The sequence below is a fragment of the Solea solea genome, chromosome 21, assembly GCF_958295425.1.
Source record: "Solea solea chromosome 21, fSolSol10.1, whole genome shotgun sequence".
NCBI lineage: Eukaryota > Metazoa > Chordata > Actinopteri > Pleuronectiformes > Soleidae > Solea > Solea solea.
Window position 1 is genome coordinate 2,466,978 of NC_081154.1, and position 275,248 is coordinate 2,742,225.

A 275,248-nucleotide genomic window follows, 5' to 3' on the forward strand; every position below is an offset into this window, starting at 1 on the left:
GTGGTTGTGTATATAAGGCCGGTTTTAAGGAATCTTTTATCGTGTATGGAGCTGAATAATATTTATTTCAAAAATGACAAATGTTTGGCGCTTTTCCACCACCCAGAGTTAAAAAGACTTAAAAATCTCCAACATTTAATCTGTGGCACATGAGCACCCTTGGTCATCCCTTATATGGACATCCTGGGGGGGTGTGTTTATAGGTCACATCTTCAGGCTTTAAAAAAAAAAAGGTGTGTTTTTTTTGTCTTCTTATGTGTTGTTGAGTCAGAGTTATGATTAATTTTATATCACATTTTTAGTCGTGATATAAGTAACGATAACTGTGCAGCAGTCGCAAAATGAGACCGTCCTTCTTTCCTTTTTGTTCATAAAAACGAAGACGAGTGAACTTTGAACTGTGACGTATTTTCCAAATTTCACAAATTCAATCCGATTTATGTCGTTGCGTTACAAGATTCAAAGAGTTTATTGTCACGCGTGAAAATCTTCACACAAGTCAAAAGAAATAGATGAATCGTTAAAGTATTAAAAGAGCAGTAAAGCTAGAAATGCAATGGAAAGGGAAGTAGACATCTGTTATATACGATGAATTATAAGTATCTGATATGATAGAAACAATAAACACTGTTGAAATATCATGTGCAGATGAACAGACGAGCATAAGCTGTGCATGTGGTGCAAACTGTGCAAACCCAAGTAGAAAACCAAAACCATGTAGAGCCGTGCCGTGCCGTGCCGTGCCGTGCCGTGCCGTGCCGTGTCAGGCATGCTGGAACCGGGTAGTGGAAAATCGCCCTTTGTATTGGATTTTCGTGTTTGTTTCGTGTTTGTTTTTTATATCCATTTTAACATAACTGTGTCCTCTCCTCGTAGGCGTCCTCTGGACTATTACACCATGGAGCTGAGTGAGCATGCGGAGGGACTGTCCGATCTATAATCCAGGCTTAGAATCACTGTGTCTGCACATGGAAGTGCTCTTGTGTATGGGAGGACTTTGGCAGAGCGAGAGAGAGAGAGAGAGAGAGATGTGGGTAATAATCCGAGGTTATTTTGACCTGTGTGTCAGTGATTTTTCTGTGTGTTCCACCTCAAGTGTCCTTCTCTGCGTCTCTGAGAGATCACTGATGAAAACAACTCATAGTTGTTTGTTTACAGTGCGGTTGCATCCTGTGTGATACATGACATATGTCATGGCAGACTCTGAGTCCAATTTTAAAAATGTAAGATAGAAAAAAAAATCACATGAAGTGTGCCTGTGTGAACTTTGCTGTTTACTACTTTTAAAGGGAAAAATGAAGATATACTGTAAGGGATGATTTTCTTTCCTTCTTTTTATTTTTATTTTAAATACTTGAGTCTTAAATGGTCATTTTTGTTGACTTGTTTCTGTCACTGTGGACAAAAGCCTGTAAATGTAAATATGTAAACAACCATGCGCTTCATTTATGCAGTATACGCCCCCCCCCCCCCACATGTTTAATTCCCTTCATCCCATTCTCAGCTGGTACTACAGTGCTATAACAAGAAAAAAAATAATAGAGATAATATTTGTGAAACACGTTTATTTTTTAAGTCTAAGTCGACGTCCTACTTTTGTGTGTGCCGTACTCGATTGTCTTTTTTTAAATGTGAATGTTTTATCTAACTTGTGACGAGTGTCTGCAACCACTTACATACGTAAAGTTTACATTGTCTTCATTGGAATGTTGAAGTCATTTCTTGAATATAAAGATTATTTGTTGGAATGAAGAGACGGCTTTGGAGGAGGGAGGGGGAAAAAAATCCTATCTATTTCATGGACCTTGTGTTTACAGTGGTTCATTTATGTGAAGGATTCATTTGATGTCGCTTTTCTAAAACCAAGAGTCAAGATTTAAAATATAATTCCAATACAATAAACGTATATGTGCTTGGATTTGGCTTCTTTTTGTCGCTGTACGTATTTGCAGAGACTTTTTTTCTTGTCAAGCAAATTCAATCAAACTAAACCTCACGCAGCAGCAGCAGCAGCAGCAGCAGCAACAACAGCAGCCGCCGCCGCAGCAGCAGCAGCAGCAACAGCAGCCGCCGCAGCAGCAGCAGCAGCAGCAGCAGCCGCAGCCCTGCTGCCTGGTTTATTTTAGACTGGAATGACGTGACTGAACGTCAGTCTTATCTGTTAGCGAGCCGTCAATACATTGAACTCAACAAGCATCTCTTTAACAAACCTTTTTTTCACAGCAGATCTTTATCGACATGAAAATCACATGCAGGTTTTTACAGATAACGTTAATTAGGGTTCCGTTGCAGATTTAAAAGAGAGTCAGGGGTCACGCTGTTCAAATGTAAGGGTGGGGGTCACACTAAATATTTGACACTTTAACCCAGGTGTGGGCCAGATCAGTAAAACAGTAGCATAATAACCTATAAACCACATTTTTCCCTTTGTTTTACATTCTATGAAGTGTCTTTTTTACAAAACATATAAACAACCTGAAAAATACACAACAAAAAAAGTACCTACTCAATGTCACGTCACTGCACGGCTGAATGAAACTGCTGTGACACAAATATTAAATATTGAGATTTTAGACATTTCTCTGGTAATTGTTGGAGATTAGGATTGTTAAGTCTTTTTAACTGATCTACAGTTTGGCATCGTTCGGCTTGATTTCTTGTGTCGGACGTCTCTTCCTGTGACGGCACGCTGACCAATCAGTGGCCGGCAGTCTGGCGACGTCACGCATAAAAACCTTGGCCCCTCTGACGGGCTGGCACTGGCCCGCGGGCCTTATGTTTGATGTCCCTGCTTCTACCAGTAGAAGCTTCTTTTTTTTCTTTATTTTACAGAAAATGTGTTGTTGTAAAACTGCACAGAGAGAGAGAGAGAGAGAGAGAGAGAGACGTGATTACAGAGCACATACATTACATATGTTTTGCTATGAGCCACACATTTTGTCACAGGACATCATTTCCATAGAAATCACAATTTAAGAAGGTGTATTTTCAGTGTTTGCATCCCCGCTGTCTGCGTATCAGGTTTGAAATAAAATCCGCCCAGCACAGCGCAGACAGTTGAATATAGAGGAACTAAGAAGTGCTGCTTGTAGTTTTCTTACCATTATCACTCAAAGGGTTTATTTATCTCCTTCCTGCCGCCGTCGAACTTACTGATGCATTTGCTTAATACCAGTTATCATGTGTCTCATTTTGGCTTTCAACAATAACGGCGCCGTGGATTGACGCGTGATTAAATTCTTAAACCTCTGCCATGGTTACGACACATGCTTTTGCATATAGCATCTTTATTATATCTCTCTTTTGACCTGCTAACCACAACACAGGAAAGCAGAGTAGATAGACAGGAAGGAGCCTCAGTGGCAGCTGCTGCTGCTGCTGCTGCTGCTGTGTGTGTGTGTGTGTTCACTTCAGTAGTCGTTGTCTCCCGTGTTCACACTTACTTGACATTGTCCTGTACTCGTGAGAAATATGGAGATAGAAAATGCAAGGAAATTGGAGGAAATCTGTATTGGTTGTCTTTTGAAATGTCTACAGGTTGAACAAACATGGTGAGTTCAAGTTTTGCACAGTTTCTATCCTTTTTAAAACATCTTAAACTGACTCTGTAGCAATAAACCTAAATGGTGCAAGCTTTTGCCACAACTGGAACATCTTTTCTTTTATAATGTCTTCCCTGATGCGCGTTGTTACTAAGAACAATCATGAGATTTAACATAATTTGCGTTAAACGAGGCTACAATCACTGGGAACTCACCCAACACTTCACTGCGACAAGTGTCAACGGAAACTAGGACGCCGCCTCGATGCATGTATGAGGTCTGGGGTTTTTGAACGAGCTTCCTTTAGTGAGAAATGACATGATGAGCAGCAGACCACACAGGAAGGCGTCTGCTTATTTTTCCATTTGTCATAATCTGCAGTTTTGTCACTAAAAGCCCTAACCCTAGCAACACTTAAATGTGTTATAAGATTGTGTCTCACACAACACGGCAAAGGTTGGGGCTGCTTCTTCAGAAGCTGCAAAAGTGGTCTGACAGAAGGTCATTATTTTAACGAGTCATTTGAAAAAAGCAGGGAGCATCTTTAATAGGTCCTTTGAGATTTCTTTTCAGAGCGGTGCAAATGCGAGCTGACGAGTGTTTCAGCGGCAACAGTGGAGTTATCTTTAGACACAAAATAACAGACTAGAACTTTGAGGAAAGTTGCCGGACACGAGGTGAACTCGCTCTACTGTGTCAAAAAGCGGGTATGGAATCAAATAAGCACAATACGGACTGTATTTTAGTGGCATTTATGTACATTTGAATATGCTTTTCAACTGTAAATAGTTCAATAACAGTAGTGATCTGTACAGTCTACGTTCTATTGAAATAAATTAAAATTAAAATTAAATTACTGGACCTTTTAATTATAATTCACTCTTGGTCTTATTTTCTCTGGTTTCTTGCTGTGTGAAATCTTCTGCCTTTAACCTACTGCACAATTAAATCGGACTTGACTAATAATAAGACGAGACGTTTAATTAAATATATCCATGAAGCTAGACCATCTGAAATGTCAAGCAAATGTAAAAAGAAGGTGCATGAGCAGAAAGCTTTGTAGCCATCTGTTCAACAAATTTATCTCATTGAACTTAAAAAAAAAAAAAAAGCATCTTAACTGAAAAAAACGTTCTGCTCCGTCACACAGTGACGCAGTGATGCATTTGCTGCTATATTAAAATGATTTCTTCACCCCCCTCGCCCCCCCCAGTTTGTGGCTACCTCACAGTATGTCATAAGCCATGACTATTTCTACGCCGTGTAGAGATGGAGAGACAGGAATATTACGATTCTATCATGGACCGAAACAAGCGCATCACGTGGCAGGACGACTGCTATGTGGATCTTCAGTCTACGACCAGCTCACTCCCGTCACAAGCAGAAACAGAAGGTACTTGGTTTATTTTTCTGGTAACAAAAAGTTTTTTACATCATTCCCAACATTACAAAGCTTCTGGGTGAGAAGGTTCTGGTCTAATCTTGGTTTGATGGTGTCCTGGCTGATAGATCTTGGCTGGATCCAAAGGCATCAGGACCAGCTTCAACGCTTCACTACGACCTCCTTGCTGGAGCAGATGTTAATCCACCTGAGAAAGGTGGATGTGCTGAGTTCAGCCGAGGAGGCCAAGATCAAGGAGGCGGGCCGACTGCGGGACCAGGTCAACATTCTCACAACTGTTGTCATGAGCAAGGACACTCGTGGCTCTGACACCCTTCAGGCTTTTATAGAGAGCTCCGATTCTCTGGTGGCTCAGCTCATCCTCAACCACGGTAAGGAGTGTTCTTTCAAAACAGTGTTTCCCAATCATGGTCCTCGGAGACCCCTGTCTTTTATGTTTTAGATGTTGCCCTGCTCTAACACACCTGATTTGAATCAGGTGTTTTGTAGCAGAGCAACATCCCAAACATCCAAGGCAGTGGTCCCCAAGGACCAGGATCAGAAAACACGATGTTTTCGAGGATGAAGCAATGTGATCTACAGAGTAGTGGTTTGATTCCTCAATTCTTATTTTCACCAAGACCCTGATTCCCACTTGGCTCTTCAAGAGTGTTGTGAAAATGTAGTTTTCTTATGTCACACCTTGGACTTTTCTCTTACTCCAGATTGCATGGTGAAGGAGCACAAAGAAATGCTTTTACAGCGATATGAGCAGTGCAGAGACAGAGATTCGGTCAGCTGCTCCAAACTCGACGTCTCCTCAAGAGCCTTACTTCTGGTCGATGGACTTTCTGACCTTCAGCAAAAGGAACATGACCTGATGCAGGTGGGGGCAACTCGAGGAAGGAAAAGAAATCACCTCAGACAACTGGGGCTGGCCAAACTACTGGAGCCACTGACCAGGGTCAGTTTGCCTCCAAGGGTCTCCCTCACCGTTGGAGTCGCTGGTATCGGAAAGACTATCTGCGTCCGACACTTCATCGGCCAGTGGAGCCAGGGAGCCATATGTACAGACGTGAGCTTCGTCTTACCCTTTACCTTCAGTGAGCTGAACTCACTGGAGAAGGTTTCAGCTGAAAAATTGGTGAAAATGGCTTTTCCTCACTTAATAGATCCCAGTCTGATCTTGAGCAGCTCTTGCCGGACCCTTTTCATTCTTGATGGTTTGGACGAATTCCAACGCACCTTGAATTTCTCCGACGCAGTGCCCTGCAACGATCCGAAGAAAGAAGTTTCCATCGATGACTTACTTACAAACATAATCCGGGGGAATCTGCTCCCTGATGTGGCAGTGTGGGTAACTTCCAGGCCAGGAGTGGCCTCGCTCATCCCTGGAGGACTCGTGGACAGGGTGACTGAGATCCCAGGATTCAGCCCAAGGGATATTCAGGACTTTCTAAACCACCATTTCCCCGAGATGGATTTTGCCAGGAAAATATTGGCATACTTGGAAGCCCATAAGAACTTGATGGTGTTGTGCTACATACCATGCATCTGCTGGATTGTAGCTGATACTCTCATGTACATCATGCAGAGTGGAACACAGGAAAGCCTTCCAAGGACCTACACTGAGCTCTACGCACATTTCTGTTCCATGAAGGCAGAAGTAGGCGAACCAAGAGGGCGGGAGCCTGTGAAAATGGAGCAACTTCACGGGAGCAATAGGAAACTGCTGGGGAATCTCGGACGACTGGCATTTTATGGACTCCTCAAACACAGGTACACCTTCAGTGAGCAGGATCTCAGGGCCTATGGGATAGATCTTCTGCTAACTCAAAGCAGTCTTGGTGCGGGGGTTCTTGTTCGAGAGGAGTCGGCTGTATGCACGACATACAAATTCATTCATCTGAGTTTGCAGGAGTTCCTCGCAGCCACATTCTACCATATCTCGTCCAAGCGGGCAATCTTTGACTTGTTCTCAGAAAGCAGTATGTCGTGGCCAAAGATTGGTTTCCAGAACCATTTCAGAAGTGCCGTGCAGCACGCACAGCAAGCGGAAGATGGACATTTGGATGTGTTTGTGCGCTTCCTCACGGGCCTTTTGTGCCCAGCGACACTGAGAAGTCTTGCTGGCCTTTTGTCCCTTGGAAAAGATGACGGCAATCAGAAGGCCTGGGCAGCAGGGTTTCTGCAAGGCCTGTTGGTCAGTGGGGGTGCAGTGGTGTCCCTGCGTACAATCAACCTGGCGTACTGCTTACAGGAGCTGCAGCACACGGAGTTGTTGCGGAGTGTGGAGGAGGATCTGCGGCTTGGCAGCCTTGGAGGGAAGTTGTCGCGGGCTCAGTGCGTCGTGCTGGGATACCTGTTGCATGTGTCTCCAGAGTGCAGTGAACACACCAACTTAACAGGCTCTCTGAATTACACCACAGTGAAATGTTTGCTTCCACAGTTGCTGTACTGCAGCCATCTCAGGTGAGCGCCCCGCGGCATTGCACCTAATAAATGAAACTTCAGGGTGAAAATTAAAGGGTGAATTTGGGATTTTCTCCTATTTTCTACAGGTTAGAGAATAACCATTTCAAAGATGATGTCATGGAATTGCTGGGAAGCCTCCTGAGTGCCAAAGATTGCCATATTCACAAGTTAAGGTAGGAGATGGCACAGATATGTCTACTCCTTTACTTACTGCCTAAAAAGTTGCCTGACTGTTTTGCAGTTTGTACAACGTCATTTAGACCTCATTTATTCACCACTCAGTTTGGCAGATAACGCTGTCAGCAACAAAGGAGCCAAAGCGCTGAGTCGAGCTCTCCTGGTGAACCGAACACTAACATCGCTCAAGTGAGATCTATATTATACTTTTATTATTATGTATATAATGTTATGTAATAACATCTTATTTCTGTTGTTATGACCAAGTAAGATCTCGGTCATAACAATGGGAATGTAAGGGAGGAGTCAAACATGTGTACTACTGTACATACTGTTCTGTAATATGAAGTGTTACCTTGCAAACTATTTTATTTTGAGAGGTGAGGTGAGAACGCTGAACTCAGCACTTTTGTGTCTAACAGTTTTTTTTAATGTCCATAATTTTATAATCAGTGTACATTTATATCAGATTTTGGTGATTATTTTTGCATAAATTGTAACAGCAAGATTCTGACAATATTTGGGAGTGGAATAGTTTATTTGTGCTCGCTTCATATGATATATGCGTATATTGTGCTTTGGATTGTGTACACATTTTTATATCATCTATAATCATCTGTTTATAATTCAGTCTCCAAAACAACAACATCGGCTCTAAAGGTGCAAAGTTCTTGGCAGAAGCTCTGAAAATGAATCAAGTGCTGGTATCGATCAAGTGAGTGCAATCTGCTGCACATTTGTACACACTTGCACACACTTGCACACACTTGCACACACTTGTTGTGCTTCAACTGCCCAGTTTCCTGAACTCTTCCTCAGCTTTCAGAACAACTCCATTGAAGAGGAGGGCGCCCAGGCGCTCGCAGAAGTGCTGCAGTGCAACCGCAAACTGGTCTCTCTGAAGTGAGTTTACTCCAAGCTTTTGTATATTACATGTGGAACTTAATATTCAGTACATTATTCTTTCATTCATGTTCTCTTTCAGTCTGAGGAAGAACACAGTCGGCGCAGGAGGAGCCAAAAGAATCGCAAATGCGCTGAAGATGAACCAAACGCTCACAAACCTCATGTGATTCCATTTTACTAATATTTATCATCCAGTATAACAGCGCAGTTACATGCGTGTGTGGTAGCATGTTGCCGCTTTAACCCTATAGACTGCACTGGGGTGACATTATTATATGATTCATTAGCTTTTCTTTTATTCTTTTACAGTCTTTGTAGCAACCACCTCGGGGACAAAGGAACGATGGCTCTGGCGGAGGCTTTGACGTTTAACCACACGCTTCTCTCGCTTCAGTGAGTGAAGTGCATCGTCACCCCCCCACCACTTTCCTTTAAAAATACATTTTTAAACAAAGGTTCACATTGTGTTGAGCAGAATCATTACAGGTGTTTTTTAATCTTTTTTTTGCAGACTTCAGAGTAACTCAATCAGCAACAGAGGGATGACTGCCTTAACCAGTGCACTCAGACTCAACCACGGTCTTGTCTCCTTGAAGTGCGTATCAAAGCCTGTGAGCCTGGTATTTTTGACAGCGGTAACTTAAGATGAAAGGATTGATGCAGCTCACTGTTGTATTTCTAGTCAATATAGAGAGACACAAGATACGAGGTGACGTTTGACAGTGGAAGTGATCAATGAGCTTCTTTCCTGTCGTTAATTTACAGTTAGGTAGACAAAAAGAAATGATTAGAATTTGAATAAGTCAATGTCGCTAATATTTTGTATCCACTTACAAAACAACAAGAATACTGATAGTGACACTTCACCATGAGATGATTTTCTGTCAGGATGATTGAACAAAATCTTCTCTTCACACTTAGCACTTATGTTTATTTATTCATTCATTTGTTTTCAATCTGGAAAGTCTAAGGGAGAACTCAATCGGAGTGGAAGGAGCAAAGAGTATGGCACATGCTCTCCATGAGAACAACTCTCTACAAGACCTCGAGTGAGTCCTTCATTATTCACAGATGAATAAACTCATCAGTGTATACATATACTGTATGTATACATACATGAATGTGTGTTTGTGTGCATCTCAGTCTTACAGCCAACCTGCTGCACGATGAAGGCGTTCAAGCTATAGCTGGTGCAATCAAGTTTAATCAAGGCCTCACCTCTTTGCAGTAAGTGAGGCTTGTAATTCAGAAGCATGCACTTGGAAGAAAAAAGGTTTCCATGTTTCCTGCGAGTCACAGCACAGTAGTAGCTACAAATCTCTGAATGTAGGTCAAGTTTTAATCGAGTCGTTTGCGTCTCTATAGCTGTTTAGCGTTTGTTTCCCTACTTGCTCATCCTGTTTCACGTCTTCCGACCGCGTTCCCACCGCTTGTATCCAGTTAAAGCCAAGACAGTAGACGTCAGTATGTCGTCAGAGATCAAGGAAACATTTAGTGACTTCACTGATTCTCTGATTATGTTTTGGTTTGGCGTTTGTGGTCCGTTGGTTTTCACCCAATAATGCAGCTCGTACCATTTCCATATCCAGGTTCCCAAAAAAACACAATGAGCTGCCACTATGGGTCAGAAATGCAGAACATTACCAAAAAGCCTCACTACCCCTCTCAAAAACGTCTCAACCAGAGGAGAAGCAAAAACGAGGGTCTGCACTAAAAATGCGTTAAAACATACAGTAGATGGCTAAAAGCAGAGAGGAAGCTGAGGACAAACAGTGCCAGAGTGGATTATTCCTCAACATAATCGTTATTTTCCACTGCTGTGACTCACTTTCAGTTGAAATGTTTGCCTATTGCTGATGTAGACGCTGGAAATGTAACCAAATAGGTTTGCTTCTTATTAAAATAATGTGCAAGTGCAGTCCACGCTCTGTTCTTCTTTAATTTAACACAAAGATCTGCTCAAAATGTACCTCAACACTCTGATTTGTATCCCTTTCTCTTTTTAGTCTCCAGTGGAATTTCATCAAGTCCAGTGCTACGAAGGCTCTGGCTCAGGCTCTGCTCTCTAACACAACACTGCAGCTCTTGGAGTAAGGCCACAGCTCACTCACACAGACACTTCAGATTCAGCGTTATCCCTCACCCCTTTCACACCATCTCTTTGCTCAGCAATTACATTGATTTCCACCCTAAATGTCAATGCAGTCTTCTCTAAGTGAACTGCGCCCTGAGATTACTGTCTCTGGTTTGGTGGTTATGTGTCACGTGAAATGATCTATAATGGGTTTGTGATGTCATGTATAATTGGCACCACGTCTGTTTGTCTGTTTGCAGTCTACAGGAAAACGCCGTAGGGAACGAAGGTGTCATTTTTCTTGCGGAAGCCCTGAAGACCAACACATCTCTTCGTGCCTTATGGTTGGATTTGGTCCTGTGCACATGCCTGAGACATAAGCTACACTCACATAAAACATGTGCTTATTGTTTTCACTCTTGCTCACTTTTGTCTTGTAGTATCCAGGGAGTCTCAGCGGGAACAAGTGGTGTCATCGCCATGGCGGACGCTCTCACGACCAATCAAACCCTGCAGACTTTAGAGTGAGTACGAGCATTTCATATACGAGTGCCTTCAGAGACAGGTAACCACAAAGCAGTCATCAGAATCATGGAATAGTCAAATTATAATCTGATAACCATCTTATTTCCACCCTGCTGAGAACGACTGCTTTTCTTTGCAGTTACAATTGATTATAAACAGGCATACATGTTAATGTTATTAGAGTGCCTGCTCCAGCAAGGCCCACCACTGAGAACGTGAGTACTCATTGGTTTGCATTGTGGAGCAAGCATCTATTGTTATTCTTCTTCTTCTTCTTCTGATTCCTCTTCGCGTAACTGGCACGTAACTCGTCCACATACACATGAATGTGAAACGATCGAAAAAATGGTCAGAACCAAGCCCACTTTGGAGCCTCACAGTGTGGTCACACTTTAACGCAGAGACGTGGTTGAAAATGCCAACACTTCACAAGACTTGGGACTTTTCTCACCTAAGGGAAAGTTTTGATACATATTACAGTTTTTAAACAATCGCAGTTTACGTTTTGTACTATTTTCGATTTTATAATGAGTGTGCGTGGGGTGCGTGGGCGTCAACCTACAGTGGCACAGTACAGAGATGCAGAAAAATAATCACAAAACTCTCCAAACAAACTCTTCTCCTGCTCACAATTTCCAACCTACACAGACATTTTTTTACATAAAAAATGTAGCTATGGTTGTTGTCTAACTCTAGGTGTTGTTTTCATTTTCATATGACTTTTTTAAATCACCTAAAAGTGCAGAGACTTTTGGTCAACCTCCCATTGACTCCCATGTTAAAACTCTTCTTTGGGGGTTTTCAAAAGTGAAGATGAGGGTGATTTTAAAACTGTCATTTCTTTGTCAATTCACCCCAATTTTTCACAAATTTAGATGTGGGAGCTCCTGAAAGCCTCCTGATGCTCACAAACCAAAAAATGTGTCTCAGCCGTTGTTGAAATATGACAACTTTAAGGCGCAGGTGTTTGAGCAGGTGTGACATGTTAGGACAGGTGCAGGTCATCAAGGAGGACAGGAAGTGAAGAGACCTGAAACGAGACGAGGTGTGGGTTTCAAAATAAAACAGGAAGTGCAAATCTATATGTGTAAAAGAGGAAATAAAAAGGTAATAATTCGACTAAACTGGAGTTTGAAACCCCTGTGGTCCTGATTCTGGATTGGGGGACGTTTAGAAGGTCTTTGGATGATTTATTTCAAATAAATTGTAACATGAATTGGGAGCCAGTGAAGAGGAACTAAAACAGTGTGTAATATTCTTCATAGAGAATCGCTGCTGCATACATCTGTGTCTGTAATATATATATAGGGGAGACTGGGGTAAGTTGAGCCAAAGGGTAAGTTGAGCCACCCCTTGTTGCTAGGAAACGGTAAAAAACATTGATCATGTGACCAAATATTTAGGAGAAAGGCATCATTTAATGGAGTCTGTGAAGGTAAGAACCACATGGGTAAAGTGGTTAGACATTTATTTCCAAAAAAACATTTTTCACTCTTGAAAGTGAATTAAGTCTTTCATACGTTTCATTAGAATTGTGTTTAGACCAAAACAGATCATTTTAAATGTGTTTTATACATCAATTGTGGATCTATGTGCTACAACACGAGGTCATAAACCTAGCATAAAAGTGCACCATTTTAGCTGTGGGGACTAATGAAGTCGAAATGGTAGCTCTGGGGTAAGTTGAGCCACTGGTATTTTAGCTGTAGCCTATATGTCTTAAATATTAAATCAAGATTCTACATTTGTATGAGTGGAGATCAATGCCTCGTGAGCGCAACACAAGCAGGGGAGCCACCACTGATGTTCTTGAAAGAGCCACCAGTGAAGTGAGAGAAGGGAAGTCTATTGGAGCAGCAGCAGAGGATGCCAAAATAGACAGAATGACACTGAAGAGAAACATTAACAAAAAAGAAAATGTACCTTTGACAAAGACAGGCTATGATGGAGTAGCAGAGGCTAAAAGGATTCTCTCATGGAGTCTGAACCTGACAAACATTATGTATAATAAACAAAAATACACATGAATGTGAAGAAGTGGCTGGGGGGGGGGGATAGGCATACGGCTCAACTTACCCCGCTCCTATGCTCAACTTACCCCATACACGGGGTAAGTTGTGCCACGAGACCATGCTTTATTATGGAAACAGTTATGTTTACACTCATTCTGTTTGTTTGAACGGATGCACAACATCCTGAAATATATGCAGATATATTAGTTAGTGACAAAACTATGATTGCCTTGATGTAGTGATCCTAACTATGAAAAATGGCTCATCTTACCCCAGTCTCCCCTAATTGCTATGATGGGTGTGAGCATGTTATTGTTGTTGCACTGTAAACAACGTGTTATCTTCCATTGTGTGTGTGTGTGTGTGTGTGTGTGTGTGTGTGTCAGTCTACGTGGGAACACTGCAGGAATGGAGGGAGCAAAGGCTCTGGCTAATGCGATGAAAAGCAACCGGAGTCTCAAGTCTCTGAAGTGAGTGCTTTTCAATTAGCAATTGTAACAACAATTAAATGCCAGTGACCCATACTTTCTTCAAATTAAGGGTTAAAATAATGACTAACGATGTATAATAAGTGTATGCTGTATGGTGTTTGTTATAATATAGGCTGGATATCTGGCCATGGGGGCTTTGAAGCACACAAACAGCTGAATCTGAGTTGTGTATGAGTATAAATGCACAGTGAAGAGAATAAAAAGTCTGTGTGTGTGTGTGTGTGTGTGTGTCGTTAGTCTCCAGGAGAACTCTCTGGGCATGGACGGAGCCATATTCATCGCAACCGCGTTGAAGGCCAACCACCAGATGACATACATCAAGTGAGTTGCTCGGTGTACGCGTACGTTTCTTTTCTGTTGTGTGCAAGATTTTCAAGGACGACGTCACCTGCTTGTGAAGTTTGCAGGGAAATGGCATCGGAGAATCTGGGGCAAAGGTGATATCGGACGCCATCAGAGCCAACGCGCCGGGCTGCGTGGTCGACATCTGACCGAGGACGAGGACATGTCTGGAAATGTCATGTAAATGATGGTCTTGTCATGTATATTTCTTTTTCTTGTTATTAAATTATGTCCTCAAGAAGCAGTTAGATATTCAATCTGTACATTATACCCAAGTACATCTATATATAATAAATATACATATGAAATTGATAAAAGTGACTTTTTCCTTAAGAAATCCATTAAAAATGATTCATGGAATTCATGAGAAGATTTACGAGGTGATGAATGTTTTATGAGAGCAAAACATTGTGGTTATATTTTTTCCATATTTGAAAGGAGTCGTTGGCAGTGCAGAGATCTAACTTTCTAATGACTAATTACTTTCTAATTACTCTGCCACGCTGACGCCTTTGTGTCCCGTCAGACGTTTGAGGAAATCAGCCGCCGAGCTTATAAACGAGTGACAAAGAAAAGGAAACGTTTTCTGTCGTCGCAGTCCTGATTGAGTTTATTGTACGCGGCAAAACCCGGGTGGAGATGCACGTAGATACGTTTGTGGAATTGATCCTGGCGTCAATCGATATCCTCCTAACAAGCTTGTGAATATACAGCTTTGTCACTAACTGCATAGACACGTGTGTCTATGCATGGAAATGTCGTTTATTTTGACTCCAGCGGTACAATCTTCTGTTATTCTGTCATCCAACACCTCGTCTTAACCTCTGACCCAAAACCTCCCATTCGGGGCTTTAGTTGTGGATTGGACAAGCTGTTAGATGTCTTTAGTCTGAGATTGTCTCCAAAGCCTGAGACACACACACATACACACTTACCGTCCTTGGATGGCCTCTGGTGTCAGGGGTGTGGGGGGGATTCTTCACTTCCTTTAGTGGCGACATACACATGTACATCATGCATGCACATTAATCATTCATCCATCATCACCATGAGTTATTCCTCACGTTAGTCTTTTAGAGTCGGACACATTCAAACTGAAATGTTTTATAAATCAGATGCACACGGTTTGTGGTTTGCACTGGTGCTATAGACCCCGGGTCCGCGACCCAGTTGGAACACAAGGGTCTTTCAATACGTGGAGTTTGCATATTCTGCCCGTGTGTGCGTGGGTTTTCTCCGGATTTGGGGATTAGGTGAATTGGACACTCAGGTGTGAGTGTGAGAGTGAATGCTTGTTTGTCTCTATGTGTGTGGCCCTGTGATGGACTGGCGACCGGTCCAGGGTGTGGACAGGTCGCCCCCCCCCGTAAATCCTCATGTGGAGGATAAAGTGGTAGACGATGAATGGATGGAATAATAATCCAGGATGCAGATGCCAGAATCAACAGAATCAAAAGGTCTATGCAAAACAAGTCCAAAAGAAGCAACGTGGCTCTTCAAAATAAATAAATGAAAGCCCAAAACAGGCGACCATATCTACAATGTGTAAGAGAGTCAACTTGTTCACACAGTTGTTCACAGTCAACTTTATTTTTGCATTTCATAATCAACCATCAACATTGCAATTTAACTGAAACTCAAAACAGTACAGTAACAGTACAGTAGCCAGTTGAGCCTTCCAGCCTTTGGCTTCATTGGTTTGGAAAGTCACATTATTCTGCACCTGTACTGAAAGATCATGTGCAGCAGACCTCATGCACAGTCATTGTGTCATTGTGTCATTGTCATTCACACTTCAAGAATCTGCAGCAGCCTGCCTTTGACTCGTCTCCCACTTGAGGTCAGATCCATCTTTTAAGCCACTGTCATTCTCCCACTCCTTATTATATTTTATCCCGTATTTCGCCCACGTATTCCCAGGCATTTTACTTGTCTGTCACCTGTGTGCTTGTGTGTGTGTGTGTGTTTGTGTGTGTTTGAGATGAGGCGGGAACGCCGGGGAACCGTGAGAGCATCAGGAGGAGCGGTTCATAAATGGAGCAAGGCAAGCCCGAAAAAGCAACTACACTTTAGTAACAAGCCCAAATAAGCAACTACACTCTAAAAACAAGCCCAAAAAAGCAACTACACTTTAGTAACAAGCCCAAATAAGCAACTACACTCTAAAAACAAGCCTAAATAAGCAACTACACTTTAGTAACAAGCCCAAAAAAGCAACTACACTTTAGTAACAAGCCCAAAAAAGCAACTACACTTTAGAAACAAGCCTAAATAAGCAACTACACTCTAAAAACAAGCCTAAATAAGCAACTACACTTTAGAAACAAGCCTAAATAAGCAAGTACACTCTAAAAACAAGCCTAAATAAGCAACTACACTCTAAAAACAAGCCCAAATAAGCAACTACACTTTAGAAACAAGCCCAAATAAGCAACTACACTCTAAAAACAAGCCTAAATAAGCAACTACACTTTAGAAACAAGCCCAAATAAGCAACTACACTCTAAAAACAAGCCTAAATAAGCAACTACACTCTAGAAACAGGCCCAAATAAGCAACTACACTCTAAAAACAAGCCCAAATAAGCAACTGCACTTTAGAAACAAGCAACTACACTCTAAAAACAAGCCTAAATAAGCAACTACACACTAGAAACAAGCCCAAATAAGCAACTACACTTTAGAAACAAGCCCAAATAAGCAACTACACTCTAAAAACAAGCCTAAATAAGCAACTACACTCTAGAAACAAGCCCAAATAAGCAACTACACTCTAAAAACAAGCCTAAATAAGCAACTACACTCTAGAAACAAGCCCAAATAAGCAACTACACACTTAAGAAACAATCTGTGAAAATTCCAACCGTTTCTGAAAGTTGAGAAGTTGAGAATCAGCATCTTTTTTCGCGAGGAGAGAGTTAGAAAAACGCCTGTGCATTCTGACAAAGACTCAAACAAACGTGATTGTAAATATTCTTTATACTGTTCAAATTTCAAATTTAACTGCAGTGTTTTTCTAAATTAACCTTTTTTTTTTCTTCATTTCAAATTGTTAAAACAGTATAACAGTACAATAACTGCCAGATATCAGAAGTTATTCTGGGAAAAATAGGCAAAAGCACTTCGTTACAGGACATTCTTTGGCTCCTTTATGGTTAAAATAAGCCAAAAAAAAAAGGGGCGTTTAAGGGTTAACACATCTACACATGACTCCAAATGATTCAAATGTATTTCAAAAAAACGATATGCAGTCAACTTAAATGCATTTTATCTTTATTAATTCAGTGCAGAACTACGGGACATCACGCTCAAATAAGTCATTTAGCAGAGGTGATAAAGCCAGGATTTTCTTGTTAATGAAAGAAATATGGCAGTGATTGGATATGTGGACCAATAAAAGCTTTCATATGAAAGGCAATAATGAATAATGGCTTCACCTTATCTCTCCGTAATAAACTGTGTCGACACAGAGAGGCCGCTTGCTTGTGCACTTCTTCAGACTTTATTTAGAATTTGAATGACTCGTGATTAGGAGTGTAACATGACACTTTTTGCAGCATGTAAGATAATGCAGTTTTCATATTCAGTCAGTAACAATTCAACCGAGCTGTCACGGGAAAAGTGAGAATGGCGATATAATTGCTGCACTCAGCATCAGAAAACCTGGAATTGAAAATGATGAATGTGTCAATGATTAATATAACAAAAAGTGCACTATTTTTATAATATTTCTGATTATGATTCATCATTTGTGCTGCTTTCATTTCGATCTTTAATATTGATTTAAATGTGTTATCCCAGCATATTGACAAATAAGAAACCAGGGTTAAGTCTAACCAAGCATTTTGTCATGAACTAATTGCGAGGCTTTATTTTTAAACTCCAAAATCTCATTATTTTTCAGATGAGATCACAACTCTCACGTCCAATTTCTTCCTGGCAATTCATCAATGACTGCGTCCGCATAAAAGACGAAGCAATCAAATATAAAACGATATTAAAAAAACATATGTCTGATATTTAAGAATAATCCTGAGAGGTGCAATTAAAAAGACAGACGTTCACAATTAAATAGACAAACAAATCGACCAACAAGCTGTGAAGTGTGTGAGACATGGACATCTTTATTCGGGATTTGTTTTGCTCCAGGGTAAGATCACCATCAAAGATCACCAAAAGCATGTATCCTGGTGTTTGTGCTCATTCATAAGTCCCCTCGTGCCTCACATCCACGGGCATCGTTTGACCCAAGTGGCAGCTGACGATCGCAATGCCTCTCATTACAACGTGAACTCCCGTTGTGAACCCTCTAGAGCGGCGCCATGGTGACATTTCACAAAGTGGAAGTTCAGACGAGTCACCAGCTAGTAGGCAGCTATTGGACGATATCAGCCGTCACGTAACATACTCTCAGCCATCTGTCTTCTACCACTTATCCAAGATTGGGTCGTGTGGGGGGGGGCTCAGCTTGAGCAGAGAAGCACAGACTTCCGTCTCCCCACGGCCACTTCGCCCAGCTCTTCCGGTAAGAATCCCGAGGCGTTTCCAGGCCAGCTGAGAGACATGCGAGTCCTGGCTCTTCCCTGGTAGGACGTGCCCAGAACATCCCACCAGGGAGGTGTCCAGGACGCATCTGGCTCACATACACCATCCATCCATCCATCTTTTTCCTCCACATGAGGGTTGCGCGGGGGGGGGGGGGGGGGGGCTGTCCAGGATACAGTTCGCCAGTCCATCACAGGGACATACATAGAGACAAACAACCGTCCACTCTCACACTCGCTAACACTCACAGTCAATTTAAAGTGTCCAATTTGCCTGAAGGCCCTGGTATACTTCCGCGCCAAGATTTGGAACCGCACGCTAAGAGTGTGTTGATTGCGTGTGGCTAGCACATGTGCAAACTCAATTTCTGCCCCACCACTAGGTGGCGTCTCACTCATCAGAAGTCACTCATTCTTTGCATCTTAGTTGATTAGAAAGAAAGCTCTAGTTTGCATATTTACATAACATGTGGTTTAAACACATTACCTTTGCTTTGCAGGTTTGCATATTTTCTTCTTTTTTTCAGTTCCTTCATGGATCAGAAAATCCCGTCTGCACCATTCAAATTCCTATGAATTATAGATAACCACAGAAGTAACCCCCCTCCTGCTGATGTGCCGCTGTCTTATTTTTATTGAAGAAGAAAAGAAATAATACTTTTGCTTCTGCGATTATTATGGATTAGGCTTGAACTTTACAGAGGCGTTTTGGTAATGTAGTGAAATGAGAGCACAGGGATGTGAGTTCTTTGGACATTTGGATATTAACGGATGATTGTTGATGTGTTCTCTGAAAGCAGAAAGGAAAAATGCAAAGAAAAAGTCATGCATGTGTGTGAAGTAGCTGAGGAGGCTTAGGTTTAAAGATGGCACAGCTTGACAAACACTAAATAACATTAGACCACCGTTCTCTTCAAGATTTTATTTGAACAAGAACCTGTGGTTCTTTCTGGATGACACGGCTTGTCTTTTTTTTAGCTTTTCGTAACGCAGGAGAGGAACACTGCATTTGTCTGATTGTGGTCGTGCTCTCGTAATAGAGCTGTCGTGTGTCCAGACTTTAGACGTCGTTTCTCAGGTCCACTGGTCTCCGTGTCGATGTGCCCCTGCATGGGCGAGACGCTCCTCAAGATACTCCTGACAGCTGTGTGATTAGAAAAAGTGTCGTATGAATGAATGAATGGGTGAATGACAGCACTGAGTGACCGTTTACCATTCGTCACAGTAAAGGCAATCTATGTTTGCAGTGTTTAATTGATGCTCTGCATTTTGTACAAGTGACTCGCCATAGTGCATTTCAATGAATGTAGTTCATATATAGTTTATATAGTTAGTATATATATATATATATATATATATATATATATATATATATATACAGTATATGTATGTATGTATGTATGTATATATATATACATACATATACTGTATATACAGTATATATACAGTATATGTATGTATGTATGTATATATATATATATACATATACTGTATATATATATACAGTATATGTATGTATGTATATATATATATATATATATATATATGTATATATATATATATATATATATGTATTGTGGCATGCCATTCAGGAAATTAATTTAAGAATATACTGACTGAAATAAAAGTCTGAATATATATATATATATATATATATATATATATAAAGAAAGTTTGAATATATATAAAGAAAGTCTGAATTCTGAATATATATAAAGAAAGTCTGAATATATATAAAGAAAGTCTGAATTCTGAATATATATAAAGAAAGTCTGAATATATATAAAGAAAGTCTGAATATATATAAAGAAAGTATGAATATATATAAAGTCTGAATTCTGAATATATATAAAGAAAGTCTGAATATATATAAAGAAAGTCTGAATATATATATAAAGAAAGTCTGAATATATATAAAGAAAGTCTGAATATATATAAAGAAAGTCTGAATTCTGAATATATATAAAAAAGTCTGAATATATATAAAGAAAGTCTGAATATATATAAAGAAAATCTGAATATATATAAAGAAAGTCTGAATATATATATATTTTCAGTTGTGATGTTAAGTCACTATAATTGTGCAGAAGTCAAAAAATTAGACTGTTTTTCATTCACTTTTGTTCATAAAAACGAGTCAAGCGAACTTTGAACTGTGACATATTTCCAAATTTCACAATTGCGTGTTTGTATAGTTCATCAGGTTGTGCTGAAAAACACGGATATAAGACAATATGTTGCACATTATTATACTCTCTGAACGTTTAAACATAAAAGCAGTCAAAATGCTCTGTGTTCAAAGGCGGATTATTGTCCAAATATTGTTATTTTTGTTGAAATAGTTGTATAGCTTAGCATGAAGAGGGCAGGAAATACAACTGAGTCCTCAAAAAATGAGCATCAAGCCTTTCTCAGTACAGTCAAGGTGTGTGTCATATGTTATCTTATGTTGGATGTAACTGGCACGAAGGACAGACTGTGTGTGTGTGTGTGTGTGTGTGCGTGTGTGTGTGCAGACAGAGCATCAAACTGCCGAGTCTAAGTTCAGAAGCAGTCAGTGCGCGAGTCTCGCAGCGGACGCAGCGTCTCCTGCAGGAGCAGCAGCAGCAGCAGCTTCTCCTTCTCTAGGACCATATTTATCCGTAAGTGACGGCGCGTGTTATTCCTCACAAATTGCACAGTTTTGTGCGGCAGATGCCACAAACCACGCGGACACTGTGTAAGTAATTTACTATTGTGCATGCATATTCACGTTTTTCCATCAATAGACGTTGGAGATAAAAAAGAAAAAAAGAAAGAAAGTCATTATAGCGTATTTAGTTTGGTATCCATTTGATTTATATTTGTCCATAATTGATGTGATTCTGAAGTGATGGAAGAAGCTTATCATATATGCAGCTGCTGAACTGCATGCAAATCTACAGTAAAGGCATCAAACACAGTCATGATGTTTCATACTGCTGCTCAGCTGCTTATTGATGCTCCTATGTTGTCAGGTGGAGTCATGAGTCAGTCAGTCAAATATATATCTTTATGTATATATATATATATATATATATATATATATATATATATATATATGTGTGTATATATAATATGGTCTGTGACTGAATGCTCCCTGTTTATTGTAGTGAAGTCCGATTTTTTTCAACCAGCAGATGGTCACTGAACTGTCATGTCATATAATATAATAATGTGTAATGTATAATATAAATGTAAAATGTGATGTAATGTAATATAATATACATTCATCTGTGGATTATTCAGTAATTGTTTGGTCCATAAAAATGTCAGAAAAAAAAATGTCAGTCAGTGTTTTTCAAACCTGGGAATGATTCAGTTTGAATGATTTCTTTTGTTACCCACAGCAAAGAAACCAGAACATGTCCACATTTAAGAAGCTGATAAATTAGAAAACTTGTTTTAACAATGGAAAAAAAAACAACTCAAACCTTGAGTTTCAGCCAGAATTGAATGGAATAGAATCTGTTGCCTCGGGTTGTGAGTCAATGCTCACAACACCACGTCGAGATTCAAATAGACTTTGAAGAGCTGCTATTTCAGTTATAGCCCACGTTTACATTTAAATGATACTCGAAAATCAGAGTCCTGCCGTCGCCTGATTACAATTGAGAGTGGGTCAGTGTTTTTTGTGTGAGTCCATACATGCACACTGTTGTGTCAGTGGAAACAGGTTCAACCCAGTGTGGACTGGAGTTCAGGAAAACATGGAAACATGACAACATGCCACAGGTGTCAAATGCCACATACCAGGCAGGGGAGAAATATCAAATCAGAGGCTTTTTTCAGGTTTTAGCTGACAGTGCCAGAGCCTGAAGTGGGGACCCCCCATGGCCCTCTGAGATCGCTCTCCTAATAACGGTTTCTCCATTTCACCTGCAGGCCAAGGCACAACGACATGTATATAGGACACGTCCATGTGGGTGTTTCACACCTATTTGTCATCAACTGACATGGCGAGTGAGGACAAGAAGACAAGATGTAGCCGTTAACCCTTTAACTGACTTGACGTTTGCTTATTTTGACCAGAAAATGTCCTGTTTTTTGTATTTTTCCAGAATAACGTTTAATATCTGGCAACTATTTTAGTTTTAATGCATGTTTTATTTCAAATAAAACGCTGTAGTTAATTTTTATATTTAAATGAACATTTGTTTGACTTTTTGTCTCAATGTCCAAAAACAGGGCCCAAAAATGGAAACTTATGGCTTTTTTTTCCAATTCTTTCCTCTCTGGTGACAAAGGCACTGTGAAATTACCGTAATAACCGTAACGTTGTGCTTTGATGTGCAATTTCTCAGCTTTCAGAAACAGCTGCAAGTTTTCCACACAAACCGTCGTGTAATTACGGTAACGCAAAGAGCGCTTGCGCAAACGTGTCGTCTGCGATATGCGCTCAGTGTTAAAGGGTTAAAACTCTGTTCCCGCTGCAGATTTTGTTATATATAAATAACAGTACATATATATATCTATCTATATATATACATATTTAGATGTGTGACATCCATGCTGTGGGTGGGGCTTTTTGATGGGGGCCACCACTGCTACAAAAAAGAACAACAACCCACAAAAGCACACACACAAAGCACTTAACAAATTTATTAGACCACCACCCAAAGCCACAGCTGCCCTAAATTAAACAGCATTGGTAATTATCACAATCCTCTTTTATGTCTCAATCATGTGATGGTTAACGCAGCAGTTTGTAGATGTTCTTTCACCAAAATCAGGCTTTTAATGCTAAAATATAATTATTATTGTTATCCATGAATGTTTAAATTCAAAAAACATTGTAATTTATTGATTAGGTTGTCAAATTACGATTATTTACTTGCATTGGCGACTCAAATTTGGGTACAAAAAGGTTTGTGATTTGCCAAATAAATGACACGTTTTTGAAAGATTTATGACAGGTGGTAATAAATAAATACATTTGTTAAGCACTGAACGCTGTTTTAGTCTTCGAGATAGTCCTGATTTTTCTGGGGGAAAAGTCTATCATTTTATCTATCACACATGAGAGTGTCAGGTTACAGTTTCAGGTGCCGGAAACAAACCTGCAGGGGATTTTAAACACCTTTCCACACTATGTGTGTTTTTCCCCAGGTAGAGGAGAATAAAACAGTAACTTGACAAAAGCATCAGTAATGCAGGCCTTAAATATAAAACATGACGAGAAATGATGTGATGATGCATCTCATGCACACTCTAAGTATACTTTCTATTCACGTCATTTGCAAAGTGGATCTTCAAACCCAAGCAGGCGTATCTGATGCGTATTTGTGGTCATTAGTCAGGGTGTAAACAAGGAAAATTGCAAAATGTCTGACTCAGTTGAGGAAGCAACTGGCCACAGAACTATCACACTATCACACAATCTGTTTATAGTTGTCTTTCTCCGGGTTCTCCGGTTTCCTCCCACAGTCCAAAAACATGCAATGTGGGGATGAGGTGAATTGGACGCCGTAGGTGTGAGAGCGTGAATGGTCGGATGGTTGTTTGTCTCTATGTGTGTCCCTGAGCGATCTGTCCAGGGTGTGACCCCCGCCTATCGCACCTATATCGGGAGATTGAGCTTGTCACGGCAGACCCAGGTCGAGTGTATTCTCCCCGTGTGTGTGCGTGGGTTTTCATCCAGTATGTAGATTAGGTGAATTGGACACTCTAAATTGACCATTACAGTGAATGGTTGAATGAATTGTCTCTCTGTGTGGCCCTGAGATGGACTGGTGATCTGCTCTATGTCAGCTGAGATTGGCACAGCCCCCCCCCCCCCCCCCCCCGTGACCCTCCTGTGGAGGATAAAGTGGTAGATAATGGACAGATGGAGAAGTGGTCATAGATGAAGCTTGTGTACAGGTTTAACTGCTGCTTTTCTCAGAGCAGGCGTCCTTTTGCGTTCTTAAAGAAAACGTACATCGACCGCAATCTGAATAAAAGCTTCCAAAAACAACAAGTGACGAGAGAAATTTGGCCGTCATCCTCATCTCCTACAAACAGTTTCATGTTCTCCTTCCTTTGTCAAAAAAAATAATGAAGGACAAGTCTCCAATGATGGACAAGACAGGAGACATCATGGCAGTGATCTGCTTGTTACTTCTCAAATTGCCTAAGGTAAGTGATAAGTGACTGTGTAAACATGTGGAATCACTTTCTCTTCAATGTGCGCTAAAATGGCAATAATCTGGCCTTTACTTGACGTGACAGGGTGAGACGGCGAGTGGGAAAGTCTTAGAGGAGACCTACCGTCAGTGGGTCCGCTATAAAGAGGACTGCAGCAAGATGATTGAAAATGAGCCACTGCCTCAAGGTATGAAGACATGTCAGGGACAAAAAAAAAAAAAGAAATCATGCAATTTAAAATGACATTTTTCTTGTTTTTTGTTGTTTTGGAGCAGATTTAGCCGGCCTGTTCTGTAACAGGACATTTGACAAATACGCGTGCTGGCCCGATGCTCCCGCCGGCTCTGTGGTCAACATCTCATGTCCTTTCTACTTGCCCTGGTATGATAAAGGTAACACATTAACACTTCCACTGTGGCTTTGACAGCAGAGAACCAGGTCAGTCCACCTGTGGCCGCTCCACTGGCCTTTTTATCTGAAGTTCAGCCAAAACTTTACCACCGACACTCGATGACACACTTCTATGCGTCTGACAGAGATGGGAGTAATGGCCCCTCTTTTCCACTATGGTCCCACCTCACCTCGCCTCGCCTCGTCTCGCCTCGGCACGGCACGGTTTAGGTTGCATTTCCACTACAAAAAGAGTTGTCACTTCACAGCTGCATGAAACTGCGATGACTACATTTACACGCAACACACACACACACACACACACACAAACGAGTGACTAGTGACTTGTAAAGCGGTTGTTTTCAGTGTAACTGAATGTTCAGTTCTTCCTCCATGACCGGAGCGCAGACTCCGTCTGACACAGTCACTGGACTGAAATACAGCAGCAGGGTTTGCTGTCACTAAATACACCAGACTCCTCTGTTAAATATTGAGATTTTAGACATTTCCCTTGTAATTGTTGGAGATGAACCCACGTTTTTTAGGATTGTTAAGTCTTTTTAACTGATCTACAGTTCGGCATTGTTCGGCTTGATTCTTGTGTCGGACACCTTTTCCTGTGACGGCACTTTGACCAATCAGCGACATCACACATAGTATCGCCTCAGCTCGCTTGGTACTAAAGAAAACTTAACTGCAACTTAACCGTGCCGTGCGATGCCGCGCCGTGCTGGTGGAAACACACCATAAGTCACACATCTTAACCCAAGTCTCAAGTCGAGTCATATGAATATGGAGGATGAAGATGATTTCCCACATATTCCACATTTAAATATGCTTATAACATTTTTGATTCAATGATCTGGGAGTTTAACGGCTGAATTGGCCGTTGTTACTTATGCTCCATGTAAGTCTAATAACTGCAGTTCACTTTTGAAGAAGCCAATATCCCACTCACAGTTTTATCTTTCAGAGCATTTGTCATGATCTAAAGAATGAAACCAGCCAAAATGAAAGTTATCTTCGACCTTGACATTATTGCATTATTATAACATAATTCCAAAAATCATTTGAGATATTTGCCATTCCACATATAAAAGGCATATTTTATATTTAATTAAATTTCATAACTGACAAACCAGGCAGCTATTATAGACTATTCTAGCTGTCAATCACACAGTGATCTTTATTATAAAGTTTCTACAGTTACAAAATGTTCTATTACAGAAGCCCTGCATCATTATTTCCTTAAGAAAAGCTCTACCAACATCAATCGGGTTAGAAGTAGTAGCTAATGTAACTGCTATTTCTGACCAACAAAAGCTTCATATTTACCTTACTGACATAAAAGTCATCTAAACATCTCAACTTTTTCTTTATTAAAGAAAAGTGTGTCTGTTTACCTGTCCTCACCTCGCAGCGTGTGCTGTGATTGTCTGTGACCATAATGAGAGAGGTGGACAGTGAGCGTCTCACATAAATAGACTGTGAATTCCATCAGTTTCCCAGGGAGTCGTGCGCCGGCGCTGCGGCTCTGACGGCGTCTGGGAGCGAGAAGACAGCGGGCAGGTGTGGCGGGATATGACCCAGTGTGAGGAGGAAAAGGAGGTCACGTCGCAGGAGGTGATTATGGTGTAATTGCCCGCCCGAGGTATTAATGACGTGTTTTTGCTCCGTGCTCAGTAAGATGTCTCGCTGAGATTCTGATTTCTATCAACAGCTGTGGGTCAAACAGCTGATGGTGAGCTTCAGGATGTTGTACACCGTTGGCTACTCTCTGTCCCTCTTCACGCTCATAACGGCGCTGATCATTCTCCTGAGCTTCAGGTAAGCGCTCCATCCATTTTGAATCGTCTCTTGATTTCATGTTAATTGTCATTAAAAATGTACCAAACCTACACTGTAAGGACTAAAGTATTTGGACGCAGGTGTTTCAATCAGGCTTTGGACATTTGGACGATGCTATGCTTCTAATCCAACATGACCGTGCCCCTGTGTGAACAAAGCCAGGACTATAAAGACATGGTTTGACTTTGAGATTGGTGTGGAGGAACTTGACTGAACCTGACCTCAACCCCATTGACCTTTGGGATGAAAGTGAACCAAGAAGAGTGGAACAACTCCATATTAAAGTGCTGTTTATGTCAGGGGTCTCAAACTTGGGTGTCCAGTCTCGGCAAGAGGTCGCCGTTAACAGAAGGCCTCGCGTTCCTCTTTAAAATGGCCTATATAACATGATATTACACTGTGATACTGTAATAATATTATTCATGACAGACATTTAAAGTAAACACTTGTTTTCAAATTGAATTCACAATTAAAAAGAAATATTTGTGAGGCTAAATGAATCTATAAATAACAAAAAAAACTGCTTTTTTGCTTATACATATTACATATTTAGTACTTCTATGGTCTCTGCTGTGTTTACATGAAATACAAGGTCACGGGCCATGTTTTCATTTGAATCACTTACATCCGAACGCTTTTGTCTTTGTAGCGGAACTCATTCATGATGCTTGACTCGTTCACTCGACAGATGCAACAAGAGATGTTTTCAACTGAAAATGGGCGATGACACGCTTAGTTTAACAGCCAAAGACTGTATTATTTAGTGAAAGGCTGAGCTTCTCATGCTCTTTTTACCTTTTGTACAACAACACATTTGAAGAATAGCAACATGTTTGTCAGCTCTCCCATACTCTAGAAAACAGGAAACTGTTTTGAAATGAAGCATTTAAGCTTTATTTGGATTCTAATTCATTTCATATATGTGTATGTGATGGCCTCAACTCCCTTGGTCCTTGTCGGAATGATGGATTCCTGATTGCATTTTAATTGTACTGCACGTCTTCTCCAGTCTTATAACAGGATATTCAAAAATAAGAATTAGCTGTGTGATTCTTTCTGGGGCAGACACTACGATCAAGCCGTACAAACCACCAGAAAAATAATCCAGATTTAAAATGCACCTTGACAGGAAACTGCACTGCTTCAGGAACTTCATCCACGCTAACCTTTTCCTCTCCTTCATCCTGCGAGCCGTGTCCGTCATTGTGAAGGACACCATGCTGGAACGCCACTGGGGACGGGAAATCATCAAACAGACCGATGTCACTGAGATCCTCAGTCACCAGGTGAGTCTCCTTTTTTGGAAATTAACCTATTATCTGTTACCATTGGAAGGTCCAGTGTTGTTTGAGTAGGCTTGCACTTCAAACGTGAAACACACACACACACACACACCCTGCGATCAAAGTGATCTTTTATTTAAGATTATTTTAAAAATGTATGTTTTTTCCCAGTTGCCATTTTCCCATCCGTTACATTGGAAGAGTTTCATTATAGCATTTTTTTTGTCTTTCTCTCAGCTCAGTGAACACCAACAAGCTAAAAAAAGAAGGGGATAAAAATGATTGGATTTACTTTATTATTAGCAGAAGCAGCTTGTTATGCCCCTCAGTGACAGACTGCACGTGATATGCATTGATTTTGGAAAGATTACTTGTGGGTTATTTAAAACAAAAAAAAAAAAACATATCTTTCAGTTTTGGTTTAAGACGGAAAATGTGACAAAACAGTTAAGGACCCAAGAGCAGGCGGGCGAGGAGATGTGGCAGTTTTACCTGTTTATTAACAAGCGTGAGGGAGATAGTGGAGGTGGTGGAGGTGCCCAAAGCAGAGACAGCGGCGAGGAGAAGCAGCGTGCACACGGCAGAGAGCTCTGGACACAAGGAGAGCACAGGGATTAGAAAAAGGCAAAACAACAAGCAGATAATAGAATAAACTGTTCTCTCAGGAGAGCTGTGACTGTTACGATCAGGCGATGAGTGACTGCAGGACCAGGAAATGTAAAAAATGATGAGTGAATTAGGTGAGAGGTGAGCTGATTGCATGTTGGAGGAGAGGAAGGAGGATGAGAGAAGGAGGCAGGGCGGCGCGTGATTGGTTATGGAAAATCCAATTATTGTGATGCAAAAGCTTCTCTTCCCAGCCCTGGCTTATTCTAACATTCTAAACCTCATTTTAGTTTTGAGTACTGAATATATGAATATACCATATGAAGCATATTCAGCGTCAGCCAATAAACCCTACAATTAAATATTAAACATTTACAGTATTTTATTTCTTCTAGGCTGCGATTGGCTGTCGTATCGCTCAGGTGATGATGCAGTACTGTGTCCTCGCCAATCACTACTGGTTCTTCGGTGAGGCGCATTACCTGTACTCTGTGCTCATAGCCTCCGTGCTCATGGACAACAACAAATACTTGCCTTACATCTGTCTTGGCTGGGGTAAGTGTCTGAGTGTTAACGCTAATTACCTGGAATCATCTTCATTATCTGACAGCTGCTCTGCATGTGTGCACCTGTTAAATCAGGATCTGTGAGTGTCTGTAGGTTTTTTTTTTTACTGCGTGGATGCCATGGAAACATGTAATGTTTACTTTGTCGCAGGTATACCACTTCTATTTGTGGTGCCCTGGGTAGTGATGAAGCTATTGAAAGAAAACAAAGAGTAAGTATGTGTTTAGCATCTAAGTTGATTCTCATTATACAGAATGAGAAGTTGAGTACGTTCAATTTCCTTCCAGGTGCTGGGCTGTGAACGAGAACATGAGCTACTGGTGGATTATTCGTTTCCCTATTCTTTTTGCTTCACTGGTAAGGCTGTGTCATTTTAAATCAGGTTTCTGCTTCTTCTTCTTCCTAAAACAACAGATGATGAGTTGATGGTGTGGGAAAGATTCTGCCAGTATCAGTTCGGATCCTGCAGGTGTCCGACAGAGTTTAAGTCGAATTCTAGAAAACTCTGCCCCTGTTTTCCTGTGCAACACAGGACCATGAAATAATTAATTAAATAGTGAAATAATTATATATGTTTTTTACATAAAATGAATTGGTAGTTTAATGATTTAGTATTTAATTCCAATGTTTATTATTTAATGGTGTAGTTATTTATTTAATTTTTGCACTTTCAGTCCTCCACATTTTGGGTTTTATTTGGATTCTAATTCATTTCATATGTGATGGACTCAGAATGATGGATTCCTGATAGCATTTACATCGTACTGCATGTCTTCTCCAGCCTTATAACAGGATATATTCAAAAATAAGAGTTAGCTGTGGGATTTTTTCTGACACTAAAGCTGATTCATGCAAGTTGTCATATTATATATGTTTTTATAATCTGTATCTGTTTCTGATCCACAGATCAACTTCCTGATTTTCATGAAGGTCCTGAAGGTCATTCTTTCCAAATTGCGAGCCAGCAACCAGGCGGAATACCCGGATTACAAACTTCGGCAAGTTCTCTCATCCTAATTTACATTCCTTTTTCTTTATCTGGCTGTCACAGGACAGCAGTGATGAATTTTGGCAGCAGTTGTAGAGATGTGTTTGATTTGTCTCGTTAGGCTTGCCAAGGCAACGCTTACCCTTATTCCTCTGTTTGGGATTCATGAGGTCATATTCATCTTTGCTACAGATGAGCAGACGTCAGGCTTTCTGCGCTACGCTAAGGTTTTCATCACGCTCTTTCTCAACTCGTTTCAGGTAGGCTCAGTGGGGACCGCACGCTGGCTGCAGACATGTCTGACAAAAACACTTATTGATAGTCAGTGCATGCAACAGCAAATGTGCTCAAACTAAGCAAGACTATTCTCTAAATCCACAGGGCTTTCTGGTTGGTGTGCTCTACTGCTATATCAATAAAGAGGTTTGTTTGTTTGTTTGTTTGTTTGTTTGTTTGTTTTACATTAAATACAAAGTAGTGATTAGAATAACATTATTCTACATCAGTGGTCAGCAATTGGTGGCCCACCAGCACCAGTATCATGGCCCAGGAGATGATTTAACAAATCTGATTAAATTACATTAAATCGTTTGCTTATCTTTGCCAAACAATTGAAATTTCATATCGAGTTCGGAGCTTTCATTCTGTAAAAACATGAATTTATTCAAATCGATGAAAAATCCAAATAAAAACCCTGCTGTTGTCATGGAGACAGCCATGATGACAGCAGTGTAAAAATAACTGCTTATGCATATGTTAGACTAAGAAGAAGAATTTAAATGATGCACAATAAATATTAACATATCACACGCACTGATTAAAGACAACGTCCACATTACTGTTAGATGAAGGCACTTTTAAGGCACTTTGTCTGATGAAGATACGATGTTTCGGCCCAATATTCAATTGCTTACAAAAACAAGGCAATCACAGATGGCAGACTTCACCCCATTCATGCAACAAGCCTCTGGCGGCCTCTGTTGGTCATATTGGCAAGTGCACGTGTGGAAGCACAAACAAATGAACAGACAGACGCACAGAGCCACAAATAACAATATGAAAATCGGCCCTGGACCACGTTGACTTGCTGATCGCTGTTCTACATGATGTAAGAGAGTAATATTAGGCTAAAATTACACAATCTCTTTAGTGGAGCTGTATTTATTGTTGCTGAATGGATTTTCAGTTTAACTCACTGACATTTTTGGCTGCAGGTGCAGACGGAGCTGAGGAGAAAGTTACGCAGCTGGAGGATGGAGGCAGAGATCGTGTGCTGTGGACAGTGACTAGCCGTGCTCGACTCTCGCGTCGACACCTTATCAATCGCCACGGTGCCGGACTGTAACAGATCGTCCGCCGCAACGATGAGGCCGGTGCCCGACGGCTCGCCGTCTCCCGAGAGTTTGCTCATTTTCCGGCGTCAAGTTCAGCCGACGTCCCCACAGCTGGAGGCAGCTTTGCTGCGCTGTCCATCAGGGATGAACAGCAACAACCCCCTGCTGTGCGGGAATCAGAATGACACCGGACAGTCCTCTGTGGCAATGCAGGTGTCCTTTGTCATTCATCTTCAAGACCCTGTGGAGGTGCTCCCAAACGTTGTACATACAGACTATGACTGAACACGTCGCTGTACTTTCTATGATTACATGTTACGTTAATTGTGTACACGAAAAGCTGTAAATTGTGTGTGTATGTTTTGAAATTGTGAACACGTGGATGGCCGTAACCCATGATCGATATTTAAGTAAATAAATTAGACTTATATTTTATTAGTAACGCGTTAAATGTGCACTAAAGCAATGCAAACGTTTAAATAATTGAGTGCATTGTGTATAATAGATATAATGTAGATAAGGTGTAAATAGCAAGCTGTAAAGGGAATCATCCTCACAACTGTAGTTGAAGTTTCTGTTTTTTTAGGGCTGTGTGGTCACAGAAATGTACTCCATCAACGTCGTCATTAACCTTCACTGCCAAACAACAGATGGACGCTGTAATTTCAGAGGACAGTAGCATTCACATTAACTGTAAGACCTCGTTCAGACTGCCAGACTAAATGGGATGTTTTTGCATATAATATTGATTGTAATCAGACAGCAATTATCTCTTCTGATTCAATCCACATTTGGAGGTGTTTTTTAATGCAGTGAGTTCAAATCAGGCTCCTTAAAGATGTGTCTCAGTCTAAATGAGATTTCAAATAGTCTTTTTGTATCACCCTAGTACACGACACCTGCGGCCCAGCAGAAATTAATTATCTGAGCACTGGAAGTCCATTTACTGTAGAGGTCAACATGAAATTCAGGCCCCAGGGCTGGACTGCCTTTGGCCACAGTTCGGCCTTAGGACATGCCTGCCTTAACACCTTAAAACACAGAGCATTTGGGCTGCTTTATTCCATTACTATGTTTAAACATACGATATATACCGAGAGTATAAGAATGTGCAGTAGAGAGTGTCTTATAATGTCATTTTCATCGAATTAATCAAATATGTCACCGTTCAAATTTAATTTGGCTCAAAAAAGAAAATAAAAACTTTGACTTTTGCACAATTATTGCTATTTTATATCACTACTAAAAATGCAATATAAAATTAATCATAACTTTGACTCAACAACACATAAAAAGATGAAAACAAACACATTTTTAAAGCCTGAATGTGTGAGCTATAAACACACACGCACACATACCCAGGATGTCCATATAAGGAGTTGTGTATTATTACAACAATAATGTAAAAACTGGTGTCAGTCCATGTTTGAAAGACACAAACTCGGGTGAACAAACGTTGTTTACAAAAGCCTATTTAGATGTTTATTATCCCGGCATACGGATTCTGCTTCATAAACTTCATTTCCCACAATTCCAGGGGAATGAAACGCGCTGACGTCACGAGTGTCCGTGCTGTCGTTGGCAACGGCGGAGGCTGGAGCGGGAAGGATCCGAGTAACTCGCCTGAAGCGAAGAAATCAAAACAGTTTGAGCAGCAGGTGGAAGCGGAATGGACAGACACCGTAGCCTGTCCACAATGGTGTAAAGACAATTGTTCTGTCGACTGTTGACAAGTGAGCGACACTTCCGCTCGTAAAATAGTTGCTAGCTAACGTCTGTGAATTGATAATACACGCGAGAGTTTGAAGAAGAAGTAGGACTCTCAAAGGCATCAGCAGATATTCACTATCAATGGCCTCCAAAGGTAAAGTCAAGTGTTCAATTAAAGTCTAAAGACTGTGACGGGAACTTTACGTGGCTGTGAATACTGTTCATGGGTTAAACATGTAAACAACACGTTTGTTTTTCATCCCTTTTCCCTCTGCTGGTGTTATTGTACAGGTGCTTAAACATACTGTAGTAGGGTCACTTGACCTCAGTCACTGAAACCTGTTTCTGAACCTTTCTGCAGGTTGGCAGCATCCTTATGCCAACATATTCAAACACGTCCGAGTGGAAGAATGGAAAAAGTCTGCGAAAGAGGGAGAAGTGTCAGTGTGCATGGTAACTCTATTTCTACATCATAGACCCAAAAATCCCTTCCTAATCTCTATTTATTTATATAGCACTTTATAATATCTGCAATGTACTCAAGGTGCTTCACTTAACATAATTATTAATAATAATAATAATGATTTAGCTGGAATAAAATACACAATAAAACAAGAATCTATTGGGAAAGTGTCTTTGTATCTGGACCTGGGTACAGCCAGTAGCCTCTGACCTGATATGATGAGCGTAAATCACTGTCATTTTCACGCATTGTTAAAATATCTGCAGAATTAGGTGGAGTAAGCTTTGAAAGCAAAAAGTATAAATCTTAAAATCAACTCTGAAATGAACCGGCGGCCAATGAAGTTGATCTAAACAAGAGTGATGTGTCAGTGACTCTTTTTATTTGTATAATGACAAATAAAATGTCTCCCCTCCAAAACTGTGCCCCCTCCTGTGCACTACTGCCCCTACACAGAAGGTTTTAGGTGGCTATGATCGACTCTCTGTAGATCATACCTCCACCAACCTCCACACTCCTCTCACCCACCCTTGTGGGCTCGGGGCTTTCTCCATCACTGGAGAACGCTACGTAAAGACATGCTCCACCCACGTTCAATACATAGACTTTATGTACTTTGTTCTCTGTGTTGTTAATACATGGAGATAAATTGTCAATTTTTAAGCAGGGTTTGAGTTTACTTCCCAAATGACTCTGTTGGATGTAGTATCATGTGATCTCCACTCTCCATGGCACCTTCCAGGACAAGACGCTGAAATGTTCAGTGTTCAGAATCAGGGGTCCTGTTCCTGCCAACAGCTACATTTTGGTACCCAAAAACAGCAACCAGTCTCTGGGGCTGACGGGACGCTACTTCTACCTTCTCTTCAAGCCCACTCCTGGGAAATACTTTGTTGTTCACCTGGATGTTGCTGCTGAGGTATTTTATTGGATGATCCTCTTCATGTGTATGTATCGATGTATCAATGTTCTTTAAATAGTTTATTATTCAATCTGTTTTGTCTTGTGTTGCTAGTCATTTATCTGCTCTTACTTTTTGAAACGCATAATGAGACTAATCCACAGCCTCATTACCTTTCATTTTAATTCTTTGATATTTGAAAGTCTGTTATTGTTGTGTTGCTGTTTCAGTCTAATACAAATGTTGCAAGTATTTTCCACATTTCTGCAGTATACATTAAATTGTGTGTTAAAAAAAAAAAACATTATGTTGTTTATTAAAATAGTTGTCTTTTTAGAAATGTTGAAAAGAATCCCCGTCCCTACAATTTAGCTCAGTGAGAAAATAACAAACATTTATCTACTATAAATACCACTTCTTTGGCATTTGTGAAGATCTCAGACTTTTTCAATCCCTTTCTCTCTCTGGTGTAATGCAGGAGGGTCAGGTGGTGCGCGTTTCCTTTTCAAATATGTTCAGAGAGTTCAAGTGCACGTCAACCTGGCTTCAGTTTCCTTTCTTGTGTGGAGCCGCCAAGGATTCGGTCTACGACAGCACGTCCAAATCTGCTAGACATGGTAACGCACGCGCAGCCTTGCTTACAAAGACATGACTATTTTCATCTTCCATCGTCTCGCCGCAGTATTGACCGTGTTTATGTGCTCCAGGTTTTGTGGGTACAGCGCCCAACTCGGTGCGCTGGACATGTCTGATGCTCGATCTACAGAGCGTACTGTCCGTCTACCTCAGCCGCTGCTACCGCCACCTGAAGAGTATCAAGCTGTGTGCCAACATGTCGGTGAAAAACTTGTTTACCAGTGACCTGCTGCTGGATCCAGGTGAGACTCAGGCCACTCAGGTGAAAGGTGCTGTGTATGCTGCGCCTTTCACCTGAAACTGTTATGTTGATGTAAAACAAATTGCCTCTTGTGTGCAGTGTGTGACACATACTGCAATTATATACATACCCCATGTCTACTTTGTTATGTCCCAAGTGGGTTGAAATAATACAATTACTCGCTTAGGAAATGCAAAAAATTAATAAGATACAGTGTGGTACTCTTTGTGAACGCTTGACATTTACTTTCCTCATCTCCTTGTCATTTCTTTTCTTTAAATAGGGGTTTCCTTCGGTGAAGCCAAGCTGAGGGGGCTGGCCTCTTCTCTGGGAACAGGTCCCATGCCGAGAGACATGTCATTCCCTGTGCCTCAGGGAAGCTCGTGGCATGACCTCTATGATCATATCAAGTACGGCTACCTCACTAGATAACAGAAAGTTCATACCTGCCGTAGTATTGGAAAAAGTTTGGAATGTCATTTAGGAGAATGTATTAAACTAAATTTATATTGCTAGGGTTACCTCTCTATCAATTAAAACATAAAACAAAAGACCTAGTTTGATGATGTTGGGAATCAGAATGGGATTACGAGCTTTGGTTCACTTCCTGATGAAGTGACTGATCCTCTCTGTCTTTTTCCAAACTTTTTTAAGTTGTCATACACCACACAGCAATCGGCATATTTAAAAGTGTCACACTGACCAATCAGCTCCCTCTCTGTCTCCACTACCTGCTCTTATCTTCAGGGTGGATTTTCCATGTCTTACAGTAATACGTGATGTATTTATTCTCTCATTACTCTAACTTTAATACAAACTGTAAAACCAACAGAATGTTTTTACTGATTTAAGAAATTCACCTCACTTATTACAGTGAACTGCCATGGTGTCTCATATTTTGTCCGTCTCCAACAGGTTTCCCTCAGAAGGAACAAAATTACCCTTTGACTCCATTCAAAAAAGTATTCCAGGCAGTAAGTCATGAGATACAGGTACCCATGTCTATTATTTGCAGCATTGTTAGTGACTGACCTTCATATCCACAATTTCAAGCAGGTACTGTGGCCAGTCAAAGGAGTCCCAAGAGAGCAATGTCTCGCTGTGTCAACCTCAGCAGAGCAGTTCAGGACCGCGTGTCTCTCATCCAGCAGATCACCACGCCAAAATCAGTAAGACAACATTTAACTTCTTACATCCAGCCGCTGTGTATTTACTTTTACAGTACAGCACAGTGGAGTAGTGGCTGGAAATGTAGCTTTACAGCAAAAAAACCTGGGTTCGCGACCCCTTCTCACTGTTAGGTGTTTGCATGTTTTGCCATGTTCACGTGGGTTTTCTCCGGGTACTCCATTTTCAGTTGCGGTGGATGATATGAGCTCAAAATTATATATCAATATGCCGCATCGATTCCTTTTTATATGTACTCTATTGCCTTGTGTGAGCTTTTCTGTCTTTTATCCATTATTCTGTACTTTGGTCCACAAGTGCTTTACAAATAAAGTTGAATTGGATTGGATAATTTCAAAATAAAAGTGCTTGTTTTAATATGCGACAATATTCACAATAAAAAAACACATATATATGATGCAAAATTAATCTTTTTTTTCTTTTCTTTTTTTTCTTAATTAACCATAGGTGTGAATGTGAGAGTAAATGGTAGACAATGAATTAATTTCCTCCTGTCTCCTCAGCTGCTGAGGCCCGTGGTGACCAGCATACCCGAGTTACCTGTAATCTCCACTCACAACAGCGATGGCCTGCTTTGTCATAAGGATGACCAGCAGCAGCAGGTGTCGGCATGCCTCAGTCCACACCAGCTGACATCCAGGCCGCCTCATTTCACTGACGACAGTGGAGTTCATGTGTTTGTGCATACTGAGGACGCATGCAGCAAACAAGGCGACGATAGTGAAGAAGAGGTCATTCATTCATTCGTCGTGCAATTTAATGTGAAAGCACAGGGAAAATCTTATTATACAGATCTTTTGTACACCACACTCAGTTCAGTGTGTGTCACGATGTCTTTTGTATACTTGTGTTAAGGTTTTGAGAACGACCTTGGTAAATTCCCAGGCTTGTGGCAGTTCTGCTCCACGTCTTCTTCATTATTCATCATCTAAAGCCATCAAACACGAGGTGAGCGAGGCTGTGCTGAAAGCATTGTTTGTTTAGGTACTAAAATCTTTACATCTGCCTTTTTTTTGCTCTCCTCATTAGAAGCTGCTCCCAGACCCAATTCTCAGGCTTAATCGTATCATTGGCTTTGGAGGAGCCACTACTAAATGTGTAAAATGCTCCTTTTTATCAGTTTTGTCACACTGGCTTCACTTAAATGACATCTTTCAGGGTCATTAATAAATTACATTAAGTCACTATACTACTGTATTACACCGTAGGCTCTGTGGACCAAATCGGGGGATGCAGTGGTTTATCCGTGTCACGCAATTATTGTCTCCATGAAGATTCCCTCTAAACAGCAAAGATTCTTCATCGGTCACACCGATAAGGTAAATGAGCATAGTTTGTAGGAAGGCCAACTTGATTCCTGAGTTACTTTAAATACTCTACCTTATAAGCCATTTGTTTTTATTCCGTAGGTGTCTGCGTTAGCTTTTAATGGCAACACGTCACTGCTGGCCTCAGCACAAACTGGGAATCATAGTGTTGTTCGAGTGTGGAACTACCACAAAGGAAACTGTGTGGCCATACTCAGGAGTCACGCTCATTCACTGTCCTCTCTTAGGTAACTAACTGCATACACACCTGTAGTTATTTTACTGGATTCCGCGTCCTGCTTCCTCATTAATTTTCTCCTTTTTTTTTTGTTCCAGCTTCTCCTACAGTGGCAGTATTCTCTGTGGAGTTGGTAAAGACAGCCACAACAAAACAGTATGTTGCTTAAAGCTTTGCACTGGATCTGTAATGAGAGTTATTGACATTATATGTTTATTTAAGTGTATGTGACTCATGTTTGCCGTGCGCAGACGGTGGTGGTGTGGAACACGACGAACGTGACCAAAGGTGGAGAAGTGAGTGTCTTAGCCAAGGCACACACAGACGTGGACATTCACACCATGAAGGTCGCCTTCTTTGATGACACGAGGTACCGTTGTTTCTGTGGTTTCGTCCTAAATTTGTATCATATCGATTGATGCGTCTCTTGAGACGATAACCTCAATGTTAACTGAGCTGGTGCTTTAATAAAGTAAAATAAAATACTAGGCCAAAGTGAACAGAGCCTCTCAAACATGGCACAAATGTGAGCCTTCGTATAATAAACATGCTTCAAATGAGAGTGAAAAATGTCTTTTCAAAACACTGGACTGTAGATAACACTGACAAATGGAACTTCTAGTTCTTCTTGAGGTAAAATGGCGATTGCCAGTTTAAGCTGTTTCAGTTCATCAAGCGAGGAGAAATGTCACTGGGAGGGGGGAGGAAATTACTTTTAAAGTCATGTTTAAAAAAACACGATATGTCATTTTCCCAAATGTTTTCCCAATTTTTATTGTTTTGTTTTTTTCCCAAACACATATGACCTTCGCTCTTCTGACCCACTAAGAGTACATTATAATGATATAACAATAAAAAACTGTATGTCCATATTTATTCTGTCCTTCTTATAATATATCCTATTAATACACTGCATATATCTATATTACATTACATTACATTACATTTAGCAGACGCTTTTATCCAAAGCGCCTTACAAGGGATGGAGAACAACCTGCCACAGGGTACCAGTCTTAACCACTGAGCTACCCCACCCCTATATTATTTTTGCTACTATTTTAATGTTACTGCTACTGCCTTGCACATCTCTGTACATGTGTATTCATAAATTGCTCATATTACACGGCCATATTTATTATAATATAGCCAATGCACATATTTATATTTTTTTATTTGTATTACTCTAAAACCACCTTCTGTACCAACTTGAATACCGAATTGCGTTTTTCTACTTTTTTTGCACTCCTGGTTAGACGCAAACTGCATTTCGTTGTCTTTGTACTCTGCACAATGACAATAAAGTATAATCTAATCTAATCTAATCTAATCTAATCTAATCTGATCTAATCTAATAGTGATAGCCAATGATCCACACGGCACACACTCTAAATAACTGTTGTCATGAAAAGACAGTGCCTTCTCTGTGGGTACTTTCTCAGATAATTAGGATTTATTTCACCAATGATGACTCATTACTCCCTTAAGTATCACAATTATTAAGAGTTGCTTCATTTAGTATCTGAACCAACATAAATATGAGGAAGGAATAGATTCCTGAAGGTTAGATACACTTGTGACGGGGATTGTACCTCCCCCTGAAAGACCCAAGAATGACATTGTTTATGAAATGAGGACTTTAGTAATGTCACATTTGCAATCTATGATTCATGCATGGTACCTGTGGCTCTTTCCAGTGATGGCAATCCGGCATTTGGGTTTGTTTGCAACCTCCCCGAGGTCCCTCAGGGGCAGGTCGGGTGCATCTTTTGACATTCACAGAGAACTGTATGTGATCCCTCGCATGCCCTTTGTAGCCTGCACACGGTCGATCCTCCAGCATACATCTTCCAGAGAGAGTTCATGCAGCGCTAACTTGTGCACCTTTGTAGATAGGATGACAAACCAGCATTTCAGTATTTTATGTCTGAGTCGTAAGAAAGAACTGAGGTATTCTGTAATGAAAGAAATGCTACTTCTGCTGTGTGTGTCGCCACATTTTTGTCCACACTCACACTCACCATCAGCGTTGGATATTCTTAGTACAGAAAGGTGCAAAAAGCCTCGAGTGGGAGAGAGGAACAATGTCTCCAGCTGCAGAAGCAGAACAGAGAGGCCTTGCACTGACTTAACCCGAGTGTGTTGGTTTATAGGATGGTGTCGTGCGGTCGCGACAACATTCGTCTGTGGCGAGTGAGAAATGGAACGCTGCGGTCCTGTCCACTCGACCTGGGTGAATACCACTCGGTGGACTTCACTGACGTGTCCTTTGAAGAGGGAAACACCTCCAGCCAGAATCCTGAAGATCAAACACTGTGAGTGAGCAAGTCAGTCACACACTGAAAACTGTGTACACGTGAAAAGTAATTATTTAAAAAAATCTTTGACTGTCCCGTTTTACAGGTATGCCAGCAGTCGGAGTGGCCATGTTTTTGAGGTCGACTACAGCAGAGTTGTTATTAGAAATGTGAGACGTCTGTTCCCCGCTCAGCAGCAGCACTCGGAGCGCAGGGAGAAAATGACTTTTAACACAGGTGGGTTTGAAATCATGGAGAGATGATTGATACCAGAAGAGAGAGAGATGTGTGAAACGGATGGGAGGGTAAAGGGAATCAATCAAAAAAACAATTAATCAATCAATCAATATACAAATAAATCTGTGTGTGTGTGTGTCACAGGTCCGGGCATTGCCATCAACAGCATCAGTGTGTCCTCCTCGTTCTGTGCCACGGGCTCTGAAGACGGCTTCCTGCGTCTCTGGCCCCTTGATTTCTCAGCCGTCTTCCTGGAGGCTGGTAGGCCCAGCGGAGTGCATCGTAACATTTAGCTTGCAAAGAGTTTTTAAGCCCATGGTAACAATGAAGTCAACAATGAGCAACTCTTACACGAGTGTATCTTTATTTGGGAGTCAAATAAAGGCAAAGAAAGCTACATTTAAGAATTTAACTTATAGATTTGCAGGAGTTCCACTATAGTTGCCTTCTCTGTGTCTTACATATACTGTACAGGCTGCGTATTAGTGTTTGGGCAAAAGGACGGCTACAGGCTACAGGGTTAATACATACAAACAATGTAAACTGACACAGGCAGAGTGATTCTGTGACAGAGGCAAAAATAATTATTTCTGCAGTGCGCTGTGCTCTCTGACATCCTCACACCAAGCAAACGGGTCTATTCAGACACATGTTATTGTTTTCCAGAGCACGAGGGACCCGTGAGTCTGGTGTCAGTCTCGTCAGACTCTCTTCAGGTCCTGGCAACCACCTCGACTGGGAACCTGGGCTTCCTCGACGTGAGCAGCCGTGGCTACAACACTCTGATGAGGTCTCACACAGACACCGTGCTCGGCTTCAGTGTGGACGGCATCCGTCGGCATCTGACAACAGCCTCGTCTGACGGCACAGTGCGCATTTGGGACATGGACTCCTTACATCAGGTAAAGCAATTTCAAGTCCAGTGTTTCATGACTCGGGAGATTATTGTGATGTTTTGCATAATTTCAGGTTAAAAAGTGCACACAGTATTAATGACAGATTTTCAGGAACTACTTTACCATCAATGGTTCTGATGTTCTTTTTTCAAAGTGCTACCTCTAATTCAAGCTCATACGTGCTGAAGTCCTGTGTGATCTTTCTGTTGTTCTGATTGAGTTCATCCTGGTGAGTCAGACTCTCTCAGGTCATAAATTGACTGAGAAAAGGCTACAAATACGTGCACAGCCTTACGGAGCGACTCATTGGAAAAAAGAACTGCAGGGTTTTCTTTCCTTGTAGATTTATGTGTCTTTGAACCATTGATCTGTTAACAGATGAACCGCGTGTGTCTGTTGTTGTCTCCCGTGTTCAGCTGTACGATTTTGTCCCCGAGGACTGCCCCTGTTCGGTGGCCTTTCATCCCAGTGAGCAGGTTTTCTCTTGTGGCTCCAGCTCGGGCATCGTCAGGGTCTTTGACATCTCTAGTGCCAAACTGTTGGCTGAACATAAGTACGTCTTAACTCACTTTTTCAGCCCAACAAAATAGTGGGTTGGTTGTGATTATGTGGGCATGTTAATGAGTGTTTAATTTTATATACATATATGTAGCAGGTGCATTTTCTTCTGTATTGTTTAAAGGGCAGTTTCACCCAATTTTTCTCTCCACTTCAAACGAAGAATAAACTTAAAATCATTAGCTGTGTTTGTTTAATTCACATTCTATTACAGAGTTGGATTCAATTCGACCGTTTTATTTATTTATTTATTATTTTTTTTTCCAGATGTAGTAGTGTATGGTATACTACATAACACTAGTCAGTTTATATGACATATGAGACAGTAATTCAAATCATTATAAATGGTTAGTGTTCATTAACAATATTCACATATTTCTGTAGCCCAATTTATAATTGGTCCTTAGTACTTATGCAGAAATTTGCCTTAGCTATGATTGAGGTGAATTAGCTGCATATTTGCTCAGTTAAGTTTAGTATATTGTAATTATATACAGAGGAGGCCAGTATGATAACATTTTCAGTATCAATCAGGGCACCAAACAAAAAGTTGTCCTCCAGGAGAGTAATGAACCCTTTTGTATTCTTGTTGCTTCCATAATAGGCAGCACAGAGGTGAAGTGGTGGGCCTCGCCTTCTCTCCAGATGGGGAGTTTATGTACAGTGCAGACTCTCAAGGCTCCCTTGCACTTTACGACTCCTCCGAGGAAGACCACAATGTGATCAGAGTTTTATGTATGTATACGCACGAGCTACTGCACATCCACACATATGTACTGCATCAACGTTCCATAATAATAATAGAGCATTCACCTCATCCAATCATTCACCAGTCTCTGGACTCCCTCTGTACATGATTTGTTAGGTAATGTGTTGGCCCGAGGCACCGAGCACGCTCCAGACGCTCTAACTGTGAGCCGTGACAGCCGCTGTCTGGCATTTGTCGGTCCCTCTGAGCACATAGTCACCGTCGCTGATGCGCGGTCTCTGGAAGAGGTATCTATCTCGCACGTTGTCACCTTTCACCACTGTGCCATTTGTTGTATTGCTCAGGTAAATGAAATGAATGTGAATGAGATCTCGTGTAATGATTAGAGAGGGTCAGCGTCACCCTTTAATCCCGAGGCTTTCTCTTTACATTATGTGTCCCACTGACTAATCTCATATGTCCAGTTGCTCCGTGTAGATGTGAGTATTTTGGATGTGGAAAGCCCTCGTCTGGATTCTGCGATGAAGGTCTGCTTTTCTCTGGCTTCTAAAGAACACTTACTGGTCGCGACATCTGCCAATAAAATCCTGTGGGTTAACTCTAAGACAGGCCGCCTGCTCCGAGAGGTAACACCGCAGATGATGTGGTTTTAAAATGTTTGCATGCACAAATTATTTATCGAATGTTTACCCCAGGAAAACTTTGAAAATGTTCATGTCATATCGCATATTTTGGCACTACATCATTTAATCTGAAAGAGAAGAAAATCAGGGGGTGTAGACGAACGTTTCCGCCGTGTGTGAGAGTGTGTTTGTTCCTTGGTTGCAGATTTCAAAGGTTCACAAACACCAGTGCTCGTCCCTGGCTGTGAGTGAGGACAGTCGATTTTTGCTGACGGCAGGACACAACGCTGTCAAAGTCTGGGATTATAACATGCAGCTCGAGATTAACTCGCAGGTATTTGACACTTAAAAGATTTATAACTTCTTTCTTTTTTTATTACTGTTTAAAGTACAAGGTACGGCTACTTTACAGATGTACATATAGTAAAGTAAGGTTTATGTATCTTAGTACGTTGAGGCCCAGAGTGAAAATATTTGATGAAATTTGGCAGAAATTAAAGATACATTTTATATTGAAGTGTATAATCACCACTTGTATTAAGTGTTGAGTTTTATTACCCCCCGAATGAGCTTTTTAATGTTTCTATCAGACCTCTTTGTCTTTACAATAGCCCACAATGAATAGTAATAGTATAGTATAGTGTTTGTGATGTCACCAGTAACTGAGCCTCCCATTTCTCTGTATCAGATGTTCGTTGGTCACAGTCAGCCCATCTGCCAGGTCAACTTCACCCCTGACCAGCTGGGTGTCGTCTCAGTGGGAGATGCAATATTCATTTGGGACTTCCTGGCACATTCTGACCCTTTGCCTGACAGCCGGTAATAACTTTAATAATAAAAGTAATAATTTTTAATGCATGCATTAGACTTGTTTTATTGTTTTTTTATATTGCTTAGCTTTTTCATTCTCCACTCATAGTTCAACTCTCAAAGCAAGCCACGCCTCGACTCCTAAAACAGGTAAAGCTCATAGGTGCTAGAATCACATAGAATTATAGAAAAATAAATAAGAAAAACTGTTTCATGAGTTTGTGTTGTTGTGAATTGAACAGTTCACCAGCATGGTGGAGTCCAGTTGTCCAGTGGGATGCCTCGACAGACGGCACCCCTCCCTTCCTCACCTCCTCCAAAACTGGACATCGGCACAACTGACCGGGGCGGTAAGTTCTCCATTCCACCTTTACCCACCAATCTAAAATGTTATTGAATGTATGATTGGATGACAAATTTGAAAATCTGTATGCACACACATTTATGACCAGATTTTTTATTTATTTTTGGCTGAAATCTGATCAGTTAAAAGTTGTTGAAGCTGAAAAAATGAATGTATTTATGCTCTAGGTAGAAAACAGATCATCATGTAGACTGAAGGAGGACGGTCTTGCTTAAAAGTGACATCCAAGTAATACATCATCATGCCAAAATATTAGTATCTGCAAGTCTGCCATGTGGTGCATGATTTATATAAGAAAAAAAGGAGGATAAAGCAGTAGAAGATGGATGATGTATGGATAACATAATGTAGTTGAGTAGATTTAGGCACAACGTAGCCAGTTAGTGAAGGCATCACTCGTCGCTCTTCCGCAGCGTTCGGTTCCTCGTCTCTTTGTGAAGACACGCTGACCATCACAACTGCTCCCGTCCAAACCAGTGGAGCAGGTCCTTCATCTGACCCCAGACCTGCCTCCTTCCTCAAAGTTACAGATCTGCTCGACACGTCACCCCTGAAGACCAGCCACACTGACCACAGTAAGTGCTTCACTTTAGTGTCTCCTATCGACGGTGAACTAACTTTTAGTTGTTGTACTTCTTTGTTTTACTTTTTGCTACTTTGTTGTTTAAGGTGATTCAAAGGGGAAGAAGCCAATACGTCCAGATTGTTACAAGCACTTTATCCCACGTTTCAAGACCTGCACTTTTGATCAGGTAAGAAATACGCTGTATGGTGTCAGTCATGCTCCAGGTTTCTATTGAATTTAATCAACTGCTGTAAAGCAAATATTGGGAGTTAGTTCATTGAAACAAGCAGTAGGCGGTGCCGGTCTGTGTCGCCATCGAAGAATAACGAGGCGTTTGCTGCATAAAATGAATAAAGGATGCCAAATGTTGTTGTTGTATGGTTGCTGCTTCAGTTTATTATTGCACTAATATTTGGTTTGAACTAAGCGCAGGAGGGATGTTGTGGTTTCTTCATCATTGCCTGTTGCCATCCATTGTTTCTGCTATTGTTCTAGTACAACTACATGCAGAAGCAGGAGGGAGTTTCAGTCACATGATGCCCTGTTTGATTTCACTCCTTCACATTTACCTTTTTTTTTTTTTTTTTATCACAATGCCAACTGTTTCACCTCCCTCAAGTGTAAAACTGATTGTATTGTTTTATTCACTTTCCCACTATTTTTCTGTCATCCAGGCTGCGGTGGCTCCCCAACCAGGCAAAGAGGGTCTAAAGCTGAAGGCAGTGATTGGCTACAATGGCAATGGGCGTGGCAACATGGTGTGGAGCGCAGAACAAGGTCATTACACTCATTTACTCAATCTTCTACCACTTTATCCTCCACATGAGGGTCCCGGGGGGTAGCACTGGTGCCATTCTGTAAGTGTTAGGCATCAGGAGAGGTAGTTTTTAGTTTTCAGGCTGAGGAGCGAAACACGAGTGACCCTAAGAAACCTGCTGAGAAAAGGGTTCATTAAGTGGCAGAGGCTTAGTCCACCTTGCCACCAAGGGACCCGTTAAGGAGAGGCTCCTGCCACATCTCCAGTAGCTCCTTCAGTTTCTATGTATAGCACAGTATTTATTTCACCAGAGATGCACAAACGCAGCTGCATCTGTACACTCGTGTGTTCACATAATCATTTGATCTGCAATTATTTACTCAGTAAATCAGGTGGCCTATCAAACATCAGGAGTTTGCACAGTGGGGTATAATCACACACACTCTGAAAATTAACTACAGCTCAACTCTCGAGCTATTATACTAATTGTTATATAATTGTTTTGTTTTTGTGTATCGTCCTTTGCTTTTTCGCTGCAGGTTTATTTGCGTATTCGTGTGGTTGTGTCGTGGTGGTAGAGTACCTTCAGTCAGGAAGTCAGAGACACCTGCAAGGCCATAGCGAGGAGATCTCGTGTCTCGCCGTCTCAAATGATGCACAGGTACTTTCACATGGCTCGAGGAGTCACGCGTATGTACAGTCAACTCAGTACAGACTTCTGTAATGGCGCGTCTCTCCTGACCAGACAGTGGCATCAGCAGCTGGCAGCAGTAATGGCAGCCACAGCCTCATCTGCGTGTGGGACATCCAGAATGGAATTTGTCGTAAGAACATTTCCTACCACAAAGGCCTGGTGCAGTGTCTTGCTTTTTCCAGGGACGACCGCTTCTTTCTCTCTGTTGGTGAGTCAAATTATTCCTCTGCCTTTTTCTATGTCAAATAAAAATGATTCTGCTCCACCTAACATCTGTTTCTATATCTGGTTTCCTCCTTAGGATATTTCTCTGACCCAGTAGTGGCTCTGTGGAGCAGCAGCACCTTCCAGCTGCTCTCCAGCGTGAGTGTGTCTGGGCCGATCCATGACGTAGCCTTTAGTCCTTCAGCATTCAGCCAGCTGGCTTGTGTGGGCAGCCAAGGGGTTTACTTCTGCCTCATCAACACCCGTGGCCTGGATGTTGATCTTAAGGTAAAATAACCGTGGTTTAAAAATAAAAAAGAAGGTGTATGAAAATGTTTTCCTCGCTACGCCTTCACCTTTCAGGTGCAGAAGGTGAGAACACCAGTGGAGCTTGGTGATGTGGAGCTGACAGCTCTGTGCTACCACATGGACTCCCTTCTGTTCACCGCCACTAATCGAGGACATGTTTGCGTTTGGGATGTTAACACGCATCGTTGCCTCATGACTTGGAACGCTGATGAGGGAGAGATAGGTAAAAAAAAAATAGGCTGTACTTTTTTTTACTTACGAATCACACGGAGACAAGATATGACAGCATTGTTGGCATTTTGACGCTTCCATTTCATTTGGGGGGAGGAATTAAATGCTAATTGAATTGGATTGGTGGGGTTTCTCGGTGTAGGAGTGCTGCTGTGTCGAGGGAACCGTCTGTTGACAGGCAGCAACACCCGCTGGTTGCGACTGTGGGAGGTAGAAGCTGTACAGAGTATGCAGCCTCAGGTCAAAGTCTGCAGTGTGGAGGACAGGTATGTAGCTCATTCTCTCTCTAAGTCTTCTTGTGTCGTTACATTTCACTTTATATAAAGGTTTATACAGACCTTTAAGAACCACACCCTGTAGATAATACAGTGTATTGCATATGTGGAGGGTTGCATGTATTTTGATACCACTGATAGCATAAGAAGAGACAAACCTCGCCTGCTCATTTGAAACAAAATGCAGCACGGGGTTTATTGCCACGGACACAAAAACAAAAAACTGATATACCGACAAACAGAGGCAGTTTGAATGTGACATACATTTCTTTATAATTAAATGTTACAAACTACAGCTTTAATTAAGTGATCGTGTCACTGTTTTTGGTGACCTGTTTTGTGCCTGTCAGTGGAACGACTGTGGTGTTGGAGCAGGAGCTAATGCTGGACGGAGCAACCGTCAGTGCAGCGTTTGACAACACCATGGACATGGGCATTGTTGGAACCACAGCCGGAACCCTCTGGTACATCAACTGGTCAGACAGCAGCAGCATCCGGCTGGTCAGCGGGCACAAGGCCAAGGTACCGGTGTGACAGTCGCTCATGATGAAGAAGTGACATTTTCATATCTAAAAGGTCTAAGATCAGCTCTGCTGAGACACAACAACGCAATTATAGAGGGAGGAGAGTCTGGAGTGAATCAATTCACACACCACTGCGCTATTGAAATGGACTCAAGCAATTACAAAACGTTGGTTTTGTCAGTGATTGGTGTTAATAATGTGGTGCTGCAGCACTTCACAAGACATTTATTCATTACATTTCTCCCTTATCTAATATTTCGTTTCTAATTGTGTTCATTGGGCCAAGAGATAACGGCTTTTATTCAAAGGACGTCTTCTCATTAAAGAAGTATTCATTAGATAAAAAAAAAAGATAAAAGTAATAAGAAATATTTTTGAATTATCCTAATTAAAGCAGAAGACTGCAGCAAATGGTCGGGGAAAAAACAACAGATGTGCAACATTTAGGAAATTCTGTATTTTACACACATATATATGATGAGGTTGTCTTATAAACAGTCTCATTCATTTCATTTCTCCTGTTGCCACTGTCCAGGTGAACGATGTGGTATTCAGCTCTGACGAGAGCCATTTCGCCACCTGCAGCGATGACGGTAGCGTGAGGGTGTGGTCAATCCCCAGCAACGAACTGGTGGTGCAGTTTCAGGTGCTCAATCAGGTGAGGAAGGAGGGCGTGGGGGGGTGGGGTTGAGGCGTACACTTCATCACATCAGGGGCACGTTTCGTGGGAGGTGAGATGTTATTAAGCCACTGTGCACACCTGCTCTTCTCTATCGTTCAGGCCTGTGGCTGCGTGTGCTGGAGCCCCTCTTCCAGTCGGGACGGCGCGTGTGTGGCTGCAGGATACAGTGACGGGACCCTTAGGATTTTCCAGCTTGCCTCATCAGAGATGGAGATGAAGCTGCAACCCCATCACGTGGCTGTCACAGCCATCCAGTACTCGGCTAGCGGTGAGAGAGACAAGACCAAACCTGCGTCTGTTACATCTACAATTAGAATAGTGCATTTACACACCGGTAGTGAGCAAACACAAGCCAGGCACAGTGGGTGTCTTGCTTGGCCGTTGGCCCCGAGATTTTAACCAGCGACCTTCCAGTTACGAGCCCTCTTGTCCATGGGCTGCCCATGTTTTTCCAGTTATTATTTAGAGGCTTTGAGCGTCTTTCAAAAGAGCCATTGAGTGTTCTGATTTGAAAGGTGATAGTGGTTGTGGTCAAACACGGTGAAAAGGAATGAAAAGCACATCTTAGAGCTCCCATTCAAAAGGATTTGTTGTGCCAGTGACCAGACACACACACACACACACACACAACCACATCTTTTCATTTCTTTTGACTGTCAAGAAAGTTTTTCAACACAGGCCGCAGTCACATTTGCACATTTTCCTTTCACAACAGTCGTCTCAATGAAAACTATGTATGTCAGAGTGAGCTTTTGGATGTCGAATCAGAAAATTGCATCTGAAAACACCTTTTATGTCAGTGACATTCAGGGGATTGCTGCGTGTGATTGTGGATCGTATTTGAAAACATTAACTATAACCGCACAATAGCTGCTGTCGGAGAAGACAAGGTCAGAAATGCTACTATTCATGTTGCATTTACTTTACCCTGGGTTTTTTGAAGCTTTTTTTTCCTCTCACAAAATAACACCTTGAAAAATAAGAAGAGAAAGGTGCATTACACTTGTTTCTTCTGTATGAAACACAGCCCTGAAGTCTTCAAACTAAATATATATATATATATATATATATATATATATATATAATAATCTAAAAGTGACCTATGTAGCCAACAAAATACTGTGTATATAAAAGCCAAAACAAATTAAAACATCAACGAACAACGAACATTGACCCATGATCAGGTCCTTGTCACTTCATTGTTTCATCCAGTGTCTGTGTGTGTGTGTGTGTGTTTTGCCCCCCCCCCCGACAGGTCATGTGATCCTTTCAGGAGGGAAGAATGGTCTGGTCGCCGTCAGCAGCTCAGTAAATGGAGCGACGATCCGTGTCATCAGAGACCACAAAGGAGCACCGATTACAGCCATCCATGGTGTAAATGAAGAGGTCAGCTCAGAACGGGAGCTTAATCGCAGCTTGACATGACCTCGTAATAGAAACAGTGAGAGAGTGCTGTTTCCGTGGCAACGGCAAAACGCTTACCAAACACATTATTACTTTATTATCTGTAAATCTCTCTCTGGAGTGTTTTCAAGTATGGGGTGTTTTTTTTGATATTAATGCCAAAATCTCGGCCTGCTATTTGATCATTTTTATAATCATAATTGATGTGAGCGTTGGCACTGAAAAGGTTGCGTGCAGTCTATTCCCAATGTGGATATGTGGAGATAACTTGGATCACGTCCAAAGTAGAAAAATGACAAGTGTTACTTTTTGGTGCTCTTGGGAAACAGGGAAAACAACATGCTTACAGAACAAGAAAGTGATTCAGGCGTTCCAAAAAAGAAGCCATAAGAAGATGAATTAAACACTGATTGGACTGTAGGCATACAGTGCTTTTGTTTTTTACAATGATCGATTCAAATCCTCACATTTTAAATGAATAAATGCCTTATAGTGTTAATTATGTGCAGTGCAAATGCTGTTCATGAAAGATTTTCTCTCTGCCCTTCCTTCAAACCAAGAACTGCCTAACATTTCCTATCACCAGCTACAAGCGCAGAGGGCTGTGAACCTTCACCGCAGATCTCATGACATTTCTTTCATCACTACGTCTCCGGGTACATTTTTATCTTTGTCTCATCCGCAGTGTAAGAGTTTGGGATGGGAGGCAAACGAGATGTGGCTGACTGCTAGTGCTGACAGACGTGTCAGTGTGTGGGCTGCCGACTGGCTGAAGGAGGAGTGCGATCTGCTGGACTGGCTCACGTTCCCTGCACCGCCCTATTTTGGGGTATTTTAAGCAATAATACCATTCCTTTTGTTTCAGGTGTAAGGACTCCATTTTGTAAAACTGAGATTGACACTAACTCAAACCAAATTGTTAGTGTGGATTCCTGATTTTGGTACTTCTGTACTGTTGGCGTGTTTCCACCGGCTCGACTCGACTCAGCACGGCAAGCCGAACAATGCCAAACTGTAGATCAGTTAAAAAGTTAAAAATCGTGGGTTAATCTCCAACAATTACCAGGGGAAATGTCTAAAATCTCAATATTTAACAGAGGAGTCTGGTGCTCCCATAACCTGGGAGCTGCTGAGATGACCGATTAAACTAAGAAAACAACACACTTATTTCATAGCTGCATGATGAAACGAAAAAAAGAAAACACTTTGAGTGGATGATAGATGAACAAAGACCAGTACCAAAAGTCGAGTTGAAAGCACTCGCTGTATTCCAGAAAGATGACATATTCTCACCTTGATGCAACCGCGTCTACGTTGAAAATACATTTGTGTGCTGTGCACAAAAGACACCGTGTGAGATCAGCCCTTTCAGAACTCACTTTCCCTCAACCTATGTTCTAATTACTTACAGTTAAGTTTATTGTGTAAGTTTAAGTGTATTGTTTCAGCCTGCTTTAAAGATAATTACGCGCTCTGTAACCTGGTTATGTTGTAGGATGACGACCCACCTCCCAGCCTGGCTGCCTTCTGCCCAGCAGACCCCAGCCTGGTGGTCTACACTGGCTATGGGGTAGAGAAAGAGTTGCTCTTCTACAGTCTGACGAAAAAACAGGTAGCACAGCATCTCCTGCGTCGCTGCTTTGATCTGCCTGTCCATAACTATATATATATATATATATATATATATATATATATATATGTTTGTGTTTTCTTCTGCAGATAATAAAAAAGATTACCCTGCCGCAATGGGCCACATGCTTTGATCTCTCCCGTAAGACACAGCTCATAGCTGTGGGTTCCAAAGGTAAAGAACGCCAGCCAACAGCAGTAATAGTGTAAATCGTATTCATGTGTTTGATGAATTTCTCCCCTTGTGTCTGATCTGTCATCAGAGCGAGTGGTGAAGTTACTGCAGTCGAGGAGCGGCAGGTTTCAGGACTTTGTGCAGCACAGTGAGACGCTGCAGACGTGTCACTTCTCTCCCACTGGGACGCTTCTTTTCACAGTGGCTTTTAATGAGATCCTGCTGTGGGAGGTGCTGGGTCTCTGAGGGTTCTCACATCTGTTTGTGAACCTCAAACCTTGTGGGTTTGTTTTGTAATATATGGTTCCTTTTAATTTTTTTTATCAGTCAAAGTTTTTGTTTTTTTAGGGATATGACTGGTGTGTCTGTGTCTGATTTTAAAATACAGCCCCTTTTGTATTGATTGGGTTTGCATTTCCTGTCATTTCTGATTGTTTGAGTATTTATTTGAGTGTTTTTATGAACACAACAGCAGAAGAAAAAATAGAATAGTTTATGTTGCTGCTCTGAGATTTAAATAAAAAAGCAGCAAGAAAAATTACAATAAAATGAGATGACTAACCGTGCTTGGGTGGTTCATACACACATAAAAGAAGACTGCAGCAAGCAATATGTATATTTCCATCTTGGTGAAAAACACTGACATAAAGACTTGAATTCAGGCTTTCAAGTTTGAATGAGGGGTAACCCACTGGTTTATACTATTCAGAAACATACATCCACGGAGTGTTGGGTAATAACCTCTCTGTTCAGTTCAGGCAATTAGTCTTAGCCCTGTTGTCCATCATAGAAGGGTTAGATGAGGAATACTTATCGTGTTACATGTGTTCTATAGTTGTGTGCATATGAGAGCACAACAAAACAAGATTGCCACACAGCTGAATTAATATTTTCAAGCAAGCAAACACCAGCTGACATGCAGCGACATGGTCGAGAGCATTTATGCATTTCTTCTCTTCAAACATTGCAGCGTGACACGTGCCGTGCCTCGTAACGTCCAAATAAAGGCGGCTCAACCGCTAAACCCTTGTAATCTACTCCAAATATCATTCTCATCTTTCTCTCCATAAAGATGTATTCCTTCGTGCGTTAGGTAATTCAATTTTCTGAAATGTATTGTAATTACAGCCTTTCACACAGGCTGTAATTAAATGTGGGCAATAAAAAGAGCGAGCGTTTCCCTTGGGATCCATAATAGGAAGATATTAAAAGACTCAAATCAATAATAATAATCGCACTTCCCTGAGGCACATTTAAGCCAAGCGGCAGCCGCACATCCAAAGGTGCCCAGGGCGTTTGGTCTAGTCTGATCGAGTGCTTGTACTGTGTGAAAGGAAAAAAATATAAAGTGCTCAAAAACTCAAAATAAGATAATAATATATATAAAAGTATGGTAATAAAAAATTTGGAATTTGGAAAATAACTCCAAAATATGTGATCAGTAATGACACTCGAGCTGCCACTAACGATTATGTCAGAAAAGGTTAAAAAATGTTTATCAGTGTTCACCAAACATGGAAATGATGATCAGAAATCTTGTTTTAATCATGAAAAAAGCTTCAAACGGATTAATCGATTATCAAAATAGTTTATGATTCATTTACTAATCGATTATTTGAGTAATTGTTTCAGCCCTAATTGACCCAAATAGTGTAAAACCCTTTTAAGTTGTAGTTATCATCTTGATTTTATAAACTACGGAAAATAGTTTTAAACTCATCATATGATGGAATTGTCATTAAATCAACTTTAAATGTCATATTACATGATCCTGCTGGTATTATTATCATCTAAAGAGGTCAATTTGTTGTGTGAACATTGGTGTGAAGTGATGGTTGTCCACTAGGCGGCATGGTTTCCCCGTTCTCTTGTGTGCGATAGTGAACCGGAACGGTATGGTTTCACCTTGGGTGCATGTCAGTGTGTGTGTGTGTGTGTGTGGATAGCAGACAGCAGATACACATTTGACTTGTAGTTTGAATATTTGACATTCAGATGAAAGATAAATGTCACTGTAGCTTTGCAGCAGCGCGTCTGATTGTCCTTCACACGGAGAGGAAACATGAAGCAAGACGTCAGGATACTTTTACTGGGGGAACGTAAGTCACTGGCACTGCTAGCTAACCACAAGCTAAACGATTAGCAAACATTAGCTGTTGTCGCTAACTTTTCTAAGTTGGAGCTTTTCTAACTTAAGCAGCGTCTGGTAGCAAAGTGACAGTCACTGTCATAAAGAAACAATATATATCTACGCGTTTACGTTAATTTAGCCATTATACGTTCTTTTCTTCCTTTAAAGATAAAATATTTCCGCTAATGCTAGCGTAGCTGAGAGTAACTTTGCTTTAAAGTTGAGAATTGTCACTATTTAATGACGGATTGTTATATTTCGTTTTTGCACTTAAAGCCTCAAAACGTAGTAAACTTATTTGTTAAAGCTTATTGTACTATTTCTCTGTTAGTGCATTGACATGTTAGCTCACTCTTGACTAACATTGTTTAGTGGTGGGAATCGCCACAGACAACACGATACGATATTATCACGATATTTAATACACGATAAGATTTTTATCACGTTATAGCAAAATGTTATAGTGTTTGTGAAACCATATATTGCGATATACTCGCACAACTTCCTTACTGCTGACATGAATGATGACAGGCATCTTATATGTTGCTCTTCAAATGTAGTATGTGTTCTCTCAGTGTAACATGCTGACTTTTTAAAGCTTTTTGCACACTTCTGTATGCGGTTCATCTTTGGTGCAACTACAGAAAAAGTAGTATGCGGAGGCTCATCGTGGCCTACAATGATGCAATGAGGTTGCTGCTGCAGGGACCCAGATGGCAGAGTGCCATTCACCTGTTTTTGTCCCTGTTTTTGTGTTTCCTACATGTGAAGCTCTCCAAAGACACATGATGTACAACTATATGTATGTTCTCCGAGAACAGCACCGTAGAGGCTTTAACCAGCCCTAGGAAGAGCTGCCATCCAGGCTCACAAGACATTGGCACGATTGTATGAACGTTGTCTAAATTGATTGCTGTGGTTCGCCTGTAAGTCTGCAATAAAAATTGAATTGACGTGAGCATTTGGCACCATCTAGAGGACAGAAACGTTAATTTATTTGTTTTACAATCCATGAAAAGCTTAATCCTTTTTTGTAACATAAGTATAAAAAAATCGTGTGAGTTAAGACGTAGTTGGTCAAACAGTTAGTCGTTTTAAAATCGATTTTGCAATTGTAAAGGCTACATTTCATCATTCAGTCCTAATGCAGAGCGGCAATAAAATACAGTGTTTGTGATTTGGTGGGTAAAACATCAGGCAGTTATGCATTACTGCTTTCTTCTTCTTCTTCTTGTGTGTTTTACTTGCCTCCTCATGAACGTTATCCTTCAGCCTATGTGACTGATAAGTTCAAATTCCCTCATTTTCAACTTGATACTTCAGTCACTTTGTGGCAGTTTTTCTTATTCTCTTAATGTTTTCTTTCTTAATAGCAAAGGTGGGGAAGACATCGCTCATCATGTCTTTGGTTGGAGAAGAGTTTCCAGAAGAGGTAAGAGAGAAAAAGAGAGAGGCTTTCTATCACAACTGACAGACATTTTAATTTTAAGGAAGTCTGTATTTACTACACTTTGACAAACATGGCCACAAACAGAGATTAATTTGAGAGTATATCGACAGGTTCCACCCAGAGCTGAAGAAATCACCATCCCTGCTGACGTGACTCCAGAGCAGGTGCCTACACACATAGTGGACTATACAGGTAAAATAATCAATAATCATTAGCCAGTCATCTGACTCGTCTCTGTACTTGTTACACGTCTAAAAGAAAAAGAAGAAAAAGAACCATAGAAAATGCATAACATGAGTGTTTGTGTCTGACTTTGACAGAAAAAGAGCAAAGTGATGCCGTCCTTAGAGATGAGATCATCAAGGTCAGTAGAAAGTAAAATTGTCTGTAAGGTTGTCTGCGCTTCGACAATTAAAGTAATCAACCTTCAACCTTTGTTATAGGCTAATGTTGTGTGTGTCGTGTATGATGTCACCAACGAGGACACAATAGACAAGGTAGTAACCTGCTGCTCGATTAACATTCTCTCACACTGTAATCATTTAAATTAAAAAAAACAACAGCACTCATCTTAAACACTTCTTGTTTCCCCAGATCAAAACAAAATGGATACCTTTAGTAAACGGAGACGCAGAAAAAGGGAACAAGTATGTATAAGCTGCTGATGTGTGTGTGTGTGTGTGTGTGTGTGTGTCATTTAGCCTCTGCTTCTTTGTTGAACTTTGCTCTCTCTCTGCCTCTGGTCACATGTAATGTTGGCAGACTTGGAAGTCTAGGTGTTTAATCCTCTTGTAGATGTAATATTGTGTTGCTTGCTGCTCATTTCACTGCATTATAATGTCGATGTTGTACATGCAGCGAATCATGACAGTGTTATACCCAGAGGTAACTTCTGTCTTTTGTTGTATCAGAATTCCCATCATTCTCGTGGGGAACAAGTCTGATCTGCGCTCTGGGAGCTCAATGGAAACTATTCTTCCCATCATGAACCAGTTCTCGGAGATTGAAACGTGTGTTGAGGTGAGGCTGAGTCCTAGACTCTATAGGGCTCTATCTGGCTTTTATCCTGTGTAAATAATTGTATCTGAAATATTCTCTCTCTGCTCTTATTCTCTCTTAAGTGTTCCGCAAAGAACCTAAAAAACATTTCAGAGTTGTTCTACTACGCACAGAAAGCAGTTCTTCACCCCACTGCCCCTCTCTATGACCCTGAGGACAAGCAGGTCAGCCATTGTTGTTATAAATAACATATTCTCTCATATATGTCTGTTTATTGAAATGGATGAATTAATTTGATGTTCAGTAGAGAGATGTTTTGTAATGTTCTGTTCTCATCTGTCACTTAAGTGTCCCCTGTGTGTGCACAGTTGATCACAGGTCAAGGTAAATCCCATAACACCTTAACACCTTTGTCCTTCTGACGTCTTTCCCCAGCTCAAACCTCTGTGTGTGCGAGCCCTCAGCAGAATCTTCTACATTTCCGATCAGGACAACGACCGCATTCTCAGCGACGCCGAACTCAACAGATTTCAGGTGTCGAGTTCAATTCACTTCATATTATTTTGGTTTTGAGCCATAACATGACATTGTGTTTGTTAAAAAAAAAAAATAAAAAGATATCTTTGTATTTCATAGAAATCTTGTTTTGGGAATCCTCTGGCACCTCAAGCCTTAGAAGATGTGAAAACTGTCGTTTGGAAGAACACCAGCGACGGAGTGCAAGACAACGGCCTGACTCTAAATGGTTAAAAAAACAAATCAGTCAAAAATGAGATCATGTAACTGTAAACCATGTTTTTGTTGGGCCTCATTATTGTCTTTCTATTTCAGGTTTCTTGTTCCTTAATACATTATTTATCCAGAGGGGTCGGCATGAAACCACGTGGACCATCCTCAGAAAGTTTGGTTATGACGACAACCTTGAACTGACTGACGATTACCTTTATCCCGAGTAGGTCTACTCACTGTTCCAGCTGTTAAATGCTGCTCATCCATGTTATATTTGTTTTTACACACTTAGTGTTACTTACTAGTGTTGCTGTTTTCTTGTGTTTTTTTTAGACTTCGGGTTTCTGTCGGCTGCACCACAGAGCTCAGCAGTTCAGGCCACCAGTTCCTCCAACAGCTGTTTGACAAGTACGATGAGGTGAGTGGTGCCAGTGTGTTCGCTAAATGTTTTTGTACGACATTGGAGGACATTGCTTTAATTGAAGGTGTTCTTTTCCTCTCTCAGGACAAAGACTGTGCTCTGTCACCCACCGAGCTTAGGAACCTGTTCTGTGTGTGTCCCTACATGCCATGGGGGGCAGAGGTCTACATGAGTGTGCCAACCACAGATGAGGGCTTCATCTCGAACCACGGCTACCTCTGTCAGTGGACGTAAGTGTCTCTCTCTCTCTCTGTCGCATCGACTAAACCAAGGCTTTTTCTTTTTTCTTTTATTCCACTGCTCAAAGCTCACATGTTAAACCTTCACACGCAGGCTTTCTGCTTACCTTGACATCCACCGTTGTCTGGAGCACCTAGGATACCTAGGCTACCCTATCCTCACTGAGCGGGAGTCACAGACTTCAGCAGTCACAGGTGTGTGTGTGTTAATATTGTCCTTATTCAGACAAACCTCTGGGAATACCTGTCTGTGGAACACCACACAAACATATACTATACATCTTCATGTCAACTTAAGTCCCAGTCTCATAGTTAAGCACTATAGGAGGATTATCAGCATTAATCCACTTTACTGTGTCCTAATAGATTTACACACATGTCCTGTTTGTCCTTGAGGTGTGAGGGAATATTTAGTTTGTCTTCACTTTCATGCATGGTGTGAAATATGGTCCACACATGTTGAATATTTGTATTTATACTAAAAATTATAGGGATTAATGATTACATTAGTTATTAATACTAATCGTGTAAGGAAGTGTTTTCTCTCGTATTTAGAAGAGAGTAGTGTCTTTGTGGACATGCGAGGACCGGGGATGTTGATAGGTGCACCACAGGGACACATTAAATGAATGCCCTTTCATTCGTCTCCCCGTCCTCTCTCTCAAACAGGCGTTTAACAATACACTTTCTCAAGAACAGAATGTTCTCTGAGGCCAGAATGAAACACATTTAAACACTGAAGTTGTCAATCAATTTAGTCGTCGTCTTGTGTTTATTTTAGCCATGTTTGTCTCGTATCATCAACATCAATGTCAGTTGGGTTGTTGTTATGTGTATCTTTGCTTCGTTTTAGTATCTTAAAAGGTCTGACGTCCAGACATCCCATGTGTGAGATATACTGTATGTAATGTGATTAATTAAGGCCAGAAAATAAAAAACAAATGAAAAACAATGAAAAACAAACTCATCCGTTGCAGTGTAGATGAACTGAAACAACAGGTTGGTTCTTTCTCAGCTGGTGAAGGCGTCACATCGTCCCCCATGGCCTTTTTAATGACAATGTTGACCTTCCACCTCACAGCTATTACTACAGGAAAATGATGAGCCCACGGTGCAGCGCTGCATAGAACATATTACCTTTCCCTTAGCAAGTTGTAAACATTGGAAAATCAAAAACCTTTATTATTCACTGTGCCAGGTCTGTGATTTTCTCTTTGCTGTGGGGTTGATATCTTGTGTTTCCGTTTGTCGGGTACGTGCAGTGACACGGGAGAAAGAGGTGGACCTGGAAAAGAGCCAGACACAGCGTTCAGTGTTTCTCTGCAAGGTGATTGGACCGCGGGGGACGGGAAAATCCGCTTTCCTCCAGGCCTTTCTCGGCCGCAGCGTTGTGGTACGGTGCCGTCTGCTCGTATGGAGATGACATTGTCCAATTTTACATTATGAACACTGTGATGAGTCTGTGATGATATTTTTACAGGAGTCTGGAAAACCCAGCAGTGCCTTCTCCCCTTACGCCATAAACACTGTCCAAGTCAGCAACCAGGAGAAGTACCTGATCGTGAGTTGCTTCAATCTCCATCTCGTTGTTGGCGTTTAAACTCTGACCTCTTAGTGTACCTCACGCTGCTTTTTTTTTTTTTTTTTACCCCTCCCCTGCAGCTCTATGAGGTGGACGTGGAAGCAGAGTTCCTGAAGGCATCGGACGCCTCGTGTGATGTGGCTTGCCTCATGTACGACAACAGTGACCCACATTCCTTGGATTATTGTGCCAGTATATACAAGGTCAGTCACAACAAAGGGAACGGGAGGATTTTAAGGATAATGACGGTGTCGTTTACAGAAGTTTGGCCAACAGTTTCAGTCACGGCTTGAGCAGCAGTTCTTCCCGTAAATATTACTACACTTGTGTCTCCTGTTTCTTCTGTATTCAGAATATTTTTTATTTATTTTTTTTAGACCCAGTAACCATCACTTTCTCCTTGAAAAGATATTCCACTTTGATGAAGCTTTCAAAATTTGGTTTGGGAATAACAACACCCTGAGTGAAAATGATCTCTGACTCTATTTCAAAAGCATTTTATGAAATATTTGCAGGACTTGAAGGATGTGTGTCATTTTATTGATGAATCCTGGCGTTTCCTTGAGTGCTGGGGCATAATTAAAGTATATTATTTATGGTGTTTTTTTCGCATCAAATCAATAATGTCACAGTCAATCACAAAAATGCACACATTAAACACATCCTTGTACGTGTGGCATAACTTCTGCGTCCCATTTTCCTTCAAATTCAGCAACACTACATGGAAAGCAGAATCCCATGTGTGTTGGTTGCTTCCAAAGTGGACCTGCCTGAGGTCAAGCAGCTCCATGGAATGACCCCAGCAGAGTTCTGCTATAAACACCGACTGCCTCCACCGCTGCCCTTCACCGCGCTCCTCGACTCCAGCAGCAAGAACATCTACAGCAGACTGGCCTGGGCAGCGACGTACCCGTACGTAACGTGCTGAAGTGTGTAGGTGATGAGCTGCTGCTGAACCTCGGTGATAAGTTTTTTTCTCCCCTTCTGTCTCCACAGACATCTGAATGGTTCCGACATGAGCAACACATCCTTCTGGCTGAGAGTGACACTGGGCTCTGCTGTTGTTGCCGTTCTCGGCTTTGCAATCTACAGAGCTGTTGTACGACTTAAATGATCGACATCCAGCTAAGCTTTTTGTTATTCTGATTTATTTTTTATTATTATTCTCATTACTCTCTTTTTCCGATATGACTTATCGTTTTTGATCCATCAAGACCAAACCTCAGAGACCAGATCTAGAGTCTGTACTAGAGGAGGCCTCAGGACTCTCTCTCCATATTTCTGCCTGTTCTCCTTGTATTGTGATAACATTTCAGGTGCTCAAGTCAAAAAGAGACAATGAAGTCCCTCAGTGAGATAAAATCCAAAGGCAGTCAGAAGCTAGTGATGGTATTATTGTCCTCTCCACTATTATGGCCAGCTTTCTCTGCCTTATATTGTCTCGCCAGGCCAAATAGGAGTGAGCCTGCCTGTACACCAGGAAGTGCTAATGCTAAAGCACCTTTCTGTGCAGTATATCTGAACAGAGGAAACAGACTGTAGTCCAACCCACTTTCTTTCCCCTCAGTTATCTGTCTGCGATGATTTTTGACAGTGTTTCAGAAGCTTAAAGGGCTGTTTCACCCATTTTCTTTCCCACTTGGTCAAACTAAGAGTGACCACAATAGTAGTAATTACACTTTTACTTATCAAACTTAGTATAATTGACAGAAAGGCAGTGTAGGGCTTTTTATTTTCTTTGAAGACGTTTAATTTATTTTTTGTCAATCCCAACGTCCTCTGCTGTTGCGGGAATGAGACGTGTGTCTCAGATCCACCGTCTGATGATCAAAGAACGCATTTATCTCTGGAAATTATTAAGAAAAAAACAACTATATTTGTGGGTGAAGTAGCCCTTTAAAAGAAAAGAGGGGATAAAAAGCCAAATTGACCCGACTGAAACCAAAGGACATCACATGAAGCTTTTTTTTTATTTAACATCCAGCTGAAACTTCTGATAATGAAGTCTGTTTTGGCAAATGACTCCAGCAGCACTGAGGAAGTCCTAGCATGTTATAGGCAAACCACAGTCAAAAGATTTTAAATGAGCTTGAATCTCACTGGCAGCGTAAGGCTTCCATAGATCTGCTGTGGCATGGAGAGCTTTTCTCTTTGTGCATGAAGACGACTGTTGTTTTATTTGAATGCTGCGAGCAAGAGATATTTTTTATATACTGAGGCAAAGCAAATCGGAAAATTGTGAATGACAGAAAGAAAGAAAATGTGCTGCGATCTCTGCGTCCACTGCTTCTGTTTCACATTGAAATCGGATGAATTTTAACGTCAGACTGAACTGGATTTGTGATTTTTCTGTTGGTCACATATGTACCCGACACTGTGCTCCCACATAATCATCGTCATTGTATCTTTTTTCTAACATGAGTCATCGTTTAACGTCTTTGTCTGTTGATAAATTTAGCCGACGGCGCGCCAGCATCTCTGCGGGGACGCACTTCTGCAACTTTTTAAAACTATGACTTGTTTTCCCTCTGCAAGTGAACTGATTTAGATGCTTAATAAAAGACCAGACTGTGGACTCAGTTCCACCTTAAAAAACAAAAAAAAAAGAGTTTAACATTGTGAGTGCTGGTTGCGGAGACGTGTGTTTTCTGTGCTAATGTTGAAATTATTTACTTTCACACACTCTTTGTTGAATTGCAGCATCAAACAAGTACTATTAAAAAACCGTGCTGGTGATATTTTAATTCTGTAGACTGGAGTATAGTTGTTTTTCCCCATGTTTGATCACTGTTTGTTGCTGCAACACCGATCGCTGCCCTTTCAGACACGTCCTGACACATCTGGACACAAAGCAGCCTGATTTCTAAGCTTGTTTGACTTTGACTTTTCATCATTTTCACTGTAAAGTAGTGAACCGCAGTCAGCGGAGAAGATGGGTCGCACAGTTCCCGCAAGACACCACGAGATGGCAGTGTTGCACGTGGGATGGAGCAGCGGGATGGCAAATAAGTAAGTAAGAAATGGGTGTGTCAGTGAAGGCAACACATTCTCCTGTGGAGCCAATGTCATGGTTTCAGTCTGAGTATGAGATGCATCGCTACATTTGTTTATTTGTGAGTGTTATAATACAAAAGTAAGTTAGCTGTACTTTAATTTTCTCTACTTGTACACAAATGTATAAACTGAAGCATATCCATATGGAGTCGTTAAAATACATATATATGGTTTAATCCTCTTTTCCCCACCAAAGTGGACATTCAAGTGCTTAATATTACTTTTATTGTTACTTTACATGTGTTTAAAAAACGCTTTCCTCCTTCTGTATGACTTATGTTATCCATCAGTGGGCTTTGTCTGCTGCGTCCTGACGCATACAAACGAGTACGTGTCGGTTAATGTGCGTCTCTGTAATGCGCGTTAGTGGACACGGTGTCACTGACGGGATTAGCATTAGTCCTATTAATCTTTGATTAGCCATATTTAATAATCCCCCTGCGACCGCAGGTCCCCTCACTCCACCGTGTCTTTTACGCGCGCGTAATAAGTTTGGAACACATAAGACAAAAATGGCAAGTGTTTATTGAGCTGCAGTATAAACAGTCTTGAAAAGGGGAGACTGGACACAGTGGGATGTGATGATGATGATGATGATGATGAGTCGTTGGAACATAAGAACATTGACAGACTGGAGTTTGAATAACAACCACAGAGCCGTGCTGACGTCCACCTCCTACAGTCTAACATTGTAAAGACTCATTTCTGCTCACCGGTGTGACCCCATGCATCTACTCTCAACTATATACATGTGTGTTTGTTTTTCCTCCCTTAGGATTAATATGTAAATCAAAGGATCAGACAGAAATCATTCTTATTCTTGTTCTTAACGCCAAATAAAATGCTCACAATTGTTTCTAGAGCAACTTTAGTGCAATGGAGAGAAAACTGGTAAAAACAGCAAAAGTTTGGATGGGATCTTACAAAAATAATACATATACGAAAACATTTCCATCAGTATTTACATCTCTCGTTCTGTCTCTTATTGTCCTTTTTGTTTACTTCTTCTTCGCGGTTTTCGCTGCCTTTTTCGGTGACTTTCTCTTGGGCTTGGCCGCTTTCTTTGCGGGCTTCGCCTTGGGCTTGACTGCCTTGGTTTTCTTGACTGGAGACCGTTTGATTTTGACTGGCGTCGCCTTCTTCGCCACCTTCTTCACCTTCTTTATAGCCGCCTTCTTGGGCTTCTCCGGCGTCTTGGGCACCTTCTTGGGCTTGGCCACCTTCTTGGCAGGCTTGGCGGCGGGCTTCGCTGCTTTCTTTGGCTTGGCGGACGCAGCCGTCTTGGACTTTTTGGAGTCGTCTTGTTTGGAGAGCCTGAAGGATCCGGACGCGCCGGTGCCTTTGGTGTGGATCAGGGTCCCGCCCGCCGCCAGCCTCTTCAGCGCCGTTTTAATGTGCGAGTCGGCGTTGTCGCCCACGTCGTAGTTCGCCCGCACGTACTTCTGGATGGACTGACGGGACATACCAGTCCGGCTGGCGTCGTTGGTGATGGCTGCTTTAATCATCTCCGAGTATTTGGGATGAGACGCAGGTTTCTTGGTCTTCGGTGTCCGTTTGGCTTTGGCTGGAGTCGCCGATGATTCTGCCATAATGACTGAGTTCTTATTCAGTAAAGTTGACCAAAATATAAAAGAAAGTCCTGGAGATGTGAATTTCACCCGGATCCGCTGGAAGTCTGCGCCAGAGCCGTCACAAACTGCACCGCGTAAACACCGCCACGGTATCAAACTTCCCCTCAAAATGTGGCAAAGTCTCCCTTTTTCTGCTCTCGAGTCCAATAAAGGTAGTTTTGAACATCCACGCAAAGTTCCGCGTCAACCCGCTGGATCACTTTAGGTGTCTTATTCCACAGGCGCTTTCACGGAGCCTATGAAGCCTATCTGCGGACCTGATTGAGAACAGCAACTGCCAGCAGCTGATCTAGCGGACTCCATGGAACTGGCGCCGTCCTGTTTGTGTTTCTTCATCCTCCATCTCGTGACAAATATAAAACCCACGGCGCAGTACTGACCCACGAAACCCCATGGGCTCATAGCAGAGACATTGGGCTTCACGCTGACACGCGTGTTCCGCCTCGTGCACGCCGCCGAACAACTTTTATTCCAGGAAAACCCGCTGGAAGTAGCGCGTGCCGCCAACAATTTTGCACAATTCGCGCTAAATTGACCCAAACAGACGGAACCGAGCGCGAAAACACACCGTGCACATGCACACTGAATCTATGCTCGAGCGGACACACGCGGTTCGGACAGTGCACGCGTCCGTTTTTGCTTTTAATACCGCGATACATTTTCACAACTAACACAGTCCGGCCATTGACTTTGAGTGACGTGGTGGAGAATATTTACTGTTAAACCTCCTGTAAATGAAATGTCACTGCGTGTAAGTGACAGGTGACACTCGGGATGATAGCGTGGGTTCATATGTGCTGTTTTGCGGCGGGTGGGTTCGCTGTATTTGCTGTATTTTGCACAGATTTGCTTATTACTGTGACTATGGCAGCAGCCACTCGAGCTCCATTGTCAGGAAAGTTGCCAACACCTCTAAACATCAGGGATTCTGGTACCGGTGCATTTGACGGATCCGTGTGTTTGGGTCAGGGGTGTAAGTGGCTGCCGTGTGACCAGGTGCGGGTCCAGTTGCGGGAGGGGGCGCAGACAGCAGCCGAGACCAATGCTTGACTATAGGGCGCAGGGATGGTTTTCTTTTGTTCACTAAGAGGCGCATCACAACACAGTCAACAACACATCTGTCATGAGGGCTTTCCTCACCCATGTGAGGGTCTGTGGTGCGGACTCCCCCAGAGACACACACCAGCACAAACACCACAAACTGTAAACTTTATATTAATGCTAATCCATAATTCCTTATATTAATCAGGACTCATGTCCCTCCCAGAAACGCCATTTTGATTCCTATATTATGGATGTGAAAGTCGCACAGACACTGGAGTGTTTACCCGGGATTCTTTGGACTTGTTTTTTTGTTTTGTTTTTTTTACTTGTAAACAATAACAACAATGTTTTGGTCCAAGCTGCGCGCGCACACACACACAGTGTTGAGGTGCAGAAAACATCAGCACTGTTTACACGCAGGGTCCACTGTTGTTGTTGTTGTTGTTGTTGTTGTTGTAGAATAACATCAGACTAATGTTACTAAATATTGTCACCTGGTCACTGTACCTGACACATACATGAATTACATAAAGTGAAGTAAATCATATTCATTTTGGCTGATGGACAGCATCCGTCCCTCTGTGTCCACCTGACCTCATGGTGACAGAGTGAATGTGAATGAGTGAATGAATGTGTAATTTATTTTTCTCAGTGTTGGGCTTAAGAGGGGGGGAGAATATGAAAGGGTGAGTTAGAGGAGGAAGGGAGGGAGAGAGAGAGGATGTATTTATATTCTATTCTGTTCCATTATTTATAACACATTATAGAGGTGCATGGGACCGGGTTATGAATTAGTGAATCTGAGAAGTCATTTAGTGCAACACGGGAAGTTGTTATAGCTCAATAATAATAATAATTTATTTATGTTTTTCCGTTGTTTCGGTTACCGTTTTTGTTGTTTTTTGCGCGCTCGTGCACCATTTATGAGGAAGCGGGCGGTGAAAAAAACAAAAAAAAATCTGCCGCCCGACACTGACTTGTCTCTCTCTCTCTCTCTCTCTCGGTTAGACCACTCCCTTCACCCGCTCACAGAGGAGCGTCCTTCCTCCACGGAGCTGAACCTCCTCATCACTCCCTGAAACCATCAGTGCAGCGCACGCATGGGCCCTTTGCACGTGCGGCGAGCAGCCATTTTGGCACAAGTCAAGAATCATCACAGGTGTGTGAATAACACAGTTAATGATGGCTGAGTTCCATTTAGCTTCCACCTCCCACAGTTTACCTGGACTGAACAAAGCTGTGCTTAAACGTTTTAAAATGGCTGCTGTGCAACAATCTTATAGTTGCACCTTCAGTTTGTTTCTTTGGAGACTCAAAGACAGATTTAACACATTCCAAATACCTCCATAATGTTGAATGTGAACAGTTGACAGTGGGAAAAACCACAGGTGTAGCTAATCAAATTAATTAAGGCTGAGTTCCATCTTAGTTTCCCTGTGTTTTCAGGCCGCACGCTGGTTCATTAGCACAGCCGTGCCTCTACTTTCATGCAGCGAATGGAGCAATTATTACTTTAACGTGACCCCCTGCTGACACATCAACGTCAAAATGGCTGCGGCTGCTGCACACAAAAAAACACAGTTTCTACACCTCAGACAAAGAGAATCAGGAATATATTAATCAGCAATAATGAAATAAATAGTTGTAGACAGAGGTTTGTAGAATTTAGCAATATTTATTGTTGAAGTTGCAGCTGAGCGTCCCTCACAATCCATAAAAGGTTCATTCTGAGGTCATGGAACAACAACAATTCATACTATAAAATAGATTTTTACACACTGGACCTTTAATATTCTGTTATTACAAGTAGATTGTGTTAATCTTTGGTCTGAGGTGCAAACATATCGGTCTTTAAAGTACGTGTGCGAACACTGTGTCCACTTCATTTGTCAGAAGTGCGTGTTGTGTTACACGTGTATTTACAGAAGACAGCCACACCGTCGTCGTATCAGGAGAGAGTGTTCAGTGTCACACCCTCCTAAATTTATCGGATGCCACTTTGTAATTTTAGCTTCCTAAAACCCTCTCAAGTGATGTCATCCCACTTCTGGCCCAAAGCACACGATCACGTTTGTGTTATCGTTGTGTCTGATTTGCTTCGATTGTGTCACAAATTATAAACCAGTTGAGATTAGATTTCATTTACTCTGGTGTCAGAAAAAGACTCAAATAGATTAAATATTTATTTGCGTTTGTGTTTTTCCAAGCAGCATCACAGTAATTATTAATATTCCTTTCAAAAAAGAAAAGAAATTACCTGTTGCCCTAAAATTAGAGCAAAAATAACATTGTTTACCATTAACTCTAAATATGTTGTAAATTGTCTTCCTACACACAGTGTAATGTGTTATTACAGCACTTTGATGAACTATGGACACAGACAAGGCAAGACAACACTCATTGATCAACCAGCCAATCAATAAAAGATCATAGCAACCAGTGAATGCACCTTAAAAAAACATAATCACATCATTTGATTGCTAATTTATCTGTCGGTTATTACAAGTAGATACACACTCGAGGCTTTTAAACAAAAACAGAAAAACAAACAGTGATCCGTCACAATGATTTGTGATGTTTTCCTTTGTTGTTACACCAGCTGTTACACATGGAAAGGGAAAAAACTTACTGATTCATAAGATAATAACTTGGAAAAATGGTTATGTAAAAAGCATTATGTAATACAAGCAAATATGATTGTTGTAGTTGTCGATCAAGTCTTACAGCCTGTTATCACAATGAAAACAAACACACACCTATGAATCTCCCCTTAAGAAAACAAAGCAAAGTGGAAATAAACTCTTATTTTTCGTCCTACGACTTTATTTCCATGTAAGAAAAGTCTGTTTCACAGATACTGGTTTATGCTGTTATCTGTCAGACATGAGGTGACATAAGTCGAGACCTTGAGTGAATCTCAGACAAGGACTGGAGATAAATGTGTTAAAATGTTTATCAAGAAAAACGCTGTAATATCACGCTGCGGTAAGTTTACTTTGCTTACACTCAGACTTTAGCCTTCAGATATACATAGTATTTTAATGTCGACGTATAAAATGCCAGTTGTCTTGGCGATCACACTTTCACTAAACTAACTAACTGCCATGTTAAGTGACAACAGGGCTTTGACATAGAGGCTGTTTCAGAACACTTGTCAGCTATAGTGTGTGTGTGTGTGTTTACCCTTTAGAAAACGTACTCATTTGTTCCTCGTGGCAGAAAATGTCACCTTCCCAAAAACTGTTGTAAAATATTCTATATTAATATTTTTTTCCACTTTAAATGAGTCAGTCTTTTAAAGCTACTTCAGCCGGAAATATACATATCAAATATTAATTTACACAACTCGAAATTTGAGATGTATTCATTCAACACAGCCAAAGCGGCTTCACAATAAAAAAGCGGAATGGCAGGAAATGTTCCTATAGGAACTATTAAGGGTGAGGACTATTTTGACAAATGGGACAAAACAGGGAGAGGACACGTTGAGAATGTGGGGACATTTTAGCCACTTCTTTCTTACTTTCTGACACACTTTAAATAGACTAAAGAGCTAAAACATAGTGTGTAGGTTAAGAATTGTGTGTGTGAGTGTGCACATGTGCTCTCTTTTGGCAGTTGTGACAACACTTACGACGTCTAAACAGGTGTCAACAGCCAAGTGCTGCAGCACCGACTGCTGTGCGGTGCACTGATGCCAACAGACGCTCGTCAGTTTGTCCCACATCAAGACGCTCTTTGTGTACGTCTTCCTGCCCCCCATCACCCCGTCACCCCGTCACCCCACCCCCGCTCCGCCACTGTAGCGGGGCAGGTATTTCCATAATGTCAGCTGCCAGTTAAACCACCTTGGTCACAGTTGGAGCACTTGTGAGCTGTCATTCAAAGCAGCTTCAACAGATGACTCAACAGGAGCCTGTTGTCTTCTATAATGCAACAGGATGACTCAGCATTATTTAACTAAAAGGTGTTTTATGCGACTGATTTTAAATCTGTCGCTTTGTGTTTGTCCATAAAATACTGATTATACTGCATTTCTGAGACTTCACATAGGTACTGACTGCACCTATGACATCTGAGTTGACCTTAAAGTCTGCTACATTTAGCCCTAATCCTTTACTTTAACCCTTAACCCCTTAATACTCGCAGAGAGACTAAGGTAACGTACATGAAAATCACAAGCTGTCACTTACACTACGGCCTTCGCAATAATAGAGTAGTAGAGTTCTGCAGAATTAGGTAAATGGAGAAAAAAAAGAGAACCTTTGATTTGTGTGTATGACAGAAACAACATTTCACACAAAGGCTTTTTATTTATTTACAGCACTTTTTTTTAACAAAGCTACAAACTTACGCTCAAACGTTCTTCAAGAGAACAGTACTTGACCCCGAGTGCCCTCACTCATTAACTGGTGACCTCTGGTGTGAGCTGATTTCACCAATAGGGGGCAGTAGGAGCATGGTTGACACTAAATATACAGTGTTTGCATTTACATAGAAACCAATAAAAACAAGTGTAGACCTTATTTTAGATGAGACTTTATTGAGATTGTGATGCCCTCATGAGTCGCTCATAGTTTCCCATTAGAATAGGCTATAATCTGATTACAACGTGTACATTTAAACAAGGCGTTTGAATCTTATTGCTGCTTATTCTGACTATGACCGTATTCCGTTTATCAGGACATGTGCATGACGGTTCCTTAATTAGTCATTTTTCAGTGTTATCTGTGATTCAGGTTAAACTACACTTTATATTCTTAGTTATTTAATAACAGGAGTAGAATAACTGTGGGCAGCAAGTGATGCCGCGTTCTCACCGCCGCTCCAAATAAAGTGTAACACAGTGCTGAGGAGCTGTGATTATTTCAGGTTAATGCTGTCTGGCTGTCTTTGGATACTGGATGTGGTTTGTTTACATGGAGCGTTGCCAACGGCGACCGTCCTCAGTTGCCGGTTGCAGTTGCAGTTGCAGCGTTTGACAGCAGATGTCTCCCCTCACTTGAACCTGACAGAGCCCCATCATGAGAGGCAGATCGTCACACTGTGACACAAACATGTCTGCGACTGGTGTTTGAACGAAAGATAAGAAAACGTTGAGTTTGTGAATTCATATCATGGCAGACTTTATGTTGTAGTTTCCACTCTAAAGGACCCCCCCTCCCTCGCTCCAGCCTCCTTCCTCTAACTTCCTCCTTTCTCTTCACTTCTTCCGTTTTCTTCCCCCCTGAGATTCTCTAAATGGAGCAGTTTGCTAGAACTGTGTCATTCTGTGACCTGATTTGTTTTCCTGCCGTCTTTCATCATGCGGGTGATTCCCTTGTATTTTGTATTTCACAATTTTGTATTTCAGTGTGCGGAGTAGAGTGGAAGTATTTATTTATGAAGCAACAGAACAACAATTAGTTTTCAGTAGAAGAGGCCTTAGACTTTTGCACAGTATTGAACTCCTGGTGTCTCCATGTTGTTGGTGTGGTGTAAACCCCGCCTTCCGCCCTGTGTCAGCTGGGGTTGGCTCCCGCTGCATGAAATGATTAAATTCAACATTTAATTATATGTTGCTGTTGTTGTGAACTATATATCAAACACTTTTACTTTGAAAATACTTTTAAATATTTGTATTTGCAAGATCGTGATGGATTATCAAGATATCATTTTAATTTCTAATCACTAAAGCCTTCATTTTCCCCTGAATTGTTGTACTTTCTGCCACTTGTCCCGGCCCCTCCTGACCAGACTAGTTCACTGGCCCCCAGGGCATTTTGAGGTTGAGGCCCCTGCATGAGACGATGAGTCAGAGTGAGTCTACTGTAGATAAAAATATTCTCACCCTGACATCACTATAGATAAACACCTGTCTCAAATGGACGTGGAGGTTATTAATTAACCCTTAATGCTCACGTGGCAGATGCACCCTTGGTAAATTGCCTTGGGAATATAATAACACACAACTCCTTATATGGACATTGTGGGGTTGTTTTTTTATCACATGTTTTTTTTTTTTTTAGAGTAGTGATAATTGTGCGGAATTAGCCAAATATTCATAAAAACGAGCCAAGCGACCTTTGAACTGTGGCGTATTTCCTGTTTCTTATTTTTGATTACTTTTTATTAGTTTTTTTGTCTTCATATCGTTTGTTGTGCTGAAAAAGAGGATGTGAGACACTCAAAGAAAGAAAAAGAAAGAAAATGGCGTGAGTTGAGAAAAAGTTATTATAATAAAGTTATTATTATTTTATTTTATTTTTTTACATGTGGCCCTAACGCTCTTCCATACACATTCTTATAGTCTCTGTATATAAGTTTTAACATAAGCCACCGTAAATGGTCTGTGTTGTGAGGTTGTGCAGACTGTTATTCTGTCCTTTGTCTTGTCTTTGTCTTGCTGCTCTCAGGCCTTGTTATATATAAAAAAAGGGAGCAGGTTGTGTGTGTGTGTCTCGTGCCACGCGAGCGCAGTAGAACATACTGTAATATAAAGAGTTAAATCAGCTTCATGAGAGACTGTGTTTCACTGGAGGCTTATTTTACCCCGTGTGTCATCTGCACGATGTCACTGTGTGGCAGGTTTATGGAAAACCCTGCTTTTTTTGTGTAAAGCAGGGTAAAGTACAAGTACTTTGCTACTGTACTGAAGTAAAAACTTCACATATCTGTACTTTGTTATGTATACTTCCAGCAACTTTTACTTTTACTCCACTACATTTCCTCTAACTGTCTTTGTGACTCGTTACTACCAAATAAAATCAGAGGAAGGGTTTCTGTATTTACAGTGCATGCTCGTTGGCCGCGGTGGACGCTGTGTTTGTGACACATGCCGTCCTGAGGCTTCGACAGTTGGGGCAGTGTGTGTCCTATGCTGTATATTATTTCTGCTGGGTTTTCTTTTCCTGGGCAACAACTTGTTCCTCTTCTGTCGTCATTCACATCAAAACGATGCAGAAATGGTTGCTCCCGTTCTCTCGTCTCCCTCCACAAAAAGACTCTCCCTGAACTATTCCTTTAATAACAGAGCTGATGTTCTGTTGTGCGGTCGTTATTTGCCATAAAAGCTAAATTATTTTGTTCACTTCTTTTTTTTTTTCTTTCTAGTTCAAGTTACTTGTCTCTCATTGTTGATGGGAGTCTTCAGAGGTTACCAAGGCAACAGTTGAATCCAGTCTCATTTTGGCTGTTCTTTCAATTGGTCTCATTCATTTAAGAAAAAAGAAAAAGAAAAATCATCCTGTGGTGACCTTATAATTTTAATTTGTCTCATTCATGCTCACAGCGTCGGAATATTGGAAGCAAATTATCCCCCGACTTTGATTAGAAGTAGAACAAAAGGAGCGCGCTTGAGTCACCTCCTCGCTGTGAGAGAGAATCCTGTTGTTTGTGTGGACCTGAATGGACGTTATGAGAGAAGAGTGTGTCAGGTGGGTTTATAATGGAGGAGAGTCTGGGTGCTCTGCCACGTTCAAGGTTAGCTTAGGCCTATAATGCGTCACTGGAAATCCGACAGTTACTCCGACACAGGACCTCAAATTAAAAAAACAAAGTATGAGAAGAATATGATTTCATTATATGTCATTAACCTTGTTCTTTGTGTCCTCTCTCTCTGTGCTCACCTTGCAGGCTGCAGGATCCAGATCCAGTTGATTACAGTATGATTATTGTCATTATTATTATGCTATAATTAAAGTTAATATCGGTATAATTTTCTTTTTTAATCAACAATCTCTGCTGCTGCTTGTATAAATGACATTATAGTACTATAACTGATTCAGAACTGTCTCTTCCTCTCCTATGTCCCCATTTGTCCTTTCACCACAACCTGTCTAGGCAGAGTCTGGTTCCGTCACAGGTTTCTTCTTCAGTGTGAAAAGGTAGTTTTTTTCCTTACACTGATGCCGAGTGCTTGCTCATTGTGTGAACTGTTGGGGTTTTCTCTGCTCTCTATAAGGTTGTAAAGGTTTCTGCAGTGCCTTGAGATAACGGTGCCATCGTGATACTAAGTTAGAAATCCAGAGTTCCTCTGCTGGTGGTACTACAAGTCTCGCAGAAAACAGAGGACTAGAGAACCCACGAAAAACGCCGTTTCAACCATGATCTCTTAGCTGGACTCATCCCCACATCACAACCCTGACGGTGTCTCTCACTACAGGCGGCTCCAGGGCATTAAAGGCTTTTTCACTTCTTTTTTCTTTTTCTTTTTTTTTTATGAGTGAAGATTTACTGTCTGCTTTATATCCCCATTGTCCTAAGGAGGAGGGGTCACTGCGGCTCTGCGCAGAAAAGGAATCACCTCTTATAGGAGATCCGAGCGCTGCCCACAAGTATCTTTTACACCTTTGCGACGTCTGGATTCCGGCACTGTGTTAATGTTGTTGTGGCGTTGGGGAGGATTAGTGAGGCATCCAAACAGCCTTAATTCAATTTTATTTTTGTACTTGGGGGCGGGAGTTATTGTGCAGCAGGGCATAGAGTGTGCTAATGTGTCTCTGGTTATATTTAGGATGCAGAAGATATTATGTTTTTGTTTGACACCATTGGTGTGTGTGTGTGTGTATTATCAGTTTCTCTCTTGTTTACAGTGTGTGGGTTTAGACGCGTGTAACAGTCCAGACGTGTCTGATGGAGGTGGTGTTGTGTAGTGAGTGTGCTTGTCTGTCACAGTTGTAGTCGCAGAGAGTCGCAGTGAAGCCTCATCCTCTGCTCCCTCACTGAATGAAGACTTCCTCTTTCCTGTTGTGAGCGGCAGAGGAGCCGCAGCCTCTGGCCACGCCCACCCCGTCTCCCATTGGAGGAAGGAGGCCACCTCCCTCCCTCTTCCTCATTGGTATGCAGGAGGCAGTGTGTTGGTGTGTGCGCGTGTCTTCAGCGGCTTGTGAGGACTCTGCTTCGAGTCCAATGTTATGAGGACATGTTGACATTGTGAGGACATTTTAGCGGGTTCTCTGGGGTCTTTGTGTTGGGAGTTTAAAGATTTTTTTTCTTGTTTTTAATTAATTAAAATTAAAGTCACAGCAGAAAAAGACATATAGAACATGAAAAGATCAGATACAAACATGTGTACATCGGTCTTTATTTGCTTAAAAACCAGTAAAAAAGAACTTGAAAAGACAGAAGTTTAGGATTTTATAGGAGTGTGCTGACCTGACTGCTCCCCTGATATCTTTAGTAGGTGAGTGGGGATGAAATAGTAAAGGCTGTATAGGCAGGAGTCAGATAAATGTAGAAAAGGGGGAAAAAACTATGAGTTAAACATCCATCCATCCATCTACTACTGCAAACTTCCACTCTCATGGTTAATTTAGAGCAGTGGTCTCATGTGGCCCTCCAAACAATATCAAGTTGTAACAAGTCCTTTCTGTTGTTTTGTTTTTTTAATTAATAGATAAATTTTGCATCATAAATATTTAGTTTTTTTTATTGTGAATATTGTTCCATATTAAAACAAGGACCAAAGTGCTGTACAGAATAATGGATAAAAGACAGAAGAAGTAAAAGACAGAAAAGCTCACACGAGGCAATAGAGTACATTTAAAAAAAGGAATCAATGTGGCATATTGATATGTAATTTTGAGCTCATATTGTCCACTGCTGGGTGTTTTTTTTTACTTGACTGGCCCCTGACTGACCAGACGAGACAGTCAGGTCATTTGAGTTTGAGACCCCTGATTTAGAGTGTCCAATTGACCTAAATCCCCAAATCTGCGTGTTATTGGACTGTGGGGAGAAACCAGGGAACCCAACTTTAAGGGGCTATTTAAGGGGTTTATATTAAGGTGTAGGGTTAGGTATTAAGTTGAGATGGTTCAGGTTAGGGTAAGGAGAGAGGGAATGTGTCTGTGAGTGTCCTCACTGAGATAGTAGTAGTAAGTGTGTGTGTGTGTGTGTGTGTTCCTGTATGTGTGTGTGTTAGAAGAGGGAAGAGAGAGAGAGGGAGAGGCAGCAGTCAGTGTGGTGGGATAGAGGAGAGGGAGGAGGAGAGTGAATGAGAAGCTGCTGCTGCTGCTGCCGCCTCTCTGTCTTCTTGTCTGCATGCTGCTCGTCTGCTGCTGCTGCTGCTGCTGATGAACTGAAGCTGTAGCTGGGTTTACCGCTGTCACACCGCACTGACTCGGGGCGCAGCCACGGCTCCGGCCGCCACCCCGCTCTCCTGTTACCGGCACAACGGGAAAACAAGGGACGTACGTGCTCAGCAGGCTTTCTCCATCACCGAGGAGGGACGCGGCAGCTGCTGCTGCTGCTGCTGCTGCTGCAGAGGGGCCTGACTCTTCACTTTAGGCACCAGCTGCAACCTCAGCCACCTCATCCACTCCTTTCCCCCAACATCACCACCACCATCTCCTCTCCTGCTCCTCCCTATGCCCTTGTCCTCGGCGGCTCCTCTCACCTCCCTGGCCAGTATATGGATAGAAGCTCCCTGTTTCAGCTCATACAAGAGCAGGTAAGCAAGCGAGCGACACAGGAAGGAGCGGCAGAGGTTTCTATGGTTACGCGGCTCCTGGTCACCTCTATCCGGAGGATGGAGACGCGGAGGCTCAGGCTGCCTGCATGGGGCGTTGAGAGCTGGTGTGAGCGTTGCCTGCACGGGCAGAGCGAGAGGCACATGAGGGCATCATGGAGCCATGTGGGCCCCGAGAGTGTGAGGTCAGATCCACAGAGCCACAGCAGGAGGCTGGGCATCATGACAAGGTCTATAACCAGAGGGAGGATTGTGTGAGCACGTGCATAGAGATGGATGTATATGGGTAGACTTGATAGCTGCATTTAAATTCATTTAAAAAAAATGTGATAATGACCAAACATCAAAGCTGCTGCATTTCCCTGCAGCCCTGCTGCACATGCATGGATCTGTGTGTGTGTGTGTGTGTGAGAGAGAGTGATTTTTCTCGTTTACTTGCCCCAGACATGGTTTTTCCTTCAAAATAGAAGCTGTGATTTGGCCTAAAACTACCCCCCCCCCCCCCATCAGCACATCAGTCATATGAAGAACAAACACAGTGTTGGTGACCATGTTCTGATTCTGACCGGTTTTAAAAATATTGTTCCTTTTGGCATCTGCTTTCTTTAGAGTCATCCACCCCGAGCTGCTGTTTCTTTTCCTGCCCAGTCGCATCTATGTTTAGCTTCGGTCTACCGTCTCCATATTTAACAAACCAAAATGAACGTAGCCAGAAAGCTTGTGTGTATTTGGCTGGTGCTTAATCAAGACATATGTATGGGGGTTTCTAAATCTGCTCCATGTCTGGAATAACTCTACGCTTCCCAGTCCTGTTTTTTGAGCTGGTGCTTTAAGGGTTTCACGTTGACTGACAGATAGATTGGGGCGGTCGTTCGCTCCGAGAGGGAGTAATTGATTATCTGCTGCAGGGTTTAGGGGTCACGAGTGGCCCATCAGCAACACATTGATCAACAACCCCAGCAGCCTCAGGGAGACGTGTGTGTGTGTGTGTGTCTGTGACGGCGTGCACAGCATTTTTATGAATGTGTGTGTGGAGGAAGCCCATGTGGGTTGACGAGAAGATGGTCACACTGGTGAGTCATTTTCTCCAGAAGCATTTCTGTGATAGTGGAACCTTAGTAGTCTGTGAATATTCTTTCACAGACACGTTTTTAAAATGCAGCATCAAAACTGACAAGACTGACTCATCCGTGTCAATAGTCATTTTCCATGTGCATGAGCTGCAGATGAAGCCAGTGTTTCCAAACTGTAAACAATCGCTTGTTACATGGATTGTAAACGTTGACTCTGATCTGTGCCTGTGTTTTGCAATGCCACAGTCGAACACGCTGCCGCGGTCGTATTAAAGCTTGAGTCTAGACCAAATCATTCCCACTGGCTGATGCCAGGCCTTCTTGCACCTTGGGGACTCCATGCGGCGCGCTCTATGATGAAAGAGTATAGGGCTCTCCAATTAAAACGAGAATGCAGCAAAAATCAGCCAACAGTTTTTTTTTTTGGACTCTGAAGAGACCGTCTTTGTTTGTAAGAATCTTAATCCAGGAGAAAATATTTTGGAAAGTGTGTTTTTTTTTTCCACGCCTCTCAGCAAATCCACAGGAGCAGCTGGGGGTCAGGTGGAAGCGTTGCACAGTCACGGTCAGCGCGTTTACATGCATGTTAAAAGTCTGTTTTCTTAATATCATGAAATCACATTAGTCCGACTAAAATCTAGCCAGCCTTAATCGGACTAACATACCTTAGTCAGACTGTAGTCAGACTGGAGTTGGACTTGGCGTTCTGCGCATGCACCAACATTTCCTCTCTGGTCTTTGACCCGGATGTTTAAACTGTGGCGCCGATCTAATTTGTATCACGATTAACATGAACAGGACGTACGATACATACACAACACACCGTACGACCCATCTCACCGTCCATCTCGCCGCTCTACAGGAATCTGATTCAATATGCACTAGCTTATAGAGCGATGCAGCGTGGTGGAGCTAGATAAACATGACCAATAAATTGATTTTCTCCTCTGTGTCTATACTCTGACAAGGCAAGTTGTCCAGTTGCCAGTCTTAGTCAGACTACGGCCTAATGTGATTCATAGTCTGATTATTCCTGCATGCATACGCTTAGTCGGACTGGAGTCGGCATTCTGCACATGCACAAACATTTCCTCTTCGGTCTTCGACCTGAAAGTAGAAGGAGACGGTGTATACACTGTGGCGGAGTCTTTTTTTGCACGACTGATCTCATTTGTATCACGATTAACTCGTACAGTGGGTACGAAACATAAGAACCACAGTGATCCATCTCACCGCTCAACAGGAATCTGATTGAATACACACTAGCTTATAGAGAGACTACGGCCTAAGCTTGATTAAACTATTCATGTAAACTGCTCAGTGATGAACCTACAACTTAAATGCTTCTGCCTTGGGGCCTCCCTGCATCAGACTGGGGGGGGGGGGGGGCCTGCACCAAATTGATAAGTTTCAACGAGCATTGCAGGTCGTAAGCTAAGCAGCTAATGTAGCCCAGTCATGGTGGAGCACATGAAAGTGCTGCAGGGACAGACAGAGAGAGAGAGAGAGAAAAGAAAGCAACAGTGGCTACCGGAGTGAGTTTATTAGTCTTTGTCTGCAGGAGGTTGCAATGCTGAGCTTAGTCTATTTCTGGCCCATGCGGCTTCACACATATGCTCCTGAACACACACAGACGCAGACACAGAGACACACTTTCTCTGATGGTCTCTCTCATTGCAGTGCCATTGATAAGGAACCTGAATGGATGGCAACACTCGGCACCTAAAGTACACTTTCATTATTATCTCCCCCAGGTGTCATTCATTCCTTATCTTAGCTTATTTATAGCTTTCCCCATAAAGATATTGGAGTTGTTACTTGACACACTTATGTCAAGTAAAAGAAATACAGCTCAATATGCCCCTCCCCCCCACCACCACCACCTTTCATCCTTCTCTGATGCTGGTTTGCGTTAAAGCTGCAGTGCGTAATTTGTTTTTTGTGATTATTCTCTCTCTGTTTGTTGTTTGTGAACAGAAACAAGGTCACATTATTTGTATGCTGGTTTTCCGTCATCTGCTTTTCCATTAGCGATAGTACCCGGTACCTAGTACTTTTTTTTTTTGGTACCTAGTACTTTTTTTTTAGTACCTGCTCTGGCGAGGTTCCAATGTGTGTCGTCGCTTGAAGGGTCATGAGCAAGACGTCTGACACAGGAATCAAACCGCACAATGTTGCACTGTAGTGGCAGTTAAAGAGACTTACAAATTGGGGTTGTGGGGTCGTAGGGTTAGGGTTTTGGTTGGGGTTAGGGTTGGGGTTGAGGTTGTAGGGTTGAGGTTGGAGTTGGGGTTGTAGGGTTTGGGTTGTGGTTGGGGTTGAGGTTGTAGGGTTAGGGTTGTGGTTGGTGTTGTGGTTGAGGTGGGAGTTGGGGTTGTAGGGTTAGGGTTAGGGTTGGTGTTGAGGTTGGAGGGTTGGGGTTGAGGTTGGTGTCCACTCATATGTGCTGTGTTTTGTTGTCTATTTCCTTCTAAAAGGGAACTTAATTTAAAATAATCTACATCTTATGCTATGAAAGAAGACCCTAGAAGAGTCCCCTGTAAATGTTTGCTGGTGCTATGAATCAAGTGAGAAGTAGCCTCATTTTACCACAGACTTTCCATTCAAATGGCCTTTCTGTTTGCAACCAGTGCAGTCGCCCCCTGGTGGCTGAATATAATGCACATTTGCTCATGTTGAAAAGTTACCCACTTCAGTTTGTAAGTGCTGCAGCTGTTTGAACACCGGGAAACATCGTTAAGATGGTCGTTTTGCGTCAAGGAAAATTCCCTGGCTGTTGTTTTTTGTTTTGTTTTTACATCGTCTCCAATAAAAGAGATAGTGTGGTTTTCTTTTTATCTCAGGGCTGTCACATTTCAGAGACACAGTAGTAAACGTTTGACTGTAATAATGGTCACAGCAGTGCAGAATGTGCATTGTGATAATTAATGACAGAGTCAGTGGCCCAGTTGTTACTGAGCACCAGGGAGTCCTGAGGGCAGCACTCGCAATTCAAAGGGATTTTTTATATCTGATGATATGCAAATATGCAGCGTGCCTGTGTAAATGCCACCACCCTCTGCACACACAGAGGCCCTGACAGGCTGCTTCACAGAGACCAAAGTCTCATGAAGTGTTGGCTTTTTTGTTGTCATCCAGAGCATGATTAAGTACAGTAGTGTAAAAATCTGCGTCATTTTTTTGATCAAAAAAATAACAAGACTTCTCTTAATATCTTAATTGTTAGTGAATTATTTTGCAGACCATTTCGATTTATTTTAATGTAATAGACTATCTTGTAATTATTGCTAAAGTGCCTCCAAACCTCATTAAAGTGTAATTTAATGAAAGTAATTAAGTCGCTGGAGGGTGTATTGAGTTGGTTCATCTGTATTTTTTCCCCTCAGACTCTGATGTGTCACATGTCTCGTTGTTATTATTATTATATGTTGTTATGTTCATGTGTGTCTTTAGCCTGTTGGCTGTTTGACTTTGACCTTTCACACTATCACTCGACAGTATTATGCACATTTTGCACTTCAGACTACTTTCTTGTAGACGGTTATATTTGATTTATGGATGGTTGTTTATCTGTCCTCGTAAATCTTTTAAAAATGGCGTTTTTATGACACAATACTTACTTATTGTGACCTTTTTTTTAATCTTGCACCTGGCAAATTCTCCATGTTACAAAAAAACTAAAAGCCTTTACAAAAAATAAATAAAAAGGAGGCTCTATAAACTAATTAAAACAAAAAGTCAACACTAAAAGAACAAAAATGAATGAAAAATGCAAAACTATTATAACCCTGCGGCCAAGCAAAATTAAACTGTCAGTTACCATGAATAAAACTATGGATTTTGAACACATTTGGCGAATGTAGGTACACGACTAAAATATGCAACATTAGTCTTGTTGTTGTTTTTTTTAATTTGAATGCCAAATGTTACGTATTATCTTTAAATTAAAGGAACTCATACAGAGGACTGCATGTATTATTCACATGCTGTCTCAGCCCACACGCTGTAACTGACTGTTGTGGTTGAGGATCAGTTCTTGAGCCTCTTGTGGACCAGACTGATAAGTCGTCCGTGGGCTGCGGTCACTGTGATTCACTGCACTGAAGGTAATGGAGGTCCAGGAGGTTAACACTGAGATCGTTCTCCTGCAGTCAGCATTCCGCTCCTCTTTCACCTCCTCCTCTTGCTCCTCTTACTCCCGAGCCACGGATGGCAGGGGCCGAAAATGGCCTATCGTTATCCTTCAGATTATTATTATTATTATTATTATTATTATTATATCCGTGGCTTTGCGGCCATTTTTGAAGGCGTTGACTTGAATACACAGTTCACAGGAGCCGTGTGTTGCTCAAGGGCTCTATAGTGCACTTAAGCCCCCTAAGGTGAAAACAGAGGCAAAATTGAGTTCCACCAAATTTCCCAAGACTTAGTGGAAAGATGTTCTAGACCAAGACGAACAAAAAAGTCGACCGTAACCATGGCCTCAACTCAACAGGAAGTTGGCCATTTTGAATGTTTGGCTTCCATTTTGGCGATTTTGCGCCTGACCCACCTTTTTACGACACATCAAAGTCGAAAAAATGGAAGGTTTTGCGGATTTGACCCCTCCCACTTGCTTTTGAACCAGCCCTAGTTTGGTTCCTTTTACTCCTTACCTCAGTTGTCACTTTGCCTCCTTCACTTTTCCTCCCTCCCTCCCCATCTTCTTTTCTGTTCCCCCTTTTTTTGTTTTCCCTTTGCCTGTTAAATGGCGCTGTGTCAGGGGGGAGAAAACAGGTAGAAATGCAAGAAAAGGATGACACGCAGGCAACTGGTAACCATGGCAACACTCGCAGCTTGTCAATGTGTCGCCTCAGCCCCTGTTGGATTGCTTCAATAACTGCTTCCCTTTCTGCGTTGCTTCTTTTTGAGCTCCTTCTTCTCTTTCACCCCCTTCCGTCTCCGTCGCTCCCCTCCTCCTCTCTCGTTCACACACACACACACATCACATCAGTGAGCCCGAGGAAGAAGAAGAGAAAACAGGCTCTTCTTGCCAACACTCATTCATCTCACTGTGCCTCATCTCACTAATTGAGAACCCTAATTGTACAAGAACCAGGCCTCCACCTCGCTGTATCGTCGGCAGACGCTGGAGCGTCCCGTGTAACATTCCTCCTGAATAAGGTCAGGCGCCGATGACGGGATGCGAGTGTGTGCAGTGTGACACAGCCATATACAGAGCGGCTCTGCTGAGGCTCTGCTGAGGCTCTGCTGCGGCTCTGCTGCGGCTCTGCTGCGTAGTGATGCGCTGACATATGGAGGCTGACAGTTATCAGACGTCCCCAGTGTGGCTCTCTGTTGTCCCTGTCAGCCCGGGCTGAGCCAGGAGCACATTAGAATCTGATCTATCTCCCCTCTGTGGCAAGTGGATGTAGAGCGCTGGAGTGTGTCACAGCCTTGTTATGGGATAGAGAGGAGGAGGAGGAGGAGGAGGAGGACTCCGTGCTTCATCGCCAGGCTTGCCAGACACGCGGAATAACAGCATTTTTTTATTCTTTGTGCGTCTTCTCTGCTGTGACTGTCTCTGCTGCACAAGTTTCCTCTCCTTTCATGCCTTCTCCTCCTTCTCCTCCTTCTCCCACTGTTACTTTACATTTCACAGACACATTTTTTGTGGTTCCCTTTCTCTTCTCCATGTCTCCCTGGCTCCCTATAGGAAATACCCTGATAGTTTTTTGTGGTTTTTCTCACGTCTGCGAAAGAAGTTTTGCAGGCATTTTGGATCATTTTTCGGGGGAAAGTTTATCAAATGCTGGGACATACCACAGTTCTCCAAATCAAATGTAACTTTTTAGTGCAATTGAGAGTGGAAAAACTGCATGAGTCAGTCAGTCATCATCTACCGCTTTATCCTCAACCAGAGGGTCGCGGGGGGTGCTGTGCCAATCTCAGCTACATCGGGCGATAGGCGGGGTACACCCTGGACAGTTCGCCAAAAACTGCATGAGTATAACAGTTAAATGATATTATGGAGGAAAATAGATTCAAATACTTTAGATGTCCTCATCCAGTCCATTTTATAACCAGAGGGCACCCAGTGGCAGTGACTGTCCCAGGAATGTTATCTATTTACTAAAGTTACCATGGTACAGTACCATCAACTCAACAGGCCTTTTTGAATTTTGGCATCCATTTTGGCAATTAGCACCCAACGTAAATGAGCGAACTCGTCCCAGCGCGTTTGTCATACCGACATAAAAAAACGCGCCAGTTCGTACTAGACACATCAAAGGTGAAAAGTTGTCGAAACGTTTTGTGGATTCAAACTGACGTTGCCACGGCAACCCTCCGCATTTAGGTTTTGCGGATTCTAAAGTGAGTTCAGGGAACTGCTGCACTCCCAGACTTACGTGCGGGCCCTATCATGACTGCGTACAGTCCTAATTTTCAATCTTTTCCTACTTGTCCCCTCCGTAATCTGGTTCGCATTCAGGTATTTTATATAAATCGCTCCATACGAATGTCTTCGCTGGACAAACGTTAACTATCCTTTTTACGGGGGCATTAAAAGCCCCCTGTCATGCAAATTTCAAGGGCAATTAAAACATTTTTCAAGGGCACTTTGCCTCGAGCCTCTGCTAATGTCTGACCCTGCACCGTACACATCTTACACACCCGCCATAATCTGCACCACCTCCTCCAGGGAGGAGCAGAGCCGCGTTTTTACAAAACATCCACGGACTGTATACACTTAAAGGGATTATCTTAAAATAGATACAGTTCCTGTTCTTCTTTTCACAACTTCACATCACCCTCTCATTCTACGTGGACTCCAAGTTGTGATGGAGGGAGAGACCATCACTGAATTTTAGCCTTGATTAGCAGCAGTCGCTCCCTCCCTGCTCACTTTTATTTCATCCATCACCAGAGGTGGAGAGTAAAGAATTACATACAGTTACTTTAATTGAAGAGGTTTTTTGTGTACTTGTAAAGTTATTTTTAAAAGGTGTAATTTTAATTTTACTTAAGTATGTTTTTTTTTGGAAGTACTGTACTTCACTACGTTTTATATCACATTTAAATTTAAAAAATAAAAAATGCCTTTGGCAGTGAACGATGAGGACAGGTAAATGATGATGAGGACAGATGAACAATGAGGACAGGTGAACGATGAGGACAGGTAAATGATGATGAGGACGGGTGAACGATGAGGGCAGGTAAATGATGATAAGGACAGGTGAACAACAAGGATAGGTGAATGATGATGAGGACAGGTGAACGATGAGGACAGGTAAACGATGATGAGGACGGGTGAACGATGAGGGCAGGTAAATGATGATAAGGACAGGTGAACGATGAAGACAGGTGAACAACAAGGATAGGTGAATGATGATGAGGACAGGTAAATGATGATGAGGACAGATAAACAATGAAGACAGGTGAACGATGAGGACAGGTAAATGATGATGAGGACAGATGAACGATGAGGACAGGTAAATGATGATGAGGACGGGTGAACGATGAGGGCAGGTAAATGATGATAAGGACAGGTGAACGATGAAGACAGGTGAACAACAAGGATAGGTGAATGATGAGGACAGGAAAAACAATTCATGTGACATTTGTGTTCCCTTGTCCTTTTTGCACGACACAAGAAAGAACCTTGTTAAAAAAGTAACTAAGTAACTAAGTAAGTTTACTCTGAGTACATTTTTAACAAGTTACTTTTTTACTTTAACTTGAGTACATTTTTAGACCAGTACTTTTACTTTTGAGTTTTGAGTCATCAAAACTTGCCACTGACCCTCTTCTAAGCCAAAAAAATAACCATTAATACTGAGGGGACTAAAAATGGTAGATTAAAAACAATTTAAAAGGATGATTGTTTAATTAAATGACCTGTAGAAAGCGTGAAGGAAAGTAAAGCACACACAGCAAACATGTTCAGAAGGAGATCAGTGTTCAGAGTTCATCGCTGAGCCTCCTGCAGTGATGCAGTGTAGTTTAATGCTGTTCTCTTCATGCAGCCGGTGTAACTCTCAAAACTATATAATGTCCAGGCTAAAGCGGCCTAGGTGGGATTCCACTTATGGACTCGTAACATGGGCAACAATGACCCGGCGTGACTGACTTCACGCTGACGCAACATCTGAAACCAAGGCTGTCGGTTTGTGATCCACGAGCGTAACGAGTGTGTGTTAACGGTCAAGTGGGACGCGGCAAAAGGTTTTTTTTATTCCCCACGTGCTCTCTTAGTTTCTGCTGCTCCAGGTTCATTCTCGCATAACACAGTCGGCTGCACTGAGGACAGAAAAGTGAATTGGCTTAGTTAAGTTAAGTCATATGTATATGAAACAAAACCCACATTAAATAACCCGAGCATAGATACACACCCTATATTTTACAAGCTGTTTTTTTTTTCCTTCCATCTGGCACTATTTAAAACAACTGCACTAAGCTGTTTTTATGACACTCTCCAGCTCAAATCAATTTGCGAGGAGCAGCGCTGGTGTTTCTGCATCAGCAGTAATAACCCGCGGGGCTGTGGGTCCCGGTGGATGAGTGGTGATTATAAAAAAAACCACACGGCAAATGTGACCGAGGACAAACTGACAAACCAAAAAAGTCCAACTCAGTTAGAGCTGCAGGATGTAAACAAATGTCCCTCACATTCAAAAACAGTGTCACATTTGTCCACACGACTCTCTCTCTCTGTGTTTCTCAGTTTAGACCTTGGGGACAGCGCTGCACTGCACACAGGAAGTCATTTGTTTTATTTCAGGACAGCAAACACTGAAAACCCGAAGAACTACCCAGAAAAAAGTTGCACACGTTGTTCAGCAGCTTCTGTTTGATGCTCCTTATTTCTACTGGTCATGGTTTAATCCCACATTTAAATGGGTTCAGTTGTCTTTCACTTGCAGTTCCAATTACTCTGCGTGCAAGTTTTTCGTGAACATGAGACTTTTTAGGGTTAGTTTTTCTACATCTATGATGCACATTCATCTTCCGCCCCCTTGAGCATAGCCGCTAGCATTAGTGTTTGTTTGGAGCCGTCCTTACTTCTCAAAACTTGGGACAAACAGAAATTCATGTGATTCATTTCAACAGCAGGATCAACAATTCATGCACGAGTGAGTGAGTGAGTGAGTGATACAGAGGTGAAGCAGAACAACAACCACAGGTCAGAACAACCACTGGCAAAGGGAAAGGTGTTAATCAGCCAGCGTTAAACCTGCTGATTTCAGCGTGTTGCACGAGAGAGCTGGTTTATTTACACACTCGCATCTTTAATAGTGAAAGAAAAAGGTTTGGTTCTTACCGAATTAGATTTGTGTCTAATTTTCCTAACAAACATTTAATCATTCAAAAATATTGGATTTTATTGTTTGAAAATACACAGATTCTTTGCTCTCTCTGATTTGCCCCTGACAACTTCCAGTCTATTTCAAAACTCAGTAGCCAATCAGCAGGCAGCTTGCTAAGGCCCGCCCACAAACAAAAACAAACAAAGAACAAGTGCATTTTACAACAATAAAATACGATATTTTTGAATGATTAAATACTTTTTTTGCTTTTTTTCCCAAAAAAAGTTACAAATATAAAATACTGACACAAATCTAATTCCATAGGTTCTTACTTTGAGTCCAACTGTAGTTCACTTCATATCAGAAATACATAAGCATCATGCAGGTCTACGTCTTGCAAAGGAAACACAGAGCACTTCAGTTACATTCAATTACATTAAAAGCGTCCACAGCACATAAAAGAAATAAACGCATCATTAAAAAGGAAGATGGGTGTAATTTACACACGTGATTCATTACATGCACTGAGCTCTTCCTCAGGCTGGATGCTGAAGATTTCAGACACAAACATTTGATTGGATGTCACTGACATGGACGTTAGAAATACTACGTTTTGAGCTTCTCTCGTGTCACGACCGGGCCAACAACAATGTGGAGACTCACTCTCTCTTCCCAACTCCCAAGAAACCACCAGGGAAATCCCTCTACAGCTGAGATGATTAGAACTTCCTGTGCTGGACCAATCAGCTCCCAGGATCCACATAGACGTCATTCAATCAGACCTGCACACCTGCGAGCCATCACACACTCACATGCAGACACACACGACCCTGGGATCGTAACACTCATCAAATCTTTCAACGTCTGACATGCTCCGCTCACATTAGCACCATGTGACTTCTTTGGCGTTCAGGCAGTCGATGCTGGTGCTTGAGTCTCAATCGTCCACAGTGTGCAGAGCCCTGAGCCCAGAGGAGGGGCAGACTTCTCTCAGATCACTTGATGTACTATGTCTCTAGAGGTTATTATGGAGTTATTGATCAAACATATAAAACCCTGCCTACTGTACCTGCTATTAATACCAGTGTCAGTCTCAGCCCTGGAGCTCTGCTTTGTCTTAATGATCGTCCAGCGTCTATAAATCTCCCTCATGTCCCTCGTCCTCTGCAGTGTTGTCTATTATTATTATTATTATTATTATTTTTATTATTATTACTGATTGGTTTGTATTGGTTATTTTACAGCTGGACCCAGAGAACACCGGTTTCATTGCAGTGGAGAACTTCACCAGCTTGGTGGAGGACCATGAGCTGCAGCTGGACCCGTCCAAACTGGACATGCTGTTAGCCCTCGTCCAGAGCAATGAAGACGGACAGGTGTGCTACCAGGAGCTCATCGAGCTGGTGAGTGCAAACACACACACGCACACACACGCACACGTTTTGTTTGGATCTGAGAAAAGGGCAAAGAATTGATTCAGACGGAGCCAGTAATCTCTGCAGCGGCGAGAAAATTGACTGAACTATTCAGGTCATTGTCCTGCACCGCGAGGATCAATCTGTTCAGTTAATGTGTCGGTAAATCCAGACACTTAACCTCGCATTAAAAATAAAAATCAAAAATGGCCACACCAAACTGACACAGCGTCAGTATTAAAGGGAAAGTTTTGGAGCTGTTTTGTGGCAAATATCTGTTTTTTTGCCCTCTGGCAACTAACGTTTGCACTGAGTTTCTAGATTTGAATGTGAGGTCACACACGCCATCCTTCTTATTCAGTGTGTGTGTGTGAGAGAGAGTGAGAGAGAGAGAGAGGCCGACGCTCTCCGAGCACGTAGACCAACACCTGCTTTCAGCTCCGAGCACCACAGGGATGTAAGCACCTTGATTAATTCAGTGCAAACAATTCCTGCTGCATTTTCACTACCTTAAGCTCATTTTCCCTCTCTTGCTTCCTCTGGTTCTGATTATCTTGCTCTGTCTCTTTTATCTCCTCGCCTTGTGTGCTTCCAAATTGGTTTTTGCAGCAACCACTTGTTCGGCCTCTCCCTTACATCAGCCCGTCTTCTTGGAAGTGTACAACTCTCCTCAAGTGTTTTATCTAACATTAGTGCAGTGTCTCATCTTCATTTGTCCAGTTGATATCAGATCCTGGATCTCATTTCCTTCTCTGTCATTCCTCACTCCTTGTGAACCATATGTCGACCGCGTCACCGTCGACGACACCGGGAGAAACTTACTCTGTGAACTGCCCAGCAGCTCAATGCAAATGGTCTTGGATTAGAAACTGCGTTGGTCGTGGCGGTGAAATGAGAGCATGCAGCTTCACACAGGTATCGACCTCATCCACACTCTGCCTTCCACACTTGCATACGATTTGCATGAAAACACTTCCAAGCAATTATGAATTATTAATTCATTCCTCCACCCACTTCCTCTCACTATAGCCCCGCCCCTCGCTGATATACACACTGTTTGATCGCAGACAGACTCTCATTCATACACATGACTAATTCAGAGAGGGTATGTGAATCTTTCCTCATCACCTCGTCCACTTCAGTCTGGTTGTTTTCTCCTCTTCCGCCGCTCGCTGTGTGACATTTTCACCCGTTTCATTAAAGAGTTTCCTCACACCTGTGCCTCTCAGGCGGCGTGTGATGGATCAGAGTCGTATTTTTGAATTAAAAAGTTCAGCGCTGTCATTTTACTGCAGCCAAAGCCTAAACTCAAGCGTCTTTATTGATTTACGGAGCGGCCTCAACTGTAGATGAGACTTCCACGTGATTAAAAGGGACATGGCGAGGTGTGTGTGTGTGTGTGTGTGTGTGTGTGTGTGTGTGTGTGTGTGTGCGTGCGTCTACAAGCTGCTGAGGCATTTGAACAGTGGTTACTCATGAATTTCTAAGATATTTTAGGGTTTAATCGCACATGAAATTCACATTTACTTCACCACTCTAATCTTATTACATTGTCAGTGTTGATCCACAAAGCCTGTTGGTGACATTTTTGTCCTTTTCATTTATTTTGTTTATATACGTATATACAGTATTGCTGTAGTTTCAGTTATATTTTAACTTTGGTGTCCTCAGGAGAACCGAAAGACTACATCCCCTTTTTTTTTCTATTGTCAGAAGCAAACATTGCTTTTGCATGATTATACTTGTGTCATATTAAAATAAAATTGCACATTTTTTCCCTCTGATTTTTGCTTTTCTACCTCTGCTCCGTGCAGCTGTGAATCCACACTGCTGCTCCCGACCTCAGTGGGTGTAAATGTGTTTTAACTGCACTGCTGGGCAACAGCTTCTCTGGTTTCTAAGTGTGATAGTGTGCGCGTGTGTGTGTGTGTGTGTGTGTGTGTGTGTGTGTGTGTGTGTGTGCGTGCAAGACTGTCTCTGATTTTATTTATGTACAACCCGTCTTTCATACAAGGCGATCTCAGCCAGAGAATTCCGTCAGTTCAGCCAGAGGGGTGAATAAGTAACGCTCTGCTAAAATCTCTCTTGGGGAACACACACACACACACACACACACACACACACACACACACACACACACACACACAGTGTGGTTTCCATGACTTCAGAGGACATCACATTGACTTACATTAATTTCCTGGAGACAAAACTTTACCATAACCTTACCACGATTCAAACCTTAGCCCTCAGAAATGAGGTTCCGTCTCATTAGGACCAGGTTTTGGTCTCCATGAAGACTGACAAGGTCAGTGTTTATGCCAAGAAAACACATAGAGCACTCTCAAACTATTACACTACTGCGCTGTAGGTCTCTGGCAGACAACTCGTCAATAATTGCGCAGGAATCCTACAGAACGTCTATTTCAGAACACGTGGTGACACATTTGTGCACAGTTTCACACACACAGACACTCTGAGACTGAGAAACACCCAAGGTGTCAGAGTTCACACATGGATGAGCATCTGTTTGTGAACCGAGTCTCGAGCCGAGGCCTCCTGACGTCTAACATCGCCCACGCGTGTCACTGTGTATTTGATGTGAGGAGTTTCCTTTTGAAACAGCTGTGTAGTCATTGTTTTACTTAGCGGAGAGAGCCAAAATGGCTGCCGTGGTTAATTACATGTGTAGAGGGGTGTATTTAAGAGATTACGGCAGGACAATCTCTTTGTTCTGGTTGGAGGATTTTACAACTGTTGCTCCGTTGTAACCGCACGTGTTTCATCATCCGCTGCCTCAGGATGTGTCAGAAAATCTGCTCTAATCTGAAGTTTCAAAGTCATGTACGTGTTTCCATGGAGACGGACGCCATCGACATCACATCCAACATCGAGCTCCATTCAAGGTTTTCCTTTTTTCCAGCTCAGTGCAACACACTTTGTTCAAGTGTCCCGGATTGAAAGGTTGTTGTTTGTTCTTTGATTATTTGAAGAAAGGCTGCGAGAGCGCGGGTGAAGAAACTGGACGTTTCACTGGACGAGAGACAACCTGAATATCTGGGTCAGGGTAGAGACAGTGAGGCTGTGAGTGGTCATGTGTCTCAGAGAGAGAGGATGTTAGTCTTTAGGATGTTGGTGCATGGTGGTGGCGGTAAAGGGGTGTGTGTGTGTGTGTGTGTGTGTGTGTGTGTGTGTGCGTGTGTGTGTGTGTGTGTGCGTGTGCGTGTGAAAGATGATCACCACCGTAAATTCAGAGCAAAATCAGACGAGTTAATGGATTCTGTTTTTTGTGTGTGTCTGCAGTGCAGATGTCTGAACGGCCTTCAAAGCACTTTTAATTGTTATTGCTAATTAGTATTGAGCAGCGAGGTATCGACCGTGTGGTGTGGCTAATTAATCCATCAAGGACAATTGACTAAAGCTGAGAGCAGCATGTACAGTAGCTACCAGGAGGAGACTGTTTGACACACTGCATTCTCATACTGTACATTCCAAAGCCCTTTAACCTTTAGCTTAACCGGCTCAGTTAAATGTCTAACCTGGTTTAACTTTAAGTCTTAATTCCCAAAAAGAACCTTTAAAGTTGAGGAGCAGCCAGGTTAAAATGTGTCCTTACAAAGATACAAAGACACACACACACACACACACCAGCCACGCCTTAAGGGGGAATACTATCTTTATCTTTGTGCTTTCAGCCTCAGCATAAATGATTCCCTGTCAGGCAACTTCTGCCGTTTCTGCACAGGTCTTGGCTTTCACCCGCCTCCTCTGCCATGTCACATGATCACTCACTGCTCGTGTGTTACTGGTCGTTTCCCCGTCACTCTCTCCTGTCGTCTCTTCAAAAGACTGCTAATGCTTCCCTTTCAGAGGCTCTAGTTCTGTGTGTCACGAGAAGAAGAAGAAGAAGAAGGAGAAGAAGGAGAAGAAGAAGAAGAAGGAGGAGAAGAAGAAGAAGAAGAAGAAGGAGGCAAAAGCAGAATGACAGAGGTGCTAAGCCTCAGGCGTCTCAGGGGAAGACATTATTTCACGGGAGAGAATGTAGAATACGCAGCGCTGTCACTGAGCCAAAACGGAGATGTCTTTTTTTACGTTGAGAGGAAAGGCAACAGAGTTAGAATCACAGTTATATTTATATACTCGTCTTTTTTTTTTCCACTGTGATTTCAACAAAATGGAGATGTTTAAAATGAGAGCGCCGACTCGCTGTTCTTCACTGTTCACTGGTGGCCTCCAGAGTCTCATCTTCTCTCCCTGAGTTCCCCCTGACTTCTTTGCCTCCTCACGTCCATCTATACTCCCTCTCACTCTGCATTCACTCCCTGCCTCAAGTATGGTATAATTGCATTTCTCAGGCCTGATTTCCATACTAAACATGCGCTCCTCCATCTGCAGGAGAGCCGGCAGCAGCAACACGCCTCAGCATCAGTGTCATAATTAACCACAGTTTGGGTAATAGCTTCTACGTCCTGTTCTTGTCCTGAGTGAACAGGAAATATCTTTTCACTTCGTGGAGTTATCACTCGCTCATTTATTTGCAGGCCTTGTCCTCTTCGTTAGCTCATTAGCTTTTATAGATATTGACCCCACTGTTACTTTCACCGTGACCCCCTGCTGTGTCCACATGTAACCGGTCTACAAGCAAGAGGACCTGCTTAATGATTTATGAACGGGGAAGTTCACGGTGAGCGCTCTCTGCTGCAGGTTTCATCGTCTTAGCTTACTATTAAAGGAATACTTTGGAGGTACTTGTATTGTAGAATGTCTAAAATAGGAGTATTTTTGAAAAGTTAATATCGAGAAATATCTTCATTCTTTTCTTTGTCACGTGCCCGCCAATGATACAAAAAAATATTACCTCTATTCTAGTAATACAAGGCTAAATGCAAATAGTGAAGTGTTCCTTTAAGAGAAACCTCTGTACACACACACACACACACACACACACACTATTTGGCTGTTATTGTCACGTTATCGTGTTGACAGTAGCAGCTGCTGCCCATGCATGTGCACGCTTTACCCGCAAAGTCATTCTCAAGAAATGTCAGCTCACATCACAACATGCAGATAATTGCTTAGTAAGCCCCCCCCCCCCCCCCCCCCCCCCCCCAAAGAAGCTGTGTTGTTTTAGCTACACAGGAGACATCTGTGCCCCACACACACACACACACACACACACACATGCTTGTGGTCTGTGAGGAGTTGCAGGCGGATGATGCTAAAGAATCCCTTTGAGCTTTCCTGGTCAGTAAGTGTGTGTTTGTAGTGCAGACTCTGCCGGGGGGGGTAAAATAAATCTAATTCTGATAGTTCTCTGCCACGCCTGTCAAATAGTGGCATATAGGATGATTTTCATTCCTAAGCCTCTGCTAAAGAACCTATCAAGAAACGGTTGTGCCAGCCTGCAGGCTGCTGCAGGGATCCTGCTCACCAGGCAAAACCTGGAGTCTGTGATAATGCACACACACACACACACACACACACACACACACACACAGTCTGCCTTTTATGACTTACATTCATTTTCCTGGAGACTTCCTCTCATCTTAACCAGAACTACTACTGGTCTAACCTCATCCTCATCCGTAAAATGAAATAAAGGACTTCATGGGGTCCGCATGTGTGACTGTAAACAGATTAAGGTCCCTACAACATGGGGAGTAACACCTGGAAACACACACACACACACACACACACACACACACACACACACACTCCCTCTTCCTCTTAACTAGATTTTCTTCAGAATCACTTCACAGTCCATTTGTCATGATTGTCTTCACTAACACTTCTGAACAACCTGAAAGAAAAAAGTCCTGTAAGAGAGAGGATGAGCGTCATCGCAGATGGAGATGACTCTCATCCTTGCTCTTCCTCGTGAAATCTGCACTTTATGAATCCCTGATCTTGGACGATTAGTCACCCTGATGAGCTTTTCTCAGATGATGTGAAAGAAGCACTTTCACTGAGGGGTTTTCAGCCACTTTGTGTGAAGGAATTTTCCCTTTAATTGCCAAAATAAGGAAATTCAGCATCAGGCGATGATTGGATGTGTTCATCATGGTAAGTCTTGTGTTTGTCGGCCCGCTGACAGTAATGCTCACACACAAACTCCAGGGCATTAAAGTCGTTAAGTACCCCGAACAACAAACAGGGTAAATAAGTGCAAAGCCGTCTGCTGACTCTTTAAAGTCACAACACACTCGTCTGCCAGCTGAAATAATCGTCCATCATCTTTTCTCATACATGTGACAGTAGTGGGCTATCAGTCTTCTCATCTGTCTCTCAGTAAGTGGATTTCTTTCAAGCCCCTGGCTGTCTCCTGTAAAAAATGATGCTCATCATTTTTCAGAGTCTCTTTAAAATTTGATCAGTTGTCTGCAAGGTGTCGCCGTGACCCGGGAATTCATTCATGCTTGTTTCTGCCTCCTTCTCTTCTTCAGATGAGCAGCAAGCGCTCCAGCAGTTTCCGACGAGCCATCGCCAATGGCCGCCGCACGCTGCAGAGGGAGATCCTGCTGGACGAGACGGGACTCGGCCTGTACAAGCGCTTTGTGCGCTACGTGGCCTACGAGATCCTGCCCTGCGAGACGGACAGACGCTGGTACTTCCACCAGAACCGCCTCTGTCCCCCGCCCGTCTTCATCGCCATAGTCACCATCGTCCAGGTCAGAGGACGATTTCATCAGGCTTTCCTCAGCCACTCTTGCATCACTCAGTACGCTTACATGCACAGTCACAGGTCATAGTCAGACTAAGACAAGCAATCGGACAACTTGCCGAGTCTGAGCAGAAAATTGGTTTATCGGCCGTGTACGTCTGACTCCGCCTCCGTAGGTGGCGCTGTATTGCTCTATAAGCTAGTACATGTTAAATTAGTTTCCTGTTGACCTTTACGTCACAGAAAAACAAAGAAAGATGTCGTTGCCATCTATACGCCGTCTCCTTCTACTTCTGGGTCAAAGAACGGACAGAACACCAAGTCCGACTAAGCGTATACATGCAGGAGTAATCGGACTATGAATCGCATTATCCAGGTACGTTAGTCTGACTAAGACTAGCTCGATTTTAGTCGGACTAACGTGTTCACATGACATTAAGAAAACCAAATTATTGTCTTAGTCTGACTAAAATCAGACTTTTAACTTGCATGTGAACTCACTGACAGGTACACTCTTTTATCACACTCTTGTTTAATCATTGCAAAGCTTGTTGTCCCTCCCCTTTTTTAAAATGGGGGGCGGAGTCTCCCAGTGTGAACAGCACTTCCTTATACAGCTGCAACTCAGTATCAGATTTATTTGTACTTTATGTAAGGGCCTTGCAGAGGCGGCCATCTTGTGCCACAGTTCTTTAACACACTGGACTGGGGAAAGGGTGGGTTAAGTGGAGGACACCTGCAATCTGTAGACTCACCATTAGATGTCACTAATTCCAACACAATGGACCCAGGGATGAGCTTATATGATTTTCAGTATCAGTGTTTGTCTGATACTGGTCAAAATCACTGGATAGAATATTGGGAAAAGAAACATAAAAACATGTAACAGTGGCTGGTCATGGCCAGGTGGCACATGCATCAACACAACCGTGTAGTTAAAACCTTAGCAGTTTACAAGACGCTTCAGACTGATAAATATATCGGTAGATACTCAAAGTTGTAACGTTGGACGTGATATTACAGCTGAGACCCCTGTGCTACTAACCCACATCCCTGACTTGACTATCCTGGTGTCTCAGTGCTTCAGTTGCCTTCAGCCCCACTGCACAGATTTCCCCCCTTTGATCACACACTGTTACACTGAGCTTGGTATGAGCTGGTAACCCATTTGGGAATCGGGGGCTTAGTGGATGCATTTACTGCCGTTCCTCTAAGCTTAAACACTCAGTCAGCCCACATGCAGCGATGGTGGAACTTTGAAAACCAGGTCAATAAGCACTCCTGCCTCCACACTTGCATTAATTGACCTGTTATGTTCCTTTGAACAAAAGAAAACCACCAACAGTGAGGGCCCTCCAGTGCAAGACCACACTTGAATGTGAATTTGAGATCAGGCTGCAAAAAGAAACTCACAGTCTCTCAACAGAATTACCCCCTGAAATCATCCTAATTGTCAGGAAAGAAAGCCAGATGCTCTTACAACGGCTCCAAATGGCACTGAATGGTCTGCACTGACAATGAGGATGTGATAAAAATGGTTCATATTAATTTTAATTCACAAAGACAATGAGTCATTGGTGTATGTAGAGAAATTATTGGTATTGAATGAGCGGTAATTGTCTCCACAAGAGGAGGAATACAAAAAAGACTGCAGAGAGAGAGAGAGAGAGGGAGGATGTTCTAATGGATGTGTCCGCATGAACTGACAGTTTAGTGTCGTCTCTGTAACTCTGTTGCAGATTATTGTGTTCATGTGCTACGGCATCATGCTAAACAAGTGGGTGCTGCAGACCTATCAGCCCGACTTCATGAAGAGCCCTCTGGTCTACCATCCCGGCCACCGTGCACAAGTGTGGCGCTTCTTCAGCTACATGTTCATGCACGTCGGGTACGTTGACCGAAACCTCGGCTCAGCAAAAGTGATTGAAACAAAAGTCTCCTGTCGCCGTTTGAAGCTAATTCTTGTTTCTGTGTCTCTCTCCTCCTCCTCAGTTTGGAGCAGCTGGGGTTTAACGCGTTACTGCAGCTGATGATCGGCGTGCCTTTAGAGATGGTCCACGGCATCTTACGAATAAGTCTGCTTTACATGGCGGGAGTCCTGGCTGGTGAGTGACAGAATGAAAGAGTGAAAGAAAAACTGTGTGAGCCACAAGCTTTGTCAACATGGTGGAGACCAGGAAGGTCTCATGGTTTGGGATTTTACTGACACTATGTCAGGTTTTGACTGAGTCTTTGGAAGTTCACCTGCAACCAGACACCCATAGGATGGTACTAGCTGTCAATCAAACTGCTGTCCACTTATAATTGCTGTGTATTTGACTCTCAATGGGGACAATAACATTATGTTCTATTGAAAATGAACTAGTGATTGAGAGAATCACTTATAAATCAAGAGAGAAACTGGCTCATCTTCTCGGAGACTTCCATTCAAACTGTTTTTTTTGCAACCAGCAGAGTGAGTCGCCCCCTGGTGGCAAATGCTTCTTCCACCTATGAGTACAGTCTTTGACTATAACACAGGGTTAGTTGTACCAGTCAGAGAGAGGCGATTTCTTCTTTACTGTACTCTTTCATTTCCTTTTTTGCCGCTCACAGGTGAAATGACTTTGTCTCTGTTCAAACAATCTATACATTTATGATGCGTTGAAATCACATTTCTCCAGGTAAACATTTGCTGTACTTTTCATCATTAATGTGTTTTGGGTTGTGACACAAAGTAGTGCTTTTTTTTATATATATAAAAACCATGTGGTCAAAAACATATGAAAGTAGACTTTGTTGTCATTAAAATCTCCTATAACTCACGTTAACTCCATTATGAAAGGTTTAAATGCTGCTAGATGTTCACAAAATCTGAAATGGTGTTACAGGAAGACTCAGGTAGAGTATGAAGTGATGATGAGCTGGAGCTCAGTCATTTGATTGAACAATGAAAGAAATATGTAACTTTACTTACTTACTAGTTTCAGGTGTCTTGGTATCTTGTTATTTCCAGCTCGGCTCCTACAGTAAGGGTAAAATACACTGTGTACAAACAAGTGTTACACTCATGTCATTAAGCGCAAAAAATGTCCCATTCAAACGGCAATATCTGGGTGTCAATCTGGGCTTTTGCCTTGGAATTGATACATTGTACTACTCTCCACTAGATCGTGTTGGCATATGGAGGAGAAAAAACTGGCAAGTTGCTGCTAATCGTTGATATATCCCAGGCTGTAATAATTCAAAACAAAAATAATCTACTTTGCATGTAGTATATTAAAAATAATTCACATTTCCTGTTTTCTTTCACCAGAAAACATGGTGGCAACATGACAAAAACCTGCCATTTAAAGGGTTCAAATCTTTAGTATTTAATGTCGATGATTAGGTCAGATGAAGATGAAAAACAAACCAGCACAGTGAAAATACAATATAATATTGCATAATATTTTTTATAGCTTCCTTTTTTTGTCCTTAGTGTTGCGAGTGTGACTATTTATTATAGGGGTGAAGATTTGACAAGGCTCTTGTCAAAAACAGACCCAGTTGTACAACTTTGCTTGTTTGAATAGTTGTTGTGAATAGTTTTAATGAAAAGTTAAAGCTCACATTTATTGGATACAGGTTTGAAAAGTATGATTTAATGTGAGAACTGTTATTTCACTGGTCTTACTCTGGTCAAGGCTGAATCTTCCTCCGCTCACTTTCTAAAAGAAAGAAATGTTTGCCATGTTCACGAACACAAGCTCAGAATGGTGTGAGGCTGAGAGCTGGATTGTCCGGCGTGTCGACAGCCTTGGCTCTAATCATCTTTTCTGATTCATCCTGTTGCCGGTAGCCATTACTTCCTGTGTCGATGCTTTTTCCTTCTGCCTCATCACAAGTTTTTACTCTGTGACAGTGGAAAGCTGTTTACTCTGAAAACTCTTTTCATCTTCCTTTGCACTATGTGTGTCTTCTTCAGTGTTAAAGGGTACGAAGTTCTCTGCAAATAGCTTTTCTTTCTTTTTCTATATTATCTTTTTCCCCACCTGAGGAGCACTCATCTTCTGGAATGGTGGCCTTCTCTATCATTGCCATCTCCTCCACTTCTATCATGAAGGACTTTTGTGATAAATCATAGCCTTGTTTTCTTCATCAAAGGCCTTAATCCTCACATGTTCTCTTTTTTTCATGTTTTCATGTTTTCTTTTTCACTCTCTTGTCCTATTTTATTAACACCTGACCTCTCCATCACTTCCCCATTAAGTCAAAGGCTGTGTTTGCCTGTGAGATCTTTCTTGAAGGCCTCATCTCTGTGCTTTTCCATCTCCAGCTTGTTTTCACAAACCAGTGTCCTACATGTTTTTGCTCTCTTCCACCCGCTCCAGCTTGTCTTGTTTGAAAAAACAAAATCTGAGACACATTGAGTGAATCTGCTTTACTATGTGTGTTTATTTATGTCGCACATTTCAACAACAAGGTTTTACAATTAAAAAGAACAAGAAATACAGCAGCAGCATTAAATATATAAACGGCATAAAATAAAACACAATAAAACCATTTAGATAGAGAGGTGTAAGACATTAAAAGAAACTGAAAGTTGCAGATAAGGCTGAGGTGCACCAGCGACGATCATTGTATTTTTATTTAAACACAGTGACAGTTCTCATAATTTCGACTTTTTTTATCTCATAATTATGACTTTTTGTCTCATAATTTTCAACTTTTTGTCTCATAATTTCGACTTACTTTGAGGATATTTTATTATCAAGGCTAAGCTTTACCTCTTCTTCTGAAATGGGCTTCCATACTCGGCATTTTATTTATTTTGAAAGCATTTTTATTTAAAAAAAGAAATAAATAAGAAAATGAAAATAAGTGGTTGTAGTCACTTGCGTTGTCCAGAGGTTTTTGCTGCAGAGTTCAAATGTTTGTCGACAAGAAAACCTCATTAACATTCATCCTCCTCCAAGCCAGTGTGGAGATTGGGATTTTTTTAAATCTGCACTGATTTGCTGGATATGGTTCCTCTGTGCCGTTAATGCGCATTAGGAAATGTCGGTTGAGCCTTGCTTCGCTCTCATCTTCAAACATGTGTTTTGAGTTGTATTTATTTATATTTAGTGACCTGACCAAATCTAAATTATTTATCTTTTCCCCCCGTTTCTCTCTCAATAGTTACAGTGTAGTAAAACAGGGTTAAATCTGTGCCAACCTCCTCGGGCTGTGCTGTTAACACTCATGAATTATTTTATCTTTGATTTATTTTAGCCCCCGACGACCGACAAAGAGCCAGTTATAGAGGAGGAGAAGTGGGAGAGCAGTGAGGAGATGTGTTCACTGTGTGGAGTTTCTTCGCTCACAGTGATCGAACATTGAATTTGTCGAGGGAGCTGATTCTGTATCACGTGTGCATGAAATTGAAGTTAGAATCACCATCAGTGAGGCTGTACTGCCCTTGTACAGCCAGCTAAAGTGTTGAGATATTGACTGGAATAAATATTAATAAATTTCTTTCATTGAACCATCAAGGATCACTCAGTAAATGAGGTTATTATTCATCACTTATTCACTCCAACATGGATCCAATCATGCGTTATTATTCTTCGTGTAAGAATAGCAGCACACAGGAATACAAAGAAAGACCTGTCATATCTCTCAATGTAGGCCGAGCTTTAGAAATCAGTGCAGCCAATGCCTCTATTTTATTATTCATCACCTTTTTTTCCGCCTCGTTCTGATAAAATATAATTGATGCCCACAATTGCACAAAATAACCTAAATATGGATTTACTGGACGCCGCACTCTTTCTCTCAGTCTGCTTTCTTTGTCGGCACGGCGGTAGACTTACTGTATATATTTTGAATAAAAATAGTATTAAACACATGAAACGAGTGATAAAAGAAAAAAAAACATTGTAAGATGAACATTTTTTATGCCCTTTATGGAGGATTCTGAGAAAACTTCTGTAAAGCCAGAAGTTTAAACCCATAGATCACCATGGGTTGATTTATGGAATTGTATTGTAATGTCCACTGATATTTGAATATAACTTTGCTGCTGTTATATTCATTTTATCTACTGATTTATTAGCTTATGCCGTTTATATTAGTCTGCGTTTGACGCCACTGAAACGTCTCCCTCCACAGGGAGTTTAAAAAAAACCCAAAAAAGAAAGAAATGAAATGAAAACACTTGATTTATCTGTTGCTGCAGCAGCAGCTTCAGCAGCAGCAGCAGCAGCAGCAGTAGCAGCTTCAGCAGCAGCAGCAGCAGCAGCTTCAGCAGCAGCAGCAGCAGCAGCTACTTTTCATCAGGTTTTTGAGCGTGTCCAACAATCACAGGATGATGAACGACCTTCAGCGGCGCAATAATTTCACCTTCCGGTTCTCGTAGCTGGAGCTGGAATTGGAGCTGTGCTCCCTCAAATGTTGTTCTTTATTGGAAAGCGCTCCATTAGAAACCAGGTGCACTGGGACGTGTGTGTGTGTGTGTGTGTGTAACTTGAAGTGAACGAGTGAGAGGTCTGAGCCTTTGGCAAAGCGATAGGTTTTTTATAAGGTGTGAGGATGACATCATGAATGGAACAGAAGAAGAAGAATTTTCCACAGTTTTTAACAAAAATTGTTATTTTTTGTTTGTTTACAGGAGGGATCATGTCAGTTTTTTTGTAAGCAATAGAATATTTTGGGTCAACACTTCGTATCTGCTTTAAAATCCACGTTTGCTGTGTGTATGTTGTCTTTAATCAGCAGCTTCTTACCCAGACAAATGCGTGTGAGATACAAACTCATACTGTTGCTATTTCCTGTGCATCATTTAAAGTTGAAGAGCGACTGCTTCTTCTTCTTCTTTGAGCCTAACGTATGCAAGAAACATACAGACCTTTACGCCCTCACACCTCGCCGTCTCCATGACAACAGTGGTGTTTTAGATTGAGTTTCAATTCTAGCAACAGAATCTATTTGAATAAGTTCATGTGAAGATATTGTGAAGATAAGGAACTCATTTCAGGTCAGATTTAAAGTTAAATCATTTGCCGGGGCCATGATACTGATGCTGGCGGGCCAGGTTTGGCCCACGGGCCACCAATTGCTGACCACTGGTTTACACCCATGGTTCTCAAACTGTGATGCGTGTACCACCGATGGTACGTGAGCTTCCTCTGGTGGTACTCAGAGAAATACTGTTCTAGTGAAACAAATAGTCGATTGTGAGTAGTAAACTAGTCCCTTTAACTCTCGCTTCTTCTTAATCTAATCTAATCTAATCTTCAATACCAGTGTGTGTGAAGTGTATGTGAGGAAGAGAAACATCTGATCGTTTGTGGATGTTAGAAATTGAATTGCCCACCGCTTCGGATCTTCCTGTAAAGATTCTAGATTTTTCTTTCTTTCTTTCTTTCTTGTCTGTTCCGTTGCCCACGGCCGTCTCATGTTTCTATTCATGCCGCCTCTTTCTGGCTCTGCTTGTTTTAGCTCTCGTGTGCACGCTGCTTGTTATTTTTGTGCGGCAGCAGAACTTTGAGATTGTGGTGGAAATGTGCTGCAGGTTTAGTTTTTCTCTTTTCGACTGTGCTTCAAATACAGTGAAACTGTGCTCCTATCTCACGATGTTCACGTATCTCTGCGGTCTTTTATCATGAGTAGGGCTGAAACAATCGCTCAATTCATCGGACCTTGTACTGTATGTACGGTGGCCCACAATGGACAGACTAAACATCTTTTGAGTTCCATTGTAGTAGCAGTGTGAGCGTGTGCGTGTGCGTGTGCGTGTGCACATGCAGACAATCCCGTCATTATTCTCTAACAGCCGTGTCCTCACTCATTTTGTCTCCACTCAGCGATTGTGTAAAAAAGCTGCTGTTGTGTTTCTTGTTTCATAATGAGAAGACTATCTGAAGCTGGAGCTGAGTGGTTTTTCATCACTTCTGCCCACGTTAGAGGAGAAAGGATTTATTTTTTATCTTCTTTCTCTGTTTCGGTTCATTTTCTTTTGTTGTTGTTTTCCTTCTGGCCGACAAACGTCTTCAGCGTCTCGGTGCCATGTGCCCGAGGACATCAGCAGTTTGCCAGAACACCGTGTTTCCTCCCTCACAGTCGTGTTTGGGGCCCTCGGGGCGTTTTGTCTCCTTTCACACCTTCTTGTCTTTGAGAGCGTCCACATCTCTGCTGAGGTTTGAGCATCAACATCATTTCATGTGTTTTGTTTTTTCCACTCATTGGACAGAAGAAGCTGAACTCTGGCATAAAATAATCTTCTTTTAAGACCCAGATTTACAACAATCTACTATTGTTTTTTAACATCTGTTGGATTTAAAGTTTATTTATTCATTTATTTATTGTTCATCCAAACAAATATGTTCTTCTTCACCATGTTAGACACACATTTGTACTCAGTTATAAAACAGGTAGAGTTTTACTGCTATCTACTACTTAACCCTTTAACACCAAGAGGAGAGAGTTGGAAAAACATTGTGTAAAATACTACTTTTGGAGAAATGTGACTTTAAAATGGTTTGATACTGTTCACATTTCAAATTTAACATCTGAAATCTGATGTCTACAGTGTTTTTTCTCAATAAAACTGAATTGATTTTTTTTTTTTTTAATTGTTAATACGCTCCTTTAACATGCAGAAACATTAACATTTATTGGTGTGTTAAATTCCATATATAGAAGTTGATGTCACACACATCAAGTGTTGTTTATGTCTAAAAATCCAACTTCCAAGTATTTTCTGTTCAACTCTAATCTGCACATTAATCCACTTTACTCTTTCACCCACTGTTGTTCAGCTGTTTGTGTTATGGCCACATAAGTCAATTATTCCTCCACTTTTGCCCCTGGATGAGTGAAAGACTTAAACATCATCTACAGACGCACCAGCAGGGACTGAGAAAAAACCAGGGAAGAAAAACCATGAGTGGTTTTGTTCTCCGCTGAGCAGCGTTCACCTCCTGCACGCTGCTGCTGCTGCTGCTGCTGCTGCTGCTGCTGCTGCTGCTGCTGCTGCTACAGTGCCTGTGGAGAGTTTGGCGTGAGGATTTCCTTCTTCCCGTTGACAGATGATATTGTTCATTGCAATCATGGTTTTTTGTTTTTTTTCCTCCTTCTTCCATGAAGTGTGGGGGGGGAGAGAGAGAGAGACACGTGGCCTGTAATGAAAACGTGATAAATGGCGGCCGCGTGTCAGCGTGACCTCATTGTTACCGGCTCGTTCATGTTTTCATTACGGCACAGTCCAACGCCGACTTCCATGTGATGTTAATTAATGTCGCTCTGATATCTGACGGGACGGCAGTAGAGTTTCTGTTTAAGCGACGACACTCACTTTATTGTCACTGCTGATTTAGCCCCACGACTATTTTCCACCATTTCTCAAACAAAAAACCCAAAAATGCCAGTTTCTAAATGACTATAGGCCTTTAAAACTTATTTATTCCCCTCTTTCTGTTACACAACAGTGAGTCGTGTTTGTTTGTTTGTTTTGTAGTAGTAGTAGTAGTAGTAGTAGTAGTAGTAGCACACAGCATGTATTTATGCAGGATAAATATGATTATGTCTGCTGCCAGTGAACAGAAAAGCTTTGGTGCTTTGCCAACAGGAAGTTTGTCCATCATCCATTTTGCTCCACACGAGCTCCGTGTTGTTGTTTTATTTTTCTGAGATCCACGATGCACAAACACTAGAAATACAGCTGTGAAGTTAACCAAGGTTTCATTCAGTTAATCTGATTAAAGATTCAACTTGTTATACCAGACTTAACCCTTTAACACCCTGTCAGGGGTGTCACAGTCATTTTAGTCAGGGGGCCAAAGACAGTGCAATTTGATCTCAAATGGGCCGAACCAGTAAAATAATAATAATAATAATAATAATAGCATAATAACCTATAAACAACTTATGTTCAAATACTATTTTTTACAATTAAAGAGAAAAACAAAAGGTTTGATTTAAATCTGGTAATGAACACCAGATTGTTAAGTGTTAAATATAAAACATTTAAAATGACATTTGTTTGAGTCTGTCTCCAAAAACAGGACCAAAAACTGGAAACTTATGTAAAGGCTTTTGTTTCCAACTCTCTCTTCTCTGGTGACAAAGACGCCGCTCATTCTCCAGCTTCCTGAAACAGAGTGAGTGAAATTACCGTAATAATCAAACGTTGCCGTAATTACAGTAATGCAAAGTGTCGTCTGCTATATGTTTGGTGTTTTTTAATCTTGACACACTTTAAATGAAAGAAGTCAAGTCAAGGTTTACTTTGATTTTTGCCACAGAAAGTTCCACTTCCTCGCCTTTTTTTCAGAACAAAAGCAGATGGTTGTGATTGTTGTGATCATGTTTCTATTCTCTGTCTTTTTTCCCCCTTGAGTCACATAAACTGTCACACTTTGACAAAGCATCAGCGACATCAGCAGCCAAACTCTGTTAATGAGGCAGAGATGTAGATCAAAACTCCAGCGTGTGTCAGGATGCATCAGCCTCACTTAAAGCACGGGGGTTGAGTTGTTGATCTTCAACACGTTGCTTTGATAGACTCCAGGTGAACCTGGTAAGAGTTGTGTCACACATTTATCTTTTACTTTATGCTTTTACTTTGAAGGCCTGTTGGTGGAGTATATGTGGCCGTGATTGTGAGGTCACATTTCTGCCAACCTTACTGTACAATGAAAAAGCAAATGGTTGATCCACCTCTTCATCTTCTAACGCTTTATCCTCCACATGGGAGTCACTGGTGCCAATCCCAGCTGACATAGGGCGAAAGGCGTGATACACCCTGGACAGGTCACCAGTCCAATTAGCCTTATCCTCAAATCTGCATGTTTTTTGGATCCGTGAGTGGAAACCGGAGAACCGCGTCGCAAACCCCCGGATCTTCTTGCTGCAAAGGCAAGAGTGCGAACCACTACACCAACCGCGTGGCTGTTTAAAACGTTTTCAAAAATAACATGAATTAGATGAAGGCAACTCTTTGTTTAAAGGTCCAAACACTGCAGCTTCCCTCACCACCTCTCTGTTTCTTCTTTTCTTTTAACGCGTCGCCGCTCATCCCGCTCTGCATCCAGTGAGAAGCCGAAGTCGTGTGATGGTGTTTGTGCGGTCCAGGTTTATTTGTAGCAGTCGAATCCACTTTAGAAACGTTTCATGGTCTCCGTCGTCCTGCGACGTCTTTGAAAGGACTGAGAAAAGCGTTCTCTTGATGGATGTCGCTGCTCAAACTGAGATCTAATGATGAGTGGCCTGTTTGCTTGTATTTTTCCATGTTGTCTGTTCTCATGATGTAACTTTAAAGTGTACTGATGCTGCTGTCTTGGCCAGATCTCTCTTGAAAAAGAGATTTCAGCCTCAATGAGACTTTTGTTACCTGGTTAAATGGAGGATATACAGCTGCAGATGCTTGCAAACCTTTGTGTTTAAATGAATTGAATGGTCTGCTTCTCTGTTTCTGATGTGCTGCGCTGAGCTGAAGTGAGAGTGCCGAGGATGCAGGGTGACCTTGGTGCGTCGCAGAGCCTGCCAGTGTGATTATAATAATTCTCAACCCTTCTGTCTCACCCCGTACAATTAACTCTTCCTGAGTTATACGAAAGCCCCACTTCCTCTTAAAAAACCCTCTGCAGCAGTGATGAGGAATATTTTCTTCTTCCTCGAGTTTCCGCCTCCGTGAAGGCCTCGCATCACTGTTCTCATCTGTGTTTGTAAGGAGGCAACAGTGTCTCAGAGTGAGAGCGAGGTTGTTGTTTGGCTTTGTTTTCCATCTCGTGGTGAGTTTAATGGTTCTGCTCGCCTGTCGCTTTATAACCTTGAACGCAGGAAGTGATTTTTCTGCCTTTTTCGTCACATAGTTAGAAGAAGGGGGCGGCGGTGACGTCTGTAATCTTGGAGTTTTACACTTTAGATGAAGTCTATTGCAGTGGTTCAAGTAGCACCTGAGGAAACACTGAGCTCTCGAAGTAACGCCGTCATTAACGTTAAAATACAGTGCCGTCAGTTATTCCCAATAAGATCATTTGCTCCCTCTTCATCCTCCTCTTCCTCACATATACTTGTACACACTGGTCGAGTCAAATCATCAGGGTTCAAACACAAGGTGCGTAAATTCGTTCGGTGAAAATTGGAAATGGGAGGGGCCAATAACTGCTCCGCCCCCAAAAACGGGTTGGCCTGAGCATCAGGTTTAATGTACATGAACAAAACACAGAAAGACCTTTGCTCTAAAACCAACAGGAAAGCCGCCATCTTGGATTGAACGTTCACTAATTGGCGATTGTGGTGATTTCGCACCAATGGTATTTGAACAAACTTGATTTTTATTTATTATTTATTAGTGTGGTTTTTTTTGGTATAATAGACAGTCGAGCAGTATTTGTGATTTTCACTTTGAGAACCATGAGGTCTATTACATACACTCACGATGAGATTAGATGGGATTCATGCAGATCGCTGCTGCTGCTGCTGCTGCTGCTGCTGCTGCTGCTGCTGCTGCTGCTGCTGCTGCTGCTGCTGCTGCTGCTGCTGCTGCTGCTGCTGCTGCTGTGCTGCTGCTGCTGCTGCTGTGCCGATGCAATTTCCTCTCTCCACTGTGAGGATGTGAGTTATGGGGATTATTGATTTTTCTCAATGCCACACACACACACACACACACACACACACACATAACATAAGTATCATCATAATTCCTGCCCCCCATGTGGTACATATGGAAAGGACAGAAAACAGTTTGAATAAAGCAGAGGGAACCGAGGGCAAGATGTGTTTACGGTGCAAAATCGATGAATTATCCGTTCTCTCAGACGCTGGAATCGTGTTGTTGTTGTTTTTTCTTTGTTTTTTCACGTCTAGACCAGAGAGTTTCTGATTGATGTCACGTCGACACGTCTGGATGCGTGTTTTCCTTTTACTGAAGTCGTGTATATCTGCTCCTCGACACGGGAGTGAAAGTGTCATCTGTGTCGTCTTTGCTGTCGCGTGATGATGGTTTTCATTCCACCAGGGCACAACAGCGTAGTATCGATATTAGATTGGATGAGGACTGGTCAATACTTCATAGAATACTCTTTAGAAGGTGATATTTGTCTTATCTCTTTCTGTCTGAATGACGTAGGCCGGGTTCTGACAGCACTATTATAGTTCATCAAGACTGTAGAGTAGACCAAAGACCATGTGATGGATGGTTGAGGCACTCAGATGTTTCCATGTTTACTATAAACTCTATGCTCATGTCCAGGGATGGGAATCAGTATCAGTCAGTATCGGTCATTTGAAGCATTTTAGCTGAGTCATGTTTATTACAAAAATATTTCTTACACAGTTGTAGAATTATGTCTTTGAAATGACTCGGCACAAATGTGTTGCTAACAGCTAAAAACGAGTGTATCGGACTAGTATCGGTATCAGTAGCTATACTCGAGTTTGTGATATCGGTATCAGACACAAAAAACTGGTATAGAATAGAATAGAATACTTTATTCATCCCCGAGGGGAAATTGTATCGTCCCGTCCCTACTCGTGTCCCCAAATGGGTACAAAATAAACGTATTTCCAAAATGCATTTGCATTTTAATTCATTGAAATAAGCAGTAAATCACTGCAGTGTTTACTGTGATATTCTTGGATGGTTAAAAACTCCAGCGCCATGTAATGGATTTAAAGTGCGCAGCAGAGCCGGCTGTAAACACAACCATGAAACTGTCTCTGCAGTCAATAAATCCCACTGCTGCTCATACATATGTAGCTGATATAATAATAATAAGAGAAAAAGGTAGAGTGTCAGGGTAAATTCGTTTCAAAATAAACATTGTGACTTCAGTGTTTTCAGATAAAAGATTGAGCTCTGATTGCAAGATTGCAGCTCCTGTTGCGTCGTGTGCGTCGCCCGTTACTCATGTGCCCACGCACCCACTTTTCTAATCAGTGTCCATCTCCTCTCGGTCGAGCTCGGTAAATAAATCTGATCAGGCATTTCCCCGCTTTATTAGCAGGGAGAGAGACGGAGGCAGGAGTGCAGTGATGACACGAGTGCTGACTGTAGCACATACACGTGGACGCGAGATTTAATGCACACAAGACACATCATCTCAGGCAAGTGTGTACAGACATACAGAGAGAGAGACAGAGAGAGAGAGAGAGACCTGGACCTTCACAGGCGACAGTCTTACACCATCTACACTTCTACCTGTCTGTGTCACAGGTCAGTACAGTAAGAGCATTGTGGCGTGTTACCACGGTGATCGTTTGCACAAAGATAAACAGATTTTAAACAGAATTATCGCGGGACTCGCTTCATGCTTCAAGCTTTATGTCAACTTTCAGGTTATGGGTTGTGCAGCTTTTTTTGTCCACCAGCGTTTAGTTTAGTTTAGTTAGTTAGTTAGTTAGTTAGTTAGTTAGTTTAGTCAGGTCGACTTTATTTCTGGAGCGCATTTAAAAACAACCAAGGTTGACCAAAGAGTTAAAGGCACAGCATCATAAAAGGTTTAAAAGTCATGAATATAAGAGAAATCTATTCACACAAAAGCTTGATCTTTTTATGTAAAGCATGACCTAAGGTGTTCTGATATCGTCACATATGAAACCGTGTTACCTTTTGTTTTTTGTTTTTTTAGCTTAAACATCTTTTAAATCAGAGGTCTCAAACATGCGGCCTGCAGGCCACAAGTGGCTCCCCAATGAATTTCCTGCGGCCCACCACGTGTTATCGCGAAAACAATTTTTATGTTTATTTTTACAATAATTAAGGTTATATTGATCACATCAGTAAATGTGTTTAATTGCATGTTTGTTTATTTTTTGATTCTGCTTTATCTGATTAAAGATTAATTTTGCACCATAAATATGATTTTATTGTGGACTATATAGTTTCAAATAAAAAATGTTTTACTTTGAAATACTGTGAAATTTACAAATGATTGTATTAAAAAAAAAAGTTTTTATTAAATTAAATGAAATTTAATTACATTTAATGACAATTAATTAAAATTTAAAACAAATGAATTATAATTAAAAATACTGTAATCTTTTTTTTACTGTGACATTACCAACCCTTCCTGATTGTAGAGAAGTGCTGCCTGGAGTAACCGTGTAACGGTGTAGGAAGTTTCAGTTTGACAGAGAGACAACGACGTCTGACTCGTTCTCGTACACAAACCGTCGTCACCGCGGCCGCACTCTGAGCATTTGAGGATGTTGACGATGTCTTTGGGACAGCAGACAATAAATAATGTGCATGAGATGGAGGATGTCGGCTCAGCACCGACATAATCACACACCTCGCTGCTGAGTGCCACAATCCTAAATCTTAAATCCCTCCTGAGCAGACGGGTCCACATGACAGCTCTGATTAATATTCATACTGTATTCTGCAGCCTCTCACCAAAGTGAGGAGTTAGCACGAGGGGAGAGCTGTTTGTTTCCTCCCTGTGGAGCTCGTCTCTTCCTCTGAGCCCCGGGGTCTCAGTGTCTCCTCATCCTCACCCTCACACGCAGGTGTCACATCCCTGAAAAGTGTCAGTTTTAGCATGGCTTTAAGGTACGGTGTGTAGGATTTAGCAACGTCTATAGGTGAATGTTGCAGCTGAATATCTCTGCCTTTCAAATATGTAGAGTGAGGTGACAAACTGGCGGCCCACGGGCCACATGCAGACCCATAGTCGATTAAATGCGGCCCACCACTTAAAGGTAGGGTTGGAAATCCCGTAAAAACAGTTTGAGCTATAATTTTTAATGGGACTTTCCAGAGGCTGCGACGAACACCGCGCTGCATCGGTAACTTTTGGTACTTTTTTCGGTGACGCTGACTTTTTGGATGCGTGACAAATATCAGATACTCTCAAAAGATCACAAAGACATAAAGTGAACCTGCCAGTCCAGTAGAAACAGAGTCACCATGTCATCACTTTTCTGCCGTAACGTTGCTGCATGTGTCTCCGACGTTGTCTCAACATTAAACTACATATGTGTAAGCTTTAATCACATTTACTTTTATACTTTTGAGATTTATTTTGCTTGATTGATATGCTTTTATTGTGACGTATACATCATTCCATATCCCGACAAGCACTTTTACTTTGAAATTCTGTGTCTTATATAATATATTCACTCCACTCACTTATTATTTTTTGCCCCTTCTTCATTAATATGTCTTCCCACTAATGAAGGGAAGTAATAAATAAATAAAGCGTGAAAAGAGAAAGCTGCTCCAATTTAAATGTCTTTTACTTTGAAGAGATCAGAGAGCACATACTGTACACGACACCGTGTAATTGCAATTCTGTGGAACTATTAAAAAATCTCCTTTTTTTTTGGCTGAAGCACAAACCTCATAAATCCACATCCAAATGGCCTGTAGGTGTCAGAGCGAGGAGACGGATGAGTCTGATTATCATCCGTCTTTCAGGGATTATCATCATCATCATCATCATCATCGAGGCGTTCTTTAAAGGACCGTGTTTACTCGGTCGCCGTCCCGCGTACGCACGAGACACGACTGTCATAACACGCATTATGGATGTGACACGTGACTCCAGCTGTAATTAAAAAAGAGGCAGTTTAGTTTTATTGGGCCCTCTCCACTTCCTCCACTTCCTCCACTTCCCTTATCAGCTCATTTGCATAATTAGCAGTGGCTGACGCTGTCCTTGCCAAAAACTGTGATTGTTGTCACTGCTGCGGCTCACGCAGCATCAGGTGTTCCGGATTATACAAGCACGACTCTGTCATTGTTTAGTGTCTTCTTTTTAGAGCATTTAGGCGCTTTTTACCCCCTTTACTTGTTAAAATGTATAAGAATGTGCGATAAAGACTATCCTTTTTTTATCCTACAGGCAATGTGATGATTTTTAATTTTCACCAACTACTGTATATAAACCAGGGGTGTCAAACTCATTTTAGTCAGCGCAATTTGATCTGACGTGGGCTGGACCAGTAAAATAATAGCATAATAACCTAGAAACAAGACCTCTAAATGTTTCCCTTGGTTTGACATTTAATGAAGTATCTTTTTACAAAATATATGATGAACAACTGGAAATACGATGAAAAATAAGTGCAATTTCAACTGACAAGTATGGTATATCGAACCGGACCGGACCTTATGTTTGACAACCCTGATATAAACACACCTGAGCAAAAAGTACTAAAAAAAAAAAAATTCAAAATCAGATTGGCTGATTTTCACTTATCTATGTTGTGACTTCTGCACAATCATCACTACTCCTGTGTAGCCTGAATATGTGACCTATAAACACACATCCCCTGCATGTCCATATAAGGAGTTGTGTGTTATACCAAGAGTGCGCCGCACTGAGGCTGAACGACCTCGAACTGTTTTGAGATGAAACGTGTTTCATTGTTGACACATGAGCACAGAACAGACACGTCTGCATCACTGTGTCATGTGCTCTGAATGGATGGAGAAGAACACGTCAGCGTCCGCTGAATACACACAGTACACACACACACACACAGTACACACACACACACACACACACACACGCTTTTAGAAAAGTGCTCAGAGGAAGGTGACTTGTGCTGCTTTGTGATGAGTAATCAGACTTTATCTTTGTTTGTCCCGGCTCTGCTCGAAAATGCTGTCCGTCCTGAAACACACACACACACACACACGCACACACACGCACATGCACCTGTGCAGCATTCCTAGTGAGGAATCTCATGGACTTATAGCCCCAAACCGTCACTAAATGCCTAACCCTTAACTTAAACCCAACTATAACCCTAACCTTAACCCAGGGGTTTCCAAACCTACGGCCCGCAGGCCAATCACGGCCCTGGGTGAGATGTTGTACGGCCCGCAGCTTGGGATGTGTAATGTAGTATTTATGGACGTTTTTTCACTCCTGCATGCGCGGCTTAGATTTGTTTCCATTTCCATTTATGACATGATCAAATATGGCCCTCGTTAAAAAGAGTTTGGACAGCCCTGAACCCTTAACCCAACCACAAAATTAGATCTTAGTCCTAAATGAAGCACAGAAAGGGGGTTCTGGTTCTTCATGAGGAATACTTGTCCTGGTAAGGTCAATAGTTATGCCAGAAAAGGTCCAAACAAAGGTATCAATACAAGTATTTATGTATATACACACACACACACACACACACATCCTGCTTTGCATGCACTCGCTGTTCTCTGTTGAAAAGCCTAAAATCTCTGTCTCTCCCTCTCTCTCCCTCTCTCTCCCTCTCTCTCCCTGCAGGTTCGCTGACAGTGTCCATCACAGACATGCGTGCTCCAGTGGTGGGAGGCTCCGGGGGGGTCTACGCTCTGTGCTCAGCACATCTGGCCAACGTCGTCATGGTAACTGCCTTTATCCTCCTCGTCCTCGTCATCATCACCATATTCATTGTCACGAAAACTGTTTTCATTTAGAGATGAAATGTCCTCACTCTTCTTCATCTTCTCTTGTTTTGTTTGGAGGTTTTGATGAACTTTTTCCATCATCCTCCTCATCCTCATCATCATCATCATCAGTGTGATAAATACTTTCCATTGCACAGCAGTTTTTTAGGAACAATGTCACGTCTTATCTCGTCATCAGTGCAGCAAAGATGCGTCTGCTCAAGGTTGTCGACGAGCAGCAGAGCGTGAGGACGACTCCTCCCGTGGCTCATGTTTCCAAATGTCCTTTTCTCTTTCACTTCAGACTCTTTTATTAAATATTGTGGTTTTTTTATGGGGTCAAACCCACATTGAAACACACTGAACTCCCTCGATGATGCTGTGTGAGTGTGTGTTTGAGGCGAAACACCTTTCACATTCTCTGCAGCTCTCAAGGCGGCATTATACATCTGATTAAAAAAAACAAAAAACCAAACTTTCATTCTTATCGCTGACGTTTGCCAAAGAAGTCGAGTTCTGCAGTTTGAAGCTTTTTTCAAACTCGGTGCTTCGTACAGCTTCCCTTCCTCTGCGTGTTGTAGTGTCAGCATTTACATGGACACTATTAGTGCTCCGGTGTAATCTGGTGACACTTTACATCACAGCGGCAACACTTTGGCAATAATGTCTTAAATGAAGGCAGTTTAATGGCCATAAACACTGATATTTCAAAACACTCACACACACACGCTGGTTTACATGACTTGAGAGGACATTGCATTGACCTCCATTCATTTCCTGGAGACTTAACCATAATTACTACTGACGTCATCACCTTCAAATGCAGTCATTTATGTGACTTGCTTTTTACCCCCATAATGTGACGGTCCCCACAACATTAGAAACACCTGAACACACACACACACACACACTCATCAGATGTCAGCAAACGTGGTAACAACATCTGCATTTGACCGTCCTCTGGTCACAGCTTGTCCTTCTTCCTGTGAGTTAGGACGTAAATTGGCTCCCATCGGAGAGCGGGGACATCCCATCATACACCGCTCACAGTCAGGCCTCCTCCTCCTCCTCCTCCTCCTCCTCCTCCTCCTCCTCTTCCTCCTCTCTTTCGTGCCATTACTAATTTATCTGAAGAAATACTGTGTCAACACCAGGAGCACTTCCACTCCCCTGCTTGTTCCAAACACAAAGTGGTGGCAGGGTTTTTATTCCGACATCACTGCCGTCCACGTCTCTATCCGCTGTTAGTGAGTGTGGTGATTACACAAACAGTGACGTGTGCGGGGACTTAAGGAGGAACATGACTCCAGCAATTATTCATCCTGGCAAGTAAATGTGTTATTTTAAGTCGGGATGCCATTGTTCTTTCTAAAGAATTACAAGGGCTATTTATTGGCCCATTCTCCCATCTGTTAAATGATCTTAGCTCTAATTAATAGAGTGCCACTGGGCTGGAGTCAGAGGAGAGCAGGCAGGTGTATAATTGCCTCTCTGTCTGGTGTAAGTGCAGCCTCCTCTCTATTATGGATATGGATTATGATTCCCAGCTCACCGATAGCAGAAGTGCTTCTTTGCCAAGCTGTTAATATACTCATATGTGTAACGCTTGTGTCATGATTGTCTGTGCTAATGAGACACTTTGTGTTGCAGAACTGGGCCGGGATGCGCTGCCCCTACAAGCTGCTCCGCATGATTCTGGCACTGGTCTGCAGTGAGTTCTCCACATTATTATATTGTGTCCTCCTCCTCCTCCTCCCCACGCTGCTGCTGCTGCTCTTTAGGATGAATTTAAAGTGCCCTCGTTGGAAATAGACGCTCCATCACAGTCGGACAAGTGTCCGGCGTCTGAATGAGAGAACGTTTGAAAGTTGTTTTTTGTTCACGTCGGACGATGAAAGTCAGAGAAGGAGATTTGATTTATTTAAAGCACCTTAAAGCGAATGTTTACTTCTGTTGTTGGAGTGAAATCCTGGAATTCTCAACTGAAAAATGTATAAAGACAAAGAAATGATCAACTATGCATTGGAAATTTGACTGGATGTTTAACTTTGAGTTGTTTTGGTCTTGAAAATGAAGGATGTAGCGAACTGTAAGTGACCGACCATCTTAGATTCTTTGAGTTTAAGTTAAGGGGCCGAACCAAAGGCCCAGCGCCTTGGTATCTACTGAGGGAACATTTATCCTAAATTTTGACTGTTTTTATTGAACACCAGTTGTGCGTATAAGAACATGTGAGTAATTAAGTTAGCTGAAGGTTAACACACTATCTAAGTTAGTTATCTAAAGAGAGACTGGCCGTGTTGCTTTGTTTTCAGATCATCTGAGTATCTCAGCTTGTCCTCTTCCCTCAACACGAGGACTGATACACTGTGACTTTCATGAGTGAACAATATGTTCCATCCATCTGTGCCCGAGCCTGCCCGCCCCCAAACTGAGAGCACAGCAAGTCTGCATATAAAACCTCCTTTCTCTGTCTTAGAGGGGGATACTCTCTTTTCAAATGAAAACGGAATTAGCATTTGTTCGTCAACGATTCAGAAGTTAACACGTGACAGCATTCGTTCTACAATGCAGTCACATTCATGCATCCCATTCAACCATAGACTGTTCATACAAATGAACTTAGTCTTCCAGTTTGAAGAATGAAGCCTAGGAAGTATAAGACGAAATAGCCGTCAGACACCGGGGGTTTGAATGCAAGTCAATGAGCCACCTCGTTACAATATGTATGCAGCTTCTTTACATTCTCTTCATAACTACTGTCATGACTCCATGCTATAGACATGTCCTCACACTCAGTCTGTCTTCTGTCTCCCTTCACTCCTCCTCCTCCTCCTCCTCCTCCTCCTCCTCCTCAGTGAGTTCAGAAGTAGGCCGCGCGGTCTGGCTCCGCTTCTCGCCGCCGCTGCCGTCCTCGGGGCCTCAGCCCAGCTTCATGGCTCACCTGTCGGGGGCCGTGGTCGGCATCAGCATGGGGCTCCTGATCCTGCGCAGCTACGAGGAGAGTCTGCAGAAGCAGTGCTCCTGGTGGGTCATTGTCTTCTCCTTCATCACCTTCCTCCTCTTTGCCATCTTCTGGAACATCTTTGCGTACGAGCTCCTGGGAGTACAGATCCCTCCTCCTCCCTGACGATGCTCTCCCCCCTTCTCCCCAAAGCTCTCCTCCACACACACACACACACACACACACACACACCTGACTTCTACTCCAAACAAAGGTTCTCTTTTTCAACCGTGCCATTTCCTCTCAACTTAGACCCAAATGAGGCGATGTGACGTCATTCAAACTAAAAAAAAAACCAAGAATCCTTTTTTACAGATACTTTGCAAATCAAAGAAATACGTCTCTTTTATTAAAGAGGGATTACAAGTAGCAACAAGTACAGGTGACCGCTCCTCACATCACTTTGGAGGAGCAATATCTTTTTTATAATTCTATACAGAAATCACGTAGAAACCGCGTCGTCCACATTATACCGTTCACTCAGTGTCATTTCATTTGCATTCAGTCTCTCGTACATGGAACGAGCTCACGTGTGAACAGTCTGGGTTAACGACGTGAGACGAGAGGTTAGGACGCCTTAAACAACTAACACCATTTCTAAATTGTGTGTGTGTGTGTGTGTGTGTGTGTGTGTGAGAGAGAGTGCTGCATGGCCAGATTTAAGGATTTCTGGAAGAGCACACTTGTTTCCGATGGCAGCAATAAACAAAAAAAACACAGAAGCACCAATGAAATATTTGTGGGTATGAATTTTTGATTTCCTGCAGTAATTCACAGAGGTGATTTGTTTTGTTTTGTGTTGAGTTGTTTCTGGTGGTGAGGGTTTATTTCCAGAATTGCTGGCACAAAAAAACAAAACTAACAGAACTAGTTTTCTTCGATTAGAGCTGCAGGGTGTCGAGTTTTCCGGCTGAACGGTCAGATTTATTTGCTTTGATTGCAAACACGTTATTAAGTTCCTTCCCAGAGCAGGTGTGAGACGAATGAAGGAAAATAGCTTTAAATTAAGTTTTTTTTTTTTTGTTTTTTTTTTATATATATCCAGACAAAATACAATGTGGTTTCTGCCATCATCATCATCATCATCATGAAGTACCTTAAGGTTAGAGACTGTCATCTTGAATTACATTATTATACCTGCACTGTGGACACAGAGACATACTTCACATGGATACATTCTAATTTTAAGGAGCGACAGTAACGGAAAAAAAACGCCACAGACTTTCCTGGATTGTCGTCGCTGCAGTGAGTCGACGCTTTCTAACTTGCACCGTGTAAATTATGCCATGTCATTCTCTGTGGCTCAGCGAGACAAGGACACACACACACACACACACGCACGCACGCACACACACACACGCGCGCACACACACACATCTCCTCTTTGTCTTTGAGAGCAGCCGCTGCCTGATTCTGTGTCGGCCAATGTGGATGATGACACTACACACACACACACACACACACACACACACACACACACACACACACACACACACACACTTGACTCTGCCTGTTCTCACTCTGACAGACTGAACTGGGGAGTGTCATCACCTGACCTCTGTCCTATACGTGTGTCCCAGCGGGCATGGGGGGGGGGGGGGGGGCTTTCGCTGTCAGGCCCAGTCTATACCTCAGTTTCTCATTCTTAGGGACTGTATACTTTTGTAAAGGAATGTACCTATAAAGAAGAAGAAGAAGAAGAAGAAGAAGAGTGTAATTATTAATTTGTCCCCCATTTTTTTGTTGTTGATTTGATAGTGGATGTGTGTATATTATGTATGTTCATAACCAAGAGTATATTTATTTGTGTTCCTTCCTCTGTGAAGAAGAGGGAGAAAAAAAAAACAAAAGAAAAGTTTCAATGGTGCAAAAATCAATGCTATGATTGTCCTGTTAAAGACTCTGATCCTCACCCGGTTTGTTAGGTGACCACCAATGATTCTATAAATCTTTAGTGCTTTACAAAATAAGCCATAGAGAGAAGAGAGGGCAAAAAAGCAAAAGGGAAAACATGTTTATTGGCCTGAAACCTGCATATTGGTAGCTTTATGTACATTTCTTTTAATGTTTTTGTGTGTGTGACAAAAAATGATAAGTTATTAACAGGTGAGGTTAAAGAAAAACAAACTGCAACCCTGGACTGTTTGAGATATTTCTACCTAGCTTTTATTTTAGTTTTTTCCGAAATCTTACAGGCTCTCTCTGCTGTGCTGACGCGTCACTGTTCGACACCTCGTCCTTCTGCAAATAACAAATTATGGACAGCATTTCTTCTTCTTTTTAATGACATTTACTCCTGCTATTATTCCTCATGTTTCACTCTTTCGATCGATAATTCATTTGAATGTCCACTGGCTACCTGAGCGGAGGGGAATATGCATCTGCCAATGTTGATAGTTGGTCATAAATACAGTCCTCAACCTTCCACATTAAACTGCAACAGGAGACCGCGCGTTAAACGAGGGAATCCGTACAAAATAGGCCAAAACTAGTCATTTTCAGACACATTAAAACTGAAGGGATCGTATCCTCGGTGGAATAGAAGGGAGTGCAGTGCTTAGGAAAGCAAGGATACGTGGATGAATAATGCATACATACCCCTGTTAGCCTGTACTGTAAATAAAGAGGATGCCTGCGTGGAGGTTAATGTGCCACTTTACGTTAAGATTCACAGGAACCCAGAAGGGTTGTTAAAAGGGCTAGTAAACGGCTATGCTTTTGTACAACACATTAACTGTGAATAACCCCCCCCCCGCCCCCCCCCGCGCGCGCACGTGGAGGTACATGCAGAAAACGGTTGTGAATTGCTGTTGCTCCTGAACCTCAAAACAAATACCTTTGTTATTCATACAAGAAGATTCTGCTTTGGGGAAAAAGAGGGGGAGAGAAAATGAGAAGCCTCTGATACGTCTGGGGAAGGTTTCCAGGAGTATAGCTTATTACTTGTTCCTGTAAGCCAAAGTCTCCTGGTCCTGAGTCAGGGGCAGCCATTACTGATCAGAGAGATCAGTGTGTGACCGCGGCCTGACTCTCGTCTCCTGCCTGCGATAGCTTTGGTTTTGTGGGGAGGAAAAGGGAAGTCTACGTGCTCGGGTGTCATGATGATGCATGGCTGTTTGCGAGGATACACTCGACTCCACAAACCGGGGGATAACTTCCTTTTTAAATGATAAGTGGCTCTGACAGGTTGCATGATGCTTAATTACTACGCTGTGTTTGAGCGACGTGTTCATTTACAGAGTGCGGGAGGCCTGTGAGTGAGTGCTTCACAGGAGCAGCCCGTCAGTAACGTGCCATCCATCACACGCGGGCCGGCAGTCCACATCCTCCCCTTGGTTGCTTTCAATAGACACGTTTAAAGTTTCAAACTCATCCAAACATGATCCATTGTTGATGTGACTGAAATCTCAGTTTCCTGTCCCTGCATTTTGTAATAAGTGGGCTTCTTTTTTCTTTTTCGTTGCACTCATTATATCGTAGTTGACCGACATGTGCTTGTGTGCCATAATTCTCTACTGCCATAATAATTCTGTGATGCTTTTGTACCTCCCCTTTTCGCCAGTCCATTGTGCTGTTACGCCCAATGCCTTTTTATATATATATATATATATATACACGGTATATAAGCCCAAGTCTGATCACCGGGGCAGGAAGAAGCTGCTTTGCTGTTTGCTATAGGATTTATTCTACATACACTATCACACACAGAGGGGGAAAAAAAGCCGCAGTGCAGAACAACTGTGCGTCCAGTCGCTGCTCCCACCTGGACCAGGTTTGCCTTTTAGTGCTACATATAAGTGTCACTGCAGGGACTGAGCATTTTTCTGGGAAAGTGTGTTAACAACAAATCACTGGACGCTCGCTCACCAGTGCAGAAACTCACACTTTGCAGTGCCGGTTCAGAGGATTTCAAGGTCTTCTATAAATGTGTTTGGATTATAAACTGGGTATGCATCTGTCATTGTGTGTACAGTAGAAAAGGGTGTGAAATTAGCTCGGACACAAAAACCAAAACATGCATCTCGATCCAACTTTAAATGAAAGAACGTGTGATTTCCACACTTCCCATCTTCCACAGCTAGACGTTTCACAGGAGTGTGACACAGATTTTCACCTCCTTCACGCTTTAGTTTCCCCAGTTTCTAGCTTTGGTACAGATTTTTCTTTTTTTGTGGGTTAATACAAATACTGCCTGAGCCACTCCAGGTCACGCAAATATCCCGTGGTGTTTTGTTTCAACGACGGTCCTGATCCCCTCTCAAAGTCATATCTGTGCTGCTGTGGTAGTTTCTCATGAGCTGCCTACTTTGTGTTTGACAAAATGGTGCCAAGCCTACGAAGGTTCGACCTCTCTCTGACCCGACAAAGAGATCGGACCGACACGCCGTTTACAAAAAAAGCAGAACCTATTTTTCTCATGGTCATGAGGTAACTTAAGCAAAGCTAAAAAATTTACATATGGGTAATTTATATCAAAGTCCTCATTAATTACTTCACAATCTATTGTACTTTTTAAATGTTCTGAATGGAACCATTTTATATTGTATATATATGAATATATTTTGTTTTATTTTTTACTGTTCATTGTACTTTGCTTTCATTTAGAAACGATATAAATAAAGAACAATACTGTGGCAACATCCCATTGCTTTTAAGTGTGTTTTACCACTATATCATCATTATTATTACAGTATCTTTGGATTTTCCACTACTCAAATAATTACTTCATCAAAATAACACTTTATCCAGGTCTTTATTATTTTTAGAAAAATACAAAAATTGGCAAATATTCACATTGTAAATTTAAAGAAAAAATAGGATTTTTATCTTGTTTTGATTCTCTTTGTTGGTCTCTGGTCAGTGTCGGAGTCTGCGCCTCTTTCTTTCACATCAACATCCTTTACAAACGGGAGCTGCTGCTGAGCCGCTACGGTCATCGCCCACAAACACAGCTCCAGCCTGTGGGGTGTCCAGTCCTGCTGGGGATCCACTGAGGACGAGAGGGGGCCAGCAAAAATGATGTGGATTGTGGACACAAGTCAACAGATCGAGAGCCTTAAACGTGTCTTTTTCCTATTCATCTGTGTCTAAACACTACATTAAATCAACACTTTTACAAGCAGAAAGTGAATATACTTAAGAGCCTTGTCCTGTCTGAGTACAAAAGTTCAAAAAAACAGGAAAACGCATATTGATTGTAAGCACTATACCTCCCCTCACCTTTGTTGAGTTTTTTGGTCCGCTCAACCATCTTGTCCAGGAACAGGGCATAATGTTTGGCTGTGTATTGGATGGGCTTCAGTCCTGGGATGCTCTCCATGGCTTCATCGGACATGAACGCGGTCTGCGCTGGAGCTCCTGCCGCCAACACAGCTGCAACAAAAAAGTGAAAGTGAATTTAGCCTGGCTAAGCAGAGAGCAGATACAGGCGCTCGCTCAGACCACCAGTATAAGCACTTCTCTATCAACGTGCCTGAAAGCAGGTTTGACATAGTGATTTCAGAGACACAATAAAGATGCAGCGCTCACCTGAAGCGGTGGCTGGCCCGACTCCTTTTAGGGAGCTGAGCTCTGCAATCGCTGCTTGCACATCAGGCAGGAGGCTGAAGGCTTTTCTGGAACATTCCTCTACAGTTTCCTCACCGTTGGAAGCCACCAGCTGCTGCAGCCTGGGCCTGAACTTCCCTCTCTGCAGAAAAGCACATAGATCCCAGTCAAGGACACACAACGCGACACTGGTTTATGGTCTAGACTTTACTTACAGTGAGCTTCCACTCCATTAGTTTCACCAACTCTGACAGATTGACATGTTTGGCAGATCGGCCTGAAATGAGTGCGGGCAGCTCCTCGTGGTACCTGACCACAGACATACACACACATTAGAACCAGTAACCTGTGTTGTATTCTCATTGCAAGGCTGACAAAACTCAGTTTATATATCAGATTAGGGGAGGAAAGAAACACTCAGATTGTCTCTACTGTGCAAACGTTTAAGGCATCGTAGATGTTTGGATTCGTGTCATTACACAGAACCCTCTTGGAGACGATTAAACAGTTTTAAATGTAATTCTACAGCATGAGCCAAAGAGCCCTGCATTGGACGGTGTGGCCCCCACAGAGCATCATAGAGTCAGTCATAAAACACTAATATGATGTTATTTTCTGTTCTTGGTATTATTTTGTTAATGCCTAAATATTTCTGCACAGTACTTACAGTAAAAAAAAAAAAAAAAAGTGTAGTTATGATAAGTGGGGGAAATGGGATTACCACTTGTCAAGCTTCAGCAGCTTTCCAGGTTTTTTGGCTTTGGATTTAGCTTCCACTACTTCCCAGTACTTCTCATACACTCTCCTCCACGCAGCTGGTTCCTCACAGGCAAAGAGTGCACTCATGACTGAGGAGAGAAAAGCAGGGAGAGTTCACGCTGTCATCACTTCGAAAGACACGTGCATGAATTAGTGACGCCAGTATCACAAGAATGAACCACACAAACCTAGATTTGATCCAGTTTATACAAGTTTAAACCTCGTTAGAATGACACCTAAAACAAAACATACCTGTCGTCCTGTGTGCATTTATGAAAAACATGTCATATCTTGATATCGTGCAAAACCATGATACGGCACTGAGTTCCCGCGAGATTACAGAACAAGCTACTTCCGGTAGCGCAAACAGCGAGCAACAGTTTCACAAGGTTTGTGCCCTGGAATACTTTGATATACACGTTTCCTCCTAAATACGTTAACATAACAACGCTACATGCACGACAGTTCCTCACTTGTTTGGCACACACGTAAAAAAAAACACTTAGCTCCGCGTCGTGCACGTTTCGTCTGCGGAAAAAAAGTGCTCGGTAGCCAGGTTAGCTCGTTAGCATTAGCATCACGTTAGCCGTCATGTTTATGCTGCAGCCACACAGGAGTAAAGAGTTCGTCCACACATAACAGTGTTTTTATGGAGAAAGGCGAACTAAAACAAAGCACGAACCCGAGGTTTGTTTGGCTATAGTGTATAGTGTAATAGTGAGGAATTAAAGCACCTACCTCTCTTCAATGTGAGTAGAGTTTACGCACAAAGTTAGACACTTTCTCAAACTGTTGGGACTCCTATCACTTTCAATATGTCTTCACGTGTTTATTCACTGAGCAGCAACAATAATCAGCTATGAGGCTGGAGGTGAATAAAACAAACAAACCCTCAGAAGATTTCAGTGTGGACTTCTGTGTTTTACCAGTATGGCTGCACAACACGTGATCTATTATACAACCTTTGTCATTGTATGGTCAGATTTAAATGTCTACTTTATGGTGCAAATTAGGGCTGCAACTACCGATTCAGTAAATAATCGATTCATTCTTTGATTAATCATCTTTTGTGTTATGTTAAAAAATAATTGTTTTGGTGTCTCCCAAACCTTGACATTATGATTTTTTCCGAAATGTATTTTTCCCCACAAAAATGTGTGTGGTTACACTAATCTGTATAAAAGTTTGTCTGATCTCCATGGATATACTGCAAAATGTATAATTGTTGACATATTATTTAAAGTCTGTGTTGCTCACATCTTTCACTAGCAAATTAGCAAGTGGCTCTCATGGGAGCGTATGAGGAGGCCTCTGTGCTGCTGCAGATATTGAAGAGGCCAGCAGTTCTACTCCGAGTAAGTGTCTGACATGTTAACGTGTGTATGATACTCTTCATTAAATGGATTGTTACACTTTACCACCAAGGACTGCATGAGGTGCATGCTTCATATTGCTATATAGAGTGCCACCTGCTGGTGGGTTTTTTGAAGTGAGTGTGTGGCTTTTGAGTTTGTCATTTCAAGAAAGAAATCTTGTCACCACCAGCAACATGGAGAAAATGTCTCGGGTCACCACAGCTCTCAGCAGCAATACCATCAGTGGCCGAACAATGTTCTGCCACTTGGACGCTCCCGCCAACGCCATCAGCGTGTGCCGTGATGCTGCGCAGGTGGTGGTGGCGGGCCGCAACATCTTCAAGATCTACGCACTGGAGGAGGAGCAGTTTGTGGAGAAGCTGAATCTGCGCGTCGGCCGCAAACCCTCCCTCAACTTCAGCTGTGCAGATGTGATGTGGCACCAGATGGAAGAGAACCTGCTCGCCACAGCGGCTACCAACGGAGCGGTGGTCACGTGGAACCTGGGGAAACCTTCTCGTAACAAGCAGGAGCAGCTATTTACCGAGCACAAACGCACCGTCAACAAGGTGTGCTTCCACCCCACAGAGGCTTACATGTTGCTCAGTGGCTCTCAGGATGGCTTCATGAAGTGCTTTGACCTGCGCAAGAAAGAATCCGTCAGCACTTTCTCTGGTATGACATAAATCTAACTCTTCTTTACATTTACTATAAATTTAAATGATCGATCTATGCATTTTTCCTGATTTTTGTCTCTGCACCTTCTCCTCTAGGTCAGTCAGAAAGCGTTAGGGACGTCCAGTTTAGTATGAAGGACTATTTCACATTTGCTGCGTCCTTTGAGAACGGTAACGTCCAACTGTGGGACATCAGGCGTCCAGACCGATATGAGCGAATGTTTACCGCTCATACTGGTCCTGTGTTCTGCTGTGACTGGCATCCTGATGACAGGTTAGAGAAATGACACAATTACAAATATATCCTTGCTGTATGGTTGTTATGAGTTTTTTAATCACTCATTTAGGCTCATACAACCAACATTTTCTATTTTAGGGGCTGGCTGGCAACAGGGGGCAGAGACAAGATGGTGAAAGTTTGGGACATGACCACTAACAGGGCAAAAGAGATCTACTGTGTCCAGACGATCGCTTCAGTGGCTCGAGTCAAATGGCGGCCGGAGAGAAAGCATCATCTGGCCACCTGCTCCATGATGGTGGACCATAACATCTATGTGTGGGACATCCGTAGACCCTTCATTCCCTTCGCTACCTTTGAGGAACACAAAGATGTGACCACTGGTATTGTGTGGCGGCATCAGCATGACCCGCAATTTCTGCTCTCTGGCTCCAAGGACAGTACGCTGTACCAGCACATGTTCAAGGATGCCACTCGTCCTGTGGACAAGGCCAATCCCGAGGGTCTCTGCTTTGGACTGTTCGGTGACTTGGCTTTTGCGGCTAAGGAGAGCCTGATCAGCGGCGATGCCAACAGAAAGCCTTACCCCGGAGGAGACCGCCGCTACCCAATCTTTTTCTTCAAGAAGGCTGATCCAACAGAACAGTTTGCCCACGTGTCCAGCGCTCTTAGCGTCTTTGGGACAGACTTGGACAGTAACCGAATGGACTGGTTTGTCAAGACGGCACAACTCTACCTCCTCAGTGGGAAACCATTTGCTGAGCTGTGTGATCACAACGCCAAGGTGGCGCGGGAGCTCAAAAGACCTCAGGTCAGGCAAATCAATGCAATTTTGTGATTATGATACACTAATTACTTTTCTAAAAACAATTCATTTCTTATCGATAATTATCAGCTTTGTCAATATTCATTAGCATTTCACTCGTATTTCTTTTTATTTCCAATGTAAACAATGAGTTATTTGGCTGGTTAATTTGATCGTGATACTGAAAGTGTAGGGATATTCTTTTTTAAATCACAGGTTTCTACAACTTGGACCATGCTGCGAATCATGTTCTCTGACCCAGCAAACCTCATCGCGCCCGGTTTAAACCTTAGCCTCAGTAAACTGGGCACCTTGCCTTTGATGAACAGGTAGAGGATTCTTTTTTGTTTATGCCTTTTTAGAAAACGGTAGTACACATCATTTGCTGCCAAATTTTGATGTCCATGATGTTTTCAGCTTCAGTATGAAGGAAATGGGCACTGGGATTGGCACAGAGAGCAGACTGGAGCGCAGCAAAGGTGAGAGCAGGCAGGACAACATCCACCTGGAGCCTGGAAACATACACATCAACAACAATAATGAAGGTGAGAAATATGAACGGTCTTTATTTAGAAGTCATAACTTAACTTTGACTAGATCCCGGCGTGTTTGGGTTTACCGCTCCAATATTCATTACTTTGTACAAATATTAACCACGATATTGAATTTCAGAAAACGAGGAGACGGAGGGCAGTGAGGCTGAGTACATGTTTGGTGATGCAGAGTTAGATGACGACGACCTCTACTCTATGGAACATGAAAACCAAACAGGTCAGTCACAGTGTCATTTTTGAGGAAACAGAGGAGAACAAGTTAAGGAGAATCTGCAAAGGTTTTGTATCTTTTTCAACTCTTAGGAGCCACAAACTGTTTTTGGAAACTGGGTCCCAGTCTGAAAAGTCTGTGAGATTTCTTGAAATGATGCCATGTTTATGGACAACCTTAACATGGTTGAAAAAGAAAAAGATCATTTTGGGAAAGTTCTCTTTTTGTGTGTATGCTAATGTCAGTACCTGCAATTTATTAATGCCTCTGTGGTCAGCATTGTTTTGTCTAATAATATCTCTGTTCCCTTTTCCCCAACAGAAGAGCAGGAGTACACGCTGCCCCAGGAGGCCTTCCCACTGCGCCACGAGATCATGGACAACCCTTCAGCTCCTGAGCACCTTCAACAGGACAAGGCCGACTCCCCACATGTCAGTGGCAACGAGGCAGAGGTCACTTGTCTGACACCCATCGAGTCCTTTTCGCTCATCTCCATCTCCCAGCCGCTGTTCAGCCCGCACCTGCCTGCCAGCTTCTTCTGCCCCATAGTGCGGGAGATGCTGAGCTACTACGCCGAGCAGGGCGACGTACAGATGGCCGTGACTGTGCTCATCGTTTTGGGCGACAGGATCCGCAAAGAGATTGATGACCTCACCCAGGTCAGTTAGAAAATCAGTGTTGTAAAAAGCTTTGACTGTACACCAAAGAATTACACTACTGACTAAATGTAGGATGAAAATACGTGAAAGATAATCACAGAACTATTACAGGCTATAATGAATTATAATGTCTATGAATGAGGAATCAGTGAGCTGAAGATGTGTCTCCTTTTTTTCCAGGAGCACTGGTACATGTCCTACATAGACCTGCTGCAGCGCTTTGAGTTGTGGAACGTGTCCAACGAGGTCATCAAGCTGAGCACGTGCAGCGCCATCACCTGCCTGAACCAGACTTCGACAACACTACACATCAACTGCAGCAACTGCAAGCGGCCGATGAACAACAAGGGCTGGATCTGCGACAGGTGTGAATATTGCATTGTTGTGTGTTATTTTAGAGAGAAGCGTATACGTGTGTGATTATTATTCTCAAGTTCACAGTCATGTTCGTTTTGGACACGATACAAGATTGCACCAGTCAGGACTAGTTGGGGACAGTCGGCACAGAAATCTGTAAGCGTGTGACGGTAACAGACCTCACCCAACCTCGGTCATAGTCTATCAAACATGAGCCGACTCTGGACTCACCAAACTGCAAATAAATCTAAATCATATACTTTATTAATCCCCTTAGGGAAGTTACTTCTCTGTATTTAACCCATCATAGAATTAGGAGCAGTGGGCAGCCACACTGAGTAGTGCCCGGGGAGCAATGGGGGTTGGGTACCTTGCTCAGGGGTACCCCAGCCCTTTGACCTGGTGGGGAATTGAACCGGCGCACCCTCCAGTTACAAGCCAAGTTCCCTTTCCACTTGGCCACGGTCTGCCCAAATATATAAATAAATACGTGTTGCCGGCAGCCACTGAAAAAGAGTAGAGAGGACACAGGAAATAGTGTCATAAGACGAAGACAACAGTAGACAACAGTATATCAAAACAATGGTGGCAGTGTTTGTTTACCCTTTAAACCACAGGTGTCAAACTCAAGGCCTGCGGGCCAAATCCAGCCCACCATGCAATCGTATTTGGCCATATTCAGAAATACTATGCTGTGTCTTTCCAGCTTTTTTTTCCACTGGCTCACTGATAAGTCCAAGTTACCTCGCCAGTAAAAATAAATAAACAAATTAAATGTGGAACCAGAGGGGGGTTATTTGTATTTGGCGTCCTCTCTTTTAGCTTTATACATCTAGTACAAATTGAGTGCAGCAAATTATTGGCCAAGTAGCATGTGACTACAGGACTTTTTGTGCTGTACTACTGAAATACAGCAGAGGAAATCCGGCAAGACAGATGGAGATGGACCTCTCTGCTATTGAGTTTGACACCTCTGCTTTAAACTGTCGCTCTTGTAGACATGGTCGCTCTCACGAGAGACAGTCGTTAAACATGTCATCCCCAGTCTTTCGGTTGTCGGTAACGTCTGTGAAAGTTGTGTAGTGTGTCTCCAGCTTTGCTTAGCTGAAGGGAAAGACTTCAAAGAGGAAACTAACTGGAGTTTTTTTGTTTTTTTTGTAGGTGTCACCAGTGTGCCAGTGTGTGTGCAGTGTGCCACCATGTGGTGAAGGGCCTGTTTGTGTGGTGTCAGGGCTGCAGCCACGGCGGACATCTGGAGCACATCATGAACTGGCTAAAAAGCAGCGCTCACTGCCCTGCCGGCTGTGGTCACCTGTGTGAGTACACCTGAGGAGTGGGAATCGGTCTCACACTGGCCTGTACTATCACACACACACACACACAGAGTCCACAGATGTTCTCGACCCTGGTGTGTCACTGTGGAGTCTAAAGGAGGATCAGTCCTGCGTGTGCTACTTCTCGTCACATGCAAACACAATCACATATGATTTCACATTTCTACTTGAATTGGTTTCTGAACCGCTGCTTGGTTTTGTACATGAACAGATGTTACAGTTGATACACAAACACAATATAGCTCTTGAATTCACAGTTGCTGCATTTTTATGTTGTTTTTAAAACACTTAAATGAAACATTGAAGGCTGTACAGAAATGTTTGCTCACCTCAAGTGGATTACTGTGTGTACATAATGTCTAAAACCTATTTTAAAGAGGAAAATTGTAGATATTGTTGGATTAATTTATGACAAATTGCTCACTATTAGAGAAATACATTAAAGCAATAACCACTAAATTGATATTTTGCATTCTCCTGGACCTTTAATTCCTATTTCATCACCTGCATTCACCAGAAAACTCGACATTGTCGTATTTCTGTTTAACTGTGTTGTAGTAAATTATTTCTCACACAGTAAAACAAACTGATTTATGTTATAGTGTAGAGCAGTGATACGTGAGCTGGTCTGTGCACATTTGTATCTGGATCAGCTGCAAAAGCTAAACTGAGCCAAACATTTGTATCGTGCCAAGGTTGTTACTGAGCCAGTAACTGTCATCGTGTTGTTGATTTACCCGCCAAGGCCCCGGGACAAAACGAGGACTTTCAGATATGTTCCATATGAGGACTCCTCAACAATCAGAAGGGAGGGGGGGATGCCTAATCCCCAGGCTCAGTGTACTCAGTCCACACAGAAATCAAATACTAATCCACCGGTCGGTGTAGATTCGGTGTTTAAGCGCTTCACCTCTCATCCAAGAGGGGAGCTGAAGAAGCTTCTTGAATGAGAGGTGAAACGTCCTGATAAGTTCAAACACCTGGACAGGCAGGACCTGGTGTGTCTGAGAATTAAAGAAACAAACATGATTTTGTGGTTTTCCAAACTCCAAATTGAAGTCTTGGGACTACAATAATAATATAATTTTCCCTACGTCTAGTGAAATGAGCCACTCTACAATTTGCGTTTATGATAGATCATTCTTTTCTACGTCTGTCAGTTTGAAAGAAAAACGACACTGTCCACCCTCAATGTTTTAATTTTCATCCCAATACAAAGACAAATCCAGCATTTCAAAGGACTTCAATTTCATTGTGAAACAGATTTGATGTCTAAAAGATACACAGTCAATCAACTCACTGAAGGAAATCTGAAACAGGAAATGTTGTCAGTTCTTAAACTCATGTCCAAACTGAACAACTGTAGACCGAGTAGATCTTCACTGACAGTTTCCAAACAGAATATGAATGAGAAGATTTCATTACCACCTAATTTTAACTAAACAAACTACTTACCCACTTTTAAGAAATGTACTTCACCTGGTGGCATTTCATACAGCAGAGAGTACACAAATGTATTTTTTTATTTTCAAACAAATGCTTCACAGTTTAACAGCCTCTGATCCACTAGCAGGTCCTTCTCCTCTACTCTGCATTTTCACAATGCAACTACCAGAGTCCAGTATTCACCAGCACAAGCATGTGGGGGGGGTCAGGTTCCCTTCCTGCCTGCTTGTCATTTCCTTGTAGCAGCTGCCGTTCTCCATGGCCTTGTCCACATCTGGCCAGCTCTGGTCTTTCAGCCAAACCCAGAGGGAGGGGGCACAGCAGGTCAGCTGCTTCAAGTCTGGGGCTGGCTCCTTTTTCTCCCATTCCAGTGAGGATTGTTCAGGGTGGTCAGATCACCCTCCGTCATATATTGGCAGAAACCCCTTTCCAAAATTAAGAAAGAAAGTGGGTTTTTTTTAGCAGCTACAGATTTCATGGAGTATTTCCAGCCAGTAGAGACTTACCTTGACAGGTTAAGGCCGTTCCCAGCTATCTGACACTTTTTCCGGAGCACTCAGTCTCCTCAGACTTTGCAGCATAGTGTTGAGTGTCCCCGCTGTGATAATGAAACCCGCATTAGAACAAGAGAGCGCAAAGGTGCTTAACTCAGTTAACGTCACGGTATCTTACCCAGTTGATCTTCATAGGAATCCAGCTTCTTCATTAGCTCGACAACTTTGGAGGACGCCAGGCCACCCGCTGCTAGAACGAGACATAAAATCACTTCATGCTTGAAAATCCAATACAAATTGTGGGTTAAAATGAAATGAGCTGTTCAGCATGACCCAAAGTCTCACCTTTAACACCGGTATCATCTTTTGCTTTATCGTCCGCACCTGTATAAAGGCAGCCATTGCCATCAGTAGTGACGCCAGAGAGCAGCTCGGCACAACAGGTCCTCGCCTTTGCCAGTGTAGCGCTCATGTCCTGAGCCAGCCGATGGTTCTCCACGAGCTCAGTGTGAACCCTCTTCCATGCCATCTTGTCCTCCATCAGGCATCCCTCCATCACAGTCCGCAGCTCCTTCTCCTGAGAGACCTGGCTCTGCAGGTTCTCCATCTCCTCACAGCGCTGCAACAGGGAGAGTGAGTCTGTTATTTGTAAGAGTAAAAAAAAAAAAAAGGTTTCAGTTAATTCAATACATGTTACATTTAGGTTACAGGGATTACCTTGTGTAGCTGAATAGCCATTTCTTGCATCTCTGCTTCAAGCTGGTCAGCATAAGCCTGTTCCAGAGCATCACCGGGTGGTCGAGCGCTACTGTGCCACCTCGCAATGGCTGAGGTCATCTTACGCTTGGGTCCAAACAACCTGGACAACAAGGCTAGATTATGAAATAACACGGTTTATTATGGGATTAATGTGATAGAGGGCCTAAAGTCTCTTACGTGATTCCTATTTCTTTGAGATCATTTTCAGTCAGTGTGAGAAATATCCGTAGGTCAATGTCTTGCTCCTCAAGTAATGGAAGATACTTTGAGAAGCCAATTTGCTCCAAAAACTCTGCCAAATCCTGCAAGAATAAGACATTATAGTTCTGGTCAGGAACCACATACATCACATTCCCAGTCAATCAAAAAGTCTAAAACCACACATGCCTTTGGACCAGTGTAAGAAGGCGGAGGAACAACATGTGAGCGAATCCCACAGTTCCCCGGTCCACTGGAGTGAGCTGCGTCATTGTTCCCGTGGCGACTCTTGCCTTTCGAGTGATGACCCTTATTTACTCTGCGGGAGCTGCTCTTTTTGCACTGGTCAGAGTCCTGAGGGTCAAAGGCACATGTGTTTGTCACCTCATATAAACAAAAATAATAATCTATTGTTTGGATCTCTGTGGATCTCTCCTGTGTTCACCTCGTTACTTTCCACTGAGCCTTCCCAGTTAAGGCTGATCACGTGAGGCAGGCCCTCGCTGCTGCTACTGCTGCTCCTCATTGTGGGCATGTCATTGTCAAAGAATGGACTGTCATCTGGAACGGGAACAGAAACTATTTAGAACCAGTGCCCAAAGGATCTCCCGTTTTATTAAAAAACAAAAACAACACCAGCAGACAAGTCACCTCTGCTGCTGTTGCTCTGGCCATCCAGCTCATTGATGGGGGAAGTCACATCACGATAGCAGAGGCCTTCACTCTGTCCACCGATATCTCTGAACGTCATGTAGCCCGGTGGCACTGCAGCAGGCTCTGTGGGGCAAAATCCTACATTAACTTCTGTCCCACCCGTGGTTATTACCATCAATTCTGCAAGTGTCAATCCTCCTCTTGAAGGCACAGGCTGACTGTAGTTCCAACCACTACACTCTGAACATAGATACAGGCTGAATATATTATGTGACCCTACCACACGGTTTGCTGGTGCCTCCTACTCGGAACTTGGCGATGGCCTGAGGGCCATCGTGGATGCTAACGCCTTTAGCTCTGTTTCGACTTGGCCTGATCCTGGGTGGTGTGCTGTCCGAGTCCTCGGAGGAGCTCAGGTCTTCAAAGTGTCCTGCTAAAGTCAAAGAAAGAATTATAACTTAGTAAAAATGTAAAAGTCAACTTTAAAGAAAGGTCCCTACCTGGTTTGATCCTTGGAGAGCGCGAGTCAATGAGGCTGACGATTTTGGTAAAGCCGTACATCATTGCTAGGGCACGGGCTGTCTCTCCTTTAGTGTTGCGGTCATCAACTTTAACTTTCTGTCCATGATTTAAACAAACAGATGTCACGGTCATGCAGCTCTATCTCCATGCACAGCATGTTTTACAGTTTTACAGGTGTAACCTACTCACATGATCGAGCAGGTACTGAACTATGATTTCATGTCCAGAAGCTGCAGCCTCCATCAGGGGAGTGACACCAGAGCCTGGCTCCCTGTGAATCAATCAGAAGATCATGGAAAAACTTGATGTGTGGACAAAGTATTTGTAGAAGAATTGCCATGAATGAAGACACTCACTTAACATTGGCATCAGCATTGTTGTCCAGCAGGAACTTGACCATCTGCTGGTGGCCAGTGCCTGTGCAGTGGAACAAAGCAGTCCAGCCCCGTGAGTCCTTCAGCTCCAGCTCTGCACCTTGCTTTTAGGGTCAGAAAAAAAAAAGGATTTCCAGAGATTCCCCTCCATGTTCCTAGGATAATACAACATCAGGGTTTTGGGCTTCTACACAGCAAACATTCTGTGTTTAATACTTCTCACAAATAAATGATCCAGTCACACCATTTTGTACCTGAAGCAGGAAGTATGCGATACTCTCGTTGCCACAGCTCGCTGCCAGCATCAGTGGGGTCAGCCCTTTGGCAGTGGTGGCATTTACATTCACGCCAGCTTCCAGCAGCAGGTTTGCGATGTTGTCGTGGCCAATGTAGGACGCATACATCAGTGGGGTCCATCCGCCGATGTTCTTACCATCCAGATTCACCTCACGTCTGAAAGAATATATATATATACACAGTATCTATAGTAATGACGTGCACGGAACACTGCGTCATTCACTTGTGGCTTTCTTAGGTTTACTTAGCCCAGTTGGATAAGCTGAAATAAACATTCAATTTATTGAATACAAGAGGGGCTGAGCTGCTGTGGATCTGTGGATGTCTTTGTTGTTTTTTTTTGCCTCTGTTAACATCTTTAGGGACAACAGATGGAAACTTAAAGTATAAAAGGTGTGTGTGTTTGTGTATATATATATATATATACGTATATATGTATGTATATATATATATGTGTGTGTGTATGTATATGTGTATATATATATATATATATATATATATATATATATATATATATATATACACACACACACACACACACACACACATATACATACATATATACACAAGTTTCCAATAAATAAATAAATATAAAGCACAGTCTTATGGAAACCCACTGTTTGATGCACCCGGCCACCACGTCATACTGTCCGATGGAGCAGGCGGTGTGGAGGTCCAGGGGAACATCCAGCTCCTCGGGTCGGACCAGGGAATCGCCCAGCCACAGGGAGAGGCTGACGCCCAGCTGCTCTGATTCACTGGCCTCGTCGCTTAGCTCGGACATTTTCCACCTCCTCACTCGTCCCACCTTCACACCTGGAAAACAAAAAGGTGAACCCTGTGAGTGACCACTGCTGTAAAACACACTCATGATTCAGAACAACAACCAAACAAAAAACAACATGAGCCACGCTTTAAAATACAGTTTCATACATCAACAAAACATCAAATAACAAGATGAGTGTTACGTCGCTGTGTGTAGTTTGTAAATAACACACAAACAAGGCTGATTAATGTCAGTTAAGGGGCTTTTAAACTAGCGTGACTTCACACTGACCCCGAGCTAACTCTCTCCAAAACTCTGCTCTTTTAGCAAGTTTAACGTTAGCGTAGCAAAACCCAGTATTAAAACTTGTCTCCATTATCAGTCTGCACATTGTCTAAAAACAACATAAAGTCTCTAACTTGACAAACGACATTAGTTTAAAGGGTAAACGTGCACTTACTTACTAGTTTATTTTTCTCAGCGGATAAACTTTCTGTTTGGGGTGTCACACTGAAATGTGCTCGTGGGGAAACGCTACCACGCCCCACCTTTTCCTCTTTGAAAGATACCGCATAACATACTCAATAATAGCTTTTTATTTAACAATTAATTAATTGAAAAATGCTCTCGCACACTTGTGTATACATTTCACAAACATATATCTTTTCAAACATGTTTTTTCTTTGGTCTTTGTGGATATGTTTTTGTTTTTTTTAAGGGAAGGTTATATCATATTTACCATTAACACTTGTCTTAAACCATCAGTACTTCAATATGGTTTTATTGCTTGATTGTTTTTGTTTTGAAAAACAATTTAGATGTAAATGTATGAGTTTACATTATCAATAGATATTGTATAAAACTACCATGTTATTAGGGCTGCAACTGATTATTTTTTGTTAATTGAGTAATCAGGTACTTGTTTGGTCCATAAAATGTCAGACAATGTTGAAAAATGTCAATCAGTGTTTACCAAACCTGGAAATGATGATGTTCTCAAATGTTGTTTTGTCCACAAACCAAAATGATTCAGTTTTAATGATTTCTTTGTTATATGGATCAAAGAAACCAGAAAATATTCACATTTAAGAAGCTGGAAAAATCTAGTAATGATTTTTTTTTTTTATTTAGTAATGAATTAATAATCGATTCAACAAATATTCCTTGCAGCCCTACTTTTGTTATTAACTGCATCTTCAGAGGTTTGACAAGCGCTACAGGTTAATGAATGAAGATCAGGTCATCAATGGCAACCTTTAATGGACAAAAATGTAAACAAAACAAAAACATTTATTCAGCAATATCATCAAAGCAACAATCGTCCAGCTCAGATCAGATTCAGTCCAGACTAAAATAACTTGTTCAGTTAAGAGTCAGAAAAAATTAAAGCGGAACTCTTCCTTTGACGGTGTAAAGACGAGAGTCGATGTCCCCTCCTGAGTCTCTGGTGTCTTGTCTGCATCCTGGGCTTCAGCTTGCTGCAGGTTATTGTCCTTTGTGTTCTGCATTTTGACGTGAGCGATCCGGTGGACAACGGCCTTCTTTGGAGAATCTGATACAACTTTGACTTGAGCTGAAGCAATTTCTGTTGGGATCGGGTAAAGAAACCTATCACAGCACTGCAACAGCACGGGTTCAAACGTCAAACTTTTTTTTTTTTTTTACTGTTTTACATACTCACCACTCTGAATGAGTTTGAACTGCTTGTTTTTCTCTTCTTCTATTTTTTTCCTGTACTCTCCCGTCATGGCTCTCATCACCTGCCTCTTCTTAACCAGAGGAGCTTTGGAGCTACGTAGAGTCTTCAAGGCACGAGCGGCCTCCTCCTCTACAGGGGGAACACATTCAAGTGGGACACACCTCAGAGCAACTCCCATGTATGTACCTTTCTCACCCTATTAACACCTTAAGAAAATATCCTGCTATTTTTATATGAACAACAATAACACTTACTCTGTTTCGGCGTGCCCTTCTGAGATTTCATGCCCAGCTCCAGCTGCTCCATGCACCAATCAAGCTGCCGATTCAGCTGCTCTTCCGCACTCTGAAACACAAGTCACATTTAGACTTCAAAGTAAGTATTCAAATAAGGCTTCTTTTGAGGAGAACTTTAAATACTGACCAGCTCTGTGTGGTCATCTCCTTGACTCCCCTCTGCTGGCTTCTGTTGTGACTCTGTGTCATGTGAGACTTTGCTCTTTCCAGATTTCTTTTTCTTCTTCTTTGCTTTGGATTGATCCGACAGCTCAGGTGGAGAGTTAACGTCATCCTGCAGCGAGGAGGAAGTACTTTCTTCTTTCCCTTCGGTTGCACATGTGTCTGGGGTCTCTGTGGTCTCCATGTCTTCCACGGGTGAAGCAGCAGGGATGTGGAAGTTGAAGGCAAACGCTGAGCCCTCCCTGGTGAAGGATATCTGGCTCTGTGCTGGCTTGGTCCAGTCCAGCGGAGGTTTTGTCTCCTTAAGTCGTGGACAATTGTCAGAGAGGAAGTTGAATCTGAAGGTGTTGTCACTTCGGGTGCAGAGGGGTTGGTCAGCTCGGGCCTCAGGAGGAGCAGAGCTGTTTGGCTTTGGGTCAATATCTGTCAAATGGGCATACACCCAAAAACGTATGATTGCTACCATTAGTTTTTTATTTATTTATTCACACACATATGTATACATATATATATACACATGTATATATATATATATACATGTATACATATATATATATACAAATAGCCAAACTCAAACCATCAAAATCCACATTCTGACATAAAGCGAGACATAGGAGACGTGATGATTAATGTACCTATAAACAGCAGCTTCTGCTCGGCCATGCTGATCAATATTATGCTGAAACGCGTCTGTTTGACTCAACTATTTAACTCGACTCCTCCATGCTCAGTGGAACAGGTTTGTTTTTAGTAAAATACTTAATATAAAATACTATTTTCTTCGTCTCCGCAAACAACTCACCCCCGGTGTCGCTGAAGAACAGGTCCGTGCATGTGTGTGTGCCTAAAATGTTTCCTCGACGCATATCGTTCCGCTTGGTGGTGGTTCACACGAGCCAGTTCCTTAGTTCGCACAATTTAGCTTCTCTATCAATAATTAATGTTAAAGAAATAATTGTTTAAAAAATGTGTTCAGCTATGGTTAACCGGAAAATACAAAGATTTAGGGGACGAAAACGTGTTAAAACAACCTTAAAAACACAAGAGACAAATCGCGCGCGCACATCAGACAAAGATGACTGGCTTGACCAAACTTGACCAATAAATAGATGACTATTGATTATTGAGTCATTATTCACTTGTGGATGCAGATATTTATATTACACGTGCATCATCTTGTCTTTAGTTTTGCTCTCTGTTCTCTGTCTATAATCACTTCATGCATTAGTGAGAAAATATAAATTATTAAGATGCTCATTTGGACAACAGTGAATGAATGAATCAATGAAGCCAAAGGTCGATTTTGTTTCAAATGAACCAAAAACCAGTGATGACTATACAGCGGGAAAAGTAGTCTAAGGTTTATGAAAAACTGTATAAATTAAATGAATACAAGTTTATTTATACAGCACCTTCCTAAGTGCTTTACAATAAAAACAATGGATTTAAAGCCATAAAGCCTGTTTGAATAAGAGTATTTAGTTGCTTTTTACTCCCTCTGACCTGAAGACCTCAGGGTATATATATATATACTCTAAAAATGAACTGGTAACCAGTGAAGTGATGCTAAAACTTGGTGTGGTGTGACCTGAGAAGAAATCATTACAAGTCCATCTTTTGACACCAGACCTTTTTAATTAATTTGTTGTCATGTTCCTCAGCTGGAAGAAGCAGTTTGTCAGGAGTGATATCGTTGAAATCGTTCAAGACGAAAAGAAGCATTTTTCACTCATTTCTACACTGCTGCTTCAAATGCTGAAGCAAAAAGCCTAATCTATTCTCCACCAATCACATTCCAAGAGGGATTCAGCTGTGGGCGAATCACACAAACGTGGGGGCGGGACTTCCAGCGTCCGTCCCCTCAGAATATAAATACCTCCCCTTGAGCCGACAGCTCGTCAAAAACAGTCGGACGACAACGCGCATAGGACACACGATAATCCAACCACAAAAGGTAACGTGAAGCTGTTTTTCCCCTGTGGTAAAACATTTCTCTACTTTGTCTAATTAATAGTCGTGAACGGTGTGTGTCTACTTTGTGTCATAAATCGTCTCCGAAGGTTGAATTCCGGCTGGTTTTACGTCCGCCACTTCACAACAACGGAGCGCGCGCCATAGCCACTCGGCTAACAGTTAGCTCGTGCTTCGCTGTAATATTACAAACTATGACTAACACTGACATATTTTATTACTAAACTACTCGTCACCGGTGACTCGCACCTCTCGTTTAGTTGCCCTTAATTGGGATTTTGTGCCCGGTGTGTGTTCAAAGTGTGTGTCTATATAAGCTTGTGTTGTGTGGTGGCTAGCTGGCGCCATTTTGCAACAGTCCTTGCTGTTAGTATTATAGTTGCTTGTTAACGACAGCAAAGAAAACGTGTGTGAATCTCGCAGCTTAATGGTGGCAGGTCGTTACAGCTTTTTTGTAGAATTAGCCCACGTTCTTTTTTTTCTAGAGCGACGCCTTTTGTTCACAAACTTTGATCCTATGATGGAGAAGTTACTGTTATTTAGCTCAACTCCGTGTTTAGTTCGTATCAGTAACAATAGCGCATAAAATTACGCTGCATTTATATCCTTCACGGAAGGCGGGGACTGTCACTGGTAGGACAACTACTCGCACTAAATGGAGTTCCCCCGCCGAGGCGGTGACGCTGTCAAGTGAAAATGAACATGTTTAGGGGAACAAGGAAAATGTGTTTGTGTCTAAATATCGGATTTCGTTTCATTTTCAGACTTGCAGGTGAAAAATGGCTCGTACCAAGCAGACTGCTCGTAAATCCACCGGAGGAAAGGCGCCGAGGAAGCAGCTGGCCACAAAGGCTGCCAGGAAAAGCGCGCCCTCTACTGGTGGAGTGAAGAAACCTCATAGATACAGGTAAACACAAGTGATCAGGAGTATGAATACATATCCACCCATGTGTAGTACAGCTGTTTACCTTATCTGTGCATATGTTTGTGTACAGGCCTGGTACTGTTGCTCTGCGTGAGATCCGTCGTTACCAGAAGTCGACTGAACTGCTTATCAGGAAACTGCCCTTCCAGCGTCTTGTCAGGGAAATCGCTCAGGATTTCAAGACGGATCTGCGTTTCCAGAGTGCTGCCATTGGCGCTCTACAGGTGGGACCACACTTTCTATCAACTTGACAAATTTACTTGTGTTCAGGTGGCTTTAACACTCGGCTTTTGTTTTGTTGTGCAGGAAGCCAGTGAGGCATACTTGGTTGGACTCTTTGAGGATACCAACCTGTGCGCCATCCACGCCAAGAGGGTCACCATCATGCCCAAGGATATTCAGCTGGCCAGGCGAATTAGAGGAGAGCGTGCATAAATTACCTGATTTTATCTTTTTAGTGTGGGGGTGGGAGGGGTTGATTGGGGTTTGTTTTGTAAATCTTGGAACCGTTTCCAGCATGTGTACCTCCTTTTTGTCATTTGTAGTACCAGGCATGTTTTTTTTTGTACTTTATTTGTCATGTTGCTCTTGACTTTCCCCTCAATTGTCCTGTCGACTGTAGAATAGAGCTTCACATCTGTAAAATGTAAACATAATGCTCTGCCTTTCTCAGGTTTGCATATCTATTTTAGAATCTGTACCCTTAATCCTGTGTGTGCATGTCATAGGATTTCCCGTGCTGTAAATAAACTTTCCGCTACCTCAAATTCTTGACCCGAATATGAATTCTTTTGAAATTTAAATACATGTACACCTAACCTAGTTTGAGCGCTTATTTCCTTACACAATGCAGAGGGTTGTACCCTGTTAAATTTGAGTGACTGAGAGCCTAGCAGAGTTGTACATCTACAACATGCCAGTGTAACTGAGAAGGCAGACAATTGAATTAAGCTTTTTTAATAAAGACATTTTAATCCATATATTCTGCTCACAAAATTACACAAGTATTGAATGGTCAATGTTCATCCTGGCAGGAAGGGTGTCCATTATCCTGGCTGTTAACTAGAACCAATACACAATAAATAGCTGGAACATAACTCTAAAGCTCTAATGTCAATTTGATCTCTTGCTATCGACCTCCTTAATCTGTTGATCCGAGAGCAAGCCAGGTACATGCTCATACAGCCGCGTCTCCAGCTTTCCATCAATCACTGTCTCTTCTCTTAGTACACACCACAAAATTAAGCTTAAACTCAACAGGCTCACAGTGAGGACTTTGAACAAAGGTTGTCCATATTTGCTTCCCATGGATTGGTCGACCTTCCAGGTTTTGTAGCTGGCTTTGCTGGTGGAGAACTTTATGGGTTCATTTTTCTCCTCTTCGTCTGTGGGCTTCTTGGACGTGGCTGTTCTCCGAAAGCTTAGAGCCAAGAGCCGCATGCTGTTCAGTCTGCCAAAGAAAAACACAGATTTTAACAAAAATATATATACATACATATATATCATTCAAGTAAGAAAGGCCAGGGGTGCTACTCCAGGGTTTCTCAATCCTGGTCCTGCCCTGCATGTTACAGATGTTACAGAATCAGGTGTGTGGTAAATGATATCCTCTGAGTATCAGAGGATATCAGTTTAGGCATTCAAAACAATCTGGCAAAGAACATGCTCCGCAAACATGTTGTGTCACTCACTGCAGCCAGGTTTGCTTTTATGGTCAAGATAAACAGAATAAAGTGTCATGTGATCAAGGTCCTGAACTCCGTTCAGGTCAGTGTGTGTGTGTAAGCTTAAAGATAAATAATGTAATTTGGCAGGTAATAATAACACGTCTTACACGAAACATTGGAATAAATATGTACATATTAAAAAAAGATTAAAACACAAGACAAAACACAAGAGTGCTTCCTCGGTAAACACTGTCATTGAGTCCACTTCCTTAGCCCGTCACAGATTTACACTCACCTCACGCCGCAGTCGGGAATAAAACTCCCTCGGCTGAAAGACACTTGTTTCAGACCGGTGAAAACTCGTCCTCCTATCGCAAACATCTTGGGCAAATGATCATCTCACAGCACACAGTGGTTCCACTTCCACGCGTGAAACTGCAGGATTTGTCTTACAAAACGTTTCTTGGTTAGGTCATGTCGGTCGACGTTGTGCAACACTGGGGATTCGTCCGACGTCGCTGCGGAAACGCTGGTGTGTATCCGTTCCGCTTTAATCAATATGTAATATGTTATATGTATATATTTTTAAATTCTATATGATATTATCGTCCAAAACAAAACATATTTATTACAAAAAAGGTTAATTTTAACTATTTTAATTGTTAGATTAATGATTAAATTTATCAAAGGTTAATTTCGTATATTAATAATTGTGTTAGATTAATGATTAATTTACGTAATCAAAGGTCAGTATCGTATATTAATCATTAATCGTGCATCATAAAACATTTCCCATCAAGTTGTAATGAAAACTTCAAACTTTGTATTATTTCTGTCTGTTTTTTTTATTTACATAATTTATAGAAGGTTTTTTTTCATTAAACATTGTACTTTTATTTTTTTTTAAATACATATCGTTCCATCACCAAAAGAAACACTTTTATTTCGAAATAGTGTGTAAACTATCATCGTGGATACGATGATGGAATATCAATATATTGAAATATATAATAACCCAAGATAAAATATGTGTGAATATGAGAGCATGAAGAGATGTTCTGTTGTTTTATTATCGCTTGTACAAATATAAGTCATATAAATTCATCTTATTCCTGTAAGATTGAGCAGGGTATAAATAATTTGTTCAAGTTGATCTTGTAAATTTGTTTGAGCATTTTTTTCTATCGATAAAATGAATTAAATGCATAGAAAGTTTGAGTAGATGAAGTTTGGAGGGGAATGAGGAGAACATCATCGTAATAAAGTTGAAAGTAATCATTTAGCTCTCGAACGCATCGGTGACGTTTTCTCCCAGGGTTTTAAAACGCCTCATAACCACTGACCAATCAAAAACAAGCAGGCACAAAACCGTCCAATCACACTTCGCCTCGGTGAAATCATTTCCTGGTTGAGTTCCCATGCTTGTTTTGTGCCTTTTCGCTGTTTAGCAGCACGTTTTTTCACCACATTCCAAGTAAGTTGTATACACACTACACTTAACTAAAGAACATTGTTATGAAATTAATGTTTTGACAAGATAGTTATTTACATTGTGTCTAATATTCTAAGTAAGTTTTTCAGAAAAGTAGACATATTTGTTTAGTTTTGCTCTCAACACTATTCGCCTACTGTGCACTTTAAGTAACATGCGTTGTGCTTTTTTGTTAAGTTTAGTTTTGTAGTGAATCATCACAACATGGCCAAAGACAAGTCTGTGAAATCTGAATCGCATTCATCCAAACGGAAAAAGTTGGCTCCAGATACCACAATGGATGCTGAGGTCAAAAAGAAAATGAAAAAGAAGCAGGTAGAGGTAAGTGGCACAGTCCCATAATTAGATCACACACACACACACATTCACTTAGTGTCCTCGCAAAAATGACTGATTGTGTTTAATGTCGTCCAGGAGGCTCCTGAGCAGATTCCTGATGTCACAATCACAGAAGCAGATGCTACAAAACAGAAAAAGGACAAGAAACACAAAAAGAAACCAGTGACAGAGCAAACACACACTCAAAAAGCTAAGGTAAGAAAATCATTTATTGTAGTTTTCTGTAGTGCTGAACAACAACAAAAGGTTTATCAAAATCGCAATAAGGTACAATATTTCTTAAAGCCATTCCCTCTCATATCACTATCACAATTTCAATAATCGCAATTAGATATTTTTTCAGAATTGTTCAGCCTTAGTTTTTGGTCGTGTTTGGCTGCTGATTTGTGAACTTTTAAATAACAAAACATTAACTTTTGTGTTCATAAAAAAACAAACAAAGGTCTGATATTACATTAGAGATTTGAATTAAAATGTTCATTCCTAGATTGCTAGACAGATTGCTAGACAGTCTTACAGCGATACATCACGGATAGATATCGGTCTTAGTAAAGAAAACAAAACCTTAACATGAAAAATTAAAAGTGCAGGATTTCTCTATTTATTCACAACATAGAGAACAAAGTGCATAAAGTCTATGTATTGAACGTGGATGGAGCTTTCTCCACCATGATCCCGCTGTAAACTCGGCCACTTCCGCCCAAGTTTCCCCTTCATTCATTTTTGCATTGAGCCGCCATGAAGAGACATCAAGAAGCCACGGCCGGCGAGAGCATCATACTTTAGAGCATCAGGCTTATCGATTGAATTTTGACCCTCCCCTAGTCCACATGTTTTTTTAGAGTCTCTATCTTTGTTATGTATCACTCGATGTGTCTGTTATATGCTGCTGACCTTTATGTGAATGGAGTGTAACAGTTTGTTGGATATTGCATTTGTGGACTGGCACAGTCTGTCACATGCTGCATGGCTGCGGTTGTTTGCAGGCGGCGCACACATGGACCTGCTTGTGCCTGAACTTAGCAGCTTAACCCATTTGCTCCGCTGCTGCAGAAAAAGCTTAATTTTGTGCTGGAAAGTCTCTCCAAGGAAGCTGTAAATGAGCGGGTTCAGGCAGCTGTTTGAGAAGGCTGCCAGCCTGACGGTGTGACCTGTCAGTGGGTAGTCCCGCCACAGCGTCTCCCCGTTTGTGTCGCCTCTCAGGAGGTGGACACTTACAAACACGTTCTCCGGCAGCCAGCAGAGGAAGAAAACCAAAACAGCTGCCGAGATCATCCGCAGGGCTTTCTGCCGCCTGCGGGGCCTCCACTGTCGCCCCTCTCGCTCCCTCTGGCTGCGCAGGAGCACCCTTGCTATTCTCCAGTAGCAGACCAGCAGGACGCAGAAAGGCAGCAGGAAACCCATCGTCACCTCGAGCCACTGAATCTGTGTCACGTTGGCAAAGCAGAAGCTGCGTTCCCCGGCGTGCTGAGCTTGAGCTAAAGCAAAAGGCAGGAGCGCGAGCAAGGACGAGGACACCCAGATGAGGCTGCAGCTGAGGCGCGCATGCGGCCTGCTCCGTCCAATGTTTCTAGTCAGTGCGATAAAGCGGTCAAAGCTCATCCATGTCAAGAAGAAGACACTGCTGTACACATTGACCTGCTGGAACAGGCTCATGAAGGTGCAGAGTCCGGCTTTGTCATAGTAGCCACGCTTCAGGTTGAACACCTCGATCAGAGAATCGGCCACAAGGATGAGGTCGGCCACGGCAAGGTTCACAAAGTAGAGGTCTGGGGCTGCCAGGTGCCCGCTGTTGTCCAGGTTGACGACTAAGATGAGGACGTTCCCGATGAAGCCGACGGGAAAGAGGAATGTGGTGTAAAGGACGGAGAGGATGAAGCTGATCACATAATCTTGGTGATTCTCCGATTCTGTCTGAAGTAAACCGGAGACGACGGCCTGTGTGACGTTCAGCTGGACAGTGACGTTATTGTCAGCGATAACTCTGTTGCCTGCGTACATCGTCGTGTCCAAAATACACCTCCGCCCTGGAGCTGGTGTTGGTGGTAGTTGGCCGTTAAGTTTCCATATTCTTAAGTTTCCTGAGGGTTTTTTTGCCTCCAGGGTTTGTGGCGCCGTGCGTTTCCTCTTACACTTGAGTCGACTGTACAGAGAGGAAAGGAGATTTACGCACTTAATATGCATCAGTTTATGGTCATTTGGAAGCTTTATTTAATACTGAAATATCAAACAAAGACTACTTATGATCTTATTTCTGTTTTTATGTTCTGCACCAAAAAGCAAATTTATTGCATGTTAATACGTACTTGGCTGTAATTTTGAGATCAAGAAAAAAAATCTCTCTTGATTTATGTAGCATTGTCGTTGCAGATTATTTTAAGGATATGAAACTAATGCCAGTGTGCCCTCTCGGATCTCTTTACTGTTACTATTGGAATAACAATGTCAAAAAACTGGTTGTATTGATTGATTGAGCACTTCTTTTGCTGATCACATGGCTTTAATGTTAAATCTCAGACGAGTCAGCGTTTTGACACGTTCTTACTTTCGAAGATAAAATAATGGATCTAAAACTTACCCGATGCTTCCTTCCTTGCGCTGCACTCGGCCCTTCAAATCATGTGTGTCCTTTGGTGTTGATCATCATCCAGTCGCCTGAACTTCTCTGGTATCAGCATATTTACACAAAACAAGACAAACGTGAGACGGGGGGGAGGTTCTTGTGTTTTTCTTCATTTTTTCAAAGATTATTTCCCTGCTAACGCTGTTAATTATTGTCACGTTTAAGTGATTGTCACTGTGACTTTATTCACGTGAATCAGGTCTGAAATTGTACATGATGTCACCTTATGGAACCCAGTCTGTGTATTAATTTTCCTGCTGGTCCCTGGATTCAGGCCACACTGTGTTGGCACTGATGCGATACATGTCAGTTGTTCCTGGAACTGGTGTCCATCTGTTGATTGGAAACAGGCAGAAATGTTTTTTTTAAATATTGGACAACATTTTCCACTTTTCCAAGACTTTATATTTCCTATGCGGCGTTCTAACAGTGTTTTTCCAGGCGTTTTGTCTAAATGGGCTTCTGTGCAATTATAATTATGTGAAAAGAGTTGTGAGTCTTCCAAGAAAGGGTTTTACGTGCTTATTCGTAGTTGTTGATTTGACAGCTGTGTGGTTGGTGTGCTTCCTGGACTCGAAATTGAGTTTGTTTGGTTTGCTGTTTGGATCAGATGCTTTTAGACATTTATAAAACCCAGACACACCCCCTAAGGCATTTTCTTTAAAGGGAGGAAAAATAAAATGCCTTTAATGCCTTCATTGTCATGTGTAATCTCCAAACAAACTCATCAGCCTCGCTGCCAAAACTTTGTTTTTATATCAAATGATGTCCATGCTGTGTAAATAGAAGAATGTTTTAAATGATACACGACAAAATGACTGTGCTCTTTTGGAGCAAGAAGATCTGGGTTTTTTGGAACAAGGAAAACTCAGAAAACTTTATTGTCATTGTCCAACTGAAATTTAAAAGTGTCCACATTCAGTGCCGGTATGGAATTACGTATAAAGGAAAAAGTAAAAAATAAAATGTAGCAGAAATTTAAAGATAAAAAGAAAATGTAGAAGAAGTATAAATACAAATACAATACTATAACCTACTATGCCCTAAGAATGAAATGGATGAATGATTGAAAGAGAATATTGCACATTATTATATTGCACTTTAGTGGTACTGAATTATTGCACATGTTTATTTAGCAGTTTGCATGTTCTCCCCATGTGTGTGGGTTTGGGGATTAGGCAAATTGACCATAGGTGTGAGTGTGAGAGGTTGTTTTCCACTATGGTCTCACCTCGCCTCGCCACGGCACAGTTTAGGTCGCATCTCCACTACAAAAATAGTACCTACTCAACGTGGGCGGAGTCATCACTTTGTTTTACACACACACACACACACACACACACACACAGAGTGACTAGTGACTTGTAAAGCAATTGTTTAACTGTTTAATTGTGTAACTGAATCATTAGAAGCAGTTCATTATCAGTACTTCCTCCTGACACAGTCACTGGACTGAAATACAGCAGCAGGGTTTGTGATCAGCAGTGCTGTCGCTAAATACACCAGACTCCTCTGTTAAATATTGAGATTTGAGACATTTCCCTGGTAATAGTTGGAGATTAACCCATGTTTTTAGGATTGTTAAATCGTTTTAACTGATCTACAGTTTGGTATTGTTCGGCTTGATTCTTGTGTCGGACGTCTCTTCCTGTGACGGCAATCAGTGGCCAGCAGTGACGTGGTGACGTCACGCGTGTTACCTACTCAGTGCACTTGGAACCTCACCAGAGCAGGCACTAAAAAAAGTCCCGACTATGCTAGTGGGAACTTTCTGAGGCGAGTAGAGCCGGTGGAAACATGCCCAGGGTGGAGGATAAAGCAGTAGAAGGTGGATGGACAAAATGACTGCATACATTGTTTCACAGTTCTGAAGATGCATAGCAAAATATTTATTTCTGTGAAATACAAATATACAAAAAAAATCTATTTGGACAATAGCTTTAGGGTCTGATTTTCAGTCACTGGAGACACTCGATGGGAGAAAGCTCGTCTTATCTCTGGGCCCTTTGCACAGCAGCCAGTCTGACAGGTCACAGTAGAAATAAACAAACCGGCGGCCGAGTTCCATTTAGTTTCCTCAGCGTCACACATGTGATAAATAACACCTGTTTGCACGACAAATTCAGAGGGAAACAAACAGCAAAAGCAGGTTAAATCGTTGATTATGAAAATGTCTAATGCGTGCGGTCTTTAAGAGTTTGTCCTCTGATGCATTAGTCGAGTTCTGTCCTCACACGGCTGAGTTTCTGTCTATGACTCTATGTCCTGCAGCGTGTCTGTGATCTCGATGTGTGGAGCGATGATGTTCCTGTTGGGCTGCGTTCGCCCGGAGCTCCGACAGCAGTCCCTCAGCTGCCTGAACGCTCCGTGGAGACTCTCTCGACACGGCCGGTGCATGAGCAGCACGAGCAGCAGGCTGACACTGCTCCCCGAGAACATCACAAACTCGGCCACGCTCAGAAACGCTTGCTCATAATTGCTCAGCCCCTTCACCTTCTGCAGTTGCGCCGCTCTCACCAGCACCACGTTGTAGAACAGCAGACACGTAAACATGACCACGGTGACGGTCAGGAACACTGGCCCCTCCTCTGAGCCAGAGAGGAAACGTCCTTTAGATTTCCACTGTCGCACACAGCCGCAGATCAGGAGTCCTAAGTGGAGGATGTAGGGAATCAAAAAAGCCAGACACAACTTTGCAGCTGCATATGAAACGCAAGCTTGGGCTGGATCCATAAAACACCTCTGGGCTTCATGGAGGGGATCTCTGGGTCCACGGATCCCAGCCAGCACTAGAGCGATCAGGACAGAAGTCACGATCACGAGCGCTGCACAGACCCCGGGCCTCCGCAGCAGGGCGTGAGAGGGCGGGTCGAGGGTCAGCACATAAGCCATGAGCACTAATACAAACAGGCCACACATAGACGCTGTGTTGATGACGAAGGAGAGAGCGGCACAGTTCAGTGCTGAAGTCTGCAGGTAGTCGGGTCTGTGGGCCACAGCGTGGAGGGAGAGCAGCAGGAGCAGCAGCTGGAAGCCACAGAAGGCCCAGAGCAGGCAGTCGAGCCAGGCCAAGCGTCTGTGTGCTCTGTAGGTCTGGACGAAGCTGTAGAGCAGGAAGCAGCCCGCCAAGAATCCCAGACCTGCAAAGAAACTGTAGACATAGTTTGCTCTGGAGGTTATGTCGTTGGCCTTGATGATGTCATTATAAGGGGAGGCAGTGGTGGTGGTGGTGGTGGTGGAGGTGTCGATCGTGGTGACATTGATGACAGTAGAGCTGTTGGAAACTGGAGGAAGGGTCGATAATGAGTCTCCACCTTCAGACTGAAAAAAGAGCAGAAAGAAAACACCCTCTGATGAAGCATCTCTGTTCAGCAAAGGTCAGATCATTTGGTATCAAGTCTTTTTCACCTCAGTTCTGCTTTTTTCATTAAAGCTGAAACCGTTCATCTAAGTTTACTTGATTATTCAGCTGTTTTAAAATTAAATGAATTGATTTGAGTTTAAAAACAAGTGAATGATCAGTTGGAATTTCAGCTTATTATTGTCTGTGCTCCTCCTGTGAGTAAATTGTATATTTGTTTTATTTTAAGGTATTTGAGAAACATGGATCAACTTTTTTTTGGCATTTTATGAACCAAATAGAGAGATTAGTCTTTTAATGCACTTTCACTGGCGTTGACTGTTGCTCAGCATATTCATCATTAAATGAAGGAACATAAAGGAACACACTGTGACATATAAACATAGTCCACTTCCTTCCTAAATGAACTCAAACTTGAGCTCATCTCTCAATGTATACGTACAGAAACTGTAGCTTGGAGTATTTTACTACAGCTGCCCAGTAAGCCACTTTTTCGTTTATTGCTCAGTTTCACACAAAACAAAGGAACTGTCTCCACGTACCATTTTTCTGCCGTCGTCACCCACTCTCGCCTCCTGTTTTGAATCCTCCAGCCAGACGCTGCTAATTGACTCAAAAGCTGTGACGACGATGCTCGTTGCATGGACACGACCGCTCACTGTGCGCCTCTTTTATATTTCTGTGGGCTATAAACCCACCAGCATACTTTCAGAGTGACTGCGTGGCCACGTGACCGAAATCTTTTCCTTCCCTCCCTCTTCTTCTTTTTTTCTTCTTCACCATGCCGACTGAGTGTGTGCGTTAAATCAGAGAGAATACTGCGCCCCTTGTTTAACTTCCCCCAAGAGTAAAAATGCAGCAGCACTCCAGTAATATGCTGTGGTTACTGACACCAGGAAGGAAATTACTTCAGTCAAACTGCTTCTTTATGTCTCTGTCGTCTTGCTAAACATGAGTTATTCTCCGGACAACTGGGGGGAGGTGACTGCTCTTCATTTCATGAAGAGAGAACTGTGCTTTTCATTTTCTCTGCAAGTGTTTGTCTAACTCGTACTGAGAGAAGTTATTTTTAAACGTTGTTAAACTGTGCCTGCTGTGGCCAAACATGAGGCCTCTGAATGCGTCGTTGTAGGGATGATGCACACCAAGTTTCACTTACCACAGTGTGAATGTGTGTGATGCTGATCTCATACATATGCCGTGAATACAGGAAACTGTAGCTCGACAGGAAGTGATCCAAACATTCAAAAAAGAGTGCACTTAGCTTTCATTTCTCTACCCACTGCAGTGTCACACAGGTTTAAGTCAAACTTTGGCAGAAAGATAACTAACTTTGCTTTAAACCATTCATTATTATGATCCTGAAAAGTGACAGGAAGTGGCCGTTAATGTACCCAAAATGCAAAGTTATTGTTTTAACTTTTCCTTATCATTCGCTGATGATTAGAGGGAGAGATGTTTGACAATGTTTGGTCACAAACGCAGACATTAGAAGGAAGCTCTGTCCGTGCAGATAACTCCCAGGATGCTTTGTTTTGATATGGCGTGTGACAGATTTCAGATCCACCCTGTTGCGGCCCCCCCGAGGGGACACACGAGCTGGAGGGAGAGGAGGACTTGAGTCCCGAGGAGAAGCGGGTCCTCGAGAGGAAGATGAAGAAGATCCTGAAAAAGGAGGAGAAGAAGAAGAAGAAGAAGCTCGAAGCGGAGGGAGAGGCGTCACAGAAAACTGAAGCCTCCGGACCCACCGCACCTCAGCACGCTCTGGATTACCTCACATGGTAAGAACCACAGACCCTTGTGTTGGCCTCAGTATCAATCTGACAATCCTTAAACCCTAAATATCACATACAGCTGAGCATACTCACTGAGCACAGACTGTAATGTAAATAAAGAGTATTATGTTTTAGTAGTTTCCTGATGACATTAATAGTAGTAGTATTTCACAACTAGTTTACACAGGGACATAATAGCATGACGGTACGATGCAATTTAATACAGTCCTCAGTATAAATACTGCTTTAGTCACTTTGTTAAGGTTGTAGTTTATTCTAGTGAGTTTAATTGTCTCTTAAATGAAAGCCAGTTGTTGTCAGCTAAGCAAAAGGAATCTCAACTATGTGTAAGCGGTGTTCATAAAATCTCCTCCAGCTGAGATAACTCAGGTACATTTATTACAGAGAGCCAGTGTTACAGACTTTAATAGACCAGGGTTTGTTAAAAAATGCCCGCGTTGCATTGTGGGAAGACGTTCTTTCTTGTTTTTATTGAAACCTCATGTCGTCGACTAGTGCTTTGACTACAACACTGATACACACATCTTTGTTTTTCACCACAATAAACTTCTGAATTATACCAACGACCCACACTTGTTTCTGTGTTTTCTAGCTGGGCTGAGAACCGTACCGCGTGGAAGTTCCAGAAGACCAGGCAGACGTGGTTACTGCAGCACATGTTCGACTCTCAGAAGGTAAAATTAAACTCCATCAGTTCATACTTTTTAACTTAGGTTACATTTTACTCTCTTAAAAAAAATACTTACTTGATGGCTGAATTTAATCGAAATACTTTTCAGATTTCAGACGATAATTTCTCCGTGCTGCTTCAGTACCTGGAGGGTCTTCGTGGCACGGCGAAGGACACTTCAGTGCAGAAGGCCTTGGCTCTGGTTGAGGAGTCAGGACACACACCAGATGATGCAGTCGTCCAGCAGAGGGCGCACAGAGCCAGAGAAGTTATCCAGCTGCTGTCCTGACCATCAAGTACAACAGGAGGGCATCACATAATAAACAGAGAGACCAAACTCTGATCATCTGTGGACTAAACATTTAACCAGATCTCATCTTTTGACAAACTGTTGCTTCATGTAGTTTTTGTTTTTCTTTAAATGATCCCCATCGAATAGTAGTTTAGGGACAGTAGGGACAGAAGATGACTATTAGCCCAAAATGTTAAGAATTAAGTCAACGTTCATGGCGACGAGAGACATAAACATCCAGACCAAAGAAAAAGAAAAAGAGAAACCTTTGGAGAGGAAAAAAAGTCTTAGGAATGTTTGTACTCGAGTCATGTTTGAGCTTGTTGAGGCTCCAGCGTGAGTGAAAACACTGAGAATAACTGTTCTTACCCAGGCGAGGTATAAACACAAAGAGACAAATCCACATTTATGTTAAATATGTCAATTACAGATTTATATTTGCATGAAAATACAGCACGACTGACCTTTTTTAAATATGTTTCTGTCTCTGTATGAATCCGTACATATAAAGAAACTATCCTCCACTGCTTTTGCCTGTTGGTTTGCACATGGAAAAACAGTAGATGTAGCTGATGTACCCACTGTTGCTATGCTAATAGTGTGAGAGAGAGAGAGAGAGCACCAGCTAACTTCTCTAAAATTAGTTCAAAATCCAAGTTCATTTTTCCACACGGTCAGTTCTTCAATGCACATTTAGTGTTGTCACCAGTGACGGGAACAGTGTCCGGTCCGGTGTTGCCAGTCTCCGTTGCTTGGCTCGATTTCAGGTGACTTTCACTGCGGGTCAAGAAGTCCCGTGTCTCCTCGCAGGTGTTGATTCTCATCTTTCACAACCACTGCATCAACTTTTGCTTCATCTGTGATGCAAGTGGATGGAAGAATACACAACATTACAAAGTCATGTAACTTGTACAGTCTGTGAAGTGAAACTTAAAAAGGATTCAAAAATGGTTTAGTGGCGTTCACTTACTCTGTTTTGACTCAAAATACGGAGTATACGGAATATTGTGTTGAGTGAGGAGCGCACGCAGTCTCTCAACCTCTTCCCTCTGCTTTTGGAGGTCCTGTAAGTAAATAAATAGATATATTTATATTAAGTAGTAGTAGTGTACAGTGTTCATGCAGGCCAAATTCAAGCTTTTCCAGCACCTTACAGCTGTGATAATAATATACATATTTATACAGAACAAACAAGGTTCTCAGGCTCTCCACCTTATGTTATTTCTCCATATAATAAGTCAACTATCCCGTCAAGGATCAAGGATGTCAAGCACCCAAACAAACTTGATCAGTAGTTCATATTTTTTACTTAAATCTGTATATAAATATATACTGTATACTCTACCTCAGTGCATTTTTGTACGGAGACCTGCTTCACTGCATCGTCTACATCTTCTGGTAGTTTGACCTTCACTTTTTGGCTCTTCAGGAGACCGGCGTCTTCAAAAATGTCCCGCAAGAGATTGCTGTAACCCTGCAACGCACATGTGCGTGTTGTAGTCGTGTACTAGATGACTATGACACAAACGATAGATATTGGTATAAGAAATCTGCTCCTCACCTGTTCCGTAACAAGAGCTTCATAACGTGCCTGCTCCGCTTCATCCCATACCCCTTGCAGTTTCTCAGTCAGTGTTGGGTACACTTTAAACAGGAGCACATCACATATATACATATATATATTATTTTTTTTTGTAAATGACAATTATGACAGATTTATGCTTCTGATTTTGTGTTGTGACGTTGCTTTTCTGTCTTACCTAAAAGAGAATGCGGGTGGCAAACAAGTGGCGTCTCAAAGGTCAGCGAGTAAACACAAGTGCTGGGCTCTGACACTTGAACAAGCTTGCTGCTCACGCCGCAGACCAAAATCGCCTAAAAACATGTGACAATGAACAAGTTACACAACTTCCATGGTCTTATATTTAAGATGAAATGTATAAAATATGTATGTTTTTAAGTACACTAACCTTTGTTTCTCTTTTTCTGGTTCCACAAGTATCCCCGTCTCTCATCCACATCCCTGTGAAAGTGTTGTTTTCTATTTCCCACTCCTGCCAGATCCTGAAAGGTTAAACAAAACGGGGTTGCTCTCACACAGCAGAGACAAACCTTACTGTCTATTATACAGAGGTAATACTAAGGTAAAAGGTGGGGCGTCTCACCCCAGGATCCCACTGTAGGCATTCCACCTGAACGACTGCTCATGCTGGGTGATGTTGTGAAATGGACAGAATTCATATTTATACCTGGAAAGTGACCAAATCACAGGACAGTCCAGTTTGATGTTACAACTGAGCAGTCAGCGTCCAAAATAGACAGTAGAAGAACAGCTGTGAAAACGTTGCATGGTAAATAAAATAAATACTCACGTGGATTCTGTGAGACTGAAACACTTTCCAGCAAGCTGATGAAGATGCACTGGGCCTGGGGGGAAAACATTAATGTTGACACAGGAGAAGATTTTTTTGAAAGATGCACCAAATATACAGTTTCCTGCTGACTCTGTCAACAAAGCCTATTCAATAAAAACAATACTAGAAATAATGAAGATGTTTTGAGTGTTGTTAAACTTATGTTACAGTGATTCATTCAGGTTACCACAGACACACTCACTCACTTATTTTCTACCGTGTTATCCTCCACATGAACATTAACAAATGATATGTTGACTTTTGCCTTCTCCCCTTGTGTGTGTGTGTGTGGGTCTTCTCCGGGTTCTCCGGTTTCCTCCCACAGTGCAATAACATGCAGATTTGGGGATGAGGCAAATTGGACACTCTAAATTGACCATAGGTGTGAGTGTGAGAGTGGATGCTTGTTTGTCTCAATGTGGTCCTGTGATGGACTGGCGTCCTGTCCAGCGTGTACCCTGCCTTTCGCCCTATGTCAGCTGGGATTGGTACCAGTGCCCCCCCACGACCCTCATGTGGAGGATAAAGCAGTAGAAGATGGATGAATGGAATCATATGTATGCAAAGGAAAAAGTGACGTTGTTGTTTAAATGAAATGTAGGCTCCAAACTGTTTTACCAGACACTGAAGATGGGGTCACTTTGGGCTGTAGTCTGCTTCCCTGAGACAGAAAATGATTGTTCAACCTGCACACAGAGAAAGAGCTCAGTCAGGATGGAGCTGATATTAAGACACAGAAAACTGAAACACACACGTGAATGTGTTAAACAAACCCAAATGTGTTTGGCTCCTCGACTATTTTCATTTTCCCTGCAAAGCCATGGTTTACTGTGTGGAAACAGAACGGACTCCATGAACACTCAGCAGCTTTAGAGTAAGAAAACAAATATGTTCAGCGAAATACAAAAAAATACTTACTGAAAAGAGACAAACAGACGAGCCACAACTTCATTAAACTGGATTCTATTTTACATAAACACTGCATTGCTTATTTTTTTTCCGAATGACTCGAACGTGAGAGCGGCTGCACTTCCTCCCTTGTTGTATTCGTCAGGTGACACGTCACGTGGACAAAGTACGATGTGAACATGCGCAGTTAGCCTCTCGGGCTAAAACATGCTCTCCACGGTACGCCCGAGCCTAAGCAACGAAAACTGTACTTCTTTCTAGTGTATATGACACATTAGGACATAGACAACGCGTATTGCGATAATTATTATGAGTTTTTAAAGTTACATTTACCAAATGTTTGGAATGTTAACAACAAATGTTCACTTTTAGCGAATCCGTAGCTTGCTAGCTCAAGGAACGTAAACAGTTGCTGGTCGAGTTTAATGTAAACTGTAATCGGACTAAATCTGACTACACATCCACCTGCGGAAGCATGGGGCGAAAGAAACAAGGCAAGATGGTCCGAAGTGACAACAAGGGCAAAGACAAAAGACATAAACTGAAGGGGAAATCCTTAGAGGCCTTTACAGAAGAAGTGCACTCTACCTTTGAAGGTAATGATACATAGATCTTTCAATTTTCTTTTATATTGTTTGCATTAAAAGATATATATATATATTAATAATTAGAAAATTAAGTAAGTTAGTATTTACTTAACATCCTGAGTGTGTCGTACAAGTCAGTGTTCTGCTAAGATTCTAAGGTTTTTAATTAATGTTTGGAACAACGTTGTCTAAACAGTACTTAGTGTATGGTGTTAATGTTTTTCTGTTTTGCTTTGGGTTTGCTGCTAACAAACCCAAACAGCAAGAAGCCTTTTGAAGACTGGAAAAAAGTTCCAATTTGCTTCATTTATTCATCTTCTACTGCTTTATCCAAGGGTTGTGAGGGGGCGCTGGTACCAATCCCAGCTGTAGGGACATACTGTAGGTTCAAACCCTGGACAGGTCAGCAGTCCTTCACAGGGCCACATAAACAACCATCCACTGACACCTATGGTCAGTTTAGAGTGTCCAATTTGCCTAATCCTCAAATCTGCATGTGTTTGGACTGTGGGAGGAAACCAGAGAACCTGGAGAAAACCCACACCCACGGGGAGAACATGCAAACTCCATGCAGAAAGGCCCTTGTTCTCACCGGGTCCAACTTGGTTCATTGGGGAAAAAAAATAAAAACAATTAAAACATCTGCTCCCTTATCGAAAACCAGTACACCATTGGTAATTCATGTTTGAAAGATCTGTGTGGTTAAAAATGACCTGCTTATATAAACACCTTTAAACTCCAGTGTGACAGTCTTGTGTCTCCTGTCTTTTTTCCAGCAAGTCTTCACTTAGAGCAAGGAGCAGAGGGCCCTCAGGTGAAACTACCTTGTCCACTTGCCATGTGGGAGTTGGGACACTGTGATCCTAAACGTTGCACTGGCAGAAAGTTAGTGCGCAAAGGCTTTGTAAGCAACCTGCGCCTCAATCAGAGATTCAATGGACTCATACTGAGCCCAATGGGCACTAAGTATGTTACGCCAGCCGACAGGTGTGTTGAGTCTTCTGCATCATGAACTCTATTGTTTTTGATGAAATATGAATGGCACTGGCTTGTGGTCTAAAGCTAATGTCGGCCTTTCTGCACAGAAAGATTGTGGCTCAAAGTGGGGTAGCAGTGATCGACTGTTCCTGGGCCAAACTGGAGGAGACTCCCTTCAGTAAGATGGTCGGAGCTCATCCCAGGTTACTGCCGTACCTCGTAGCTGCAAACCCTGTCAACTATGGCAAGCCTTGCAAGTTATCTTGTGTTGAGGCTTTTGCTGCTACATTCTGCATTGTAGGTAAGGTTTTCACTTCACTTAATCACAACTAAATTGTCTCCCTGACTACCTTTGTGTCCAAATATAAGTTGTTACAGTGAAAGTCTGACACATTTTATCATCTGATTTTGCAGGTTTTGAAGAATTGGCCATGCTCTTGTTGAAGAAATTTAAGTGGGGGACAGTGTTCTTGGATCTCAATAAAGATCTACTGGAACGCTATGCCACATGCCAGTCAGAGGACGAGCTACTCTCTGTGGAGAAGGAGTACCTTACAGCCAAACCAGAGGAGGATGAGTTTGGTAAATCAGGATGAATATATTTAGAGCCCATGCAGTGGTTTTCAATCATCTGTATGTAGCAGTGCTGGCTGGTTATTGTTATGGTTTTCACCCAACATCTGTCCTTTTCAAGTCAAGACATTTCATTTACATTTAGCTCTTATAGACAGCGTAGTCATGACAAACACAATAAAACATAAATAAAAATATTTGCAAACTATTTAATTAAGTAAAATATATGTATATAAGGGTGATATATAAAGATGATTGTTTCCTGCATCAGAGGCCTGTGCACTGTTAATGTAAACTTAGTGTTTGCAGACGTAATGAAACCTTTGTCTTGTTCACAGATCCTTTTGATGTTGATTCAGGAGTCGAATGTCGCAATCTCAACAGACGTCCGTGGTAAGCATTTAGTGTTTCTCATTGAGGAATTGGAGTGTGTGATAACCATTGATATTTTGTGTTTGTTAACAAATCCTGTAGTAATACAAATGCTTGTAAGTGAATAATCAGTACTGATCCTGCCATTTTAGTGCTTGCAGTTGGTTTGTTAACATTTTAGTGTCTGCTGTGGCCCACTGTCTGATTTTAATAATAAAAACTAAGCTTGTTGCAGGCAAAATACCAAATATCCTTACATTATTTACATGTTTTGCATGTTTTACAGTGGTATTATTACTACGTATGTTCCCAAAACTCACCTGTCATTTCTGGGTTTAGTGTACCTGAAGATGATGAGTCTTGTGAAGATACGGACACCTCGGAGGATGACGAAGATGAGGAAGAAGAGGAGAAAACGGAAAACAACGATGACGAGTCAAGAACTGTCTCACATCCTCGTGAAGTTGAAGAGACTGAATCAGAGTAATAAAGAATATTTCAACTGTCAATTGTCTTATATTTGAAAAAGGGTCATTATTTGTACAAAAACTGAAGACTATTTTGAGCTAACAAGTTTTGTAATAAAAATATAAATATTATGAAATAAATAGTAGGTTTTTAATGAAAATGCATATGAAATTAATTGACATTTGTCACCCTTTATTCAATGTGAAGTCTAATAAAAGGATACAAGGTTTTCACAGTGAGAAACCATCATTAAAAGCATTAAGAGTCTGTGTCTGCTGCTTCCTCACTAAAATAATGCAACCAGAATACTGTTGGCACATGCAGTATGGCCTCCATGCTCTGATTTCTGGGCTGATGTGAACAGATACATGAGGAAATCTTTGGCTTTTCAGTCCCAACTGACTTTGTTTCAATTGATTGATGATTCCACTCAGTCCTCAATATAATGTTTTGCAGGTCTGACTGATGCCAGAAAGACAGGTTCATGGTTCTCCACAGAATCCAAGTTGATTAAATAGAGGATATTTATTTTATAGTGAGTTTCTAATTTGTATCTAAACTGTAAAAAAAAAATTAAAAAAGAAGAAGAGGATATTCTATTTAATGTGTGTTGGATTTGTGAATCTTTTTAGGCACTTTATTTTTCAAATCGATGTTTAATAAATACGTGGACTTGATTCACTTTCGTCCGTGTTGTTGCTCACGGTAAATTCGTGTTCTTGTGAATTGTATGAACAACAAAAGCATAAAAAAAAGTTGATTTGGTGAGATGAAATGTCATAGAATACAGGTCCAAACACACCTATAGTTCATGTCTACTGCGATATTTAAATATCAACTTCTCCTGTGTGACTCCATCCCTGTCAGTAGGTGAGGTAGTTGAGTCGGTTGTAAATGTGGCGAAGGGGGCGGACACAGCGGGACTCTCCTCTGCTGTCCTGCGTTAACATTGTTGTGGAACGACGTCACAGCTCGAAAATGAAGGCGCAGAGGCGGCCATTACTGGAGCTTCTCTAATTATTTTATTCCAAATAAATACTCGAGGAAAACTCCCATGGCAAGAGCTACAAGTCAGTTGGTAAGTGTTACAACTTTGACGCGAATGGCAATTCGAAGCCGGTGTTGAAAGCGTACAGTGCAGCGGCTGTTTGACAACAAATAGTTAGGTCGGGCCTTGAGCTGAAGAGAGCGGTGCTAGCCGCAGAAGATCGTTCAACGCTCACTAGCACGGCTAGCCCGCTAATGTTTGCTAACTCCACACTTCATAGTTTGCGGCGTAGATCGGGGTTGTCCATCTTGTGGCTTGTTACGCGATCAGTTGTCCCCGTGAAACATTTAGTGGTGGTTTAGAATGTGCCGACTCTCGCTGTTTTATCAAATGTACAGCCATTCCCGGGCCAGCAACTGTTGGCTAAGGTTAGCTGTTACGGGTTCGCGCTTTCGAGCGATGCTGTTGCTTGCTAACAAGCTAGCATTAGCTTTTCGCGCTCCACCTTTGGTCAGAAGGTAGCATTATAAGGTTAACACGCTGTAGTTCAACTGTCAACCTGTTAACTTCACAATTTTGCCACCCACGTCAACACAGGGACATTAAACACCACTTGTAAACATTTCGTGAAAAGGGCATTCTGAAGTAAAGTTACTCGTCGGTTACCTGGATTGCTAATGTTAGCTAATTGCCTGGATGTTAGCGTTAAGTTTGTAATTCGCTGTCAGCCATGGCCCGGCATTATTTGACAAGGCAGCAGGAGCTAATGGTAGCCTGCTAGCAGGCTGTAGTTAGCAAAGAAAGTTCGCACAGGCCTGTTGTTACAGGAGTACTAAGGGTTTGGTTAACACTAGCTATGGTTTTCTGACAATAATGTCATATTTGAGCAATAGTGATGGACCAATACGTAGCTGAAAGATGAATTGTCAACCATTCAGTCTAGTCCGGATAAGTCAGCTAAATGGCCACACCTTGGTTTTGAATGAGAAGGAGCTAGGCCAAATGAAGTAACTTAGATTAACTTGGCTGTAAGTGAATTAACATAGTCTCTATTAACAGTTCCTCAGTAAGTTAAGAAACAAGTAACGTTTACAGAAACCAGTATCTGTTGGGAACCACAACCTGGCGCTGTGTTATATTTGAGTAGTGAACGATCAATTGGTAGGGTTGTCGTCAGTGTTTGTTTGCGTTATTTGCATGTAAATTGGATGAGTTCCATGCAGTCGTGGTCGTAAGTACACTTGTCACATGAAGGCAATAACTTCGGCATTGACGGGTTGGACGGTCAACAAGCCCAGACGCTGCTTCTCCGATTGTCGTTGCATGTCCTCATCAACAGACTTTGCTCCTCAAGTGGTCTCACTTTTACTTATTTATAGACCATGATCCAGATCCTCATTAGTCCATAGATACATACGTATGGTAATGTCCGACAATCAGTACACATTATACATGGCTGTTTAAGCTCTCAACATTTTTGTGATTTTGCAGCATTAATAAATAATAAAGCATCACCTAAACAGTAATACAATTATATTTCCTCAAACAGATCATTTTAACAAATTGTCATTTGTGGCTGTTGTCAGTGTTTGTTGTTGTTCATACTGTAATATTTAATATTGTTCTCAAGTAGATGCTAGATAAGATTGGCTCAAACTTGTATTGCCATGGTGATGGAAATTGGATTTTACGTCGGGATAAATGGCTCACCATATTTCTCAACTGAAGATTCTTTATGTATTTCAATGAAGCATAACAACACCACACTGACTGTCATATTCTCAATGCTTCCCCCTTTTGTTTCAGTATGATGTTGTGCCCATTCAGTCCAGTGTTGTCATCTGTTCCTGCTCGCATCCATCAATGGTAAGAAATCACCCTGACTCCTGCTCGCCACTTGCTATCCCAGGCGCAAGCAGTAGCCACTGTCCCAGCATGGAGGGCTCAGCCTCAGAGGCTCGTGCAGTAGGAACGTCTGCCAGCAGTCAGGTCTCAGACCTCCGCGCACAGCCAGCTGTGCAGACCCCTCAGCCACGCAAGAAGAAACCAGAGGACTTCAGATTTGGCAAGATACTGGGAGAGGGCTCCTTCTCAACAGTATGTAACCTGCATTCCACTTTGTTTCTGAATTATAGCTGGGAAGATGTTGCTACATGCTAGAATTCTTTTTCTGTTTCCAATGTACTGGGATGAGTCATCCTCAGTTAATTGAGGTGATATGGCAAAACATGGCCTAAGAGATACTAGAGCTCTTCAGTTTGTCAAGGTGTTTTTTTTTCCTCTCTCTTTTATCCTAAGGTTGTCCTGGCAAGAGAGCAGTTAACAGGGAAAGAATATGCAAGTAAGTACGAATGCATGCACACATTTTGTGAATTCAATTGACAGTTACAGTGTTGTCAAGATGGAAAATTAAAATGTTCTTTCCTCTTTTCCAGTTAAGATTTTAGAGAAACGCCATATTATGAAGGAGAACAAAGCCCAGTACGTGAAAAGAGAAAGAGATTTGATGTCAAATCTGGATCACCCATTCTTTGTCAAACTCTACTTCACATTTCAAGATGATGAGAAGTTGTGTATCCTTTTAACAGGGCCAATTTGTCATTGTATTTTGTGTATTAATCAGTTTTCAGTTCCTTGTTTTTCTTAGCTGCATAGTTTCTTACAACGGGTTTCTGGTAATCACAATGATCCTTAACTAGCTGTTCTCAGATTTTGGTCTCAGCTATGCTAAGAATGGAGAGCTCCTGAAATACATCCGCAAAATTGGTTCTTTTGATGAGACCTGTACCAGATTCTACTCGGCTGAAATAGTTTGTGCTCTAGAATACTTACACAATAAGGGGATAATACACAGGTAAGACTTGTTTGGTTGTGTCCGTTATTGTATTTCTTTCCTTTTTGCTTATTCCCTCATAAATTACCTGGTCTTTTCAGAGATCTAAAACCAGAGAATATTCTCCTAAGTGAAGACATGCACATCCAAATAACAGATTTTGGGACAGCAAAACAGTTGTCGTCAGACAGTAAACAAGGTAAATCAACATTACCTTCTATTTTAGTGATTCATTCAGTGGTATTGTTTCTGAGAGCATAATAAATGTAAATGTTTTCATCATTTAAAATTATTTTTCTGCTTTGTGGGGCAGCAAGAGCAAACTCCTTTGTTGGGACTGCACAGTATGTGTCTCCAGAGCTGCTAACAGAGAAATCAGCCTGCAAGAGGTAACTAGGTTTGATTATCACACTGCTGGTAAACCTGAGAATCACTATGTCTGTCTGATAAGTACAGTATCACATCTTTAATAAATAATTTATTCCTCTCATAGCTCTGATCTCTGGGCTTTGGGATGTATTATCTATCAGCTGGTGGCTGGTTTACCACCATTCAGAGCTGGGTAAGTACTAGGGTGATGTCATTGTCCTCAGTTAGTTTTCATTCATTTATGCCTCTGTAATGGTGGACCATGTTGGTTTGATATTTTACTAAACTTGGATATTTTTACTAATACATATTTTGCTCAGGATTATGACAAATGCAATTCAGTTAAAGTCTGTTTATTGTTCTTTCCCTCTTGTGTGTTATGTATTACAGAAATGAGTACCTAATATTTCAGAAGATAATCAAGCTGGAGTATGAATTCCCTGAGAAATTCTTCCCCAAAGCCAAGGATCTTGTCAGACAGCTGTTGGTGAGTTAAGTAATGTCACCATCTAAATCTTTCTGATATCTGTAAGGAAATTAATTGTATTAATTAAAATTATTTGTTGGGTTAATTACGGAGCAGAGCTTTTATATTACATGAACATTTATTTATTTCTGTTTTTCCCTTTAGTCACTAGACCCTTCCAAGCGGATTGGCTGTGAAGAGATGGGAGGGTACGACCCTTTGAATCAGCATCCGTTTTTTGATACCATTTCTTGGAGAGACTTGCACCTACAGACACCCCCCAAGCTCACCCCCTATCTGCCAGCTATGTCTGAGGATGATGAGGACTGCTATGGAAATGTAAACTAATAATCTAGATATTTTCCCTGTGTGCTGTTTGACTATTATTTGAAAGACGTTTACGTGACTTCTCATTTATCTTGTTTCAAACCTCAGTATGACGATCTCCTGAGCCAGTTCAGTAACATGCAGGTGGCCCAGTCCAGCTCATCACACTCCCTGTCACCTCACGAATCTACGCCCCCTCAGCGGTCAAGCAGCAACATTGAACAGTACATCCATGACCTGGACAACAACTCCTTTGAGCTGGATCTACAGTTCACTGAAGAGGAGAAGCAGCTACTGCTGGATAAACAAACCACCGGAAACCCCTGGTAAACCCCCTCACTATATGTTTCACCCCTGTTTACATGAGTGCATTCTCTCTAAATATAGGCTTTTGTGTATTTAGCATGTGTAATAGAATTGTGAAAGAAGATTAAATTATAGATGTTTTGTAGGTAATCGTGGAGTAATCAGTAGATTCATTGGAGGGAAAGGGGGCTGATGGTTATCTGAATTTTCTTATTTACACAGGCACCAGTTTGTGGAGAACAACCTGATCTTAAAAATGGGCCCAGTGGACAAACGAAAGGTGCGTAAAATGGAGCCAATGTGTTTGAAACTTTTACAGTACATCATTGTATTGCTAATATACAGTGTTATCCAAAGGCTGTTCACCTTCCCAAGTGAATAAGATAGTTGACTCAATGTTTAGATGCAATTATAGCTGTGGTATATTTGGTTTAGACTTATCAAAGCAAGTTAACCATTGTTTTATGATGTAGCTGTGTTTTCTAGCAACAGTTGAGTGGTTGAAGTGACTTCCCAGGCATTGCTCAGCCTATTACAGTATAGGAAGTAAAGGGGAATTCCCTGCTGTGGTGTGGAAAGTGTCTTTGGCCTAACAGCCCCCTCTGTTGGTGAACTACAAATATGTGGATTTTATTGCAGGGTCTGTTTGCTCGTCGGAGACAGCTGCTTCTTACTGAAGGGCCACACCTGTACTATGTGGATCCTGTAAACAAGGTCCTGAAAGGGGAGATTCCTTGGTCCTTTGAGCTACGACCTGAGGCAAAGAACTTCAAAACCTTCTTTGTTCACACGGTAACTAACCATTTATTTCAGATATCTGCTCATTCCATTTGCAATATGTTGATAACCACTGTGGTTTTAATGTAGTTTACTTTTTTAAATGTTTTTTTCTTCTTTTTTGATGTTTGCAGCCTAACCGAACATACTATTTGATGGACCCCAGCGGAAATGCTGACAGATGGTGCAAGAAGATCCAGGAAGTGTGGAGAAAGATCTATCAGAGGCACCAAAACCCTGGCCTATAGGAGCACAGTTCCTCCTGTGGCCACTCCTCTTTAGCTCCGAGGCCAATCACTGAGCAGAGTAAAACCCTCTTTAGTGCCCTCATCACCGCAGTGTAAACAAACTCTTAGAGACACTGGCATCTAGACCTTGTTTGTTTTCCTGAGTAGAACCGTGGGGAAAAAAAATCAACTTTGGATTCAGGGTTGCTTTGCTTGTTCTTTGTGCTCTCTGTGAGGCTTCTATTGCATTTTCCATGTATGGATGATAAGACTGCCACCATGCACATCTGCTTTTTGTACAGTCTGCAGGAGGAATAAGAAGGGTGAGCTTGTCCTGTAGAGTGATACAAGTGTGGGTACCCACTAGGACTATCTCAAATGCAAGGACTGGTTTCCTGCTTCAGTACCATAACCCAAATCTAGCTTTTATGATCCAGAGCCTATACTGTTATCTTAATTAATCCATAACCTAATCCTTCATCATACATGAAGCTGTAGTCAGGCCCCAGTTCTAGTGCATATACTCCATAGTTGTAACTAATACTGTATGCTGATACAGTCTCACACGTTTACCAAACTCAAATCTTTTTTTTTTCTTTTTTTTTCGTCAGAGCCAAATGTTCCCATGGAATCTTATTTTTTTGTCTCTTGGTACTTGCTTATTGCAGGCCAGTTTAAGTCTTTATGTAACAAAGCAGAATGCTGGTCTGCTGTGAGACATGGTTCTGAATAAGTCTCTGTACAAGTGTGGGCCTTCCATAGCCATTAATGGGGATGTATTGCTTACAAGGGGTGGGTAAACATGCCACTAGCTTGTACTTTCTAATCATAACTTGCTTATCTTTCCTGCATGACCAGTTTCATAGCTCAGTGTTGTCCGCTTCTCTCCTAGGGCACTGGAGTAATAGTTTATTCAAGTTTAAAGGTGGGTATTTTTATTTTTTTTTGACTGCATTGGCAACCATTGCAATTATTATTATTATTGGATGATCTGGCTGTTATGTACCATTCACTGGCTATTTCTTTGTGGTGTGAATTATTTTTCAATGGGAGAGTCGGCTCCTCTTCATTACGTCCTGTTGCAAACCAAATCTTGTGTGCTGACCACCCCATGCTGAACAGAAAACTTTCATCAAACTGAGATAACAAACATACTATCATTCTCAGAAGCAATCACAGTAAAGCTGTCGTCCTCGGACAAGGTGGCAGAACTGCCTCGTTAGGCTCATTAGCCTGTCCTTTTTGTTATGTTTTCATTCTGACGTTTGGCCCAAAACAAAGTAAAAAAAAACATTGATTCAACTTGTGCTCTTGTTTTAGCAATATGTATTTTCATGATGCTTTTAATTTTTGACATAATACCTTAAGGTCCTTCCCAAAGGTCCTCTTCCTTCAGCTGAGTCTGTGTGTGCAGTGCGTGACTGGAGTACAGGTGAATAGGACCCTCGGGGCTCGGGGTCCGATGTGGTTGGATGTCAGTTCAAGGATATCTATCTGATCCAAATAACCGATGAAATTGCTGTATCTGTCTATAAGGTTGCGAAAGCACTAGAGACGTGTTTTCCTCTAGTTAGAAAATTTGTTTGAATCAAGTCGATGGCAGTCGGTTACATTGTGTATGGAACACTCTACCTGGCTTGTAACTGACTAGAACTGTGATGTACAGATGATGTATTATTAAAATCTGAAGCAAGTAATGCAATGATATTAGGATACAGTTTTTGTATTTTTATTCTTGTATAAGGTTATTTGATGGCTATTGTTTAGCCTCTAGTTCATTCTGTGTTATTTAAATTCTAATATATGAATCATATTTGGATTGAAGTCATGTTCAGGGGCCATGTTGTGTATGTATTGAGATGTAAAGCCTTTGAATGTGAATAATTATTGTAAACTATAATATTTTACAGCTTTTTTTTCTTACTATATCATACATTTTCTATTTGCTCAGTGATTTAATCATATTCTGATAATTTAATGAATCTGTTCATTCTCTCTCTCTGATTATTTGTGCGCTAGGTCAGTAGATGTTGAATGATGAATTTTCCACTTAATGCTTGGTAGTCCAGTAATTAAAGCATGTAGGGATTTAGGCATACAAATAAAGCCATGTGTCCTGTCTTCTGTTAACAACCACGGTCATGACAGTGAAAACGGCGGCATCCAGTGGCAATGGCATTTCACATTTTTTTTTGCTGCATGTAAATAAAGTACCGGCCCTTCATCATCGTCTTTGTGTCGTGAAAGTTACTTTTACAGTTTTTCGCACAAACGCTTCAACCCAAATACAAAACGATCAACACAAACTCAGAATAAAAGCAATCTTTTTGTATCACATTAAAATAACACTTTGTCACATGAGGCCATGCTCAATACCCAAATTGCTGGCTTTGAATCCGTTATATGGCTTCAAAGGTGTCTATGTCAGGCGATAGGGCTTAACATAACTTGGTTAAATAGATAAATTCTCTATGAAGCAAACCACGGAAGCCCACACAGGAAAAAATATAAACACGGTGTTCATCATCCTTAGCTCTTAACATGGTAATTTAATGACATTTACAGTTATCTCCCAGCTCAGCAGTGCGGGATCTTTGCTCCCAATTGAGGCGTCGGTTGATCCATCCAGGGAGGACCTCTTTCCACTAGAATAATTGATGCTAAAGTAGTGGAGCGGAGGGGAGTGGAGTAGAGTGGGTTGGTAGGAGTGGCTGAGGAGCTGGCAGTCTGCTTTGCATGAATCGTGGACTCCCAAGTTTAGCGGCTGTGTGCAGCTCAGATATTTCCTGCCAGACGCGCAGACTGATCCGAGGCTAGGGCGGAGGAGACGAGGAGAGGGATGGCCGAGAATTGCTGTGAGACGAGCGGCTCCGCTCACCGGAGATGCGTGGCCCATTCTCCGGCAGAGAGGAGCATTCCATCCGGTGTCGGCGCATCGAAGTGGATCCGACTGAACGTCGGGGGAACGTATTTTTTAACAACGAGGCAGACGCTGTGTCGGGATCCAAAATCATTTCTGTACAGACTGAGCCAGGCTGACCCAGAGCTCGACTCCGACAAGGTAAATGCTAAGCTACCTAGCTTAGCTGTAGTTAGGAGCATACTTGGTCAACTGCATTTTATTTTCTTTAATATGGTTTTTAATTCCCAAATGCGCAATTTAGCACTTTGTAAATGTGATGACTGTACCCCCGGCTTGCCTAGTCAGAATAATAGCTTTATGAAAATCGTGTGTCTAAATGAAATACTCAACGTTAACTCGTCTTTTTTTTTTCTTAGCTAGCGTTAGCAAGCTGAGCTAGCTAGATTCCGACAGTCACCACATGACATACGATCTTGCTGCTAGCCTTGGCGTTTCTCCCTCGTGACGTGTGTTGATAATAAAAGATGACAGGTCTCGTTGTTGCAGGTGTGTCGTTTAATGAGCAAACTTATTAAAAAAAACAAAAGAGCGCGCGTGTGTGTTCAACCAACAAGTTATAGTTGGAAACTTTCCCCGTCCACAACCAATGCACTGCGTTTGCACGAGTTGAGTTGTCAAACGGTGACTGTACTGTACAGAAACTCCTTTCCAGTAGTTTAGCTTTCGACTTTGAACCTAAATGTTGACTATGCATGTCAGGTTTAACAATGGAGTATTTGTCCTTATTTCACATCACCTCATCATCAGTTTATCTAACAGTTGTTTGGTTGTAAAATAATGCACACTGCACTAGGGCTGCAACCTTTGTCTATTAATTGATTACACAAGTCACCAAGGTTTACGTTGATGTGTTCAACTTGGACTATAACAATATTTCTGATTTTTCAGCTTCTTAAATGTGAATAGTTTCTGGATTATTTGCTCTAACAAAGAAGCATCCTTGATTAGTAGATAAATTAAGACATAGGACAACACTGACAGTTTTCAGAATTGTCTTTTATTGTCCAAACGGCTAATTGATTAATGTGGAAAATAAGCGGATGACTGATTAAACTCTTATGAACATAATTGTTAGTTGCAACCCTCCTGACCATCTAAAGCTCTTCTTTGGGGCCTTTCCACTGATTACAACGTCTACAAGCGTTAGTCCTATAATTAACCAACCGAGTAACTGACGCATAAAAAGAATTTATTGCTCGATCAATTTGTCCTTTCCCTCCCTCTCGTGTGCTTTGTATTCTTTCTTGGCTCCATTTGCTCTGGAGTAATCAGCCTCTGTGCTGGTGGTGAGGCTCCCCTAATGAGTGCATAAGTCATTGCCAAGTGGGGTGAGGTGCTGCTGTGCTGACAACTGAAAGCGGGGGATTGAATTCACTCATCTGAATGGCCTTAATGCTCCAGAATCTGGCTTCTCTCTGTTTGTCCATCTGCCGCTTTTAACAACAGCAGCATGCTTGCACCAAGGCCCCCTGTACTGTCAAAAACAGTTTAGCAGTGTCTGTATACATGGTGTATACGCTCTGGTTTTAACTGTCCATTTCACTGCCCTATTATCCATTGTTCCATCGTGGACTCGTACACTTTAATCCTCACCCCTTTATGTTAAGCTGAAACCAAGGCTCATCTCATATTTTCATGCAAATATCTTAATCTCTGAATAATCAGCTTGCTTTTTTGTCAGTTTATCCTCTGAGTAAGGGATCAGTCCATCTTAATCCCCTGTCGAAAGTATGCATCAGACTTTCGAGCCATTGCTGTACCCTCCTCCTACAGAGAGTCAGGATTAAGATCTCTCCCAGTAAACAACGGGTTATTATTTGATATTATATCACTTTTAACTTTGTCTGGAACTATGTATTTTGAAGGTATCCGTCTTATATGCAGCTGAGCCATCTTCATTTTTGATCACACAGCACTGCACGTGAATAGAAAGCCCAGCAGAGTGACAGATCAGTGGAGAGCTCTGTTTTTTGGGCGAATGCAGTATTGTGTTTCCCAGCCAAGGAAATGAGTGGTTCAGCTCCCAGTCACGCAGGCTGGCGTGCTTCAGCTGGACTCTTGAGGAGAACTGCATTATTCATGCTGTTGACTGGAGCCTGTTATGTACATTGGGGTATATAAAGAAAGTGGAAGAAGTGCTGTCATGTGCACAGCCTCAAGGGCCTATACCTCTCCGTTCTAAGTCGGTTATCCCAGTAATACCACTGATTGCTGTCTTGCAAATGTTGATCCGTTAGTACAGTGCTAGTGACTAATCTATGCAGAAAGATAACGAGCTGGCATTACTTTCAAAATTGTAAGCTGTCGAGTCAACAAGCTTTCGAGATGCACATCACCGGGGCGCTATCCATTTGGCAGACTCCTGCTCTCAAACTACTCAGCTCAGGGCCACTCAACCAGAGACCCAGCTCTCTGGCTTTGCATCAATTTTTTAAGAACCTCATCACAAAGGATTTTTGTCTCTTCAACTCAACTCTTTTTTTCGTATTCATATCCATTTGCTGCATACAGCATGTGTGGAAAAAAAATAAGGCCTCCTTTTAATGCTGGATTCAGGTTGTATGTCAAGCTCGAGCACACTGTGGGAGACCATGTAAATATTTAACGGTCATTTCGTCTCCTACTGCTCTTCTTGTAGTAAGTACTCGACGGGGCACTGCAGAGTGCAATTTGCAAATTAGATGAGACTCAACCATTTTATCATTATAAATAAAGCTTTTTCACAAAAGTCAGGCAACAAATCGGTCATTGTCTTTTCAAGATATGTTTTAGTTATCAATGAGACCGATCTTTCACTTATAGCTCAGATTTCTCCAGTTCGCTTTTCTCCTCCTGCTGCTGACTGAACGCTCCAGGTTGCAATGACTTCCTGGAGCTTAGATGTGGAGCTACTTAACTGCCTCTCATCATGATAGCAAAGCTTTTAGGTGACTTGAAAAGAAGCTGTTCATTTAGTGCTTGAAACAGTTTCCGTTATAAATTGATGGTGTTGCCTTGCCCCGCTGAAAGTGGTATAAAGGCGAGAAGTTCCACCCATCCTTGGTGAAAGGTCAAGCATGCATTCTAATGACAGTGCTAAACATTTTTGAAATATGAGGGAGTTTCTCATAATATAGCCCTCGTGTGCTATGTGTGTATTATTTAAAAGATGAAGGCCTGTTTGACCATGCCATTACTGCTTATACTCCAGAGAGACTCCTGGCTCCCACTCTACAAGGATCAGACTTCCACTCGGCTAAGTAGCTGCGGTCATGTGACTTTGAAGCTCTACTGCAACATCTTTAAATGCCATTTCTGCAGGGGCTTGTGCTCCAGTTTGGCTGCAATGAAGGTTGAGCTGCACACAATAATGCTTTCCTTGACTGCCCTCGTGTAACGCTGTTGATTGTTTGTTGGATAATTACTTTTAACCATCTGTCTTACTGTAAGTGAGACTATGGAATTTTGCAGTGATGTTTGTTTCATGCAAAAGCGCTGCTGTACGTTTGTGATCGCAAGCAAGCATGCAGCAGCTTGTCAATGTTGTTGACTTAAGGATCGTTTCTTGGAGTGTTAATGTGGCTGCAGAAACGCGGACATCATGTGTTTGAAGGGTGGGTCACCGTGGTATTTCCTGTGGGAGGATATGTGTTGCATGCAGGAGAAGAATGATAACGATAGTAGGCCACACTAACTCAGTTGTGAAGGCCGCCCTTCTCATTCGCCTTTGTTAACCTACATCTATAGTTGTCCTCAGTTGGAATCTTATTATTTCCTGGGCCCTTTTTTTACATGTTGATGTACCTGTTGACTGTCTATATGGAAGGCCATGATGCTTGAATAGTTTTGTATGGTCAAACCTCAAAGCACCATGTAGAGCCTGACCTACAGTGAAGTGACCTACCTCTAGTGGATATTGTAGGCAGTGTCGATGCTTGTTAATGTATTTGTTGTTTTTGAGAAATTGACTTAAATGTACAATTGTGACGCACTCAAATCTCTCTCTCTCTTTTTAAAGGAATGTAGCTTATGCCCTCGTCGTAATTTGTAGTTTGTTGTCATTGTCCCTGTCCACTGTTGCCCACTGCTGTCCGGGAAGCACAGGCCTATTTCTCATTAGGTCAAAATAGAGGATTTCCTTAAGCCATTGTCTGTGACATCATAATGTCTAACAAGTGTAGTTGGTTAAGTGGCTAAGTCCAAAATCAACAACTGAATTTCAAAATAATATTTTTTAAATTCTTATTTGAAGTTGATGGGTTATTTTATAATATCGGGTGTGAAATAAGCCAGACCTACAAGTAAATGACTCAAATGAAATTATATAAGGGAATAAAATAGACTGTGTGAAAAAATAACGTGCGACAGATGCAACAGGCTCATTAGCAGAACTGTTCAAGAAACGGCACGTTTTCAGAAGTGTAGCGTACACCTGCCGTAGCTCTGTATATTTGTTCAATGAGAATGTTTTGAGGCAGTATTCAACAGTTAATTTGTGTGTTTACAGCTGACATTTTGACCTATATTATTCCAGCAAGGTCGTCCAGGTGTTACTAATAACATGGACAACGACCCTGTTATTATGCATAATACCAGGAACCCTGAAACCAAAGTGCTAACTGGAATTCAGCTGTCGATTTGTGAAAATATTTTTCAAGAAAAGGGTCTAGGCAGTCTTTTTTTATTCTTTCTTCTTTTTCAGTTTGGCCTTTATTCCAAAGTGAGTGTTGAAGATTTTAAATGTTTCTAATCACCTTTGTCTCGAGCTGATAAGTAAATTATCTCCAAAAATGATTTCCAAATGTCCGAATTGCTTGACAAATCATCACACTGCCATAATGTGTTTTTAGTGTTTTGTAGGGCATTAAATGTGTGTGTGAGTGTGGAGTACAGATCCACCTGTACTTGTCCTTAAACTTGAGTGACTATGGAAGTTTAAGGACATGGGTGACAGGGGGCTATCGTGCCAGAATAGAGCTCCAGTGGGATATTTCTGCTTCAGAAAAGAGGCCAATCAGCCAAGAGGGTTTGGAGATTCATTACAAAAGAAAATGGACTGGGAATGTTTCTCATAATTGGATATATTAATGGATTTTTGTGTGTGTGTGTGTGTGTGTGTGTGTGTGTTGAATCCATTCCTGGCCTTTTATAAAGATGATCTTTCCAAGTAAATAGCTCAGCAAAGTCCTCGCTGGTTTTGGTTGTGACTGAGAGTATGTGATAATGTTGTTGTTTCCCAGATTGCATCGGATGACGTGAATGTTATTGTGAATTTGATTATATGAAACGGCTTCTAGTTGCTGGTGTTGGATGCCGTTGATACTGTCATCCATGTAATTTGTGTAAGGCATCATTGACACTAATGTTACACACAGGAAGCTACTTTAAAAAAGGTGATTAACATCATTCTCATTGCCAGTGGTTTGCCTTTGGTGCCTTTTTCTTTACACAGACACACTGGAAGTGAAAAAAAACAACTCCTCCATAGCTCTCAGTAATGACATTACCGTTGTTAATTTTTTGTGTCTTTTTCTTTGGTCCCTCTATAAAATGCCTCTTATCTCAAGTTATCTTCAAGGATAGTTCCAAATATTAATGCTAATTGCTATGCTAATGCCCGTAGATGATGCGTGCGTGGTTGTGTTGCATCTTACAATAAGGATCACCGGCAAAAGTAGAGCAGACGAAGAAGAGATTAGAGTGTTTGCCTGTTGGAGCTGAAGCTGGCAAACCTGTGTGCACTGCAGAGTCATTTGACCCAGGGGTGATTAAACACATTCTCACAGGTAAAAGAAAAATATATATGTTTAATCCCCTGATTTTTCTTTTTTTTTTTGACCAGAGGGAATGCGGTACAACACACCAGACTAGACTATAAGCCACATTGCGACGAGCTTTCTCCCATTCCCCTTGGTGGAATCAGCCTACTGTACCAAATCTTTTTCTGTTCTGCTCTAATTGTTTTAGCTGGCTCTTCCCCGTGAGACAAAGACTGTCTAATGACAGTACTTAAAAAAAAAAAAATAGGGGAATACCCAGCGGTTGTGATAGAATCAGGATCAAACCCAAGACCTTTGGGAGTAGTGATGTGATATCACAGCACTTGTCCCCGGATTATGTTTCGATTTAGGTTTGTTTGCGGCTGCACAATATTAGGAAATCATGTGATATCCTTAGATATAGATTTTAAATAAGTAAATAAATCATAATTTATACAGGAAGTGGTTATAGCCAAAGCCAGTGGCTCTTATTTTGAAGGCCGGGAGAAAGAAAGTGATGATGGGTAAGAGAATTTAAGTCCAGCCTCTTTTTAGCTTTACAGTAGAGATGCTCATAACCACTCGGTTACAGCATGAGTACTTAATTGTCATGTATAATAAAGTTTGTTTTTACGGACACAGCTGTGCTGCGGCAGAGGCTGTGTTACTCGGTTCATGGTGGACGAGCTAAGCCTTCACATACACTGATAATTCGGCCTGGTTTTGAGAATCATTGAACTCATCGTTTACTTTAACTTTTAGTTAACTTTCATTCCACTCCGTGTGTTTGTGCGAGATACAGAACTGGACAGGAAGTAAGACGAGGGAATGATGGAGAAGCATAAAGTAAAAACATACACTGATAGTGAAGTGTTTTGGAGGAAATGCTGTGAGTCTATGATTCTCATCCTCTACCTCTTTTTTGCTTTTCAGGATGAAACTGGTGCCTATCTCATAGACAGAGACCCGACGTATTTTGGGCCAGTGCTCAACTACTTGAGGCATGGCAAACTGGTGCTCAACAGGGACTTGGCAGAGGAAGGTAACATCTAAAAATACACTCGGTAAAACACATTAAATGCATGGCAATTACACTTTTCATCTGCTAATTGATGGCAACAAGAAATGCTTTGAAATCTATTCTACGGCGATGACGTTCCACTTGAACTGCCTACATGCCCAAAAATATTTTAGTTTTGCAAGAACACACGGTAAAAATAATTTGGTATATCACGATACATAGATTAGACTAGACTAGATACAGCTAGTGCTGGGGCAGTATACCAGTTCATACCAGTTAATACCAGTATTAGGATTTTTTTTTTTAATTATATAAATATCCACATACTGCAAGTCTGGTATTTGAAAAGGGAAAGTGGCACAGCATCACACATTTTCACTGCTGCATCACACATGCTAAAGGCCTAGCTGAGGTAACTGTGGTAGTAATAGCAACAAGTAATGGACTCCACCACCTTAACAGAGAACATGTCTTTAGAGTACAGAGAATGTACTATATACAGTTACGTTCATACACACTGAACTGGGCCTCTCTCTCTCTGCAGCACTCACTCATGTGCATGCATTTACAGCCTCTAAGAAGAAGTAGTAGTAGTAACATCTGGATGTGCCTGTCTTAAAAGCTTAATTGTTTATTTGTCGCTGTGTTTATTTGTCACTGTGTTAAGGTGTGCTAGAAGAAGCCGAGTTCTACAACATCACATCATTAATAAAACTCATCAAGGACAAGATCAGGGAACGCGACTGCAAAACATCACAGGTACATGACGTTGAGGTAACTCTAGATGCCTATCTGCAAATCTGTGTCGTTTGTGTACTCCTTTCTGTACTAATGTCTGTCATGTGGGTTGTCTATGTCCTCAGGTTCCGGTGAAACACGTGTACCGGGTGCTGCAGTGTCAGGAGGAGGAGCTGACACAGATGGTGTCCACCATGTCGGATGGCTGGAAGTTTGAACAGGTAAATCTCTCCTGCGATCTCGGTCACGGCAGCGATCCTCCGTCCGTGTGCTCCTCTCACCCCGCTATGCTCACATTGACCCAGGCAGTCCAATCCTCTACTTTTGGAAATAGCTAAACAGCAAATCGCATCTTTCTTAAAAGTCTGCATACATGATCCGGGCATCCCTTCTGTGCTCTGATTGGTTGTTGCAGCTTGTCAGTATAGGTTACGGGCGGGCCCACCAGTCAGAGTTTCTGCTGATTGTGTCAAGGGAGGTGAAGGGAGAGGCGCCTGCTTTGCCAAACAACAGCGGAGAGGTGTGTCCCACAAATTTCTGCCCACTGGTCACTGCATGGTCCCCGTGTCGTTCGTACACACCCCCGATGGCCATTGTTTGTCCCAAGTACACACGTAGCATTGTTTGTTTTGAGTTCATTTGTTTTGGTGTTCATTTATACTGCTTGCTCACCAGTGAGGCTTAAAGAACCCCACACCTATATTTCGTTTGTTATATTTTTATTCACGCTGCACTCACCGTTTCTAAGCTTGTTAATGGCTTCCCGTGTCCTGCTTTGATGTAGTGTTGGTTGTTGAGAGATGAAAATACATTTCATCTTTCAGACAGGTGAAACCATTTTTTCTCTGATAAACAAGATCTCACTAATCTCTAAAACAAGTAGGATGGGAAACTCCCAGTATCACTCCTTATGCAAAGCCCAGGAGAGTCATTTAAAAACATGAGCTTTAATGACCTAAGTATTGACATTTTATTTCTTTAAATGAATACTTTATGGTGTAAGAATTTTGGGTGTTTGATAAGTGGGATCCCTGGAAGCTTGGAAGTTATTTGCTTCCCCCTTTTTTCTTTTTTTTTTGCCGTGTTGATTTTTAATGCGAGAGAAATCACTTAACAACAAGTCTCCAGCAGCAGTGGCTAATGAGGCAATGCATGTCTGAACATGCACACCTGGGTACTGAGGGTATACATGTAGCCTGCAGTATGTACACACTTAACATTCAGCAGTAAAAGCAGTTGTTCAGGAACAGGAACTAGTTTTCTTATTACACAGCGTGTGTACAGTTTGTTTATAAAGACCTGGGCGTTTTTTTACGCCTTTATTTGTCCTCTTGTGTCCTGTTTCCTTTTCATTTCATGCTGTGATGATTTTTCAAATGTATTCAAAGGTGTTATTTTTAGGATCATCTCACAGCAGTTCTATCTCCTCCTGTCTCACTTTACTCTGATGTTTGATCGTTGATCAGCAGCTGTGATAGTGTGGTAGCTTTGTAGTACACCGCAAAAGACACTGGGAAAAACATCCGACTTGATACTTGATAAAAGAAAAAAAAGTGAATCAGTGAAATCCACTCGTCACCGTTGATTTCTAGCATGATTATTTCCTTTGGTCCTTTTCACTTGTTCTGTCAGTTACCACTGATCATGTTTTTCCTTCTACTGTGTCTTTGTTGTGCTTCTTTGTCTTTGATACTTTCACTCCCACAAAGTCACTCAGTAGCATTCATTCTAATAATAAAGCTAAACAAAATCTTCTTTCTGTTTCATTACTTTCTGCCCTTGCTTCAGGTCTGCAGGCCCTGAAAATACTGTTTGAACCACATTTTTATTCTAAAATACACTTGACAGTTGTGCAATACAATGGCATAAATATCCATGTAATTCATCTGTTATTTTAACATAGCATTCTGGTTGTTTCCATGTAATTGTGTAACCATCAATTTAAGCTGATGTCACTGCTAATTTAATCTAATTGTGGCAAAGAAAAGTTAAATTAAACATCCTTAAATACTGTTATTGGTCTATATAGGTTAAGAAATATACATAGCAGGAACCTGTAGACTCTCTGTGCCCCATGTTTTCATTATTTTTAATGCATCTGACCGGATACCTGTTACCACAGCAGCCCCACAGTGTTTTGCCTGTACCTCCATCAGTCTAAAGCTAACTGTCCCACCCCCCCATGTCTTCTGCTCTCGTGTCTGCAGCTGGTCAGCATAGGTTCCTCTTACAACTACGGAAACGAAGACCAAGCGGAGTTCCTGTGCGTGGTCTCCAAGGAGCTTCACAATCAATCGTACGGGACAAACAGTGAGCCCAGTGAGAAGGCTAAGGTAAGTACCTGGGAGTTTGGAAAGTGCGGTTAGAAAATCCAGCCACGGCAAATCATGTGTGAATGACGGCTTGTTGCTGGATGTTTTTAAAAAAAAATAAATAAATAAATCATTGCGTTTATGAACCCAGGGAACTGAGAGCACCTCTAGTTTATTGATGAGAAACTTCTATGAAGTAGAACATTGTAAATATTTAGGGCTTCAGTTAAGAACTAGACTGCTGTTCTTAAAAGTGATGGAAAAAAGTAAGTAAATATCCTTTTTTTTTTTTTGGTGATGTTCAGATTTAGCTATGAAAGAGTCACATAAGTGAATTGACACAGCATTTAGACATCGTGTATGATTTTGACCTCAAATAAAAACTTCATTAAATCAGTGCACAGGGCATTAGGAGGGCTCAGGTTGATAGATTAGTGGAGAAAGGTCTTGTCATTTACTCAGGGGCTTCAGGAGTGATGCAGGAAAGGGACACCCTGAGGAATTCAACCTCCTATCAGCTCGTCCCCACGGGGGCCCCCGCTCCTTAAAAGGAAGCTACGCATGAAGGAGCACACAGCTAAAGCCATATTCACTCAGCTGTTTATTTTAATAGGAAGGTGAAACGCTACCAGGGCATCACTTAACCGAGTGTAGAGACTTTGTTGTTACTGTTTCCAGGGTCACCGCACACAACCTTGGTCATTAAATAATGAACACCACTCGTTTTTACTCCACAAACAATTAAAATGTACATTTCGCTGTCCCTAATGCCTTGTAAACAGCCCATTTTATAGTTGCCTGATATGCAGATATTTATCACGAGTGAACAGAGTGTGTAGGAATCGACATTCCATGTTCTACACTAGATGTTGATCCCTATTCTTTTCCTCTGTTCTCTGCTTCAACATTTCACTCCTCCCCGTTCATTTCCATTGTTTTACATCGTGCCTTTCTTGCCTTCTTCTGTGCCCATCTGCATGCTGCATGTTGCTCAGAGCGAGGACGAGGACACGGATTATGAAATGAATGACTCTGATTAGGGTTTGAGCGTTTGTGACTCGCTGGTGAGCGCTCGACTGCTCGTAGCGCCGAGTTTGTCCCCCCCCTTCCCACAGTCTCCCCCCCCCAGGCATTTTTACCACACTACCCAAATGAAAGTGACCAGAGTCCAGATGAGAAATCAGATGGTTCCTGTAAAGAGTGGTTAAATGCTTAAAAGCAAACAATGACATATTGTAACTTCCAGGAGGAAGTGACAACTACCCCCACGAGCTAACACACAATGATACATTGATATATGAAATGAAAGTGATTTACATAATTCAACCCTTGTGTTATTTTGAGTCGTGGTGGAGGATGACTCAATACTATGCATTAACCTGATCAGTTTCTGCTCATTATGACTTATCTTTACATGTTATATGAATTATTTACAAATGCCATTGAAATTCCCCCTATTCATCTATCCCACCAAAATAACTTGAAATCACAATTACAACTGGCGTGATCAGTCTCTGCTTTTTGACCTTTGTTTGTCCTTCATTCAATGACATTATAAATAAAGGGAGTTAGTGCAAAGTTAGTTCGATACCATAAAACATATTTAAGTTTGACACCCAGCCCTTAGATTTCCCAGTGTCAAGGCTTTACTACTTATGGCCCTTTTCCACTATGATCCCAGTTCAGCTCACCTCGGCACGGGTTATGTTGGTTTTCCACTAAGAAAAAAGTCTGAAGATCTTAAACTGATCTACAGTTCGGCTTGATTCTTGTGTCGGCTGCTCGTCCAGTGACGGCAGTCTGACCAATCAGTGAGAGGCAGTCTGGTGACTTAACACCAGTGCAGGTACTAAAAAAAGTGGAAATGCAACCTAACCGTGCTGTGGCGAGGCGAGGCAGTGGAAACGTGCCATTAGTGTCAGCTCACCCTAAATTTGCTCGGTTGTGTCTGTAGTTTCTAGCACACCTTTTATTTGCTTAACTCATGCTACCATTCTCCTTTTCACTTGTTTGTATTCAGTGTGTTTGATTGAACCAGGACGTAGATTAAATCCATATTATGTGCAATTTACAGAGAGAGACAGAGGGAGAGTGTCTGTGGAAGTTGTTGCAGTTTTGTTAATTTTGTCTTTTTGTCTCTGCAGATTCTTCAGGAAAGGGGTTCCCGGATGTGAGGAGGACTTAGTATTATGAGCTCCAGGTGTTATGATGCAAACATATCATCTTTGTGGAAGAACATTGGGCACAATGGAGATTTAAAGGGGGGTGGGGTGAGGGGGGGGTGTACATTTATTTAGTTTTCCCTCTCGTCTTTATTTTTATTTCTTGATGTAAATAAGTCTGTTTACTGACTATTTGTGCCTGTACACTTAAACTGGACCTTTATAAATTAGCGGAAAGTTATTGTGTGTTTTTTCTTTTTTTTTAGAATTGAAAGTAAGGAACTGCAGTCTACAAATGTTTTATGCTATAAAAATATGGCCGTCATCATAAAAGGCCAACGATTACTCAGGGTGAGCTACTGAATTCATTATATCCTCCAACTCGAGGGATTGGGAGAGGGATCAGTATGGTTTTTATAACTCAAAGTATCAACTCACAATCATTGTTTAAAGATGTTAAGAAGGGAATTGTGCATTGATTTAGTGCATGTTAAAGAGTTGGTCTATTAAATGTGAAATTCACCCTAAAAACTCATTTGATTTTCTCCTCTGAATATTGCAAACCTGAGTTTTGTGATCATGAGAATCCCAACTATACATCACACATGTTGCTGAGGTGGCATTTTTTTACTTGGACAATAAATTACATTTTCAGTAACATGAAAAATGTCACTGTGATTTGACCGTGTAGGATCGGGGGCGTTTATCTCTTACAAGGCCTTTATTGGTGATGAGGAAATATTCATATCCTAATTTCATATTAACTAAATAAGCTAACGTGTCACAATGGGGAAAAACAAAAGTTTTTTCACTTGGTTTCTTGGCATTTCTTGGCTCATGGCACCGTATCCTCTGTTTTAACATAATTATCCACTGATGTGGTGTTTGTGTGCAGTGAGACTGTGTAATTATTGCATTTTCAGGAAGTACACTTTTTATTTTAGTATTAGAGTTGAGGGTTTTTCCTCACTAAGATATTTCAAATATTTCTGCAGTAAAATTTAGAATTTTCAGTTGTTTGGACCTTTTTTTTGTTCACATTTAAGCTTTTAGTTCGAGATAAATTTAAGATTAACTGCCAAAAATCATCTAAGGTGTTTCAAATATGATTTTTTTTTTTCTTTTTGTAAAACATCAGTGTCCATTTACTGTCTGAAAAACATCCTCCAGGACAAAATTGTCTCCTTCCCCTCCCCCCCTCTGAATTTTCCTTAACTAGTTTATTTTGTATGATTGAGGGAATAAGTATCTTTCCTTTCTTTATCTTATTCTTTTTTAAAAGAAGTATTTGATGTGTTAGGACTGGAATTGTTTTGAAGGCTGTGGTGAAGGATTTTTGTGTTCATATCCAGAGGATTTTTATTTTGATGTAAATAATCCCAAATTCAATAGTAATATTTAACTCTTAAAGAAACTGCACGTTTTGTACACTGTATAGAAAAACACGACTTCAAAGTGAAGTTGTTTATACTGGATCTTTAAAAAAAAAAAATAAGAATAAGAATCTTGATAATGTTAACTTCTGTTTTTGCATTGTTTGTACAGGACTATATAGAGATTTCCAAGTTAGGGTTAAAATAGCCGATGCTGACTCTGGTGTCTTTCACTGAGAACATCCCCTGGAACATGTTTTGATAACCAATAACAAAGCTATACTTGGCTGGCTATGAAGTTGACTGTTACATTTAAAAAACAAAACAAAAAACATGTATTTTTTGTTTCCTGCAGTGTGAAAGATGAGCATTTTTGTTGTGTAGATTTCGTACACAGCATAACATGCACTGCAGTGGGAAAACAACACTGTGCACATTGCTTACAGCCTGTAATGTTATAAATGTAAATAACAGCATTTTAGACAACACTTTTTTTTTTTTTTTTTTTAAATAGAAAGTTGTTTTTCAGGTTTGATGTGTGGTTTTTTTGATAGGTTGGATATTTCACTCACAAATAATGATTTTTTTTTTTTTTTAGTGTTGCCTTGTTTTCCCCCTCAATGACCAAAATCCAATGTCTTATGTGTATTGCACACATTGATCTTAGTGTCAGGGACGAGTAAACTTTTCTTAATGCTGGCACACTTTGTACATATTTAACACACACAAACCTCCATTTACTCAAATATACACTTGACTAATACAATTTTTATATTGTCGGGGGAAACCAGTATGGATGCATGTTTTTGATATAGACACACACCACACACGCACACAAGGGCTTTTTAAAAGTGCATAATTTGAGAAGAGTTTAAATCAAAGTAGACTGGATTTCCTGCCAGAGATAGGCTATGTTTACATTTGCTATAGTATTCTGAAGCCTTTCAATTCTATACGGTCTTGCACTCCCTCACACACACACACGTTAACATGTGTCTGACTTGTGACTCCACTGATTTTCACAGACATTATAAGATATTATAAGATGCATCCATTTCTGACAGTTTACGCCTCCAGTGGCAGATTTGCTTACTTTTTTTAATAGGATGAAACTAGGCGTTAAGGTCTTGACATATTTTCTGCTATGAGATTTGAAGCATTTTGTGTTTAACTTTGGTTGTTTTTAGTTGTATCCTTGGTTGATTATACTTTAGTTCTGATGTGTTAAGCCCTTAGTAAACAGGTTGTCCGTACGAGCATTTGGAAAACGGCAATCATTTCATGGAATGGACAAACTTATCACTTGTGTAGCCTAATACTTTTTAAGTGCCCAGTTTGTTTTGCATTCAAGTTATTATCCACCGAGCACTGTAAATGCATGATGGAAAGACGATCACACTTGTAATCAGAGGGAATGAATGAATGTCATTTTTCCTCAATCTTAACAGTTGCATCGAGAGAAGAAAAAAAAGAAATAAGGTCCTCATATCACTATGTAGATCACTACTGTATGATCTTATGCAATGTTCTAAAATGTACAAACTAACCATGAGGTTAAGGGGATAGATCTATATGGTCTTACATAAAGTAAACACAATAAAGATGTTGTCATTCATTTGTGTCTGTTTTATTTATTCAGTTTGTATTGATGTTTATTGGTAGTTGGCATCTGTGACGTTGCTTTACTGATTTATCTGAAGCATCAAACGATATAATCGTATTTTTCAATTATCTGTACATCACATAAGACTAATAAGAGTCGTGACAGTTGATTTCTTCTTTTTTTTTGTCAAATTGTGACCTCTTGCGTCAGTTTGTCAAAACTCGTTGCTTTGGAATAGTTGCCTTTAAAATGCCTGTTCAAATGTTCACTATTTTTTAAGATAAATATAGTTTATTTTTGAAACTGAAAAACGAAACATAAGTCAAACATGTATATCGTGGGCAAACTTCACATTTCAGGATAATTGGTTCTCTGGTAATTTTGCTCAAAAGGTTATTCGAGTCGAATGTAGTCGTTTGGGTTAACGGTCCTTAGTTTGGACAAAGATCTTCTCAAAGACGAGATGGAAATCCGTCTGCACTTGCTCGATGGCACTTGGACTCCGCGATGAATGAACTCAATGCTTTGGCTCGTGCTGCTGTCATGGTGTAAACAAACGAACAGACAATAATCCAAATAATAAACACGATTTGCTGGCATTTTATTTCCAGCAGTGACTGTTGCTTTTTTAATATCTTGACGGGGGGAGTTTGTTTGCCTCGTACGCACGCGCAGACCAACGACCACAAAGCAGCGATTTAAGGTGCCCTTTAGTTCGCTAGTCCCACCTGCCGCAGTCATATGTTCGTATGTAACAGACGCTAATAAACCAGCAACCAGAAGAAATCTTTCGATCGAATAATCAGCAATTTACAGAGATAAACCAATAACCCCAGAGCATAATAAGATCAGCACACAGTCCATTCTTCTAAGCAGTACTTAAACAAAGACGGAAGTAAATGACGGATGACCATTTCGCTTCGTCGTTTCTGTATCTAGCTTGAGTCGGAGCGGTTGGTTTTTCAGGAGGGAAAGTTTATAAGGTTTACCGGGATTTGAGTGCGATTAATTCATTTTGCTTAATTACCGGAGCCAGTGCAACCATACTGAAAGGTAGGAGTGCACTTTGATGACGGCAAATGTTATTTTTATCGTGTATTGTGAAATTTTACCCGCTCCAGTTTGCGCCATTTTCGCTAATGCACAAATGTGCGTCTCTTAGCGCTGGCGTTCTTTGTCTCTCTTCTTTAATGGGCTCTGGAGCGGTTTATTCCCGTACAATGTCCCGCGTCCCTGCTCGCCGACTCGCTTGGTATTATTGAGCGTTAGAAGAAGCGCAGCAATGACAGTTTCACATCCTAAAACCGCGTTCAAATCAAACGCAGTTGCGCATTTTTGTGCTGCATCAGGCCGTGTCAGACTCTAACAGCGCCAGCGCCTGTTGGGGTTGGAGCACGATTCTGGCGCACATGACATAGCTTAGCAAGCTAACCGGCTAGCGTGCCGTCCTGTTGGCTTACATGCACAGTTTGTGGGTTTGCGCGTTGACATCAAGTTTGCACCAAAGCTCGACAACCACGACACGAATAAGATCGTAAGAATGTCGTTTCCTGGTCCTGTTTTACTTTGAAAACGCTGGGCAAGTACGTGAAGAGTACGCGCTTTTTGTAGACCTGTATCGCCTCTTGCTAACTTGACTAGCTCTCGTAGCACTCCAGACAGGTTCTGTTTCAGTGGCGTTTTAGTCCGAGTAACGGTAAGTTTGATCGACACAAGTAAACAATCAGTCGTTGTGTTATTAAAAATAACGACAACAACGCTGTTTTAAAGTTGGTTCAGCATCTGCTGGTTTCTGCTCGTATCGTTTGTTACTCTTGTGACATTGTCGTTCTCATGGAGATCATTAAACTTTACAGTGAAGTTACAGTGTTAATTATTACAGCTAATGAACGCAGAGCTACTGAGGAAACCGCTGTGTTTGTCCAACTCAGTAAAACATGCTTCATAGCCAAACCACTCCTCAAGTGCAACGATATCACTTAACTATCACAACATCGAATGTCAAAGTGGGCTTTTCTTTGAGGTCATAAGACAACTGCAATTCTCTACTTGTACTGAAGTAAAAGTACTAGTATCTTCATGACATTTTACTTGACTACAAGTAACATTACGGCCTTTAATCCACTCCAGTGAAAAATAGGTCATTTACAACTAAAATAAAAGTTAGTTGCATTGTTTTTGCATCACAAGGGTGACCCAGATGACATCACACCTATTTCAATCTAAACATACTATTCAAAATAAGTATATTAGTGATTATTTTATGGGAAAATGTCATGTTTTTCTACTTCACGAAGACAAAATATTAAACGGAAACATTTCATACATCTGAGGTAAAACAGTCATCAGCAGTTAAGTGTTTTGTCTCACTGTGCATAAACATTGTTGATCTATAATATAGATAATATATTGAACACGACATTGAAGAGGATTATATCATCATATGTATATTGTTTACAAATAACACTAGAAGATCCCCAAATCTCAAAGTGATGTTCTCAAATGTCTTGTTTTGTCCACATACCAATATTATTCCACAAAGACACCAGGAAATAAATCACTTTTAGAGAGCTTGTTTTAATTTAAAAAAACACTCAAATCAATTAATAGTTTGTCAAAGCAGTTGGCGATTAATTTATCAATGGACTAATTACTCACTTGATCACAACAGGCCTGGATATTACATTTTATTGATCTGCAAGTGTTAACTTTTTGTGTTTATAAATGACTTAATCGACCCATTATTTACCTGTTATTCCCTCTTTTTTTCAGGAGTACACAAATCATGTCAGGCATTGCATTGAGCCGGCTTGCCCAGGAGCGCAAGGCATGGCGGAAGGATCATCCCTTTGTAAGTTGTGTACTACTTGTATACTAAAAGGCGCTGAGCTTTTCATGTGTGCAGTCCTCGGGTGAACGCTGATGCCTTAACTGTTGGCACTTTTCTGTTTCATTTTTAAGGGATTTGTTGCCGTACCAACAAAAAATCCAGATGGAACCTTGAATCTCATGAACTGGGAATGTGCTATTCCTGGCAAGAAGGGGGTAAAGTGTTTTAATTTGTCACCATTGTTGTTGTGTCACCGTTTTGCCATAATAACAACATGGATTGGATAAGCAGCTCGTCTAACGCTATAATCTGTTTTCTCAGACTCCGTGGGAAGGAGGCCTCTTCAAACTGCGCATGTTGTTCAAGGACGACTATCCTTCCTCACCTCCAAAATGTGAGTTACATTGTATCCGTCTACACTAACCATAGCTGCTGTGATTACGACGCATAGTTGCATCTTTTTATTTTTCAGATTTGTATCTACTGATACTACACAGAAAAACTCTTTATGTGGAATGTAGTTTATCTAGACTTGGCCTGGGTTAAATCGGAGCTTCTATACTATCTTTGCCAGTGTGTCAACTCTGACAACTCATTATAATGGCCAGATAAGATGCATTTTCATGTGAAAGGATTGTCTATAATTACTTCCAAACACAGCAGAGGTCAGTGAGCCTGATCATAAAACACAGTACATTCTCACTACTAACATATTTCTCTGGGGCTTGAGATACAGGGCTTGACACATTTATTAGAGTGATTACTATGGTTAAATTGAAATGATATTTTTCAGATATTGGTTTTCTTGTTTTCATGACAGGTGGTCTCATACATTTTTTAAGCACTGTACTTTAACATATTCCTCCATTACTGTTCATAAGTTAATTTTTATCTTCAGATTGAGTTATGATTGTGAATAATTACAAAGCTACTCGGTGCAACTTTTTAACTGTGTACGACGGGCAGGTATTTTAAACATATTGACATAACTCAAAGGAAACAAACACCTTTTCCTGGTTGTTTGGTTCATGTAGTGTCACCTGTGGCACTGGCTTTAGTATCTGGTTACCTGCTGATAATTGCTAACGTGACTGCTGGTGTCAACTTTGAAGTGAGGTCCACGATGTTACTGAAAAATGAAGCAATAATGTTAAAGAAAATGTTAAAACACTGTGGGAGAAGATGCCAGTAGCTTCTGTAAAGAAGTAATTTCTATTTTGTCTTGTATATTAAATGATTTGGAAACATGTGTGCATTTGTTGTGTTTCAGGTAAATTTGAGCCTCCACTCTTCCATCCAAATGTGTATCCATCAGGCACAGTATGCCTATCTATTCTAGAGGAGGACAAGGACTGGAGACCAGCCATCACAATAAAGCAGGTTTGGATTGCTCTGCACACCTCATTTACATTAATGTGCTCACCAGAAAGTCTTATTTTAAGGCACATGTTTTGGTCCAAGAATGTAAACAACCGTTTATATATAGTGGCACAGAACAAGTACAATAAATTGCTTATCGAGTTGTCTCATTTGTTAATTTCTCTTACAGATCTTATTAGGTATCCAGGAACTCCTAAATGAGCCAAATATCCAGGATCCAGCCCAAGCAGAGGCTTACACAATCTACTGGTAAGTCAGATCCAAGTTCAACCACCTACTTTCACATGTTTGTTGTGAAAAAACAAACAAAAAAAATGGGTTTGATTGCCAATCTCATGCGTACAGTGACAAAAACACTTATACTGCAGCGGTAACCTAGTGTGTTGAGAAACGACAAGAAAGACAAACTGTTCTAATTTGAGGTGGAACTACACAAAATCCCAACATACTTCATCTCCAACCTCTGAAAACAGTTGAAACACTTTGTCACAGTGAACAAACACTTCTCGAGAAAGAGAGAGAATTTGTCGGGTGACGGTCACACAGTGTGCCCGTCATTTCTGGTGAGAGAACTGTGACAGCACAGAGAAAATCCCTTCACTAGTCCAAGATTTTTACAATTTATCAATACTTAGGTCACTGGAGGTCTGAACTCTTTCTTTCTCATCACCATGGGCACTTTTCATGACCGACATTTACAACAAATATAAAATCAGAGGTGTAAATAAACAAATGGCGGCTGAGTTCTGTTTCAGGGAATAAAAAGAACACAGACGTTGACAATATTGTCTGTAATAACACTTTAACAATCAATAAGTGCACAGACATAGTAATGCATACTGTTAAAATATAAACAAGTGTCACACGTATTGTCAGCTCCACACAACTCTGTGTTTCTCAGTAAAGCAGAGTTTAGATCTTGTGTTGCCCGGCGACATTCCCTCACTGCATGCAGGATGTGACTTGGTTTAATGTCACAGCAGATGGCAGCGACAGCATTATTGTGCAATATACTAGAGAATGAATACTACTATAAAATACTGTGGTGTATTGTATTGGTCTGCTGTAGTGAGAATGTCCGTCAGCACCACCACACCTGTGCCACACACACTTAAATGCTTTGTTCACGCCAGACACAGAGCGACGAGTTAAAAGTGGACGTTTTAGCTGCAGCCGTGCAAAATTATGTAGTACTCTAAATATTTTTTGACCAAATTGGTTGCACTCTAGAGCCCTGGGTAAAGGCTTCTTGCCCCCGTTGTCAGATGAAGGCTGTTGTAACAAATGTTACATTGTCTCTGTTCACAAAGAACTCACAGAGATGGAATACTGACACTGACAACAAAGTTACACACTGCAGCTTTTAAAATGTTTTACATCCATCTGGAGATCTGCCTGGAAAACGAAGATTCTTGTGTTCTCGCGAGATCATTTGTGTGCAATTTTAAAATAATCTTTCTCCGTGAAGGTTGATTGTGCAGAATTGTGAGCTGATGTTTGTAAATGCAGCAGAGGCAAACGTTGTCGCCTGCTCACTACCGGCAGCAGGGGTCTCTGTTAATCAGGGTTAGAACCTACAGTTATTAGCTGTGATTCTTAGTGTATGTGTGTGTGTGTGTGTGTACACTACGTACACTGCAGTCTGTACTCGTGTTACATTTGTTAAAGAAACGCTGATACGTAAGCTTCAAGATACTCCGGCTAACTGCTAGCATTTAACCTGTCAAAGAGACAAAGAGGCCACCTCCACATCACTCTTCATCACGTCCTATTCTTCAGTTCAGTCCTTGCCACAGCTCATGAAGACCAACCCCAGATTCACTGTTTTTTGTTTTGTTTTAAGGAGCTTTGGTCCGATCATTGTTCAGCCGTGCTAAACTAGCATTTCTTTGGTGCCGTCTCGGCTATTACCACAGTGCCTGGCTGTAACCTGTCGTCTCGTCCTCCTCGCTGTTATTGGCTGGAGGACGTAAACACACTGGCCAAATGTTGCCACCCAGAAACGTGCTGTCCCAGACTGACGGGAATAACTTGGATAAATATGCGCTGTGTAAAAATAACACAAAAGTGCTTCATACTTGTTTTTGTAAGGGGTCAGAGCGCCATGATAACATGATTTGTGTTGTGTTTTTTTTCCACACCTTTGCAGCCAAAACAGAGTAGAATATGAAAAAAGAGTTCGAGCACAAGCCAAAAAATTCTCCCCCTCATAAGGGCGAAGACTTGCTCCGCTGCAGCAGAAGGAATGGGTTTAACAAGAATCACCTCCCCTCTCAGCCTCTCAATGAATGTGCTCCTCTCACATCGGACTTGCTTAAAGACTTCTATTTAAACTCCACACATTCTGTGCCATCTCTTCTGACCTATCATTTTTGTTCTTAATTACCGGTTGGCTCGTTGCTGGGAGGGGATGGGTGCTTCCGCACCCCGGTCATTTCTTTTTAAACATAAATTGTCTTATGTGGTGCAAGGGACACAGCTCGGTACCAGTTTCATCAAGGCAAGCTGGCTGTCATCAGTGTTCAAGGAAGAAAATGTCTCTTTTGTTTATTTTGCTCTTTCACAGGGTCTATTCCTTTGTTTCCCCACTTTGTTTTCCATAAAATTAATGTAAAACTCGCTTAATTCATTGTCAGTATTTCAACTGCTGTATAATGAATGGCACTTTTATACTGTTGTATCTCACTAGTGTCTCTAGATGGCTCTGTCTAATTCTCTTTCCCAGGTTTTCTATTCAGCATGCTGTAATATATGATAGAATCTGCTGCCTTGGCTGTCTTTTTGTTATTCAGAGTGTTTGCTATGGAATAAATAAACATGGCCACAATGACTGAGGCAGGTAGGCTTACTTCAGTATCAGACTTTAAGGTTATATGGTGCTTTGTTCATGTATGTGTTGGCGTAAATAAAACTTTCTACAAAATGTTTGCATTGTCTTTTTTTACAGTATGGGAATAAAATAAACAAGAGCCAGGGTTGTAATGTAACATAGTACAAATACTTTGTTCTTAGGTACAAAATGTATGTGTCTGTACTTTATATTTCTAGAAACATCTGCTTTTACTCCACTACATTTCTTCTGTCTTTGTTACTACCAAATAAAATCAGAAGAGTTGGTAATGGTCAGAATCAGTTGTTAGTTTTGCATTATTTTATAATTGTACATTAATCCTTACACATCTACTGTTTATTGTGATTTGAGGCTGCAACTAACGATGATTTTCATTATCGATTAACCTGTTGATTATTTGCTTATTAATCGAGCACTTGTTTGGTCCGAATGTCGTCAGAAAATGTTGAGAAGTGTTTCCAGAACCTGCAAATGATGATGTCCACAAACCAAACTTATAAGTTTTAATGATTTCTTTAATATATTGAGCAAAGAAACCAGAAAATATTCCCATGTAAGATGCTGAAAATTAAGCATTACGGTAATAATCAAATTATTGATGCAGCCCTGCTGTGGTTAGTTGTTTGAGTTAGTGTGGCCTGCATATAGTTTTGAACCAGTTTAACCATTCTCTGCTCTCTGGCATCAACAAAGGATGTATTTTCTCCCTGAGAACTGTCACTCACTGATTATTTTCTCTTTCTAAACAATTCCCCGTCTTATGTGTCACATTCAAAGCCGTTTGAATAGATGTACCTAATAAAATGACCAGTCGGTGTGTGTGTATGAATGCCACAGCCTATAGTGCACAGAATTTAAGAATGTATTGTCTTATTCAGACATAAACAAGATGAAAACAACACAGAAGGAGCAGCCACATGAAACACATCTTATTTTTAATGCCCTCTAACTATTACAATGGCTATATTCCACATGATTTACAAAAATAAAAGAATTCACACATCATCTCCACAAAGATGGCCTGTGCTGTCTGCATGCTGTACGCTATGGGATGAGAAGCGCTGTCTCCTGTCGGTCCTGACATGATGTCCCAACCTCTATTAACACACAAATGACCACCGCGATAGATATGTCATCAGAGATTAATGAAACATGCTAAATTACAAATACTGGTTTCATTGGTAACAAGGGTGCAGCAAGTATATTCACAAAACGGATCTTCTTTTGTGTGGCACGTCATCACACAGGACTGGATATGCTGTTCCAGCTCGAAAAGCCTACGTACCACTCTCAAAAATGTCCCGACCAGAAGTTAGTACCTCCTAAAAGTGGGCGGAGTCATCGTAGCACTGCCTTTGTTTTTACATGCGACACACACACACAAACTGGTGACTTGTTAAGCTTTGTTGTTGTTTTTAGTGTAACTGAATCATTAGAAATAGAAATGGCACAGGTGGCTGTTGTACATCTTTTTACATACAGTACTGTGCTAAAGTCTCAGTACTACCAGCGTTGTTGTTTTCTGGAATGATGTGACTGAAAGTTGTCGCTGAGTTTAACTCATACACAACATGTGAATGTAACGCTCAAGCGTGTCTTGAACAAACCTGACGTAATAGGCAGATATTTCTCGACATGAAATATGAGTAGCAAGAAAGCTCTCAACAATACCATTTTTAAGAGAGCCGTGGTCAGGCTTTTGTTTTTGTTTTTGTAAAATGAGTTCTTTTTAAACTGCGTACATGTTTCCTCCCTCATCAGTTGACGTACACACCACTGCTTCCTCGACGGCGTCCACTCTGGTCATCTTCTGTAGGTAAGAGTTTGTTTGCAGGGCCCTTTGGTGCTCGGCTGTGAGCTCGCCAAGCTGCGTGAAGTCACTTGGAGTGCAGTACTCGTTGCAGTACCAGGGGGAGCCCTTCCCCAGGGACATGTCACTGTAGAGCACACACCCTGAGTCTCTTTCATCACTGCTTCCTGGGTCTGAACTGAGGGTCAGACCTTCTGGAGCTGATGGTGGATTCATGGTGGCCACAGCGTACAGGAGGTCCAGGAGTGACTCATCACTGACCGGGTCACTTATATTGTTGTATGCTCTGCCGTCCGCCAGCGGGAGGTGAAAGTGGGGCTGACGGTCTTCCTCTGGGATGTCAGTGCACTTGATCAGGCCGTCGATTCGGAGCGAGGCCTCCGCCTTCTGCATATCCACTGCGCGTTCATGCGTTCTAACCCAGCGCTACAATCGAAATCACAGTTAAGAGAATTCTCATCAGATGAATATTCATGTCACCGGCTTAAAATTACCTTAAAATCCCCCTGGCAGTCACTGTACAGGGTGTGGAAATAGGGAGCTGGTGTTGGGATAGAGGCACTTTGCTTCCACCTGTAAGTGTACGGAGTAGATAATGTACAGTATGAAGTGTACGTGTATGTGCTTCACTCTGGCTCTTTGTGGGTTTTAATAGAAGGTCAAATACTGAGAGAGAGAGGGGACTCTTACTTTTTAACAGGAACATAGCACAGGAGTAAGATGACGATCGCCAACACACACAGGGGGACGAACACCTTCAGTTCAGATATGTTCGAGGAGAGATCTGTGCAGGGAAACACAAAGGGGAGCAAACTTCTACCACTTTATCCTCCACATGAGGGTTTGCCAGTCCATCACAGGGCCTGCAAATCTGCATGTTTTTGGACTGTGGGAGGAAACCGGAGAACCCTGCCATCATCGTCATGTTTCCTAAAACGTAGATATGCTCACCTGTGACGGTTGACTCTGTCTTAAAGTGAACTCTGGAGGACCAGTCGCTCCACTGTCCTTTAAAGAAAGCCATGTTTGGACTGGATCGTACTCTGGCAGTGTACTCGGTGTCCGGCGTGAACTCCCCATCATCCACCCGATAGTTTGTCCTTTCTGTTTCAATGGTGTGTGAAATCATCTGGAACAAATGATCAAATGATTTCAAGTGCAGTCCCTTTATTTGCAGAGGAATGTATTAATCTTTGCATTTACAAGGTTCAGTTGGGTTAAAAGTGTATGATTCAGTCAAGAATTGGATTGTAAATAATAATAATAAGTGATAAAAAATGGATTTTTGATCGTCAGTTGGGGCCAATCCAGTATTTTTTCGTTTTTAATCCAAGTCAGAGCATCTTTCTAATCTGTGATGAACGTGTGTTCAGCATATCAACAGTGATGAAGTTGTATATTTAGTTGTTTGTTTTTTTTGTCTGAGGCTTTAGGCGTCACATTTATGAAAATAATAAATAAACTAATCTGAGAAATGATTGACAGCAGTTTAGTTTAAATCTCCTGACTCATAATACCAGATTATATTCAGCGAATTAAATTAAAATACATCAGTGATTTTTTGGTTTGGGTTCACCGGTGCTTTTAACCCAACTGTATAACCATGTATAACCCACATTTATTTATTATACTTCTGTTAGATTTCTTTTAAATCCTTAATTACCTACTTTAAAACTTTCTTTTTAATTTTGTAATTATTTTTTCACTTACTATATGGATTGTATTGGATTTTTCTATTTCTCTCAATTTTGTTTGTATTGGGTTGCATTTTTACAACAATAAGAATAAGAATAATACATAAAAAATATACAGTAATAGGAAGTATTATTATAGTAGTATCTTGAATATATATATAAAATATGTGTGTGGGACAGTACTAAGCTGTTATTATCTGGACACTACATATCATCCTCTTATTACCACATATTATCATTATAAAGATTTGAAATAAGATGACGTTCCTCCAACATTAACTCACAGTTACAAAATATGACATCAAATGTGTAATCAACAAACCCTGCTGTTGCTGCTGTGATCTCGCGTTGTAAAGAAATGAAGCTGATACTTGAAACTGTCGACCAGCGCGGTGTCGTACTCGTACTCCTCGTACGTGCTTCTCCAGGTGAAGTGACGCTGGCTCGCGTTGTGGCTGACGCTGAGGCAGCACGGTGCATTCGGTTTGACTGAGGAGACACAACAGGGAAGAGCTTTGAAGACACACTGAGCTCTCTGTGTGTGTCTGTGTGTGTGTGTGTGTGCTCGCAGGGTCAAAGGTGTCACTCACTGTGTGTGAACGGCCTGTATGCTCCATCCAGCACCTCACAGGTCAAATCCCCGTCAGTTTGGTTGTGATAGAGTGAGATTCTATAAACGTCCGTGTCACTGAAGATCACTGAAGAATCCTCATCATCTGAGGTTTCCACAGAGCAGAAATGTCTGCCGTCCGTGTTTAACAGCGGACACACAAACATGTCACTGCGCGCCGAGGAGAAACACAATCATCACACATTGTTATTATTATTATTGTTAGAAGAAGAAATTAAAAAGAAGGGACTCACTTCTCATGTGTTTCTGTGATAGTCAGCCAGTACACGCTGCTGCTGCTGCTGCTGCTGCTGCTGCTGCTGCTGCTGCTGCTGCTGCTGCTGCTGCTGCTGCTGCTGCTGCTGCTGCTGCTGCTGCTGCTGCTGTTCTCTGATGGTGTGATGCTCACCGTGCAGTTGATGGTGAACAGATAATCGTTCACACACTGAAGATTGCGGTCGCCTGCAAACAAATACCCACAACTGTTAATAATTAAAAACCATAACCCTAAAATGATCTCTACAAGTTTTTCTCCACAGTATTTCAGTATCACATCAATATCCGCCGCGCTCCACTGGCCACCAGTTTGTTCGCTGAGGTCGGCTCACGTCCCAAAAACAAAGCTGAATGTTCGATGTTTTTTTCATGTTACAAAGTTACAAACTGCAGCTTTAATTTACGGTTAACCTTAAAGAACATGTTGTAAGTCTTTGGGAGTCTGAGAGGAAAAGTGAAGAAAACCTCACAAAAAACATGTTGAATACATGAAAGTTGATGATGAATTCAATTGAAAACTTATACAAATACAGAAACATAGACAACAAAACCAATCTAAAACACAGATGGCAGGTAAAAAGAATGCGTACGGTTAAGTGAAAGTGCATTCATCATTTCTTCACCCGTTCATCATCTGCTATGTTTTCACCAAAATGCAAAAGTGCTTATTTGATTAAATGTGTGTTTAAAAGAATTTGAGCTAAATTGCACATCGTCCTCACTTCATTCCAAGGAAACACAGTAAGCTGTATGCAATTAACTGTGTTTCCGTGCAATAAAGTATATTTGTATTTAAATGCAGAACATAATATTATTTGAAGAATAACTATAACCTGTGGTGAGATTTCCACGCAGACAGAAGACTTTAGCCGACATGAGCAGCAGCAGCAGCAGCAGCAGCAGCTGCAGGCATGGTCGAGCAGAAGAGCGGTGAAACATGGTACCAGCACATCCAGGAATAACCTGACAAATGAACAGAGTAGAGCGAGGACAGTGATGTGACTCTCACGTCAGTGGTTTGGAGAAGGTGAGGCTGCAGCGTAACACTGTGGTTTTCACTCTCCCAGCAGAGTCTGCACTGACTTCAGGGCTTTTTTAAACTGCCCGTGTCCAAGTGGTTTCACATCATTTCACTGACAAAGCTTTTTTTGTTTCCTGCAAATACATATACAAATGAAATGTTACTGCTACAACAACCTCAAAAGAAAAAGGTTGAGGGTATAAAACTTAGGCTTAAAAGGAGCAAGGATGAGTGAAGATAAGAATCATACAACTGCATACAAACAGAATGTAGACTGAAACTTCTCCTCTTTGTCCCTTTCGTCTGTTAAATAAAGGTTCTAGTGAACGTCATAACAGTATTTGTGACGATATTTCACAAACGTCTATTTATGATGCAAAATGAATCGTTCCATTAAACTAAATACACATAAATACCTTATTATTTCTTAATACTAAGTCAGTGGGCTGCATGGAATCATTTGGAGGGCGACAGGTTTGAGGTTTTAATCCTTTCATTAAAATAATAATAATATATAATAATAAACTGTGGTGCATTTAAATGCATTTCTATAATCTACATCCATCAAACAGGCACAGGGCACAGGAAGATGTTTATAGCAGCGCCGTTCACTGATTGGTTGATAAGACGCTGAACCTGCACTTGATGAAGCTGAAAATGCTTTGAAATGACTAAACTAAAATCTGCAGAATGGTGACTTATATATATATATAAATCTATATATATGTATATTTGAAATACACAAAGAAAAACGACTCAAATGTTGTATAAATTCACTATTGCTTTTTCAATTCAGCCCAAGCATTGAACTGAATTAAACTATGAATTAAATGTACGTAAATCTGTGGTTTGTTGCAGCATTATCAAAAACGTAATGTTTACCGTGTGAGGAATGGGCTACTTTAAGCAGACTGGAGGGTTGACTGAAGAGTGTCGTGCAACGATTGCACCGGCGTGAAATCAGATTAATGGTGGTTGTGTGTTGTGGTGATTGAGTGAACCGATAAGAGCTGAAAGTAAAGTTCCTGCCTTCCTGTGAGATTTGTGATTCTGTCGATTTCAGAGTGAGGTGAGACGTGATGAGAGGAGGTCGTGGAGGAGAAAACAGAGACTGAGTCTGGTTAGTTCAGAAGGCACAGTGTGCAAAAGCTATGGCAGCTTTTATTGGTTACTATGTTCCGTTCCCTTCCAAGTGTGTTGGAGAACCATGAAGCCTTCAGAGCATCCATCCATCTTCTACCGCTTTATCCTCCACATGAGGGTCGTGTCGGGCGCTGGCGTTCATCCCAGCTGACATAGAGTCTTCAATTTCTACCAAATTTAAAACGATTTCACCTAAATTTAAGTCTGTTTACTTATAGTCCAAGAAGACAACGTATTATTGAGGCACTGATATTCATTACTCATGTCTTTTATATAGATTTCACCTTTAATTCAGCTCTTAAAGGTAGAGGTGGTGAATCCGTACTGTAGAGGCGTCATGTGTTTGTCCTGTCCCACTCTCCATGACTACAGTACTGTGGACATTTTCAGGTCCAGTCTGGAAGTCACAGACGTGTGGACTGTATAGTTCTTCTTTTGAAGATTGGATGCCTCTGATGTTTTGTTGAAAAGCAAGTGGAAATCTTCAAATGAGTGTCACGTAGGAGTCCAAGGACAAATGTTTCTTTTAGGTTACTCAGAGTGAGTGAAGCTGCAGATGAAGTAACTGTGTCTCTCTGTGTGGTCGGATAACGCAGGTATCATTCTAATTTGGGTTTTGGTGTCACATGTATCTTTGCACTTGAAATGTATTCTGCTTACCACAGAGCTTACATCAGTGGTCTATATATGTATGTATGTCTGTGTGAGTATATATATACATATATATATATATATATATACATATATATATATATACATATATATATATGTATGTGTGTAGTTTTTATATTGAGCAAGAGCAGAAACCCTGATATCTGATAACCTGTTGCTGTTTCTTTGCAGTTTGGGTTGCTGAGGTAAAACAAAAAAAACCCTGTTTCCTTTCGTTGAGATAAAGACTTTGAGTAAACGTCGGTCACATGACAAGACATGAAATGGGATTGATGAAGATCTGAGAACTTTGTTTACAGTTTATGTTCAAGGCCACAAACCAAAATAAAGACAAACATTTCCCCAAAATACTAGATGGAAGATGATTTTTTATTTATTTCTTTATTTGGTTACATTTCACGGATTGACAGGGTGGTGCTGGTATGAAAATGTGACATGATGAGTTCAGATTAACCACATACATAGGAACTAAAGCTCGCTGGCTCAGGTGTCCAGACGGAAGGAGTCACAGTTTCTTTCGCCCGCGAGATAATGGTTGTGTTAGTCAGTTTTGTTTTCGGGCCATTTCCTGACGCAACATACTCAGGGACCACAAGTGTTGGTTTATTTACTCTCTACAGTTAAAACAGTCTAAAACTGTGTTTGAAGATTGCCCAGCGTGTGCGAGTAAAGGTGCTCCTGGCTTCACCTGTAGCCTCTGAGGAGGAGGAGCAGCGCGCATTGGCCGAGTTTGAGCCACTCATCTGCCGCAATGGAAGCCGGAAAGGAGCAGCGCACACAAGCCGAGTTCAAGTGACGCATGTGCTGCATTGGAGTCGGTGGAGGAGCTGCGCTCATGTGCCGGTTTGGTGTTCATCTCACTCAGGTATGTGCAGCGCGATTCAAGTGAAAACATCATGTCTGCGTGCACATGCAGAGGCGATCCTAGACTCTAGGGGGAGGGACGGGGAGGGGGATCCTCCTGTAAAGGTGTGGTGTTTGCGCGTGGTCTGCGTTGTGAAGAATCCCCCATAAGATAAATAAATATCTTTGGAGAAAGTCTGCGTTTAATTCTGACACGAGGCAAAATAAAAGAAACTCCCATCGCCATGTGAAACACAGGATATTGTGGCGTCTATAAAATAAACATACACCCTTAAATACCAAGTGGGTGCCCGGAAAGTGAAAAATCACAAAGGTTCCACATGACAACTTAAACTCCTGTGTCAAGAGTAAAATATAAAAATAAAAACTTTAATACATTTTGTGGACATTATGACATGGAAATGAAAAATAAAATAAATAACAGATGTGTAATAAATTGCAGGACGTAACAAGTATAATATAACAAATACACTCCCACCTCAGAAGGGGCCCCATTCAGGGGTTTTTGATGTAGCAGTGGTGAGCTTCATGGATGTTCCACACCGAAACAGAATTCCCTCTGTGCAATCTTTTTTTTATTCTTAAAAAGTTTCTGTAAACACTTCATTCACAGGAAACACCTTGACTGTGTAGTTTAGAACACGTGGGATTACTAACCTAATCCACAGAGACAGAGAATCAATCTGCCGGCCCCTCCCCGCTCCAGCGGTGATATCATGTCCATGACCAGCCGTGATTCACCAGCAGAGACCACGGTAAACTCACAAGTCTAACTTGGAGCTCTGAATTATCCAACACACCTTGAAGTTCCCCGCAGATCGACTGCAGTCCCACTCCCAGGGTCCAGACAAGCACTGACCGGCGATGCGATGGGTCGAACGGCACCGAGGGCCACACGCTCTGCGATGTGTTGAGTAAAAGAAGCCAGGGCCGCACCACAAACTCCTTTGGAGGCAGTCTGTTTAATGTCTGACGGAAAGTGAATTAAAAAAAGAGGAAAAGACTGCAGTCAGACACATGTGGAGCCTCTCTTCCCTGACATGACAACAGGACGCAAAACATACCTGACAGAAAGTACATGAATCAGACGAAAATCACCAGTCACACATGTGGAGCCCCTAAAAGAAATGAAATGGTAACAAAATAAGTTTACATATGACAAGAAAATGGAAGATAAAGTAGAAAACAAACGGCATCTCTTCTCTGACGTATCACAGGAGAGAGAGAATAAAGAACCGACAAAAATGGACATAAACGTAATACTGAAAACAGAAGTTCCACGTGTTCCACTGTCCGGGGGAACAGTGGAGCCACATTTTACAAGATATGAAATTGGCATTGTCACATTTACAGCACCACGTGTTGTTGTTGTTGTTGAAAAAACTGCTTTATTTGCATTCACAAACTTGGAATATTGCTGACATTCTGAGGCAAAGATATGTTGTGAATTGACAAAATGTTGTTCTATAGACTTTATGGAATGGAGAGCTCTATTTTTTGTCGTTTATTAGTGCGCTACTCTGTGAATTATTTAAAAAAAAAAACATGCTATGAAGACATTCTTAACATGGCATCAGTGGGCAGCAGGCACAGCACAACAAAACATTATTGGATTCTACAAAAGCTACAGGATGAAATAATAAATAAATAAATAAATAACAGTCAAATAGGTCAATGATCAATTTAAAACAATTGAACAACCAGCTTCCCATTATATATGGCCAAAACATTTGTCCCACTCCAGCGATCCACCAGATTAAATTAAACCATATTGGACTGCATTCAAATTATTATTATATTACGGCCTGGGATTGTGAGCTGGGGTTAGACCATCATGAGACAAGGTTAGTTTTACCCTACTGATGATGCGTTATTGCAAGAGAAATAATCCAGATGGATTCACATTGCAATGAAATTGTAATCTAAAACTGTTCACATGTTCATTTCTAAACAAACAGTTAATGAATTCCAAGGGATCTACAGTACGTGAGGGTGGTTCCTCAGATTTGAGTTTTTCTTGTAGGGAGTTCCTTGGGAGTGAATGTAAAGCGAGAGTCGCCAGGCACGTCAGAACTGGTCACTCACAGGCCAGTTTGCTGTCAAAGGACGACAGGGCGATGGAGAAGGCCTGCACAGCACTCATGGGGTTCGTGTATTCCATGAGGAAGACATCGTTTGTCACACGGCCAAACTGCATCACGATGTAATCTTCTGCGAAAGACAGAGAAGGAGAGCAGAAAAGCAGAAAATTACACATCTGCCGAGGTGTTATGACTATACACGTTAGTCTGACTACAAATGGAGCTAGTCTTAGTCGGACTAACATACCTGGATAATACCATTTATAGTCTGATTATGTATACTCTTAGTCGGACTAACATACCTGGATAATGCGATTCATAGTCTGTTTATGTATACTCTTAGTCGGACTAACATACCTAGATAATGTGATTCATAGTCTGATTATGTATACTCTTAGTTGGACTAATATACCTGGATAATGCGATTCATAGTCTGATTATGTATACTCTTAGTCGGACTAACATACCTGGATAATGCGATTCATAGTCTGATTATGTATACTCTTAGTCGGACTAACATACCTGGATAATGCGATTCATAGTCTGATTATGTATACTCTTAGTCGGACTACGATTCATAGTCTGATTATATATACTCTTAGTCGGACTAACATACCTGGGTAATGCGATTCATAGTCTGATTATGTATAATCTTAGTCGGACTACGATTCATAGTCTGATTATATATACTCTTAGTCGGACTAACATACCTGGGTAATGCGATTCATAGTCTGATTATATATACTCTTAGTCAGACTAACATACCTGGATAATGCGATTCATAGTCTGATTATATATACTCTTGTCATGTTTGCCTACATGACAATTATACATTTGTACAGAATGCACAGTTCCAACACTTCCCACGGTTTGCAGAAAGATAAAATAGCGATGCAGTCTGAGTCGGTCCCAGCTTACCGTCTTCAGGGTGGATGAGCTGGAAGTTTTTGACAGAGGGCTGAATGATGCACCCGTGGAAGTTGAGCAGATAAATCTCCTTCTCTGCGTCCCAGGTTGGGGATTTGTTTATCAGAGTCACCTGTTCATCTGTGATGCTGCTCGTGCGGCAGCTCGGAAGAGTTTCCGTATCCTGACGGGAAAACAAAATCACATTTCAGTTTCTATTTCCTTACATCATTACAGGTCATTAGATTTTGTTTTCCATCTCACATGCAGAGTGGACAATCTTTCGTCGTTGTCGAGCATTCTGGGGAAAACCACCGTCATTTTCCTCGGACCCTTGAAACCCAACACATTCTGCTTCTGAAACGCAGACAAAGAATTGTGTTACACGTTGAATTATTTTGTATACGATGTATTGTTTGGATTTACTGTATGTATAGTTGGACTCACGTAGGATATAGTTGCCAGCTTATGCCTCTGCGACTGGCAGTCACTGAAGGGGGTTTTCTCTGGGTTTTCTCCCGCGTCATAGAAGGTGAACTTTGTTCCCACAACATTAGACCTGACAAAGATACGAGCTACATGAGGAAACTAAAACCTTCTCGTGAAATTATTATCTGATTCAATTAAAAACTGCAGAAAGGCTGTGAAAACCAAGAAATCTGCATCACAAGTTAAATATTTCATACCGTAGTTTTCCCAAGTAACAATTTGTGTCTCTGGACAGATTTGTCGGGTCAGTGGAGATGAGGTAGTTGGACGCTGCGCACATCTTCTTTTGCCTGGCCGCCATCAGAAACACCTGAGTGAGTGTTGAAGGGGAGAGAGAGACAGAGAGAGAAGGATAGATCAACTGAGGATGGTTGTATTATCTACTTTCACACTGACTCGGCTCAAATTTTAAACGTCACTCACCCTATTTCCGTCCTCCTTCTCCAAGTGGAGACAGTAAATCACGTTAAAGCCTTTGATCACGCCGCTCCTGTCTCTGGTGATCCGGCACCGGATGGTTACGTCTCTCGGAGCTGGAGAGAAAGCAAACCTCTGTACATCCTCCATTGACACTGACGAAGTTGACTAAAAGGAGAAAGTAATCGAGATTTCAGCATATGTGACAATTCAAACATGGAGTACAGTACAGAGTAGCTATCGGTCCAATACTAAAATATTGAGTGCTTCGCTGTGCGCAGACTGTAAACATGCAAATAAAAATCAGTAAAAGCATTTTAGCCAAGTCATGTTTGGGCTGTTTATTTCTTTTTGGGGAGAACAATATTTGTCACACAGTTGGAGAATTTTGAATGTTGAAATGACTCAGCACAAATGTGTTGTTATGAGTGTCATAGTTCATAAATGGTCTGAAAATGACTGCGTCAAACTAATATCGGTAGGGACATTGCAAATGAATGAACACTGACATGTAAACAATCATATATAGTCAGTGGCTAATTTACATCTGTCGTCCCTGGGCATGTTTATTGAATAAGACACAAGTGCATACATTTAAAGATAACAAAAAACGTACCAATAAAGAAGAAGAAGCAACATAGGAAGAAGAGACCCCAAACTTCAGGTTTCAAGGTGATTAAGGCACCACAATGTAAAATTCACTGGTGCAAAAGATATTGCACATTACCCTCATTTCTTCCTCTTGGATTTGCGAGGAAATGGACCTAGGTGTGTGTTTCCAGTGCATAGTTCCAGGAACTATAATACCAAGAACTCGATGGCTCGCAGGCCACCATTAAGGCATAATTCCATTGTTGTGAAAAAAACCAGGGGAGCTTGTGCACATAAGCGTTGTTGATGATGTTTGAATGACCCACAGCCACAAAAAGCAGGCGGCTGTAATTTAACAGGCTATGCACCAAGATCACCGTTACTTACCACAGAATTTAGCAACTCAAAATGTTCTTTATAACAATATAACAATGATATTATATATATTTATTATCCTTCTGTAGTTATCAAGGAAGTGGTGGAGTGATTGGTTCCAATGGCAGAAGTTCCTGAACTATCTGAAAGTACCACCCCGAAGTTAAGAAGATGCAGACCAGAATCAGATTTAAATCCGATTTGAGCACAGTGGCTGGTAATCTGAACGTAGCTTGTTCGTTCCTCGTACTTGTGGTGGAAACTTAGTTCCTGGAAAAGACCCCAGTCCCTGGTACTAGTTCCTGATGTGGGAACAATATACAAACATACAGACACTACTATGATTAGAGATAAGGGATGTGGCAAAAAGTCCAACATCGTGCATCCCTATTGGAGATGTTCACTTTGTTTGTGCTTTCTGCCACATCTTTAAATTAAAGGAAGCCAAAGGTGTGGCAAGTGTGACATAAAACATGTGTGTATACAAAACAATGATTACTTAAGTGTTTAACCAGAGTCACTGTTGTTAAAGTACTCACGGAGAGAAAGGAGGTCCCAGAAGGGACCACCGTGTCCTCCTGAGCCACGGACTCGCAGGGCTCAGAGACCGACGATGACGTGACCCGTGACCCGCGTTCCTCGTCGATGTCGCTGAGGTCACATGTTGTTTTCTTTAGACTCGATACCCTCACCAGCGTCTCGGTCTCCTGAGCCGAAGCCTCCAGCAAATGCATCCCTACAGAACAAAAGTACATTTTGAATATATAGCTCTGAGGAAGGTCAGAGAGCTGATGTCTTGATGATGATGTTACTTTTTAGTGTTTTGGTCGCCCTGTTTGTCTCCTTTGAATCCTCGGATTCTTTCACCTCGTCCTTTGTCTTTGTTGCCCTCTCTCTTTTCTCTTCATCTCTGTCAGTGTTGTTGTTCTGATCCACCTCTGACAAAGTAGTGATACATGAGCACACATGAACGACAACAACAAAAAAGAACTAAGCATGCGCGCGCACACACGTACCTGAGATACGTCTGTGTTTTCTTTTTCTCCCGTCTTTCCTCTTTCTTTTTTTTGTCTTCTTCTGATGATTCTCCTCTTCGCGCTTCACCTCAGAGTCTCTGACGATTTCCCCGTTCGTTTTCGTAGGCTTCACCTCAATCTTCCTGCAGTTTTTCATACTCCCCTCATGCTGTATGTTTTCATCCAGTGGGTCGGCAAACACTTCAATGTCCATGTTCTTTTTTGAGGGAGTAAATAGCAGTTTGCACTTGTTTTCTGCCTTCCTGTGTTCTTTTATATTTTGCTTTCCCTTTGTGATTTCATCCGGGGGGTCGTCGTGGGCGAGGTCAAACTGATCTGCAGTGTGAAAGCAAAGAGAAATACTTGTATTTAATGTTGTTTCAGATGATTGGTTTTCAGAATTATTATTTATTTGTTTTCTATACTGACTGCTGAGGGAAGTGCTGCTCCAGGATTGGTAGCGTAGAATTGAATCGGTGAGGACGCCGTGGTGCCTCCTTTTTTCCATTTCCTTTTCATGAGTCTTCAAATTGAAATGATCCCGCCTCTTTTGCTGATTTTTCATAATGAGAGTTTGCTGTGACAGAATGTAAACAAGGTTTATTTCAAACTATAATCAAAAATGCTCCCACAATGAGGTGAGATGGTGACTACCCAAGTATCCTGAATAACCGTCAGTTTCCATTAATGGCTTCAGTTTGATTTACTACCCTCTTAAGTCATTAAGGACAAAAATGTCCTTTTCCATAAAACTGCTATAAATACTTTACAGATTAATATCTTTTCCTGCTTTTTTCTGCATAAATCCCTTAAACTTCAGCCCTGCTCAAAACTACCAAACATTCAATCACTTTGAGGATTTTAACCCTTTAAACGCCAGTTAATTAAGAAGTTATTTTACACTTTTGTTTTGAAAATTCTGTGAAATATCTATAATTGTGATCTCATACTGGAATATCGTGCTATAATTTTATATTTTTTTTTTTACTTTTAATGTTTTTCATTTGAATTTGAGACCCCTGATATAACTAATTTTGATTTTGAGTTTTTTAATAAAAGAATTTGCATCATGTTATCAAACTGGCTTTTAAAGGGTTAAAATCCTGATAATTATTCAATACTTCAGGACTGTTCTGAGGAAGATGAACAATAGATTTAACCCCAAAAAAGCAGAATAAAATATATCAAAATATTAGCTTTTTATCCTTTATGACTTAAAAGGGTTGTGAATTTTAAATCTGATGCTACTCAAAAACTAACCACAGGCAGTACGTTTGGCTTGTCGAACCTTGTCGGCTTTGTCCTCTAATGACTTAAGAGTATGGTTGAAATCCTTGTTTGTTTACCTGGCGGTTCACCCTCTCTCTGAAGCTGTGGGAATCCATGATTAAGCAAAAAAAAAAAAAAAAATCACTTTTATTCCTGTCTCTGAAGGTTCTGAGTCATTCCTGGTGTAGCGTCTTCCTTCAGCACTTGTATTGTCGACTTACATAATGATGCCAAATACAACGCTAGCTCTGCCTTTGATGTGCACATATGACAAGTGAAAATTCCGGATGCAAAAGGTGACACGGGTGCATCATCATAATCATCATCATCATCAGTGGGGATTTTGATGATGAAACATCTGAGGATTATTCATTCATTCCATTAAGTCCCCCCTCCCCGTCTAAAATAATTATTTTCGACTGAAAAGAAAACCAAAATACATAAACTGACAGAAAACATAGTGTGGTGCGAGTATACAGAATCACTCATCACTTTTTGGTGTTTGTCAGCAAACACAATGACTTGCTGCACAATGAGAGTCTGGAATAAGGGATATTAGTAAATAAAATTTGGTATAGCATCCATTCATCCATATTCTACTACTTATACGGGGTCAGGTCGGGTCCCCGTGGGCAGCAGCTTGAGCAGAGAAGCTTTTTCCTTTCCCGGTGGAATCCTAAAGCGTTCCCAGGCCACCTGAGAGTCTCCAGCGAGTCCTGAGTCTTCACACATCCTGAATGTAGACTTCTCTGAATGTTTTGGTTTACAGTTAATATGGGTCATCGTGTCCCAGCTTTTTGGATAAGACAGACCTTGAGAGTCTCCACTCGTTTAGACATAACTTGTGTTGTCGTAGACTGTTGTCATCTCTGGTCGGTTGATAGTGATAGTTTCATGGCAGTTGGCATCCATAATGGTCTTTTAAAACATCCTACTTGACTCGATTCAGACAGAATTAAAGCCACTGAGTTGTTAAAAATGATTTAAATGTTTATTTAGAAAATAATTGACTCATATACACAAGCCCCTCGTTTAACCATGTTTAAACTAATGTCTTTGCTTGTTTGTTTAAATATTGGTTTACTATAATGTCACAGATTCAGGATTAAAAAAAGACAATGAGAAAACGCAAGACAGTCTTCTGTTGTCTTGTACGTGTGTGTGTGTGTGTGTGTGTGTGTGTGTGTGTGTGTTTTCACACCGCTGCTTTCATATCTGTATTCATGTTTGTTTACTGGAAAGTTGTTGTTTTTTTAGTCACCCCGGTCATAATAGTCTTCAAGACGACTTCTTCATCTCCGGCAGAGATGTACTGCTGCTCTCCACAGTTTGAAGTCCTTTATCATGGTTCTCATCTCCTCAGTGTCGGCCTTCCTTATCGCCGTTCAATCACAGTTCAAAGTACTTGGATAATATAATGATGGCGCATACACGTAATCTTAGCTCCGCTTTGATCTGTATCTTTGATGTGAATGTTTATTCATTTTCTTTCTTCTAATAATATTTTTCCCAGCACTAAGTGGTGTAATGCTGTCCTCTACTCTATTAAACAATATTACATTTGTATGGTTTTGTCAGTGTGTCACTGTTTATTATTTCTTCAAGATTTACAAAGCACATGTAACACAATTTTTAGGTTTTTAACTGTCAGGCTTCAATTTAATATACTACCTTCTTAAGTCATTTAGGACAAAAATGTTCACTTCCAAAAACTGTAAAAACATTTTTTTTCTGCATAAATCTCAAACAATTTCACCCCTGTTCAACACTACCACATATTTAATCATTTTGGGTATTTTTTACTCTTTGAATGCCAGTTTGATTATTAGATTTCACTGTTGTTATTCATGAAAAACACAAAAAAATGAGGGTGGCTGGGGGATTTAAAAAAAAAAAAAAATCAGTCTTGAATATGTCAAAGATTAGCCAAATATTGATTTTGATGAATAATTAGTTTTTGTGTAGTAATAGATTTAAAATGCACTACCCTCTTAAGCAGAAGTAACACATGTTCTCATTGCTGTAACCCTCAGGCTTCAGTTTAATTTACTACCTTTATCAAGTCAAGTTATTAAGGACAAAAATGTCCACTCCAAAAAATGGCTATAAAATATTTTTCTGCTGTGTGAATTGGACATTTCTATCCTCTAATGACTTAGGTGTATGGTATTGATCTATTAGAAAAATTAAAAATTATATTAAAGTCAAACAGAAATAACAGTAGTAACAAATAATGCTGAAACATGGCAAATAAAAGTCAAAGTTATACCAGTGATTCCCTCAGATTGGGTCGTGGGAGATTTGTTTTGGGTCCCCAAACAAATTTGCCATTTGGTGTTTCAAATAACTAATTTACCAAACATCTTTTGGAAATTATGTGTGTACCAACTAAAAATTATGTTAGGTGTTACGACCACGGATTTGACCATAAATTAGTTGCACAGTTTTGCGATTTATATTGTGATTTAGGTTACGATAGTTTTTCGTCTTAGTCGAAAGTTTGTGAAAAACCTTACACAGCTGTCTCATTATTTATTGCACGATTCCTTTACACACCTCACAAAAACATTACTGTAGCCTAACTTACATTACTACCACTATATAAAACAATAAAACAAGTCTCCTGTCAAGTATAATACAAAACAGAAAGTTTACAAATATGCAAACTGCCACAGATCTGGCATCTTTAAGCACTTGTGGCACACCAGCAGGAGTCACTCACAGGCCAGTTTACCATCAAAGGACGACAGAGTTATGGCAAAGGCTTGCAGGGCACACATGGGGAAACTGTAATCCATCGAGAAGACGTCCTCTGCCACGCGGCCAAACTGCATCACTATGTAATCATCTGGGACAGACAACGGGGAAGAAACAGAGAGAGAGCATGGATGACAAAGACCAAGACAGAAATGTATTAATATTTATTTGGAGAATAAGTCGTGGGTTATTATCGTACCGTTGTCAGGGTGGATGATCTGGAAGTTTTTGACAGAGGCCTGAGTGACACGCCCGTGGAAGTTGAGCACATAAGACTGAGTCTGTTCATTCCAGCTCGGGGATTTGTTCACCAGTGTCACCAGTTTGTCCGTGTTGCCGTTTGCGTGGCGACTCAGAAGAGTTTCCAGGTCCTGAAGAAAAATCATGTTTCAGTTCTTTAAAAGTATTTCAAAGTTTCCCTACAGGGCTGGGTACTGAACTTTGATACTTCTGTGGTACTGAATATCAAAACATTACACTAGCGTTCACTCAAATGTGCTATACTTTATCAATTATGGGTGACTATATGGTGTTCCGTGTCCTTTCAACACTAAACAAAAGCAGTGATACTCGAGGAAACTAACAAAAAGAGCCTCTGTAAACAGAGGATGGTGGAAAGACATATTTCCAAACCATTCACTAAGTCTCAGATTCAAAAATTACAATAAACAACAGGAGTCACTGAAAAGGGGGACAGACACAAACTCAAAGGCTGGCCACTAAACAACCTAAAAACCATCAGAGATCTCCTTATATCAGATTAGCTGTGCTAATTAGCCCAAGCTGCGGTCAACTAATCACAGGTGCAGCCCACAGTTGTCCTGTGAATGTTTTTAATTTCATTTCTAAATCCATAACAATGGGAACATCATTTACAAAATCAACATCAGGTTCTATCAAAGACCTGAAACTAGTTATTGAGACTTTAACTACGTTTACTGATGTAGGAAATAAGCCAATTTTTCCATACTTTTGTGTGTATGGTCTATGGGTCATGAGTGTGCGAGTGTGCGTAATGTCTGTGTTGTGTTTTGAGAGGCCAGCCCTTTCTCTACATTATTACATGTTGTTTTTAAATCATACATTATTTGGTTGAATGGACACTCTTTCGTCATTCTCCAGCATGCCGGGGATGATCACTGTCATTTTCCGTGGACCCTTGAAGCCCAGCACATTTGTCTCCTGGAACGTGATAACAGGAGCAAAATCAGAAGCAGTTTTGAATTGTTTTATATACAGTTTGTTGTACTTTGGGATATATATGGATGGTACTGTATGCGCGTATGTTTGGACTCACGTAGCAAATTGCTGCCAGCTCTTGCCGCACCGATTCACACTCTTTGATAAAGGGCTTCTTCTCTGGGTTTTCTCCTCCGTTGTAGACGGTGAACTTTGTTCCCAGAATGTTGGACCTGAAGCAGATTGTTTGTTGCAGTATATTCACGTCTGAGGCTGGGTATTGATGAAAAATGTTCTGTACAGTATCAATGTTGATAATCCGGTCTTCCTGAATAACATAGATTATATATTTTATCATATTACACATTAGGATAAAATTCTCAGATAGGATGCATCAATTCACATTAATTCAATAAGATCATAATAAACCATGTGGAAAGATGCAATGATGATTCTATTAATTGTCCCCTATTTTGATAAACAAATCGGTTTTAGTGTTTGTTTGTTTTCTTAATAATTAAAACAACCTTTCTAATTTTCCTGCTTCTTCAAACCTAATAATTCATCAGGGTCATTGGTCGTCGTTCAGGAAAGTCGTGAAAAACAGAAGGAAATGATAAACGAGTCTGACCGTAGTTTCCCGATGTAGCTGTTTGTGTCTCTGGACAAGTTTGTCGGGTCAGTGGAGATGAGGTAGTTGGATGTTTTGCACTTCTTCCTCTTCCTGCCCGCCATCAGAAACACCTGAGCGGTGGCACAGCAACAAAAGCTGTGACATCTCAAGCAAAGGATCATTGTGTTATTCACACGCTCACTGATTTGATAAAAAGAAAACTGCGTGTACAGACCCTCTTCCCGTCCTCCTTCTCCATGTGGAGGTAGTAAGTCGGGTAAATGCCCTTCTCCATTCCTCTCCTGTCTCTGGTGACCCTGCACTGGATGGTCACGTCTCTGGGAGCAGGATGCAAAGCAAACTTCTCTAGATCCTCCACTGACATTGGGGAGGTTGACTGTATTGAAAAACAACAAAAATAATAATAATAATTATAATAATAATGACATTAGTGTATGCAGCTTATTTTTCTTTAACTAAACAATTCTCACCCTTTTGTTAGATCTAGTAATCAAACTGGCATTCAAAGGGTTAAAATCTTAAAAATGATTAAATGTTTGGTAGTGTTGAGCAGGGGGTGAAATTGTTTAAGATTTACGCAGAAAAAAAATATGAATCTGTGTAATGTTTTTACAGTTTTTGGAAGCGGACATTTTTGACCTTAATGACTTAAGAGGGTAGTATATTAAACTGAATCCTGACGGTTAAAAACTTCAGCAATGAAAGCATGTGTTACTTCTGCTTTAGGTTATTATTATGATTACTAATCATAATAATAACAATCATAACAATAATAATAATAACTGTGCTATATACTAAACAATTCTCACCCTTTTGTTAGATTCACTGTCCGAGGATGAATTCTCCCTGTAATTGGAGTTCAGTGAAACTAGACTTGGAGTAGTTTCGTCTACTTTATTCGTCTTTTTCCCCTTTCTCTCCTTTTCTCTGACTTCTTCATCTTTGCTCTCGTCACTTATTTGGCACCGTGCTGTGGAGAGGAAGGAAAAAATCAGCTGGACTGTTTTATCAGAGAAAGCGTGAGTCCAGATGATTCATTGCCCACTTGTGTCCAGTTGTTTTTTCCTCTTAGATGAGGGAAGGACCGGCCTCTGGGGCTCGTCGTTCTCCTCGTCATCGTCGCTGTGGTCATGTTTCTGTTTCTTTGGACTTGCCTCCTCCATCACTGACAGTGTCTCGTGAATCGCAGCCTCCTCTAAAGCCGACTCTGCAACAGAGGGGATGCTGGATTTTTAATAAAGGTCACTGTGAGTAAAGTAGATATTACTACTGTATGTTACTTTATGTTACTTTTTGTTTTTTTGGTTGCCTTGTTTGTCTTCTTTGCGCCTTCAGATTCTTTCCCTTTGTCCTTTGTCTTGGTTTTTTTCTCTCTTTTCTCCTCGTCTTCTTCTCTTTCTTTGTTCTGATCCATCTCTGAGAAAGTGGTGATACATTTACATTAGTGACGTCACCCATGAGGGCGGGTGAATGAATGAGGATTGAGGAAGTTGAAGCATGTGTGACCGTTGACCCATGTTGGCTGATACATTATGTGTGTACATATTTTATTTTGTCAGCACTGTAATTTATAAAGGTTTGTCTTTAATTAAAAACAATTCATGTGAGATTTGTGTCCCCTTGTCCTTTTTGCACGACACAAGAAAGAACCCCAACCTTGTTTAAAAAAGTAACCAGGTCATTTTTACTCTGAGTAAATTTTACACAAGGACACTGGAAAGAACTGAACATGTACTCACACACAGGAACCCAAAAGTGACGTGTACCTGTGTTTCGTTTAGGTTTTTCCTTTTTCTCGTCTTTCTTCTTTGTCTTTGTCCCCTCCGCCTGAGCATCGTCCTCTAGTTCACACGTGGCCTCGGACTCTTTGTCCACATGTGTGTCCATTGCTCTGGGAGTGCAGGGCGTCTCTGAGGGCAGCTCCTCCAGGGTCATGTTTGCCGTCGTGTTGCATTCGCCCAGTGTGATTTCATCCAGCGGGTTATCGTGAGCGTGCTCCACTTGATCTGCGGCACGAAAACAAACATTTTATTTAGTGCATGAAAATCATTCAAAAGTTTAGGTAATATTCCAGATTACGGCCTGCAGCATGTACAGTATTATGTCTTCTAATATTCTCATACTGACCGCTGAGAGACGTGCTGCTGAGGGATTGGCTGATTAACAGCAGGGTCTCGTCAGAGCACACGGCTTTGTGCTTGGTTTTCTTTGGGCGACTCTCCCGAGTGGCCGTCACCATTTGGGTGTCGGCCCTCTTCTTCTGCTGCTTCTTCATCAGGAGGGTTCGCTGTGGCACGAAGAAGATTTGGATTTGGATTTGGATTTGGATTTTAATCCAAATGGCCAAACGCAAGATTTACACAGTTTACAGTGTACATAAACCACTCGATGTGTATTATAAATAAACTCAACTTGGTCATTTGTACACTACTATATTTAACTTTTCACTGCAAGTTGTGAAAGAAACAACTGATAACATTTAGATTAGATTAGATTAGATTAGATGAAATTTTATTGATCCCACACTGGGGGAAATTCACATGTTGCAGCAGTTAAAGGGACAGAGAATAGAAATACAAAAATTGTAAAGCAAAGTATAAAACGAGATAAACAAAAGTAGACATTTCTATTTACGTTCTGTCGTATGTGCTTCATTGTCTTATTTAATGCTATAATTAGTAGAAGTATTCATGTAAAATACAGCTACTACTGTAGAAGTGAGTATTTATACAGTATGTACCTTACTCATGGATATTAATCTGTTGCTCACACACTGTGTAGTGTAAATAAGTCTGTGACTTACATGACAATTGGTTTGACCTCATGGCTCTTTAAGAAAGGAGCTATTACTTTTCTCATGCTTTGCCTCAATTTGAACCACTTACCAAAGCAGGAATAAGCTCAACGCTCTGTTCAACTGTCACGTGGACTCTGACAGTCGATAAAGATCTAGAACTTCCTCAATAACCTTAAACGTCGCCCTTTTAGAAAGGCGTGTTAAATGATTTTTACCTGGTTGTCCAGCTTCAGCTGTCTCACGTCGGGTTCCTCCATGTTTAAGCAAAGCTAAACACGAGGTCATCTGAAGAAAATGAAGGATTTTCAACTATAAAAAAGGGTTCTCAAAAACACACACACACACGGTGAGCCTTTAAAATGGAAGCGGGTGTTTGGTTGTCCCACCCTGTGCCGTCTGACAGTCTGTCCACCTGCATGTGGCAGAAGGCAAAGTGGATTAAAAGGGGGATAATGTTCTTAAAGTGAGCTGCACAGCTCAGCCACTGATTGTGGAGAAGCGACAAAGGGCCTGTGTAGCATTTCAGTGTAAGGTTGTGCTTTTGCTCTCGTCACTGGAGTTGAAATGATCAGAACTTTCTCCAAACAAGACCTGGATGGTGACGAGTATGTCACAACTACCAAGAGTTTAAAGAGAAAAATACAGAAACCGACCTTTAAAACATTAAACATACAGTATAGATTCATTGTTTATAGAATGTACGCTGTGTACAGTTGAATTTCCTTCACAAAAAATTAAAAAAAAGGTTTTTAATTGTGCAAATTTACATTTATTAAGAATTGGACAAGAAACGGAGTGAAAAAAAATCCATCATCGTCCTCATTTCCATGATCATAACGGCCAAATATAACGTTTATGTAGTAAAAGGAAAAGCTAGACAAAAAAATAATGTTTTTTTAAAAAAAAAATGTTTTATTTGTTCTGTAAAATGTATGTGATTCTCACCGCATTTGTGTCTTTATTGCATATGTGTATTTCATGCATTAAATCATATTTTTTCTTTAATAAATAGCAAACAAATACAAACAAAGTAAAAACAATGAATACAATAACAAAAGAACAGCAAGAGAAAAAAAACAAACAACAAATAATAATAATGATCACATTCTTCACCGTAATCCCCAAAGAAAGAAACTCTTCTATGTTTTATGTATTATAACATTAAGTATTTGATCTGCTTGCTTTATAACAATTCCCCAGTTACTCTGTAAGAGACAAAATAGTGATGAAAATAAAATATTGACACATGTAAATTTGCAAGACCATAAAACAGGGACAGAAATCGACAGTACCTGTCTAACTATTGTGTATTTTATAATTGTAACATTATGACATGATGACAGTGGTAATTACACAAACATGCAGCATCATGTCAACAGCTTGAAAACAAACGCTTCTACTTCACTTCCTTTTGGCTTCTGCGTTTGCAGTGTGTGCGGTGTCGGTGGTGGTGGAAGCGTTTGTTTACTAAATGTTGTTTACAGCAACATTATCACTTTGCCTCTGTGTCTCCATCACTTACTCACCCTGACAAACAATCAGCAGCAGCAGCAGCAGCAGCAGTCTCCATCACAAGGTGCTGCAAAACTTCCTCATCATCATCATCAGACACAACATATACACTATCATCCAGGTTACATTCAAGTAAAATCACCAAAAAAGACTCACACAGGAGCGACTCATCCAGGCATTTATCGTTTTCGTTTATCTCGTTGCTATGGTTTTCCTCCTCCTCCTCCTCCTCCTCCTCCTTCTTCTTCTTCTTCTTCTTCTTCTTCTTCTTCTTCTTCTTCTTCCCATAGTATCCAGCAGGCTGTGGCACTGAGAGGTGCAATGCTGCCCTCCACAGTTTTTAAGTTGTTAGAACACTTGTCATAAAAAAGGAGAAAACATTTATTTATATTTTTAGAAATCTTTCAAAAACACAACATTTTATGTTAATTATTTGGCCAAATAACACAACTGAATTCATCACTCAAACACATTTTTCTGTTCAGGAATGCAAGTAAATCACTTTTATAATTTTGACATCTTAATTAAGATAACGTGCTTTACTATTTTTTTCAGTTTTTCTTTTTTGTAAAACAGTAAATTCATGTACAACAATGATAATTACATTTTGTTATATTTTAAATATAATTTCGGTTAACATTTATCTCATATTATTATTTATTCACTTGTTAATTTTGCAAATACTGTTCATTATCTCCAACATTGGCAAAAACAATAACGTATTTTTAAAATTGTATTATTTACTGCTTTTTTAACTATTTAGAGTTTAATCACATCTGTTGTTTTATTTTGTTGGGCGATTATGTAACCGGAAAAGGAAAGGAAAACCGCGCGATCGTGTTGCTAGGATACGATTTAGCCAAACAGGAAGTGCTACTTTGAAGTGTTTTTTTCGGCAATGTAAAGGTCTCGTGTTTTTTTGTTTGTTTGTGTTTTTACTCCTTAGATGAAAGGCATTGTGTACATGTTTTTGTTTATGATAGAATTAAGAATGATTCAAGTTGGAAGGAAAAAGAAGGAATTCTAGGAGAAGAAGTAAAGAAAAAGGAAACAAAACAGAAGCAAATCTGCTTTTGCTCTAAAATTCTGCAGTTTGTTCACTTTATTGTAAACAAATCCAAAACAAAAATGGACCCGAGAATAACGGTAAACATTCATCATTAACATTAATACTTTGTATAAACATGCATTAATGCTGCATAAACATTAATGCTTTGTATATAGATTTTTTAAAAGTTTTTTAATTCTTTTAAACCAGGTATCATGTGCTCTCAAAGCTAAAGTCATGCTGTGGTGAGTGAGTGCTGTAAACTTCAATTTATTTACATATTTGCTGCTTTACTTCACATTTCATCTCATCTCATTTTTGTACAGGACCGATGTGAGCTACCACGACATGGAGGAGATTGACAAAGTGCATTCCATGCCTGATTTGGAGCGGTGCGTGTTTAAAACCCACAAATACACTTACACCAGAGTTCGACTTCTTTTTTTTTTCACACTCCTCCTCCTCCTCCTCTTCCTCAGTGTTTTATGCAGCGTGTTGAGGATCGACCTGGCGGAACCTAAGAGAGGAGTTCTGCTGGAGTTGTTTGTCCAGACTGTGCTTTTCTGCAGAGAGAACAACTTCAAAAAGGAACAAACGTCTGCTCTGCTCTCCATCATCAAGTCCATCCATGAGGCTAACATAGGTATGAGTCGTCACTGCTGTTTGGAAATCCTCTGCAGCTGACACGTATACACCAGCACAGTATATTTACACAACTCACAGAAGGGCACAAATATTTAAATAAGTGGGTCACAGATGAGGGGGGAGGGCAGTTATTTTGGATGACGCACTTTCTAGTGTGACAGTAGGCAGCATTAATAGAATATATATGTATATATATATATATATATAAGTATGTATTAGTTGAATTGGTTTTAAAGGTAAAACATGTACATGTTCTGTAACGTCATGACTTTTTCTCTCTCTCTCTCCTCTCTTGCAGAAACTCCACTCAACAACATGAAACAGTGTTTCAAATACAGCAATGAGCTTCTGCTCCGTCACTCCGTCAGGGTGCGTAAAAACAAGTGTTTTCCACTCACAGTAGTATTTGATCACGTATTTACGTATATGTGTTTTTAATGAAAAGATTACATTTGCATCATGAATCAGGTCGTTTTGAGTTTGAGATCTTTTACACGTCGATGTCTCCGTCCTCTACAGCGACCTCCGTTCAGCATCAGCCTCTTCAACTCGACAGAGGCAGACTGTGTCCTCAAGTACATCCATCACAGCTACATGAGACACTGTAAACTCTACAAGTACATCTTCACTCCACAGGCAAGAGCACAACATAAACATACTGTTCATTATACTCGGGTTGTTGTTTTAAGAAGAAGATGAAGCTCCTGCTCAGCATCTTTGTTTTTGTTTTGTTTTTACAGGTTAAACTTGATATGACTTTCACTTACAATGAGAGCGAGGGTCATGAGGACAGTTCTGATTCAGGTAACGATGACAGTTTTGCAAACAGCAAATCTAAGGTGGCTTTTCATGACAGTAATGGCAAAATGGCAATTCTGATGTCTTCCTCTTGGTTTTTGAAGCCCCACACGTATAAAGATGACTTCAACTTTCTTTGCACTTGAATTCAGTGTTGTTTTACGGTTACTTTTTTTATTGCTTTGTGAAAATGTGATTAAAGATGAAGCTGCACCAGAGACGGACAACGCTGCAGCGACGCCGGAAACATCGAACAGAGACCAAGAGGAAGCCGCAGGCGGTAGGATAACAAATTAATAGCAGCACTCGTAGGTGTAACTGTGCCGCAAGCCTCGCTTTCTTAACTGCATCCTTTCGTCGCCTTCAGGTCACAAATCGGAGCTGAGGGCGCTGATAGAGAAAGAGGTCAGGGAGCAGATGACGCTCGCGTCTCGACAACTGGACGAGAGGATGAAAGAGATTGCAAATCAGCACAAAAAAACTGTAGATCCTCTGCACTCGGCCCACAAGACCAAAAAGTAATTAATGTCCGTACAGTAAACACACTCACAAGATAACTCAGACTGAAATTTGTTTTAATTGTCAATAAATCTGCATATACGTCATATACAGCAATGATGATGATGATGATTTTTGTATTTTGTGCAGTTGCAGTTCATTTCTCTGGAAACATGTCATTATTAAACTGAGGAATGGAGTAAGAAGGGAATGGGGTTCAAGTCGGAGATGCAGTCGCAAGTGGTCTTTACAGTTAGTACAAGTGTGTTCCCCTATTGAGGAATGTCGGCATGCATGAGGGCTAAATGATTTTTCCGCCCCAAAAACATTTGCAGTACTGGACATAAATGTTTCATGCACGTCTTACGCAAGTCCTTTATAATACTGAAGGAGCTCATTCACATAATAATCTATTAAATATTTAATCACAGTGCTTTAACGTCCACTTCAGCCACAAAGTGCTTGGAAAGGCATCCTGTCTTCAGCTGTCACTGACGATCAACATATACTGTATATAATGTTCCCTCCCGTCACATGTGATAGGTTTTATTTGTAATAAGTTTCAAAACAGCCACACATTCATGTCACTACAGACAGATAAGGAGTATTGAGTCGTACATGCTCGATGTGCCTTTTTATGGAACTCGGCTGCCTCGGCTCCCGAGTTCCTCTTCTTGAAATTGAAACACAGTAACTAAAGTCTGTAAAAACACACACAAAAAACTGACTTTGCTGCACTTGAAAAATAACTGGTGGATAAAAATCAAGTTGGTGAGGATTGAGGTTGACCTTTTTTTTATGTTTCAAAGTCCTCCAGGCCCAGCAGCATGACCTTTGCTGTGTTCTGAAAGAGGGCGGCTCTGTTCTGCTGCTCCCCTTTCTTCACCCAGTGGCCGTAGATACGGAAGGCGCAGCCGTCGATGAGTTTGCGCACGCCCCGGATGGAGTAAGGATCTCTGGTGAGCACCTCCCGCGTCAGAGGGCGAGCTCTGCGGTAGCGGCCGTAGATTCTGATACAGGCCAGTACGGCGACGATCAGCACCTGGGGAAAGAAGGCTTATTTTTTAACCCGTACTTTTAAATAGACATTTGTATTATTCGATATTTTTAGTTTTCAAATCATTTCAACTCAACACTGCAACTCACCCTAAATGTCTTTCTGGGAATGAAGAGCCGCACGTCCTCCTTCTGGTACTGTCTGAAGAAGGAATGTGCTAAGGCTTGCTCAGCGGTGAGACGGAGAGCTGGGTCCAACACCAGCAGTCTGGATATCTGAGTATCACGAGCAAAAGACATATAAAAGGGATATTAAATATAACCACAAACGCTGTAGAGAACTAGGTATTTAACTTCTGCAGCAGTGCTGTGTACAGAGGATAATATTGTCTCAACCCTTGCACGTAAAAACTGAAATGACATATTGTCCCACATTCTCGTCATCCTTTGGGCTCCCAGCGTGGACTTCATTTTGATTTCTTTACGTCCCTTTATATTGTGTAAATTCACACGTTCAGATCATGCTGAAAGGTTTTTATCTGACTAAGCGGAACTTAAGGAAACATTACATTGTACAGAATAGAGAATATATTATCTAAAGCTGTCAAACAATGTTGTCTTCATCACAGAAGTTTAATAGGGAAGCGTGATTCAGTTTTATCAAAGTTAAAATAGTATGTCTTTGAATTTCCATATTTCCCAAGTCCATGTAACCATGGAATGCAACTCTTACCAGTGCATTTCGATTATGGAATCAAATGAATGCAAAGACATTTAGATTTATTTGATCATTTCAAATCTAAAGAAGTGTGTATTAAGGATTGGGCAGATGAATAAACCAGGATATAATAATAACCAGCCCTAACATTAACTTCTGCAGTCAACACAGATTATCCACTCACCAGATCTTTCACAGTGTCGGACCTGTCGTCCCACTCGGGGGAGCTGAACTGATAGCGACCCTCCATGATCATTCTCAGCATCAGCATCTGTTTGCGATGCCAGAACGGTGGAGAGCCGGCAAGTAACGTGAAAAGGATCACTCCACATGCCCAACTTTAATAAAACAAGTTAAAAAAAAGAAGACGAAAAAAATAAATAAATAAAGAGAAATAAAAGTGAGCTGAAAGCATGGGATGACACACAGGATTGATGCTGAGAGACTCACAGGTCGACCTCCTGGCCATAGCCTGGGTGCATTTCATCCATGGAACATTTCAGTATTTCAGGGGCCAAATAACCAGGTGTCCCACAAAGCTCTAAAAGACAACAGATATGTTTAAACCTTGGTCTGAGCAAATGAAAATGACATGACAGCGTATGTGTGACTGACACTGATCTACAGCACCTCTAAGTTTCTCTCCAGGCTGTAGCTGCACTGAGAAACCAAAGTCGGAGAGTTTGATGTGACCCTGATCATCCAGGAGAATGTTTTCTGGTTTCAGGTCCCGGTGAACGATGTTGAGGGAGTGAAGGTAGTGCACCGCTTCCAGCAGAGCGCGCATCATACTCCTGCAGTTAAAAAGCAACAGGTTTTTGCAAAAATACACCCATAGACCATGTTTAAAAGCATGATGACGTCTCGTGGGAATTTTGAATTCATGTCTGATACATGTCACCTCTGACATGAGATGTGAGGGATGGTCAGACTTTCATCTCATAAGCATAGATCTTAAATCATTCAAATTATATTCCAAATATTTAAAAAAAAAAACTAAAAACATGGATTTTTTGTTTTTTTTACTTAATTTAAATGAAAACATTTTAAAAGGGTGGAAACTGCACAACATCATTTAAGACTTAAACCCCCACATCACTATAAATCCCTGGTATATATTGTTACTGTATGTATTTCTACTGTTTGTGATTTATTTTTGGCCTTGTGCTGCTGTATCAATTTTGAATTCCCTCACAAAGGTACATGTAATCTCATCTTAAAGCCCTTCAATCAGTCGGTTAAATGTAGCTGATGCTGGAGCTCACCTGGTTTCTTTTTCGCTCAGAGTAACTTTTTCTGTGAGGTAGTCAAACAGTTCTCCTCGCCTCATGCTAAAAAGGAAAACCAACATTAATGTTTCAGGAAAGAATCAGGAAAAGCTGTGATACTTTTGCAATTTGACTTCATACTCACAGGTCAAACACTAAAAATATGAAGGTTGTGGACTCATAGGAATCGATGAGTGTAACTAATGAGGAAACATAAAAAAAAAAGTTACCTCACATTAAAGAACCAAACATTCTAATGCCTTGCAATCCAAAAGAGTCGAATGCCAACGTACTGATGGAGGGTTGTCCCTTCACCATGTTCAAGACCTGGATCTCCTTCAGTGTGGAGGATTTCACCTCCTCCAACTGCTGGGCCGTCATCTTCTCCGCCGTGATCTCAATAATTTTCACGGCCAACTCCTGACCCGTGTGTCTGTGCACGCACCTGCGCACCACACTGCTCACACCCCTGACGCACAGAGCACAGCACTGATTATCATCCCAGTGGAGGGAACATTAAATGAAGAGGCCGATGTCTCCGGTTACTTCACAGGACTCACCTGCCTATCACCTCTTTGGGGTCATATTTTTGGTAAAACTCTTTGGCCCCTACCCAGTCTGGCAATTCATCTCCAACAACAATGTCTTTGGTCATGGTGAGAGCATATGAATCTAAAAGAACAATAGTGACAGTCATGTGTAAAGATGGCTCCATATTAAAATTGACATTCACAGGAGAAAAACCATGTATAATACTCTTTCAAGAGGTTCTATATGTTTAAAAGTATTAATGTGTTTATGTGTACTATTATTCTTTTTTATTTATATTCTATTTCTTATTCTTTTTATACATAATACAGTCTAATAAAGACTTTCTCATGTCTGTACTGGTATAACATGTAACATTAACATTAAACATTAAAAAAAACATCTTGAAAACCAACCAAATGTGTTTCACAATATTATTGCAATCATTGTAAGATTTTGGGCTGCAACAGTTATTCAGTTATTTAAATTAACAGAATAAATCACTAGGGCTATATGGTGGCGTCTCCAATGTTGTTTTTTATTCGCGAGGCGCGGTAATATCGTACACATTCCCATCTCTTGTCACTTGTTGCAACACTTCTGCATGACGTAAAAGGAGCAACTGTCTTACTCAAAACCTAGAATAAATGATGTCGAACTTCCTCTCAGTTTACTTCCAAGTGTTCGGTCCAGTTTTCACGCTGCACATCGCTGCCTTCTCTGCGGTTACAAAACATGCCCTTGATCCATCATGACAGTCAGGCTAGCCGAGCCTTTGCTTTGGCCTTCCTGCAGCGACAGGTTCTCTGTGACCCTTAAGAAAAGCTACTCACCGCGTGTGTAGACAAACGGGAGATGACGAGTGAAGAGTTAGAATTACGGTGCCATCGTTGCTAAATTAAACTATAGCGGTGTCATAACTGCGTGCGTTTAAACAGCGCTCGTACCAAGGTTAGCTACAGATGAGGACAGTGAGCTAGCGCCTGAACACTGTTTACATTCTGACCACTCAGAACAGCTTGTTACAGCCAATGCAACAGTGCTGCCCCCGTGAGGCCGGAGTAGTGATTGCAGCGGGGGGATTTGATAATTGCTTTCTCTCATAAAAAGAAATTACCTCCGGGAAATTTCATAAATTACTTACGTTAAGGCATAATTCCGGAGTATTTTAATATTAATAACACGATTTATTTTACCGTTTGTCAGGGGCGTCACTAGGTTTTAAGGACAGGGGGGGCTTAGCCCCCAGGAGATGCACAGAATGTGAGCGAACGTTTAATTTCACAAACAGCTAACAAAAACTGAGAAATGGCACGTTTTGGACAGATTTAACAGAGATACTTTACTGTGCAAATGTTTTAGGCCACCATTACATTTTTAACACAGTACAACAACAAACACAGGAAGTACTGTATGTTTACAGCATTAACAACAACAACAAAAAGAAAAAAATCCACAGAGTTACAGTGCCGTATTTAACCAATGCTTCTTATTCATTAAGAGCCCACATGTATTAGCCAAAACTGTATGCAAAAAAAAGAGCACTGTGTTCTCAGAAAGTACACCATTTTAAAATAACATGGCTACAATTGGCAGCTACTTGGTGGGTGGAAGCATCAAAGAATGTCGTCTGTTTTTAAGGGTGGCAAAGGCGTCTATCACTCTATTGTGATTTAGGTGCTGAAGCTCCTCTTTTTCAATTGACATGACTGCAAGACTGTGAATGCCATGACTTTCACTCACAACACAATAATTGTTTACTCCCAAATATTTTGAAGTCACACAGAATATATTTTGGGCACATATGTGACTAAAATGGTTGTAATTTTAAGCCCTGAAAAAATATAACTTAATTACATAAATTACAGTTATATTAAGGTACTCTTGAAAATATTTGGGCCAGGCTAATTTGGCTTATACATCACTCTCTTGGCTATCTCCACTTTCCAATCATTACTCTCCTAAATAAAAGCTCAAGTTAAATAAGTCTTGTATGGTGCACTTGGACTGAAATGTTTCATATTTCATATTCATATTGAGTTCCATAAAATTCCAGGACTGTCTGCATCACAAATGACTCTATCCTGTGAAATCCTTTAGACTCACCTTTCCAGTAGAGGTTTCTCCCCTCTCACTCTCTCTGCTCCTCTGCCCTGACTCCTACAGGTCAATAGGGGTGGTGGAGTGATTATTATTATTACTACCGTATTATAATTATTATTGTTATTATCCACATAATCATACGTGAATGAGCTGTTTCACGGTGTGCATCTGATGCTGGAGCTGATGCTCCAGAAGGAAGTCACCCCAAAGATAATATGAAGAGTGCACACCTAACTCTATAAACAACCAGGACCTTCACATTGCATTTCGGACTAACTAGCTAGCTACTGTAAGTAGCAGAGTTCTTTTGGAGCTGAAATGTAACTTTTGACCGCAAACAATAAAGGTAAGACGTGCACAGAGATATACAGCACGCATCTCATTCTGCTCCTGTACAGGGGGCTCTCGGCTACAGAGTGTGTAAGACAGGTTTTTATTTGTCAAACAGGGAGCATTTGGCAATTACGTGGGACTTTCTGCTGTTAGCTGGGGGGCTGCAGCTAACTTATTGTTACTATCAGCAGTGATACTTACTCTCTTGAAAAAATTTCGTATGTCCATTCTTGTTCACGTTCTTCTCCTAATGCTGCTCTAGTCGGTTCTGTGTGCTCCGCTCCCGGTACACACACTGCAGGTACCCAGGTACCGAGTGCAAGCTAGGTTGCAGGGAAAACGTGGACTGGATTTCAGTGATTTGGGCGTGCTCTATATGAACAAGTGGAATGGACTCGATAACGACGCACTGACTCTGACTCTCTACCGCTTCCATAAGGGAAACTAAGATTTATGATCACATTTAAGTTAATAATAACTGGTTATATGATTATTTATCTAAACTCAAATTCTCGCCACATTATATTGAATTTGTCAGCACTTTTTTGTAAAAAAAAAAAATAATAATAATTTTTTATAAATGAACATAAAATTATTTAGGGGGGCTTAAGAATATTTTAGGGGGGCTTTAGCCCCCCTAAAATAGGCCTAATGACGCCACTGCCGTTTGTTGAAAGAAAGAAAACCGCACTCAGCGGAAGTACGTTGTCGCCATTTCCTGTAGCTTCCCCGCATCCTCTCTCGGCTACATTCTCATCCGTTCCTTTTGAAGGTTTGTAAATATAAATGTCAGAAACCACGTCGAATTCCATGTACACGGACAGATTGTACAGAGTGTCTTAAACGTGCGGTTATATTCGGTAAATAAAAACGCCCACAAATACTCTGAACAAAGAGTGTCGTTTAGCCAAACTGGTGCCGGAGAATTACACGATAGCATTAGCTTAGCTAGCGTTAGCAGCCGTGTTAAAATGTCGTTAATCGCTGCAGAAGTGTCCACGTCTGTGTCTTTGATCAGACGAATAAAGCACAACCGCTTAGGGACACATGTTTTCACACGAACACGGGAAATACTACATTTTGAGGCGGTTAAAATGAGGGGTTTCAACATAGTACTGTATGATTGTGGACAATGCTAGCTGTCACCATATTAACGAGCTCAACAAATTAATCTGTAGATGGTTAAAGCTCTTAACTGCCTAACGATTTCACGTTTTTGTCCTCCAGAGGAAGGGAAGATGTCGGGTACTGGGGGAGGAAAGCGTCCCTCAGGAGGGGACAGTCCCCCTGGGCCACCTGAGAAGAAAAGCAAAAAAGAGGAGAAGACCACCACCACTCTCATCGAGCCCATTAGAATAGCTGGTGTCTCTTCCACGGTCAGTCATTTATAGTGTTTAATCTCTCAAATATTGACATTGTTCGTATATTTCTTTTGCCAAACATCACCCTGCTCTGTCTGTGTTTGTTCTGTGCAGGAGGAAATGGACATGAAAGTGCTCCAGTTCAAAAATAAGAAGCTCTGTGAGCGACTTGAGCAGAGACAGACGATGGAGGATGAGCTAAGAGAGAAAATTGAAAAGCTGGAGAAGAGACAAGCCACTGATGACACCACGCTGCTGATTGTCAACAGCTACTGGTCTAAGGTACTTGAGTACCCTGTTATTTCAATCCCCCCCATCCATCTTCTACTGCTTTATCCTCCACATGAGGGTAACGGGTGGTGCTGGTGCCAATCCCAGCTGACATAGGGTAAAAGGCAGGGTACACCCTGGACAGGTCACCAGGTTGTCACAGGACTCCTAATTTTTGCTATAACCTGTCATCAGAAATGTTCATATAAACACAGGATTGGTACATAGTTCTCCCAAAGCTACACCAACATACATCAGTGCATATACTAGCCACTAAGCAGGCCTTTTTATAGCGCAAAATAAGTTTTGTGAATGCCACTGTAATCGAAAAGAAAATCAAAAGATCTTTTCAATGTTGGACTCCATATTTTTTAAAATAGACCCTAGTGATTAACACATTTTTCAATGTTTGTGTTTCTAATTTGCAGTTGGAAGAGAATGTGCACATTTTACGCAAACGTATTGAGCCACAAGCTCCAGCAACATCAACCCCTGCTCCACCCATGGCCCCTCTCTCTGGTCCCACAAATATGGAGGAAGAAGGCGTCACTCTGGCTTCACCAACCTCTGCCGTTCCTCCACATCCCCTTCCAGAGGTCCAGAATGAAGGAGAGCAGTCAGAACAGCAGCTTAAGCAGGATGAGTGTCAGGAAGTGCGTCAGGAGCAGCCGAAGCCTCCTCCTCCTGCTGGCTCAGAAGAGCCGATGACACCTGCAGAACCGTCACTGGACTCAGCAACAGGTAAACACGATTTTCCTAATTTAAGTCTATCTTTATCTTATACAGTATTTTAATTGTAATTAGGACATGCAGATTTCAAAAAGAAGTTGCATTCAATGGGTGTTTTTGCTAACCTGCCTTCCTTTGATCCCTTGGGAGAAAAAAAGTTGCAGAAGAAGTAATAACAAACAAAATGATTGTGAGAATGTCAGTGAGCTGAATGATTTGTTGAAATTGTCTGAATATGTGGGTGATAGCCACCAAAAAATGACAGATATAATTAAAGAAACAAGGAACATTACAAATTGAAATGCTGATTTAGCATTCCCATCTATGAGAGTGTTCTCATTGATATGACTTCACACTGGGCTTTAAGAATGTTGTGCCAATACAAACAACTATATGTCAGTCACACTTGTTGCTATCTTTGCACATCATTTTACTTTGTACACATAAGAGTATCTGTGGATGAGTGACATCCTTTTCAATGCTTTCTTGTATGTGGGTAACTGTTACATATAGAATGAGGCATTGAGTTGTCTTCACTATAGGTTGCAATGTTTTCCATTCCAATTAGTTTCCTATTTTGGCTGACTCCTCTGGCATAAATACCTGTAGTATTTTAAGGTTATAAAAAGCAGTGCTAACCTCCATATCTGTATTTACCTGATCCATTTATAAGTTAAGTTGAAAATGCTTGAGATTTGGCAGTCAGTGGTTTAAGTGTCTCAGACATGTACTGATAGTTTTAATTTCTGGATAAATATTAAGGTTTAAAGATTAGACCAGTTTGTTACATGTTACAAATATACAAATGTTTAACCAATCTTCTCCAATGAATTCTGTTTAGATCCCACACCACCCCCTCCTCCCCTAAGTGAAAATGCCAAGGGTTTCCTGACCACACTGGAGCACAGCAGCGAGGAAGAGCTCACTCTTCATCTACAGGGCCGCATGCAGTTCAGCAAGGAAGCTATTGCCTGCTTAGTCTGTGTCTTTGACCGACTCCACAGCCGAATCGATGACATGTGCAAGCAAGTCCAAACTGCAGGTAACTGTCTTGCCATCGATTTGTTCTAAATTTATATGAAAGGAATTGCTGCAGCACACTTTACATCCTACATCCTCAAATAATTTACTCACTGGTATTTTGACTTAAATGTGTTATTATGGAGTTTATGTAAATGTGTACAGGGATTTCCCTGACACCCATCAGCTCTGTTGTAAGTGAACACTGCTTACTTGATCCCCATTAACAGCGTGTGAGGATGATAGTCAGTCTGATATCATCAGTATGGTCCACACTCTGCTGGAGGACAACAAACGACTGAGAGACCTGGCCACTTCCCTGCAGGGCCGACATCACAAGATGTCTATGGAGGTACAATGTCTTTGTTTGTGTTTCTTTGTTTGTGTGTCAGCACGTGTGACGGATATGAACTCTTACACATAAACACATACATTAGGAAAACAATTGCACAGGTGAGAAATTGCGTCCTGACTACACCTGCTCACACATCATTACCTGAATGGTCATGTGATATAAGTTTTTAGATGAGTCATTATGGATGCAGATTACTTCTGATGCGTAGCTAAAAATTACAAATTAGGGTACTTGTTACTTTGCATGTACACAGCCTTTGATATGCTGTGCTTTCTTATCTTCTTTTTTCTGCAGTATAATGAGTGGGTGGACAAGGTGACCAGCGCTGAGACCAAGGTGTCTGAGATGGAGACCACAGTGGAGGACCTGCAGTGGGACATTGAGAAACTTCGCAACAGAGAACAAAAGCTCAACAAACATCTGGCAGAGGCTATGGAACAGGTGCATTTGTGTAATATTGTCTGTCCGTGTGCGTGTCTGTGGTAAGCTGCAAGGACAAATTTAGATTCAGACCCATCTTTGTGAGGACCAGCCAAAATATTCTCACATGGTCAAAATGTCCTTGTGTGCATAAGAGCATAAGTGTTGAAAAATGTAGGTGCATCTAAATTTTGTGCAACTAGTTAGTCCGGAGCCCTGGGTTTAGGAATATGCATTTATTTGTAATGGTTAAGGTTTGATGTATCTGTGTATTGTAAGCTTTTTTCTGTCCACAAGATGTCACACTGTTACTTTTTCATAATTAAGTCCTTCAATAAGTCCTTCATGCTTTGCTGGCTGAGTGTAGGATGTGTGTAACCATGCTTTTATTTATGTTTCCTGTACCTTGTTGGCAGCTTAAGTCTGGGTACAGCAGCACTGGCAGCTCAGGTGGTCTCCCTGGAGGACAGATTACACTGAACATTCAGAAGGTGAGCTTAGCTCTAGTTGTTGTCACTTAAATTATGTTATATATTAGGTACAAGTTGTGGCAAAACAGTGTTTATATATCAGACATATGTCTTACACAACACATTGTCCTTGTTCCCCCTCTTAGTTTGAAAGTCTCAATGCGGAGTTGGAGCACAACCAGGAGTTGGCGAATAGCCGCATGGCAGAGTTGGAGAAACTGCAGGTGGAACTCCAGGAGGCTGTGAGGGAGAGCGAGAAGCTGAAGGTATAAAGGAAATGATGTGATGCATCTGTTGATTTAAAAAGATTGCTGGGTTCTTCTTGTGCAGCCTGAACTGTCATCTCACTGTACATCCTGCATTTTTCAGATGGATCTACGTAATATTCCAGAAGAGGTTGTGAAGGAGACGTTAGAGTACAAATGTCTGCAGTCTCAGTTTTCCGTGCTGTACAATGAGTCTCTGGGGGTCAAAACACAACTGGACGAGGCACGGGCCCTCCTGCTCACGGCAAAGAATGCCCACCTCCGACAGATAGAGCACATGGAGGTAATTAAATAAAGTTTTTCCATAGAGACAAATAAGCTTTATTCATCAGAAATCTCAAGAATGCCTGACAGACGTTACTTGTCACATTTTTCTTTATATTTCTAACATCTTGACTTTCAATCTGTACCTGTGTATATTATTGGAGTTGCTTGGCAACAAGGTCGGCAATGTCTTGATGTTTTTAACTTTCTCAGAGCGACGAGCTGTCCCTTCAGAAGAAGCTGCGGACTGAGGTCATCCAGCTGGAGGACACCTTGGCCCAGGTGCGCAAGGAGTATGAAATGCTGCGCATTGAGTTTGAGCAGAACCTGGCAGCCAACGAGCAAGCAGGTAACCTTTCATACACTCATCATAGTATTTTTGACAAGAGCAAATCTGACGATCGTCATTGCTGTTTTTGTACCTAATTTACTTATATTATTTTTAATAGGTAATAGGCACATGCATGCACTTAGTAATTGTAGATTATAAATTACTTCAGTTGCATTACACATTACTGTTTTTTTAGGATGTTACTCAAGTGAATATTAAACGACACACTAAAAAAAGAGGAAAGCATTGTTGTTTATTGGTAAATTGGATACTGTTTTATTTGTATTATGATGTCACTCATGTACATCATCTTTTACAGCTCTGCATAGTGTTAATTTACTCATTACCAAACCACATGTTGGCTGTGCTGTGCTGTGCTCTCTGTGTGCGTGCGTGCGTGCGTGCGTGCGTGCGTGCGTGGGTGTGTTTGCTCTCTCAGGACCAATTAACAGGGAGATGCGACACTTAATCAGCAGTCTTCAGAACCACAACCTGCAGTTGAAAGGTGACGTGCAGCGCTATAAGAGGAAGTTGCGGGAAACACAGATGGAAATCAATAAGGTAGATGATGGGAAGTGAACTCTTACAGCTGAGCTTCTAAGTTCAGATAAATGTATAAAGCAAACAGAAACATTATTGGTGACATCTGTTATGAGTACAAAGAAAATGATTCCTAGTCGTTCTTGTCCATTGTCTACAGTTGCGCTGTCAGAGTGGCGACACAGGAGCTCTGATTCTCGAGGAGACGACGAGTGACAGCATCGACGTGAAGAAAGAGGAGGACGAGGACCAGGAGGAGGAGGAGGAGAGGAGGAAGGAGCTGGAAAGACAGAGGGCCAGGGAGAGAGAGAGGGAGGCTGAGCGAGAAAGAGAGAGGGAGCGTGAGCGAGAGAGACAGCGCAGCGACGAGTTGAAGAGAAAAGACTCGGACACACTGAAGATGCACAGAGTAGAACTCAAGTACATCCCCATCTATTCACTTACACATTCATTGATCTATTGCTATAAAATATTGTTATCTAAATTTAACATTTCACATTCAAGGTATGTTTTACTGATGTGAATCTTTTATAACTCATCAGGAAAGCTCAAGAGTCCCAGAAAGAGATGAAGCTCTTGTTAGACATGTACAAGTCTGCACCAAAGGAACAGAGGGACAAAGTGCAGCTCATGGCTGCTGAGCGCAAAGCTAAAGCTGAGGTCTGTCTCTTCTGATTTCTGCAGAATCTCTTTTGTTCTCGTCTCGCATGCAATACTTATCCCTGTCGTGATTCATCCAGGTGGATGAGTTGAGGATGAGGGTGCGAGAGCTGGAGGAGAGGGAGAGGAAGGAAAGTAAGAAGCTGGCCGATGAAGATGCCCTCAGGAAGATCAGAGTTGCAGAAGAGACCATTGAGCATCTGCAGAAGAAACTTGCTGCCACTAAGCAGGTATCTGATTGTTTTTTTTCTACTTTGTCCTTTACTTCCACAGAGTACACTTCACTTAACAGCTGATTTATTTTAGACTACTGAGAAATGAGACATGAATCACCAGCCCAGTATGAGAAAAATGTAAACCTCTGGGACACCACCAGATACGCCTGTAAACAAGCCAGCTGTTCTACAGATGAGTGGCATGATCACATCACATTTGCCTAAGAAAGAGGTTCCTCTAATCTAAGACCATTAAAGAGGAACTAAGATCTGAAGCTATGGCCTTTAACTTTTTATACAACTCTTGGTATTATTATCTGCCCCATGTATTTGTCATCATCGTCTTCCTGTTTGTGAGCAGTTGAGAAGATAATGTATTTTGAGTGAAAGGCCGTCATAAATGTTTCTTCTAGTTTTCTAACAGTACAAGTTTATTTGTGTATATTAACACACTAAAATATACTATAACGTCAGTTAAAAATAACACAAACGTCATGTTTGTAAGCAGGGTTGTGCAACAGTTGGACTAATATTACTAATTTCTTTTTAGAGTAAAACCCTTTGCCTCACAGCATTTAAAATAATGATGGTGTTCAGTTAATGAGGTTCTTAGTCTTATTTTTTTTAACTTTGTTTAAATGATTTTAACACAAAAATGAAAACGAAACAACGGTTTGTCACCCTGAGAAAATACTGAGCTCACTTACTTGGCTCCACTGTCTTGAGACGTTACGAGCATTTCATTGCTAAGTCAGAATACTAAGGAAATACAAGAGCAGACTCTCATGACATGAAAAACAAAAATATTAACTGACCTGGATCAAAGATTGGTCAATGTAATACTTGTATTATCTTAATTTATGCCACCCATTCAGTTTGAGTTTCATTAGATGTTTGTTAAAAGTATTTTTTTTTAATTATACCACATTTATTTTTATTTATTTGCTCTGAAAATGTTTTAATGAAATCAAATATCCTAAATGGTGCAAAAGTGGTAGTCAGGTATTTTTGATTTTGTACACTATTTTATTTTTTTTAAGGAGACAGCTGCTGAGATGCGATACCCTGAAGCTTCTTGTGCTTGGGAGCTCTAGCAGAACATTGTTAACAGAAAAGAAAACACAGTCTCGACTGATAATGATTTACTCAGCTCTTTACTTCTCCTTATCTGGTCTGAAGTCGAACATCAGTAGCGGCGGACGTGCTTGATCTGTTACCGACTTCCTGAATTCACCCGTGTGTGATTTCACATATTTGATGTTTGTTTATTGGCTTCTAAGTGCACAGTGTGAATAAAAATGGAGCAAGTTTGTCACAGAAAGAAAACAACCCTGATGTGATTGCATTGCAAGATATTAATTCTAAGCAGGCCAGTGAAGATGTGATACAGTTGACTACAGCAGGTTATGTGATGACGTTTGCACGTGTGATTCTTTTTCAAGCCAAAAATACTTCATAAGATGGAACATTTACAGGTGCATCATGTTTACGCTAGTGTTATTCATTTATTCACGTTAATGGTGTGAATGTTTCTCTGAAGAAGCATCATTTTATTTATGGGACTGTGACTTGAAAACTAATTTGCGTTCCCAAAAATATACAGTGCCAAATTAACCCTGTTCTGACCTGGTATTAACATCTGTCCTCAGTGATCCAATCACAGCCAAAACCGCATTTAGTACAGGCATGAGCGGTCCCAATGTGTCCTGAATGTGTCCTCAGATCTGATCACAGGAACCACATTTGCACATGGTTTGAGGATGCATTTGTCCACATTCCTGTGCTGCATGAAGACAGTCTGTCCTTGGGACGAATTAGAGTTTCAGACATTAGAGATTCAAAGGTTTTTTTTGTTTTTTTTTGTACTTTATCGGCACTCGTAAATTATTTGCAACCATAGCCACAATAGTAACTCTGATTGCCATATGATTTTTTCCCTAATGGTTGAGGAGATCTTTGATTCAGCTCCAGTTCCTCTGGTATCTTTTTTCTCTATCCATATCTGTCACTTGTGTACACACAGGCGCACAAACACACAAGCTAACCGAGGACACATCTGTACAATCAGACTAATTAAAAGCATAATTTTATCCTTGCTAAGTCGTGATGTCAGCAGGGAAGTTGAGATCCACTTATGTGGTGGCCACAGGAGACGCATCAAGGACACATTTCAAAGCCAGGTGTGAGCAATCGTGCTCGGCACAGTTTGGCCGTGATCAGATCGCTAAGCACAGATGTTAATACGAGGTGTGAACAGGGCCAGTATCTATGCCAACCAGTGGTGGTGAAACGAGGCCCCATTTGTTTTTAAACTGGAACCCTGTCTTTGATGACTGACACCTGTGCGTCTCTTGAGGAGGAGGAAGCCCTGCTGAGTGAGATGGATGTGACGGGCCAAGCCTTCGAGGACATGCAGGAGCAGAACAGCCGACTGTTGCAGCAGCTACGGGAGAAGGACGATGCCAATTTCAAGCTCATGAGTGAGCGAATCAAATCAAACCAGATCTACAAGCTGCTGAAGGAGGAGAAGGAGGAGCTGGCTGACCAAGTTCTCAGATTTAAAACCCAGGTGAAGTGTTGCAAAATGGCTGTTTTTCATAGTGCTGGAAAGCTGAAGTATTTACTGGACTGCTGCCCCTCTTCTCTCTCTCAGGTGGACGCCCAGCTGCTGGTTGTGCAGAAGCTGGAAGAAAAAGAGGGCGTCCTCCAGAGCACTCTGTCCACTCTGGAAAAAGAGCTGACTTTACGAACACAAGCACTAGAGCTCCACAAGAGGAAGGTGAGAGGAGAGCTGACATCAGTCATACTGTTGCCTCTTGCACTTTATTGGTAATTACTGCTTGATTTGATTGCTGCCAGATGTCTGAGCTCCTTTATATAAACACCGTGTACCTAAGAGGATCTTAATTATAGCATGTGCGTGAAGTCGTATTTCATCATTTTCATTGTGTTGAGGTGAACTTTGTGAGCTGCTTGTTCCAAAAAATTTATTAACAAGCTACACTGTTTGCAAATGTATCCCAGCGTGTGTCCTCGTTCCCACACCAACGAGTTCGGCAAGTGGTCAAGTGCTAATTTTAGGTTCCTCGCCAACATTCAGTGCAGTTCCATGCACAGTCAAGTGAAGCTGCATTTGTAGCGGTGTACAATAAGGGGAAAACTGTCCTGTCCCAACATACAGGCAGTAGTATTTGGGAATTGATTTATTGAATGTAATGTGTCCATCTTTGCTCCACTAGGTGGCGAAATGCCCCCTTTTAGCTTCTTAGTATTAGGCATTTTCAGGTTTTCAGGTTCACAAGGTTGGTGTTGTGGTTAGCGCTCTTGCCTTTGCAGCAAGAAGACCCAGGTGAACTGTCCAGGGTGTACCCCGTGTATCACCCTATATCAGCTGAGATTGGCACAGCACCTCCTGTGGAGGATAAAGCGGTAGAAAATGGAGGGATGGATAGAGGTTTATCATGTGGCAGGCTGTTTGCTTGTCTAGCGCCATTCAGAGTCTTCTACCATCCATGAACAAAAAATCCAATCAGCTGGAAGAGCATACATTCAGTCCCTCTGTCAGTCTGACCTGATTTGTGCCATCTTTTTCATCATGGCTTGTCCTTCTCTGCACTGGCTTCTTCTGTTATTATCGGGTTGTATCTGGGGGTGGGAGCTGCGATGCTAAGCGCCCCAGGCCAGCTTGAGTCTGACTGAACGTCTACATGCAGCAGTAGCTAGACTCCAAATCACGTTATCTGGTAGCGTTAGGTGGCTCTGACAGGCTTCAAACTTGTCAGGTGACGCACTAAGGCCACCAGATAATAAATACGACTAGATACTAGATATTGCTATAAATGAAATGGATGTATCGCAAAAAAAAGAGCCCTCACACACACTCAGCACGGCATCATCGGATATTCTTTTCTGTCACATCATACAGTTGGCTTGACAGGCTGTGTAATAGTAACAGTGACCATTCAAACACAAAGAAAAAGGCTACAAACAAAAACCGGGCACATTTTGAATGGGTACTGCACAAGTGAAGTACAATATCCGCTGTGCCCCCATGGTAAATAAAGAGGTCATCTTGTCATTTAAGTGAACATATTTCTAATTCAATCACTTTTTAATCTCATTTTAAAGAGAACAAAAACATGACAGGAAACGCTTTTAAGTGAAACCAGGGGCTTGTGTGAAGGCAATGACGAGGATCTAAAAACATAACGTATGCTGTGGAAAATGGTTGCCAGGGATGGAAAATGAGCGCAATCTGTTGCTGTTGTAAATATGATTAAAGCAACATGCAAAAGCAGCGGTCCAGGTTGGTAGAACGGCAGAATCAAATATGAAGCTCGAATAATTAACTCAAGGTCTTTTTCCAAACGTGCTGCACCACCACATTACAGCTCAGGAATGTCACCGTCAGTTCTTTTTTTCATTTATTTTTATCTTTTTTAATTGAGTGTGTCCGGTTCCTTCTCTGCTGCAGGCCGTGGAGGCTGCCCAGTTGGCAGAGGACCTGAAGGTGCAGCTGGAGCACACGCAGGCCAAGCTTAAGGAGATCCAGGTCTCTGTGGCCGAGAACCGCACTGCCCGGGAGAGGGAGATTAGCAACTTGAAACGAGCACAGGTACGTTATACATTTCAGCATCTAAACTCAAAGACAGACGTCCCACAAGTTAACTCCAGGTGTTGTGGGAGGATCACAGAGTCCTGCGGCTCGCTCTAATGACTCTTCATCCTTGCGCCCTACAGGAGGATCTGTCCAGGCTGAGACGGAAGCTGGAGAAACAGAAGAAGATGGAGGTTTACACTGATGCCGACGAGATCCTGCAGGAGGAGATCAACCAGTACAAGGTGAGGACGTTTATGTCCAGAGAAATTTATGACCGTTATTAATTCTGTGTAAAGAAAACAAACCGCTTTCAGGCACAATCGACACTGTAGTGCCTGTTGACAGAAATACAACAGTGCAGCGGACAAGTAATGTCGTAATTCAAATACTACAGCGCTGTGATTTGTCTGATTGGCTGGCAACAGCAGTTTTTCATGTGCAAGCACGTGCCAGAAAGTGAGCTCAAACCTCTCGAAATATTACAGCCACTCTGTGCTTTGGGGATATCAGAACTCATACTTGTTACACCCACTAGTATTAGCCGTAACACCCTATGCAATGGATGTAATAACTGTGCCGGCAAGTCGGTATTTGGCCCATAAATAACTTCTTTTTTTTTATCCGTCTCCAGGCCAAACTGCGCTGCCCTTGCTGCAACACACGAGACAAGGAGACGGTGCTCACCAAGTGTTTCCACGTATTCTGCTACGAGTGTCTGAAGATGCGTTACGACACCAGACAGAGAAAGTGCCCAAAATGCAACTGTGCCTTTGGCGCCAACGACTTTCACCGCATCTACATCACCTAATTCACGCGGCGTCCAGAGGAGTGAAGAGAAGAGAACCAAAGTGGAGAAGAAGAATGGAGAAAAGGAACTGACTGAGGATTTATTCAAAGACGTTCAAACGTGTGTTTCCCTGTTTTAATCTCTCTTTGGAAAGACATTTTTTTACTGCGTCATTGCCAGTTGGCGATTAATGTTGTGACCAAACAATGACACATCTAACTGAGAGATTTGTGCTGTAGCTAATAAACACAGTTGTTTGTGCAAACCGTGATGTTCTTCCGTGTTGAGCTGCTCTGCCCTGTTTTCCTGTCTTTGCTCTTCTTGCCAAGTTAAACATCCTCTCTTCTGACAAACTGGGCCCACTTAAATATTTCTTTAGCTTTTTTTTTTTTGTTTTTTTTTTTTTTGTTAATGTATTGAAGAACTTGGAACTGCACTGATACCTGACTGATCCTCCTTGAAGTCTTTCTTTGAAAGGTTTTGTCCTGCTGGTTTTGGAAATCCTGTAAAAACAGTGAAAAAAAGAAGAAATTAAAAGAAGCCATTCTTTACAGACTGGAGGATTGCATATCTAAACCTAAATATGTTTCTGATATATAAAGCGTAACAGCCAGTGAGTTATCTAACTCCTTTGGTAAGACTATAGTATTAACAATGCCTTAGAGACATCAGCTAGTTTGGCACCCAGTCAGCACATACAGGAGTGTTTGGATCACCTTGGGCAAGGTCCTGTGTGTGTGTTCATCCCGTTGCCATGGTTCCTTCTGGAGAGTTTGACACAACATCTGCAGCTTATAGTGCCTCATTACCGATGAAATCACTCCAGTGGAAAGTCGGCTCATATGGGTGTCCTTAGTGGGGCTGCGCTGCTCCAGGTCCTCTTCTCCTCCGCTGCTCTCCTAAAGGTTAGGCTACGACAGTCGAGTACAAAAACATCTGTGTAACAACATGCTGCGAGGCCTAATTGAGCCAACGAAAGCCCCTCTCCCTCTTGTTCTGATGATGTGATCCATTTACTGGGAGGTTGGTTAGCGTCTGTTTGACGTTAGCGCTTGTGGGAAAGGCAGTTCACACCATGTTGCACACATAAAAAGTTCCAGGCTGCGGAGACAGAGTGGATATGTGGAAAAAAAGAAAAGAAAAAAAGACGAGACTTTATCAGGCATTTGGTAACAGTTAACTCCGAGTCCCTGCAGGGATTGGTTATGCTGTTGGCAAAGGCAGGAATAATTTTTTATTGTTTATTATACATGGGAATTGGACGTTTTACCCGTACACTAGAATAAATTGGTAGTCTTAACCTCGTTTTAAGTGATCCTTCTGTATGTCAAGCATGTTGTAGTAAGTGATGTTCTTCATTATCATTAATCTATGACACAATGCTGTGACGGGGGCCAAGCTCATAGCACTCCAGGCACAAGTCCTTTGGGTTTTTGCTTTTATTGCATATTTGTGCTGCAGCAGCAGGCAACACCCAGCCCCAGACATTAATATCAACAACACTGTGCATCAGGGACGCTCGCTCTTCAAACGTCAGAGACCACCAGCTCTTTTTAGTTGAATCTGCTGTGAAGTGCAGTGTTTCCCAAACGCTTTATTATGGAGACCCACTTCTTTAAAACATAACAAACCAATTCACAGTATAAATCATGTCAAGAGAAAGTTGGTGCTGTTTCTGATTGTTTTTTCCCCCCCAACTCTCATCTCTGTAGCACCTGCGTAATTGTTGGGAGATGTTACTGCAGAGAGAAATCTTACAGGTCCAGTGTGTCAGCGTTAGTGACATCTAATGGCGAGACTGCAGATTGCAACAGAAGACCCCCTCAAGGAAACTAGAGATGTTGACTCTGTAAAGTGAGGCCCTTTCCTAAAGTACATTTAAAAAGCTTATTTTAAGTCTACAAAACAACAAATGTTTTTTTATTTCAAAGCATGTATACACTTATACAATAAGTAAATCAATAAACATCCCTAAATACCACACACTAGACCTTTAAGTAAAAGTCAAGTGAATAAAGTTTTAAGGGTTATCTAATGCTGAGACTGCAGTGTCCAATAAACTCTTCTGCTTAATCCACCTTTCCTGAAGCACGTCAGCGAATACGGTGGCCTTTGCAAACCAAAAAAGATGCAAACTCTGTCACAGCTTTATCATTCTTGCACTCTCTCTGCATTTGCACAGCAAGCTTCTGCCTTTAATCACAAAAACTCTGATCATTCAGGGCAAGGATGACAAAAAAGTCATAATATAGTATGTCGTCCAAATATTGACAAAAAAGACATACAATACTATGTCGTCCAAATTTTGACAAAAAAGTCATAGTATAGCATGTCGTCCAAAATCAGTCAAAAATGACATAGGTTAGTATGTCGTCCAAAATCAGTCAAAAAGTCATAGTATAGTATGTCGTCCAAAATGTGACAAAAAAGTCATAGGTTAGCATGTCGTCCAAAATCAGTCAAATATGTCATAGGTTAGTATGTCGTCCAAAATGTGACAAAAAAGTCATAGTATAGCATGTCGTCTAAAATCAGTCAAAAATGTCATAGGTTAGTATGTCGTCCAAAATGTGACAAAAAAGTCATAGTATAGCATGTCGTCCAAAATCAGTCAAAAATGTCATAGGTTAGTATGTCGTCCAAAATCAGTCAAGAAAGTCATAGTATAGCATGTCGTCCAAAATCAGTCAAAAAGTCATAGGTTAGCATGTCGTCCAAAATCAGTCAAAAATGTCATAGGTTAGTATGTCGTCCAAAATCAGTCAAAAAGTCATAGTATAGTATGTCGTCCAAAATCAGTCAAAAATGACATAGGTTAGTATGTCGTCCAAAATCAGTCAAAAAGTCATAGTATAGTATGTCGTCCAAAATGTGACAAAAAAGTCATAGGTTAGCATGTCGTCCAAAATGTGACAAAAAAGTCATAGTATAGTAAGTCGTCCAAAATGTGACAAAAAAGTCATAGGTTAGCATGTTGTCCAAAATCAGTCAAAAATGTCATAGGTGAGTATGTCGTCCAAAATGTGACAAAAAAGTCATAGTATAGTAGGTCGTCCAAAATGTGACAAAAAAGTCATAGTATAGTAGGTCGTCCAAAATGTGACAAAAAAGTCATAGGTTAGCATGTCGTCCAAAATCAGTCAAAAATGTCATAGGTTAGTATGTCGTCCAAAATCAGTCAAAAAGTCATAGTATAGTATGTCGTCCAAAATGTGACAAAAAAGTCATAGTATAGCATGTCGTCCAAAATCAGTCAAAAATGTCATAGGTTAGTATGTCGTCCAAAATCAGTCAAACATGTCATAGTATAGTATGTCGTCCAAAATCTGTCAAAAAAGTCATAGTATAGCATGTCGTCCAAAATCAGTCAAAAATGTCATAGGTTAGTATGTCGTCCAAAATCAGTCAAAAAGTCATAGTATAGTATGTCGTCCAAAATGTGACAAAAAAGTCATAGTATAGCATGTCGTCCAAAATCAGTCAAAAATGTCATAGGTTAGTCTGTCGTCCAAAATCAGTCAAACATGTCATAGTATAGTATGTCGTCCAAAATCTGTCAAAAACATAGTATAGCATGTCGTCCAAAATCAGTCAAAAATGTCATAGGTTAGTATGTCGTCCAAAATCAGTCAAGAAAGTCATAGTATAGTAAGTCGTCCAAATTCTGACAAAGAAGTCATAGTATAGTATGTCGTCCAAATTTTGACAAAAAAGTCATAGTATAGTATGTCGTCCAAATATTGACAAAAAAGTCATACAATACTATGTCGTCCAAATTTTGACAAAAAAGTCATAGTATAGCATGTCGTCCAAAATCAGTCAAAAATGTCATAGGTTAGTATGTCGTCCAAAATCAGTCAAAAATGTCATAGGTTAGTATGTCGTCCAAAATGTGTCAAAAAAGTCATAGTATAGCATGTCGTCCAAAATCAGTCAAAAATGTCATAGGTTAGTATGTTGTCCAAAATCAGTCAAAAAGTCATAGTATAGTATGTCGTCCAAAATGTGACAAAAAAGTCATAGGTTAGCATGTCGTCCAAAATCAGTCAAAAAAATCATAGTATAGTATGTCGTCCAAAATGTGACAAAAAAGTCATAGTATAGTATGTCGTCCAAAATGTGTCAAAAAAGTCATAGTATAGCATGTCGTCCAAAATCAGTCAAAAATGTCATAGGTTAGTATGTCGTCCAAAATCAGTCAAAAAGTCATAGTATAGTATGTCGTCCAAAATGTGTCAAAAAAGTCATAGGTTAGCATGTCGTCCAAAATCAGTCAAAAATGTCATAGGTTAGTATGTCGTCCAAAATCAGTCAAAAAGTCATAGTATAGTATGTCGTCCAAAATGTGACAAAAAAGTCATAGGTTAGCATGTCGTCCAAAATCAGTCAAAAATGTCATAGGTTAGTATGTCGTCCAAAATCAGTCAAGAAAGTCATAGTATAGCATGTCGTCCAAAATCAGTCAAAAAGTCATAGGTTAGCATGTCGTCCAAAATCAGTCAAAAATGTCATAGGTTAGTATGTCGTCCAAAATGTGACAAAAAAGTCATAGTATAGCATGTCGTCCAAAATCAGTCAAAAATGTCATAGGTTAGTATGTCGTCCAAAATGTGACAAAAAAGTCATAGTATAGTATGTCGTCCAAAATGTGTCAAAAAAGTCATAGTATAGCATGTCGTCCAAAATCAGTCAAAAATGTCATAGGTTAGTATGTCGTCCAAAATGTGACAAAAAAGTCATAGTATAGTATGTCGTCCAAAATGTGTCAAAAAAGTCATAGGTTAGCATGTCGTCCAAAATCAGTCAAAAATGTCATAGGTTAGTATGTCGTCCAAAATGTGACAAAAAAGTCATAGTATAGTAGGTCGTCCAAAATGTGACAAAAAAGTCATAGGTTAGCATGTCGTCCAAAATCAGTCAAAAATGTCATAGGTTAGTATGTCGTCCAAAATCAGTCAAAAAGTCATAGTATAGTATGTCGTCCAAAATGTGACAAAAAAGTCATAGTATAGCATGTCGTCCAAAATCAGTCAAAAATGTCATAGGTTAGTATGTCGTCCAAAATCAGTCAAACATGTCATAGTATAGCATGTCGTCCGAAATCTGTCAAAAAAGTCATAGTATAGCATGTCGTCCAAAATCAGTCAAAAAGTCATAGTATAGTATGTCGTCCAAAATGTGACAAAAAAGTCATAGTATAGCATGTCGTCCAAAATCAGTCAAAAATGTCATAGGTTAGTCTGTCGTCCAAAATCAGTCAAACATGTCATAGTATAGTATGTCGTCCAAAATCTGTCAAAAACATAGTATAGCATGTCATCCAAAATCAGTCAAAAATGTCATAGGTTAGTATGTCGTCCAAAATCAGTCAAGAAAGTCATAGTATAGTAAGTCGTCCAAATTCTGACAAAGAAGTCATAGTATAGTATGTCGTCCAAATTTTGACAAAAAAGTCATAGTATAGTATGTCGTCCAAATATTGACAAAAAAGTCATACAATACTATGTCGTCCAAATTTTGACAAAAAAGTCATAGTATAGCATGTCGTCCAAAATCAGTCAAAAATGTCATAGGTTAGTATGTCGTCCAAAATCAGTCAAAAATGTCATAGGTTAGTATGTCGTCCAAAATCAGTCAAGAAAGTCATAGTATAGCATGTCGTCCAAAATCAGTCAAAAATGTCATAGGTTAGTATGTCGTCCAAAATCAGTCAAAAAGTCATAGTATAGTATGTCGTCCAAAATGTGTCAAAAAAGTCATAGTATAGCATGTCGTCCAAAATCAGTCAAAAATGTCATAGGTTAGTATGTCGTCCAAAATCAGTCAAAAAGTCATAGTATAGTATGTCGTCCAAAATGTGTCAAAAAAGTCATAGTATAGCATGTCGTCCAAAATCAGTCAAAAATGTCATAGGTTAGTATGTCGTCCAAAATCAGTCAAAAAGTCATAGTATAGTATGTCGTCCAAATTCTGACAAAGAAGTCATAGTATAGTATGTCGTCCAAATTTTGACAAAAAAGTCATAGTATAGTATGTCGTCCAAAATGTGACAAAAAAGTCATAGTATAGCATGTCGTCCAAAATCAGTCAAAAATGTCATAGGTTAGTATGTCGTCCAAAATCAGTCAAAAAGTCATAGTGTAGTATGTTGTCCAAAATGTGACAAAAAAGTCATAGGTTAGCATGTCGTCCAAAATCAGTCAAAAATGTCATAGGTTAGTATGTCGTCCAAAATGTGACAAAAAAGTCATAGTATAGCATGTCGTCCAAAATCAGTCAAAAATGACATAGGTTAGTATGTCGTCCAAAATCAGTCAAAAAATCATAGTATAGTATGTCGTCCAAAATGTGACAAAAAAGTCATAGGTTAGCATGTCGTCCAAAATGCAACAAAAAAGTTATAGTATAGTAAGTCGTCCAAAATGTGACAAAAAAGTCATAGGTTAGCATGTTGTCCAAAATCAGTCAAAAATGTCATAGGTTAGTATGTCGTCCAAAATGTGACAAAAAAGTCATAGTATAGTAGGTCGTCCAAAATGTGACAAAAAAGTCATAGGTTAGCATGTCGTCCAAAATCAGTCAAAAATGTCATAGGTTAGTATGTCGTCCAAAATCAGTCAAAAAGTCATAGTATAGTATGTCGTCCAAAATCAGTCAAAAATGTCATAGGTTAGTATGTCGTCCAAAATCAGTCAAACATGTCATAGTATAGTATGTCGTCCAAAATCTGTCAAAAAAGTCATAGTATAGCATGTGGTCCAAAATCAGTCAAAAATGTCATAGGTTAGTATGTCGTCCAAAATCAGTCAAAAAGTCATAGTATAGTATGTCGTCCAAAATGTGACAAAAAAGTCATAGTATAGCATGTCGTCCAAAATCAGTCAAAAATGTCATAGGTTAGTCTGTCGTCCAAAATCAGTCAAACATGTCATAGTATAGTATGTCGTCCAAAATCTGTCAAAAACATAGTATAGCATGTCGTCCAAAATCAGTCAAAAATGTCATAGGTTAGTATGTCGTCCAAAATCAGTCAAGAAAGTCATAGTATAGTAAGTCGTCCAAATTCTGACAAAGAAGTCATAGTAAAGTATGTCGTCCAAATTTTGACAAAAAAGTCATAGTATAGTATGTCGTCCAAATATTGACAAAAAAGTCATACAATACTATGTCGTCCAAATTTTGACAAAAAAGTCATAGTATAGCATGTCGTCCAAAATCAGTCAAAAATGTCATAGGTTAGTATGTCGTCCAAAATCAGTCAAAAATGTCATAGGTTAGTATGTCGTCCAAAATCAGTCAAGAAAGTCATAGTATAGCATGTCGTCCAAAATCAGTCAAAAAAGTCATAGTATAGCATGTCGTCCAAAATCAGTCAAAAATGTCATAGGTTAGTATGTCGTCCAAAATCAGTCAAAAAGTCATAGTATAGTATGTCGTCCAAAATCAGTCAAAAATGTCATAGGTTAGTATGTCGTCCAAAATCAGTCAAACATGTCATAGTATAGTATGTCGTCCAAAATCTGTCAAAAAAGTCATAGTATAGCATGTGGTCCAAAATCAGTCAAAAATGTCATAGGTTAGTATGTCGTCCAAAATCAGTCAAAAAGTCATAGTATAGTATGTCGTCCAAAATGTGACAAAAAAGTCATAGTATAGCATGTCGTCCAAAATCAGTCAAAAATGTCATAGGTTAGTCTGTCGTCCAAAATCAGTCAAACATGTCATAGTATAGTATGTCGTCCAAAATCTGTCAAAAACATAGTATAGCATGTCGTCCAAAATCAGTCAAAAATGTCATAGGTTAGTATGTCGTCCAAAATCAGTCAAGAAAGTCATAGTATAGTAAGTCGTCCAAATTCTGACAAAGAAGTCATAGTAAAGTATGTCGTCCAAATTTTGACAAAAAAGTCATAGTATAGTATGTCGTCCAAATATTGACAAAAAAGTCATACAATACTATGTCGTCCAAATTTTGACAAAAAAGTCATAGTATAGCATGTCGTCCAAAATCAGTCAAAAATGTCATAGGTTAGTATGTCGTCCAAAATCAGTCAAAAATGTCATAGGTTAGTATGTCGTCCAAAATCAGTCAAGAAAGTCATAGTATAGCATGTCGTCCAAAATCAGTCAAAAAGTCATAGGTTAGCATGTCGTCCAAAATCAGTCAAAAATGTCATAGGTTAGTATGTCGTCCAAAATGTGACAAAAAAGTCATAGTATAGCATGTCGTCCAAAATCAGTCAAAAAGTCATAGGTTAGCATGTCGTCCAAAATCAGTCAAAAATGTCATAGGTTAGTATGTCGTCCAAAATGTGACAAAAAAGTCATAGTATAGCATGTCGTCCAAAATCAGTCAAAAATGTCATAGGTTAGTATGTCGTCCAAAATGTGACAAAAAAGTCATAGTATAGTATGTCGTCCAAAATGTGACAAAAAAGTCATAGTATAGCATGTCGTCCAAAATCAGTCAAAAATGTCATAGGTTAGTATGTCGTCCAAAATCAGTCAAAAAGTCATAGTATAGTATGTCGTCCAAAATGTGACAAAAAAGTCATAGGTTAGCATGTCGTCCAAAATCAGTCAAAAATGTCATAGGTTAGTATGTCGTCCAAAATGGGACAAAAAAGTCATAGTATAGCATGTCGTCCAAAATCAGTCAAAAATGACATAGGTAAGTATGTCGTCCAAAATCAGTCAAAAAGTCATAGTATAGTATGTCGTCCAAAATCAGTCAAAAATGACATAGGTTAGTATGTCGTCCAAAATCAGTCAAAAATGACATAGGTTAGTATGTCGTCCAAAATCAGTCAAAAAGTCATAGTATAGTATGTCGTCCAAATTTTGACAAAAAAGTCATAGTATAGTATGTCGTCCAAATTTTGACAAAAAAGTCATAGTATAGTATGTCGTCCAAATTTTGACAAAAAAGTCATAGTATAGTATGTCGTCCAAAATGTGACAAAAAAGTCATAGGCTAGCACGTCGTCCAAAATCAGTCAAAAATGTCATAGGTTAGTATGTCGTCCAAAATGTGACAAAAAAGGCATAGTATAGCATGTCGTCCAAAATCAGTCAAAAATGACATAGGTTAGTATGTCGTCCAAAATCAGTCAAAAAAGTCATAGTATAGTATGTCGTCCAAATTTTGACAAAAAAGTCATAGTATAGTATGTCGTCCAAAATGTGACAAAAAAGTCATAGGTTAGCACGTCGTCCAAAATCAGTCAAAAATGTCATAGGTTAGTATGTCGTCCAAAATCAGTCAAAAAGTCATAGTATAGTATGTCATCCAAAATGTGACAAAAAAGTCATAGTATAGCATGTCGTCCAAAATCAGTCAAGAGATTCATAGTATAGTATGTCGTCCAAATTCTGACAAAGAAGTCATATTATAGTATGTCGTCCAAATTTTGGCAAAAAAGTCATAGGATAGTATGTCGTCCAAATATTGACAAAAAAGTCATACAATACTATGTCGTCCAAATTTTGACAAAAAAGTCATAGTATAGCATGTCGTCCAAAATCAGTCAAAAAGTCATAGTATAGCATGTTGTCCAAAATCAGTCAAAAAGTCATAGTATAGTATGTCGTCCAAAATGTGACAAACAAATCATAAGTTAGCATGTCGTCCAAAATCAATCAAAAATGTCATAGGTTAGTATGTCGTCCAAAATGTGACAAAAAAGTCATAGTATAGCATGTCGTCCAAAATCAGTCAAAAAGTCATAGTATAGCATGTTGTCCAAAATCAGTCAAAAAGTCATAGTATAGTATGTCGTCCAAAATGTGACAAACAAATCATAAGTTAGCATGTCGTCCAAAATCAATCAAAAATGTCATAGGTTAGTATGTCGTCCAAAATGTGACAAAAAAGTCATAGTATAGCATGTCGTCCAAAATCAGTCAAACATGTCTTAGTATAGTATGTCGTCCAAAATCTGTCAAAAAAGTCATAGTATAGCATGTCGTCCAAAATCAGTCAAAAATTTCATAGGTTAGTATGTCGTCCAAAATCAGTCAAAAAGTCATAGTATAGTATGTCGTCCAAAATGTGACAAAAAAGTCATAGTATAGCATGTCGTCCAAAATCAGTCAAAAATGTCATAGGTTAGTCCGTCGTCCAAAATCAGTCAAACATGTCATAGTATAGTATGTCGTCCAAAATCTGTCAAAAAAGTCATAGCATGTCGTCCAAATCACTAAAAACTGTATAGTTATCTGTCAGGAGCGGGATTTGAACTGGTGACCCCTGGGGAAAGCTGGCACATGAATTAAAGTGTCATAAACCACTAGGCCAACTGAACCAACGGTATTGGATACAATCTAGTTAAAATAACAAACACTTATGTAAAACTTTGTAGATACTCTCATAGGTCGTCCAAAATCAGTCAAAAAAGTCATAGTATAGCATGTCGTCCAAAATCAGTCAAAAAAGTCATAGTATAGTATGTCGTACAAAATGTGACAAAAAAGTCATAGTATAGCATGTCGTCCAAAATCAGTCAAAAATGTCATAGGTTAGTATGTCGTCCAAAAATTGACAAAAATGTCATAGTATAATATTTAGTCTAAATTTTGACAAAAAAGTCATAGTATAGTATGTCGTCCAAATTTTGACAAAAAAGACATAGTATAGTATGTCGTCCAAATATTGACAAAAAAGTCATACAATAGTATGTCGTCCAAACTTTGACAAACAAGTCATACTATAGTATGTTGTCCAAATATTGACAAAAAAGTCATAGTATAGTATGTCGTCCAAATTCTGACAAAAATGTCATAGTATAGTATGTCGTCCAAATATTGACAAAAAAGTCATACAATAGTATGTCGTCCAAACTTTGACAAACAAGTCATAGTATAGTATGTCGTCCAAATTTTTACAAAAAAGTCATAGTATAGTATGTCGTCCAAATATTGACAAAAATGTCATAGTATAGTATGTAGTCCAAAGGTTGACGAAGAAGTCATAGTATAGTATGTCGTCCAAATTTTGACAAAAAAGTCATACTATTGTATGTCGTCCAAACTTTGACAAAAAAGTAATATTATAGTATGTCGTCCAAATTTTGACAAAAATGTCATAGTATAATATGTAGTCTAAATTTTGACAAAGAAGTCATAGTATAGTATGTCGTCCAAATTCTGACAAAAAAGTCATACTATAGTATGTCGTCCAAATTTTACAAAAATCTCATAGTATAATGTGTAGTCTAAATTTTGACAAAGAAGTCATACTATAGTATGTCGTCCAAATTTTGACAAAAAAGTCGTAGTATAGTATGTCGTCCAAATTTTGACAAAAAAGTCATACTATAGTATGTCGTCCAAATTTTGACAAAAAAGTCATAGTCTAGTATGTCGTCCAAATATTGACAAAATGTCATAGAATAATATGTAGTCTAAATTTTGACAAAAAAGTCATAGTATAGTATGTAGTCCAAATGTTGACAAAGAAGTCATAGTATAGTATGTCGTCCAAATTTTGACAAAAAAATCATAGTATAGTATGTCGTCCAAATTTTGACAAAAAAGTCATAGTATAGTATGTCGTCCAAATATTGACAAAAAAGTCATACAATAGAATGTCGTCCAAATTTTGACAAAAAAGTCATACTATAGTATGTCGTCCAAATTTTGACAAAAAAGTCAGAGTATAGTATGTCGTCCAAATTTTGACAAAAAAGTCATAGTATAGTATGTCGTCCAAATATTGACAAAAATGTCATAGTATAATATGTAGTCTAAATTTTGACAAAAAAGTCATAGTATAGTATGTCGTCCAAATTTTGACAAAAAAAGTCATAGTATAGTATGTCGTCCAAATTCTGACAAAAATGTCAGAGTATAGTATGTCGTCCAAATATTGACAAAAAAGTCATACAATAGTATGTCGTCCAAATTTTGACAAAAAAGTCTTAGTATAGCATGTCGTCCAAAATCAGTCAAAAATGTCATAGGTTAGTATGTCGTCCAAAAATTGACAAAAATGTCATAGTATAATATGTAGTCTAAATTTTGACAAAAAAGTCATACTATAGTATGTCGTCCAAATTTTGACAAAAAAGTCTTAGTATAGTATGTCGTCCAAATATTGACAAAAATGTCATAGTATAATATGTAGTCTAAATTTTGACAAAAAAGTCATAGTATAGTATGTCGTCCAAATATTGACAAAAAGTCATAGTATAGTATGTCGTCCAAATATTGACAAAAAAGTCATACAATAGTATGTCGTCCAAATTTTGACAAAAAAGTCATACTATAGTATGTCGTCCAAATTTTGACAAAAAAGTCAGAGTATAGTATGTCGTCCAAATTTTGACAAAAAAGTCATAGTATAGTATGTCGTCCAAATATTGACAAAAATGTCATAGTATAATATGTAGTCTAAATTTTGACAAAAAAGTCATAGTATAGTATGTCGTCCAAATTTTGACAAAAAAAGTCATAGTATAGTATGTCGTCCAAATTCTGACAAAAATGTCAGAGTATAGTATGTCGTCCAAATATTGACAAAAAAGTCATACAATAGTATGTCGTCCAAATTTTGACAAAAAAGTCTTAGTATAGTATGTCGTCCAAATATTGACAAAAATGTCATAGTATAATATGTAGTCTAAATTTTGACAAAAAAGTCATAGTATAGTATGTCGTCCAAATTTTGACAAAAAAAGTCATAGTATAGTATGTCGTCCAAATTCTGACAAAAATGTCAGAGTATAGTATGTCGTCCAAATATTGACAAAAAAGTCATACAATAGTATGTCGTCCAAATTTTGACAAAAAAGTCTTAGTATAGTATGTCGTCCAAATATTGACAAAAATGTCATAGTATAATATGTAGTCTAAATTTTGACAAAAAAGTCATAGTATAGTATGTCGTCCAAATATTGACAAAAAGTCATAGTATAGTATGTCGTCCAAATATTGACAAAAAAGTCATACAATAGTATGTCGTCCAAATTTTGACAAAAAAGTCATACTATAGTATGTCGTCCAAATTTTGACAAAAAAGTCAGAGTATAGTATGTCGTCCAAATTTTGACAAAAAAGTCATAGTATAGTATGTCGTCCAAATATTGACAAAAATGTCATAGTATAATATGTAGTCTAAATTTTGACAAAAAAGTCATAGTATAGTATGTCGTCCAAATTTTGACAAAAAAAGTCATAGTATAGTATGTCGTCCAAATTCTGACAAAAATGTCAGAGTATAGTATGTCGTCCAAATATTGACAAAAAAGTCATACAATAGTATGTCGTCCAAATTTTGACAAAAAAGTCTCAGTATAGTATGTCGTCCAAATATTGACAAAAATGTCATAGTATAATATGTAGTCTAAATTTTGACAAAAAAGTCATAGTATAGTATGTCGTCCAAATATTGACAAAAATGTCATAGTATAATATGTAGTCTAAATTTTGACAAAAAAGTCATAGTATAGTATGTCGTCCAAATTTTGACAAAAAAAGTCATAGTATAGTATGTCGTCCAAATTCTGACAAAAATGTCAGAGTATAGTATGTCGTCCAAATATTGACAAAAAAGTCATACAATAGTATGTCGTCCAAATTTTGACAAAAAAGTCTTAGTATAGTATGTCGTCCAAATATTGTCAAAAATGTCATAGTATAATATGTAGTCTAAATTTTGACAAAAAAGTCATACTATAGTATGTCGTCCAAATATTGACAAAAAAGTCATAGTATAGTATGTCGTCCAAATATTGACAAAAAGTCATAGTATAGTATGTCGTCCAAATTTTGACAAAAAAGTCATACTATAGTATGTCGTCCAAATATTGACAAAAAAGTCATAGTATAGTATGTCGTCCAAATTTTGACAAAAAAGTCATAGTATAGTATGTCGTCCAAATTTTGACAAAAAAGTCATAGTATAGTTTGTCGTGACATATACACTTTATACCATATACTTTACTTTGACGGGGTTGCCGCAAGGATGTTCAACGAAGATGGGATTCAAACCCACCCTGGGTGAAGGTAAATGTTGCTTACTGTGCCTGTACCCGTAAAGTAACAAAGTACAAATTCTTTGTTACAAATACATAATAAATACTGATGATTGTATATTTCTAGCAACTTTTACTTTTAATCCACTACATTACCCAAATAAATAAATAAATAAGTACATTTGTACAGTAAATGTCATATAGCATAAGATTTTACTTCAGTAATATTATCAAAAAAAGTGACTTCAACTTCTTCCAAATTATTTTTCTGGTAAGATTCTTGTACTTTTACTCAAGTATCACCTTTGCAGACACACTTATGTTTTTACATTTTTGTGTGAAAACCCTCCTCAAAGTTACACACTGGACCTTTAAGTAAAAGTCTGGGAAAAATTCCTCACATTTATTTGGTGACCTCGAAAAGAGAAGAAGAAAAAAAACTGCCTCGACTCAGTCTGCGGAAATGACTGAACTACAGTGAATAAAAGTTATTTAATGTAACCTTAACTTTGTGCACACTTTAAACTGCTTGAGAAGAAAGTTTTTCCTAGTGAGTGTCATCTGTTTTTGCCTCACTTGCTGTTCCCTCTCTCACTGTGTGTGTGTGTGTGTGTGTGTGTTTGCATGGGACCAGAGTCCTGCTGCCAGAGACTTGTGTTTTTTGGCACAGAGGAGGGAATGACGTCGACAGGCGTGGTAATAACAATGAGAACACTATTAAGTCCAGACTACGCTCCAGTCCTCGCTGCTTTAAAGTGAAAAAGTGGTGGGGGCTTAAAGGGCGTGGCTGTAAAAATAAGATGAAATATTCTGTATTGAAAGTTGCCAAAGGTGTCTGAGGTGGTTTGTGCGTGAAACTTTCACTTCGAGTGAAACAAATGAAACCTCGCTGTGTGCCAGTGGAGTTTCCTGTGAGTCCGGGGAGTGCGCACAGAGAATCCGAGCAGTTACAGTACATAGGAAATGACTCATAGGAGTTGAACTGTTAGCGTGGGTGTGTGCGCACTATTAAAACAAGGCGCAGACTCCTGTGGGTGACTCACTCTGATGCTCGCTTTTCCATGCTGAAAACCAGCGCGGATTGTTAATCAGATGAACTTTCGGGAATCGTGTAGCCGACAGCGAGCAGCGTTTATCCTGCACACACACCATGGCTTCTGACGCTCTCTGCGCGCTCTGCGGACTTATTATAGCGGCCGTGACACATTTCCACGCTGTGAGCGCACAGAAAAGTAAGTAAGAAAGTCTTGAATTGAAATAACGCATGATGTTGTGATGTTTTGTGTCTTGACGCGGTGAAACGTTGACTTTTTGTTTCTCCGTGTGGCTCAGTTTGGTGTCTTTGTTTGCGGTGAACATGAATGAGAGTGTGGTGGTCTCCTCTCCCAATAATGGAGTCAGATAGTGGCTCCGCTTCCTTAGGCAGCTGCATTTCTCACCGGTTCCGCATTCCTATCGCCTTATTTCACCGCATCCATCCCTGGGTGCCTCCGGTCTGGGTGAGAAGGACTGACCACATGGAAAGCCTTCACCGCCTGTGTCCAGTTTGCACAGTAATGTGCGTAATTTCCTACTATCTTGCACAAACACGCGCACACAAAAGGAGGCTTTTTGGACTTTTTGTTTCCGCAGCCCCCTGAAGCTTGGATGAAATCCCAAGTGGAGAACAACAGGTTCTGATTTGCACCGAGGACGTAAAAAAAAAAAAAATGGAACAATGACATGGATTGGGATAATTTTCTCACACATTTAAGTTGTTTTATGTTTCGGTCCAGCAGAGTAAACTCAAAGCATGTTTAATGCTGATCCCTGTGTGTGAAACCACCTCTACATCTGGACATCAGCTGTTGCATGGTCCACCCACTCCCCCCTTTTCCACAATCACGACAAAACACAGCAAACACATCACCCCCGCACACACCCCAGAACACCCTTTGTCACGATATTTGTCATGGTCTCATGGTAACGCAATCTAGAAACTTGGCTCGTGACTTTTACACGCATAGCTGAGAACATACATCCACTGGCCACTTTATTAGGTACACATAGGAACCCTAATGCACTGGAGGGAGGGGGCATCCGGCAAGGTCTTCTGCTGCTGTGGCCCATCTGCTTCAACATTGTTGAGAGATGGTGTTCTGCGTGCCTTCAAACCACTGTGGCCTCTGATCGCTTGGCATCTTCACACAGACAACTGGATATTTTCCCATTTCCAGAACGTTCCTTGTAAATCCCAGAGATGGTTGTGGGTGAAAATCCCAGAGGATTAGCACCATATGTCACACGAGATGGCCCGAGACCATTTTCTTCAACCTTGAGTATTTATCTACACCGAAACAGTCGTTTTTCGTCTTTGAAACTACGAAGCACACGAGCCATAACAAGTCCGGAGGAGTCACTTATTTTCTCGTTATTAGTTTGAGTATTATGGTCTGTTTAGGGTCGCTAGTTTTGTATAAAGTACGTAAAAGTATTTTAGCAGAAAATGGCTTTGGTAGAAGTTGAAGTCACATTTTTATAAGATTACTTAAGTAAAAGTCTTAAAGTATATGACATGTACTGTACTTAAATGTCAAAAGTCATTTTCTGGTATAAAACATACTTAAGTTTGAGAAGTAAAAGTATTAAAAAATGAGGATTGAGCCACGGTAATCAGTGGTAGGGTGGGTTGTCGTTCAACTGGAAGGTTGTGGGTTAAATTCCTGGCTCTGCTAGTCAACGTGTGTCCTTGAGCAAAGACGCTTAACCCCATGTTGCATGTCTTCTTCTTCTGATCCAGGAGGAGTGGTTTGTTTTCTTGTCTGTTCAGGGTCAGTGGTCGACTTATCTTTAAGCTCCCACATGTGTCTGCACCATGCAGAAGAAGAGTAAAGTTATATGGGCACGGATTAGGAGTCACTAATCAGTATCAGACACAGGCATTTTTTTATTCTTTACCTCTGTAACAGTCTCATAGATTATTGTTGTAAACACAACCTCCATTAAATGGTTAATTCACCCAAAGTGAAGCAGCGTCTGGATATCACTCATTGACACGTGTATAAGGAACAATCTCCACCAGCTCACAACCGCGTCACCACCAACCAGGCAGATGAGAACAAGCCATTACACAGTCATTTTAAATCACATACTGATCATTTGAGGGCGCTGATGGCTCAGTGGTAGTGGCTCACAGGAAGATGGAGGGTTTGATTCCCCCGGCTCAGCTCAGATGTGTCCCTGGGCAAGACATTTAACCGGCTGTGCTGTGTGTGTGTGATAGATCTGCTGTATGAATGTGTGAATGTGCAAAACTTTAGTATAAAACAGCTTTGAGTGGTCATCAAGATTAGTAAAGTAAAGTGTATATATATATACGTATATGTGTGTAGATACTTCACAATATGATACGCGATACATGGTTCTGACAGGTATCTTTTCTCTGTGAGGAGACGTCAAGTACGCCCGGCGAGTGAAAACTGTCAGGGAGCGTTTACTTTAGAGCACCTTCATTTGTTAATTAAAATATAGCCCCGGCGTAACGATTGTCATATTGCACGAGGAAGGACAACAATATATATCAACAAATTGATGTTTTGACCCACCCCTTATGTATATACATATACTGAGTATTTACCATAATGCAGTAACTAATATTCTACTCCATTAAAGGAGAAATAAACTGTGTGATTTTTACGTTTTTCTGTTTCCAATATCTGACTAAAAGTCACTTAAATCAGCTTCCCTCCCTGTTCTGATGTTTGATTCATGGTTTGAGTTGCAATTGATGAGATATTTGATTAGCAAGTGTGCCTAATAAAGTGGCCACTCAGTGTGTAATTGTGTGGTTGCATGCAGCCTCCTCATTTTTCAAACATACGCGAAACAGCTACGACAGGATCTTTGTTTTACTTTTTTTCTCAGGTCGGATTTGTGCGACGTCAACACAAAGAGCTGCACGGCTCTGATGTGGTTGGGGTTTTTTTTTTGGATCGAGGTCAAACCAGAGTCAAGGTTCAGTTCCCTTTCAGTGACTTCTTGAACCGTTGAGTGCGAGTCCAGCTGGACTTACAGCTTGGCTGCAACCATCTGGCTCGGAAGAAACAGTGACACATTTTTGCTGTGACCACAGCTATAAAATGCGTCAGTACAGCGCTGGAGGCGGGGTTGGCTGTGGGAGACACGAGAGTCTCCGAGGGCCTGAGCATGTGGCTGCATCATTACCAGAGACCTGCAGGTCAAAATGTCTCAAACATGACTTCTTCAGCAGGTGCCTTTTTGTGGCTGTAGCTGGTTAACAGTGACCTGTGCTGACTGGTTGTCATGGTTTATGTGTAACGGGAAACCTGAATGTAATGCAGCGCAGCCGCGTGAGCATTTTGTTGAAAGTGAAATATGTATTTGGTCTTTTTTTGACCCACAGGCTCTTCCTCAGTGTCCATAAACCAAGAGAATAATTGAAATGTAAGAATGGGGCAGGCACAAGTATTCTGACTTTGAGCTCCTGTATTCAACATTTCCCATGATGCCACACAATGTCTTCTTTCATGAGTTCACTTCCTGTTATCTATACTGTATATCCACATTTTTCACATTTTAGGCGTCCAGATGATACCCTGAATATCTGTGATCATTAAAATGTGCATTTATTTCCCAGAATATTACTTTACAGTGACAACATGGTAATAGTATTGTAAAGATGTTGTGATAAGGAAGTAATATTATTGTACTAGTACCATATTCACCAAATAATAACTTGGTAATAACGTTTTTGAACTTCATATTTTGGCAATTACTGATTTTTATTCACAAACATGTTCATGTGACGGTCTAACATTCATTATAAGTTATTGTAGTAATGTAATGTTTTATTTAATAACTGTAATATTATCGTCGAGTTATTACAAAATGATTAGCATACTAATACCATGTTATGACGGGTACAGTAATGTTAAAAGTTAAGTTTTTAGGCTTTTAAACACACGATTCAACCAGTGGTTCTCAGTGTTATTGGTTTGTTGTCGAATGTTCTAAATTCCAGAGCTAGTGAGAGCTAGTGTAAGAAATGCAGGGTTCACAGCGCGTCAAGCTAATGGGAGCAGGTAATGAGATGCATTCAAAGAACCTGGTAAATGCAGGGATCTAGAGCGTGTTGAGCTCAGAGGAGCAGCTTCGAGAGGCATTCAAGGAATCTTTTGAATGTCATAAATTCTGCAAACACACTGAAACACAAACTAAAGACTTGCTACTCCAACGGTGATGATAAATGAAGTCGTTGTTGGAGTAGAACGATTTGTTTTTTACTTGTTTTGTATCTTTAAAATGTGTCATCAATAGTCGCAGTAACAATAAGGGAATACACATTACACAACTGTTACACTACTTCAATCAATCACCGTCTCCCTGTGCACGTCCTGAAAACTGACACCACATCACCGCCTCACGCCGTTGCCTTGTCAACTCCCGAGCTCGGGCTCCACAACGTTCATTAACTGCTGCTGTTGTCATGAAAGCAGCCGCAGCATCCCACACATGGATCTGACCACTTTTGTTTTACGTCAAACTCCCCTCTCTGATAGTTTGGGTATTGCTTTCTTGCTTGGGATGATTAAAAGGGCAAGTTAAAAAAAACAAAAAAAAGACGGAGCGAAGTCACCACAAAGGCAATGGCTTGATTTAGTCTCAGCATGGCTCTCTTTTACTGTGGTGTCCACAAAAGAAGCAGTTCATGCAAAATACATGTGTGGCACTGAGGAGGAAAAAGAATGTCCCCGTTTTATCTGTGAAATATCTGCAGACTGTTTCCGTGTCACATTATCTGTAATGTGTTCGTGCCTCGTATTGTTTCAGTCATCGTTGTTGTGCTGACTTTGTGTTGTAATGTTGTTATTCAGAGGTTTGTTTTTCAGCTCGATGTCACAATCCTCACTACTATGACCTTGGGGTATTAGTGCATTCCTCCAATCTTAACCAAACCCAGGATGTCAAACCGCACAGCATTAAAACAGCAAAGCCCTTCTTTAAACCGTATCACATCAGCTTCAGGCTTCTTCATCAGGGTGGAAGTGCACCGTTTTCATTGTCCAGCTGCCACAGACACACAAGCAGCAGCTTTTCCATTGTGTTCAGAGACACAGAGCTTTTTTCTTTTTTCTGTGTGCGAGCGAAGCCGCCAACCTCTTTCTCACAGACACGTTGGTTCATTCTCTGGAAGTCGCGCACACATACCCAGAAGCAAAACAATTCACAGGAAGCACTTGGTGAAAACACATCCTGCTCTTCACACACCGCCTGTACACCGCTCATGTGCCCAAAAAATTACTGAGTAATTCTTCTCTCGAGCACTTTGGTTGCATCAGCAGTCTGACCCAAAGGAATTTCCCGGTTTCATTTCATAAGAAGAAGAAAGCCACAGAGTTCCTCCTGTGTCCTGCTGCAGGTCACAGCTGCAATAACTGATTCCAGCTGTGCTTCTCCTGCGAGTCAACAGATTATTTCATTTGTACTTTATTTTGTTACGGCGTTATGGGGATTATGACTAATGTTTTCTAACACACTCGCAGCGCTCTCAGAGACTGGCTTCAACACCTCAAAAATACTCCATAAATGAGGGAAAAATGAAATCCCTGAGAAGGAATCACAAGACACTCCCGGGCCCAGCTGTGACTAACTGTTTCCCTGAGAGCTAATGATTTATCTTTGATGATTCTGTGCAGGTCTGTGTGGCAATTCAGAGTTCTGGAACTCGGACTTGGACGTTTGTGTGCCGTGTTCATCGTGCAAGCAGTACCCGAAGACCCCGTCGTGCAACACATGTAAGGCACCGACTCAGCCACTTCAACTCCTCTGTGTTGCAGTTCAAGCTTCAACTTTTTGTTTTTTGCTTCATCGTCAGGTAAACCTGTGGACGACTCGCACGACATGTGGAAACTCGCGGCCATCGCCAGCTTCTCAGTGCTGGCCGTCGTGTTGGTCGGCGCGGCGTTGCTCATCGGGGTCATGGTGCATCGGCGCACGTCACACACGCGACCTCTACGTGGTAAGATTCTCAAAATGTGGTCCCAAATCAAGAATAAGTGCATCGGACAGTTATTGTAGTTGCTCTAGTTAAACAAAACCGCTTGTACGATCAAACACGGCCTCCTTTACAGCAACAGGAAGTGATAAAGTAGTATTTGAAGTGGTCCGTGCCAAAAAAGTTCACTTTTTTCCCCCTGGATATTTAGAAAACACTGGATTTGTTTTACAGGTGTTTGGATTTGTCAAACACATTTTTTGACCATGGGACACACAGGGATGTGCAAATGTAAAGCGGTACACGATGTTCAAGGCTAACAGGGACGAGTTAATGATGACAAAGATTATTTTGGGGTTGCGCAAGCCTCGAAAAGCCTCTTTTTATTCCCTTGTCCCTAGTGCAAAGCAAACATGAGCACACATTGTGCTGTTCCCCCCCCTATTTTTTGCGATGAAGCCTTTTGCAGCTTTTGTAACTGGCACAGAAAGTAACTCATTGTTTGTTCACTTGTGCTTAGAGACGAGTTTCAAGTAAACAAAAAAACAACACTGGAAATGAACATGTGTGTTTTTTCTCTTTTACAGAACCCATTGAAGAAACTGCAGGGCCACTTTATCAAGCTTAAACATTTCAGTAGGTATCTCTTTTTTTCTTTCTTTTTTTTTGCTGTGTCTTAGAGAGGTTGAAAAAGGCAAAAATGTGAATTTTGACAATAGAAAAAACATAATTGGGCTTATAACCAGAGCATTGCCTCTTCAAATCCTAATTAGGATTCTCTTTTTTCGTTCTTTCACTACTGCTTTGTATGAAAGCCCATTTCCGCCAGAAAAAAAGAGGTCAAACTTAGCCTTGATGATAAAAATATCCTCCTTTTTATCTCATAATTTCAATTTACTTTGAGGACATTTTTATTATCAAGGCTAAGTTTGACCTCTTCTTTTTTTTTGGAAACAACTTAAAGGTCTCATGTATAAGAAATTGTGACATCTAATGGTGAGACTGCAGATTGAACCTAAGAGAAGACTCACTTGTCCCGCCCTTTCCCAAGTGAAGAGAACTACAGTGGCCTTTGAAAACCAGAAAAGCTGCCATTGTTTTTTTGTCGTAAGCTGCTGCTTCACACGGTGAAATGCACTGTAGAAACACGGCTACAAAAAGCTAAACTCTGCCAATAAACCCTCTCTAACGACTGACACTGGAGCCTTAACTTTAACATGTTTCCTCAGACCTCACTGACAGTTAATGCCTCGTAAATGTTGTATATTTTTTAACGTGACCTGAATGGTTGTCGCCGTGCCCTCCACAGCCTCATCCTCCTCTGGAAACAGATGTGACAGAAACGAGCAGTGACTGGCTCAGAGCTGGACGCAGCAAACCTCTGGACCATGAAGTGTGTACTCCGAGCGACTGCAGAGTATCTCCTGACCAGAATCAGACCACATTTTTTTTTTTATTTATTAGACTGTAACAAGTGAAGAGATGTGCTCAGTTCTCACACTTACACGCAGTGTAAGGTCCCATACTGACCGCAGGGCACATGCAGTACCGCGAGCAACTCTCACACCTCTGTAAGAATAGCAACAACATTATACTCCAGTGGTAGCATCTTCAGACTTTGTGTGCCTTTTGTATTCCATGTAAAAAAGAAGAGATTTTGATCTGGAAGACCTTTGTGGAATCATAGATGTTAGATTCAGATTTCCGCCTAAACTACAATCCGCGCTCCTGTTTTGTATTGTGCTGTTTTTCGAGCAGGAATCCAATGAATGTAACACAGCTACTGCTGCCTGCTGGGCTGCAGCGTGATCCCCTGCTATTCTGCAGGGTTAGACGAGGTTCTCTCCGCTGGTTATTCACCACAAGAGCCTCTTAGATATAAAATGCATGGAGTAAGACATACTGTAAGGCACATTAAGGCCATTTGAATGTAGCTATTGTTAGGTGAAATGTTTTCTTAGCCCGTGTCCCTGTCAGTACCTCCATGGACGCGTTCTTTCTCTAGTCTAACACTCAGTGATAGAGATGTTGATAAAGGGAGCAGACTGTGCTTGTGCACTGTTACTGGGTCTACTGAGACCAACACACACACCCTTTATTGCAGGTCATGACAATATTGTGTTTCCTGTGTTAATGTTTTAGATGATTTAAGCAGATGTTTTTCACGAGTACGAGCCCTGCGTACACGTTACAGTCTGCAGGACAGGATGCTTGCAACACTAGACACACAATCCCACACTGCTAACACATGTGGGAATGTTGTTGAGAATGCACTGTAGCGACAAAAAAAGAAAAGAAAGAATGACACCTACAGTGTTTCAGGTGGTGCTGCGCTATCACGACGCTCGCTGACTCTGACTCGTCAGTCGATTTCAGATCTGCAACAAGGCAAAAAAAACGGAAAAAAAACAAGGAGGAATCATGTTTAGATGTCTGTTAGTAATTTTGTGGCCGCTGTAACCAGTGAGAACATGGTGGGCAGGATTGTTTTCCACTTTTTTTATAGTAAAAAATGTGTGTTTTTTAATCTCTAATCTACAGACCATCATGCACGTGTGGTTACTTAAGAATTCTTGTGATATTTTGTCACTGACAAAGGTTTCAGGTCTTGACTTGGATCTGTCTGCTTGTGGGTAAACGGTCGCCCTCTGGAAACAAAATTAAGGCCTCACATAGAAATACAGATGACTTCATGTCTTTTTTTCTGTTTCAAATATGTTTATATTATTTATTTGTAAGTAACTTGCAGTGTTTGTGTTGCCACAGCTGCAGGGGACAAGCACATTTTTTTTTTAAAAAAGGGACTCCAGTGAAGATAGGCCAGACATCGAGGTTACTGAGCAATAACTAACGCTTTCTGCTCTTTTTCTAATGCTTTCTATGTCTAACTGTATATACTGTACATGCACTGGCTTCTTTTACTTACTGCAATCTTATCAAGTGCTTTGTGTACCAAAAGTATTTTCACAATAAAACTGACAGTTTAAAATAATAAAACCCCCAAAGGTGTGTCAATGACTCTTACGCTGGATGAATATGGACAAAAACAGCAAACACGTTTTTATTTTCCATGTGATTTAATTAATGTCAACTACTGTTTTGTCAATAATTTGCTGATATCCTACCCTGAAGTCTAACAAAGAAGTAAAAATCTACACTTCTCGGTGACAAAATAGTTATATAAATATGAATTAAATACTGAGCAGACATGTTTTTTGAGCACTGAATATCCAATTCATCAGAATATGGTTGTTTTTTTTTAAATTACACAATAGCTAATCTAGTTTTACATTTTTACTCTAAATGTACAGAGAAATTAGATACTTTTGTACTAATATTTACAGAGAGCTCTGAGATTTAACGCTCACACACCACAAATACCAGGCTGTGACCGTGACGAGTGAATGTGTTATAAGTGCCACGGAAAACAAGGAGATCCAACACTGTACAAAAATAAAGTCAGTTTACAGTTTTAACTGAAATATGTATTTGTCCTTTTAACATGTAGGCTACCATGGCATAGGAAAAAAATATTAAGAGTAATCGTCTAAATCATTACAGTTAATACACAAGCGCTCTTAAATAACATGATCATGTGACAGATGATAAGAATCTTCCGAGGCTAACGTCAGAATATCGAGTCCAAGCGAAGACGAGCGGGAAATAGTCATAGTTCATGCGCTCAAACAATCCTTTCAGCATATTGCTTAAAAATGTTACGACCTGCAAAAAATGAGCTGAGGGGAACTATCGCACAAACGACAGCGTTCCGGCTGCATTATTGACCTCCTGACCTCCTTACGCTGCGAGCGTCTCCGCTAGACGTGTGCAAATATATACCAAGGTAACAGCAGAGTGACAACATCGTTATGGCAACAACACGTTCTGCAAAACTAGTGAAACCTTAAGAATTGGTGCTATTGTTGATTCCATGATCCTACAACTGGTGACTATCTGAGTTTGTGTGGTTACAGTGTATTCCCTACAATTACGCTGCATGAGGCATTAAAATAGCACAACTAGGTAGGCAGGGCTCTCCATGAGGTATTTCATACTTCTTACCAGTGCCAAACAAACAAACGTGAAATGTAACATATCCATCATGTTATCGTTATATTAAAATAAAAAAAAGCCGTGTATACACTATTCCTAGATTTATTTATATATATATATATATATATATATATATATATATATATAGACACATATATATATATATACACACACATACATATATATATATATATATATTGCATATATACATATATATATACATATATACGGAAATCTAGGAAAAGTGTATACAACTTTGGCCCAAAACAGAATAAAAGTCACAGGGGAAACGTTCATGAACTTTGACAGAAACGATGTAACTGGATTATCGTGAGTCTACAAAAGATCTGGTGTGTTGGCAGTAATGTTTGTGCTTAGCAGAAATTAGGCCACATACTGTATTTGTTTGAAAGTACAAATGCCTCATTATTCTCCTGGACTCACACACAGCACTTGTAAATGGAAAGACAAAGACATGATTTTCGTTGTTAACTGCTGGATATATTTTTAAACGTTTGTGACTGAAAATGTTCAGAACAAAAGCAAAAAACAAAGAAACGACCGAACATGGTGTTTTACAGTATAACAGGTACAGTAAGAAGAGGAGGAGGAGGTTTGTTTACATTGAATTGCTACAGTCAGTTTACAGTTTAGGCACTGGCTTGTCTACATAACTGACGCACGCACTGCATGTGCAGCAGTGACTATATGTCAATTATATGGCACAACTAAAAGAAAGAAAAGGAAACCATGTTTTACACATCAGGTATGTTCCTTTTGAAGGTTGACCCTGAGCGGCGCCAATGACGCGCGCCATCCTTGGCTCATTCATCCCTGCCTGTCGCAAACTACAGAGTTAGAAATCTTGGACTGATGGAAGTCCCTCACACACTACGCGGGATTTTAATAAGATCGTTTCTTTGTACAACATTCATAAAAAGGGCTTCTATTAAAATATGGACATAAAAATAACAGGAATAAATTAATAAATACTTTTTTTTCTTAGCATACAATGTCACTCTAGGTGAATATCATTAGGCAGTATGACTATTTACGTAGTAATATAATTTCAGAAAATCACTTTGCCACTGACCTTAGGTCACACCCAGAGGTTTTTTGACTTAATAACTTTCCTTCGAAAGTCACATCTGCAAAGCAAAAAAAAGATAAATATAGTTTGTTTATAATTTTGTTCTAATAAGGAACTTACAGAGGCGATGGACATAATTATACATAGCTAGAGATAAGAGATCAATGTTACAGAAACATGTTAATCAGTGTTAATACTCTTACATGGACTCGGGCTGCACTTCTCTGCTCACTTTGGTTGATTTCGTTTTTGTCATCAAAGAATGAGCCGTGTTCATTTTCATCAGCTGCCCTATACTCCGGGGAAAAACTTCAAACCTTATTAAAAGATGCCCAATAAACTGTTGTGGAGGTAAGAGTGTGAGTCAGTAGTGGAAATGCATCTTTGAAAACGGGGGGAAAACACTACTGTTTTACAATTACAGATAGTCAGATACTGTAAATAACAGAATACTACTTTAAAGGAAAGAGCCCATGTCCAGGTCCATAAACGTGTCAGCGTCCAAGCTAAGACAGGAATCGTACGTCTGCGTGTTCTGGTGCAGCTTCTGATGGTGCCGCAGGTTGGACTTGCTGGAAAAGCTCTTGTCGCACAGCAGGCAGGCGAAGGGCTTCTCTTTGGTGTGGATCCTCCGGTGACATATGAGCTGAGTGGACACGCGGAACGCCTTCCCACACTCCAAGCACTGGTAGCGCTTGGGCTCCGTGTGGATGCGGCGGTGGTTCTTGAGGGCCATCAGGTTGGTGAACTCTTTCTGGCAGATGGAGCAGAAGAAGGAGCCCGTCTTGTGGCTGTTCTTGTGGTTGAGCAGGGAGCCGGCGTGGCGGTACGTGCGGCCGCAGTGCTCACAGACGTGGCTCTTCTCCTCGGCGCCGTTACCTTTCTGTGAGTCGGTGACGTTTCCTGGAATATGAGACAGAGGCGGTGGAACCTGTTTGTGCACACCGTCCATGCCCAAGTTCTGATTTATTCCTGAGTCCCAGTTGAATTTATCATCTGTGGGTTCTTCCACCTCCTCTTCATAGGGGGCCTGCTCCCCGTGGTGCATCTCGTGGTGCTGCTGGTAACTGTCTGAGTTGGGAAAGCTTTGCTGACAGAGGCTGCACTCTACAGCTTGGTCTTTTGAGTGCACCTCCATATGACTCTGCAGGTGTGCCACCAGACAGAAGGTCTTGCCGCACTCGGGGCAGCAATGGCGCTTCATCTGAGAGTGGATCTGTAGAGCAAGAGAGTCTGGAAATGTCTGGAGACACAAGGTACAGTGGTGGAGGTTTTCGGAGTGTGTCTTTTTATGGTTGAGTAGGGAGCCAGCGTGACGGTAGGAGCGCCCACACAGGTCACACCTGCAGCAGGAACATGTTCAAGTTCAGTCCCTAATAAGACACTACAACTCAGATCACATCAACCAAATTACTGGGTTTTATTAATAATATGTTTTGTTTTTTTTACCATTACTGTAAAATCATAGGTCCCACTTTGACATTAAGAGGTTAAACATTAATCATTTTCAACTTGAGACAAAGCAATTTGCAAATCACAGAGGTTACAATTTAATTGTTATATTTTTAACTGGTATATGATCTATGCCAATTTTTTTTTTTAATGCGATACATATAGTAAATGTTACAAACACTTCCCATCATAAAGTTCTAACTCTTGGATGAGAGTGTAGTAGTTAATATTTTGACAGTTTCATACACAATCACAAAAGCGGTCACAATAATAGCCTAGCCTAGCCTAGCCAAGTACTTGAATTTAATCACTGGAAAAATGTACTTGTCAGAAAAATGAACAAAAAGTGGTATTTACTTCAATATCTTCTAATAACTCATCAGCCCAAAGTATACACCTGCAATTAACCCTATAATATACACCAACATTTTTATCTTATCAGTATTGTCAAGACAGTTTAAACAAACTAAATACAGCAAGACAACAAGAATCAGCTCACGAAAGAAGACAGAAACTCACATAAAGCACTTGTCTCCTCTCTCCGTTTGCTGGACTCCAGTTCTTGTCGAGCTTCCCCGACCTCTGTGGCAGCGATGCCTCTTCAGACCAGACCGCCCCTGGAAACACTTTCCACAGGCAGGGCAGCTGAAGTGACTTGCCACCCGGTTGTGGACCCTCTGGTGGTTGTGCAGGATACTGGCGAGGCGGAAGGCCTTTCCACAAGTGAGACACACAAACTTTTTCTTCTGCGTGTGGATGCGCGTGTGATTGCGTAGAGCCATGGGGTTGGTGAACGGTTTAGAGCAGAAGGTACAACTGAAGTGTCCTGTCTTGTGGGTGTTTTTGTGGTTCAGGAGTGAGCCGGCGTGGCGGTAGCTGCGATTGCAGATGTTGCATTTGAAAGGACGCTCCTCTTTGTTTTGAGACGTGTTTGTTTGGGTGTCACTTCCACCTGAAGGTCTAATGCACGTGTGGGTTGTCAGTTGGCTCATAGATATAAAGCCCTTTTTACATTCCTTACACTTAAGGGCTTTAGATCTTAGTCCTCTCCTTCCTCTGGCCCCATCCTTTCTGAGGGTTGAACAGACGTGAGCTAATAGCTGCTTCTTCCCCCTAAAGCCTTTTCCACACTTTTGGCACAAGTGTTTTTTATATGCAAAGTGGGTGCGCATGTGGTTTTTCATTGCTAGCTTATTGGAGTAGGAGTTGTTACAAACAGAACAGTAATATTCACCTGTCTTATGGGAGTTTCTGTGGTTGACCAGACTTCCTGCGTGGCGATATGTACGACCACACTGATCACAAGCAAATGGACGTTGGTCATCGGTGTCTTCTGATTTGACTAAAGTCTTGTTTGTTCCAGCAGTTTCTTCTTCAGGTTGCTGCTTGCAGCCGCGAGTAGGAGTTAAAGCCTGATTGGAATTTGAAGTTAAGGGCTGCATTCCTCCATCTGACCTGGTCCCATTCATCTGCATGAGGGCCTGGATCTGGTTGTTAAGTTCCTGGATTTTGGCCTGGTTCTCCTTGTGCCTCCTCAGGTGGTTCAATAGCTGCTTCTGGATTTTGAAGGCTTTCCCACACTCTTGGCAAGTATGCCTGTGGGAATAGAGAAGGCATCAGTATTTAATTATGTGTTGGCAGTACAGGGAACTAACTGCCTACACAAAAAGTAGAGTCATGAACAGACTTTGACAATTTGTAACATGAGGAACAAATATAATAATTAACCATGTTTAAAAAAATAAAAAAAAATAAAAAAAATGAGTCTAGAAACTAACCTCTTAATATCAAAGTGGGACCTCTGATGGTTTTTCAAGGCCAACAAGTTGTAGAAACGTTTCTGGCAAACAAGGCATCTGAATACTCCAGTTTTGTGGGACTTTTTGTGGTTAAGGAGGGAGCCGGCGTGTCTGTATGACCGACCACACTGATCACACTTGTACTGGCGATCTTCAGCATCACCTGTTTCTTTAACGCCACTTGTATCTTCAAACTGGTCGACGTCTTTTGCCATAATATCCTCTTCACAATTTGTTGACTCGACTTTCCTCTGAGTCGTGCACCCATGGTTCTCCAGATGATGATAGCTGGTGCAGAAAACTCCACAGCTGCCACAGATGATGCTCTGCGCTTCCTCCGTGCCTTCAGACACATTGTTGTGGTTCATTTGTAAATCACTAACATTGTCTACCAGGTCTTTGTTGTGAAGAAGCTGATGGACAATCAAGTCCTGCCTATTAGCAAAACTTTCCCCACAGGTACTACAGATCATCATCTCTCCCAACTCTTCATCCTTCGCTTCTTCATGTGAGGACATGGATGAAGGCCCTGAGCTTGCAGGAGTCCCGTGGGACTGTGTGTGCCCTCGAAGATGGCTCCTGAGAGCCCTCATGCTGGTGTAGCTGTTTCCACATATGGAGCATTGATAAAGTTCTCCATCATCATCCTCCTCCTCCTCCTCCTCCTCCTCCTCTTCTGTGTCATCACCTGCTCCTCCACCATTTATCGGACAACTGCTCACATTTTCATGGAAATTTTGATCTAAGTAACTTTGGTCATGGCCACCATTTAGACCTTGAAAATCTACATTAGTCTCTGGATTGCCAATGGAATAGTGACTGTTACTATCCTGGAAGTTTACATGACTCTCATATTCACTGCTAGTAGCGTTGTGTTGCTGCTGCAGCAGGGGACAACTGTGAGACTTAATCCCTGCAATATCGGCAAATGTCTCACCACAGTCAGCACACATGTGCCTCTGCATCAGGTGTTCATTGTGAGGTAGATGCACCGTCATATCTCGGGAAAAGTCCTGATTAAACTGCTCATGGTACAACGATACGTTGCTGTGGTCGACTCCATTCCTCTGATCAAGACCAAGCATGGGCTGAATGCTGTCCACCTCCTCATGTGAGGAGAAGCAGGCCTGCTGGTTATCCAGAGTCAACGGCTCTGTGGAGAGCCAGTCCCCCTCAGCAGTGAGGCTAAAAGATGACGGCTGAGATTTGTGGAGACGAAGATGACTTTTGAGGGCAGCTAGGTGAGGATAACTCTTTCTGCATATGGAACACTGGTAAATGCCAACCTGATGTGACCTTTTGTGATTAATGAGGCTCCCGGAGTGGCGGTAGCTCTTACCACAGGTTTCACACTTGAAAGGACGCTCATCAGAATCAGTTAAAGACTCCTCCATTTCGGTTGCACTGTCAGTGTTGCGTGTGTGCATCAGAACAGGATCGAGAATGCTTGGGTCAATGATTGGGGGTTCTCCCTGAGTGCTACTGGAAGATGGAGTTTGATTATTGGAGCAGTCCGAGTATTCACGACCATTGCTTATTATCTGCTCCTGTGAGTGATCAAAACCGCCATTATCCATTGATGATACTGAAGGAATATTATTGACTGGAGATGCATAAAAGTTGGACTCAGGCGACGCAATGCTGTTGTCATATGATACAGGAGGGTTGTCTGACAAGGTATCTTGCAGTCCGAATGACACAGAAGAAGAGTTATGCATTTGGATGTGTTCTTGGAATTCCTCATCACTGGGAAAATGTACCTGACATAAGTGGCAGAAATTTACTGGAGCATCCTGGCTCTGAGGTGAAAATTGGCCTTGTGGTGTGCCTGTGTATGACACACCCACAGAACCAGTGTCTGTCCCACTTCTTCCCTTGTGGGTTCTCTGGTGGCTGTAGAGAGCAGCCATGTTATTGAACTGTTTGAAACAGACTGTGCACTCAAACTTCCCCACCTGATGAGTCTTTTTATGATTGCTCAGGCTTCGAAGATGTATGTATGATTTGTCACACAAGTCACACCTGAAAGGTCGATTTCCAGCATCATCAGAGGACTCCGCTTGCAAATTATAAACCTCTGCCGTATCCTTAACTGGACTATTTTCTGTAGAAATCCTGACACTGGATGGACGCCTCCTAAGATTGTGAGGGTGATCATTTTCAATTTTATCAAGTTGTTCATCAGTGGAATCTTCCATATCTAGCTTTCTATATGAAGGGCCCTTTGCTCGCCTGGTAAGATGAGCCCTCTCATGCGTTGCCAGCTGTGATGCCAGACGAAAACCTTTCCCACATTCTGTACATGAGTACTTTTTCCGTGATGTGTGGCTGCGGAGGTGGCTCTTCAGTGACAAAGCATTAGAGTTTTCTTTACCACATACTTCACATTGAAAAGAACCAACTTCGTGTGTCTTTTTGTGGTTAGCCAGGCTACCAGCATGTCTATAGCCACGTCCACATTCATCACATTTAAATTTACGCTCCTCCTCTTCTTGAAGGTGGCCGTCCATGTGCTCGAGCAGACTAGGCATATTGGGATATACCATGCCACACTCTTTGCAGGGGAAACCTGTCATTCTGCCAGGGTCTTGCACTGCCATTACAATGTTTGAATAAAATTAAGTGTACCAGACATGCGATGAAGTGTGAAGGTGGGAAATGCATTAGATGCCTTTCTTGACAAAAAAAAGAAGAAGAAGTTTAGGTCCAAGTGAAGTCTATGCAGGTAGGACAGCAGAGGATGTTGAGAGCCAGATCTATACGATTAGAAGAGGCAGGCAAATGTAGCTGTTGAGGAGAAAAGATACGACAGTTAGGAATGTGGTTAATGCATTATGAACGTAAAACACATGAGTCAGATATACATTACAGGCATCTACAGACAATTTGTAACAGGCATTCCAAAAGACTGGGCTCAGGACCAGAGATGGGTTGCAGGAATTTTCACCTTTTTTAGGGGTGATGTAGATTGTGTACAGCCTTCTATTTAGGATTTCTGAGTACATGTTTTTAAAACATCTGCATATTATTAGGTTGTGATTCATTAATCATTCATACGTCTGTATGCGTTCATGTTATCAATAAAACGGAGTTGTGACTTGTTTATTGAACACATTCTAGTATTTAGCAGTGTGAATAAGTATGAATCTTTCAGAATGTCACAATCTGAATCCTTGGGTTGCGATTCGATTAGAAACCGATTTGTGATTCAACACAATTTTAGAATCAAAATAATTTTTGGATTAAAAAAAAAATACTTCAGTACATAGAGCTGCTAATTTGAGGGTCTACTCTGTGCTAACAAAAGTTGTGTTGAAAATCAGGGGTACAGATTAGGTCACTTTATTATTTGGGAAAAAAAGACAAAAATTGCATTATTTAAGATTAACTTGCACAAGTATCCTGGGTATAAACTGAAAACGTTACATGAGGGTATGATATAACTTTCTACTACACTGTAAGAGCACAGGTCTTTTGAAATGAAACAGGGGATGCCTCTAGTATTTAATATTTGAAATAATATTAAGGGTTACATATATGGGAGTTATAACAGGCAAAAACATTTTATTGTACACTAATGACATGATGTTTAGGAAACACTGATCCACGCTACCATATACTTTCTGTAACTGTATCCAGTCAATACAAACGGACACATTTTACTATTATTACTCTTCACAGCTGGCAGTTAGCGGCAGTTACCTCGAAACTGTGCCTCGGGTATCATGCTACATTCTCCACACAACCAGGCTAACAGCAGTGACAGTAGCTATGTCAATAAACAGGGAGACCAACGCCTATTTTGTACGTTTAAAGCGTCTGAATGTATAACCGCATTCCCCGACACGTTATAAACACGTCTGCATTAGCACACGTGTCCACACAAAGTTAGACGAGAAACCAGAGACAACTTGCGGTGAAATGTATTTCAATTAGGACGAAGCTAACGTTAGCGCGCCACCAGCTAACACCACGGCTAGCTAAACAAACATTGCACCAAAAACCAAGAAGCCGAATTAAACACGGGATCACAGCATTAACAAACGGGTCATGTTAAATACCTGTAGCGGAACCAATGTAACGCAGGCATCCGATGATATATGTTTCATTCATTACTATAAAAACATAATATTTATGTAAAAGGCCAGCCCCCTATGCCCAATTGTCTTTTTTTTTCTTCCATCCCCGATTCCACATTGCTCTTGTTGCTAGGAAACAGGAAATGTGCAGCAGAGAAATGCTTCCCTCTCTAAAGTAACCAAGTGGGACTAAAAAGTTGAGCAAATACAAAATGCATAACAGCAATCAGAACACTAACATTATACTCAAATAAAAACCAAGACGTTAAATGTTAATGTCACCATTCTGCCTCAGCTTTTCACCACACAGATACCGAGAGCACATCAACTTCCCAGAGCTAGCACTTGTAGCTTCCCCTGCTATTGAACTATTTGAACATTATATCCGCTTCACCGTGACACGCACGTTTCCACTGCGACAGGACATCAGTTAACTTCATTAACGTGTCGTGCTTTCACCAATACAATAGAAAGGTGTATCATTTTATCATTTTTACCCTTAAACGCATTAAAATGCCGCACACTTGGCTAGCCGAGGGCGTTCGTCATTATGGTCCTAACGCCGTCCCCCATCCTGCAGCCAGTCACCGCGTCTCTCAGTAAATGCAGTCGTGTATCGGACAGTTTTCCAGACATTACCGAACAACGACTAATGTGTTTCAGGTAAGAAACGCCGCTGTTGCTCGTACGTACATGCGACGCATGGACTATTGTAAATATAGAAACGCAGCCCGTGTGGTGATGATGGTGACACTGTCGAGCACTTTGGTGCAACCGACCGGTCCTAAAGCCAGCCATTTTGAGTCTGTAATGTTTAGCAATCATGCTAACAAAAAGCGATAGATGCGTACATATGCGTCCTGCTGTCAACTCCACCGCGGGGACTTGTGATCTTTGAGCCTCATCTCATGTCGGCCACATGTCGGTCGGTCTCCCCCCCACACACACACGCACACACACATACATACACTCTGATCTCAGTCACAGCATCGCCAACTTCCTCTGGCATCAAAGCGGTTAGCTTATTGTCCCTGAGGTCCTAATGCCAGCCATTTTGTGACGGAATGCACACCCACATATTTCTGTTATTATGTGATTAAACTGCCTCTTTCTTCCAGCATCAGCAAATGTCACGGACGAGCTGTTTGTCTGAGTCACATCTCGTAAAGGATTTTTTTCTTGATGTCTGAGGAACAATTGTTCCTTCACAACTTTAAACTGCTAATGATGTCTATTTACATTATTATTATTATTATTACAAAGTCTCTTTTTTATATCTAACACTTTTGCAGAGATAAAGATGGCCTCTCCTCAGCCTGGCAGCCCACCTCCTGCAGAGCAGATAAAACAGGATAAAGAGAGCCAGGAAGATGAGGCAGAGTCAGAGGACCAGCCTGTGAAGAAACGTGGTCGAGGAAGGCCTCCAAAAGCCAAAGCTCCCTTTCAATGCTCTACATGCCCAAAGGCTTTCAGGATCCGATCAGCGCTGCAGAGACACGAGCTTGCGGCACATGCGACGGACCATGAGCAGCAACACGCCTGCTCTCAGTGTACCAAAACATTCACCAGCAAGGCTCAGCTCTCGAAGCATGAGCGCACTCACTCGTCCCAGCGCCCCTTTCAGTGTCCCAACTGTCACAAGGCTTACAAGACCCCCACGGAGCTACGCAACCATAGCCGCTCTCACACTGGGGAGAAACCGTTCATATGCACAGAGTGTGGGAAGGCCTTCATGCAGGCGATATGCCTGAGGATCCATATGACACAGCACAGTGGAGCGCGTCCTTACTGTTGTCGTCAGTGCTCTAAGAGCTACCCCACCCTCTCCAAACTGAAGGTGCACATGCGCTCTCACACTGGAGAAAAGCCCTACTTCTGCGCCGAGTGTGGTAAGAGTTTTGCCGATCCCTCTGTGTTCCGAAAACATAGGAGGAACCACCAGGGCCATCGGCCATACGCCTGTGACAAGTGTGGGAAAACGTACACAGAGTTTAAGGACCTGAAAAACCACGAGCGCTCCCACACTGGAGAAAAGCCATACCTGTGCTCTGACTGTGGAAAAGCCTTCTCTCGCTCCTCCTCTCTGGCCTGTCATCAGCGTATTCACTCCCAGAATAAACCGTATCAGTGTGAGCAGTGTGGCAAATGCTTCACCCAGCTTTCCTCCTACCAGCCTCATCTCCGCACTCACTCTGGCGAGAAGCCCTTCCTCTGTCCACAGTGTGGCAAGATGTTTTCTGACCCGTCCAGTTTCCGTCGCCACCAGCGAGCACACTTGGGTTTCAAGCCCTATCCCTGCGATAAGTGCGCCAAAAGGTTCCGGCAGCCGGCTGATCTGGCTGTGCATGAACGTGTTCACTCTGGAGAGCGGCCTTACAAGTGCCAGAGCTGTGACAAGGCCTTTGTGGCGTCTTGGGATTTGCGGCGCCACATGCTTGTCCACACAGGACTCAAGCCTTTTTCTTGCACCGAGTGTGACAAGTCATTTGCAGAGCGCTCCAGTCTCAACAAGCACCGGCGTGTGCACTCCGGAGAAAGGCCTTTCAAATGTAAGGAGTGTCAGAAGTCATTTGTTGTGTCCTCCAGCCTGCGCAAACATGAGAAAACTCACCTAGCTGAGCAGACTGAGCAGCAGCAGCAGCAGCAACAGCAGCAACAACAACAGGAGACAGAAGCAGGATCTGCTTCAGGCTTTACAACCCACACAACTCTCCCTCAGTTCTCTTGTACACATTGTGATGCTACATTTGGAACCTGGGATGAAGTTCAGACCCATGAAAGTCTTCACTCCATGGACGCCACCGCTCCGACTGTTACCAAACTTGTGCCGCTGTGCTCGCACGTCTGCGAAACCTGCCAGGCAGAGTTTGCACAGCTGGCAGATTTACAGGAGCACGAGAAGCAGCATCCCAAACCGAGGCCTCACGTCTGCACGAGCTGTGGCAAAGGCTTCCTCAACAAATCTGGACTACGGAAACACCAGAAGATCCACTCCACCAATAAACCTCACAGCTGTTCCCACTGTGGCAAAGCCTTTCTGTTTGCTGCCTACCTTCGCAAGCACTTACGGACTCACGGAGATGCTTCACAACCCGCCCAACACATCAGTGACCTACACATTATTCACACAGACCCACTTCCTTCCCCTCCGCCACCAAGCGAGGATTCCCCCTCCACGGTTGAAGCCAGCGCCGTTCCCCTGACGGTTCCTGTACCTGTACCTGCGTCTGCCTTTCAGACTCTGCCAGAGTACCTGGTGAAGGAAGAGGGACTTTGAAGGTTTTCAGAACTTTGATTCACAAATATTTAGCCAGTGACCTTAAATCTTTTGTGAAGAAAAAAAAAAAAAAGGAAAGCACAGACTGTTTTGTGAGATGTTACATATTTTGTCCATATTTAAAAACATACAACTATATAAGTAGCTTATTAAGGAACTGATTTTTATGTTGTAATCTTACAAACATACAGTATGTCATCACTGTAAAATCTCACTTGAATCAGTAGGCAAGCCCGTTTTTATTGCATTTTAACGTCTTAAAGGCTTTTTCATTTCATTATTATTTTTTCATGTCCTGATCATTTTTAGTTGTTTCTTTGTATAAAATATGTAATTTTCCCCGTCTAGAGTGGCATTCCGTAGTATTTGTGGAATCCAGTTTTTTTTGTACAAATGAAAATGTCTATGTGCAAAAAAAGTGACAGTAAGATGTTTTGCTTCCCGATATTAAAAACTAACCTAATAATGAATGAAAACTCTCGTGTTTCCCATGAATGACAGTAGTACCTTTTTAAATTCAGAACATCAAGAATCATTTGAAACCATGCTCACACACACGCGTGTTTCCACTGGCTCTACTCGCCTCACCTCTGCACGGCACGGTTAAGCTGTGTTTCCACTAGCAGAGTACCTTTAGTACCTGCTCTGACTGGCGGCCACTGATTGGTCAGAGTGGTCACAGGAAGGGACGTCCGACGCAAGAATCAAAGCTGAACAATGCTGAACTGTAGATCAGTTTAAAAAAGACTTAACAATCCTAAAAAACGTGGGTTCATCTCCAACAATTACCTCGGAAATGTCTAAAATCTCAATATTTAGGAGTCTGGTGATCGCGAGCGGAAATCTCAAACCCTGCCACTGTATTTGAGTCCAGTGACTGGGTCAGATGGAGTCTAACAAATATTTTTAATTAACTTCTTAATTAATTAGCTTCTAATGATTCAGTTACACTTTTTTTGTAGTGGAAATGCAAACTAAGCCGTACCATGCCGAGGCGAGGCGAGCCGGGACCATAGTGGAAAAAGGCCATTCGACTTTGGCATGAGTAAATGAGTGGTTTTCTTGATTCGATCTGACCTGATCTGTGTCACTGAATCGTGTTTCCTTTATGTTGAATAACAGTGGATACCAACATTCAACAAACATCTGCTCTAAGTAAAGCAGTTCTCTCATGAGGGTCGCTGCAGAGAATCTATGCTTCTTTTTTACCCTCGTGATTCTTTGTTTAGCAGTATGTCGTATGATTCCTATTTTCACTGACTTTATAGCACAGTTTTTTTTCTTTAATGAATCTTGTGAGGCATGTACATCTTGTTTCCCTTTCTATAAATGGTGGTGTAATCGTTGACTCTGGTTCATGTTTCAGCTCCCACACAAAAAACAAAAAAAATCCCAGATCTGTTTAATGTCCCTGTGATTGAACAAAACAGGGTGAAGCTGCATTTATTTATTTACTTATTTATTATGCTACATGTATCTGGAATAAATAATTGTAAAATACAAGATATGCCCAAACTCTGGCCATCTTTAACTATTGTTCCATCCTATTTCATTTAATTTTCACTTTCACTTAATAACAAAATAAACTTGCCTTTCAGGAAATAATACAATGACAATAGAATTAAATCAGCTTCAGAACTCAGAAGAGAGCAGCTGTGCTGCTGTAATGTATTTCCCTGAGTGAGGTGTGTGATGTGTTTTGGACTCAGGATTCAATCTGCCACTGAAAACATGTCAAATATGGTTATTTTTACACTGATATTTATGATATAGATGACACTGTTTCCAGCTGATACATTATTTACATGAACGTGAAATGTACTGTATGACGTTCAGCCAGATAAAGTCCTTTCAACAAGGTTTTTTTTAAAAAAAAAGAAAAAAAGGATTTGCTAGTGTGGATGTTTATTCTTCAATGAGATGGACTTCCTGTTGCTGTGCTTCATGGCGTACAGCAGTGCCGCACCAGCGTCGGTCAGAGACTGGCGGCAGGAGAAGAAGCGAAGGAATATTAGAAAATGTCAAGCAAAAAAACAAATAAGCAAACTAAGCAGTATGAGGGCATGATGTTACCTGTGAGTCTGAAATGACAGATTGTCTCTGGAAAAAAAGGATAAATGTTAACAATTTGATGAGGCACTGGATCTTAGAAATGTAGTACAGAGAGAAAAAAAACCCTCACCCGTGTGAAGTTATAATTGTTGTTGTATATCGGCTCCATCGTTATAATCCAGTCTCGGTAAGTCTCTTTATCCTGGACACTGTGATTGTGCTCACTGCAAACAGAGACGTCACATGAGACAATACTGTAAAAACATACTTTCAAAAATCAATATTTGAAAAGAGGGTCCTAAAGTAAAATATTCTTCTGAATATTTTGATATACAGTATTTTAAGTATATTAACATGTGCTTAATAATGACTAATTAAGGGCTAGTATGCTACTTATATGCATGTTAGTAAGCACCTAGTTAATGGTGAATATGTGTTACCAAATATGCTAATATATATATATATATATATACATACATGTCTTTTCATTTTAGTAAATACTAGAACCCAGCTTCCCGTCACCATTATCAGAGGAGGAAAGAAAGACGTGCATGAAGCTCACAAACATTAAGAAAGAAGAAAACATGAGTCATCGTCTGTGTCTCCCCACATACCAACTCCTCCCTGAAACTCACATTGCTCTCTCTATCAGTTTCCTCTGCAGCTCTCCTTCCCTCCTGGCATCGAGGAAGCGGCCTCTGACAGCCAGAGCGGCGCTGGCCTGTGATGAGTTGAGCTGAATGATGGCCAGAGACAGAGAGGACAGGGCCGCCGCGCTGAGAAGGACAGCCACACTCGCGTAGTAAGAGCACAACATTTACAGCTTCAGCCTTGCCGTTGTACTTTATTGCGGCGCTAATACAACACAGGGACGATTCTGTGGCTGCTCACACACTCTGGATACGACACGGAGACACTCTGGGTTGAGAGGTTAATTCACCGAGTGACGAAATGTTCGAATGAGCGAGTAATGTGATTTACACGCTGCAATCATTCCTGAGACATGAAGGCCTCGGTATCTCGGGCCTCGGCGGATTCTCAAAAGTGCTGCCTGAAGGTTCACTGAGACTGAGACAGAAAATAATACATCTAATCAACTGATGTCCCCGAGGGAGCGAGCAGCGAGTTGGTGAGAGATATGAGAGGGTAATGACTCGTTTAACTCACACAAACACAGAGTGTGCATGTATGTGTTTGCGTGAGTGTCAATCAAAGCAGTTATGGAAACACCGTGATCACCTGTCGTCGGTGACGTCTCGGTTTGAAGTTATCACTCTGAGCATCGCCTGTCCGTTGCGCTGCCTGTACCTGATCTGCAGCTGGATGGACACACGGCTGCCAGAGGCTGGCAGCGGCACTGGACACAGACAGAGAGAACAATAGGACACACATGTCAATCAGGTTTAGAACAACTGTCTTCAGTGCAGAGATCACTAAAATCCATCCATCCATCCACGACAGGCGGGTCACACCCTGGACAGGGCGACATAGAGACAAACAACCTTCCACTCTGACACCTACGGTCAATTTAGAGTGTCCAATTGACCTCCTCCCCATGGTGCATGTTTTTGGACTGTGGGAGGAAGCCGGAGAACCCGGAGAAAACAATACATGTCATGGTAATTCAAGTATGGAATCACCAAAGTCATTCAAATTAACCCTCAAGACACCAAGGCAAACTTTCATGTTATTCAAGACCAGTTTGAGCCAAAGTTTAATAAAAACAATAAACATTAAGGTTAATAAATCAAACAGTTAACTGTTTTCCAATGGTGGGTTTTAGAGTTGGTATCACCTTCTTTGACTCCACCTCAGTTCACAGTATTATTGTCAGGTTGGCAACAATTATCATTCTGCAAGACGTGGCAGCGCGAGTTCCTCAAAGAAAAACAACGGCAACACTGACAAGTCAGTCAGTGATGACGGAGAAGCTGTTTTTTCCCCTCACCATCTGTGTCCTGTTCATTTGCTCCAAACTGGAAGGTGATCTCTGTGTCTGGGGCCACGTTCCCAACCTCTCTGGTTCCTTTGTGTCCGGACTCCCTCTCTCCTCTCATTTGCCTGCAGCAAAGGAAGTCACTTCCTTGTTAGAAATGGGATTTGACGTACTTCAAAAATCAGAAATATAAGAGAACACACACACACACACACACTCATCAGCCACGTTGTTAGGTACACGTGTTCAACTGCTTGTTAAGGCAAGAATCGAATCAGCAGACCACAGTTCAACATGTAGTGTTTCAGGGAATCGTCCCTGTGTTTCAGGAGCTGCTTATCGATCGACTGGTACAGTCACACACAAACATCTGTGGGATTTACACAGAATGAACAAGAGAAAATATCATGTGAAAATGTCTTGTTGATGTCAAAGGTCAGAGGAGAATGACCCAACTAGTTTGAAATTATAGCAAGAGAACAGTAACTTAACCAAGGTACGAAGAAGACCGTCTCGCCTTGTGTACCTAATAAAGTGGCCGTTGAGTGCATAATTAAGGATACAGAGTGCAGCTCTTACAGTGATTTGGGCAGCTGCACTGTAACAGTGCAGTGTGTAGCTATGGTCCTGTTCATGATG

At 41.2% G+C, this 275,248-nt stretch overlaps 31 protein-coding genes across 66 annotated transcripts in view; 17 read left to right on the forward strand and 14 right to left on the reverse strand.

Moving 5' to 3' along the window:
- The window catches only part of si:ch211-183d21.1 (uncharacterized), a 13,237-nt gene extending 12,188 nt beyond the window's left edge, over positions 1-1,049 (forward strand). The window contains exon 12 of the mRNA XM_058621143.1: positions 877-1,049. Coding sequence (XP_058477126.1) covers positions 877-940 — 64 coding nt within the window. The 3' untranslated portion in view covers positions 941-1,049. The remainder of the gene's footprint in view (positions 1-876) is intronic.
- Positions 1,050-3,044: 1,995 nt separating this feature from the next.
- On the forward strand, positions 3,045-14,195 carry nlrc3 (NLR family, CARD domain containing 3). Of its 3 annotated transcripts, XM_058621142.1 has the most exons (19): positions 3,045-3,551; positions 4,756-4,935; positions 5,052-5,315; positions 5,649-7,395; positions 7,485-7,571; positions 7,681-7,764; positions 8,207-8,290; positions 8,395-8,478; positions 8,561-8,644; positions 8,791-8,874; positions 8,993-9,076; positions 9,447-9,530; positions 9,625-9,708; positions 10,488-10,571; positions 10,816-10,899; positions 10,996-11,079; positions 13,479-13,562; positions 13,821-13,904; positions 13,984-14,195. In XM_058621142.1, the coding sequence occupies exons 2-19, from the start codon at positions 4,812-4,814 to the stop codon at positions 14,072-14,074; spliced, it is 3,405 nt and encodes a 1,134-aa protein (XP_058477125.1). In that variant the 5' UTR covers positions 3,045-3,551; positions 4,756-4,811; the 3' UTR covers positions 14,075-14,195. The 3 variants fall into 3 exon arrangements, with proteins under 3 accessions (XP_058477125.1, XP_058477123.1, XP_058477124.1); XM_058621140.1 differs by having other exon boundaries at positions 10,816-11,079; XM_058621141.1 differs by having other exon boundaries at positions 10,816-11,079; positions 13,991-14,165.
- Positions 14,196-21,033: 6,838 nt separating this feature from the next.
- Positions 21,034-32,821, forward strand: LOC131448754 (glucagon receptor-like). 4 transcript variants are annotated; one of them, XM_058621486.1, is made up of 14 exons: positions 21,034-21,110; positions 24,529-24,603; positions 24,697-24,799; positions 24,885-25,004; positions 26,504-26,625; positions 26,723-26,829; positions 27,980-28,136; positions 29,135-29,294; positions 29,457-29,517; positions 29,594-29,663; positions 30,213-30,304; positions 30,416-30,554; positions 30,676-30,717; positions 31,509-32,821. In XM_058621486.1, exons 2-14 carry the CDS (start codon positions 24,541-24,543, stop codon positions 31,578-31,580), a joined length of 1,308 nt encoding a protein of 435 aa, XP_058477469.1. In that variant the 5' UTR covers positions 21,034-21,110; positions 24,529-24,540; the 3' UTR covers positions 31,581-32,821. The 4 variants fall into 4 exon arrangements, 3 of the variants coding, with proteins under 3 accessions (XP_058477469.1, XP_058477468.1, XP_058477470.1); XM_058621485.1 differs by having other exon boundaries at positions 21,049-21,187; XM_058621487.1 differs by having other exon boundaries at positions 21,049-21,187; positions 24,888-25,004; positions 31,509-32,819.
- Positions 32,822-33,225: 404 nt separating this feature from the next.
- Positions 33,226-52,813, forward strand: wdr90 (WD repeat domain 90). 2 transcript variants are annotated; one of them, XM_058621483.1, is made up of 43 exons: positions 33,226-33,492; positions 33,700-33,791; positions 34,544-34,720; positions 35,181-35,319; positions 35,410-35,580; positions 35,863-35,989; positions 36,495-36,553; positions 36,633-36,748; positions 37,271-37,498; positions 37,623-37,715; positions 37,797-37,865; positions 37,976-38,086; positions 38,177-38,322; positions 38,411-38,468; positions 38,564-38,682; positions 40,463-40,624; positions 40,713-40,843; positions 40,988-41,104; positions 41,510-41,745; positions 42,156-42,292; positions 42,902-43,032; positions 43,163-43,293; positions 43,471-43,632; positions 43,835-43,963; positions 44,318-44,448; positions 44,549-44,589; positions 44,682-44,789; positions 45,217-45,378; positions 45,473-45,555; positions 46,043-46,145; positions 46,665-46,786; positions 46,871-47,027; positions 47,121-47,311; positions 47,387-47,555; positions 47,706-47,829; positions 48,189-48,360; positions 48,898-49,020; positions 49,144-49,312; positions 50,300-50,430; positions 51,134-51,277; positions 51,944-52,060; positions 52,168-52,252; positions 52,341-52,813. In XM_058621483.1, the coding sequence occupies exons 1-43, from the start codon at positions 33,480-33,482 to the stop codon at positions 52,496-52,498; spliced, it is 5,544 nt and encodes a 1,847-aa protein (XP_058477466.1). In that variant the 5' UTR covers positions 33,226-33,479; the 3' UTR covers positions 52,499-52,813. The 2 variants fall into 2 exon arrangements, with proteins under 2 accessions (XP_058477466.1, XP_058477467.1); XM_058621484.1 differs by having other exon boundaries at positions 36,636-36,748.
- A 1,332-nt stretch (positions 52,814-54,145) lies between these two features.
- Positions 54,146-62,547, forward strand: rhot2 (ras homolog family member T2). Its single transcript, XM_058621043.1, has 19 exons — positions 54,146-54,351; positions 55,757-55,815; positions 55,944-56,025; positions 56,154-56,197; positions 56,277-56,330; positions 56,428-56,480; positions 56,745-56,853; positions 56,955-57,056; positions 57,268-57,366; positions 57,469-57,577; positions 57,664-57,784; positions 57,895-57,979; positions 58,067-58,212; positions 58,316-58,416; positions 59,484-59,614; positions 59,702-59,782; positions 59,884-60,006; positions 60,516-60,715; positions 60,800-62,547. The coding sequence occupies exons 1-19, from the start codon at positions 54,315-54,317 to the stop codon at positions 60,915-60,917; spliced, it is 1,854 nt and encodes a 617-aa protein (XP_058477026.1). The 5' UTR covers positions 54,146-54,314; the 3' UTR covers positions 60,918-62,547.
- Positions 62,548-63,366: 819 nt separating this feature from the next.
- On the reverse strand, positions 63,367-64,710 carry LOC131448510 (histone H1.0-B). Its single transcript, XM_058621045.1, has one exon. It carries the CDS (start codon positions 64,444-64,446, stop codon positions 63,856-63,858), a length of 591 nt encoding a protein of 196 aa, XP_058477028.1. The 5' UTR covers positions 64,447-64,710; the 3' UTR covers positions 63,367-63,855.
- A 10,758-nt stretch (positions 64,711-75,468) lies between these two features.
- rhbdl1 (rhomboid, veinlet-like 1 (Drosophila)) lies at positions 75,469-116,045 on the forward strand. The gene is made up of 8 exons (XM_058621608.1): positions 75,469-75,964; positions 87,587-87,745; positions 94,198-94,422; positions 96,155-96,303; positions 96,408-96,520; positions 112,598-112,698; positions 114,391-114,451; positions 115,599-116,045. Exons 1-8 carry the CDS (start codon positions 75,926-75,928, stop codon positions 115,868-115,870), a joined length of 1,119 nt encoding a protein of 372 aa, XP_058477591.1. The 5' UTR covers positions 75,469-75,925; the 3' UTR covers positions 115,871-116,045.
- A 4,433-nt stretch (positions 116,046-120,478) lies between these two features.
- zgc:112496 (uncharacterized protein LOC541336 homolog) lies at positions 120,479-122,992 on the reverse strand. Of its 3 annotated transcripts, none has more exons than XM_058621677.1 (6): positions 122,789-122,992; positions 122,013-122,139; positions 121,507-121,600; positions 121,274-121,433; positions 120,965-121,117; positions 120,479-120,734 (listed from the first exon to the last, which is right to left on the reverse strand). In XM_058621677.1, exons 2-6 carry the CDS (start codon positions 122,135-122,137, stop codon positions 120,568-120,570), a joined length of 699 nt encoding a protein of 232 aa, XP_058477660.1. In that variant the 5' UTR covers positions 122,138-122,139; positions 122,789-122,992; the 3' UTR covers positions 120,479-120,567. The 3 variants fall into 3 exon arrangements, with proteins under 3 accessions (XP_058477660.1, XP_058477662.1, XP_058477659.1); XM_058621679.1 differs by lacking the exon at positions 122,789-122,992 and adding an exon at positions 122,303-122,427 and having other exon boundaries at positions 120,955-121,117; XM_058621676.1 differs by lacking the exon at positions 122,789-122,992 and adding an exon at positions 122,303-122,426.
- wdr24 (WD repeat domain 24) lies at positions 122,381-128,703 on the forward strand. Its single transcript, XM_058621675.1, has 11 exons — positions 122,381-122,439; positions 123,320-123,405; positions 123,596-124,080; positions 124,179-124,356; positions 124,459-125,131; positions 125,342-125,454; positions 125,543-125,670; positions 125,798-125,896; positions 126,212-126,549; positions 126,730-126,914; positions 128,068-128,703. Exons 3-11 carry the CDS (start codon positions 123,600-123,602, stop codon positions 128,234-128,236), a joined length of 2,364 nt encoding a protein of 787 aa, XP_058477658.1. The 5' UTR covers positions 122,381-122,439; positions 123,320-123,405; positions 123,596-123,599; the 3' UTR covers positions 128,237-128,703.
- Positions 128,704-129,423: 720 nt separating this feature from the next.
- On the reverse strand, positions 129,424-134,304 carry anks3 (ankyrin repeat and sterile alpha motif domain containing 3). Of its 4 annotated transcripts, none has more exons than XM_058621503.1 (16): positions 134,215-134,304; positions 133,602-133,800; positions 132,942-133,140; positions 132,670-132,791; positions 132,503-132,584; positions 132,292-132,409; positions 132,072-132,221; positions 131,789-131,914; positions 131,583-131,698; positions 131,327-131,491; positions 131,117-131,241; positions 130,898-131,039; positions 130,526-130,799; positions 130,359-130,430; positions 130,193-130,284; positions 129,424-130,111 (listed from the first exon to the last, which is right to left on the reverse strand). In XM_058621503.1, exons 2-15 carry the CDS (start codon positions 133,766-133,768, stop codon positions 130,202-130,204), a joined length of 1,941 nt encoding a protein of 646 aa, XP_058477486.1. In that variant the 5' UTR covers positions 133,769-133,800; positions 134,215-134,304; the 3' UTR covers positions 129,424-130,111; positions 130,193-130,201. The 4 variants fall into 4 exon arrangements, with proteins under 4 accessions (XP_058477486.1, XP_058477487.1, XP_058477483.1 ...); XM_058621504.1 differs by having other exon boundaries at positions 130,359-130,427; positions 132,072-132,224; XM_058621500.1 differs by having other exon boundaries at positions 132,072-132,224.
- Positions 134,305-134,990: 686 nt separating this feature from the next.
- On the reverse strand, positions 134,991-136,829 carry c21h8orf33 (chromosome 21 C8orf33 homolog). 2 transcript variants are annotated; one of them, XM_058621506.1, is made up of 5 exons: positions 136,710-136,829; positions 135,873-136,330; positions 135,704-135,794; positions 135,432-135,578; positions 134,991-135,335 (listed from the first exon to the last, which is right to left on the reverse strand). In XM_058621506.1, the coding sequence occupies exons 1-5, from the start codon at positions 136,771-136,773 to the stop codon at positions 135,124-135,126; spliced, it is 972 nt and encodes a 323-aa protein (XP_058477489.1). In that variant the 5' UTR covers positions 136,774-136,829; the 3' UTR covers positions 134,991-135,123. The 2 variants fall into 2 exon arrangements, with proteins under 2 accessions (XP_058477489.1, XP_058477490.1); XM_058621507.1 differs by lacking the exon at positions 136,710-136,829 and adding an exon at positions 136,543-136,703.
- An 875-nt stretch (positions 136,830-137,704) lies between these two features.
- h3f3d (H3 histone, family 3D) lies at positions 137,705-139,570 on the forward strand. The gene is made up of 4 exons (XM_058621514.1): positions 137,705-137,861; positions 138,643-138,785; positions 138,874-139,027; positions 139,110-139,570. The coding sequence occupies exons 2-4, from the start codon at positions 138,658-138,660 to the stop codon at positions 139,236-139,238; spliced, it is 411 nt and encodes a 136-aa protein (XP_058477497.1). The 5' UTR covers positions 137,705-137,861; positions 138,643-138,657; the 3' UTR covers positions 139,239-139,570.
- A 179-nt stretch (positions 139,571-139,749) lies between these two features.
- LOC131448772 (ubiquinol-cytochrome-c reductase complex assembly factor 4) lies at positions 139,750-140,984 on the reverse strand. The gene is made up of 2 exons (XM_058621513.1): positions 140,766-140,984; positions 139,750-140,253 (listed from the first exon to the last, which is right to left on the reverse strand). Exons 1-2 carry the CDS (start codon positions 140,849-140,851, stop codon positions 139,917-139,919), a joined length of 423 nt encoding a protein of 140 aa, XP_058477496.1. The 5' UTR covers positions 140,852-140,984; the 3' UTR covers positions 139,750-139,916.
- An 864-nt stretch (positions 140,985-141,848) lies between these two features.
- LOC131448771 (uncharacterized protein C7orf50 homolog) lies at positions 141,849-151,567 on the forward strand. 2 transcript variants are annotated; one of them, XM_058621511.1, is made up of 6 exons: positions 141,849-141,944; positions 142,140-142,283; positions 142,377-142,496; positions 149,840-150,066; positions 150,674-150,755; positions 150,861-151,567. In XM_058621511.1, exons 2-6 carry the CDS (start codon positions 142,167-142,169, stop codon positions 151,038-151,040), a joined length of 726 nt encoding a protein of 241 aa, XP_058477494.1. In that variant the 5' UTR covers positions 141,849-141,944; positions 142,140-142,166; the 3' UTR covers positions 151,041-151,567. The 2 variants fall into 2 exon arrangements, with proteins under 2 accessions (XP_058477494.1, XP_058477495.1); XM_058621512.1 differs by having other exon boundaries at positions 141,872-141,944; positions 142,145-142,283.
- LOC131448391 (G-protein coupled estrogen receptor 1-like) lies at positions 143,181-144,314 on the reverse strand. The gene has a single exon (XM_058620792.1). It carries the CDS (start codon positions 144,300-144,302, stop codon positions 143,181-143,183), a length of 1,122 nt encoding a protein of 373 aa, XP_058476775.1. The 5' UTR covers positions 144,303-144,314.
- Positions 146,420-149,385, reverse strand: LOC131448766 (uncharacterized). Its single transcript, XM_058621505.1, has 2 exons — positions 148,828-149,385; positions 146,420-148,245 (listed from the first exon to the last, which is right to left on the reverse strand). The coding sequence occupies exons 1-2, from the start codon at positions 148,828-148,830 to the stop codon at positions 147,175-147,177; spliced, it is 1,074 nt and encodes a 357-aa protein (XP_058477488.1). The 5' UTR covers positions 148,831-149,385; the 3' UTR covers positions 146,420-147,174.
- Positions 150,438-154,559, reverse strand: gnptg (N-acetylglucosamine-1-phosphate transferase subunit gamma). 2 transcript variants are annotated; one of them, XM_058621509.1, is made up of 11 exons: positions 154,376-154,559; positions 154,231-154,285; positions 154,076-154,143; positions 153,416-153,470; positions 153,209-153,292; positions 153,014-153,107; positions 152,804-152,918; positions 152,605-152,687; positions 152,389-152,517; positions 152,039-152,107; positions 150,438-151,898 (listed from the first exon to the last, which is right to left on the reverse strand). In XM_058621509.1, the coding sequence occupies exons 1-11, from the start codon at positions 154,440-154,442 to the stop codon at positions 151,818-151,820; spliced, it is 900 nt and encodes a 299-aa protein (XP_058477492.1). In that variant the 5' UTR covers positions 154,443-154,559; the 3' UTR covers positions 150,438-151,817. The 2 variants fall into 2 exon arrangements, with proteins under 2 accessions (XP_058477492.1, XP_058477491.1); XM_058621508.1 differs by having other exon boundaries at positions 150,438-151,900; positions 152,014-152,107.
- A 17-nt stretch (positions 154,560-154,576) lies between these two features.
- Positions 154,577-157,611, forward strand: tsr3 (TSR3 ribosome maturation factor). The gene is made up of 6 exons (XM_058621510.1): positions 154,577-154,962; positions 155,730-155,940; positions 156,039-156,232; positions 156,346-156,513; positions 156,843-156,897; positions 157,216-157,611. The coding sequence occupies exons 1-6, from the start codon at positions 154,842-154,844 to the stop codon at positions 157,361-157,363; spliced, it is 897 nt and encodes a 298-aa protein (XP_058477493.1). The 5' UTR covers positions 154,577-154,841; the 3' UTR covers positions 157,364-157,611.
- A 660-nt stretch (positions 157,612-158,271) lies between these two features.
- On the forward strand, positions 158,272-165,861 carry pdpk1b (3-phosphoinositide dependent protein kinase 1b). The gene is made up of 14 exons (XM_058621518.1): positions 158,272-158,422; positions 160,139-160,429; positions 160,631-160,673; positions 160,768-160,905; positions 161,042-161,186; positions 161,267-161,364; positions 161,479-161,554; positions 161,659-161,727; positions 161,925-162,021; positions 162,166-162,339; positions 162,436-162,653; positions 162,856-162,913; positions 163,273-163,425; positions 163,545-165,861. The coding sequence occupies exons 1-14, from the start codon at positions 158,399-158,401 to the stop codon at positions 163,656-163,658; spliced, it is 1,698 nt and encodes a 565-aa protein (XP_058477501.1). The 5' UTR covers positions 158,272-158,398; the 3' UTR covers positions 163,659-165,861.
- Positions 165,862-166,212: 351 nt separating this feature from the next.
- On the forward strand, positions 166,213-181,519 carry kctd5b (potassium channel tetramerization domain containing 5b). 4 transcript variants are annotated; one of them, XM_058621184.1, is made up of 7 exons: positions 166,213-166,698; positions 173,232-173,340; positions 173,987-174,093; positions 174,183-174,278; positions 174,473-174,577; positions 176,265-176,390; positions 178,514-181,519. In XM_058621184.1, the coding sequence occupies exons 1-7, from the start codon at positions 166,477-166,479 to the stop codon at positions 178,541-178,543; spliced, it is 795 nt and encodes a 264-aa protein (XP_058477167.1). In that variant the 5' UTR covers positions 166,213-166,476; the 3' UTR covers positions 178,544-181,519. The 4 variants fall into 4 exon arrangements, with proteins under 4 accessions (XP_058477167.1, XP_058477168.1, XP_058477170.1 ...); XM_058621185.1 differs by having other exon boundaries at positions 166,224-166,698; positions 173,987-174,078; XM_058621187.1 differs by lacking the exon at positions 174,473-174,577 and having other exon boundaries at positions 166,235-166,698.
- Positions 181,520-182,223: 704 nt separating this feature from the next.
- On the forward strand, positions 182,224-188,640 carry ube2ib (ubiquitin-conjugating enzyme E2Ib). 2 transcript variants are annotated; one of them, XM_058621795.1, is made up of 7 exons: positions 182,224-182,560; positions 184,280-184,358; positions 184,469-184,552; positions 184,659-184,731; positions 185,608-185,717; positions 185,887-185,966; positions 187,867-188,640. In XM_058621795.1, exons 2-7 carry the CDS (start codon positions 184,293-184,295, stop codon positions 187,928-187,930), a joined length of 477 nt encoding a protein of 158 aa, XP_058477778.1. In that variant the 5' UTR covers positions 182,224-182,560; positions 184,280-184,292; the 3' UTR covers positions 187,931-188,640. The 2 variants fall into 2 exon arrangements, with proteins under 2 accessions (XP_058477778.1, XP_058477779.1); XM_058621796.1 differs by lacking the exon at positions 182,224-182,560 and adding an exon at positions 182,611-183,203.
- Positions 188,641-189,281: 641 nt separating this feature from the next.
- LOC131448700 (interleukin-21 receptor) lies at positions 189,282-193,893 on the reverse strand. The gene is made up of 8 exons (XM_058621375.1): positions 193,792-193,893; positions 192,937-193,144; positions 192,663-192,853; positions 192,395-192,561; positions 191,330-191,507; positions 191,069-191,162; positions 190,873-190,951; positions 189,282-190,804 (listed from the first exon to the last, which is right to left on the reverse strand). Exons 1-8 carry the CDS (start codon positions 193,832-193,834, stop codon positions 190,298-190,300), a joined length of 1,467 nt encoding a protein of 488 aa, XP_058477358.1. The 5' UTR covers positions 193,835-193,893; the 3' UTR covers positions 189,282-190,297.
- A 2,550-nt stretch (positions 193,894-196,443) lies between these two features.
- Positions 196,444-215,777, forward strand: cfap119 (cilia and flagella associated protein 119). Of its 3 annotated transcripts, none has more exons than XM_058620249.1 (9): positions 196,444-196,659; positions 213,940-213,974; positions 214,056-214,121; positions 214,209-214,372; positions 214,673-214,743; positions 214,894-215,010; positions 215,115-215,178; positions 215,375-215,452; positions 215,540-215,777. In XM_058620249.1, exons 1-9 carry the CDS (start codon positions 196,594-196,596, stop codon positions 215,692-215,694), a joined length of 816 nt encoding a protein of 271 aa, XP_058476232.1. In that variant the 5' UTR covers positions 196,444-196,593; the 3' UTR covers positions 215,695-215,777. The 3 variants fall into 3 exon arrangements, with proteins under 3 accessions (XP_058476232.1, XP_058476234.1, XP_058476233.1); XM_058620250.1 differs by lacking the exon at positions 196,444-196,659 and adding an exon at positions 213,554-213,827; XM_058620251.1 differs by lacking the exon at positions 213,940-213,974.
- Positions 196,643-205,177, reverse strand: LOC131448119 (tubby-related protein 3-like). 5 transcript variants are annotated; one of them, XM_058620246.1, is made up of 12 exons: positions 203,880-204,194; positions 202,963-203,110; positions 202,534-202,869; positions 202,330-202,455; positions 202,057-202,253; positions 200,558-200,719; positions 200,332-200,444; positions 200,093-200,204; positions 199,910-200,002; positions 199,658-199,829; positions 198,744-198,869; positions 196,643-197,776 (listed from the first exon to the last, which is right to left on the reverse strand). In XM_058620246.1, exons 1-12 carry the CDS (start codon positions 203,916-203,918, stop codon positions 197,760-197,762), a joined length of 1,641 nt encoding a protein of 546 aa, XP_058476229.1. In that variant the 5' UTR covers positions 203,919-204,194; the 3' UTR covers positions 196,643-197,759. The 5 variants fall into 5 exon arrangements, with proteins under 5 accessions (XP_058476229.1, XP_058476226.1, XP_058476228.1 ...); XM_058620243.1 differs by having other exon boundaries at positions 196,643-197,627; positions 197,723-197,776; positions 202,534-203,110; XM_058620245.1 differs by lacking the exon at positions 203,880-204,194 and adding an exon at positions 205,064-205,177 and having other exon boundaries at positions 202,534-203,110.
- Positions 206,481-211,767, reverse strand: si:dkey-220f10.4 (tubby protein homolog). The gene is made up of 10 exons (XM_058620252.1): positions 211,385-211,767; positions 210,500-210,659; positions 210,133-210,378; positions 209,182-209,342; positions 208,587-208,748; positions 208,370-208,482; positions 207,857-207,971; positions 207,643-207,741; positions 206,759-206,930; positions 206,481-206,650 (listed from the first exon to the last, which is right to left on the reverse strand). The coding sequence occupies exons 1-10, from the start codon at positions 211,424-211,426 to the stop codon at positions 206,517-206,519; spliced, it is 1,404 nt and encodes a 467-aa protein (XP_058476235.1). The 5' UTR covers positions 211,427-211,767; the 3' UTR covers positions 206,481-206,516.
- Positions 215,731-222,525, reverse strand: phkg2 (phosphorylase kinase, gamma 2 (testis)). Its single transcript, XM_058620247.1, has 10 exons — positions 222,281-222,525; positions 219,213-219,324; positions 218,946-219,121; positions 218,798-218,852; positions 218,650-218,715; positions 218,015-218,178; positions 217,835-217,925; positions 217,569-217,722; positions 216,817-216,942; positions 215,731-216,712 (listed from the first exon to the last, which is right to left on the reverse strand). The coding sequence occupies exons 1-10, from the start codon at positions 222,426-222,428 to the stop codon at positions 216,467-216,469; spliced, it is 1,338 nt and encodes a 445-aa protein (XP_058476230.1). The 5' UTR covers positions 222,429-222,525; the 3' UTR covers positions 215,731-216,466.
- On the forward strand, positions 222,299-234,459 carry rnf40 (ring finger protein 40). Of its 2 annotated transcripts, none has more exons than XM_058620240.1 (20): positions 222,299-222,388; positions 222,844-222,992; positions 223,092-223,259; positions 223,676-223,988; positions 224,818-225,018; positions 225,227-225,348; positions 225,646-225,792; positions 226,188-226,262; positions 226,388-226,507; positions 226,611-226,790; positions 226,985-227,120; positions 227,542-227,663; positions 227,803-228,062; positions 228,185-228,302; positions 228,383-228,532; positions 230,874-231,086; positions 231,171-231,296; positions 232,992-233,132; positions 233,258-233,359; positions 233,749-234,459. In XM_058620240.1, the coding sequence occupies exons 2-20, from the start codon at positions 222,855-222,857 to the stop codon at positions 233,923-233,925; spliced, it is 3,009 nt and encodes a 1,002-aa protein (XP_058476223.1). In that variant the 5' UTR covers positions 222,299-222,388; positions 222,844-222,854; the 3' UTR covers positions 233,926-234,459. The 2 variants fall into 2 exon arrangements, with proteins under 2 accessions (XP_058476223.1, XP_058476224.1); XM_058620241.1 differs by having other exon boundaries at positions 230,877-231,086.
- A 14,256-nt stretch (positions 234,460-248,715) lies between these two features.
- Positions 248,716-257,868, forward strand: si:rp71-1c10.7 (tumor necrosis factor receptor superfamily member 12A). 2 transcript variants are annotated; one of them, XM_058621495.1, is made up of 5 exons: positions 248,716-249,109; positions 254,573-254,671; positions 254,752-254,895; positions 255,459-255,511; positions 256,181-257,868. In XM_058621495.1, the coding sequence occupies exons 1-4, from the start codon at positions 249,028-249,030 to the stop codon at positions 255,497-255,499; spliced, it is 366 nt and encodes a 121-aa protein (XP_058477478.1). In that variant the 5' UTR covers positions 248,716-249,027; the 3' UTR covers positions 255,500-255,511; positions 256,181-257,868. The 2 variants fall into 2 exon arrangements, with proteins under 2 accessions (XP_058477478.1, XP_058477477.1); XM_058621494.1 differs by having other exon boundaries at positions 248,718-249,109; positions 255,459-255,507.
- A 1,281-nt stretch (positions 257,869-259,149) lies between these two features.
- znf646 (zinc finger protein 646) lies at positions 259,150-268,406 on the reverse strand. 5 transcript variants are annotated; one of them, XR_009234155.1, is made up of 5 exons: positions 267,327-267,696; positions 263,245-266,052; positions 261,986-263,062; positions 260,218-261,357; positions 259,150-260,072 (listed from the first exon to the last, which is right to left on the reverse strand). XR_009234155.1 is itself a non-coding variant. In XM_058620160.1 (4 exons), exons 2-4 carry the CDS (start codon positions 265,863-265,865, stop codon positions 260,472-260,474), a joined length of 4,584 nt encoding a protein of 1,527 aa, XP_058476143.1. In that variant the 5' UTR covers positions 265,866-266,052; positions 268,196-268,406; the 3' UTR covers positions 260,107-260,471. The 5 variants fall into 5 exon arrangements, 4 of the variants coding, with proteins under 4 accessions (XP_058476143.1, XP_058476144.1, XP_058476141.1 ...); XM_058620160.1 differs by lacking the exons at positions 259,150-260,072; positions 267,327-267,696 and adding an exon at positions 268,196-268,406 and having other exon boundaries at positions 260,107-261,357; XM_058620161.1 differs by lacking the exons at positions 259,150-260,072; positions 267,327-267,696 and adding an exon at positions 267,842-268,187 and having other exon boundaries at positions 260,107-261,357.
- znf668 (zinc finger protein 668) lies at positions 267,801-271,706 on the forward strand. Its single transcript, XM_058620169.1, has 2 exons — positions 267,801-268,007; positions 268,637-271,706. The coding sequence occupies exon 2, from the start codon at positions 268,645-268,647 to the stop codon at positions 270,619-270,621; it is 1,977 nt and encodes a 658-aa protein (XP_058476152.1). The 5' UTR covers positions 267,801-268,007; positions 268,637-268,644; the 3' UTR covers positions 270,622-271,706.
- A 314-nt stretch (positions 271,707-272,020) lies between these two features.
- The window catches only part of LOC131448074 (circularly permutated Ras protein 1-like), a 15,326-nt gene continuing 12,098 nt past the window's right edge, over positions 272,021-275,248 (reverse strand). For 5 of the 6 annotated variants that reach the window (XM_058620164.1, XM_058620163.1, XM_058620167.1 and 2 more), the window contains exons 15-21: positions 275,189-275,248; positions 274,622-274,734; positions 273,913-274,030; positions 273,309-273,449; positions 272,804-272,897; positions 272,695-272,721; positions 272,021-272,603 (exon numbers count right to left, since the gene is read on the reverse strand). The exon at positions 275,189-275,248 is cut by the window's right edge and continues 47 nt beyond it. In XM_058620164.1, the coding sequence (XP_058476147.1) occupies positions 272,514-272,603; positions 272,695-272,721; positions 272,804-272,897; positions 273,309-273,449; positions 273,913-274,030; positions 274,622-274,734; positions 275,189-275,248 (643 nt within the window). In that variant the 3' untranslated portion in view covers positions 272,021-272,513. Of the gene's footprint in view, positions 272,604-272,694; positions 272,722-272,803; positions 272,898-273,308; positions 273,742-273,912; positions 274,031-274,621; positions 274,735-275,188 lie in introns of those variants that run through there. The other variant, XM_058620168.1, reaches the window with a different exon arrangement.

Coding starts and splice junctions, on each gene's coding strand:
- wdr24 (XM_058621675.1), top strand. CDS start 123,600: ATGGAGAAAATGTCTCGGGTCACCACAGCTCTCAGCAGCAATACCATC. Junction 124,081..124,178: donor ATCCGTCAGCACTTTCTCTG/GTATGACATAAA, acceptor CTTCTCCTCTAG/GTCAGTCAGAAAGCGTTAGG. Junction 125,455..125,542: donor ACCTTGCCTTTGATGAACAG/GTAGAGGATTCT, acceptor TGATGTTTTCAG/CTTCAGTATGAAGGAAATGG.
- tsr3 (XM_058621510.1), top strand. CDS start 154,842: ATGGGGCGAAAGAAACAAGGCAAGATGGTCCGAAGTGACAACAAGGGC. Junction 154,963..155,729: donor AGTGCACTCTACCTTTGAAG/GTAATGATACAT, acceptor TCTTTTTTCCAG/CAAGTCTTCACTTAGAGCAA. Junction 156,898..157,215: donor AATCTCAACAGACGTCCGTG/GTAAGCATTTAG, acceptor TTCTGGGTTTAG/TGTACCTGAAGATGATGAGT.
- gnptg (XM_058621508.1), bottom strand. CDS start 154,442: ATGCAGTGTTTATGTAAAATAGAATCCAGTTTAATGAAGTTGTGGCTC. Junction 154,286..154,375: donor CGTCTGTTTGTCTCTTTTCA/GTAAGTATTTTT, acceptor GTTTCCACACAG/TAAACCATGGCTTTGCAGGG. Junction 153,293..153,415: donor TTCAGTCTCACAGAATCCAC/GTGAGTATTTAT, acceptor GTCACTTTCCAG/GTATAAATATGAATTCTGTC.
- c21h8orf33 (XM_058621506.1), bottom strand. CDS start 136,773: ATGCGTCGAGGAAACATTTTAGGCACACACACATGCACGGACCTGTTC. Junction 135,579..135,703: donor GAAGGGCACGCCGAAACAGA/GTAAGTGTTATT, acceptor TTCCCCCTGTAG/AGGAGGAGGCCGCTCGTGCC. Junction 135,336..135,431: donor GTTCAAACTCATTCAGAGTG/GTGAGTATGTAA, acceptor CGATCCCAACAG/AAATTGCTTCAGCTCAAGTC.
- phkg2 (XM_058620247.1), bottom strand. CDS start 222,428: ATGGAATTCGACGTGGTTTCTGACATTTATATTTACAAACCTTCAAAA. Junction 218,179..218,649: donor CTGAGCGAAAAAGAAACCAG/GTGAGCTCCAGC, acceptor TTTTAACTGCAG/GAGTATGATGCGCGCTCTGC. Junction 217,723..217,834: donor TATGGCCAGGAGGTCGACCT/GTGAGTCTCTCA, acceptor GTTTTATTAAAG/TTGGGCATGTGGAGTGATCC.
- LOC131448391 (XM_058620792.1), bottom strand. CDS start 144,302: ATGTACGCAGGCAACAGAGTTATCGCTGACAATAACGTCACTGTCCAG.
- znf646 (XM_058620160.1), bottom strand. CDS start 265,865: ATGGCAGTGCAAGACCCTGGCAGAATGACAGGTTTCCCCTGCAAAGAG. Junction 263,063..263,244: donor TCCCACTTTGATATTAAGAG/GTTAGTTTCTAG, acceptor CTATTCCCACAG/GCATACTTGCCAAGAGTGTG. Junction 261,358..261,985: donor AGAGGAGACAAGTGCTTTAT/GTGAGTTTCTGT, acceptor TTCCTGCTGCAG/GTGTGACCTGTGTGGGCGCT.
- rnf40 (XM_058620240.1), top strand. CDS start 222,855: ATGTCGGGTACTGGGGGAGGAAAGCGTCCCTCAGGAGGGGACAGTCCC. Junction 223,989..224,817: donor GTCACTGGACTCAGCAACAG/GTAAACACGATT, acceptor AATTCTGTTTAG/ATCCCACACCACCCCCTCCT. Junction 233,360..233,748: donor AGGAGATCAACCAGTACAAG/GTGAGGACGTTT, acceptor ATCCGTCTCCAG/GCCAAACTGCGCTGCCCTTG.
- LOC131448700 (XM_058621375.1), bottom strand. CDS start 193,834: ATGTCGGCTAAAGTCTTCTGTCTGCGTGGAAATCTCACCACAG. Junction 193,145..193,791: donor GCGTGGAAATCTCACCACAG/GTTATAGTTATT, acceptor ATTTGTTTGCAG/GCGACCGCAATCTTCAGTGT. Junction 190,805..190,872: donor ACTGCCAGGGGGATTTTAAG/GTAATTTTAAGC, acceptor TTTCGATTGTAG/CGCTGGGTTAGAACGCATGA.
- znf668 (XM_058620169.1), top strand. CDS start 268,645: ATGGCCTCTCCTCAGCCTGGCAGCCCACCTCCTGCAGAGCAGATAAAA.
- LOC131448771 (XM_058621511.1), top strand. CDS start 142,167: ATGGCCAAAGACAAGTCTGTGAAATCTGAATCGCATTCATCCAAACGG. Junction 142,497..149,839: donor CACACACTCAAAAAGCTAAG/GTAAGAAAATCA, acceptor GGCGTGTGACAG/ATTTCAGATCCACCCTGTTG. Junction 150,067..150,673: donor GCTCTGGATTACCTCACATG/GTAAGAACCACA, acceptor TGTGTTTTCTAG/CTGGGCTGAGAACCGTACCG.
- LOC131448772 (XM_058621513.1), bottom strand. CDS start 140,851: ATGTTTGCGATAGGAGGACGAGTTTTCACCGGTCTGAAACAAGTGTCT. Junction 140,254..140,765: donor ATTCCCGACTGCGGCGTGAG/GTGAGTGTAAAT, acceptor TTTCTTTGGCAG/ACTGAACAGCATGCGGCTCT.
- nlrc3 (XM_058621140.1), top strand. CDS start 4,812: ATGGAGAGACAGGAATATTACGATTCTATCATGGACCGAAACAAGCGC. Junction 9,077..9,446: donor CACGGTCTTGTCTCCTTGAA/GTGCGTATCAAA, acceptor CAATCTGGAAAG/TCTAAGGGAGAACTCAATCG. Junction 9,531..9,624: donor AACTCTCTACAAGACCTCGA/GTGAGTCCTTCA, acceptor TGTGCATCTCAG/TCTTACAGCCAACCTGCTGC.
- LOC131448754 (XM_058621486.1), top strand. CDS start 24,541: ATGATGGACAAGACAGGAGACATCATGGCAGTGATCTGCTTGTTACTT. Junction 25,005..26,503: donor CTTGCCCTGGTATGATAAAG/GTAACACATTAA, acceptor GAATTCCATCAG/TTTCCCAGGGAGTCGTGCGC. Junction 30,305..30,415: donor TACCCGGATTACAAACTTCG/GCAAGTTCTCTC, acceptor TTGTCTCGTTAG/GCTTGCCAAGGCAACGCTTA.
- kctd5b (XM_058621184.1), top strand. CDS start 166,477: ATGGCCGAGAATTGCTGTGAGACGAGCGGCTCCGCTCACCGGAGATGC. Junction 173,341..173,986: donor CAGGGACTTGGCAGAGGAAG/GTAACATCTAAA, acceptor CACTGTGTTAAG/GTGTGCTAGAAGAAGCCGAG. Junction 174,279..174,472: donor ATGGCTGGAAGTTTGAACAG/GTAAATCTCTCC, acceptor TGGTTGTTGCAG/CTTGTCAGTATAGGTTACGG.
- wdr90 (XM_058621483.1), top strand. Junction 41,105..41,509: donor AGCCGTCTTCCTGGAGGCTG/GTAGGCCCAGCG, acceptor ATTGTTTTCCAG/AGCACGAGGGACCCGTGAGT. Junction 52,253..52,340: donor CATAGCTGTGGGTTCCAAAG/GTAAAGAACGCC, acceptor ATCTGTCATCAG/AGCGAGTGGTGAAGTTACTG.
- h3f3d (XM_058621514.1), top strand. CDS start 138,658: ATGGCTCGTACCAAGCAGACTGCTCGTAAATCCACCGGAGGAAAGGCG. Junction 138,786..138,873: donor AAGAAACCTCATAGATACAG/GTAAACACAAGT, acceptor GTTTGTGTACAG/GCCTGGTACTGTTGCTCTGC. Junction 139,028..139,109: donor CTGCCATTGGCGCTCTACAG/GTGGGACCACAC, acceptor TTTGTTGTGCAG/GAAGCCAGTGAGGCATACTT.
- si:rp71-1c10.7 (XM_058621495.1), top strand. CDS start 249,028: ATGGCTTCTGACGCTCTCTGCGCGCTCTGCGGACTTATTATAGCGGCC. Junction 249,110..254,572: donor CGCTGTGAGCGCACAGAAAA/GTAAGTAAGAAA, acceptor GATTCTGTGCAG/GTCTGTGTGGCAATTCAGAG. Junction 254,896..255,458: donor ACACACGCGACCTCTACGTG/GTAAGATTCTCA, acceptor TCTCTTTTACAG/AACCCATTGAAGAAACTGCA.
- anks3 (XM_058621500.1), bottom strand. CDS start 133,768: ATGTCCGAGCTAAGCGACGAGGCCAGTGAATCAGAGCAGCTGGGCGTC. Junction 132,225..132,291: donor CTCTCCAAGGATCAAACCAG/GTAGGGACCTTT, acceptor CTTTGACTTTAG/CAGGACACTTTGAAGACCTG. Junction 130,431..130,525: donor AGATGATACCGGTGTTAAAG/GTGAGACTTTGG, acceptor GTCTCGTTCTAG/CAGCGGGTGGCCTGGCGTCC.
- pdpk1b (XM_058621518.1), top strand. CDS start 158,399: ATGGCAAGAGCTACAAGTCAGTTG. Junction 161,555..161,658: donor GAGAAATCAGCCTGCAAGAG/GTAACTAGGTTT, acceptor TTCCTCTCATAG/CTCTGATCTCTGGGCTTTGG. Junction 162,654..162,855: donor CAAACCACCGGAAACCCCTG/GTAAACCCCCTC, acceptor TTATTTACACAG/GCACCAGTTTGTGGAGAACA.
- zgc:112496 (XM_058621676.1), bottom strand. CDS start 122,333: ATGTTTTTCATAAATGCACACAGGACGACAG. Junction 121,601..122,012: donor CTGCTGAAGCTTGACAAGTG/GTAATCCCATTT, acceptor GTCTGTGGTCAG/GTACCACGAGGAGCTGCCCG. Junction 120,735..120,964: donor GACCAAAAAACTCAACAAAG/GTGAGGGGAGGT, acceptor TCTCGTCCTCAG/TGGATCCCCAGCAGGACTGG.
- rhot2 (XM_058621043.1), top strand. CDS start 54,315: ATGAAGCAAGACGTCAGGATACTTTTACTGGGGGAAC. Junction 56,854..56,954: donor AGATTGAAACGTGTGTTGAG/GTGAGGCTGAGT, acceptor TTCTCTCTTAAG/TGTTCCGCAAAGAACCTAAA. Junction 57,980..58,066: donor TGTTTGACAAGTACGATGAG/GTGAGTGGTGCC, acceptor TTCCTCTCTCAG/GACAAAGACTGTGCTCTGTC.
- rhbdl1 (XM_058621608.1), top strand. CDS start 75,926: ATGGATAGAAGCTCCCTGTTTCAGCTCATACAAGAGCAG. Junction 75,965..87,586: donor TTCAGCTCATACAAGAGCAG/GTAAGCAAGCGA, acceptor GTTATTTTACAG/CTGGACCCAGAGAACACCGG. Junction 96,521..112,597: donor CATGGCGGGAGTCCTGGCTG/GTGAGTGACAGA, acceptor CTCTCCCTGCAG/GTTCGCTGACAGTGTCCATC.
- si:dkey-220f10.4 (XM_058620252.1), bottom strand. CDS start 211,426: ATGGAGGAACCCGACGTGAGACAGCTGAAGCTGGACAACCAG. Junction 209,343..210,132: donor TAAACGAAACACAGGTACAC/GTCACTTTTGGG, acceptor TCCTCTCCACAG/CACGGTGCCAAATAAGTGAC. Junction 207,742..207,856: donor AGCTGGCAGCAATTTGCTAC/GTGAGTCCAAAC, acceptor ATCACGTTCCAG/GAGACAAATGTGCTGGGCTT.
- LOC131448510 (XM_058621045.1), bottom strand. CDS start 64,446: ATGGCAGAATCATCGGCGACTCCAGCCAAAGCCAAACGGACACCGAAG.
- cfap119 (XM_058620249.1), top strand. CDS start 196,594: ATGTGCTGCATTGGAGTCGGTGGAGGAGCTGCGCTCATGTGCCGGTTT. Junction 213,975..214,055: donor AAAGCTAAAGTCATGCTGTG/GTGAGTGAGTGC, acceptor ATTTTTGTACAG/GACCGATGTGAGCTACCACG. Junction 214,373..214,672: donor CATCCATGAGGCTAACATAG/GTATGAGTCGTC, acceptor CCTCTCTTGCAG/AAACTCCACTCAACAACATG.
- LOC131448119 (XM_058620243.1), bottom strand. CDS start 203,918: ATGGATTCCCACAGCTTCAGAGAGAGGGTGAACCGCCAG. Junction 203,111..203,879: donor GAGAGAGGGTGAACCGCCAG/GTAAACAAACAA, acceptor ATTCTGTCACAG/CAAACTCTCATTATGAAAAA. Junction 200,003..200,092: donor AGCTGGCAACTATATCCTAC/GTGAGTCCAACT, acceptor TCTGCGTTTCAG/AAGCAGAATGTGTTGGGTTT.
- ube2ib (XM_058621795.1), top strand. CDS start 184,293: ATGTCAGGCATTGCATTGAGCCGGCTTGCCCAGGAGCGCAAGGCATGG. Junction 185,718..185,886: donor CAGCCATCACAATAAAGCAG/GTTTGGATTGCT, acceptor TTTCTCTTACAG/ATCTTATTAGGTATCCAGGA. Junction 185,967..187,866: donor GAGGCTTACACAATCTACTG/GTAAGTCAGATC, acceptor ACACCTTTGCAG/CCAAAACAGAGTAGAATATG.